At 43.4% G+C, this 244,126-nt stretch overlaps 8 protein-coding genes, 1 long non-coding RNA gene, 1 other non-coding gene and 5 pseudogenes across 27 annotated transcripts; 8 read left to right on the top strand and 7 right to left on the bottom strand.

The window, feature by feature from the left end:
* Positions 1 to 10,048: 10,048 nt before the first annotated feature.
* Positions 10,049 to 54,034, bottom strand: LOC134483121 (uncharacterized). 3 transcript variants are annotated; one of them, XM_087596277.1, is made up of 7 exons: positions 53,945 to 54,034; positions 33,179 to 33,337; positions 12,676 to 12,835; positions 12,064 to 12,207; positions 11,264 to 11,430; positions 10,440 to 10,545; positions 10,049 to 10,319 (listed from the first exon to the last, which is right to left on the bottom strand). In XM_087596277.1, exons 3-6 carry the CDS (start codon positions 12,780 to 12,782, stop codon positions 10,481 to 10,483), a joined length of 483 nt encoding a protein of 160 aa, XP_087452403.1. In that variant the 5' UTR covers positions 12,783 to 12,835; positions 33,179 to 33,337; positions 53,945 to 54,034; the 3' UTR covers positions 10,049 to 10,319; positions 10,440 to 10,480. The 3 variants fall into 3 exon arrangements, with proteins under 3 accessions (XP_087452403.1, XP_087452404.1, XP_087452402.1); XM_087596278.1 differs by lacking the exon at positions 33,179 to 33,337; XM_087596276.1 differs by lacking the exons at positions 33,179 to 33,337; positions 53,945 to 54,034 and adding an exon at positions 13,860 to 14,112.
* Positions 22,888 to 42,595, top strand: LOC147999286 (disks large homolog 5-like). Its single transcript, XM_087596457.1, has 6 exons — positions 22,888 to 22,941; positions 24,146 to 24,212; positions 39,082 to 39,241; positions 40,442 to 40,585; positions 41,218 to 41,380; positions 42,094 to 42,595. Exons 2-6 carry the CDS (start codon positions 24,146 to 24,148, stop codon positions 42,121 to 42,123), a joined length of 564 nt encoding a protein of 187 aa, XP_087452583.1. The 5' UTR covers positions 22,888 to 22,941; the 3' UTR covers positions 42,124 to 42,595.
* On the top strand, positions 53,174 to 57,572 carry LOC134483123 (DNA-directed RNA polymerase II subunit GRINL1A-like; annotated as a pseudogene). Its single transcript, XR_015643890.1, has one exon. The product of XR_015643890.1 is annotated as a DNA-directed RNA polymerase II subunit GRINL1A-like, transcript variant X2 (transcript).
* A 2,601-nt stretch (positions 57,573 to 60,173) lies between these two features.
* Positions 60,174 to 64,449, bottom strand: LOC147999285 (uncharacterized; annotated as a pseudogene).
* Positions 64,450 to 70,575: 6,126 nt separating this feature from the next.
* Positions 70,576 to 111,783, top strand: LOC134483190 (disks large homolog 5-like). 2 transcript variants are annotated; one of them, XM_087596406.1, is made up of 7 exons: positions 70,576 to 71,210; positions 85,245 to 85,411; positions 90,777 to 90,890; positions 108,207 to 108,366; positions 109,625 to 109,768; positions 110,400 to 110,562; positions 111,279 to 111,783. In XM_087596406.1, exons 4-7 carry the CDS (start codon positions 108,356 to 108,358, stop codon positions 111,306 to 111,308), a joined length of 348 nt encoding a protein of 115 aa, XP_087452532.1. In that variant the 5' UTR covers positions 70,576 to 71,210; positions 85,245 to 85,411; positions 90,777 to 90,890; positions 108,207 to 108,355; the 3' UTR covers positions 111,309 to 111,783. The 2 variants fall into 2 exon arrangements, with proteins under 2 accessions (XP_087452532.1, XP_087452531.1); XM_087596405.1 differs by lacking the exons at positions 70,576 to 71,210; positions 85,245 to 85,411; positions 90,777 to 90,890 and adding an exon at positions 107,040 to 107,141.
* LOC134483181 (zinc finger CCCH-type antiviral protein 1-like) lies at positions 82,885 to 84,172 on the top strand (annotated as a pseudogene).
* Positions 89,929 to 94,754, bottom strand: LOC147999284 (disks large homolog 5-like). The gene is made up of 6 exons (XM_087596314.1): positions 94,603 to 94,754; positions 93,267 to 93,426; positions 91,943 to 92,086; positions 91,152 to 91,318; positions 90,324 to 90,429; positions 89,929 to 90,206 (listed from the first exon to the last, which is right to left on the bottom strand). Exons 1-5 carry the CDS (start codon positions 94,727 to 94,729, stop codon positions 90,365 to 90,367), a joined length of 663 nt encoding a protein of 220 aa, XP_087452440.1. The 5' UTR covers positions 94,730 to 94,754; the 3' UTR covers positions 89,929 to 90,206; positions 90,324 to 90,364.
* A 1,939-nt stretch (positions 111,784 to 113,722) lies between the features above and the next one.
* LOC147999282 (uncharacterized) lies at positions 113,723 to 196,242 on the bottom strand. Its single transcript, XR_015643925.1, has 3 exons — positions 195,663 to 196,242; positions 119,714 to 120,513; positions 113,723 to 114,562 (listed from the first exon to the last, which is right to left on the bottom strand). It is a non-coding gene; the product is annotated as an uncharacterized LOC147999282 (long non-coding RNA).
* On the top strand, positions 120,728 to 120,834 carry LOC134483697 (U6 spliceosomal RNA). The gene has a single exon (XR_015644438.1). It is a non-coding gene; the product is annotated as a U6 spliceosomal RNA (small nuclear RNA).
* Positions 130,854 to 135,546, bottom strand: LOC147999283 (disks large homolog 5-like). Its single transcript, XM_087596345.1, has 6 exons — positions 135,390 to 135,546; positions 134,197 to 134,356; positions 132,869 to 133,012; positions 132,069 to 132,235; positions 131,247 to 131,352; positions 130,854 to 131,123 (listed from the first exon to the last, which is right to left on the bottom strand). Exons 1-5 carry the CDS (start codon positions 135,514 to 135,516, stop codon positions 131,288 to 131,290), a joined length of 663 nt encoding a protein of 220 aa, XP_087452471.1. The 5' UTR covers positions 135,517 to 135,546; the 3' UTR covers positions 130,854 to 131,123; positions 131,247 to 131,287.
* On the top strand, positions 141,672 to 186,893 carry LOC134483214 (disks large homolog 5-like). Of its 6 annotated transcripts, none has more exons than XM_087596431.1 (7): positions 141,672 to 142,317; positions 156,230 to 156,396; positions 161,792 to 161,905; positions 183,417 to 183,576; positions 184,747 to 184,890; positions 185,523 to 185,685; positions 186,401 to 186,893. In XM_087596431.1, the coding sequence occupies exons 4-7, from the start codon at positions 183,566 to 183,568 to the stop codon at positions 186,428 to 186,430; spliced, it is 348 nt and encodes a 115-aa protein (XP_087452557.1). In that variant the 5' UTR covers positions 141,672 to 142,317; positions 156,230 to 156,396; positions 161,792 to 161,905; positions 183,417 to 183,565; the 3' UTR covers positions 186,431 to 186,893. The 6 variants fall into 6 exon arrangements, with proteins under 6 accessions (XP_087452557.1, XP_087452556.1, XP_087452554.1 ...); XM_087596429.1 differs by lacking the exon at positions 161,792 to 161,905 and adding an exon at positions 148,987 to 149,068 and having other exon boundaries at positions 141,700 to 142,317; XM_087596432.1 differs by having other exon boundaries at positions 141,834 to 142,317; positions 156,284 to 156,396.
* LOC134483292 (zinc finger CCCH-type antiviral protein 1-like) lies at positions 153,875 to 155,161 on the top strand (annotated as a pseudogene).
* LOC134483212 (uncharacterized) lies at positions 160,947 to 198,317 on the bottom strand. Of its 8 annotated transcripts, none has more exons than XM_087596256.1 (8): positions 198,273 to 198,317; positions 188,160 to 188,257; positions 177,250 to 177,408; positions 164,288 to 164,447; positions 162,965 to 163,108; positions 162,167 to 162,333; positions 161,342 to 161,447; positions 160,947 to 161,224 (listed from the first exon to the last, which is right to left on the bottom strand). In XM_087596256.1, the coding sequence occupies exons 4-7, from the start codon at positions 164,296 to 164,298 to the stop codon at positions 161,383 to 161,385; spliced, it is 387 nt and encodes a 128-aa protein (XP_087452382.1). In that variant the 5' UTR covers positions 164,299 to 164,447; positions 177,250 to 177,408; positions 188,160 to 188,257; positions 198,273 to 198,317; the 3' UTR covers positions 160,947 to 161,224; positions 161,342 to 161,382. The 8 variants fall into 8 exon arrangements, with proteins under 8 accessions (XP_087452382.1, XP_087452379.1, XP_087452383.1 ...); XM_087596253.1 differs by lacking the exons at positions 177,250 to 177,408; positions 188,160 to 188,257; positions 198,273 to 198,317 and adding exons at positions 167,830 to 167,920; positions 168,015 to 168,115; positions 174,291 to 175,197; XM_087596257.1 differs by lacking the exon at positions 177,250 to 177,408.
* On the top strand, positions 196,929 to 202,289 carry LOC147999281 (DNA-directed RNA polymerase II subunit GRINL1A pseudogene; annotated as a pseudogene). Its single transcript, XR_015643891.1, has 2 exons — positions 196,929 to 200,140; positions 200,765 to 202,289. The product of XR_015643891.1 is annotated as a DNA-directed RNA polymerase II subunit GRINL1A pseudogene (transcript).
* Positions 202,290 to 209,709: 7,420 nt separating this feature from the next.
* LOC134483494 (uncharacterized) lies at positions 209,710 to 213,683 on the bottom strand. The gene is made up of 6 exons (XM_087596305.1): positions 213,527 to 213,683; positions 212,335 to 212,494; positions 211,723 to 211,866; positions 210,923 to 211,089; positions 210,099 to 210,204; positions 209,710 to 209,980 (listed from the first exon to the last, which is right to left on the bottom strand). The coding sequence occupies exons 1-5, from the start codon at positions 213,651 to 213,653 to the stop codon at positions 210,140 to 210,142; spliced, it is 663 nt and encodes a 220-aa protein (XP_087452431.1). The 5' UTR covers positions 213,654 to 213,683; the 3' UTR covers positions 209,710 to 209,980; positions 210,099 to 210,139.
* Between the last annotated feature and the right edge of the window lie 30,443 nt (positions 213,684 to 244,126).

The raw sequence follows: 244,126 nt of genomic DNA, 5'->3' as shown, positions 1-244,126 counted from the left end.
TCCGGATGGTAGTTTACAACATGGGTGTGTATTAGGGGAACACTCATGAAGTCATGTGCTTAGCAATCGACAATTGCCAGAATATTCCTTAGGAGAAAGAGTTGAAGTCTTTATGGTGCTAGGAAAAGTGTGGAGACCAGTTGGCAGAGGAAAGTGCAATATTGGGACCACGATTGAAGGGAACCTCATGCTGCTTGTGGGGTTCTCTTCTCTTTACCAATGTTGCCAAAGGAGCACTGCTCACAGGCCTGAGTAAGATACATCATGTGCTTTTATCAGAAAAATAAAATAGTCAAGAGATATAGGGGATGCACATAAACGGCTAAATGGTGCTTATCCATTAAGTGGATAGAGCAAGGTCCCAGCACCTGTACACTGGGAAATGGCCACCCCACCAAACACAAAACCATCTATCATAGTAAATAATGAATACTTTATAGAATGCACACATTAACACTGATAGATCACTTCCGTAGTTCAAATTTTGGGGGCAAATTCATATAGCAACTTATATAGCAAAAAATAAGAAAGAAAGAGAAGAGAAAAAGTCAAAACAAAAAGCTCAAGCTTCTCTCTCATATGAAGATTGCAGGAAGTGTTATATGGTAGTCAGTTCTGATTAGGCCATTTTAGATAGAACAGTGCACAGTGACCCTTAATGTGATGGGCCATATATAAAGATTTTTGCAATATTGGAATTTTAACAAACCTCATCCAGAACATACAGAAGAGGCAAGGATGTGATCACCATGTCCTTGCTCTCTATCACGGTATTTTTCTGCGTCCTTGATTGTCAGGCATCTAACAGCAACAATCTGAAATAGCTGGTAGATATGGGAAAACGTGGCTAAAACTATAGTTGTGGGTTACACACCTCAACTGTCAAAGGCTAATGCTGTCCTCACAGTCCTTGGAGGCCACTCTTGTAAGCCTATGTATTGGAAAGTGGAAGGAGGTTCATCTGAGCTCAGAGTGAACCTGGCCAGCCAGGGAGAGGGCAACATGTGATACTTGAGATCCTGTCTAAAACCAGCACAGAAACCCACACTTCATTCAAAGCATCATCTACTAATTCTCGATTATCCACCATTCTCTCCCTACCAGCCGTTCAGTTTGGAATGGTAGAAAAAAAAACTGGAACTGATCTTTCTATTCTAAGGACCTTGATCTCTCTCTTTCCTTAGGTCCACATTAAGAGTGCATACAAATGGATACCACCATCTGAACATCTTAGTATTTTCTACTCTGTATATGTAGCATAATACTGTGCCTATGACAGTCTCAAGCTTCCTTGAGTATTGTTGCCCCATCAAGAAGTGTGAAGTTCTGAGTTCAAACCCCAGTGATGCTTTAAAGGGATTAGAAGAAAGCGATCAGAGAAACTCCACTTCTTTGTCCTTAGATTAAATCAAGTTGACACAATGTGAACCTGGTGGGCTATTTAACCATGCATCCCTCTCCCAACCCCTCTTTTCTGAGTTCAGTCCATGGCAGAATTCATTCCCCACCACCATAGATATTTCTTTGTATATTTCCACAAGAGCCAGGTTTCTTTCTCTTTTCTTAAATAGAATTAGTTGTAGTCAATCAACTGCTGCCCTATATGAGAAATGATTAGTATCTATTGTATCTTACCGCACTGTATTTGTGTATACAAGTACATTATTGGAAATCCAGCATTACTGAGGGATTGGAAACCAGTGCTGTGGCCTTGCCTTTCTGTGCCTAGTCCTGGCTCACAGGCAGCAGGGGGCAGACCTTGAGTTCCTCTTCAGGGACAGAGTGATGTTGACTGGGCACTGAGCAGGCAGAGAAACACAGCTGAGGCAGTTCCTTTCAGTTATCAAACACATCATCTCCTTCCCATCTTAAGGGCTACTGCTGAGATCTTGCCCCCGTACCTACCTTAATAGCAGCAAATTTGTTACACAGCAGCCAGCTCTTTCCTATTGTTCTGTAATATGCCTCCACATCATGGATGCCAAGAAACAAATAAGAAAAACAAAAAAATCTGACATTGAACTGTGTGGTGCTGGTCACATACCCTGTTATGTTCTGTATGTTATGAGATTTGTTAATCTTAACAAGTTCCCCAACTATGAGTTTCACGTAGGACCCATTAGAATCCAGGAAAATAAGAACAATTATGTGTAAAATGGCCTGAGTCAGGGCCATAGACAGCAGCATTTCCAGCACTTGTGCATGAGCCCATGTGGGTCTTGCAATGAGCTGGGCCATAGCAATGTCCAGTACACAGTTGTGAGCTGTTGCTCTGGTTGAACTGTATTGGTGTGTGCATTCAATGAACTACACCTATTTACATGAATTCAGTGTTGGTGTGGTTTGAATCCAGACCCCTTGACACCAAATCTTCCCTTCAGCATCATTTAGGAGAAGAAGCTAAGGTCAGGAGAGGTGACATCTTGCCATAAATTATGTGACAAGAGGGATGGTGAATGGTACCTTGTGATAAGAGTCAAGGTTTCCTCTGTGGTATTTAGGTCTATACTGGCCCTGTGCAACAGCTTCAAGAACCCATTTCTGATTTCCCTTGGGATTCCCTTGATGATGCACTCAGACAGGATTGGAAACAAACAAAATGGCAGTCAGACTTGATTTAAAAAGTGTAGGGAACACTGCAAACTCATGTTTCAGGATATTTGATTACATTGTAAGCCCCATTATTTTGTTATTTACTTGAAAGAAAATATATGTCTGGTGGTGTAGGTCAGCACTAACACAGACATTTACCTCTAGAACTTGCTGGTTTTTATTGATAGAGAAACTGCATAGAATTGCTATAGGGACCTGTGTCTTAGTCTGTTTCCCTAGTATATCCTCTACATCTCTCATGATGGTGATCCTGTTTCTGGCTAAATGTATGTCTGTTTACTGGGGAATTGAGTTTAGTGACATGCAAATATTATTTTTTTTTTGGTTCTTTTTTTCGGAGCTGGGGACCGAACCCAGGGCCTTGTGCTTCCTAAGTAAGCACTCTACCACTGAGCTAAATCCCCAGCCCCCGATTATTTAAAACTATGTATTAAATTTTGTCATTTTGTTAATTTTTGTGGTTTTTATTGGCTTCTTTTGATTGACTGTCATAGTTTTATTAAATTATTTCTTGTTTCCTCTGGCATTTTATCCTTCCCTTCAAACTAAAGTAATCCTTTTAGGATCCTCTACAGCGCTGTCTTACTGGTTATACACATTGTGTTAAATTTATGTATACTATGCCCTAATCAGCACAGTAGCTGGGCAGCTGCCTGCCCTCCATGGTATCAGATCTACTTTCCAAACAATAACGCTCAACTCTTACTGACTGTGTAGCATCTTGGCTGCTCTTTGTTCCCCTTGGACAGCCCTCAGGACCATGCTCTCCTCTCCCTTAACCATGGCTGCTGTCCTCTTCCTCTCTCTTCTCCATCACACACGTTCTTCCTTTATTCTTTGGCAGCTTCTTCTTCCTTCTTCCCTCCTCATGATCCTCTCTAGCAAAGCCCTCAAAGCTCACCTCCCCCATCTCTCTGCTGTGCAGCTGTTGGCTGTTGGCTTCTTCATAATCACAGTTGACTGGGAGCAGGGTCAGCTTCTTTGGGGTTAACCAGTCTTGAGTTCCACAAATTAGCATTAAATACAAGCAGAATTAGACCAATACACTACAGGGATTTCTTTAGTTTTGTTTTGGTGTCAGTTTTCTTTTACCTTTTCACTTTCTATTTTATTTTCAGCTATTTTTTTATTAATTGGTTATTTTATTTATTTATATTTCAAATGTTTTCCCGCTTTCCAGACTCCCCTCATCAAATCTTACATCCCATTTCTGCTCAGCTTTGCCTATATGACAGTGTTCCCCCACCCACACATACCCATTCCCACCTCACACCTCTAGGATCTCCTTTTGGTGGGGCAACAGGCCTCAGGGTAGTCAATGGCCTCCCACCACATGGATTCCACTTAAGTCACTCCTCTTCTACACAGTTACCTAGAACCATAGACCCATCCTTGTATACACTTTGGCTGGCAGTTTTGTCCCTAAGAGCTGGGGGGTTGGTAACAGAGGGTCTGGTTAGATATTAAAGACCAATAGTTGCTGCTTTCTCCTCTTTTTCTGGTTTTGGGGAAATTATGTTTGTGTGCTTCTCTCTCTCTTTTTTTTTAAATTATTGTGAGGTGATTAATTTCTTGGTTTTGTTCTTGGGTATAGTTTAGCTCATTTTCTTGGAGTTTTCCTCCTATTGTCCTCGGTTATGCTTTCTTAGAGAAAAAATATTGTTTAAATTTGGATTTGTCATAAAATGTCTTGGTTTCTCCATTCGTGGTGATTGCGAATTATGCTGGGTATAAGAACCTGGGTCTGCATTACATCTGTCCAGGATTTTTGGCTTTTTGAGTCTCCGTTGAGCAGTCTGGTGTAAATCAGATAGGTCTGAATTCATTTGTTACTGGATATTTATACCTTACCCCGTATAATATTCTTTCTTTTATGTGTGCATTTAGTGTTTTAATTATTATGTGAATGGAGGAAATTTTTCTGGTTAAATTAATTTGCGTTCTGTAGGCTTGCTGTACCTTTATGGCCTTTTATTTCTTTACCTTATGGAAGTTTTCTGCTATGATTTGCTGAAGATGTTTACTGGACCTATGAACTGGAAATCTCAATTCTCTTCTATGTCTCTTATCCTTATGTTTGGACTTTTAATTGTGTCCTGACATCCATGGATGTTTGAATTCAAAAAAGCATACATATTTATCTGAGATGGGTGTTTTGTGCTTTGTTAATGACCTCCTTGACCCCAACTCTTCCATTTAGGAGCACGTTGGATAATGAGACCTGGTCAGCAATGGTGAGTTCTTGCCATAAAGTATATGAAAATAGGGAGGTGACTTTATGTGCGTCAAGTATCAGTAGTCTCCTGGGTAGTTTTGGTCCCCAATTGGCTGTATGCAACAGTTTCAAAAGCCCAGGATTGATGTTCCTTGGGATTCCCATGGTGATGAACACAGACATGAGAGAAAAAGACCAGAATACACAGGATAGTACTTGACTTATGTAATAGAGAGAACATTACTAAGTTATGTTACAAAATATTTGATCACACTGTGATCTCCCTTAATGTATTATTTAATGAAACACTATTGTGTGATATAGCATCGACAGGGCACAGACATTTAATGCAAGAGCTCTTTGTTTACTGTGAACATGGACTTTATTACTGTTCAGCTCACCTACCTCACACCTTTACTGCAAAGCTAAAGGGCACTTAGGTCTAGAGCAGATCAAGGCACAACTTGATAGGAAATGAAGATAACTAGGGCAATGGAAAGTCTTTGAGTTGAAGGATTTTTAAGAAAGCGTGCAGAGGGAGCTACAATGCTCTTCTTCTGGGGGAACAGTGAATTAGGAAGGACAGTTGGGAGCTTTACTTGAATTCGGCATCTGATTCCTGAGACTTCATTGGTGAAATTGATGTCTGGAAATTTTGTGTTGTGAAACAACACATTGGCTCTGCAGCTTTTGGCAATGCCCATGGACAGAGAGATCACAGCAGCTGGGGACAATCTGAAAGGAAATCAGGTTTTCTTAAGTCACCTGAGAAGTCCTCAAGGAGACAGGAAAGAATGGGTAGCACCATAAGAGAAGGCTTTAGGATCTCGTACAGTGCTACTCTAGATGCCTTGAAAATAGAAGCAGAGAATGTAAAACTAAATGACTTCCAGGAATTAGCTCATTTCTGTTTATGATTATTTCATATTGGCACTTTATACTTGATTATTTTTTTTTTAATTTAAAACAAGATCCTTTGGTTTTAATTCAAGGCTCTCTTGGAATCACAAAACCCTTACAACCCCTGTATGTCGCCTGACATCTAACACTATGGGGCTCGAGATTCTACTTTTAAATGCATCACCATCGAGCGCTTCCATTTAACCAGCAGGGTCCATGCCAGGCAGACACTGAGCAGGTTGTATGTTCTGTTAATCTCCACAACAACCCAATTCAGCAGAAACACCTCCACTTTACAGGTGAAGAAACCACAGCTCAAAGCAAATGAGTATCAGGGTCCCCTCAGTCTCACTGACTGTCACTTAGACCCACATCCTTCTCTGTAAAGGGAAGCCATGGGCCTGATGTGGGCTGTGCAAGCTGATTCTGCTGAGATGACCAATGCTATTCTTGACCCTGGAAGAATTTAAGACAAGGTGACCCACAGACTCCTGGGGTAGATTCTGCCTCTGGGTCCTAAGGTAGGACACAGTATCCCTTGCCATGGGTCTCTACTCACATGAGGAGTCTGCTCCCATGTGTCAGCTTCTATGGCAGTGGTTCAAATCCCTCCTAATGATGCAACCCTTTAATACAGCTCTTCATGCTGTGGTGACCCCCAGCACAAAATTATTCCATTACTACTTCATAACGAATATTGCTACTCTTATAAGTTATAATATCGGATATAAATTTGTGAGTGGTTGCACCCCACAGCTTGAGAAACATTGCTTTATATATATATATTTTGAGAAGCCTTCATCTGAGGAGGACCTGATGCAGGTGTGAGAGCAGAGACACCCTGACGTAGTGAAAGGTTTAGGAGGCCCAAGGCTGCTTGACTTAATGGCAACAGAGATTTCTGGCTGAAGGCACAATCTGAAATCACTGTCCCCAGGACATTTCTTACCTCAGTTTTCCCCCATTACACGGTGTGTCTGCTTGGACATGTCTGTCCAGGAAGCCAGTCCCCGTCGTCTCTGATACAGACAGAATGCTAAAGGTGAGAATGCTTTCCCTCTGTTCGCCCCAGTCACTTCTATAGAAGTGAGTTCAAATCCCCTGTGGGTAAATGTGTGTCTCACATAGTGTGTGAGACTTGAAATTCATCCATTTGAGTTGACAAAAACCAACTCTCACTTCAGATTTACAGCTGACCAACACTTAGTTTCAGGAGAATGAAGAAGCTGGCCAGGCCTGCAGAGTCAGATCCCCTCCCTGCCTGGGACAATTCCACCCACAGCAGACTTCATCTTCACCAGCAGCTGTTATCAGAAAATCTGACCTTAAGGTTCTGAAGTCCACATATGCACAAACCCTAACGTTGTTAGATGGCGGATATGGGGTTTTTCTCCCATTTAAAATCATTCGGGCCTCTTCTCTCCCCTGAGATGCACTCTGTTCTCTCAGGTCTGTTGGTCCTGGAAGGACCTCGGTTCAACTGAAGGCCTGGGAGGGAGGGGGAGGACCTTTTTTTGTAGAATGATCATGGATCAAGAATGTAGCCCCATTGTGACTGGGCAACTAAGCTCCAGAAAATCTTTCCCAGTCACAGACCTGGGTCATGTGGGAGCCTACACTGTTTCATAAGAAGAGCTGGTTGCTTTCTCCTGGAAGAAGCACTTGGGGGTTGACTGTCACTTCTGAACCTTCTGTTCTAAGTCACTTCTCAGAAGGGGCACTTTGCTCTGACTTCTCCATGGGACCCGTACAGCACTGGGAGTGGAGGATCCTATGGAGTTGCAGCTCTGAGCTGGGAGAAGGAGCTAGCACACTGACATGGAGAAGCCTGTTTTCACAGCTGATCTGGTTCTGAGGAACAGGTGCTTTTAAAGAAGGATGTGAAAGCATCTCCTGCAGGAGAGCTCACTATGCAGGGAAAGTCACACAGGACAGGGAAAAGTGGCTTCCCAACTTCCCCGGGGCACTCAAACCAGGGAGGATTGTTGAATTTGTTGGTTGTCTATTGTTATATCCCCCATTTATTTCTAATTTTGTCAGTTTAGGTATTGTCTCTCTGGTGTATAGTTTGTTTGAGGAAGAGGTTGTCTCTCTGGTGGACCTTCTCAACAAAAAAAAAAAAAAAAAAAAAAAAAAAAAGGAAGCAAGCAAACAAACAAACAAAAAACCAACACACAGCTCGTGGTTCCCTTGACTCTTTGTATTTTTCTCTTTGTTTGTAATTGATTGATTTGATTTGAGCCTTGAATTAATTTCCTGCTGCCAAATCCTACAAGACACTCTATAAGATGAGGCTTTGCCTCACCTTGGTAAAAGTAGCATGTAATAAATGAAGCTTTTGCTGCTCTCTCCAGTGGGGATGACATCACAATCTCACTGCAAACCATGCACAGCCCGGTTTAGGATTTATTAAAGTAGCCCACCATTTCAGTGCTCCCTGCAAGGTGCCATGGGGCAGTAGTAACATGAGTCTGCATGCACCTCAACAGTTTCTACTATGGACCCTTCCCCATACAAACACACACACACACACACACACACACACACACACACACACACACACTTTACTGACATGGTGCATATTCTTTGCACACCAAAAATAAAGTGAGCAATAATGAAAACAGATAAATAATTGAATCAATGGAGGGAGCTGTGGGGAACCTGGGGCTTAGAGTTACTTAAAGGACCTATGCAGGCTCTCCTTTTGTTGGGGGAGAAATTTCAAGTGCAATGTCGTTCTTTATTTTTTTTTCTCTAAAGCACAGAGGGCTAGGGTAGATCAGAGGGCTTTGAGAATGTTCGGCAAGTACAGTCACAATGAATTAAATCCTAGGGCTGGGACCTATTTAATCTTCTACAAAGTTACAGAGCAGCCTGGATGAAGACTCTCAGCTGAAAATGTGGACATCTCAAGACAGGCACTGGACAATGGCTGACAGACTTGACTGAAGACTGGAAATGTTTTGCTATCTCATAGGAAAAGAAGGCCCCTAATACCACATTGTACTCTAAGGACAGTTTATTCAGGTTAGGCATGACATGAACTATTGTCTCAGGTCACAGATGTCAGCACAAAGTATCCAAGGTATTGTATGCCAATGGTAGCATTAACAGAACAAAGCACACAGTGTCATGAAGACATAAATTATGAGTATGTGTAGCAAGACCCAGCCTCTTCCAGGTTCTTAGATAGTAACTGAGAACCTCAAATACGGTAGTGATGTGATAGTGTGGGGTGAATCTAGTTACAACTAGCTTCTATATTGACACAGATGATTCTTTTTGTGTCATGTTCAGCTTATAATGAATGACTAGACCTAAGCATGAGAATAACCAAATACTACATTGCTTCTCTAGCTGCTGAGCTTTTAAAGCCCTGGGGTGACAGCAAGTTTTTGTGGACATTCTGGATTCCTCCTTCTGTACTTTAACTCTGTGAGTCACCTCCACTCTCAGTAAGTTAGTTCAATTCCATAAATTGGAAATCAGTCACCTGGAAAAAATACATTCTCAATATGATCCCAGTTTGGCCATGGAAAAAGGGTAGCTTGAACTGCCCAACCTAGGTTCTGGGCCTGCACAGGCCTGCTCTCCAAAAGAAACCTGTGTTCACAGCTATAGGAAGCATTCACTATGTATGCTCTTGAGGTTTTCCCTAAACTGCTTAGATTAAGATACATTTCTTGCTATTAATAGAACACATTATGCCAAGCTGGCTTACAGGATCTAGTTTCTATTCTGTATTTTATCAGATGTGCATAATATATATGGTCATCATTGATAACAGGTGAAAGATCTGCTCTAATATGAAAACTAAGTGGTGCTGGAGGATGATCCTGACCCACAATGAGGAGTGGGAACACCAGAGCTCTGTAGGGATGCCTGGCAAGCTAACACATTGAGCATGTACGGCTCAGTAAGTTCCCTGTGAATACACATCTCCTGAGATCTCTCTATTTAATCATAGGTGATCTTGTCCACCTAATACAGCACCTCCTGTGGAATAACAAAAGCCACCTGCAGGAGCTGTGGTGATGACTCACAGGGTAGAGCATCTGCTGCTCTCTCAGAAGAACCACAAGGACCCTAACATTTGGGTAAAGCATGTCAGTGATTACATCATAAAGTGTGTGTCTGAGAAACAGCCACATTATCCACACAAAAGACACTGTCACACTGGGTACACCTTGGTGACTTTGAATTCACTTATTAGCCCAGGCTCCATGGAACATGCAGAGATCCATCTGTAGCTGTCAGTTCTAGGTCCACAGGAAGGGACAGAACCCTTGAGTAAGAAAGATGGTCTTAAGAGTCAAGAGATAGAATTCAATTTTTATTCATAACAAATACATTTTTACAACAAAACAGGATTAAAATGAATAAAAATATTTAAAAATATTTTAAAGTAAAAATAGTAACAAGAACATATAAATATGAAACAACAAAAAGAAAACTTCAATTAAAATCATAACAAAAATATTTCTAAAAGCATATTCTTAACGAACATTTAGAAGCACAGACGTATTGCTGTTTCTCCTCTAGCACACATAATGAAAGGCGGTCCCCCAAGTTGTCTCTCAAGTGCTGTTTTCTGAAGAAGAAAGTGAGTAAGACCTCAATCAGTCAGGCTGGCTCAGTGTTATATAAATTTAGGGTCTCTAAGAAATGACAAATTAACGCAGAGGATGAATACTCATCCAAAAAATGTTACCATTCAGGATGTTGGTCATCAGGGACTCCTGAGAAAGCAACTTATTCTTCAGGAAGCTCTCTTACTGGGGTGTGTCCAATTCCAGCTCTCTTGCACTTTCTGAGACCTGGGAGAGGAAGGCAGTTTTTCAGACACTGATTTGGTGGGGAAATGCAAGCCAGCTGTCAGAATGCTGCCTTCTACCACCTCAGTTCTATTGGACAGTCGACATGGACCTTTTAACTGATATCATTGTTGCTAACTCTGCAGGCAGGGCAAAATCTCCAGCAAGCCTCACAGTAATGTGGGCTGCCAATCTGGGACCCAGACTTATACCAGTGCAAACCAAGAACAGGGCAATGGGAAGAGACCTCATCGGGTTGCAGGAAGAAAGGAGATGTCCATTTGTCACCAAGGATAAAGCCAATGACAAGTACTAATTTGACACTTGCACTTGGTTCTTATCCCAAAGGTGCTTCCTACACAAGAGGTCACATGACCACAGAGTGTCAATTGTTCAAGAACCAAGAAATTGTTCAAAACTCTACATAGGATCCAATCTATCACATGGATATGCAATAATGAGATATGTTATTCATCTGTCACCATACTAGACTGCAGCTTCAAAAAGAGCAGCAAAATATGCTTGCACAATAATTCAGTTTCTGAAAAGTGGTTAACTTCCTAGAATACTTGTGCATAGGCAGAGCAATGAACAATTCCATTACATGAGGTGGTTGGCTGGTTGTGAGTGTAAATTAGAAAGGTGGTAAGAGAAGCAAAGATGTATCAAATTGGCAAATTTTATCAGATATTGTTAAGCTAACACATCTGCTCGTCCCTACCTGATAATGCTGGTTCTGGCCGTTGATGGTCTTTATCTTTCTTGTTGAAGTCAACCAAATATTTCTGGTTCAGTGCACACTCAAGATGTCCCTCCTTGTTCTCCTGCTTCAGTGGGACCAACTTCTTCCTACATGTGTTCTCCATCAGGAGCTGGCTGAGCAGGTTTCTGGAAATACAGTCTGCATAGTAAGATCATGCTGGCCCTTTCTCCCATTCCTACTCCCAAGTCCCACTAACTCTACCAGGTCCCAGATACCCATGAAGACTTAATAAAATGCATCTTGATACATATAAGGCTGCTGCACAAACCATAAAGAGTTAATTCGGGGAAGAATAAATTGTTTGCTTGGCCTGACACCATTTAGTGTCCACACCTCTGAGAAAGAACATGGATCTACAACTATCCATGAAAGCCCAATGCATGGGGCCAACATCAATTAGTAGTGGGCCAACACCTTCAAAGGAGGTCAGTAGAACCAAGAGAAGGTCATGCTAACCATGTGGTCCACCCACTGAGTTTTGTAAAACCTGGTGTGACACCATAGTTCCAGGGCAGCCTAATAACCTTCTGCTGACTTCAATCAGTACTGTTCTCTCTAGAGCCTTCTGAAGATGCCTAGACAATCCTGGGATGAGGAACAGTCTTTTATGGAACTGAAAACTGAGTCCTAATGACCCTGGAAGACTGATGGGTAAATAGCACAAGAGATAGAACCAGAGCTGAAGACCGTCCAATCCAGAACAAAGAAAGTCAGAAATGGCCATTCCACAAGTGATAGCCTATCTGACCAGGACTTACCTAGAGAAGGTAATCTCCTTCTTCAGCTTATGGTTGTTCTCATGGACCTCAGTGTTCTCCATCTCTAAGTTGTGCAGAATTGACATGACCGCCTCCTCCATTCTCTCCAGGTCTTCATAATATGGATTTGGCCTGAAGTTTGGCCTGGCCCCAAATGATAGAATACAATGAACATCGGCATTTAGGAATATATGAACTCGGGGTGGGTCCTATATTACCCCAGGCTGCTGCCTGGATCTTCCAGCACTCAGTCCCCTGCCTAGCAAGTACAGAGACTCACCATAAACTCACTGCAATTACAATCTTGCAAAGCCACCAGCTGTCAAGGGCTTTGCAAATGCACACTGGGAACTCACTCTCCCTGAATTTATCCCTGAATTCTTCATTCAGACCACAAGTTCTGCTTTTAAATAAATGGAAGCAGATGAGTCCATTTTCAATCTCACTCCTCAGGAAGGGTCAGGTTCTGAATCTCCACTATATGGGAGGTGAGGTTTAGCACAGGGTGGTTAGGGAGGCACAGCTTTCTAGAACCCAAAACCTTAACAGGATAAGAAAAAGGTGACCTTGCAGACCCAGGAATGAAACAAGAGCATTTGGAGCGATTCATACCTGTTCTTCATGGATCTCTCTGTCAGAAACCTCAGGCGATCTCTCAGGTCATTTCTCTCCTCGGTAATGAGCTGCAGCTCTTTAATCAGCCTCTCCTTTTCCTTCATGGCCTGATTCTTGCTTAGGTCAGTGCCAGGGGATGATGTTTCTCTCCCAGCGTCTGTAGGTAGAAGAACACAAGTGAACCTGCATGGGGAGAATGCATAGAGTGTTCATAGACCTCAGTGAGGCCTAAACAAGAGAACAAGCCAGGAACCCAGTGTCACTGCTAGGTGATTGGTCTATGCTTAAGAGGCCTCCTCAGTGGATCTCAGTTCTCCCACTACTCTATAGAGACCAAGAGATGTAAGCAGCCAGGTGTTCCCTATTCCGGACATCACGTGCTTACATGTACCATGGAGATGGCTTCTCCAGGATTATTGTCAGCTGAACAGGGTACAGCTTGGTTTCAGGACCCTCACCCCTGTGGCTTCAGAACTCAGATGATAAATTCACCATCCACTAAACTTGAGTGATTGGAGACACTCAGATGTCCTACCCTGATACTCTAAGGCAACAACTTTGGATTTAAAATGCATTTCCAAGGGAGGATATGTTCAATAGACTTATCAGTGTCCCTATGTGAAATACCAAATGCCCCAGAAGTGCGAATAGGTTGCAGGCTGAATCTTGGTCTACACGTTCCAAATAGTTTTGGTATTGTAGAAAAAAGTTTGTAACATACAACCTCTAATGTATAAAGCAAACGATGACCCTGCCAGTTAGAAGAAATCAGAGGTCTAAGAACATAAGGTTATTGCCTGGAGCACAATCTCTCCCTGTTACTACTGTCAGATACCCACTGTATTTAAAGAAGCAATGAAAGTAAAATACATTGCTGCCCTGTCTAAACTCAGAAAAGGTGGACCCTCCATGACCACTGATGGTGTTATTATATCAATGTAACAGAACAAATGAACTGAAAAGTAAGGACCAGAAGTTCACAGTATAATAGCCTTACCATATCCTCCCAGTGGGGATGGGGAAACTAAAGTTCTGAAATCCTGACTTTCAGGAATTGTGATATTCGTGGAAATTCAATTCCTTTTCAAATGCTCCAGTTGCTGTGGCCCATTGCTAGAAAGGTCAGCTTAAACCTGCAGCCACCCTGGCAGGAAGCTCAAAATACACTGCCCAGAACTTACTCCACATTCCCCAGAAGTGCTGTCTTTGTCCATCATTACTTTGAGACGAAAGGCCAGACTCCTTCACTCTAGTCTCTCCACAATCGACATTCCCCCTCCCAAAACGCTTGCGAAGACGGGAAAACATGTCTTAGCTTATAACCGCCAGACTCAGACTGAGAGAAACTAGGGCACTGGTTGTCACTACAACACTGGTGACATCACAGAGGATGCCAGAACTCTCTAGGAGACAATAGAATGTCCAAGAAGGGACAGCTGATGTCATGGGGAGCAGACTTTGCCTCCCTGCTAATGTTCTCCCTGTACTGAGCATAAGCAGAGGTGCCCTTTCCAGGAGACTTTCCTGGGGCAGAGCCACTGAGCACCTCCTGCTTCCAAAGCCAAATTTTCCTCAAGGCTTGATTATAAAAACCTTAGTAATTCCTATGCATCTAAATGAATGTTTCCTTTCAAATCTTCCCAAAAAATGTCTCATCCTGACTCAAATTGTCCTCATTCACCAATGTCAGCCATTAAAACTTCCTGAGATTTCATACCAGCTTGAATATGCAGTCAAAAGTTCTCCTGTCTCATTCTGTACGGGTGCTTTATATCACATCAAGAAATAGTCTGCATGGTAGGTTACAACATGGGTGTGTATTAGGGGAACACTCATGAAGTCATGTGCTTAGCAATCGACAATTGCCAGAAAATTCCTTAGGAGAAAGAGTTGAAGTCTTTAAGGTGCTAGGAAATGTGTGGAGACCTGTTGGCAGAGGAAAATGCAATATTGGAGCCACCAGTGAAGGGAACCTCATGCTGGTGGTGGGGTTCTCCTCTCTGCACCAATGTCGACAAAGTAGCACTGCTCACAGGACTGAGTAAGATATACCACGAGCTTCTATCAGAAAAATAAAATAGTCAAGAGATATAGGGGGTGCACAGAAACGTCTAAAATGAGGCTATAAACATCATTAAGTGGATAGAGCAAGGTCCCTGCACCTGTACACTGGGAAATGGCCACCACACCAAACCCAAAAGCATCTATCATAGTAAAAAATGAATACTTTATAGAATGCACACACTAACATTGATTGATCACATACATAGTTCAAATTTTGGGGGCAAATTCATGGCCTTAACTATCTTTGTCTCAACTTATATAGCAAAAAATAAGAAAGAACGAGAAAAGAAAAAGTCAAAACCAAAAGCTCAAGCTTCTCATATGAGGATTGCAGGAAGTGTTATATGGTAGTCAGTTCTGATTAGACCATTTTAGATAGAACAGTGCATAGTGACCCTTATTGTGATGGGCCCTATATAAAGCTTTCTGCAATATTGGAATTTTAACAAACCTCATCCAGAACGTACGGAAGAGGCACCATGAGATCACCATGTGATCACCATGTCCTTACTCTGCATCAGGTTATTTTTCTGCATCCTTGATTGTCAGCCATATAACAGCAACAATCTGAAATAGCTGGTAGACATGGAAAAACATGGCTAAAACTATAGTTGTGGGCTACACACCTCAACTGTGAAAGGCTAATGCTGTCTGCACAGTCCTTGGAGGCCACTCTTATAAGCCTATTTATTGCAAAGTGAAAGGAGGTTTATCTGAGCTCAAAGTGATCCTGGCCAGCCAGGTAGAGGGCAACATGTGATACTTGAGACCCTGTTTTAAACCAGCACAGAAATCCACACTTCATTCAAAGCATCATCTACGAATTCTCGATTATTTACCATTCTCTCCCTACCAGTCATTCTGTTTGGAATGGTAGAAAACAACGGGAACTGATCTTTCTATTCTACGGACCTTGATCTCTCTTTTTTTAGGTCCACATTAAGAGTGCATACAAATGGACATCACCATCTGAACATCTTAGTATTATCTACTCTGTATATATAGCATAATACTGTGCCTATGACAGTCTTAAGCTTCCTTGAGTGTAGTTGCCCCATCAAGAAGTGTGAAGTTCTGAGTTCAAACCCCAGTGATGCTTTAAAGGGACTAGAAGAAAGCCATCAGAGATACTCCACTTCTTTGTCCTTAGATTAAATCAAGTTGACACAATGTGAACCTGGTGGGCTATTTAACCATGCATCTTTCTCCCAACCCCACTTCCACGAGTTCAGTCCATGGCAGAATTCATTCCCCACCATCCTAGATATTTCTGTGTATATTTCTACAAGAGCCAGGTTTCTTTTTTTTAATAGAATTAGTTGTAGTCAATCAACTGCTGCCCTATATGAGAAATGATTAGTATCTATTGCAACTTACCACACTGTATTTGTGTATACAAGTACATTATTGGAAATCCAGCATTACTGATTAATTGGAAACCAGTGCTGTGGCCTTGCCTTTCTGTGCCTCTTCCTGGCTCACAGGCAGCAGGGGGCAGACCTTGAGTTCCTCTTCAGGGACAGAGTGATGTTGAATGGGCACTGAGCAGGCAGAGAAACACAGCTGAGGCAGCTCCTTTCAGTTATCAAACACATCATCTCCTTCCCATCTTTTTTTTTTATTTTTTTTTTATTTTTTTATTTTTTTTTTATTAACTTGAGTACTTCTTATATACATTTCAAGTGTTATTCCCTTTCCCGGTTTCCGGGCAAACACCCCCCTCCCCCCTCCCCTTCCTTATGGGTGTTCCCCTCCCAACCCTCCCCCCATTGCCGCCCTCCCCCCATAGTCTAGTTCACTGGGGGTTCAGTTTTAGCAGGACCCAGGGCTTCCCCTTCCACTGGTGCTCTTACTAGGATATTCATTGCTACCTATGGGGTCAGAGTCCAGGGTCAGTCCATGTATAGTCTTTAGGTAGTGGCTTAGTCCCTGGAAGCTCTGGTTGCTTGGCATTGTTGTACATATGGGGTCTCGAGCCCCTTCAAGCTCTTCCAGTTCTTTCTCTGATTCCTTCAACGGGGGTCCTATTCTCAGTTCAGTGGTTTGCTGCTGGCATTCGCCTCTGTATTTGCTGTATTCTGACTGTGTCTCTCAGGAGCAATCTACATCCGGCTCCTGTCGGTCTGTACTTCTTTGCTTCATCCATCTTGTCTAATTTGGTGGCTCTATGTGTATGGGCCACATGTGGGGCAGGCTCTGAATGGGTGTTCCTTCAGTCTCTGTTTTAATCTTTGCCTCTCCCTTCCCTGCCAAGGGTATTTTTTTTCCTCATTTAAAGAAGGAGTGAAGCATTCACATTTTGATCATCCGTCTTGAGTTTCGTTTGTTCTAGGGATCTAGGGTAATTCAAGCATTTGGGCTAATAGTCACTTATCAATGAGTGCATACCACGTATGTCTTTCTGTGATTGGGTTAGCTCACTCAGGATGATATTTTCCAGTTCCAACCATTTGCCTACGAATTTCATAAACTCGTTGTTTTTGATAGCTGAGTAATATTCCATTGTGTACATGTACCACATTTTCTGTATCCATTCCTCTGTTGAAGGGCATCTGGGTTCTTTCCAGTTTCTGGCTATTATAAATAAGGCTGCGATGAACATAGTGGAGCATGTGTCTCTTTTATATGTTGAGGCATCTTTTGGGTATATGCCCAAGAGAGGTATAGCTGGATCCTCAGGCAGTTCAATGTCCAATTTTCTGAGGAACCTCCTTCCCATCTTAAGGGCTACTGCTGAGGTCTTGCCCCCATACCTACCTTAATAGCAGTGAATTTGTTACACAGCAGCCAGCTCTTTCCTATTGTTCTGTAATACTTCTCCACATCATGGATGCCAAGAAAAACACTAACAAAGAACAAAAAACTCTGACGTTGAACTGTGTGGTGCTGGTCACATACCCTGTTATGTTCTGTATGTTATGAGGTTTGTTAATCTTAACAAGTTCCCCAAGTATATTCTTCACATAGGACCCAATAGATTCAAGGAAAATTGGAACAATTATGTGTAAAATGGCCTCAGTCAGGGCCCATAGACTGGAGCATTTGCAACACTTGTGCATGAGCCCATGTGGATTTTGCAATGAGCGGGGCCTAGCAATGTCCAGTACACAGTTGTGAGCTGTTGCTCTGGTTGAAATGTATTGGTGTGTGCATTCAATGAACTACAACTATTTAAATGAATTCAGTGTCCTGTGGTTTGAATCCAGACCCCTTGACACCAGATCTTCCCTTCTGCAGCACTTGGGAAAAAGGCTAAGTTTAGGAAAGTTGACGTCTTGTCATAAGTTATGTGACAGGAGGGATGGTGAATGATCCCTTGTGATAAGAATCAAGGTTTCCTCTGTGGTATTTAGGTCTATACTGGCCCTGTGCAACAGCTTCAAGAACCCATTTCTGATTTTCCTTGGGATTCCCGAGATGATGCACTCAGACATGATTGGAAACAACCAAAACGGTGGTCAGACTTGATTTATAGAATGTAGGTAATATTGCAAACTTATGTTGTAGGATATTTGATCATATTGTCATCCCCAATATTGTGTTATTTACTTAGAAAAATACCTTCTGGCTGTGTAGTTCAGTACTAGCACCAATATTTAATTATTAATTATTTTTTGTTTGTTTGTTTGTTTGTTTTTTGTTTTTGTTTTTGGATGAACAAGTACTTTCCTATTTTGTGGCCCAGCCCTAGCTCTTACTTCTTTGCACAGTCATAGAGAGACCTCAAACATATACTCAGACAAAGCCAGGGGAGTGTATAAAAGGGCCTAAGGCAATACCACATAATGACATTGAAAGTGGGCTCTCTTCTTGATCCACGCCTCCAGCTCTCCTGACATCTACATGAATTATAACTCCTAATGCAGTGTAAATGATGTCTGCGCTATTGCTGAAGGAATCATGAGAATAACAACTGTAAACATTCCACCATGGATAGAATTTGTGGAAAAAGGTGACTGGCAGCCAACAAGAGGGCTCTACAGTTAAAGGGGCTTGCTGTCAAGTCTGATGAGCTTGACTCAATCCCCAGGACCCACGTGGTAAAAGGGAGAGAACCAAGGGCCAAGCTGTCCTCTGGCTTCCACTCATGCGCTTACATGTATGTGAGTATATATGTATATGTCTGTATGTATGTGTGGATATGAATGTGTGTATGCATGTATGTGTATACGTGTATATGTATATGTGTGTATATGTCTGTCTATATGTGTGTATAGGTGTATTTGTATGTGTGTATATGTATTGTATGTGTGTATATGTGTGTATGTATATGTGTATGTGTGTATGCATGTATGTGTGTATGTGTGTATGTGTGTGTATGTGTGTGTGTATGTGTGTATGCATGTAGGTGTGTATGTATCTGTGTGTGAGCATGAATGTGTATAGTCATGTATAGGCATGTGTTTTCATGTACGTGTATTCGTGTATATGTACGAATGTATGTGTGTATATGTATGTATGGACACACAAACACACACAATGTTAAAACATAAAAAGCTCCTTGGAGTATTCACCGTGCCTGGATAAGTGGTGACCATGTGGGGGAAACACATGTCCATGTAAGCACACCTGTTCACATACGCTGAGCAATGCCCAGCCTGGTCTTGAGCTCACTACCTGCCCAACGATGAGTTTCTGCCCACCTGGTCTTCTCAGAGCCAGGCGACGATTGTTCCTGCCATTCCAGTTCTGTTCCAGTTTCTCATGCCACAAACCTTCTAGCTTGAATCTCACCTACTGACGCAGGAACCTAACAGCCTCCAACCCAGTGAAGTAAGTAAACTTCTTCCTGACATCCTCGGGCTTGGTGTCCCCCATGAGTCACAGGGAGGAAGGATGGCATGCACCAAGGAGAAGGGCCATGGGCATGGAAGAAAGGATCATAAGTCAGTCATCACTGACACCAGCAAAGTGTGTGCTTCAGAGCTGGCTCTGCTCACTCTTGTCCCAGTGGCAGGACTTAAGAGTGGTGCATACCTGTCACCCAGCACTCAGAGACATCTGAGGCATGAGAACCAGGAGTTCATGGCCATCGTAACTAATGGTGAGATCAAAGCCAGCCTGGGCTGCATGAGACTCAGTCTCAAAGCAGGCAAGGAGGAACTTGCTATATTTGAGCAAGGAAGCTGCCATCCTCCTGGGTTCTAAACATTCACTGCAATACAGAAAGATGCTAGGGCTAGTGTGGCAGAAAGTAGGAGACAGAGAAGCCAGGTTAACCCTCCCTAATCTTCTCATGCTGTGTGAGCTATGAGTAGATGGTGCCCTATACACTGTGGACAGGATGGTCTCTCAGACGGTTCAGAAAGCCATGGAGGACTCCAGCAATTCTCCACTTGGGTGTCACTTGAGTCTTATATGTGTGTGTTTACAAGCCAAAATATAAGATCCATAGGTGACTGTGTAAATTCAACATGGCACAGCCATGTGCTGGAATATTATTCAGCCTTACATAGGATTCAGATTCTGACCCTTGAACAGGAATGAGAATGGTAGCCATTCTCCTAAGTCAGACCTCCAGGCAGTGCAAAGACAAACTAACACTGTATGACACCACTGAGGGCTGCAGTGTCACCAGTTATATAAAGACAGAAAGCAGGAAGGTCTACAGAGCTCCAGGGGTGACATGGAGTGGGGAGGTTGGAGGGTAGGTGTGTAAGTGGGACTGAGCCTCAGAGGAGTCAGACATGGCTGCAGAATATGCATGTGGCTGCCTCCCATACCTGTGAGTCCTGCCTCCTCAGAAAGGCAAATACAGCAAAAGAAAGGAACAGAGGGGACAGGCTCTGACCACCTGTAGACACACACAAATGACATAACAGAATGTGCACACTGATGCCTTGCTGCAGGAGCAGTTGAGCATCCAGAAGGGTTGAAAGAGGCTGGAAGGGCTGAGCATGGCACTTAGTTCAAGGACATAGCTTTAGGTCCTGGGGAACCTACGGTGCCCAGGCCCCATCCTGCTGATACTGAGGGACATCACTGACATTCAGGGTGATGGCCGGGCTGGGCTGGGGAATAGGTGTCCACTCTCACCTGCCTCAGCTTGAAGATGCGCTGGGTGAAGTAGGACTGCAACTGCTTGTTGGATTCATTGATGCAAATCTGCTGGAAGCTATTCTGTTCAAAGTCCTCAAATCTGAATATGGCCAAGACACCAATGGGCAAGCACTGGGAGACAAGGTTTGGTTATAGCCGGGGCCTCCTGGAAAGATTAGCCCTCCTGAGAGGAGTTGCAGCAGAGGGGTGTGTTTTCCTGAACTGTTTGGTACCCAGTGTTTTTTTGCCAAGGGTTCCTTTGTTACTTCTTGATGGAACCAGGCCTGCACATATCCAGGAAGCATTGGGGTGGAACCTAGGCTTGGTGCCCACATGCTGGCATCGCTGAGGGTGAAGTCTAGCCTATCACACTTCCAGACACCGAGTGCAGATGCCTGGGTTCCTATAGAATGGCGGTTCTTACCCTTCCTAACACTGTGACTCTTTATTTCAGTTCCTCATGTCGTTGTCATCCCAACATAAACTTATTGGAGAGCTACTTCATGAGTGTCACTTTGTTACTGTGAGGAACTGTAATGTAAATGTCTGGTGTGCAGGAGCTCTGATGTAGAACCCACAGATTGAGAGCAGCTGCTGTAGAGGATCAGAGTTCTCTGCCAGCCCTGGTGTTTGCAGAGATCCCCTGGGTTCCTAGTCTCCATGGCTTTCCCAAGGACAGGGTTTATTCTTGGCCATCTCAGGGCCCGGGACCTCACAGAAACAGCCTCTCCCATGTCCTTCCTGTTGAGGAGAGCGTGGTTGGTCCTCAGCACAGACCAGTCAAACAGGGCGCTGTATAGACACTTGGCCAGGGAGTCTCCTGCAGTTATGGCCTCTGGACAGAGGGGTTTCTTCCCTGGGGTGGGGCAACCATGCCAGGTACAGGCAGTGATGCTCAGAGTCAAGACCTAGTTTTGTCTTATTTTCATAGACAAAGTTGCCCAGGCTGGCCTCGAACTTGCCTTGTAGCCAAGGATAATTAAACAACTGATCCTACTGCCTCTACCCCCCATGGCCTGGCATTGCAGATGAGTGTCACCAGAGCTGGTTTGTCACAGCTGCTATACGGCTCTAAGTCAGGTGCCTCATGTGCAGGAGTGTTATGACTGTGCCATCCCCACCCTGCAACCAGGGTTTTCACCTTTCTCCTGCTGAAGTCTGCTTAATCCCACCCTGGACCCAGGACACAGCAGCTGTGGGAGACTCAAAGCCTGGGGCTTCAGCACAGCATGGGTACACAGCATGGCATGCAGCCTACACTGCTGTGAAAAAGCCAAGGAAGTGCTTCTCAGCTCACCCCCTGTAGGAGTGTCTAGTCCATCCTTCTCTCCATGGATGCAGACATCTGCTTCCAACTGCCCGACATGTCCCTCTGGTTTTGACTTTCCTGGATGCCATGTCAATGCCACCACACAGAGTGCTGCCTCTACTGGGGACACTCACACAACCTCTCTGGGGGACATCTGAGCCAAGCAGGGATTGGGTGCACTGCAGAGAGGTCAAGTCATGTCGTGAAGTACCTTGTCCCACAAAGGCTCACTGTTCAGGGAGTTGACTGGAAAAGTAAGCTTATGCCCCTGGGCAGGGTTCCCCATAGGGAGTGTCCCACACCCTGCTATCAGGTCTATTCCTGGTGCCATGCAAATTCAATTTGCAAGACCCAATGCTCTGGAAATGTCAAGAGCTAACGGAAATGTACCAGGAAGTGCACATCATAGCAAAGGGACAGGATGGCACAGAGACCTATGCTATGGGTTAAAGGGCACGGAAAGGCCACCTCGAGCACAGGGGTCAGTCACCTCTTTCACAAACAAGGCAAAGGTCAATGCTCTCAGCTCTGGGAGCCTACAGGGCTCTGTGGCTCCTAAGCCCTGCAGCTGCAGCCAGAAGCAGCACTGAACAGGATGTAAATGCTGAGTATGGCGATGTCAATAAAACTTTATTTACAAAACCAAATTGGTGGTAGTGGTGGTGGTGGTGGTGGTGGTGGTGGTGGTGGTGGTGGTGTCGGCGGACTGGTTCATTTCAAAGCATGCTGGAGTGTCATGGCCACTGAGCATCGGGAAACACAGAAAGGAATGCAGGGTTCCCAACACCCAAGACGTCGACCTATGGCACTGGAACTGGGTCCCTGAAGGTAAGTCTGGACAGTCAGATAAGGTAAGTACAATTTATTACAAGGAAATGGGACAAGATAAATCTTCTCTTCATCTCGCTATGCTTAAGCATCTTTAAGAGTGCAGGGAATTCATGTCTATCAGTCTGGTTTAGAAAAGTGTTTAGAGACAGCAAGAGTAAACTCCATGGTTCCCTGACGAGGGTTCCAGGGATTCTGATATCTGGGTCAAAGTGAAAGTTAAGGTGAAAAAGGCTGTCAGGCAGAGCAAAAAGATTCCAATTTCTGGTCTCTTTGGGCTGTAATTTTTACTGTGTTCAAGGCCATGAATGCAGACAGGGTAATAACGAATACAGAACAAGAAGCTAGAGCTTCATTAAGACAAAACGTAAGTAAAAGTTTTGCCCTCTGCACCATTGCCTGAAGCAGGTTTTTCTAAGTCGTTTCCCGAGGATGGCATGTTGACCATTAGATTCACACGATGATAATGACGAATTCACCTGCCTTTTCTTTTCCTATAATTAGGCCAGCATCGATTCAAGGTGTGGCCCAACCGACTTATTATAAAGGATGATACTGGTTGGTTGAAAAAGGTAGTAGCTTTCTATGAACCATATATTAAGTTTTTATGTATATTAAAATTAACATTGGAAAGAACAATGGTAGGAGAGGAAGCTGGAGGACAACTGCTGCAAATGCTTGCTTTTGAAAATGCTAATGAAGAGTACAGGAGAGCATTATTACCTATAAAGGAGGCTGGGGATATTAATGCTTATATGAAGGCATGCAAGGGTATCTTTTCTGAAAATGGAAAGATGCATATTTGGCACGTATTGATCCAGATAGAGTTATTAAATTATATGTTTAAATACTCTTGAATATCCTACAGGCGCTTTCGCTCAGGATGTGTTGCCTTTAGAATGGGTTTATATTAAATAAAACTTTAACCAAACATTAACAAATAATGAGGAACAAATTTCTTTAATTATTCAGCAAGGCATACAAAGACCTGTTACTCTGTGGGGATATGATTGTGCTGCTATTGTTTTCCCATTAAGCAAAGATAAAGGGGAATATTTAATGCAGATGTCTGAGGTTTTTCAATTAGCCATGATTTCTTACACTGGAAATATTGAATTTCATCCTCCCCATAGTAAATTGTGGGATTGCTTTAAAAAACAAAAAAAAGTTTGATAAATACACTAATTTCTGTTGATCCATTACCATCACCGTTTACTGTGTTTACAGATGGCTCTAACACCAAGATGGCTTATTGGACCAAAGATTAATTTTGGGGACAAGAATCTTCTTTTGGGTCAGTACAACAAAATGAATTATTAGCGGTAATTAATGTATTCCAGGATTTTACTCATGATGTAAAAATATTATAGCTGAGTCCGCTTATGTTGTAGGAGTAGTACAGAATATTGCGACTGCTGTTGTTTCTACATCTAAGCATATATTAAATGTTATTCTCACATATTAAAGGACTATTGTTATTATGAAACTCTAGAATATTCATTACACATACTAGATCACATTCAAAATTTCCAGAATCTTTAACACTTGGCAATCCTATGGTAGATCAATTAGTGGCATTTGCTACCCCAGAAGAACACAGTCATAATCATGCCAATACAGGATATTTACATATTAAATATAAGCTTCCCTATTCTCAAGCCAAACAAATTATTGCTAATTGTCCTATGTGTCAGTCTTCACGTATAAAATGTGTTCCATCTCAAATTAATCCCAGAAGGATGCAACTTAATACATCGTGGCAGATGGATGGAACCCATATTTCTGAGTTTGGTCGCCTTTCACATATAGATGTAAGCATAGATAATTTTTCAAAATTTGTGTGGGCTACACCATTGCCAGGAGTACGCACTGCTCATGTTATACAGCATCTATTGGAAACTTTTGCTGTTATGGGACTGCCCTCTAAAATTAAAATTGATAATGGACCAACATATATTTCTTATCAATATAAACAATTTTGTCAACGATATCATATTGTACATATTACTGGTACAGAACACAATACACAAGGACAAGCTTTTGTTGAAAGAATTCACCATACCCTGAAATGACAAATTATAAAATTAAAAAGGGGGAAAAGAGATGGCCTTATGCAACCTGAAGGAGTTTGCAGACCAGTCCCAGAGCTATATTGGCACAAGCATTATACGTTATTAATTTTCTTAATTTACCACAAGGTGAAGTTATATCAAGAGCCGATAGACACTTTGTTGAACTTCCCCCCAGAAGGCATGGAACAGACAGTATGGATAAAAATTGCCCGGGATGCTGAATGGCAGGAAGGGACATCATTGTATATAGGGGAGAGGGTTTTGTCTCATTACAGGATGGGAGACTATTCTGGTTACCTGGGAGATGGATCCAAGCACAGAATAATAAGAACTGCTCCCTACCCTCAAAGGAATCCAGTTAAACCAGCTACATTTTCTCCTGATGGATGTTCTCAGGAGATGAGGAGGTGTCCTCCATTACTGAGGCCCTGGCTCCTCTTAGTGTCCACAAACAACAATGGATAAGGATCCGTGTAGTGACAACCCTATTACCTATATGGGGTAAGGTGAAGCGATTAAGCACTGAAAGGAATAATTTTGTCCCCTTCAGGAAAGTCCTTTACTGCTGAGCACTTATTCTTAGCAATGTGTGTTTTACTCATGGTTTCTTCTGCTGCGGCCAATGCCAGTTATCGGGCTTATAATGCTTATCATGATGAAATCCTACTACTTTTCTGTTAGTAAATATATGGATAATGACACAGAACATGATTGGAAGTTAATTCAAGCCTATTTAGAGTGTATTGAAAGTGCTTCAAAAGTAATTAATGCCTTGAAATATGATGTTCGAATGTCTTTTGGTAAACAGCTAGAAGATACTACCCCTATGGAAATAGCGAAATTATTGGCTAATCAATTGACAGGATTAGATCCCAAGGCTTGGCTTCAAAGGATTTTCCATAGCATGGGAGGAGCTAGTTTTGCCATAATCTTATGTACATTATGTATTATGTTGCTTTATTTTTACCTGACTAAACCACTACAAGGACCTTTAGCTATGTTATGTAAAGTGTTACTTTAAAACAAAGAAAAAAGAAGGAATTGTTAAGACATAGAGATGCAGCTCCAAGGCAGGGTCAAGAAAGGCCTGGTGACAGATTCAAGTAGGGCCTGGAATGCCGCCCTGGAGAAGAAAATGTTTTTCTCACTTGGCCTTAAATTATGTTCTGCTGTGTCCCGTTTCTGTGGAAGTGGTTCTAAAGCTCTCTTGGTAATGGTGAGTATATTTTGATTATAATAAGAAAGGTGATTTTTATATGAATATTTTTAGAAGAAGCTTTTGTTTATTCGTCTTTCTTTGTTTAATCTTCCCTCATTGTTCCTGGTATCCTGGGAATAATGATCTTATGGTATCTTGACACAATGAAAATTGTAGTAATGCATATTCTTAGCTTAATAAGGATTAATAAAGCTTGCAACTGCGTACAGTTTCTTCTGCCTTTGCTCTGCACCCCCTGTGTCCTGGGGTATGCGACCATACCCAGGGCCCCAACTCACTAGACATTGACAATGGGTCACCCCACAAAACACAGAAGCATCTACCTTAGTCAAAAATGGACATTTTATTGAATGCACACACTAACACTGATTGATCACATCCATAGCTAAGATACTAGGGGCAGATCCGTGGCCCAAAATACATTCCTCTAAACCTATAAAGCGAAAGAAAGAAAGAAATAAAGAGAGAAAGAAAGAAGGAAAGAAAGAAGGAAAGAAAGAAGGAAAGAAAGAAAGGAAGGAAGAAGAAAAAACACAAAAAACTTAAGCTTCTCATAGGAACTTCGCAGGAAGTGTTGTCTGGCGGTCAGTTCTGATTAGGCCATTTTAGATGAAACAGTGCACAGTGACCCTTAATGTGATGGGCCCTATATAAAGCTTTTTGCAATATTGGAATTTTAACAAACCTCATCCAGAACATACAGCAGAGGCAAGGATGTGATCACCATGTCCTTGCTCTCTATCAGGTTATTTTTCTGTGTCCTTGATTGTCAGGCATAGAACAGCAACAATCTGAAATAGCTGGTAGACATGGAACAAAGTGGCTAAAACTATAGCTGTGGGTTGCACACCTCAACTGTCAATGGCTAATGCTGTCCTAGAGACCTCGGAGGCCCCTCTTGTAAGACTGTCTATTGGAAATGGAAGCACTGACTTCAAAGTGAACCGGGCCAGCCAGGGAGAGGGCAACATGGATACGTGAGACCCTGTCTAAAACCAGCACAGAAACCAACCCTTCATTCAAAGCATCATCTATTAATTCTTTATTATTTCCCACTTTCTCCCTACCAGCCTTTCAGTCTGGAATGGTAGAAAAGGACTGGGAATGTTCCTTCTATTCTAAGGACCTTGATCTCTCTTTCCTTAGGTCCACATTAAGAACACATGCAAATGGGTATCACCAACTGAACAACTTAGTATCATCTACTCAGTATATCTAGCCTAATACTGTGCTATGACAATCTCAAGCTTCCCTGAGTTTCGCTGACCCAGCAAGAAGTATGAAGTACTGAGGCCACACCCCAGTGATCCTTTCAAGGGGTTAGAAGAAAGCCATGAGAGATGCTCCACTTCTTTGTCCTTAGATTAAATCACATTGACACAATGTGGATGGACTATTTAACCAGACATGTTTCTCCCAACCCCACCTTTCTGAGTTCAGACCATGGCAGAATTCATGCCCCACCACCCTAGATATTGAGTTTAGTGATATGTAATTATTATTTAAACCTATGTATTAAATTTTGTCATTTTGTTAATTTTTGTGGTTTTCCCAGTCTTCTTTGATTAACTTTCCTAGTATTATTAATTTATCCCCTGTGTTCTCTGGTATTTTGTCCTTCCCTTCAAACTAAAGTATTCCTTTTAGGATCCTCTACAGAGCTGTCTTACTGGTTATACATATTTTGTTAAATTTATTTTAGTGTGCATTAGTCAGCCCAGTAGCTGTGCAGTTGCCTGCCCTCCATGGTATCAGATCTACTTTCCAAACAATAACGCTCAACTCTTACTGGCTGTGTAGCATCTTGGCTGCTCTTTGTTCCACTGGGACAGCCCTCAGGACCAGGCTCTCCTCTCCCTTAACCATGGCTGCTGTCCTCTTCCTCTCTCCTCTCCATCACACACGTTCTTCCTTTATTCTATGGCAGCTTCTTCCTCCTTCTTCCCTCCTCATGATCCTCTCTAGCAAAGCCCTCAGAAACTCCCCTCCCCCATCTCTCTGCTGTGCAGCTGTTGGCTGTTGGCTTCTTTATAATCACAGTTAACTGGGAACAGGGTCAGTTATTTGGGGTTAACCAGTCCTGAGTTCCACAAATTAGCATTAAAATACAAGCAGCATTAGGCCAATCCACTACAGGGGTTTTTGTTTGTTTGTTTGGTTGGTTTGGTTTAATTTTCATTTACCTTTTTACTTGTTATTTTATTTTTGGCTATTTTTTATTAATTGGTTATTTTATTTATTTACATTTCAACTGTTGTCCTGCTTTCCAGACTCCCCTCTTCAAATTTACATCCCATTTCTGCTCAGCTTTGCCTATGTGACAGTGCTCCCCCACCCACACATATCCATTCCCACCTCACACCTCTAGGATCTGCCTTTGGTGGGGCTACAGGCCTCACCTTGAACCATAGAGCATCCTTGCATACAGTTTGGCTGGCAGTTTGGCCCCTGGGAGCTTGGGGATTAGGGAAAGAAGATCTGTTCAGATATTAAAGCCAATGTTTGCTGCATTCTCTTCTTTTTCTGGTTATATGTGAAATTATGTTTGTGTGCTTCTCTTTTTTTAAATTATTGAGAGAAGATTAATTTCTTGGTTTTTCTTGGGTATAGTTTAGTTCATTGTCATGGAGTTTTCCTCCTATTAGCCTCTGTTGTGCTTTCTTACAGAAAAGAATTCTTTAAATTTGGTTTTGTCATGAAATATCCTGGTTCCTCCTTTTATGGTGATTGATGATTATGCTGGATATAGGAGCCTGTGTCTGCGTTACATCTGCCCAAGATTTTCTGACTTTTAGAATCTCTGTTGAGAAGTCTGGTGTAATTCAGATATGTCTGAATTTATTTGTTACTAGATATTTATACCTTACCCCTTTTAATGTTCTTTCTTGATCTGTGCATTTAGCGTTTTAATTATTATGTGAATGGAGGAATTTTTCTGGTACAAGTAGTTTGATGTTCTGTAGGCTTGTTGTACCTTTATGGCCTTTTCTTTCTTTACCTTATGAAAGTTTGCTGCTATGATTTGTTGAAGGTGTTTACTGGATCTATGAACTAGAAATCTTAATTCTCTTCTATATCTATTATCCTTAGGTTTCAACATTTAATTGTGTCCTGAAATTCATGGATGTTTTGGATTCAATAAACCATACATGTTTATCTGAGATGGGTGTTTTGTGCTTTGTGGGATGACCTCCTTGACCCCAGGCTGCATGAAGAATCTCAGCTGACAATGGGGACATAAATTATAAGTATGTGTAGCAAGACCCAGGCCTCTTCCAGGTTCTTAGATATTAACTGAGAACCTCAAATACAGTAGTAATGTGATAGTGTGTTGTGAATCTAGTTACTATTCTCTATTTTGATATAGATGACTCTTTTTGTGTCATGGTCAGCTTATAATGACTAGAAGACCTAAGCTTGAGAATAACCAAAGACTACATTGCTTCTCTAGCAGCTGAGCTTTTAAAAGTCCTGGTGTGACAGCAACTGTTGGTGGACATTCTGGATTATTCCTTCTGTACTTTAACTCTCTGTAACTTCCACCATCAGTAAGTTAGTTCAATTCCATAAATTGGAAATCCATCACCTGGAAGAAATACTCTCTCTTTTTTTTTTTAAGATTTATTTATTTATTTATTATATACAAGTACACCGTGACTGTCTTCAGACACACCAGAAGAGGGCATCATATCTCATTACAGATGGTTGTGAGCCACCATGGGGTTGCTGGGATTTGAACTCAGGACCTCTGGAAGAGCTGTCAGTGCTCTTAACCACTAAGCCATCTCTTTAGCCCAAGAAATACTTTCTGAATATGATCTGAGATTGGCCATGGAAAAAGGGTAGCTTGAACTGTCCCACCTAGGTTCTGGGCCTGCACAGGCCTGCTCTCCAAAAGAAACCTGTGTTCACAGCTGTTGGCTGGCTAAGAAAGATTTCACGAGACGTGATACACAGCCCTCGGACTTCTGCTTCAGTCATCTGCACAATTTTTCCCGGACGATACCCTCATGCCTCCAGCAGGCGGGTGATGAAGCTGTCCACTCTCAGCTCCCCTTCAGCCATCTTGTGGGCACCAGACTCTCCTCCCTGCAGCAGGAACAAGGGCTTCTCCATGGTGGCTGCAGCAGCAGTGGTGGTTTGACATTCTCACCTAGGAGGCCCTATGCCTTTCTACCCCAGTTCCAACTCACCTCAGGCCCGGGCCTTCCCCCCATCCACTTCCCACGGAGCAGGGAGAGCAGCACCCACTAGAAATAAAAGGGAGGCCTTGGTCCTGCCAAGACTGAACCCCAGTGAAAGGGATTGTTGGGGGGGGGAGGGCGGTAATGGGAGGAGGATGGGGAGGGGAACACCCATAGAGAAGGGGAGGGGGGGTTAGGGGGATGTTTGCCTGGAAACCCAGAAAGGTAATAACAATTGAAATGTAAATAAGAAATACCCAATTTAATAAAGATGGAGAAAAAAAGAGAAAAGTGTCACACATTTAAAACAGAAGAATATGGACCCTAATTTTAAAGCACAGTTCTGTCAATTAACTATATCTTTAAGGAAGCTCAGAAAATCAGGCCAAACAATATTTTCTCGGTTTATGTATCTGTAATGTCGCATAAATAATAATGTCCGTTTCTTGCTATTGTGGAGGGAATTAAATAGTTAATATGTAATCATGGAAATTTTGAAGTACCATCCATTTTTCTGTTCATTAAATCAATCTTCCCCATTTCATTGATCAAGTATGTACGTTTTCTTTTCATAATTACATGTATAATAAAACCAGCATAAAAACCTTCAGAATTGTATAAGCTTTCACTTTTAATAAATTAAATTAGCTATTCTTTGTATTTCTGCTGAACATTTAAATGTTCTTCATATGTCCCAATGCTAGTTTATTAGGTACCTATAAACTTTAAACTCTTTGCCTGAGAGCATGAGTACTATTTAATTATATAGTAACTACACTCAGGCTGTCCTTGTATTAGAACCAATTATATCAGACTCTAAGAAAAATTACTATTGCTTTAAAGTTTGTGTGTGTATGAGTGTGAGTGTCTGTGTGTGTGTGTGAGTGTGTGTGTGTAAGTGTGTGTGTGTGGGTGTGTGTGCAGCACATGACCAAACAACTTTCAGGAGCCATTTCTCTCCTTCTGTCATGTGGGTCCCAGGATGTAACCCAGATGTTTGACTTTGGCAATAAATAATATTACCAACTAAATAAATAAATGAACAAACAAAAAACAAGCCACAAATCAACTTTAAAAGTAAAGGCCAGAAGTTCACAGAATAGTAGCATTGGCCTTACCATATCCTTTCTTTGGGGATGGGAAAATTAATGTTCTGAAATCCATGACTTTCAGGAATTGTGATATTCATGGAAATTCAATTCCTTTGCAGATGCTCCAGTTGTTGTGGCCAATTGCTAGAAAGGTCAGCTTAAGCTTGCAGGACCCCCACCATCCCTCCCCCTGCCTCCACAGAAAGCTCAAAAGACACTGCCCAGAACTTACTCCACATTCCCCAGAACCACTTTCTTTGTCCATCATTTCTTTGAGACGAAAGGTCAGACTCCTTCACCCTAGTCTCTCCACAATCGACATCCCCCCTCCCAAAACACTTCTAAGACTGGAAAACATGTCTTAGGATGTATCTGCCAGACTCAGACTGAGACAAACTAGGGCACTGGTTGTCACTACAACATTGGTGACATAGCAGAGGATGCCAAGATCTCTCTAGGAGACAATAGAATGTCCAAGAAGGGACAGCTGATGTCATGGGGAACAGACTTTGCCTTCCTGCTAATGTTCTCCCTGTACTGAGCATAAGCAGAGGTGCCCTTTCCAGGAGACTTTCCCGGGGCAGAGGCACTGAGCATCTCCTGCTTCCAAAGCCAAATTTTCCTCAAGGCTTGATTATAAAAACCTTAGTAATTCCTATGCATCTAAATGAATGGTTCCTTCCAAATCCTGCCCAAAAATGTCTCATCCTAACTCAAATTATCCTCCTTCACCAATATTAGCCATTAAAAATTCCTGAGAAATAATACCAGTTTGAATATGCAGTCAAAATGTTCTCCTGTCTTATTATGTACAGGTGCTTGAAATCACATCAAGAAATAGCCTGCATGGAAGGTTGCAACATGGGTGTGTGTTAGGGGAACACTCATGAAGCCTTGTGCTTAGCATTCAATGGTTGCCACAAAATTCTTTAGGAGGAAGACTTGAAATCATTATGGTGCTAGAATCAGTGTGGAGGCCAGTTGGCATAGGAAAGTGAAACATTAGAGCCACCAGTGAAGGCTCCTGTTGGGCCCTACCTTGGTGTTTCCCTCCCCCCTCGCTGAGCCTTTCAGCCTGCTATAGCAAGAAATTGTTTACACCTTTGACAGCTGCTCTTAGCCCCTGATTTGGGGCTGGGATTTTCCATGGCACCCTTCCTCCCCACTGAGCTTTCCTGCTTCTTGTTTTTAAGAAGCTGTTTATGCCCCTGATTGGGCTGGAACTTTCACCACACAGACTTGTCCTATTTTCCTGGTTGGGGATTTTCACCTGCCTTGTTGTTTTTCCACAGCTTTTGCCTCTGGTATATAAGGAGATCTCAGTAAAGCCTTGGTGGCACTCGCTAAAAAGGGGTGACCCGTGTACGTGTTTTCTTTCAACCCCACAAACCTACACCCAATATTCACACACTGTCAGCGCAGGCACTGACAATAGGTATCACAATAGAAACTAGTAACTAGATTAACCAAACTATCACATTAATGCTGTATTTCGTGGTATTTTTTTTTTTTTTTTTTTTTTGCTCTCCTAGAACCTGGAAGAGGCTTGGGGTTTTCTAATCCTACTCATAATTTATTATCCTTCCCAACACTATGGGCTTTGTTCTGTTAATGCTAACAGCGGCATCCAATACCTAGGATATTTACTACTGACATGTGTGACATGAGACAAAACAGTCCCTGTCATCCCTCACCTGAATAAACTTGCTTAGAGGACAGTGTAGGTGGAGGGTCCTTCTTTCCTCTCCAAGATCGAGAAACATTTCCAGTCTTCAGACAAGTGTGTCAGCCATTGTCCAGTGACTGTCTTGAGATGTCCACATTGTCAGCTGAGTGTCGTCATCCAGCCTGCCCTGTAATTGTTGTAGACGATTAATAGGGTTCCAGCCCTAGGATTTAATTCAGTGCTACAGTACCTGCCAAACACACTTAAAGCCCTAGCTGCCACCCTAGTCCTGTGTGCTCTAGAGAAAGAAAATAAAGAACCACATTGTCTATCAAGTTTCTCCTCCAATAGAAGGAGAATCTGCATCGGTCTTTTAAGTAACTCTAAGCCCCAGCTTCCCCACAGCTCCCTCCATCGATTGCACTATTGGTGCATTTTCAGTAATGCTCACTTTATTTTTGGTGTGCAAAGAATATGCACCATGTCAGTAAAGTGTGTGTGTGTGTGTGTGTGTGTGTGTGTGTGTGTGTGTTCATCCATGAACTCACTATAAATTATTATCAAATGACCCAGAAGACTGTGGAGAAACCTGTCGATGTGCATGCAGAATTATGTTACTACTGTTCCATGGCACCTTGCAGGGAACACTGAAATACTGGGCTGCTTTAATAGAGCCTAAAACCAGGCTATGCATGATTTTTGGTGAGATTGTGATGTGCAACACCACAACAGAGATCAGCAGAAGCTTCATTTATTCCATGCTGCTGTTACCAAGTGAGGCAAAGCCTCATCCCATAGAGAGTCTGGTAGGATCTGATGAAGGGCAATAAACTCAGGGTTGAAATCAAGCCTTTAGAAACAAAGAGAAAAATACAAAGTCAAGGAAAGCAAGAGCTGTCTTTTCTTCCTCTTTTTTTTTTTTTTGAGAAGAACCACAAGAGAAACAACCCCTTCCTCAAACTAACAATGCACAAGAGAGACAATACATGAATTAAAAATCAGAAATGAAATGAGGGACATTACAATAGACACTGAGCAAATTCCAAAATCATTAGTTCTTACTCCCGAGGATTTTATGCCAGAAAACTGGAATATTTATTCGATATTGTTGATTTTGTAGACAGATAACAATTACCAAAGTTAAATCCAGATCTGGGAAGGTATCTGAAAAATACCCCTAAGAAAATAGATACACTCATTAAAGGTTGCATACTTTATATATTATATTGCTTTCTTTTTGCATGATTAAACCCCTTCAAGGACATTTAGCTATGTTATAGAGAGTGTTACTTTTAAAACAAAAGAACAGAGAAAGAAATTGTGGAGTCACTGAGAGACACTTCCCTGACAGGATCAAGGAAAGACGGCTGAGAGATGCAAGCAGGGGCTGCAATGCTGCCCTTGAGAAGAAAATGTTTTTCTCACTTTACCTTACACTATGCTGTACTGTGTCCCTTTTTTGTGGAAGCGGCTCTCATGCTCTCTGGGTTATGACAAGTATATTGTGATACTAGGAAGAGGGGTGATTTGCTATACAGATATTTTAAGGAGAAGCCTTTGCTTAGTCTCACTTCTTAGCCTAGTCTTGATTCAGTCGTTCCTGGTATCATGGGAATAACGATCTTATTATATCTTGCCAAAAGGTAAAGTGAGGTAATGCATATTCATGCCTGTATAAGGGTTAATAAACATGCAGCTGCATGCAGTTGCATCTGCCTTAGCTCTGCATCCCCTGTGTCCTGGTTATTTGTGACCGTACCTGGGCCCCCAACGCACTAGCTGTTGACAAGCATCACCCTTTTCAGTGTTAGGTATATATTTTTTTGAAATCTATGATGTGGAGGCGTATTACAGCAACAATATGAAATAGCAGGCGGGCATGTATGAAAATTGCTGTGTTTAAGCTAGGTGTGGGGACAAGTCCTCAAAAGGAGCTGTTAAGATGGGAAACAAATAATGCATTTGTTGCTGGAATTGAGTTGCCTCAGCTGTGTTGCTCTGCCTGCTCAGTGTCCATTCAACCTCACTCTGTTTCTACAGAGGAACTCAAGGTTTGCCCCAGCTGCCTGTGAGCTGGGATATGGGCAGAGAAAGGCCAGGACACAGTGGTGATTTCCCACTCCTCAGTTATGCTGAATTTTCCACTACTGTACTTGTAAACACAAGTACAGTGTGGTCAGTTATTATAGATATTTGTCATTTCTTACAGAGGGCAACTATGATTGACTACACCCAATTCTATAAAAAACAAAACTCAGGAAACCTGGCCCTTGGCAGCAATGAATCAAGAAATATCTAGGATGGTGGGGCATGAATTCTGCCAAGCAATGAACTCAGATAGGTGGGGTTGTGAGGAAGATGTATGGTTGAATAGCCCAATAGATTCACGTTGTATCATCTTGATTTAAGCTAAGGACAAAGAAGTGCAGTATCTCTGATGGCTTTCTTCTAACCCCTTGAAAGGTTCACTGGGGTTTGACCTCAGTTCTTCATTCTTCTTGCTGGGACAGCAACACTCAGGTAAGCTTGAGATTGCCATAGGCACAGTATTAGGCTAGAAATGCTGAGTAGGTGATACTAAGTTGTTCAGATGGTGATACCCAATTCATTTGTTCTTAATGTGGACCTAAGGAAAGAGCGATCAAGGTCCTTATAATACAAAGATCATTTCCAGTTCTTTTCTACCTTTCCTGAATGAAAGACTGGTTGGCAGAGAATGGTAAAAATTCAAGATGATGCTTTGAATGGAGGGTGGGTTTCTGTGCTGGTTTTAGACAGGTTCTCAATTACCTCATCTTGTTCTCTACGTTGCTCGTCAGGTTCACTTTGAGCTCAAATAAAGCTGCTTCCACTTTCCAACAGGTAGTCTTACAAAGGGGCCTCCAAGGACTGTGAGGACAGCATTAGCCAATGAGAATTGAGGTGTGTAACCCACAACTATAGCTTTATCTGAAAGACCCTCAGACAGAGGAGACTCTCGCTCCAGTCCTGAGGACAATCACCACCCCATGAACACACAGGACTCAGTCTTGATGTAAAAACAAGAGGTTTACTTTGGGATACCAATGCACTGGGGCTCCACACAGTCCTCACGCAGGAGGGATGTGAGGAGCCTCGAACAACAGAAATGTACAGCTTAAACAGTCATTTACGATCACACAGTTTCCTTAGCTCAGCTATTTTGGTGCCAAGGATATCTAGGCAGATGTTTCTCGGCCTGGAATTCCTAGGATAAGGCCTTAACCACATCAATGTAGCTATTTCAGTACCAAGGACGTCTGACTTGATATATGTTTTCTTATCCTGGGGTTTCCAGGACAAGGACCATGATATCTGTCTTGGCAGGTGTTTCTCTTCTGGAGTTCCCAGGACAAGGCTATAGCTATGTCAGCCTATAGCACAGCTGCATTCAGTACCAAGGATATCTCACTTCTATAGTGGTCAGTCAGCTTCCCAGATGTTTCCTGTCTTGTAATTGCCCTGCAGTAGATATGTTCTATACCCTCTGTTCTTATGGTCAGGCAGCTTCCTAGAGAGTGGGTGGGAATGTGCTTTCTGTACTTTCTGGTCTATTGTCTAATGTCAAGGGTCTAAGCGAGGGCCAGCTTAAAGATTCTCATTCTTAAGAAATGGCTGTACTGATATATAAATGGGGATCTTTCATATCCAATTTCTTCCAAGTCTACCAGCAATCTCAGATTGTTGCTGTAATATGCCTGACAATCAAGGACACAGAAAAATAACTTGATACACAGCAAGGACATGGCAATCATATCCTGTGTCGTTATGTATGTTCTGGATGAGGTTTGTTAAAATGACAATATTGCACAAAGCTTTATATAGGACCCATCAAATTAAGGGTCACTATGCACTGTCATAGCTAAAATGGCCTGGTCAGAAGTGACCACTGGATCACTCTTCTGTAACGTCACATGAGAGGCTTGTGCTTCTTGTGTTTTTTATTTTTCTGTTTTTTTTCTTATTTATTTATTTATTTATTTATTTATTGCTTTATATATTGTCCGGAAGATAGTTCAAGTCATGGATCTTGCCCCAAAATCTGAGCTTTGCTACTAATACTGTAAACAGTATTAGTGTATGCATTCAATAAAATAACTTGGTTTTTTTTTTTTTTTTAGTATGATAGATGCTTTTGTGTTTTGTGGGGTGATCCATGAAACAGGAGTGAAGATGCTTGTTTCTTACTCTGTCCACTGAGTTATATCTCTAGGCTTGTCCTACTCCTTTGGCTGCATACCCCCCCACATCTGCTGACTATTTTATTTTTCAGATGAAATCACACGTTATAGCTTAGAGAGGCCTGTATGCAATCCTGCTTTGGTAACTTAAGTGCAAAGAGGAGAGCCCCACACTCAGCCTGAGGGTGCATTCTCTGGTAGATCCAATATTTGAGTTTCCTCTGCTAACAGATCACCACATTGTTGCCAGGACCATAATGAATGCAATTCTTTCTCCTAAGGAATCTGGTGGCAACTGTCAAATGTTAAGCACAAAGCTTCAGGTTGTACCTATAACACACACCCACATTACAACCTAGCCTACAGGCTATTTCTGGGTGTGATTTCATGCACCTGCACATGATGAGACATGAGACATCTTTGGCTACTTATAGGAACTGGTGTGATTTCTCAGTAATCTTTAATGGGTAATATTGCTGACTGAGGAGAATTTGATGTAGGATGAAACATTTCTGTGCAGGGATTGGGGAGGAAGCACTCATTTAGATACATAGCAATGACTTAGGTTTTTCCAATCAAGCCTAGAGCCAAATTTGGCTTTGGAAGCATGTGGTGCTCAGTGGCTATGCCACAGGGAAGTCTCCTGAAAAGGGCACATCAGCTTTTGCTCAGTACAGGCAGAACATTAGCAGGGAGGCAAAGTCTGTTCTCCATGACATCAGCCGTCCCTTCGTGGACATTCTATTGTCTCCTAGAGAGACCTTGGAATCCCTGTGATGTCACCAGGATCGTTGTGACAACCAATTCCCTTCTTTTTCTCTTAGTGTCCAAAGGATATATCCACAGACATGTTTGCCCGTCTTTGTAGGCACTTTGGGAGAGTTGATGTTGATAGAGAAGAGTCTAGAGTGAAGCAAACGAAACCTAAAGGTAATGATGGACACAGGACATGGGGAATGTGGAGTAAGTTCTGGGCAGTGTATGTTGAGCTTCCTCTCAGGGGTGTGTGTGGGGGTCTTCCGCTGGCCTTTTTAGTAATGGGCCACAACCACTGGAACATCTCCACAGATATTGAATTCCATGATTATCACAATTCCTGAAAGTCAAGGTTTTCACATCATTAGTTTCTCCATAACCACATGGAGGATATGGCAATGCCTATGCTATTATTGGGTGAACTTCTAGTCTTTACTTTTACAGTGCATTCGGTGTGTTAAATTGATATAATAACACCATAAGTAGTCATGGAGGGTACAACTTTTCTGAATTAAACAGGGCATCAATGTACTTCACTTTCATTGCTTCTTTAAATTCAGTGACTATCTAACAGTAGTAAGAGGGAGAGAATTGTGCTCCTGGCCATGACCTTATATTCTTAGAACTCCTCTGACTACCTCTGGCTGACGGGGCCAATCTTACCTTCATATATTAGAGGTTCTGTGTGGCAGATATTTTTCTACAGTAGCCAAACTATACGGAGCAGGTAGAGAAAGAGCCTGTATCCTATTGGCCTGTGTGGGCGGGCATAGGGAACACCTGGCTGCTTACATCTCTTGGTCTCTATATAGTAGTGGGGGAACTGTGATCCACTTAGGAGGCCTCTTACACATAGACCAAACTCCTTGCAGTGACACTGGCTTCCAAGCATGTTCTCCTGTTTGACCTCACTGTGGTCTGTGTATGCTCTATGCATTCGCCCCATGCGGGTTCACTTGTGTTCTTCTACCTACAGAGGCCTGCAGACAGACGTCATCCCCTGAAAATGTCCTAAACAAGGTGCAGGCCAACGAGGAAGAGGAGAGGCTGAATAGAGAACTGGAGCTAACTACCAAGGAGAGAAATGAGCTGACAGATCGCCTCCTTTATGTGACAGGTGGATCCATGAGCAAGAGGTGTGCATTGCTCCAAACAAACGACCTTGTTCTAAACCTCATCTCCCATAGAGAGGAGATTCAGAACCTGACCCTTACTGAGGAGTGAGTTTGGAAATGGACTCTCTGATTCCGCCTGTTGAAAATCTGAACTTGTGATCTGAGTGAAGATTTCAGGGAAAAAGTCCCTGGAGCATGAGTTCCCAGTGTACAATTGGAAAGCCCTTGACAGGTGGCAGCTTTGCAAGGTTCTAGGTGCTGTGAGTTTGTGGAGAGTGTTTGTACTTGCTAGGAGGGGACTGAATGCTATCATCTCCTGGTAGCAGCCGTAGGTGACAGGTCCCACATTGTTCATATCAATGCTTAACTAGAAGGCCTGAGGCTCAGGCCTGTTCTTCTTGTCTGTGTGCCTTACACTCTGAGACAGTAATGGTGCATGCATTTCTACTGATTCTCATTGTGCTCTTTCCATATTTGTCTCTCTTTCTCATTCTCTGAGTCTGTTTACTTTTCTTTTCTTGTGGGTGTGTCCCAGTTTGTGTGTCTGTGTGTGCACAGGTCTGCATGCATATGCACAACTTTTATATGTTTCTATGTCCCTGCACACTTGGAATTTAGGGGTCTGTTTTTTGACCTCAGGATTTACCTGTATAATAGTTTCATGGAGGTGTAAGTGCTTTATTTTGGAAGCCCCACTTTCAACAGTAAAGTTCTTTGCCTGTGTGGTCACATTTGTCTATACATTTGTATGCCTTGGGCAGATTATAAGTTTGTGGCAATATCTGGTCTCATCTCCAGAATTATGTGTACTGTCTGCCTCTAGAATATTAGTTATTCGGCTTGTAGCATTCCACTTCTCAAAACAGGAAAAATGAAATCAGAGGTTTCTGGATGTGTGTGTGTGTGTGTGTGTGTGTGTGTGTGTGTGTGTGTGTGTGTGTGTGTTTGGGTAAGCTCTGTGGCCTAGGCTCTTGACATCATAACAGGTTTGAATGCAGATCCAGCTCTCCTGATTGAAAAAAGTGAGCCAGGGAACCCTTTATCTGGGTGCTTAGCTTCTGTTATCCTGGGCACACAATTCCAAGTTTCTGAATCTGAAGAAGATCCAAATATGTAGAATTCAGAAAGTGTCCTTCCAGGGCTGGGCTAGTACAGGACACAGCCTGAGTTCATATAATCTTAAACCTTGATGTTCATTGGGTTCTATCTTCCTGGGGCCAGCCCCTACTTCAGGCCAAATCCATTTTATGAAAACTTGAAGATAAAGGAGAAAGAGGTCATGTCATTACTGCACAACTTAGACACAAAGAACATTGAACATCGTGAGAAATTTCAGGAGCTCAAGAAGGAGATTAACTTCTATCGGTAAGTACTGGTCAGAAGGGCCCATCACTTGGGGAATGGCCATGTCTGCCTCTCTTTGTTCTGGACTGGAGAGCCTGCAGCTCTGGGTCCATGTCTTCTGCTGTTTAAATATCACTGTGCCGTGGGTCTTTTGGACTCAGATTCAGTTCCATAAGAGACTGTTACTTATCACCACAGTGTCTATGCATCTTTAGAAGGCTCTGGATAGAACTACACTGATTCAGGCATCAGAGTGTTATTAGGCCAACCTGCGGCTCTGGGGTCATACCAGGTTTAACAAAGCGCAATGTGTGGACCACATGGTTAGCATGACCTCCCTTGGTTCTACTGTCCTCTTGTGGTTATTTGCTGCCTACTAATTGATGTTGCCCCAATGCATTGGGCTCACATGGATAGTTGAAGATCCCTTGTTCTTTTGGACAGAAATGGACTCTTATTTGTGCTTGGATCACAGAAACAATTTATTCTTCCCTGGATTAGCCGTTTGTTGTTTGTGCAGCAGCCTTACATGTATGGAGATATATTCTATGAAGTCTTTATGGGTATCTGGGTCCTGGTGGAGTTTGTGGGATTTGGCAGTTGGAATGGGAGGAAGAGGCTTCAGGATCTTACTATGCAGAGTGTGTTTCCAGCAACCTGCACAGCCGGCTCCTGATGGACCAGGCATGTATGAAGAAGAAGTTGGTCACATTGAAGCAGGAGTGCAAGGAGGTACAGCGATATTTGTTTGAGTTGAACCCGAAGGATGAAGACGAACAGGAGAAGACCAGCAACCTCCAGACCCAGCAAAATGTGGTAGGAACAAGCAGCTGAGTCAGATTGACAATGTCTGACACCATTTGCCTATTGGATACATCTTTGCTTCCCCTATCACCTTTCTAATCTCCCCACACCCAGTCAGTCACCCACCTCATGTGATAGAGTTATTCATTGCTCTGTCTATGCACAAGTATTCTGGGATGTTAACCACTCCTCAGAAACTGAATTATGGGCAATTATACTTCTCTGCCCTTTCTGAAACTGCAGTCCAGAAATGGTGACAGAGGAATAACATATCACATGACTGCATCTCCCTATCACAGATTGGATGCTATGAAGAGTTTTGAATGAGTTCTTGGTTGTGTGACAAAGGTCATGCAGGGGCCATGTGATGGTTGGAAGCACTTTGTAGGGATAAGAACCAAGTGCAAATGGCAAATGAGTCCTGGTCATTGGCTTTGCTCTGGGTATCATGTGGCCTTCTCCTTTCTTCCTGCACCCCAATTAGGTCTCTCCCCATTTCCCCATTCTTGGTTTGCACTGGTAGAGTCTGAGGAGCAGCTTGTTCTCCCACAGTACTGTGAGGGTTGCTGGTGATGTTCCCAGCCTGCAGAGATATCAGCAATGATTTCAGTGAAAGATCAGTGCTGTCTGTCCAATGCAGCTGAGGGGACAGAAGGCAGCAACTTGACAGCTGGTATGCATGTCCCCAACAAATCAGTGTCTTAATAGCTGCCTTCTCCTCCCAGGTCTCAGGAACTGCAGGAGACATGGCATAGGACGGATCCCAGGAAGACAGCCCCCTGAGGAATGAGTTTCTCTCTCAGGATTTCCCTGTGACGACAATCCTCACAGTCAAAGACTTTTTGGGGGAATATTCTTCTTCTCAGATAATTTCCTCAATGTATAGAGACCCTAAATTTATGTATCCGTATGCCAGCCTGTCTCATTGAGGTCTTTCTCCTTTCTCATACCGACAACACCATTTGAGAGACAACTGAGGGGAATGCCTTGACATCTCACGTCCTAGAGGAGAAACAGCACTACAACTGTGTTTCTAAATGTTCATTAAGAAAATGCTGTTAAGAAATGTTTTTGGTTATGATTTTCATTGAAGTTTTCTTTTTGTTATTTCATAGTTATATATTCTTGTTACTGTTTTTCATTTTTTATACAATTTTAGTTGTTCATTTTATGCCTGTTTTTTGTAAATTGTATTCCTTATGAATAAAAATTGATTTGTAACTCTTGACTCTTAAGACCATCTTATTCAAGGGTCCTTTCCCCTCCTGTAGATTTAGAACTGACAGCTAGATATGGATCTTTGCATGGTCCAGTGAATTCAAAGCCACCAAGGGGTACACAGGGTGATAGTGTCTTTTGTGTGGATAATGTGACTTTTTTTATGGACACACACTTTATGATGTAATCACTGACATACTGTATCCATGCTGTCATGTATTCTGCTCATCCTAGTCTATATCAGTCTACAACACACATTCCTTATTGACTGTGTGCACCAGATATTGAGTAACACACACTCATGCCTGTAGAGCTGCAGAAAAAATGACAACTTTCACAAAGGAATATAGAATAATCCTAATCGAGAACCATGTGCCTCAGTTTTTCTTACAATACAGCATTAGTATTAAACCACAAAGATAATGACCATCAACGTCATTTTGGGAAATAGGTTTTTATAGGTGCAGTTTCACTTGATCATTCATATGCTGTGTTTTTTATTGTTGCTGATTATATTTATTTTTATCTTTTAACTCAATGGATCTTTTTTTTTCAAATGTATGTCTGGGCCACTCCTGAGTGCATTTCCCTCATGATCCAAAAGAGGGAATAGCATTCCCCATTGTAGATGATTGTTAGGGACCATGTGGTTCTTCTGAGAGAGCAGCAGATGCTCTAACCTGGGAGTCATCACCACAGCTCCTGTAGGTAGCTTTTGTCCTTCCAGGGCATGTGCTATACTAGATGGACACGATCACCTTCAATTAAGGAGAGAGATCTCAGGAGATGTGTATGTACAGGTGGTTTAGCGGTGCCTGCTCAATGTGGCAGCCTGCTAGGCATCCACACCGGGCTCTGGTGCCTCCACTGCTCATTGTGCATTCAGAATCATTCTCCAGCATCACTCTATTTCAATTCCAAACAGATCTTTCACTTACTATCGATGATTATATACATTAAGCACATCTGATAAAATACAGAAGAGACTAGCCTCCTTCTACAGGCCAACTTGGCATAATGAATTCTTTTGATAGAAAGCAAGATAATTATCTTAATCTATGCAGTTTAGGGAGGACCTCAAGACCACCCATACTGAATGCAGACTGCAGCTGTGACCACATGTTTCTTTTGCAGAGCAGGTCTGTGCAAGCCCAGAACTTAGGTGGGACAGTTCATGTTTCACCTTTTACGTGGAAATCTGTGATTGTATTGAGAAAGTATATTTTCCACGTGACTCATTTCCAATTTATGGAATTAAACTGACTTACTGAGAGTGGAGGTGACTCCGAGAGATAAAGTGCAAAAGAATAATCCAGTATGTCTGCAAACAGATGCTGTCTCATTAGGGCTTTTCAATGCTCAGCAGCTGGAGAAGCAAGGGAGAGGCATTGGTGACTCTCAAGCTTAGGTCCTCTAGTCATTATAAGCTGAGCATGACACAAAAAGGGTCATAGTTATCACACTAGAATCTAGTAACTAGATTTAACTCACCTACCACATTAATGCTGTGTTTGGTGGTATTTTTTGCCCTCTTAGGACCTGGAAGAGGCTTGGGGTTTTCTAATCCTACTCATAATTTATTATCCTTCCCAACACTATGGGCTTTGTTCTGTTAATGATAACAGCGCCATCCAATACCTAGGATATTTTCTACTGACATGTGTGACGTGAGACAAAACAGTCCCTGTCATCCCTCACCTGAATAAACTTCCTTAGAGTTCAGTGTAGTTGGAGGGTCCTTCTTTCCTCTCCAAGATCGAGAAACATTTCCAGTCTCCAGACAGTGTGTCAGCCATTGTCCAGTGACTGTCTTGAGATGTCCACATTGTCAGCTGAGTGAGGGCAGGGCAGGGCAGGGCAGGGCAGGGCAGGGCAGGGGATTGTGGCAGGGCAGGGCAGGGCAGGGGATTGGGACAGAGTCCATGAGATGTCAGTAGGCAACAGGCCAGCTGGGGCTAGTGTGGGTACAGGGCTTCTAGTGTGGGTGTGAGAGGAGGAAATTAGGAATGGTCAGATTCTGATGCAGCACATAGGCCGGAAGCAGCTTAGATCATCTCAGTGCCATATAGGGACATTGTAGACACTGATGGGCAGTGTGCGGATGGTAGGGCCCCATATAGTGCTCTCTGCAGGTGTCAGGTGAGCATACAGTGGCTCTGTCAGACTTATGACAATCAGGCAGGCACTGGGTGCAAGTGAGAATCATGGGACAAGTCCTGTGTGCAGCCTGGTTTTGGGACATTCCCAGGTGCACCGTGGACTGCAAATTAAAGGCAAAGGACACAGGGAAGCCAGCAATTCCCATGCACAGGACATAAATACCTGTAGATCTTTCTAGAATTTCCATAGACTATCTGTCACTAGTCCTCATTATAGAAGGCACCAACATTCTGCCCTCTACTTCAACTTGGTGAGACAGCTATTCTAACTCCAGCAGGAAGGCCTCAGGGAAGACAGTAAGAACTCACAGGTGACCACTTTTACTATTGAAACAGGATCTTCCTATGGAGCCCAGAGTGTCTGTAGGATACTAATGCTCCTGCCTCACAGTGACTAGAATTCCAATCCACCCTCAAGAGCAGTTGATTCATAGTCAGATCTGATTAAGGACAGCTAAGGCCCCAGGGTGCTAGGATTACCAGGGTCCTAGTAAGTTTCTCCAGCCTAAATTACAACCTGACTCAGTGCTGCTATTTGGGACACCGCCTGATGCCCAGTGACACCACACCTTGGAACTCTTTGTCAAGCATAAGCTGTTATGGGAATGAAGTACCCACACAATAAAAACTGGTCCGGATATTCCTACGTCAAGAATCCCCTGTTGGAAATGCCTTGGACCGCAAAATTTTAAATTCTAGATCCTTCTGGCTTTTAGAAGATTTATAAATACAAAAGAAAACATAGATGGGCATAGTAATTTAAGCCTGTGAGCCCAATCATCGGAAAGTGAGTCAGAGTGATGGAAGACTGTAAGTTCCAGGGCAACCTGTGTTTCAAGAAAAAAAAAAAAAGGCATGGTGAAGATTCCACTCAAGTGGAAACCAAAAGGGTTTCACATGGGCCCTGCCATCCATTGGTCAGCACTCTCATCACCACAGCCACAGGCAGACACTGGAGAAAATTTCTCTCTTTGGGATACAATCCACCCCATGATTCTATGTGAGGAATCCCCCAAAGGTTGCATCATGTGAGGGATCTAGAAAGTTCAGGATTGGTAGAATTAAGGAGTTTATAATTAGGGATGATCTACAGCTGTGGCAAAGCCTTTACCCAGCACATGGCAGCCCTAGCTTTGTCCCCAACAGTAAAAATAAAATTCCCCAAAAATAATTCAAACAAAATGTCATGAAGCCTGCGCCCTGACCAGTCTCCTCAAAAGTGCGCAGGAACCTGGGTCCACATAGGACCCAGCACGGCATCTGTGACCCGTGAGAAGGGATCTAATATAGGAATTAGTACAGTATGACTTATCCTTGTGGATACCTTTGGTGACAATTACCACCTGACCCCTGAAAACCCATCTACCTGGGGGGCTCAGCACTCATGTCACCCAAAAAGCCCAGATCCTAGGGCCAGCATGGGCAGGTGGTGAAGAAAGTTTGTCTCTCGTGAACATCAGTTGCTGCTCCTGATCTGACTCTATCCTCAGGAGACAATGTCACTCCAGCAAGTGTGGGTGTCAACGGCTCTTCCCAGGCCAAGGCTGGGATACTGCTTAAGTTCCACAATGCACAGCAGTGCTCACTCTAGAGCTAAATGTTCTACAGCTGAAAGAGGTGGGTGCTCTGCTGGCCACGCCCCTCCCCTGCAGTATTTAGTGCACTCAGAGTGGTGCTTCAGATGTGAGGGACTTCTTGAGGCTACTCCCATGGAGAATGGCAGATTCATCAGAATGGGGCACAGGGTGAGTTCAGAGCACAGCTGGGAGGAATTTAGGGGTGCCAAGCCATGACTAAGACCAGATCTTGGGCTGACAGGCAGTTGAGCTGGAGAACTGGCATCCAAAGAGTGACTGCCTGAATTCCTTTTAGACCAAAAGCCCTGGATCTGAGCTACTTTGGTGCATTCTCCTGAGCAGGGTCCCAGACGCAGCTCAGAATCGGGGTTGTGCATGGACTTTGGTGCTGGCAGCAGGTGGCTTAGCCACAAAGTGCCCAGCTTTCCCATCTGTGCCCACTCAAACTCCTCTGTCTCATTTTAGGTGTGTTTGGTATAGTTTTGAGACAGGGTATCTTGTAGCAGCACAAACCTGCTTTAACCAACACTGTAAGGTAAAACCAACCCTGAATTCAAGATCCTCCAACCCCTCTGTCCCAAGTCCTGGAATTAAGACCTCCAGCTGTGACCATTTTACTGCAGCATAGGATCCATCTGTATTAGAGTGAGCTTTGGAAATACTGGAGCTCCGACTGTTCCTTAGAATTCAGGTTTCCTTAATTCTTAGCAGGAGTTTTGTGATGATGCTGATGAGAGAGTCAGGAGTTACACTGGGAGAGGTAACAGTCCTGGCAGCCCTGAGTGCGCAGTGAAAGTCAAGACAGAAGCCTGCTGGTTAGCACCTGAGTGAAAGTGGGAGGATTCAGAGTTCAAGAACAGACTCAGTTACATACCTAAGTCCATATTGCAACATTTTTGTTTCATTTTTGGCTTGTTTTCTTTGAGACAAGGTGTTAATTTATAGCCCTGGCTGTCCTGGAACTCACAATGCCTCTACCTCCCAACGCATGGAATTAAAGGCATGTGCCAACATGCACTGCCACTAATTAATTTTTAATTAAACATGCTGGCACAATCCAGTAATCCCAGTGCTTAAGAGGCCGAGGCAGGCAGATATCTTGCTTCCTGACAAGTCTGATCTACAGAGAGCATGTCAGAATAGCCAGGGCCAAACCGAGAAACCCTGTCTCAAAAAACAAACAACAAAATGAATTTGTTTTAAAGAAGAGAGGAACGATTTAACAGAGAATTAGAGGCCGAGATCCAAATGATATTCGGTAGTGCAGAGTCTAGCTTCTGAGATGAAACTGGACACCATGGGGTTAGTGTGGGGATTCTCATCTTGGACTGGAGACAGAGGGTGACTTCAGGCATGGAAGGCTCAGTCAGTCATTAGTCAGGATTCTCAATCAAGAGGGTGTTGTAAGATCCAAAATGTGTGAGCAGTGTTCTGCATGAGACTAGAAGAATCCGCCTACCCATACAAAACAGCCAATGAAGAGTAATCACAAGCATACGTCTGGAGGTCCACAAGAGGTTAACGTCCACCTTAGTGTGGATTATTCAGAGCACAGGTGGAGAGGAGTAGAAGAGCTGATGGTGGCTGAGGCAGGAGAGGAGTTCGGGTGTGAATTTGAGCCAGTAAAGGAGCTTGTAGGTCAGCAGAGCAATGAGAGGTCTAACAGCATAGCTGTTGAGATCCTTCAAATTAATTTGTCTTAAGAGCCTCATGCCATAGCCAAGGACAGGAGTAGATCTGACTATTGGGTGGCTGGGCTCACATAGCCCAACAGGTTTGGCCTTGCATCTGTGGGATTCCAAGTCTCTCCCTTTAGACACAGCCATGGAGAAGGTGTAGCAGTGAAGGTGCAGATGGCTTTGGAATGCTTGGCTTATGGTGTTGAGTACTTCATGCTCCACAGAGCTAGGAAATGTCCTAGAAGCCAGGGAGGCTGAGCATGAGGAAGACAGGTCTTCAAGAGAGAGAAATGATAACCAAAGTCACTAAGAACTTCCTGAATCACAGTGTCTGTTAATCATATATTTTATTTACTTATTTTTATGGGCCTGAGTGTTTCACCTAATAAATGCTTGTGCACCATGTGGTATGTCTGGTGCCCATGAAGTCCAGAACGATTCCATTGAACTGCAATTACAGGCTAATAGGAGCCACCATGTGGGCACTGGGAACTGAACCCGGGTCTTCTGCTCTTAGCCACTAAACCAACCATCTCTTCAGCACCCCCCCCCTCATTGTACTGTCATTAAGATTTAACCATTTGGCCTTCAGTATTTGAATTAATGCAGATGTGACAAGAGTTATAGTTACCATGATGGTTCAGGCATAGACAGGCAGGCATCTCATTGTATACAAAATATAAATTCATTCATTCTTTCTTTCTTTCTTTCCTTCTTTCTTTCTTTCCTTCTTTCTTTATCTTTCTTTGTTTTACTCTTGGAAACAGGGTTTCTTTTGTGTAGCTGACCTGGAACTAGTTCTGTAGAGGGAGCTGGCCTAGAATTCACAGAGATCTGTCTGCCTCTGCCTCCCAAGTGTTAGGATCAAAGGCCTGTGCCACCACCACCACCACAAATACTCCTGTTTTAAAGGAAAAATGTAGCCCTACATGGCAGCACGAGTTTAGTCCCAGTATAGACATTTTTCTAGAGTTCCTGAAGGGCTTGCTGCCTTCCCCTTTAGGCCTGGCTAACATGAGAGCTCCACACCTATGGGGTTTGCTTCATAAGAGTCTGGAGGATGAGGGTCACAGGCTGATATATCTGTGTACAGCACAGGATGCTTGGTGAAGGTCAAGTGGGTATCACAGCTCAGCAGGTAAAGTCTCTGCCACCCAGCCTCATGGCCTCAGTTTGATCATGGATGAAAGCAGAGAACTGAGTCCACATTGTGTCCTCTGCTCTCCATGTGCATATCATGGCACAGGAACACCACAAACTACATAAAATGTAACATGCTGAAATGCTGAGAGAAGAGGCCTATGGTAGGCGCCTCCTACACCTGAGACTTCCAACCCCGAAAAGCAGGGGGTAGAGAGTGAGGATGCAGAGTGCACACAGGTCAGGACAAGGCCATGTTACTGAAGCCTGAATGAGTGGTGGGCAGGGTCAGGGGCACCATGAGGGACATCAGGAGCTTCTGCATTTTGTAGAATAACAGGGTTCCATGTTTCACATGCCCATGATTTGCCCCCTACTGCAGGGAGAAGCCAACACCAGAAGCCTCCAGCTCCCAGCCCTGCTTTTGCCATGTAGCTTTACCCAGAAGAGCTTGGAAGTCCCTGGACCTGGAGTCTCAGGTGGTTGTGAGCCACCTGACCCGGGTGCTGGAGACTGAACTCAAGTCTTCTGCAAGAGCAGGAAACACCTGTGCACTGCCTGGCCCAGCCAGGGCTGTGAAATGGTGTTTATTTTCATCTGAACAAGCCCAACAACAGTTTAGGTCCCTAGAAGCCACATAAACCTGGATGCAGTAGTGTCTGTCATCCAGCCCTTCCCACAGGGAGATAGGAGCCTAAAGTGGACAGTCTCTAGGATTAGGGGGAAGGGCTAGCCTAGCATAAACAGCCATGGATGAGAGGTAGAAGGTGAGGACCTGTGCTCAGGTTGTCCCTGACCTTTACACAAGCACATGAGTACCTGTACTCACAGAAACACCATACAGACATAGGTGAGAAAAGAAATAAAAACAAACAATATTGAAAATACAATATACCGGGGCTGGAGAGATGGCTCAGTGGTTAAGACCACTGACTGCTCTTCCAGGGTATCTGAGTTCAATTCCCAGGAACCACACTGTGTCTTATAACCATTTCTAATCTCATCTACTACCCTCTACTGTTGTGTCTGAAAACAGGGACAGTGTACTCACTCATATGGACAAAATAAATAGTTTTTGTTTTAATCCTTTTCTAAAAAAAGAAACTCTTCTGTGAGACATGATCATTGTGTGATTCCAGATGTCCCTAAGTCAGTACAGTCCTATTACTACATGGTCCACCAGTTGTGTCAGCCTTGGTAGTAGAGTGGCACAGTTGAAAAGTTGCTGGTCACAGTGAACAGGCAGCCTAGAAAGCTCACCATGAGCAGATGCCACCTCATCCCTACGAATAGAGCAAAAAAGAACAGATGAGGAATCTTCCAGGTTTCTTTCCTCTTTGATTTCTTTATTAACCTAGCCCCTGTGCTACATGTAACCTTGTCACATCCTCTGTCCCATCCCTAAGCCCTCATACCTGTCAAATAAGACAGGGGTCTTGCTTTGGGGGGAAGCTCTGGTCCCTCTCTGTCCTAACAGGCTCTGAGCCATCGCTGAAAGAGAGTCCTCTGAGGATTGAGGGAAGTCCATAGCCAGTGCTCTGACTTCCAGGAAGGTTTGAGGAAGGTGGTTCTCTTCTTGTGGTGCCTCTAGTAGGAGCAGCCCACACTTGGGCCCAGCTCCCACTATCAGGAAAAGACAGGTGGCTCTGGTCTTTGCACAGCTCTCCAGCTGAATGAACAGTGCATCACTCCTCTCTCTCTTGCAGGAAGTCTCCAGTCTCTGGTGCAGGTGCTGTTCCCAAGGCAAAGGAAAGGGAAGTGCAGAGTGAGGACTCCCAGGATCCTTTAAAACATTGTCTGCATGGTCTTCATTAATTTTTCTATTTAATTTTTATTCCATGTGTATTGCTCTCCTTGTAGGGGTGTGCCTTCCAAAGCATGAGTATTGAAGGTGGAGGAAAAGCCATGGGAGTCACTTTATCCTACTGTGTGGGGTCCCAGGCTCTGAACCGGGTTGTTGAGCTTGGCTACAAAGAGCTTTCAAGCTGAATTTCCTGCTGGCTCTGATTTCAGGGAGAGCGTCTCATAGAGCCCAGATTGGCCAGTAAACTACTGATCATCCTGCCTCAAGTATTGCCATCTAGTTCATGAAAGGGTTGAGTTATTGACATGAGGAACTGGGGATGTGCAGAGGTGCATGACTGAGGCTATCTCTGCTCAGTGGCATGCCTTTGGGGACTGATAGTTTTCATCACTGAGATGTCATTTGACTGCAGTGCTCCTCTGGAGAGAAGGAGTCTCTTTTGCCAGGGCATCAGGCTCTCCAGACAGGCCTGGAAGGTGGAGGTCTAGAGGCCAGGCCTGCATTCCTCTTCAGAAGCTGCATTTACTACTCTGGACAGTGCTATAGCACAGGGTCACATATCCAGTTCTACCCTGAGACCTGCTGATAAACAATGTCTATCCTGGGACAATGTCTATCATCGGTTCAAGGTGTGGCCCAACCAATTTATTATAAAGGATGATAGTGGTTTGTTGAAAAAGGCAGTAACTTTCTATGAACCATATATTAAGTCTTTATGTATACTAAAATTAACAATGGAAAGAACAGTGGTAGGAGAGGAAGCTAGAGGACAACTGCTGAAAATGCTTGCTTTTGAAAATGCTAATGAAGAGTACAGGAGAGCATAATTACCTATAAAGGAAACTGGGGATATTAATGCTTATATGAAGGCATGGAAGAGGATATCTTTTCTGAAAATGGAAAGATGCATTTTTGGCACGTATTGATCCAGATAGAGTTATTAAATTATACATTGAAATACTCTTGAATATCCTATAGGCACTTTAGCTCAAGATGAGTTGCCTTTAGAATGGATATATATTAAATTTAACTTTAACAAAACATTAACAACATATGAGGAACAAATTTCTTTAATTATTCAGCAAGGCATACAAAGACCTGTTACACTGTGGGGATATGATTGTGCTGCTTTCGTTTTCTCATTAAGCAAAAATAAAGTGGAATATTTAATGCAGACGTCTGAAGTTTCTCAATTAGCCATGATTTCTTACACTAGAAATACTGAATTTCATTTTCCCCATAGTAAATTCTGGGATTGCTTAAGAAAACAAAAAAAATTGTGATAAATACACTAATTTCTGTTGATCCATTACCATCTGCCGTTACTGTGTTTACAGATGGCTCTAAGACCAAAGATCTAAGACAGATGGCTTATTGGACCAAAGATAAATTTGGGGACAAGAATCTTCTTTTGGGTCAGTACAACAAAATGAAGTATTAGCAGTAATTAATGTATTGCTGGATTTTACTCAAGATGTAAAAATATTATAGCCAAGTCAGCTTATGTTGTAGGAGTAGTACAGAATATTGTAACTGCTGTTGTTTCTACATCTAAGCCTATATTAAATGTTATTCTCACATATTAAAGGACTATTTTTATTCTAAAACTCTAGAATATTTATTACACATATTAGATCACATTCAAGATTGCCAGCATCTTTAACACATGGCAATCATATGGTAGATCAATTAGTGGCATTTGCTACCCCAGAAGAAAACAGTCATAATCATGCCAATACAGGATATTTGCATATTAAATATAAGGTTCCCTATTCTGAAGCCAAACAAATTATTGCTAATTGTGGTATTTGTGAGCCTTCACTTATAAAATGTATTCCATCTGAAATTAATCCCAGAAGAATGCAACCTAATACATCGTGGCAGATGGATGGAACCCATATTTCTGAGTTTGGTCGCCTTTCATATATACATGTAAGCATAGATAATTTTTCAATATTTGTATGGGCTACACCATTGCCAGGAGTACGCACTGCTCATGTTATACAGCATCTATTGGAAACTTCTGCTGTTATGGGACCACTTTCTAAAATTAAAACTGATTATGGACCAAAATATATTTCTTATCAATTTAAACAATTTTGTCGGCTCTTCCGGGAAAATGGCGACTCCTGCACGTGCTCCAGAGTTGCCGCCTTCCAAGGAGCCTGCGACCTCCATGGGCCCTGCTGGGGAACCCTGCCTGCGGGGCCAGCCTCAGCCCATGCACAATGTGCTCCCTGCCCCGCAGCTTCGAGCCCCCAGTTCCTGAGGACGTGGGGCGGCAGAGTTTGGCAGAGCTGCAGGAGAGGTTTAGGCGCCAGGAAAGACTTTTGCGCAAAGAAAAATTCATTTGCAAATTGCCCAACAAAGGTAAAAAGATCTCAGACACCACTGCCAAATTGAAAGCTGCCATTTCAGAAAGTGAAGAGGTCAGAAGGAGAACTGAACTACTTCATCCTGTTAGTGTTGACTGTAAGCTAAGGCATAAAGCAAACACAAGAGTTGATACCGACATAGACAAGGCCCAGAATTCTGACCTGATGCTTGATACTTCATCATTAGTTCTGAATGTTCGTCAGTAGACATTGAATCATCTAAAACAACCTCAGAAACTCAGGGACCTACACAGCTCACTCACAAAGACAATGAAGAGACTTTGGAGACTGGCTGCACAGTGACTACCAGCCCCTCTGTCAGCATCACAGTCCAGGCTCCCCCATCTGAAGTGAATGAACATCTCCCCCAGCATTCAAGTCAAGCGGAAGAGGTTTCCAGCAGCATCGACAGTCTGTTTATCACTAAATTGCAAAAGATCACAACTGCAGACCAGACTGAACCCTCAGAAGAAAACACCAGCACTGAGAACTTTCCAGGACTGCAGAGTGAGACTCCTAAGAAGCCTCATTACAAGACAGTGCTAGAAATGCGAGCTAGAAACCCAGTGCCCCCACCCCATAAGTTTATGACCAATGTGTTACCCACACAACAGAGTGACTCACCAAATCATTGTCAGAGGGCTCAGTCTCCTGCTTCCTCAGAAGAGCAGCGACGCAGGGCTAGGCAGCATCTTGATGATGTCACAGCAGCTCGCCTTCTTCTGCTCCACCCCCTGTCTACACAGCTGCTCTCCAAAGAAGAGTCGCTGGCTCTGCAGAAAGAGCAGAAGCAGAATTATGAGGAGATGCGGGCAAAGCTCGCAGCACAGAAACTAGCCGAGAGACTGAATATTACAATGCAGAGCTACAATCCAGAAGGGGAGTCTACAGGGAGATACCGAGAAGTGAGGGATGAAGATGATGCCCAGTCCTCGGACGAATGCTGAAAATGAGCACTGGGAGATCCTGGGAGTCGACTGTTGAGCTTACATTGTCTCATCGAACTTCCTAACAAGTACCAAGAGTGTCAGACCTTGTTGAGGGACAGCAGTTTAAGTTACACAAAGGTAGCTACAAAATAAGAACCCAGTTTGTCTTTCAGAAGATGATCTTCACATGCTTGAACAGTTCAATATTTGAACATTGTGTTTGGCCGTATTGTGTTACAGTTTTGCAGTATATTGTGCATTGGTCTGATATTTTAGTGTGAGTAGAACGCACGTTTTCTTTAAGATATCTGCTTTTTCCTTCTTCGTATTCTTATCAGATAGCACTGCTTACACCCCTTCTGGTGAAATACTTTGTTATTCCAGGCACCTAAAGTGAATTAGGAAGGCCTGGTCCCCTCACTCGAGAAATGAGGGGAGCAGTCTAAAGAATGGTACGCATGCTTGCATGGACACGTTCCTGAGACGCTCGATATGAAATGCCGCACACAACACTCGGGAACCACCACCACTGTGTCTGCTGCTCTGTCCTCTCTTGGGGCGAAGGCTGTCACCTGTGATGAGGTTAAGGAGCACTTGGAAGAAGTGCTGGGTGGGGAGGGTCTTCTGAGCTGGTGTGGGGAGCTGCTCCTGGCTGCCCTAGGCTTGAACTCATTGCCATCTGGGATGATAGGTCCCTGTACAGGACACTCGTGCTTGGTAAGGAAACCGGTGTTATTCTAAGAGTTACAGTTGAATTGTCAGTATATTGCTTTTTTTCCTTGTTAAACCCACAGAGGTGTTTACAGGCTGCAGAAACCTCAGTCCTGTATGTGCACATTTGTGCTTTTTAAAATGATTATATGATCATTTTCAGCAAAGATAACAATGTTATCAAAAAGCCTTTGTCTATTATGTGGAACTTGTAAAGGAGAAATAAAATACCAATCAGAGCAAAAAAAAAACATTTTGTCAATGATATCATATTGTACATATTACTGGTATAGAATACCATCCACAAGGACAAGCTTTTGTTGAAAGAGTTTACCATACCCTGAAATGACAAATTATAAAATTAAAAAGGAAAAGAGATGACCTTACACAGCCTGAATGAAGTTGGCATACCAGTCCCAGAGTAATATTGGCATAAGCATTATTTTTTATTGATCTTCTTAATTTACCACAAGGTGAAGTTATATGAAGAGCAGATAGACTCTTTATTGGACTTCTCCCTGAAGGCATGGAACAGACAATATGGATAAAAATTGCCCGAGATGCTGAATGACAGGAAGGGACATTACTGTATGTAGGGGAGAGGATTTTGTCTCCTTACAGGATGGGAGACTATTCTGGTTACCCAGGAGACAGATCCAAGCACAGAATGATAAGAACCACTCCCTACCCTCAGAGGAATCCAGTTAAACCAGCTACATTTTCTCCTGATGGATGTTCTCCGGAGATGAAGGAGGTGTCCTCCATTACTGAGGCCCTGGCTTCTCTTAGTGTCGACAAACGACAACGGAGAAGGATCGATGCGGTGACAACCCCATTACCTAGGTGAAGCGATTAAGCCCTGAAAGGAAAACTATGTTGTCTCCTTCAGGAAAGTCCTTTACTGCTGAGCACGTATTTTTAGCAGTGTGTGCTTTACTCACGGTTTCTTCTGTTGCGGCCAATGCGAGTTATCAGGCTTATATTCCTTATCCACCTTTATTTGAACCTGCTACTTGTCGGGGAAACAGATGTGGTTTTATACACCACCCCAAGCATTTTATCATCTCTTTGGAATAATTTGACCTTTGGAATAGACGTGATGGAGCTTTGTATAATTTTCCTTATGCTGGATTAAAAATGCCTTTGTGTTTAAGAAAGAGTCCAGGCCTACAAACGGGTTATTAAAATTGGCGATTACCAGGAATAATTGTTACAGTCTCCAGGATTGACAGCTTGGTCTATAACCAAAATTGGAATAACATTACATTTGTTAGCGAGACAGTATATCCTATTTGTGCTTGGTTTACTTATGTAGGCTTAAAATATCTCCCATGCATTTGGAAATACTTCCCTGGCATGTTTCGAAAAATTATTCAAGATAAATGAATAAATTGGGGTCCTTATGGCCAATTATTAATACATGTTCAGAATGGAATGTTACCACTTGTGATTTGTCAAATGTTACCAGGATGAACTGAGAGGAGAGTGAACGCCTTAATGGATGCTTGCTGATGGAATGTGGAGATGGAGGCATTGCGATAACCGACTGGCCTCTGTGGAAGATCCTAATGCGTTTCAAGCTCATTTGTGGAAGACTGTCACTGCATTAAAAGAAGATGTTCTTGCTAATGGAAGCTTTTCTGGGACACTCAATCTGCCTCTCAGTATATTTTTACAACATTTAAGAAAGACAAGGTTACTACTTGTATTCCTATGCCATATTTCTTTTTAATAGGTAGATTTAATTTTGCTAATGGATTTGCTTGTACTAACTGTCATTAGTATCCATGTATTAATTCATCTATTCAGTTTAATATAAATCAATATTCTATTATGATATTCAGCAAAAAATATATGTATGGATGCCTGTTAATTTGACACATCATTGGTCTCAAGATCCTCTTAATTATATGATTATTGAATTTTTTAATAATCTGCTGAGGAACAGTAAAAGAATTATTGGAGTTTGTAGCTACTATTTTAAGCCTTATTTCTGTTGCTACTTTGGCAGCCATTTCCAGCATAGCATTAAAAACATCTATTGAGACAAAGCATTTTGTTGAAGACTGGCATAAAGATTCACATGAGTTATGGATAGAGCAAACTAAAACTGATACTAGACTTCAACATCAAGTAGATGTTTCAAAACAAACAGTAGAATGGTTGGGTCGAAAGATGTTATTTATTGAAAAATATGAGGATTTAAGACATTAAAACAAAAGAAAAAAGAAGGAATTGTTAAGACATAGAGATGCAGCTCCCAGGCAGGGTCAAGAAAGGCCTGGTGACAGATTCAAGTAGGGGCTGGAATGCCACCCTGGAGAAGAAAATGTTTTCTCACTTGGCCTTAAGCTATGTTCTGCTATGTCCTGTTTCTCTGGAAGTGGTTCTAATGCTCTCTAGGTAATGGTGAGTACATTTTGATTATAATAAGAGAGGTGACTTGTTTTATGAATATTTTGAGAAGAAGCCTTTGTTTATTCGTATTTCTTTGTTTAGTCTTCCCTCAGTTGTTCCTGGTATCCTGGGAATAATGATCTTATGGTATCTTGACAAAATGAAAATTGTAGTTATTCATATTCCCAGGTATATAGGGATTAATAAAGCTTGCAACTGTGTGTAGTTGCTTCTGCCTTTGCTGTGCACCCCCTTGTCCTGGAGGTATACTGTACCCAGGGCCCCCAATTCACTAGACATTGACAATGGGTCACCCCACAAAACACAGAAGCATCTACCTTAGTAAAAAACGGATATTTTATTGAATGCACACACTTACACTGATTGATCACATCCATGTAACTACTGAAGCTTTTTCTGCTCTCTGTAGCGGTGATGTCAAAATCTTACTGAAAACCATGCACACCTGGTTTAGGTTGTATTAAATTAGCCCACGATTTCAGTGTTCCCTGCAAGGTGCCATGGGACAGCAGTAGCATGAGTCTGCATGCACCTCGACAGTTTTCACTAGGGACTACACACACACACACACACACACACACACACACACACACACACACACGCTTTACTGACATGGTGCACATTCTTTGCACACAAGAAAGAAAGTGAGCAGTAATGAAAACACAACAATAATGGAATTGATGGAGGGAGTTGTGGGGAAGCTGGGGCTTAGAGTTACTTAAAGGCCCTGTGCAGGCTCTCCTTCTGTTGGAGGAGAAACTTCAAGTGCAATGTGGTTCTTTATTTTCTTTCTCTAAAGCACAGAGGGCTAGGGTGGATCACAGGGCTTTGAGCATGTTCGGAAAGTACAGTCACACTGAATTAAATCCTAGGACAGGAACCCTATTAATCTTCTACAAAGTTACAGAGCAGCCTGGATGAAGACTCTCAGCTGAAAAGTTGGACATCTCAAGACAGGCACTGAAAATGGCTGACAGATTTGACTGAAGACTGGAAATGTTTTGCAATCTCATAGGAAAAGAAGGCCCCTCATACCACATTGTACTTTAAGGACAGTTTATTCAGGTTAGGATGACATGAACTATTGTCTCAGGTCACAGATGTCAGCACAAAGTATCCAAGGTATTGTATGCCAATGGTAGCATCAACAGAACAAAGCACACAGTGTCATGAAGACATAAATCATGAGTATGTGTAGCAAGACCCAGGCCTCTTCCAGGGTCTTAGATAGTAACTGAGAACCTCAAATATGGTAGTGATGTGATAGTGTGGGGTGGATCTAGTTACAACTAGTTTCTATTGTGACACAGATGACTCTTTTTGTGTCATGGTCAGCTTATAATGAATGACTAGACCTAAGCATGAGAATAACCAAATACTACATTGCTTCCCTAGCTGCTGAGCTTTTAAAAGCCCTGGGGTGACAGCAAGCTTTTGTGGACATTCTGGATTATTCCTTCTGTACTTTAACTCTCTGAGTCAACTGCACTCTCAGTAAGTTAGTTCAATTCCATAAATTGGAAATCTGTCACCTGGAAAATACAATCTCAATACGATCCCAGATTGGCCATGGAAAAGGTTAGCTTGAACTGTCCCACCTAGGTTCTGGGCTTCCACAGGCCTGCTCTCCAACAGAAACATGTGTTCACAGCTGTAGGATGCATTCACTATGGATGCTCTTGAAGTTCCTGCCTAAACTGCTTAGATTAAAATAATTTTCATGCTAACAATCAAAACACTCATTATGCCAATCTGCCCAACAGGAAGCTAATTTCTATTCTGTATTTTGTCAGATGTGCAGAATACATATGGTCATCATTGATAATAGGTGAAAAATCTGCTCTAATATGGACACTAAGTGGTGCTGGAGGATGATCCTGACCCACAATGAGCAGTGGGAACACCAGAGCCCTGTAGGGATGGCTGGCAAGCTAACACATTGAGCATATACAGCTCAGTAAATTTCCTGTGAATACACATCTCCTGAGATTTCTCTATTTGATTGGAGGTGATCCTGTCCACCTAATACAGTACATGATGTGGAAGGACAAAAGCACCTGCAGGAGCTCTGGTGATGACTCACAGGATAGAGCATCTGCTGCTCTCTCAGAAGAACCACATGGACCCTAACAATTGGGTAAAGCATGTCAGTGATTACTTCATAAAGTGTGTGTCCGAGAAACAGCCACATTATCCACACAAAAGACACTGTCACACTGGGTACCCCTCGGTGACTTTGAATTCACTTATTATCCCAGGATCCATGGAACATGCAGAGATCCATCTCCACCTGTCAGTTCTAAGTCCACAGGAGGGGACAGAACCCTTGAATAAGAATGATGGTCTTAAGAGTCAAGAGATAGAATTCAATTGTTATTCATAAGGAATTCATTTTTACAACAAAACAGGATTAAAACAAATAAATTAAAATATTAAAAATTTTTGAAAAGATAAAAACATTAACAAGAACATATAAATATGAAACAACAAAAAGAAAATTTCAATTAAAATCATAACAAAAATATTTCTAAACAGCACATTCTTAACGAACATTTAGAAGCACAGATGTATTCCTGTATCTCCTCTTGCACACATAATGAAAAGAGGTCCCCCAAGTTGTCTCTCAAGTGCTGTTTTCTGAGAAGAAAGTAAGACCTCAATCAGTCAGGCTGGCTTAGTGTTATATAAATTTAGGGTCTCTAAGCAATGACAAATTAACTCTGAGGAAGAATACTCATCCAAAAATTTTGTTACCATTCAGGATGTTTGTCATCAGGGACTCCTGAGAAAGCAACTTATTCTTCAGGAAGCTCTCTTACTGCTGTGTGTCCAATTCCAGCTCTCTTGCACTTTCTGAGACCTGGGAGAGGAAGGCAATTTTTCAGACACTGATATGGTGGTGAAATGCAAGGCAGCTGTCAGAAGGCTGCCTTCTACCACCTCAGTTCTATTGGACAGTCGACATGGACCTTTTAACTGATATCATTGTTGCTAACTCTTTGGGAAGGGCAAAATCTCCAGAGAGCCTCTAAGTAATGTGGGCTGCCAATCTGGGACCCAGACTTATACCAGTGCAAACCAAGAACAGGGCAATGGGAAGAGACTTCATTGGGTTGCCGGAAGAAAGGAGATGTCCATATGTCACCAAGGTCAAAGCCAATGACAAGTACTAATTTGACATTTGCACTTTGTTCTTATCCCGCAAAAGTGCTTCCTACACAAGAAGTCACATGACCACAGAGTGTCATTTGTCAAAGAACCAAGAACTTGTTCAAAACTCTACATAGCATCCAATCTATCACATGGATATGCAATAATGAGGTATGTTATTCATCTGTCACCATTTCTATACTGCAGCTTCAAAAAGAGCAGACAAATATACTTGCAAAATAATTCAGTTTCTGAAAAGTGGTTGGCTTCCCAGAATACTTGTGCATAGGCAGAGCAATGAACAATTCCATTACATGAGGTGGTTGGCTGGTTGTGAGTGTAAATTAGAAAGGTGGTAGGAGAGAGCAAAGATGTATCAAATTGGCAAACATTATCAGATAATTTTAAGCTAACACAGCAGCTCATCCCTGCCAGATGATGCTGGGTCTGGACGTTGCTGGTCTTTATCTTTCTTGTTGAAGTCAACCAAATATTTCTGGTTCAGTGCACAATCAAGATGCACCTCCTTGCTCTCCTGCTACAGTGGGACCAATTTCGTCCTACATGTGTTCTCCATCAGGAGCTGGCTGAGCAGGTTTCTGGAAATACAGTCTGCATAGTAAGATCATGCTGCCCCTTTCTCCCATTCCCACTCCCGAGTGCCACTAACTCCACCAGGACCCAGATACCCATGAAGACTTAATAGAATTCATTTCGATACATATAAGGCTGCTGCACAAACCACAAAGAGTAAATTCCGGGAAGAATAAATTGTATGTTTGGCCCGAGCACCAATTAGTGTCCGCATCTCTCAAAAAGAACATGGATATACAACTATGCATGAAAGCCCAATGCAGGGGGGCAACATCAATTAGTAGTGGGCCAACACCCTCAAAGGAGGTCAGTAGAACCAAGAGAAGGTCATGCTAACCATGTGGTCCACACACTGAGTTTTGTAAAACCTGGTATGACACCATAGGTCCAGGTCAGCCTAATAACCTGCTGACTTCAATCAGTGCTGTTCTATCTAGAGCCTTCTGAAGATGCCTACACAATCCTGGGATGAGTAACAGTCATTTATGGAACTGAAAACTGAGTCCTAATGACCCTGGCACACTGATGTGCAAACAGCACAAGAGATAGAACCAGAGCTGAAGACTGTCCAATCCAGAACAAAGAAGTCATAAATGGCCATTCCACAGGTGACAGCCTTTCTGACCAGGACTTGCCTAGAGAAGGTCATCTCCTTCTTCAGCTCATGGTTGTTCTCATGGATCTCAGTGTTCTCCATCTCTAAGTTGTGCAGAATTGACATGACCGCCTCCTCCATTCTCTCCAGGTCTTCATAATATGGATTTGGCCTGAAGTGTGGCCTGGCCCCAAATGATAGAATCCAATGAACATCAGCATTTAGGAATATATGAGCTCAGGGTGAGTCCTGTACTACACCAGCCCTGGAAGGACACCTTCTGAATTGTACATATTGGGATCTTCTTCAGCTTCAGAAACTTGTTTTTGTTTGTCCAGGACACCAGAATCTCAGCATCCAGATGGAGGGCTCCCTGGCTCCCTTTGTTCAATCAAGAGGAAATCTGCAGTCAAGCCAGTTAAGCTATCAAGAGCCTAGGCCACACCTCTCCATGCTCCCCTACCCCAACACACCCAGAAACCTGTGATTACTTTTTTCCTGTCCCGATAACAGACCATATATCAACACAAAATTATAATCTGCACAAGGAATACAAATAAACAGACAATCGTGGCCACATAGGCAAAGAACTGTGCTGTTGACAGTGGGGCTCCCAGAACAAAGCATTCACATGACCATGAATGTGTTACAGGTAAATACTCAGGCCAAGACATAGACCCCTAGATTCCAAGTGTGGAGGGAAATATAAACATATAAAAGTTGTCCATATGCATTTGGATGTATGCACATACAGACTCACAGACTGAGAAATACCCACAAAAAAGAGAAATGTAAAAACAGAGTCAGAGAAAGAGAAAGAGAAATATGGAAACAGAGGGTACTGTGAAAACCAGGAGAAATGCATCCACCATTGCTGTCTCAGAGGGCAAGACACACAGACAATAACAAAGAGGCCTGAACCTTAGACCTTCTAGTCAAGCATTGAGATGAACAGTTTGGGACCAGGCCCCTCAGGCTGCTGCCTGGATCTTCCAGCACTCAGTCCCCTGCCTAGCAAGTACAGAGACTCACCATAAACTCACTGCAATTACAATCTTGCAAAGCCACCATCTGTCAAGGGCTTTGCAAACGCACACTAGACATTCACTTTCCCTGACTTTATCCCCGAATTCTTCATTCAGACCACAAGTTCTGCTTTTCAATAAATGGAAGCAGATGAGTCCATTTTCCATCTTGCTCCTCAGGAAGGGTCAAGGTTCTGAATCTCCTCTATATGGGAGGTGAGGTTTAGCACAGGGTGGTTAGGGAGGCCCAGCTTTCTAGAACCAAAACCTTAATAGGATAAGATGAAGGTGACCTTGCAATCACAGGAATGAAACAAGAGCATTTGGAGCGATTCAAACCTGTTGTTTTTGGATCTCTCTGTCAGAAACCTCAGGCGATCTCTCAGGTCATTTCTCTCCTCGGTAATGAGCTGCAGCTCTTTAATCAGCCTCTCTTTTTCCTTCTTGGCCTGATTCTCGCTTGGGGCAGTTTCAGGGGAAGATGTTTCTCTCCCAGCATCTGTAGGTAGAAGAACACAAGTGAACCTGCATGGGGAGAATGCATAGAGTGTACATAGACCACAGTTAGGCCTAAACAGGAGAACAAGCCTGGAACCCAGTGTCACTGCTAGGCGATTGGTCTATGCTTAAGAGGCGTCCTCAGTGGATCTCAGTTCTCCCACTACTCTATAGAGACCAAGAGATGTAAGCAGCCAGGTGTTCCTTATGCCGGACATCAGGTGCTTACATGTACTACGGAGATGGCTTCTCCAGGATTATCATCAACTGAACAGGGTACAGCTTGGTTTCAGGACCCTCACCACTGTGGGTTCAGAACTCAGATGATAAATTCACCATCCACAAGACTTGAGTGATTGGAGATACTCAGATGTCCTACCCTGATACTCTAGGCCAACAACTTTGGATTTACAACACATTTCCATGGAGGACATGGTCAACAGACTTATCAGTTCCCCTATATGAAATAACAAATGCCCCAGAAGTTCCAATAGGTTACAGGCTGAATCTTGGTCCACATGTTCCAAACAGTTTTGGTATTTTAGAAAAATGTGTGTAACACACATCTCTAATATATAAAGCTAACGATGACCCTGCCAGTTAGAAGAAATCAGAGGACGTCTAAGAACATAAGGTTATTGCATGGAGCACAGTTTTCTCCCTGTTACTACTGTCAGATATCCACTGTATTTAAAGAAGCAATGAGAGTGAAATACATTGCTGCCCTGTCTAAACTCAGAAAAGGTGGACCCTCCATGACTCCTGATCGTGTTATTATATCAATGTAACCTAACAAATTCACTGTAAAAGTAAAGGCCAGAAGTTCACAGGATAATAGCATTGGCCTTACCATATACTCCCTGTGGGGTTGGGGAAACTAAAGTTCTGAAATCCTGACTTTCAGGAATTGTGATATTCATGAAAATTCAATTCATTTTCAGATGCTCCAGTTGCTGTGGCCCATTGCTAGAAAGGTCAGCTTAAGCCTGCAGCCCCCCTGACAGGGAGCTCAAAATATACTGCCCAGAACTTACTAAACATTCCCCAGAAGTGCTGTCTCTGTTCATCATTACTTTGAGACGAAAGGCCAGATTCCTTCACTCTAGTCTGTCCACAATCGACGTTCCCCCTCCAAAAACGCTTGCGAAGACGGGAAAACATGTCTTAGCTTGTAACTGCCAGACTCAGACTGAGAGAAACTAGGGCACTGGTTGTCACTACTACAGTGGTGACATCACAGAGGATGCCAGAACTCTCTAGGAGAAAATAGAATGTCCAAGAAGGGACAGCAGATGTCATGGGGAGCAGACTTTGCCTTCCTGCTAATAATCTCCCTGTACTGAGCATAAGCAGAGGTGCCCTTTCCAGGAGCCTTTCCTGGGGCAGAGTCACTGAGCACCTCCTGCTTCCAAAGCAAAATTTTCTTCAAGGTTTGATTATAAAAAAACCTTAGTAATTCCTATGCATCTAAATGAATGTTTCCTTCGATATCTTGCCCCAAAATGTCTCATCCTAACTCAAATTATCCTCATTCACCAATGTTAGCCATTAAAACTTCCTGAGATTTCATACCAGCTTGAATATGCAGTCAAAAGTTCTCCTGTCTCATTATGTACAGGTGCTTTAAATCACATCAAGAAATAGTCTGCATGGTAGTTTACAACATGGGTGTGTGTTAGGGGAACACTCATGACGTCATGTGCTTAGCAATGGACAATTGCCAGAATATTCCTTAGGAGAAGGAGTTGAAGTCTTTATGGTGCTAGGAAAAGTGTGGAGACCAGTTGGCAGAGGAAAGTGCAATATTGGAGCCATCAGTGAAGGGAACCTCATGCTGGTGGTGGGGTTCTCCTCTGTGCACCAATGTCGCCAAAGACGCACTGCTCACAGGCCTGAGTAAGATATACCATGAGCTTCTATCAGAAAAATAAAATAGTCAAGAGATATAGGGGTGCACAGAAAGGTCTAAAATGAGGCTATAAACATCATTAAGTGGATAGAGCAAGGTCCCAGCACCTGTATACTGGGAAATGGCCACCACACCAAACACAAAAGCATCTATCATAGTGAAAAATGAATACTTTATAGAATGCACACACTAACATTGATTGATCACATCCATAGTTCAAATTTTGGGGGCAAAGTCATGGCCCTAACTATCTTTCTCTCAACTTATATAGCAAAAAATAAGAAAGACAGAGAAAAGAAAAAGTCAAAACAAAATCCCAAGCTTCTCATATGAGGACTGCAGGAAGTGTTATCTGGTGGTCAGTTCTGATTAGACATTTTAGATAGAACAGTGCACAGTGACCCTTGATGTGATGGGCCCTATATAAACCTTTTTGCAATATTGGAATTTTAACAAACCTCATCCAGAACGTACAGAAGAGGTAAGGATGTGATCACCATGTCCTTGCTCTCTATCAGGTTATTTTTCTGTGTCCTTGATTGTCAGGCATAGAAGAGCAAAAATCTGAAATAGCTGGTAGACATGGGAAAACGTGGCTAAAACTATAGTTGTGGTTACACACCTCAACTGTCAAAGGCTAATGCTGTCCTCACAGTCCTTGGAAGCCACTCTTGTAAGCCTATCTATTGGAAAGTGGAAGGAGGTTTATCTGAGCTCAAAGTGAACCTGGCCAGCCAGGGAGAGGGCAACATGGGATACTTGTGACCCTGTCTAAAACCAGCGCAGAAACCCACACTTCATTCAAAGCATCATCCACCAATTCTCGATTATCTACCATTCTCTCCCTACCAGTCGTTCAGTTTGGAATGGTAGAAAAAAATGGAACTGATCATTCTATTGTAAGGACCTTGATCTCTCTTTCCTTAGGTCAACATTAAGAGTATATATAACTGGATATCACCATCTGAACATCTTAGTATTATCTACTCTGTATATGTAGCATAATACTGTGCCTATGACAATCAAGCTTCCTTGAGCATTGTTGCCCCAGCAAGAAGTATGAAGTACTGAGGCCAGTCCCCAGGGATCCTTTCAAGGGTTTAAAAGAAAGCCATCAGAGATACTCCACTTTTTGTCCTTAGATTACATCAAGCTGACACAATTTGAACCCGGTGGGCTATTTAACCATGCATCTTTCTTCCAACCCCCGCCCCCATTCTGAGTTTAGTCCATGGCAGAATTCATTCCCCAGCATCGTAGATATTTCTTTGTATATTTCCACAAGAGCCAGGTTTCTTTCTCTTTTCTTAAATAGAATTAGTTGTAGTCAATCAACTGTTGCCCTATGTAAGAAATGATTAGTATATATTGTAACTTACCACACTGTATTTGTGTATACAAGTACATTATTGGAAATCCAGCATTACTGAGGAATTTGAAACCAGTGCTGTGGCCTTGCCTTTCTGTGCCTAGTCCTGGCTCACAGGCAGCAGGGGGCAGACCTTGAGTTCCTCTTCAGGGACAGAGTGATGGTGAATGGGCACTGAGCAGGCAGAGAAATACAGCTGAGGCAGCTCCTTTCAGTTATCAAACACATCATCTCCTTCCCATCTTAAGGGCTACTGCTGAGGTCTTGCTCCCATACCTACCTTAATAGCAGCAAATTTGTTACACAGCAGCCAGCTCTTTCCTATTGTTCTGTAATACGCCTCCACATCATGGATGCCAACAAACAAACTAACAAAAAACAAAAAAACCTGACATTGAACTGTGTGGTGCTGGTCACATACCCTGTTATGTTCTGTATGTTACGAGGTTTGTTAATCTTAACAAGTTCCCCCACTATGAGCTTCACATAGGACCCATTAGATTCAAGGAAAATAGGAACAATTATGTGTAAAATGACCCGAGTCAGGGCCCATAGACAGCAGCATTTCCAGCACTTGTGCTTTAGCCCATGTGGATTTTGCAATGAGCTGGGCCTAGCAATGTCCAGTACACAGTTGTGAGCTGTTGCTCTGGTTGAACTGTATTGGTGTGCATTCAATAAACTACACCTATTTAAATGAATTCAGTGTTCCTGTGGTCTGAGTCCAGACCTCTTGACACCAAATCTTCCCTTCGGCAGCACTTAGGAAAAGAAGCTAAGGTTAGGAAAGGTGACATCTTGTCATAAATTATGTGACAAGAAGGATGGAGAAATGATCCCTTGTGTTAAAAATCAAGGTGTCCTCTGTAATATTCAGGTCTATACTGGCCCTGTGCATCAGCTTCAAGGACCCATTTCTGATTTTCTTTGGGGTTCCCATGATGATGCACTCAGACATGATTGGAAACAACCAAAACGGTGGTCAGACTTGATTTATAAAATGCAGGCAACATTGCAAACTTATGTTGCAGGATATTTGATTCATATTATCAGCCCCAAGATAGAGTTACTTACTTTAAAAAAAATTACCTCCGGCAGTTCAGTTCAGCACTAGCACCAATATTTTACCCTAGAGCCTTTTTTGGTTGTTTGTTTGTTTTTTGTTTTTGTTTTTGGATGAACAAGTACTTTCTTATTTTGTGGCCCAGCCCTAGCTCTTACTTCTTTGCACAGTCACAGAGAGACCTCAAACATATACTCAGCCAAAGGCAGGGGAATGTAGAAAAGAGCCTAAGGCAATACCACATAATGACATTGAAAGTGGGTGGCCAAAAGGTGTTATAAAATTCACCTCACTTCAGTGAGTGATGACATACCAACCTGGTGGCCTACGATTCTGGAATATTAATCAGAATCCTTTCGTCATATTAGATCTTAATAGAAACAAGGAAGCAGTCCTTTCCTGAAGTATATATTCATCATACGTAAAGAAGATATTACATCCATATACAACTCAGAATAGAATTATCCCCCAAGACCGGAAAGATCTGGCAACATGAATATTAGAAGCTTCTCCTGTGTTACAGTGGTAAGCACAGAAGAAAGAGGAAGATAGGGCTGAAAACAAAAGCATCAGGCCAGAGCACTGTTTCTCAGGATGAGTTGCCAGGTGAAGGTAAATAAACCTTACTAAGTTTAATACAGTATTACATACACTGTTGTAAGTAACTGGAGCCGAGGCTATCCCCAAAGGTTTGCCTGTCTGTGAAATCTGATACCCTAACTCAGGTGTCTTCCCTGGCCTCAGTGGGAGAAGGTCCACCAGCCCTACAAAAACTTGATGTGTCTTGGTGGAGGCACACTCTGAGGGATATTCCTCTACTCTCTCAGAGGAGATGGTGTGAGGACATTGGGGAGGAACTGTGGGAGAGAAGTAACAAGAGAAAGGACAGCAATTGGGATGCAAAGTGAATTTAAGCCTGTCAGTCACTGCTCTATTGCTGTGAAGAGACACCTTAACTAAGGTAACTAATAAAAGAATCAGGGTGTGCCCATGTCTCCAGGTAGATATGTAGCAGAGGACTAGCTTATCTGGGATCACTGGGACGGGAGAACCTTGTTTCTGAGGAAGCTTCATGAACCATGATATTGGAACTTAGGCCTCTGAGGCGGGAGTGAATTGGCGGGGGGAGGAGCAATCTCATAGGGAGAGGGTGTGGGGGACAGAAGAGGGGGTCATGTAGAGGAACGCGGAGTGGGAGATAAGTTGGAAATGTAGATAAAATAATGAAAGAAAACTAAAAAACATCAGACTATGAGTATCATTCTAATTCAAGCCTCAAATAATAAAAACATAAATGTGAGAGTCGCCTGGTCCTGTTCATGTCATCCTGAATCTTAAAATCTTTTTTCCTCCAAATTCCGTGCCACATGAGGTGCACTGACCTGTCAGCTGCCTCCTTGGATGACAACTGCAGCAGCTTCCCTATGCACTTGCTTTGTAGGAGCACGAAATCTATTGAGCTCCCTTTTCCAAGTTGGAACATTAATTGAGCAGAGTCTTGCCCTGAGGACACCTTCCACATCTCTACAGCACAGAGGCAGGAGGCTTATCGTTAATAACATTCATCTCCTTAACTATGTCACCCTCCTCTTCAGCACATGACTTTGCTGTGACATTAAACTTCTTAGTGATCTTTTCCACTCTAAGCTGCACATGGTTTTCATGTGTTTGCCCTGTGTGTTGTTCCTTCTCCTGCAGTCTTGAGGAACAGTGTCCAAAAGTAACCAAACCACAGACTCAAAGCCATGTTAATACTGTATTGTGTACTATTTTCACAGAGCTGCCTGAGATGTAAATGGGACATGGAGAATTCGAACATAGTTTGAATCTTAGGCCTTTCACTGGGCAGTCCCTCATCTTCTCTAAAATTTAACCCTATTCTTCTACCATTGAGACCCACCTGCTGGTTAGCTATTTACCCCTCTGCCGTGGTCTGTTCCATATCTCTTCCTGCCCATGTCTATTCTGAATCTCCTGCTTCAGCTTGCCTCTGCCTATGTCCCTCTCTATGCCCAGAAGTTCTGCCCACATACTTCCTAAAGCAGCTCTTGGCCATCAGATCTTTATTACATCCAGTCGGCAGTGAGACAACACCTGATACATCTCTTAGCTTGTGTTGAGCTGGTGAGAAGGACAAACATCCACAAAATAGCAAAGCTGATGATGGGACATAGAAATGACAAGAGAAATCCTGCCAGCACTTAGCTCACTGCCAGTACAGAACTAACAATTGAAAGTTGACACACCTTTGTACAAAGGGAGGTCACCTCAGCATTTCCCCTTTTACTCCAAGAAATACCTTTAATTTAACATTAATAAGCTAGATAAAATAAGAAAACTTATGAGATGCATCAGGTAAGAATTACTGTCACAATATTCTGTCCATTCGTATTTTGCAAAATTGGAGAAGGTACTTCATTATCTAAATTATATTAGTCTAAAATTTTGTACCTAAATCATTTTCTATCACTTTTTAAGCTTTGTATCCCTTATCTATCATAACTTGCATTTATTAACCATAATAAGTCTTCTGAGACCAAATGTCCTTTCATTAATTCCAAACAATTTAAGCATTTATGTCTTTCATCCTTAAAATTTGACACATTTTTTGCGTACAAATTTTCTTTTTCTTTTTCTTTATTCAGCTTCCACACGAAGATTATTTTTGCTCTGATTTAGAGCAGGATGCAAGGGTGGAGTGCAGACCTGAGGGGAGGGCAGATGAATGGAGTTCAGCTGCAGGATGTGAGGTTTACAGAGAATAAATAAGAAGTTAAAAAAAAATAAGAAATAAGCACAGTGGGGATGAAGCTGTGAATGCTTGGCATGGGGAGGTTTGGCAGTGGACTGGGCATTTTAGGGGTGGGGTAGGATTGGCGTGGGTTCTGGAGTAGTAAGGATGGTGTCTGTTCTTGTCTTTTGGGGAAACTCCTCGGTCTTCTCCCATCCCTCCTCCACCTCTACCCCCACCTCCAACCGCCATAACTGCCTCCTACCACAGCAGCGGCTTCTGGGCATCGGCCTCTTTCTGCTCAAGCTCTTCTATGTGCTCGGGGGTGGTACAAGCTTTTAAAAGTCCCAGGCAGTGGGCAGATCACGCACACTCTCCTGGCATCCCCATCCTCTCTCAGGACGTATGGTGCCAGAGCGGTTATCGCAGGAGTTTTGATACTGCTGTGGACTGTCCATAGAGCCCTGCTTTCTGAGCCTCCCATGTCCACCCTGTTCCTGTCCAGGTTCCTGGCTGTCACATTTCTGCACGATGGTGAACAAGTTTGTTTTTCTGATTCTCATAACAAGAAAAGGTTAAGACTAAACTATCTAATCTTCAACCCCATCCAAGATCTGAGGAGGAGAAATGTTGCCTGAATAAAAGGAAATTCAGAGCAAACAGCTTCCAAATCTAAAGAAATGACAGAAATTGTTGGCTACCCTGGGAGTCAGTCAGCAAATATTCCTGTGTCACTGTGGCATCCACCTTCAACTCACTGGGCCAGGAGCTCTGACAACAATCCTTTGAAGCAGGTCACTTGAAGGACTATCCTATTTTTTTTTTCCAAAAACTGGGACACAGACTTCCCCATGGTCAACTTCTGCACAGTCTGGACAGCTTTCTGGCAGCAGTAGAGGTAAGTGGGTAGTATTTCATCCAATGGTACTTTAGAGCCCATCATCTTTTTCAGAATAGATTGGGGACACTACCAGGAGTTGAGGTCTCTCCCACTGTGAAAAGCCTTTAACTATTAGGACATCTGAAATGGCAGATTCTTCAGATCTCTAAAGGATTTGAGAACCACCTTTGTATGTAATGTCTATCTCAGTGGACAAATGTGGCTTTTTTTCCCAAGGGATTTACTTCCTACTTAACTTTAAAAACATACACAGGAAGTTAAATAAAGCTTATTTCTGTACCTAACTAAAGCAGTACCTAACATGACTGGAAGACTGATTATTTATAGTTGGAAAGTACTAGCTTGAATTCCTTAATTATCCACGGCAGTGTGCAGTAGTAATTTTATAAAATTAGAATTTTACACCACATTGTGAATAAGTTGCATATACTTATATCTTAAAAGTGAATTGAATCATTTATGCAAGTACAATTTTAAATTCTATCATCATTCAAAAATCCATGACATCCTAAAATATTTGAGACTTGGTATTGCTTTCTAGTATAAATAGAGATACAGTGATCTATGATTTTGTCATTTTAGTCCCTTCTCCTGATTTCCCACAACATTAGACAGAGAATTGAGGAGACAAAGAGAAAGGAAGAAAGACATTCCTGATACGAATCTGCTTTACTGTTTCCTCCCTGACCATGGCCAGTAAGAACTTGCAACCAACCCCCTAACTGACAATAATCATCTACAGCCCACGGCAGACAAATAACCACCCACCCACCCTTCCTCTTGAGAATGAGGGGGTCATGTTCCTTTAGGTTGCTTCCCAATGTGTGTGGGGTGACAACATGTTTTGGGGACCTTACAACAATTGGGATATTTTCCAAATCCTGGGAGATCTTGCAGTTTCCTATGCGTCCAGACCCTGAATGTGGCAGTATTAACTGAAGTCCTGGATACATTAACAATGAAAAATACAAACACACATTCCTACCATATGAGGAAGGTCACCGGATATCTACCCCTTGAAGTTTGCTCAAAACAATTAGTCAATTAGCTTTTTATTTATCTTCAGGTCACTTCTTAGTAAACAGGCAGAAAAGAGACAGATTGTTGGCCAAAATTATATCAATTGCTTCTAAGCCAGTCACCAATAGAGTTCCTGCCATCCTTTGAAGTCTCATAGAGAGGCTCTATTTTGCACAGACTCACAATACTTATGTCTCCCATGTGGCAAACTAAAAGAACTGTTAAGATCTCCTTAAATAATTCAACAGTTTTCCCAATCCAAAGTCTCCCACCCTCCTCCAAAAAATCAAGAGATTCCTCACAAACATCTCCACTCACTTCGGTACCAGTTTATATATCAGTCACATTTCTGTTACTGCAGAAAAATACTATGACCAAGAACAACTCAAGGAATACAGTTCTTCACATTGTGGTAACCAACCCCAACTACCAAATTATTTCATTGCTAAGTCATAAATGTAAGGTGGCTACTGTTTTGAATTGTAATGTAAATAGCATGTATAAAGTATGTCTCATATGTGGTTGTTCCCTGAAGGGCTTGCAACCCACAGGTTGAAAACTGCACTTGTGTGTGGTGGTGGGAGGGGTGGTTGTGAGTTTTTTGTTTTGTTTGTTTGTTTTCCTTTTTCTCAAAACCCAAATGCTGATAAGAACATAGGCCAATATCAGGCTCTTCAATTTTATTCCATTAGGCACTGTGTCTGCTCTCATGATATTAACATGCTTGTTTTCTTTTTTACTATTCCCCAAAATGAACGTGAAATCATTAAAGGTGATGCCTCCCGCAGTGCTTTACTGTCTTATTAGTTAGCCGTGTCTGACTGCCCTGCTCATTTGTGCTTTCATGTGACTTCTGAGATTTTTTTTTTTCATTCCCATGAAGCTCTGTATTGGGATTATAATGGGATGGATTTAAACCTGTAGATGACTCTGGTAGGATACAATATAATAATATAAATCATACTGATACATGAAAATGAGAGGCCTCTTCATTTTCTGGTTTCTTCAGTTTTTTTTATTTTTCCTAATGATTTCATTTTAACAAGTCTTTACTTCCTTAGATATTACAAGATTTTTATTCTGAATGGGTTTGTTTTCTTGGCTTCTTTCGTCATATTTATTGTTGGTATACAGGAGTTCTATTGATTTTACTGTGATTTTAGTGAATGTGTCCATGAGCCATAGGAGTTTGCTAGTGGTTTCGTAGTGGTCTTTATATATGGATCATATCGCCGGCAAATGAGAATACTCTGACTGCTTTCTTTCATATTGACATGCCTTTCCATCTCTCTATTGTCATATTGTTTGGATAAGACTTCACATACTAGTTGAATTAGATGAAAAGAATGAACATCTGTGACTTATTCCTGATTTTAGTGGAAATCCACTATGATTTCCTCCAGTTAGGATGCTGTTGGCCTTGCATATCGCCTTTATAATGTTAAGGTATGTCTTCTCCATATCCCAGATTCTCCAGGACTTTTGCATTAATCACTGTGGGATTTTGCCAAAGAGATTGTCTGCCTCTACTGCAGTGATCGTGTGTTTCCTGTTCTTGGTTTTCTGTGGTGCATTGTTTATTCATTTGTATTTGTTGAAACATTCTTGCACCTCTGCAGTCAAGCCAGCTTGATCACAGTACCTGACACTTTTGGTAAATGTCTGAATTTTATTTTCCAGGATATTATTGAGAAATTTTTCACTTAACTGTTCCTTCCAATCTTAGTTTCTTTTCTATGCTGTGAAGAGACACCATGAGCAAGGGAACTTGTAGAAGAAAGAGTTTATTTCAGCTTACAGTTTCAAGGATCATGAGTCTATGAATATTATGCTGGGGTACACGGCAGCAGGTAGGACACCATGTTTCTAGAGAACTGGCTGAGAGCTTACATCATATGTGCAAGTCAGAGACAGAGAAAGTTAGTGTTAACTATAGATGGTGTTGAATTTGGGAACCTCAAAGCCCAATCCCATACACTCCTCCAACAAATCCATATCTTATAATTCTTCCCGAATATTTCCACTAACCAGCAACAAACATTCATATATGTGAGTTTATGGGGGCCATTATCATTCAAATCACCATATTCCACTCCCAATTCCCCATAGGTTCTTAAACATATCATAATAAAAATACATTAGCTCAGCTTCCAAAACCCCTGTAGTCTTTCAGTCTCTACACAGTTTATCCACAGTGCTTTTCGACCCTCCAGGAAGTCCCTTAATTATTCCCCTATGAAATCAAAAGGCAAATTGCATACATTCAATGTGTAATGCCAAAAATATGTTATCATTGCAAAGGGAAATTGGGAATGTGGTGAGCCAGTTCAAGGCATTAACCCAACAGGGCACAGTCCACATTCTCTACTTCTGATGCATGACAAAGGGATTAGATGGGTCCACTGCTCTGGCTTTGCTGACTGCAACATAATTCCTAAAACTATGTTGTATCGCATAGATCTGTGGTGGTTGTGTTTTCATTGTCACTCATTTCTAGGAATTTTAATTTTTCCTTATGTGCTTCTCCCTTGGCCCTTTCAGTAGTGTGTTGTTTGTGTTGCTGACCTTCCACGAGAGTGTGTACTGACTGCACTTTCTATTGTGTGATACCAGTTTGATTCCTTTGTGCTTAGATAGAATGCATGACACTACTTCAGCTTTCTTATCTTTCCTGAGGGCTGTTCTGTGTCCTAATCCGTGGTCAATTTTGGAGACAGATCCACAGGCTGATAGAAAATATATGTATAGTTCAGTGTAGTTTGTTAGGTCCATTTGACTGATGATGTCACTGAATTCTGCTCCTCCTCTTTTGTTTATTTGCATGTGATCTGCCAAGTGGTCAGAATAGACTATTAAAAACAATCACAACCACTATTATAGCTAATGGGTAATTTCAGATCTATCTGATAATTATATATTTAAATTTGTGACTGCTGTGTTTAATATGTATATATTTAGAATTGTAGTATCTTTTGTAATTGCAAAGTATGAAATGAATGTCCTTACATCTTCTGGACAGGATTGGTTTGAAATCTATTCTGTCAGCTGGATAGAGAAACTGCATAGAATTGCTATAGGGACCTGTGTCTTAGGTCTGTTTCCCTAGTATATCCTCTACATCTCTCATGATGGTGATCCTCTTTCTGGCTAAATGTATGTCTGTTTACTGGGGAATTGAGTTAAGTGACGTGCAAATATTATTTAAACCTATGTATTTAATTTTGTTAATTTTTGTGGGTTTTATTGGCTTCTTTTGATTGACTGTTCTAGTTTTGTTAAATTATTTCCTGTTTCCTCTGGTATTTTATCCTTCTCTTCAAACTAAAGTATTCCTTTTAGGATCCTCTATAGAGCTCCTTACTGGTTATACATATTTTGTAAATTTATTCATCATATGCCTTGATCAGCACAGTAGCTGGGCAGCTGCCTGCCCTCCATGGTATCAGATCTACTTTCCAAACAATAACGCTCAACTCTTACTGACTGTGTAGCATCTTGGCTGCTCTTTGTTGCACTTGGACAGCCCTCAGGACCAGGCTCTCCTCTCCCTTAACCATGGCTGCTGTCCTCTTCCTCTCTCCTCTCCATCACACATGTTCTTCCTTTATTCTCTGGCAGCTTCTTCCTCCTTCTTCCCTCCTCATGATCCTCTCTAGCAAAGCCCTCAAAGCTCACCTCCCCCATCTCTCTACTGTGCAGCTGTTGGCTGTTGGCTTCTTTATAATCACAGTTAACTGGGAGCAGGGTCAGTTTTTGGAGGTTAACCAGTCTTGAGTTCTACATATTAGCATTAAAATACAAGCAGAATTAGGCCAATCCACTACAAGGATTTCTTTTGTTTTGTTTTGGTGTAAGTTTTCTTTTACCTTTTCACTTTTTATTTTATTTTTGGCTATTTTTTTATTAATTGGTTATTTTATTTATTTACATTTCAACTGTTGTCCTGCTTTCCACACTCCCCTCATCATATCTTACATCCCATTTCTGCTCAGCTTTGCCTATATGACAGTGTTCCCCCACCTACACATATCCATTCCCACCTCACAACTCCAGCATCTACTTTTGGTGGGCAACAGGCCTCAGCGTTGTCAATGGCCTCCCGCCACGTGGGTGCCACTTAAATCAGTCCTCTTCTACACAGTTACCTAGAACCATAGACCCTGTATATACTTTGGCTGGCAGTTTATTCCCTAGGAGCTGGGGGATTGGTGACAGAGGGTCTGGTTAGATATTAAAGACCAATAGTTGCTGCTTTCTCTTCTTTTTCTGGTTATGGGTGAAATGGTGATTGTGTGCTTCATTTTTTGAAATTATTGAGAGATGATTCATTTCTTGGTTTTTCTTGGGTATAGTTTAGCTCATTGTCTTGGAGTTTCCCTACTACAATCCTCTGTTGTGCTTTCTTAGAGAAAAATATTGTTTAAATTTGGTTTTGTCTGGGGCTGAGGATTTAGCTCAGTGGTAGAGCGCTTACCTAGGAAGCGCAAGGCCCTGGGTTCGGTCCCCAGCTCCGAAAAAAAGAACCAAAAAAAAAAAAATTTGGTTTTGTCATGAAATATTTTGGTTTCTCCATTTATGGTGATTGAGAATTATGCTGGGTATAGGATCCTTGGTCCGCATTACATCTGCCCAAGATTTTCTGGCTTTTGGAGTCTCTGTTGAGAAGTCTGGTGTAATTCAGATAGGTCTGAACTTATTTGTTACTGGTTATTTATACCTTACCCCTTCTAATGATCTTTCTTTGATCTGTGCATTCAGTGTTTTAATTATTATGTTAATGGAGGAATTGTTTCTGGTATGATTAAATTGGCATTCTGTAGGCTGTTGTACCTTCATGGCCTTTTCTTCCTTTACCTTATGGATGTTTTCTGCTATGATTTACTGAATATGCTTACTGGACCTGTGAACTGGAAATCTAAATTCTCTTCTATTCTATTATCCTTAGGTTTGGACTTTTAATTCTGTCCTGAAATTCATGGATGTTTTGTATTCAATAAACCATACATGATTATCTGAGATGGGTATTTTGTGATTTGTGGGGTGATCTCCTTGATCCCAACTCTTACAATTAGGTCCACGTTTTATAATGAAACAAGGTCAAGAATGGTGACCTCTTGCCATAAACTATATGAAAAAGGCAGGTGAATTAATGTGTGTCAAGTATCAGTAGATTCCTGGGTGGTTTTTGCTCCGGGTTGGCCATATGCAACAGTTTCAAAAGCCCAAGTTTGATGTTCCTTGGGATTCCCAAGATGATGCACTCAGACCTGACAGACAACACCCAGAATCCTCGTCAAAGAAATTGATTTATAAAATCGAGGGAACGTTACTAAGTCATGTTACAAAATATTTGATCACACTGTGATCTCCAAGAATGTATTATTTACTGAAAAACTAGTGTGTGGTATAGCAGGGCCATGGCACAGACATTTAAAGCAAGAGTTGTTTATTCATGTAAACATGGACTTAATTACGGTATGGCTCACCTACCACACACATTTATGGCAAAGGTAAAAAGTGCACGTACGTCCAGCAGATCAAGACACAACGTGAAAGGAAATCTAGATAACTAAACCAATGGAAAGTTTTTGAGTTAAAGGATTTTTAAGAAAGTGTTCAGAGGGAACAGGACTGCTCTTCTTCTGGGAGGTCAGTGAATCAGGAAAGACAGTTGGGAGCTTTACTTGACTTCAGCATCTGACTCCTGAAACTTCATTGGTAAACTTAATGTCTGGAATTTTGGATTGTAAAACAACAGGTTGGCCCTGCAGCTTTGGGCAAGGCCCATGGACAAAGAGATCGCACCTGATGGGAACAATCTTAAAAGCCATCTGATTCTGGTAAGTCACCTGAGAAGTCCTCAAGGAGAGAGGAATGAATGGGTAGCACCATAATAGAAGGCTTTAGGATCTCGGATAGTGCTACTCTAGATGCCTGGAATATAGAAGCAGAAAATGTAAAGCTAAATGACTTCGCAGGAATTAGCTCATTTCTGATTATGATTTTTTCATATTGGTATTTTATATTTATTCTTTTTTTAAAATTTAAATCAAGAGCCTTAGGTTGTAATGCGAGGCGGTCTTAGAATCAGAAAATGCTTAGAACACTTGTATGGCGCCCCACAACTAACACTATCTGGCTAGAAATTCTACTTTTAATTTCGTCATCATCGACAGCTTCCATTTAACCAGCAGGGTCCATGCCAGGCAGACACTGAGCAGGTTGTATGTTCTGTTAATCTCCACAACAACCCAATTCAGCAGAAACACCCCCATTTTACAGGTGAAGAAACCACAGCTCAAAGCAAATGAGTGTCAGGGTCCCCTCATTCTCACTGGCTGTCACTCAGACCCACATCCTTCTCTGTAAAGGGAAGCCATGGGCCTGATGTGGGCTGTGCAAGCTGACTCTGCTGAGATGATCAATGCTATTCTTGACCCTGGGAGAATTTAAGACAAGGTGACCCACAGACTCCTGGGATAGATTCTGCCTCTGGGTTCTAGGGTGGGACACAGTATCCCTTGTCGTGGGTCTCTACTCAGCTGAGGAGTCTGCTCCCATGTGTCAGCTTCTATGACAGTGGTTCAAAACACTCCTAATGATGCAACCCTTTAATACAGCTCTTCATGCTGTGATGATCCCCTCCATAAAATTATTTCACTGCTACTTCATAAATAATATTGCTACTCTTATGTGTCATAATGTACAAGGTATCTGATATGCAATCTCTGTGAAGCAGTTGTCACCCACAGGTGGAGAAATATTGCTCTATAAACTTTTTTTTTTTAATGAAAGGCTTTCACCTCAGAAGTACCTGGAGCAGTTGTAAGAGCCCTGAAATACTGACAAGTTTTGGCAGGCCCAAGACTGCTTGCCATAATGACAACAGAGATTCCTGGCTAAAGGCACAATCTGAAATCACTGTCCCCAGGTCATTTCTTGCCTAAGTTTTCCCTCATTACAATGTCTGTCTGCTTGGACATGTCTGTCCAGGAAGCCAGTCCATGTAGTCTCTGATACAGACAGAATGCTAAAGGCAAGAATGCTTTCCCTCTGTTGGCCCACAGTCATTTCTATAGAAGTAAGTTCAAATCCCCTGTGGATAAATGTGTGTCTCTCACATGGTGTGTGAGACTCGAAATGTCAACCGTTTGAGTTGACAAAAAACAAATTTCACTTCAGATTTACAGCTGACTAAAAATTATTTTTGGGAGAATGCAGAGGGTGGCCAGGCCTGCAGAGTCAGATCCCCTCCCTGCCTGGGATGATCCCACCCTCAGTAGACTTCAGCTTCACCTATAAGTTCTAAACAGAAAAATCTGACCTTAAGATTCTGAAGTCCACAATATGCAAACCCCTAAACTTGGTAAACGGCCTATATGGGGGTTTTCTCCAGTTTAAACTATTCTGGCTTCTTTTCTCTCTTGTGCTGCAATCTGTTCTCTCAGGTCTGTTGGTCCTGGAAGGACCTGGGTTCAAGTCAAGGCCTCCTGGGTGGGGAGGAAGATGTTCTGTTGTGTGAATGAGTATGGATTAAGAATGTAGCCCCACCAACAGATTGGGAAAAGATCTTTACCAATTCTACAACCGATAGAGGGCTTATATCCAAAATATACAAAGAACTCAAGAAGTTAGACCGCAGGGAGTCAAATAACCCTATTAAAAAATGGAGTTCAGAGGCAAACAAAGAATTCACAGCTGAGGAATGCCAAATGGCTGAGAAACACCGAAAGAAATGTTCAACTTCTTTAGTCATAAGGGAAATGCAAATCAAAACAACCCTGAGATTTCACCTCACAGCTGTGAGAATGGCTAAGATCAAAAACTCAGGTGACAGCAAATGCTGGCCAGGATGTGGAGAAAGAGGAACACTCCTCCATTGTTGGTGGAAGGCAGACTGGTACAACCATTCTGGAAATCAGTTGGAGGTTTCTCAGAAAATTGGACATTGAACTACCTGAGGACCGAGCTATACCTCTCTTGGGCATATACCCAAAAGATGCCCCAACATATAAAAAAGACACGTGCTCCACTATGTTCATAGCAGCCTTATTTATAATAGCCAGAAGCTGGAAAGAACCCAACAGAGGAATGGATACAGAAAATGTGGTACATCTACACAATGGAATATTACTCGGCTATCAAAAACAATGATTTTATGAAATTCATAGGCAAAATGGATGGAACTGGAAAATATCATCCAGAGTGAGGTAACGCAATCACAGAAAAACACACATGGTATGCACTCATTGATAAGTGGATATTAGCCCAAATGCTTGAATTACCCTAGATGCACAGAACACATGAAAATCAAGAAGGATGACCAAAAAGTGAATGCTTCACTCCTTCTTTAAAAGAGGAACAAGAATACCCTTGGGAGGGAATAGAGAGGCAAATATTAAAACAGAGGCAGAAGGAACACCCATTCAGAGCCTGCCCCACATGTGGCCCATACATATACAGCCACCCAATTAGATAAGATGGATGAAGCAAAGAAGTGCAGGCCTACAGGAGCCGGATGTAGATCGCTCCTGAGAGACACAGCCAGAATGCGGCAAATACATAGGCGAATGCCATCATTAAACCACTGAACTGAGAACCGGACCCCCATTGAAGGAATCAGAGAAAGAACTGGAAGAGCTTGAAGGGGCTCGAGACCCCATATGTACAACAATGACAAGCAACCAGAGATTCCAGGGACTAAGCCACTACCTAAAGACTGTACATGGACTGACCCTGGACTCTGACCTCATAGGTAGCAATGAATATCCTAGTAAGGGCACAGTGGAAGGGGAAGCCCTTGGTCCTGCCAAGACTGAACCCCCAGTGAACGTGATTGTTGGGGGGAGGGTGGTAATGGAGGGAGGATGGGGAGGGGAACAGCCATATAGAAGAGGGGGGTTAGGAGGATGTTGGCCCGGTAACTGGGAAAGAGAATACAATCAAAATGTAAATAAGAAATACTCAAGTTAATAAAGAAAAAAAAAATGTAGCCCCACTCTGACTGGCCAACTAAGCTCCAGAAAATCTTCCCCAATCACAAAACTGGGCCATGTGGGAGCCTACACTGTTTAAAGGGGAGAGCTGAGTGCTTTCTCCTGGAAGAAATACTTGGGGGTTGACTGTCACTTGTGAACCTTCTGTGTTAAGTCACTTCTCAGAAGGGAAGCTTTCCTCTAACTCTTCCATGGGACCCACCCAGCACTGGGGCCTGAGGATCCTATGGTGTTGCAGCTCTGAGCTGGGAGGGGTAGCTCTCACCCTGGCATGGAGAAGCCTGTTTTCACAGCTGATCTAGATCTGAGGAACAGGGGCTTTTAAAGAAGCATGTGAGAGTATCTCCTGCAGGAGAGCCCAGTCTGCAGGGAAAGTCACACAGGACAGCGAAAAGTGACTTCGCAACAAACACAGGGAATGGGAACCAGGGAGGGCACTGGATGGATGGTCGGAGAGTTTGAGAAAGCCTGCATCTCCCTGAAAGTCTTCCCACAACCATAAGTCCCACCACTGTCCCCTTCTCACAGGGGAGGCTCAGCAAAGCCTGCCACCTGCTGGGATCCCTGCAAACTAAAACCAGAGTGGAGAACTGAGGAAAGCACTTTGGTGGAGGGGGAGACACAAGTCTCCAGGGCCAGGTCAGCCTTCTGTCCCTTTGGTTCTCCTCACTTCACAGAGGTGCCTATTGAAAGGTGAGGCAAGCCGGGATCTCAACAGTCTTTGGCCAAAGAAGTGAGAGCCCACAGGGCAGAGCAAGGCAAAGCAGAGCCAGGCAGAGCAAAGTGAAGCCCTGCCAGTCAGCAAATAGGCCTTGCGCATGTGGGACTGGTGGCAGCAGTGCTTGCCCTTGCTCTCCTGGTGGTGCAGAACACCTGCCTGGATGTGGGGAAACTCACAGTGGCTTGTCCTCCAGCTGCAACTGCCAGTGCTTGGGGAGGGGGAAGTTGAAGATGCTCCCATGATCCTCCGATTTCCGGCCCACTTTGTCCACGGTTGTCCATGTTCAAGGCTGTGGTCAGCCCCGCCAGAAGCCCGGAGGACAGGGAGAGCAAGCACAAATGGCCAGCAACCACCATGGGCATCTGCGGTGGGACCCAGGCCAAGTAGCCACAGAGGCGCACCAGGCAGCCAGGCACCAGCCCCAAGCCTGTGCATACTGAGGCCAATGACACTCCACTAGTCCCTCCCACCATGCACATCCCACCCCTGGCAGGCAAGATCTCTCTGTCCAGGGCTTCCCCCAGACCTCCAACTACCAACAGCTCAATGAGCCCTTACTTAATTCTTGTTAACCATAATGGCTTGTCATAAAAGGTCATTGGGAAAGTCAATGATGAGATGAAAGCCTTAAAAGAAATCTAGAGAGACTTACGGAAATGAAGAAGAATGCTCTCTTCCCAGTAGGAGCCTGGCAGTCCCAAGCTCAGGGCACCTCATGTCCAGTCTTGAACCCAGCATGCATTGTTGTGGAGAACCTGCCTGCTTAAGGACCTGGCTTCCCACTCATTCTCCTGAGATGATGACTTTAATTCTTTTAATTTTTACTGGTTATTTTCTTCATTTCCATTTCATGTGTTATCCCCTTTTCCAGTTTCCTTTCTCCACGAAGCAGAGTCCAGCTCACAAGCCGGAGCAGCTGCAGCCATAGTGCACCATGGGGGATCCTGGGGCAGACTGTTTCATCACCAAGATCCTGTGGACCCACAGGGGCTGCATGACCTTAAAGGAACTGCAGAGTAGGATCAGGCTCCAGAGGCAGAGCTCTAGGAGCTGCTGGGCAAGACTGCTTATTCCTATTGGAGACTGGAGATCAGGCAGGGATCACGCTGTAGGTGGCGGCTACTACTGAAGCCTGTGGCTTCAATCTCAAGTGCATCCAGGGACCATGCTACAGATTGCCCAAGCCTCTGCAAGCTCAAACTTCTGGGACAGAGTCATTATGCAAAATCCCAGAGAAACCTCTGCAAATATCCACACCAAGTTTTTAGGAACAGAGCTTCCAGGTCCTGAAGAATCATGAGCTTTCTGGGCTTAACCAAGAGGAGCCGGCCTTCTTCCTGGTACAGGGGGATGCTTTTCTCCTGCAAAAGTTACTACAAAGGAGACAGCCACAAACAGATCTGCTTGAAGCCACAGCCATGCAAGAGAGTCCAAGTCTGTGAGCACTTCACCCAGGCCAACTGCCGTTACCTCAACTGTCTCAGGTCTCATAACCTGATGGACAGGAAGGTGCTGACCTCCACGTGACTGAGCACGGGCTGAGTTCTGATGGGGTCCAGAACATCCAGGACATCTGCAACAACAAACACATTAGGAGGAGACCCACTGGCATGAGAGCTCCCCATGAACATCATAGCAGCAGGGCACACAGAGACAGAAGCAAAAGCAGAGACTGATTCCTTCCAAACAGTCTAGGATTTCTCTCCCATGTCTCATTTTGGCATCTGGTTCACCTTGTCCAGATGTCACCAGCTGTAAGGATTCCCTGGAGGACGTGTCTACAGCTGTCACTCAGGAGGTCAAGAACCTGGGGACCCAGGACTCTGCACAGCTTTCCTTGGTCTCATCTAAGGCTGCTGGTGTCTGAGGACCCAGTCACATTAGAGCAAGCCAGGGGTTTTCTGAGAATGGAGATCTGGATGCTTCTTTTCTAGAAATCCTACTGATTCTTTGTAAGCTCCTGCCTCCTCTGCTGGCTTTCTTCTTGCTGCAGCAAAAAGAGATGAGTCCATGTCCATGAGAACAGGCATGCCTTCTGGACACCGCATGGAGGTCAAGGGAAAGAATGAGGCTCCAGACATCGATTACATCCCATTTTAAATGGTTCTATTGATGGGGTGACAATGGAAGAAGCAACAGACTCAGGAATTCTAGGTAAAAGGAGAAACTCAGGGAAGGAGTTTGGCAATGTTCCTTCTCTTTCAATTCAGTGGAATAATTGAAGCACTATTGTTATTGGGTCTTCATTAAAAGTCTGGTAGAAAGGATGCATTAAAGCCATGTGGCCCTGATTATTATTATTTTTAATTTTTGGAGTGGCAGCCTTTAATGACTGTATCTATTTTCTTATGGGAATTATTCATTACCTTCCCAGATCTGTATTTAACTTGGTATTTGTTATCTGTTAGAAAAATCACCAGTATCAAATAGATTTTTCACTTTTCTGTAGTAAAGGCCTCTGAAGTAAGCCCTAATGATTGTTGAATTCACTCAGTGTCCTTTGTTATATCCCCCTTTTCATTTCTGATTTGGGACTTTAGATATAGGCTCTGTGGTTTGTCTGTCTTGTGGATCTTCTCAAAAAAAAAAAAAAAAAAAAAGCCAGCTCTTGCTTTCCTTGGCTCTTTGTATCATTCTCTTTGTTTGTAAGTGATTGATTTTAGTTCTGAGTTTATTTCCTGCCATCAAATCCTACCAGACTCTCTATGGGATGAGGCTTTGCCTCACCTTGGTAACAGCAGCATGTGATACATGAAGCTTTTGCTGCTCTCTGTAGTGGGGATGACGTCACAATTTCACTGAAAACCATGCACAGCCTCGTTTTAGACTGTATTAAAGTAGCCCACGATTTCAGTGCTCCCTGCAAGGTGCCATGAGACAGTAGTAACATGAGTCTGCCTGCACCTCGACAGTTTTCACTAGGGACTTCTGAGTGATTTTATGAAAATTTATAGTGAGTTCATGGATGAACATGCACAAACACAAACGCACACACACACTTTACTGACATGGTGCACATTCTTTCCACACAAAGAAGAAAGTGAGTATTAATGAAAACACACCAATAAAGGAATGGATGGACGGGGTTGTGGGGAAGCTGGGGCTTAGAGTTATTTAAAGGCCCTGTGCAGGCTCTCCTTCTGTTGGAGGCTAAACTTCAAGTGCAATGGGGTTCTTTATTTTCTTTCTGTATAGCACACAGAGGTAGGGTGGAAACTAGGTTTTGAGCATATTTGGCAAGTACTAGAACACTGAATTAATTCCTAGGGCTGGAACCCTATTAATGTTCTACAGAATTACAGGGCAGGCTGGATGAAGACTCTCAGCTGACAATGTGGACATCTCAAGACAGGCACTGGACAATGGCTGACTGACTTGTATGAAGACTGGAAATGTTTTGCTATCTCAGAGGAAAAGAAGGCCCCTCCGACTACACTGTACTCTAAGGACAGTTTATTCAGGTAAGGGATGACATGAACTATTGTCTCATGTCACAGATGTCAGCACAAAATATCCTAGGTATTGAATGCCAATGGTAACATTAACAGAGCAAATCACACAGTGTTGTGAAGATATAGAATATGACTATATGTAGCAAGAACCAGGCCCCTTCTAGTTTCTAAGATCATACCTGAGAACCTCAAATATAGTAATAATGTGATAATGTGGTATAAGTCTAGTTACAACTAGTTTCTATTGTGACACAGATGACTCCTTTTGTGTCATGTTCAGCTTATAATGAATGACTAGACCTAAGCATGAGAATAACCAAATACTACATTGCTTCTCTAGCTGCTGAGCTTTTAAAAGCCCTGGTGTGACAGCAAGCTTTTGTGGACATCTGGATTATTCCTTCTGTACTTTAACTCTCTAAGTCAACCCCACTCTGAGTAAGTCAGTTCCATTCCATAAGTTGGAAATCAGTCAACTGGAAAAAAAATACTTTCTCAATACAAACACAGATTGGCCATGGAAAAAGGGTAGCTTGAACTGTCCCACCTAGGTCCTGGGCTTGCACAGGCCTGCTCTCCAAAAGAAACGTGTGTTCACAGCTGCAGGCTGCATTCACTATGGATGCTCTTGAGGTTCCTCCCTAAACTGCTTAGATTAAGATAATTTTGTTGCCATCTATCAAAAGAATTCATTATGCCAAACTGGCCTTTCTTCTGAACCTTCTGTTCTGTGGGCAGGGCAAAATCTCCAGCAACCCTCACAGCAATGTGGGCTGCCAATCTGGGACTCAGAATTATACCAGTGCAAACCAAGAACAGGGCAACTGGAAGAGACCTCATTGGGTTGTAGGAACCTTCTGTTCTGAGTCACTTCTCAGAAGGGGCACTTTGCTCTAACTCCTCCATGAGACCCAACCAGTACTGGGGCTGGAGGATCCTTAGGTGTGGCAGCTCTGAGCTGGGAGGGGGAGCTGGCACACTGACATGAAGAAGCCTGTTTTCACAGCTGATCTGGATCTGAGGAACAGGTGCTTTTAAAGAAGCATGTGAGAGTACCTCCTGCAGGAGAGCTCACTCTGCAGGGAAAGTCACACAGGACAGGGAAAAGTGGCTTCCCCACTTCCACAGGTCCTGTGACCCCAGGGAGGGCACCAGATGGTCCAAGAGTTTGAGAAAAGCCTGCATTTGCCTGAAAGACTTCCCTCAACCATAAGTCCCACCACTGTCCCAGACTCACACCTGAGGATCAGCAAAGCCTGCCACCTGCTGGGGTCCCCACAAACTGAACCCAGAATGGAGAACTGCGGGAAAGCACTTTGGGGGAGGGGGGAGACACAAGTCTCTGGGGCCAGGCCTGGGGTCTGTCCCTTAGGCTCTCCTCACCTCCGTTAGCCTCCTAGTGCAGAGCGCTGCAAGCCGGGATCTCAAAAGTCTTGGGCTGAAAAAGTGGGAGAAGGTAGCAGCAGTGGCGGTGGGGTCAACAGGGGAGTCGAAGACGGAATGGTAGCAACGCAAGCAGCGACGGCGAGGGCGGAGGCGGGGGGGGGCGAAGGAGAGGACGGGTGTGGGGGGGTCGGGGCGGGGGCAGGGTAGGGGCGAGGACAGGCTGGGGGCGGGGGTTGGGACGGGTCTGAGTCGAGGGCGGTGGTGGGACTGGGAGGGGGGATGGGTCGGAGGCGATGTCGAGTGCGGGTGTGAGGCGGGGGCGTGGGCGGGGGCAAGCAGAGCAAAACCCAGCCCTGTCAGCTGGCAGATACCCTCTGGGGCGGGACAGACTCGCCCTTCAGCTCTATTGATGGGGTGACAATGGAAGAAGCAACAGACTCAGGAATTCTAGGTAAAAAGAGAAACTCAGAGAAGGGGTTTGACAATGTTCCTTCTCTTTCAAATCAGAGGAATAATTGAAGCACTATTGTTATTAGGTCGTCATTAAACGTCTGGTAGAAAGGCTGCATTAAAGCCTAGTGGCCCTCATATATATTTTTTAATTTTTGTAGTGGCATCGTTTAAATCTATTTTCTTATGAGAATAATCTTATGAGTTAAATCCCACATTTGGATTTAACTTGGTATTTGTTATCTGTGTAGAAAAATTACCAATATCAAATAGATTTTTCACTTTTCTATAGTGAAGGACTCTGAAGAAGCCCTAATGATTGTTGAATTCACTCACATGTCTATTGCTTCATCCCCCTTTTCATTTCTGATTTGATAATTTAGGTATTGACACTGTGGTGTGTACTTAGTTTCAGAAAGGGGTTGTTTCTCTTATGGATCTCCTCAAAAAACAGCTCTTGCTTCCTATGACTCTTTGTATTATCCTCTTCGTTTGTAATTGAATGATTTTAGTACTAAGTTTATTTCCTGCCATCAAATCATACCAGACTCTCTGTAGGATAAGGCTTTGCCTCATCTTGGTAACAGCGGCATGTGATAAATGAAGCTTTTGCTGCTCTCTCGTGGTGATGACGTCACAATCTCTGTGTAAACCATCCACAGCCTGTTTTTAGGCTGTATTATAGTAGACCACCATTTCAGTGTTACCTGCCAGGTGCCGTGGGACACTAGTAACACACGTCTGCATGCACCTCGACAGTTTTCATTACAGTCTTCTAAGTCATTTTATGAAAATTGATAGTGAGTTCATGGATGAACATACACAAACATCTGCACAGAAACACAAACAAACACAAACTCTCTCTCTCTCTCTCACTCTCTCTCTCTCTCTCTCTCACACACACACACACACACACACACACACACACACACTTTACTGACATGGTACACGTTCTTTGCACACCAAAAATAAAGTGAGCAGTAATGAAAATACACCAATAATGGAGTCAATGGAGGGAGTTATGCAGAAGCTGGGACTTAGAGTTACTTAAAGGCCCTATGCAGGCTCTCCTTTTGTTGGAGGAGAAATTTCAAGTGCAATGTGGTTCTTTATTTTCTTTCTCTAAAGCACACAGGCTATGGTGGAATGTAGGGCTTTGACCATGTTTGGAAAGTACAATCACACTGAATTAAATCCTAGGGCTGGAACCCTATTACTCTTCTACAAAATTACAGACCAGGCTGGATGAATACTCCCAGGAGACAATGTGGACATCTCAAGACAGGCACTGGACAATGGCTGAAGACTTGTCTGAAGACTGGAAATATTTTGAAAATTCAGAGAGAAAAAAAAGGCCCCTCTGACTACACCGTACTCTAAGGACAGTTTATGCAGGTTAGGATGACATGAACTATTGTCTCATGTCACAAATGTCAGCACAAAGTATCCAAGGTATTGTATGCCAATGGTAGCATCAACAGAACAAAGCACACAGTGTCATGAAGACATAAATTATGAGTTTGTGTAGCAAGACCCAGGCCTCTTCCAGGTTCTTAGATAGTAACTGAGAACCTCAAATACGGTGGTGATGTGATAGTGTGGGGGGAATCTAGTTACAACTAGCTTCTATTGTGACACAGATGACTCTTTTGTGTCATGTTCAGCTTATACTGAATGAATAGACCCAAGCATGAGAATAACCAAATACTACATTGCTTCTCTAGCTGCTGAGCTTTTAAAAGCCCTGGGGTGACAGCAAGCTTTTGTGGACATACTGGATTGGTCCTTGTGTACTTTAACTCCTGAGTCACCTCCATTCTCAGTAAGTTAGTTCAATTCCATAAATTGGAAATCAGTCACTTGGAAAAAATACATTCTCAATACGATCCCAGATTGGCCATGGAAAAAGGGTAGCTTGAACTGTCCCACCTAGGTTCTGGGCCTGCACAGGCCTGCTCTCCAACAGAAACCTGTGTTCACAGCTGCAGGCTGCATTCACTATGGGTGTCCTTGAGGTTCTTCCCTAAACTGCTTAGATTAAAATAATTTTCATGCTAACAATCAAAAAACTCATTATGCCAATCTGGCCAACAGGAAGCTAATTTCGATCTGTATTTTGTCAGATGTGCAGAATAAATATGGTCATCATTGATAATAGGTGAAAGATCTGCTCTAATATGGACACTAAGTGATGTTGCAGGATGATCCTGACCCACAATGAGCAGTGGGAACACCAGAGCCCTGTAGGGATGGCTGGCAAGCTAACACATTGAGCATGCACAGCTCAGTAAATTTCCTGTGAATACACATCTCCTGAGATCTCTTTATTTGATTGGAGGTGATCCTGTCCACCTAATACAGTACATGATGTGGAAGGACAAAAGCACCTGCAGGAGCTGTGGTGATGACTCACAGGGTAGAGCATCTGCTGCTCTCTCAGAAGAACCACATGGACCCTAACAATTGGGTAAAGCATGTCAGTGATTACTTCATAAAGTGTGTGTCCGAGAAACAGCCACATTATCCACACAAAAGACACTGTCACACTGGGTACCCCTTGGTGACTTTGAATTCACTAATTAGCCCAGGATCCATGGAACATGCAGAGATCCATCTCCACCTGTCAGTTCTAAGTCCACAGGAGGGGACAGAACCCTTGAATAAGAATGATGGTCTTAAGAGTCAAGAGATAGAATTCAATTTTTATTCATAAGGAATTCATTTTTACAACAAAACAGGATTAAAACAAATAAATTAAAATATTTAAAAATATTTGAAAAGATAAAAACAGTAACAAGAACATATAAATATGAAACAACAAAAAGAAAATTTCAATTAAAATCATAACGAAAATATTTCTAAACAGCACATTCTTAATGAACATTTAGAAGCACAGATGTATTGCTGTTTCTCCTCTTGCACACATAATGAAAGGAGGTCCCCCAAGTTGTCTCTCAAGTGCTGTTTTCTGAGAAGAAAGTAAGACCTCAATCAGTCAGGCTGGCTTAGTGGTATATAAATTTAGGGTCTCTAAGCAATGACAAATTAACTCTGAGGAAGAATACTCATCCAAAAAATTTGTTACCATTCAGGATATTTGTCATCAGGGACTCCTGAGAAAGCAACTTATTCTTCAGGAAGCTTTCTTACTGCTGTGTGTCCAATTCCAGCTCTCTTGCACTTTCTGAGACCTGGGAGAGGAAGGCAGTTTTTCAGACACTGATTTGGTGGTGAAATGCAAGGCAGCTGTCGGAAGGCTGCCTACTACCATCTCAGTTCTATTGGACAGTCAACATGGACCTTTTAACTGATATCATTGTTGCTAACTCTTTGGGAAGGGCAAAATCTCCAGAGAGCCTCAAAGTAATGTGGGCTGCCAATATGGGACCCAGACTTATACCAGTGCAAACCAAGAACAGGGCAATGGAAGGAACCTCATTGGGTTGGCAGGAAGAAAGTAGATGTTCATATGTCACCAAGGTTAAAACCAATGACAAGTACTAATTTGACATTTGCACTTTGTTCTTATCCCGCAAAGGTGCTTCCTACACAAGAAGTCACATGACCACAGAGTGTCATTTGTCAAAGAACCAAGAACTTGTTCAAAACTCTACAGAGCATCCAATCTATCACGTGGATATGCAATAATGAGGTATGTTATTAATCTGTCACCATTTCTATACTGCAGCTTCAAAAAGAGCAGACAAATATACTTGCAAAATAATTCAGTTTCTGAAATGTGGTTGGCTTCCCAGAATACTTGTGCATAGGCAGAGCAATGAACAATTCCATTACATGAGGTGGTTGGCTGGTTGTGAGTGTAAATTAGAAAGGTGGTAGGAGAGAGCAAAGATGTATCAAATTGGCAACCTTTATCAGATATTTTTAAGCTAACACAGCTGCTCGTCCCTACCAGATGACGCTGGGTCTGGACGTTGCTGGTCTTTATCTTTCTTGTTGAAGTCAACCAAATATTTCTGGTTCAGTGCACAATCAAGATGTACCTCCTTGCTCTCCTGCTTCAGTGGGACCAACTCCTTCCTACATGTGTTCTCCATCAGGAGCTGGCTGAGCAGGTTTCTGGAAATACAGTCTGCATAGTAAGATCATGCTGCCCCTTTCTCCCATTCCCACTCCCGAGTGCCACTAACTCCACCAGGACCCAGATACCCATGAAGACTTAATAGAATTCATTTTGATACGTATAAGGCTGCTGCACAAACCACAAAGAGTAAATTCCGGGAAGAATAAATTATTTGTTTGGCCTGAGCACCAATTAGTGTCCACATCTCTCAAAAAGAACATGGATCTACAACTATCCATGAAAGCCCAATGCATGGGGGCAACATCAATTAGTAGTTGGGAAACACCCTCAAAGGAGGTCAGTAGAACCAAGAGAAGGTCATGCTAACCATGTGGTCCACACACTGAGTTTTGTAAAACCTGGTATGACACCATAGGTCCAGGTCAGCCTAATAACCTGCTGACTTCAATCAGTGCTGTTCTATCTTCTGAAGATGCCTAGACAATCCTGGGATGAGTAACAGTCTTTTGTGGAACTGAAAACTGAGTCCTAATGACCCTGGCACACTGATGTGTAAACAGCACAAGAGATAGAACCAGAGCTGAAGACCGTCCAATCCAGAACAAAGAAAGTCAGAAATGGCCATTCCACAGGTGATAGGCTTTCTGACCAGGACTTACCTAGAGAAGGTAATCTCCTTCTTCAGCTTATGGTTGGTCTCATGGATCTCAGTGTTCTCCATCTCTAAGTTGTGCAGAATTGACATGACCGCCTCCTCCATTCTCTCCAGGTCTTCATAATATGGATTTGGCCTGAAGTGTGGCCTGGCCCCAAATGATAGAATCCAGTGAACATCAGCATTTAGGAATATATGAGCTCAGGGTGGGTCCTGTACTACCCCAGTCCTGGAAGGACACCTTCTGAATTCTACATATTGGATCTTCTTCAGCTTCAGAAACGTGTTTTTCTGTGTCCGGGACACCAGAATCTCGGCATCCAGATGGAGGCTTCCCTGGCTCCCTTTGTTCAATCAAGAGGAAATCTGCAGTCAAGCCAGTTAAGCTATCAAGAGCCTCGGCCACACCTCTCCATGCTCCCCCACCCCAACACACCCAGAAACCGGTGATTTCTTTTCTCCTGTTTTGATAACAGACCTTATATCAACACAAAATTATAATCTGCACAAGGAATACAAATAAACAGACAAACGTGGCCACATAGTCAAAGAACTGTGCTGTTGACAGTGGGGCTCCCAGAACAAAGCATTCACATCACCATGAATGTGTTACAGGTAAATACTCAGGCCAAGACATAGACCCCTAGATTCCAAGTGTGGAGGGAAATATAAACATATAAATGTTGTACATATGCATTTGGATGTATGCACATACAGACTCACAGACTGAGAAATACCCACAAAAAAGAGAAATGTAAAAACAGAGTCAGAGAAAGAGAAAGAGAAATATGGAAACAGAGAGTACTGTGAAAACCAGGAGAAATGCATCCACCATTGCTGTCTCAGAGGGCAAGACACACAGACAATAACAAACAGGCCTGAGCCTGAGACCTTCTACTCAAGCATTGAGATGAACAGTTTGGTACCAGGCCCCTCAGGCTGCTGCGTGGATCTTCCAGCACTCAGTCCCCTGCCTAGCAAGTACAGAGACTCACCATAAACTCACTGCAATTACAATCTTGCAAAGCCACCATCTGTCAAGGGCTTTGCAAATGCACACTAGACACTCACTCTCCCTGACTTTATCCCCGAATTCTTCATTCAGACCACAAGATCTGCTTTTCAATAAATGGAAGCAGATGAGTCCATTTTCCATCTCGCTCCTCAGGAAGGGTCAAGGTTCTGAATCTCCTCTATATGGGAGGTGAGGTTTAGCACAGGGTGGTTAGGGAGGCACAGCTTTCTAGAACCCAAAACCTTAATAGGATAAGATGAAGGTGACCTTGCAGACCCAGGAATGAAACAAGAGCATTTGGAGCGATTCATACCTGTTCTTCATGGATCTCTCTGTCAGAAACCTCAGGCGATCTCTCAGGTCATTTCTCTCCTCGGTAATGAGCTGCAGCTCTTTAATCAGCCTCTCCTTTTCCTTCTTGGCCTGATTCTCGCTTAGTTCAGTGCCAGGGGATGATGTTTCTCTCCCAGCGTCTGTAGGTAGAAGAACACAAGTGAACCTGCATGGGGAGAATGCATAGAGTGTACATAGACCACAGTTAGGCCTAAACAGGAGAACAAGCCTGGAACCCAGTGTCACTGCTAGGCGATTGGTCTATGCTTAAGAGGCCTCTTCAGTGGATCTCAGTTCTCCCACTACTCTATAGAGACCAAGAGATGTAAGCAGCCAGGTGTTCCCTATGCCGGACATCAGGTGCTTACATGGACCACGGAGATGGCTTCTCCAGGATTATCATCAGCTGAACAGGGTACAGCTTGGTTTCAGGACCCTCACCCCTGTGGGTTCGAACTCAGATGATAAATTCACCATCCACAAGACTTGAGTGATTGGAGACACTCAGATGTCCTACCCTGATACTCTAGGCCAACAACTTTGGATTTAAAACACATTTCCATGGAGGACATGGTCAACAGACTTATCAGTTCCCCTATTTGAAATACCAAATGCCCGAGAAGTTCCAATAGGTTACAGGATGAATCTTGGTCCACATGTTCCAAATACTTTTGGTATTTTAGAAACATGGATTTAAAACGCATTTCCAGGTAGGATATGTTCAACAGACTTATCAGTGTCCCTATGAGAAATACCAAATGCCCCAGAAGTGTGAATAGGTTACAGGCTGAATCTTGGTCTACACGTTCCAAATAGTTTTGGTATTGAAAAAAAATTTTTGTAACATACAACCTCTAATATATAAAGCAAACGATGACCCTGCCAGTTAGAAGAAATCAGAGAAGGTCTAAGAACATAAGGTTATTGCCTGGAGCACAATCTCTCCCTGTTACTACTGTCAGATATCCACTGTATTTAAAGAAGCAGTGATAGTGAAATACATTGCTGCCCTGTCTAAACTCAGAAAAGGTGGACCCTCCATGAATACTGATGGTGTTATTATATCAATGTAACATAACAAATGCACTGAAAAGTAAAGACCAGAAGTTCACAGAATAATAGCATTGGCCTTACCATATCCTCCCAGTGGGGATGGGAACTAAAGTTCTGAAATCCTTGGCTTTAAGGAATTGTGATATTCATGGAAATTCAATTCCTTTTCAGATGCTCCAGTTGTTGTGGCCCATTGCTAGAAAGGTCAGCTTAAGCCTGCAGCCCCCCGGTAGGAAGCTCAAAATACACTGCCCAGAACTTACTCAACATTCCCCAGAAGTGCTGTCTTTGTCCATCATTACTTTGAGACGAAAGGCCAGACTCCTTCACTCTAGTCTCTCCACAATCGATGTTCCCCCTCCCAAAACGCTTGCGAAGACGGGAAAACATGTCTTAGCTTGTAACCGCCAGACTCAGACTGAGAGAAACTAGGGCACTGGTCGTCACTACAACACTGGTGACATCACAGAGGATGCCAGAACTCTCTAGGAGACAATAGAATGTCCAAGAAGGGACAGCTGATGTCATGGGGAGCAGACTTTGCCTCCTGCTAATGTTCTCCCTGTACTGAGCATAAGCTGAGGTGCCCTTTCCAGGAGACTTTCCTGGGGAGAGCCACTGAGCATCTCCTGCTTCCAAAGCCAAATTTTCCTCAAGGCTTGATTATAAAACCTTAGTAATTCCTATGCATCTAAATGAATGTTTCCTTTCAAATCTTTCCCAAAAAATGTCTCACTAACTCAAATTGTCCTCATTCACCAATGTTAGCCATTAAAACTTCCTGAGATTTCATACCAGCTTGAATATGCAGTCAAAAGTTCTCCTGTCTCATTATGTACAGGTGCTTTATATCACATCAAGAAATAGTCTGCATGGTAGGTTACAGCATGGGCGTGTGTTAGGGGAACACTCATGAAGTCGTGTGCTTAGCAATTGACAATTGCCAGAAAATTCCTTAGTTAAAAGAGTTGAAGTCTTTATGGTGCTAGGAACAGTGTGGAGACCAGTTGGCGGACAAAAGTGCAATATTGGAGCCACCAATGAAGGGAACCTCATGCTGCTTGTGGGGTTCTCCTTTCTGCGCCAATGTCGCCAAAGGAGCACTGCTGACAGGCCTTCTATCAGAAGCTGAGCCTCTATCAGAAAAATAAAATAGTCAAGAGATATAGGGGGTGCAGATAAAGGTGTAGGACGAGGCTATACACATCACTACGTGGATAGAGCAAGGACCCAGCACTTGTGCTCTGGGTCATGGGCTTCCCCACAAACACAAAAGCACCTGTCACAGTAAAAAATGGATACTGTATTGAGTGCACACACCAACACTGATTGATCAGATCCATACCCCAGATTTTGGGGGCAGATCCATGGCCCCAAATATCTTCCTCTCAACTTATACAGCAAAAAATAAGAAAGAAAGAAAAAAGTCAAAACAAAAAGCTCAAGCTTCTCATATGAGGATTGCAGGAAGTGTGATCTGGTGGTCAGTTCTGATTAGGCCATTTTAGATAGAACAGTGCACTGGGATGCTTAATGTGATGGGTCCTATATAAAGCTTTCTGCAATATTGGAATTTTAACAAGCCTCATCCAGAACATACAGAACAGGAAAGGATGTGATCACCATGTCCTTGCTCTCTATCAGGTTATTTTTCTGTGTCCGTGATTGTCAGCCATAGACAGCAACAATCTGAAATAGCTGGTAAACATGGAACAAAGTGGCTAAAACTATAGTTGTGGGTTACACACCTCAACTGTCAAAGGCTAATGCTGTCCTCACAGTCCCTGGAGGCCACTCTTGTAAGACTGTCTACTGGAAAGTAGAAGCAGGTTTATCTGAGCTCAAAGTGAACCTGGCCAGGTAGGAAGAGGGCAACATGGGATAATTGAGACCCTGTCTAAACCAGCACAGAAACCCACACTTCCTTCAAAGCATCATCTATGAATTCTTGATTATCTACCATTCTCTCCCTACCAGTCTTTCAGACTGGAATTGTAGAAAAGAACTGGAAATGATCTTCCTATTCTGAAGACCTTGATCTCTCTTTCCTTAGGTGCACATTAAGAACTCATGCAAATGGGTATGACCATCTGAACATCTTAGTATCATCTACTCAGTATATCTAGCATAATACTGTGCCTATGGCAATCTCAAGCTTCCCTGAGTGTTGCTGACCCAGCAAGAAGTATGAAGTACTGAGGTCAAACCCCAGTGATCCTTTCAAGGGGTTAGAAGAAAGCCATCAGAGAAACTCCACTTCTTTGTCCTTAGATTAAATCAAGCTGATACAATGTGAACCTGGTGGGCTATTTAACCATGCATCTTTCTGCCAACCCCAGCTTTCTGAGTTCAGTCCATGTGAACCTGCATGGGGAGAATGCATAGAGTGTACATAGACCACAGTGAGGCCTAAACAGGACAACAAGCCTGGAATCCAGTGTCACTGCAAGGAGTTTGGTCTTCGCTTAAGAGACCTCCTCAGTGGGTCTCAGTTCTCCCACTACTCTATAGAGACCAAGAGATATAAGCAGCCAGGTGTTCCCTATGCCTTCTGATACACGCAATAAATGCAGTAAATTTTAATTTCTGTTCAATTGTTCAGTAACTTACTTACACTTGCATATTGCTGTGGAAGTGATGGGGTTTCGTGATCAGCATTGCATTTAACAATGCATAACCAATCATCCCTCCTAGAATGACTGTATATAGAGAAAGAAAATTTATTAGAATGGTTTATAGGCTGTGGTACAGCTAATTCAACAAGGAATGGAAGGTCTAAAATGCAGTAGTTGCCCCTGTTGAAGCCAATCCCCCTAGCATAGCTGTAGCCGTTTTGTTCCATGCCTGCCAGATAGTTCATATTCTTGCTGTAATATGTCTGCCTGTCATGGTTGTCTGAAAATAATTTAACTCAGAGCAGGGTCAGGAATGATCACATAACTTGTGTATGTTTTTTTATTGGTTATTTTGTTTATTTGCATTTCAAATGTTAACCCCCTTTCCAGTTTCCCCTACAATAACCCTGCATTCCACCCCCTTCCCCAGCCTCCTTGAGGGTGCTCCCCCACCCACCCATTCCCGAACCACTGGAAGGAAGTTCTTTATGTTGTGAGGTTTCTTAATCTTAAATTTCATAATTATAAGCTTCATGTAGGACCAATAAAATTAAAGGTCTATATGAGGGCTGCAGAGATGGCTCCATGGTTAAGAGCACTGACTGCTCTTCCGGAGGTCCTGAGTTCAAATCCCAGTGGTGGCTCACAACCATCTGTAATGAGACCTGATGCCCTCTTCTGCTGTGTCTGCAGACAGCTACAGTATACTTATATATAAATAAATAAATCTTTAAACAGATAAAAAGTCAGTATGAACCTTTGTTGTCTAAAATGGCTTGAGTCAGGGCTGACAACCAGACAGCCCTTCCAGCACCTGCCTATGAGCTCACATTTTAGTCTTTATAAACTGACATAGAAAAATATCCAGGGTCCTAGCCTGACAAATTCTCAGCTACGTCTCTGATGATCAGTCTTACAGTGGGCATTCAATAAACCATCCCTGTCTAAGTGAGGTCAGAGTTTGTGTGGTTTATGGGGCAACTCCAGGACCTCAACGGTTTTGTCCATAAGGCTGGATATTTCAGCTGGTCTTCAGTACATGCAGGAATCCTGAAGAAGAAGGAAAATTAATAAAGCAAACTTCCTTTTTCCATGTCCTTGATATGAGCCAGCAGAAGGTGTGGTCCAAACAACAACCAACGGATTGGGTAAAGATCTTTACCAATCCTACAACAGATAGAGGGCTTATATCCAAAATATACAAAGAACTCAAGAAGTTAGACCTCAGGGAGACAAATAACACTATTTAAAAAATGGGGCTAAGAGCTAAACAAAGAATTCACAGCTGAGGAATGCTGAATGGCTGAGAAACACCGAAAGAAATGCTCAACATCTTTAGTCACAAGGGAAATGCAAATCAAAACAACCCTGAGATTTCACCTCACACCAGTCAGAATGGCTAAGATCAAAAACTCAGGTGACAGCAGATCCTGGCAAGGATGTAGAGAAAGAGGAAAACTCCTCCATTGTTGGTGGGATTGCAGACTGGTACAACCATTCTGGAAATCAGTGTGGAGATTCCTCAGAAAATTGGACATTGAACTACCTGAGGATCCAGCTATACCTCTCTTGGGCATATACCCAAAAGATGTCCCAACATATAACAAAGACACATGCTCCACTATGTTCATAGCACACTTATTTATAATAGCCAGAAGCTGGAAAGAACCCAGATGCCCTTCAACAGAGGAATGGATACAGAAAATGTGGTACATCTACACAATGGAATATTACTCAGCTATCAAAACCAATGACTTTATGAAATTCATAGGCAAATGGATGGAACTGGAAAATATCATCCTGAGTGAGCTAACCCAATCACAGAAAAACACACATGGTATGCACTCATTGATAAGTGGATATTAGCCCAAATGCTCGAATTACCCTAGATGCACAGAACACATGAAACTCAAGAAGGATGACCAAAATGCGAATGCTTCACTCCTTCTTTAAAAGGGGAACAAGAATACCCTTGACAGGGAATAGGGAGGCAAAGTTTAGAACAGAGGCAGAAGGAACACCCATTCAGAGCCTGCCCCACATATGGCCCATACCTATACAGATATTACATAGGATGGATGAAGCAAAGAAGTGCAAGCTGACAGGAACTGGATGTAGATCTCTCCTGAGAGACACAGCCAGAATACGGCAAATACGTAGCTGAATGCCATCATTAAACCACTGAACTGAGAACGGGGCCCCCGTTGAAGTAATCAGAGAAAGGACTGGAAGAGCTTGAAGGGGGTTAAGACCCCATATGAACAACAATTCCAACCAACCAGAGCTTCCAGGGACTAAGCCACTACCCAAAGACTATACATGGACTGACCCTGGACTCCAACTGCATACCTAGCAATGAATAGCCTAGTAAGATCACCAGCAGAAGGGGAAACCCTTGGTCCTGCCAAGACTGAACCCCCAGTGAACATGATTGTTGGGGGGAGGGCGCTAATGGGGGAAGGATGGGGAGGGGAACACCCAAATAGAAGGGGAGGGGAAAGGGTTGAGGGATGTTGGCCTGGAAATCGGGAAGGGGAATAACAATCGAAATGTAAATAAGAAATACTCAAGTTAATAAAGATGAAAAAAATAAAAAGAAAAAAGAAGGTGTGGTCCAGATTAGAGGTGGGCCATTCCATCTCAAAAGATCTGAATTAAAGATTTATCTTCTGATCTCCAAGATTTGGATTACAATTAGGTCTTCTTGCTTCAGAAAATTTAATTAAGAAAAAAAATCCAATGGTGCTTATGCCTTTAGCCTCAGCATCCAGGAGGTAGAGGCAGGTGGATCTCTGAGTTCAAGGCCAGCCTGGTCTACAAAATGAATTCCAGGACAGCCAGAGCTACACAGGGAAACCCTGTCTCAAAAAAACAAAGAAGAGGAGGAGGACCAAGAGGAGGGGGTTGAAGAGAGGAAAACAGAAAGAAGGAAGGAGAGAGAGAGAGAGAGAGAGAGAGAGAGAGAGAGAGAGAGAGATCCCCCTCACAGGGCGTCAAGCCATTTGGCATTAGTTAATTCCAGGTACACTCAAGTTGACAACCAAGAACAGCAATCCCATTACCCGTGGTTGTGATCTCACCCTGGTAGGCTCCTGAGTAGGAGGCTGAAGCAGGAGAATTGCCATAAGTCTGATGCCAGCATGAACTACACACATGTTCCAAGCCAAGCCAATCTCAGCTACAGTTTGAGATTCTGTCTGAAAAATATGAAAGAGAAAGAAAACATAATTTCCTAGAGCAGTGTTTCTCAACCTTCCTATGGCCTCAACCCTTTAGAACAGTTCCTCATGCTGTGGTGACCCCAACTACAAAATTATTTTGTCGCTACTTCACAACTGTAAATTTGCTACTGTAATGAATCTTTATTGTAGTATAAACTATCTGATAGGAGACCCTGTGTGGGTCACGACCCACAGGCTGAGGGCCTTTGCCCTAGAGGCGGTCTTGGCCTAGATTATATAGTTCATATTAAAAGTGGGCTCTCTCAGTTTTTGAAGGTCAAGTATATTCACTTGTAACATCAAAACTTAAAAATTCAGCTGAGCTGGTGGCTGGTATGGTGTGACATCCCCCAGAATAGCTTTGCTATTTTGTTCCATGTCTGCCAGCCATTTCATATTGTTGCTGTAACATGCCTGCTGTCACTGACAAGGAGAAGGGACTTGGCTCAAGGACATGCTGACCACACACCTTGATTTGTTCTGAATGTTCTGTATGCGGTTTGCTAATCTAGAGAAATTCTACACCTGAAGGAGTGGTTCCCTGAAGTGGACACAGGTGAAAGGCTAAGGCAGATGTGTGAAGGAACATTTAACTGAGGTAGACACAGGTAAAAGGATGTTCTGCTAAAGCACGCATGTGAAAGGACACATGATGAAGGGTTCTGCACTAAGGACACACATGCATTGGTCTGCCTTGCATTCTGTAGTTGAGCTGCATTTGTTGGGACTTCATAGAACCACAGCAAAAAACCTTCTGGTGGGCTGCTGTAGTTTCTCGCTGTTTCCTGGGGCTCGGGCTGATGGGCAGAGTGATGTCAGCTGAGACAGACACATGTGCTGACGCAGGACACACGCTGAGGCCAGACCCATGGAGGACACGGGATATTGAGAGGGAGTTTGGATGGAGTTATGCTTGCGTATCTTGTTGGTCTGGGGTCTCTGGTGATCTCTGCTCACCTGAGAGCTGCTCTTACTGACTGTGTAGCATCTTGACTGTTTTTGTTCCACTTGGACAGCCCTCAGGACCAGGCTCTCCTCTCTCTTAACCATGGCTGCTGTCCTCTTCCTCTCTCCTCTCCATCATACATGTTCTTCCTTTATTCTTTGGCAATTTCTACTTCCTTCTTCCCTCCTCATGATCCTCTCTAGCAAAGCCCTCAAAGCTCACCTCCCCCATCTCTCTGCTGTGCAGCTGTTGGCTGTTGGCTTCTTTATAATCACAGTTAACTGGGAGCAGGGTCAGTTATTTGGGGTTAACCAGTCCTGAGTTCCACAAATTAGCATTAAAATACAAGCAGAATTAGGCCAATACACTACAGGGGTTTTTGTTTGTTTGGTTGGTTGGTTTGGTTTAATTTTCATTTACCTTTTTACTTGTTATTTTATTTTTGGCAATTTTTTATTAATCGGTTATTTTATTTATTTACATTTCAACTGTTGTCCTGCTTTCCACACGCCCCTCATCAAACCTTACATCCCATTTCTGCTCAGCTTTGCCTATGTGACAGTGCTCCTGCACCCACACATATCCATTCCCACCTCACACCTCTAGGATCTGCCTTTGGTGGGGCTACAGGACTCACCTAGAACCATAGAGCATCCTTGCATACACTTTGGCTGGCAGTTTGGCCCCTGGGAGCTTGGGGATTAGGGAAAGAGGATCTGGTCAGATATTAAAGCCAATGATTGCTGCTTTCTCTTCTTTTTTGGTTATAGGTGAAATTTTGTTTGTGTGCTTATCTTTTTTTAAATTATTGAGAGAAGATTAATTTCTTGGTCTTTCTTGGGTATAGTTTAGTTCATTGTCTTGGAGTTTTCCTCCTATTAGCCTCTGTTGTGCTTTCTTAGAGAAAAGAATTGTTTAAATTTGGTTTTGTCATGAAATATCCTGGTTCCTCCTTTTATGGTGATTGAGGATTATGCTGGATATAGGAGCCTGTGTCTGCATTACATCTGCCCAAGATTTTCTGACTTTTAGAATCTCTGTTGAGAAGTCTGCTGTAATTCAAATACGTCTGAATTTATTTGATACTAGATATTTATACCTTACCCCTTTTAATGTTCTTTCTTGATCTGTGCATTTAGCGTTTTAATTATTATGTGAATGGAGGAATTTTTCTGGTACAATTAGTTTGATGTTCTGTAGGCTTGTTGTACCTTTATGGCCTTTTCTTTCTTTACCTTATGGAGGTTTGCTGCTATGATTTGTTGAAGGTGTTTACTGGATCTATGAACTAGAAATCTTAATTCTCTTCTATATCTATTATCCTTAGGTTTCAACATTTAATTGTGTCCTGAAATTCATGGATGTTTTGGATTCAATAAACCATACATGTTTATCTGAGATGGGTGTTTTGTGCTTTGTGGGATGACCTCCTTGACCCCAGGCTGCATGAAGAATCTCAGCTGACAATGGGGACATAAATTATAAGTATGTGTAGCAAGACCTAGGCTTCTTCCAGGTTCTTGGATATTAACTGAGAACCTCAAATACAGTAGTAATGTGATAGTGTGCGGTGAATCTAGTTACTATTCTCTATTTTGATATAGATGACTCTTTTTGTGTCATGGTCAGCTTATAATGACTAGAAGACCTAAGCTTGAGAATAACCAAAGACTACATTGCTTCTCTAGCAGCTGAGCTTTTAAAAGTCCTGGTGTGACAGCAACTGTTGGTGGACATTCTGGATTATTCCTTCTGTACTTTAACTCTCTGTGTCACTTCCACCATTAGTTCAATTCCATAAATTGGAAATTCCTCATTTGGAAGAAACACTCTTTTTTTTTAAAGATTTATTTATTTATTTATTTATTTATTTATTTATTTATTTATTTATTTATTATATACAAGTACACCGTGACTGTCTTCAGACACACCAGAAGAGGGCATCATATCTCATTACAGATGGTTGTGAGCCACCATGTGGTTGCTGGGATTTGAACTCAGGACCTCTGGAAGAGCTGTCAGTACTCTTAACCACTAAGCCATCTCTTTAGCCCAAGAAATACTTTCTGAATATGATCTGAGATTGGCCATGGAAAAAGGGTAGCTTGAACTGTCCCACCTAGGTTCTCAGCCTGCACAGGCCTGCGCTCCAAAAGAAACCTGTGTTCACAGCTGTTGGCTGGCTAAGAAAGATTTCACGAGACGTGATACACAGCCCTCGGACTTCTGCTCCAGTCATCTGCACAATTTTTTCCGGACGATATCCTCATACCTCCAGCAGGCGGGTGATGAAGCTTTCCACTCTCAGCTCCCCTTCAGCCATCTTGTGGCCACCAGACTCTCCTCCCTGCAGCAGGAACAAGGGCTTCTCCATGGTGGCTGCAGCAGCAGTGGTGGTTTGGCATTCTCACCTAGGAGACCCTATGCTTTCTACCCCAGTTCCAACTCACCTCAGGCCCGGGCCTTCCCCCCATCCACTTCCCACGGAGCAGGGAGAGCAGCACCCACTAGAAATAAAAGGGAAGCCCTTGGTCCTGCCAAGACTGAACCCCCAGTGAAGGGGCTTGTTGGGGGGAGGGTGGTAATGGGGGGAGGATGGGGAGGGGAACACCCATAGAGAAGGGGAGGGGGAGGGGTTAGGGGGATGTTTGCCTGGAAACCCAGAAAGTTAATAACAATTGAAATGTAAATAAGATATACCCAATTTAATAAAGATGGAGAAAAAAATAGAAAGAAAAGTCACACATTTAAAACAGAACAATATGGACCCTAATTTTAAACCACAGCTCTGTCAATTAACTATACCTTAAGGAAGCTCAGAAAAGCAGGCCAAACAATTAATATTTTCTCGGTTTAAGTAAATAATAATGTCCGCTTCTTGCTATTGTGGAGGGAATTAAATAGATAATATGTAATCATGGAAGTTTTGAAGTACCATCCATTTTTCTGTTCATTAAATCAATCTTACTCATTTCATTGATCAAATATGTATGTTTTCTTTTCATAGTTACATGTATAATAAAACCAGTATAAAAACCTTCAGAATATTCAGTTATTATAGATATTTGTCATTTCTTACAGAGGGCAACTATGATTGACTACACCCAATTCTATAAAAAACAAAACTCAGGAAACCTGGCCCTTGGCAGCAATGAATCAAGAAATATCTAGGATGGTGGGGCATGAATTCTGCCAAGCAATGAACTCAGATAGGTGGGGTTGTGAGGAAGATGTATGGTTGAATAGCACACTAGATTCACGTTGTATCATCTTGATTTAATCGAAGGACAAAGAAGTGCAGTATCTCTGATGGCTTTCTTCTAACCCCTTGAAAGGTTCGCTGGGGTTTGACCTCAGTTCTTCATTCTGCTTGCTGGGGCAGCAACACTCAGGGAAGCTTGAGATTGCCATAGGCACAGTATTAGGCTAGAAATGCTGAGTAGGTGATACTAAGTTGTTCAGATGGTGATACCCATTTCATTTGTTCTTAACGTGGACCTAAGGAAAGACAGATCGAGGTCCTTAGAATACAAAGATCATTTCCAGTTCTTTTCTACCTTTCCTGAATGAAAGACTGGTTGGCAGAGAATGGTAAAAATTCAAGAATTGGTAGATGATGCTTTGAATGGAGGGTGGGTTTCAGTGCTGGTTTTAGACAGGTTCTCAATTACCCCATCTTGTTCTCTAAGTTGCTCGTCAGGTTCACTTTGAGCTCAAATAAAGCTGCTTCCACTTTCCAACAGGTAGTCTTACAAAGGGGCCTCCAAGGACTGTGAGGACAGCATTAGCCAATGAGAGCTGAGGTGTGTAACCCACAACTATAGCTTTATCTGAAAGACCCTCAGACAGAGGAGACTCTCGCTCCAGTCCTGAGGACAATCACCACCCCATGAACACACAGGACTCAGTCTTGATGTAAAAACAAGAAGTTTACTTTGGGATACCAATGCACTGGGGCTCGACACGGTCCTCACACAGGAGGAATGTGAGGAGCCTCAAACAACAGATATATACAGCTTAAAATGTCAGTTAAGATTACACAGTTTCCTTAGCTCAGCTATTTCGTGCCAAGGATAACTAGGCAGATGTTTCTCATCCTGGAATTCCTGGGATAAGGCTGTAACCACAGCAATGCAGCTATTTCAGTACAAAGGACGTCTGACTTGATATATGTTTTCTTATCCTGGGGTTCCCAGGACAAGGACCAAGGATATCTGTCTTGGCAGGTGTTTCTCTTCTGGAGTTCCCAGGAAAAGGCTATAGCTATGTCAGCCTATAGCACAGCTGCATTCAGTACCAAGGACATCTCACTTCTATAGTGGTCAGTCAGCTTCCCAGAGATGTTTCCTGTCTTCTAATTGCCCTGCAGTAAATATGTTCTGTACCCTCTGTTCTTATGGTCCAGCAGCTTCCTAGAGAGTGGGTGGGAATGTGCTTTCTGTACTTTCTGTTCTATTGTCTAATGTGTAGGGGCTAAGCGAGGGCCAGCTTAAAAGATTCTCATTCGTAAGAAATGGCTGTACTGATATCAAACGGGCATCTTTCATATCTACTTTCTTCCAAGTCTACCAGCCATCTCAGATTGTTGCTGTAATATGCCTGACAATCAAGGACATAGAAAAATAACTTGATACACGGCAAGGACATTGTGATCATATCCTGTGTTGTTATGTATGTTCTGGATGAGGTTGGTTAAAATGACAATATTGCACAAAGCTTTATATAGGACCCATCAAATTAAAGGTCACTATACACTGTCATAGCTAAAATGGCCTGGTCAGAAGTGACCACTGGATCACTCTTCTGTAACTTCACATGAAAGGCTTGTGCTTTTTGTGTTTTTTTATTTTTCTGTTTTTTCTTATTTATTTATTTATTTATTTATTTATTTATTTATTTATTGTTTTATATGTTGTCAGGAAGATAGTTCAAGTCATGGATCTGCCACCAAAATATGAGCTTTGCTACCAATACTGTAAACAGTATTAGTGTATGCATTCAATAAAATAACTTGGTTTTTTTTTTTTAAGTAGGATAGATGCGTTTGTGTTTTGTGGGGTGATCCATGAAACAGGAGTGAAGATGCTTGTTTCTTACTCTGTCCACTGAGTTATGTCTCTAGGCTTGTCCTACTCCTTTGGCTGCATCCCCCCCAACATCTGCTGACTATTTTATTTTTCAGATGAAATCACACGTTATAGCTTAGAGAGGCCTGTAAGCAATCCTACTTTGGTAACTTAAGTGCAAAGAGGAGAGCCCCACACTCAGCCTGAGGGTGCATTCACTGGTGGATCCAATATTTCAGTTTCCTCTGCTAACAGATCACCACATTGTTGCCAGGACCATAATGAATGCAATTCTTTCTCCTAAGGAATCTGGTGGCAACTGTCAAATGTTAAGCACAAAGCTTCAGGTTGTACCTATAACACACACCCACATCGCAACCTACCCTACAGGCTATTTCTGGGTGTGATTTCATGCACCTGCACATGATGAGACAGGAGACCTCTTTGGCTACTTATAGGAACTGGTGTGATTTCTCAGTAATCTTTAATGGGTAATATTGCTGACTGAGGAGAATTTGAGGTAGGATGAAACATTTCTGTGCAGGGATTGGGGAGGAAGCACTCATTTAGAAACATAGCAATGACTTAGGTTTTTCCAATCAAGCCTAGAGCCAAATTTGGCTTTGGAAGCATGTGGTGCTCAGTGGCTATGCCACAGGGAAGTCCCCTGAAAAGGGTCCATCAGCTTTTGCTCAGTACAGGGAGAACATTAGCAAGGAGGCAAAGTCTGTTATCCATGACATCAGCCGTCCCTTCGTGGACATTCTATTGTCTCCTAGAGAGACCTTGGAATCCCTGTGATGTCACCAGTATCGTTGTGACAACCAATTCCCTACTTTTTCTCTTACTGTCCAAAGGATATATCCACAGGCATGTTTGCCCGTCTTCTCAGGCGCTTTGGGAGAGTTGATGTTGATAGAGAAGAGTCTAGAGTGAAGCAAACGAAACCTAAAGGTAATGATGGACACAGGACATGGGGAATGTGGAGTAAGTTCTGGGCAGTGTATGTTGAGCTTCCTCTCAGGGGTGAGTATGGGGGACTTCAGCTGGCCTTTATAGCAATGGGCCACAACTACTGGAACATCTCCACAGATATTGAATTCCATGATTATCACAATTCCTGAAAGTCAGGGTTTTCACATTATTAGTTTCTCCATAACCACATGGAGGATATGGCAATGCCTATGCGATTATTGGGTGAACTTCTAGTCTTTACTTTTACAGTGCATTCGGTATGTTAAATTGATATAATAACACCATAAGTAGTCATGGAGGGTATAACTTTTCTGAATTAAACAGGGCATCAATGTACTTCACTTTCATTGCTTCTTTAAATTCAGTGACTATCTGACAGTAGTAAGAGGGAGAGAACTGTGCTCCTGGCATGACCTTATATTCTTAGAACTCCTTTGACTACCTCTGGCTGACGGGGCCAATCTTACCTTCATATATTAGAGGTTCTGTGTGGCAGATATTTTTCTACAGTAGCCAAACTATATGGAGCAGGTAGAGAAAGAGCCTGTAACCTATTGGCACTTCTGGGGCATTTGTCATTTCAGTAGGGGGAATTAATAAATCTGTTGACCATGTCCTCCCCCTACATGACTTTTTAATGCAAAGTTATTGGACTAGAGTAACAGTGTAGGATATCTGAGTATCCCTGATCAATCAAGTCATTGTGGATGCTGAATTGATGATCTGACTTCTGAAACCAGAGGGGTAGGGTCCTGAAACCAGGTTGTAGCCTGCGTACCTGATAATAATCCTGGAGAAGGCATCTCTCTGGTACTTGTAAGCCTGTGTGGGCGGGCATAGGGAACACCTGGCTGCTTACATCTCTTGGTCTCTATATAGTAGTGGGGGAACTGTGATCCACTTAGGATGCCTCTTTCACATAGACCAAACTCCTTGCAGTGACACTGGCTTCCAAGCATGTTCTCCTGTTTGGACCTCACTGTGGTCTGTGTATGCTCTATGCATTCGCCCCATGAGGGTTCACTTGTGTTCTTCTACCTACAGCAGCCTGCAGACAGACGTCATCCCCTGAAAATGTCCTAAACAAGGTGCAGGCCAACGAGGAAGAGGAGAGGCTGAATAGAGAACTGGAGCTAACTACCAAGGAGAGAAATGAGCTGACAGATCGCCTCCTTTATGTGACAGGTGGATCCATGAGCAAGAGGTATGCATTGCTCCAAACAAACGAACTTGTTCTAAACCTCATCTCCCATAGAGAGGAGATTCAGAACCTGACCCTTACTGAGGAGTGAGATTGAAAATGGACTCTCTGATTCTGCCTGTTGAAAATCTGAACTTGCAATCTGAGTGAAGATTTCAGGGATAAAGTCACTGGAGCATGAGTTCCCAGTGTACAATTGGAAAGCCCTTGACAGGTGGTAGTTTTGCAAGGTTCTAGGTGCTGTGAGTTTGTGGAGAGTGTTTGTACTTGCTAGGAAGGTGACTGAACGCTATCATCTCCTGGCAGCAGCCTTAGGTGACAGGACCCACAGTGTGCATATCAATGCTTAAGTAGAAGGCCTGAGGCTCTGGCCTGCTCCTTCTTGTCTCTGTGCCTTACACTCTGAGACAGTAATGGTGCATGCATTTCTACTGATTCTCATTGTGCTCTTTCCATATTTGTCTCTCTTTCTCATTCTCTGAGTCTGTTTACTTTTCTTTTCTTTTTCTTTTTTTTTTTTTTTTGGTTCTTTTTTTCTGAGCTGGAGAACTTACTTTTTTTTTCTTGTGGGTGTGCCCCAGTTTGTGTGTCTGTGTGTGCACAGGTCTGCATGCATATGCACAACCTTTATATGTTTCTCTATCCCTCCACCTTTGGAATTTAGGGGTCTGTTTTTTGACCTCAGGATTTACCTTTATAATAGTTTCATGGAGGTGTAAGTGCTTTATTTTGGAAGCCCCACTTTCAACAGCACAGTTCTTTGCCTGTGTAGTCACATTTGTCTATACATTTGTATGCCTTGGGCAGATTATAAGTTTGTGGCAATATCTGGTCTCATCTCCAGAATTATGTGTACTGTCTGCCTCTAGAATATTAGTTATTCGGCTTGTAGCATTCCACTTGTCAAAACAGGAAAAATGAAATCAGAGGTTTCTGGATGTGTGTGTGTGTGTGTGTGTGTGTGTGTGTGTGTGTGTGTGTGTGTTTGGGTAAGCTCTGTGGCCTAGGCTCTTGACAGCATAACAGGTTTGAATGCAGATCCAGCCCTCCTGATTGAAAAATGTGAGCCAGGGGACCCTTTATCTGGGTGCTTAGCTTCTGTTGTCCTGGGCACACAATTCCAAGTTTCTGAAGCTGAAGAAGATCCAAATATGTAGAATTCAGAAAGTGTCCTTCCAGGGCTGGGGTAGTACAGGACACAGCCTGAGTTCCTCTAATCCTAAACCTCGATGTTCATTGGGTTCTATCTTCCTGGGGCCAGCCCCTACTTCAGGCCAAATCCATTTTATGAAAACTTGAAGATAAAGGAGAAAGAGGTCATGTCATTACTGCACAACTTAGACACAAAGAACATTGAACATCGTGAGAAATTTCAGGAGCTCAAGAAGGAGATTAACTTCTATCGGTAAGTACTGGTCAGAAGGCCCCATCACTTGTGGAATGGCCATGTCTGCCTCTCTTTGTTCTGGACCGGAGGGTCTGCAGCTCTGGGCCCATCTCTTCTGCTGTTTAAATATCACTGTGCCGTGGGTCTTTTGGACTCAGATTCAGTTCCATAAGGGACTGTCAGTTATCACCACAGTGTCTATGCATCTTTAGAAGGCTCTGGATAGAACTACACTGATTCAGGCATCAGAGTGTTATTAGGCCAACCTGCGGCTCTGGGGTCATACCAGGTTTAACAAAGCTCAATGTGTGGACCACATGGTTTACATGACCTCCCTTGGTTCTACTGTTCTCTTGTGGTTATTTGCCGCCTACTAATTGATGTTGCCCCGATGCATTGGGCTCTCATGGGTAGTTGTAGATCCCTTGTTCTTTTGGAGAGACATGGACTCTTATTGGTGCTTGGGTCACAGGAACAATTTATTCTTCCCTGGATTGGCCGTTTGCTGTTTGTGCAGCAGCCTTACATGTATGGAGATGTATTCTTGAAGTCTTTATGGGTATCTGGGTCCTGGTGGACTTTGTGGGATTTGGCAGTTGGAATGGGAGGAAGAAGCTTCAGGATCTTACTATGCAGAGTGTGTTTCCAGCAACCTGCACAGCCGGCTCCTGATGGACCAGGCATGTATGAAGAAGAAGTTGGTCACATTGAAGCAGGAGAGCAAGGAGTTACAGCGATATTTGTTTGAGTTGAACCCGAATGCTGAAGACGAACAGGAGAAGACCAGCAACCTCCAGACCCAGCAAAATGTGGTAGGAAAAAGCAGCTGAGTCAGATTAACAATGTCTGATACCATTTGCCTATTGGATACATCTTTGCTTCCCCTATCATCTTTCTAATCTCCCCACACCCAATCAGTCACCCACCTCATGTGATAGAGTTATTCATGGCTCTGTCTATGCACAAGTATTCTGGGATGTTAACCACTCTCCAGAAACTGAATTATTGGCAATTATACTTCTCTGCCCTTTTTGAAACTGCAGTCCAGAAATGGTGACAGAGGAATAACATATCACATGACTGCATCTCCCTGTCATAGATTGGATGCTATGAAGAGTTTTGAACGAGTTCTTGGTCGTGTGACAAAGGTCATACAGGGGTAATGTGATGGTTGGAAGCACCTTGTAGGGATAAGAACCAAGTGCAAATGGCAAATGAGTCCTGGTCATTGGCTTTGATCTCAGTATCATGTGGCCTTCTCCTTTCTTCCTGCAACCCAGTTAGGTCTCTTCTCCTTTCCCCGTTCTTGGTTTTCACTGGTAGAAGTTTGAGGAGCAGCTTGTTCTCCCACAGTACTGTGAGGGTTGTTGGTGACTTTCCCCAGGCTGCAGAGATATTAGCAATGATTTCAGTGAAAAGATCAGTGCTGTCTCTGCAATGCAGCTGAAGGGACAGAAGGCAGCAACTTGACAGCTGGTATGCGTGTCCCCACCAAATCAGTGTCTTAATAGCTGCCTTCTCCTCCCAGGTCTCAGGAACTGCAGGAGACATGGAATAGGACAGATCCCAGGAAGACAGCCCCCTGAAGAGTGAGTTTCTCTGTCAGGAGTTCCCTGCTGACGACAATCCTCAACAGTCAAAGACTTTTTTGGGGAGAATATTCTTCTTCTCAGTTAATTTCCTCATTGTATAGAGACCCTAAATTTATGTATCCGTATGCCAGCCTGTCTCATTGAGGTCTTTCTCCTCTCTCATACCGACAACACCATTTGAGAGACATCTGAGGGGACTGCCTTGAAATCTCGTGTCCTAGAGGAGAAACAGCACTACAACTGTGTTTCTAAATGTTCATTAAGAAAATGCTGTTAAGAAATATTTTTGGTTATGATTTTCATTGAAGTTTTCTTTTTGTTATATCATAGTTATATATTCTTGTTACTGTTTTTCATTTTTTATACCATTTTAGTTGTTCATTTTATGCCTGTTTTTTGTAAATTGTATTCCTTATGAATAAAAATTGATTTGTAACTCTTGACTCTTATGACCATCTTATTCAAGGGTCCTTTCCCCTCCTGTAGACTTAGAACTGACAGCTAGATATGGATCTTTGCATGGTCCAGTGAATTCAAAGCCACCAAGGGGTACACAGGGTGATGGTGTCTTTTGTGTATGACTTTTTTATGGAAACACACTTTATGATGTAATCACTGACATACTGTATCCATGCTCTCATGTCTTCTGCTCATCCTAGTCTATATCAGTCTACAACACACATTCCTTATTGACTGTGTGCACCAGATATTGAGTAACACACACTCATGCCTGTAGAGCTGCAGAAAAAATGACAACTTTCACAAAGGAATATAGAATAATCCTAATCGAGAACCATGTGCCTCAGTTTTTCTTACAATACAGCAATATTATTAAACCAGAAAGATAATGACCATCAACGTCATTTTGGGAAATAGGTTTTTATAGGTGCTGTTTCACTTGATCATTCATATGCTGTGTTTTTTATTGTTGCTGATTATATTTATTTTTATCATTTAACTCAATGGATCTTTTTTTTTTCAAATGTATGTCTGGGCCACTCCTGAGTGCATTTCCCTCATGATCAAAAGAGGGAATAGCATTCCCCATTGTAGATGATTGTTAGGGACCATGTGGTTCTTCTGAGTGAGAAGCAGATGCTCTAACCTGTGAGTCATCACCACAGCTCCTGTAGGTAGCTTTTGTCCTTCCAGGGCATGTGCTATACTAGATGGATATGATCACCTTCAATTAAGGAGAGAGATCTCAGGAGATGTGTATGTACAGGTGGTTGAGCGGTGCCTGCTCAATGTGGCAGCCTGCTAGGCATCCACACCGGGCTCTGGTGCCTCCACTGCTCATTGTGCATTCAGGATCATCCTCCAGCACCACTCAGTTTCAATTCCAAACAGATCTTTCACTTACTATCGATGATTATATACATTAAGCACATCTGATAAAATACAGAAGAGACTAGCCTCCTTCTACAGGCCAACTTGGCATAATGAATTCTTTTGATAGAAAGCAAGATAATTATCTCAATCTATGCAGCTTAGGGAGGACCTCAAGAGCATCCATATTGAATCCAGACTGCAGCTGTGACCACATGTTTCTTTTCCAGAGCAGGTCTGTGCAAGCCCAGAAGTTAGGTGGGATAGTTCATGTTTCACCTTTTACCTTGAAATCTGTGATTTTATTGAGAAAGTATATTTTCCACGTGACTCATTTCCAATTTATGGAATTAAACTGACTTACTGAGAGTGGAGGTGACTGAGAGAGATTAAGTGAAGAAGAATAATCCAGTATGTCTGCAAACAGATGCTGTCTCATTAGGGCTTTTCAATGCTCAGCAGCTGGAGAAGCAAGGGAGAGGCATTGGTGACTCTCAAGCTTAGGTCCTCTAGTCATTATAAGCTGAGCATGACACACAAAGGGTCATAGTTATCACACTAGAATCTAGTAACTAGATTTAACCAACCTACCACATTAATGCTGTGTTTGGTGGTATTTTTTGCCCTCTTAGGACCTGGAAGAGGCTTGGGGTTTTCTAATCCTACTCATAATTTATTAATCTTCCCAACACTATGGGCTTTGTTCTGTTAATGCTAACAGCGCCATCCAATACCTAGGATATTTTCTACTGACATGTGTGACGTGAGACAAAACAGTCCCTGTCATCCCTCACCTGAATAAACTTCCTTAGAGGACAGTGTAGGTGGAGGGTCCTTCTTTCCTCTCCAAGATCGAGAAACATTTCCAGTCTTCAGACAAGTGTGTCAGCCATTGTCCAGTGACTGTCCTGAGATGTCCACAATGTCAGCTGAGTGAGGGCAGGGCAGGGCATTGGGGCAGGGCTGGGCTGGGCAGGGCATTGGGGCAGGGCAGGGCAGGGCATTGGGGCAGGGCAGGGCAGGGCAGGGCAGGGTAGGGCAGGGGACTGGGGCAGAGTCCATGAGGTGTCAGTAGGCAACAGGCCAGCTGGGGCTAGTGTGGGTACAGGGCTTCTAGTGTGGGTGTGAGAGGAGGAAATTAGGAATGGTCAGATTCTGATGCAGCATATAGGCGGGAAGGAGCTTAGACCATCTCAGTGCCATATAGGGACATTGTAGACACTGATGGGCAGTGTGGGGATGGTAGGGTCCCATATACTGCTCTCCGCAGGTGTCAGGAGAGCATACAGTGGCTCTGTCAGACTTATGACAATCAGGCAGGCACTGGGTGCAAGTGAGAATCATGGGACAAGTCCTGTGTGCAGCCTGGTTTGGGGACATTCCCAGGTGCCCCATGGACTGCAAATTAAAGGCAAAGGACACAGGGAAGCCAGCAATTCCCATGCACATGACATAAATACCTGTAGAACTTTCTAGAATTTCCATAGACTATCTGTTACTAGTCCTCATTATAGAAGGCACCAACATTCTGCCCTCTGCTTCAACTTGGTGAGACAGCTATTCTAACTCCAGCAGGAAGGCCTCAGGGAAGACAGTAAGAACTCGCAGGTGACCCCTTTTACCATTGAAACAGGGTCTTCCTATGGAGCCCAGAGTGGCTGTAGGATACTAATGCTCCTGCCTCACAGTGACTAGAATTCCAATCCACCCTCAAGAGCAGTTGATTCATCACTAGATCAGACTAAGGACATGTGAGGCCCCAGGGTGCTAGGATTACAAGGGTCCTAGTAAGTTTCTCCAGCCTAAATTACAACCTGAGTCAGTGCTGCTATTTGGGACACTGCCTGATGCCCAGTGACATCACACCTTGGAACTCTTTGTCAAAAATAAGCTGTTATAGGAATGAAGTAGCCACACAATAAACATTGGTCTGGACACTCCTAGGTCAAGAATCCCCTGTTGGAAATGCCTTGGATCGCAAAATTTTAAATTCTAGATCCTTCTGGGTTTTAGAAGATTTATAAATACAAAAAAAGAAAGATGGGCATAGTAATTTAAGCCTGTGATCCCAGTCATGGGAAACTGAGTCAGAGTGATGGAAGACTGTAAGTTCCAGGCCCACCTGTGTTTCAAGAAAAAAAAAAGGCATGGTGAAGATTCCACTCAAGTGGAAACCAAAAGGGTTTCACATGGGCCCTGCCATCCACTGGTCACTACATCCACTCTCATCACCACAGCCACAGGCAGACACTGGGGAACATTTCCCACTGTCTCTCTTTGGGATGCAATCCACCCCATGATTCTATGTGAGGAATCCCCCAAAGGTTGCATCATGTGAGGGACCTAGAAAGTTCCAGGATTGGGAGAATTTAGGAGTTTATAATTAAGGATGATCTACAGCTGTGGCAAAGCCTTTTCCCACCACATGGCAGCCCTAGGTTTGTCCCCAACAGTAAAAATAAAATCCCCCAAAATAATTCAAACAAAATGTCCTGAAGCCTGCGCCCTGACCAGTCTCTTCAAAAGTGCCAGGAACCTGGGTCCACATTTAGGACCCAGCACGACCTCTGTGACCCATGAGAAGGGATCTAATATGGGAATTAGTACAGTATGACTTATCCTTGTGGATACCTTTGGTGACAATAACCACCTGACCCCTGAAAACCCATCTACCTGGGGGGCTCAGCACTCATGTCACCTAAAAAGCCCAGATCCTAGGGCCAGCATGGGCAGGTGGTGAAGAAAGTTTGTCTCTCGTGAACATCAGTTGCCACTCCTGACTTGACTCTATCCTCAGGAGACAATGTCACCCCAGAAAGTGTGGGTGTCAACGGCTCTTCCCAGGCCAAGGCTGGAATACTGCTTAAGTTCCACAATGCACAGCAGTGCTCACTCTAGAGCTAAATGTTCTACAGCTGAAAGGGGTGGGTGCTCTGCTGACCACGCCCCTTCCCTGCAGTATTTAGTGTACTCAGAGTGGTGCTTCAGATGTGAGGGACTTCTTGAGGCTACTCCCATGGAGAATGGCAGATTCATCAGAACGGGGCACAGGGTGAGTTCTGAGCACAGCTGGGAGGAATTTAGGGATGCCAAGCCATGACTAAGACCAGATCCTGGGCTGACAGGCAGTTGAGCTGGAGAACTGGCATCCAAAGTGTGACTGCCTGAATTCCTCTTAGACCAAAAGCCCTGGACCTGAGCTACTTTGGTGCGTGCTCCTAAGTGGGGTCCCAGACACAGCTCAGAATTGGGGCTGTGCATGGACTTTGGTGCTGGCAGCAGGTGGCTTAGCCATAAAGTGCTGAGCTTTCCCATCTATGCCCACTCAAACTCCTCTGTTTCATTTTAGCTGTGTTTGGTATAGTTTTGAGACAGGGTATCTTGTAGCAGCCCAACTCGCTTTGAGCAACACTGTAACATAAAAATAACCTTGAATTCAAGATCCTCCGACCCCTCTGTCCCAAGTCCTGGAATTAAGACCTCCAGCTGTGACCATTTTACTGCAGCATAGGATCCATCTCTATTAGAGTGAGCTTTGGAAATACTGGAGCTCCGACTGTTCCTTAGAATTCAGGTTTCCTTAATTCTTAGCAGGAGTTTTGTGATGATGCTGATGAGAGAGTCAGGAGTTACACTGGGAGAGGTAACAGTCCTGGCAGCCCTGAGTGCTCAGTGAAAGTCAAGACAGAAGCCTGCTGATTAGCACCTGAGTGAAAGTGGGAGGATTCAGAGTTCAAGAACAGACTCAGTTACATACCTAAGACCATATTGCAACATTTTTGTTTCATTTTTGGCTTGTTTTCTTTGAGACAAGGTGTTAATTTATAGCCCTGGCTGTCCTGGAACTCACAATGCCTCTACCTCCCAACGGATGGAATTAAAGGCATGCGCCAACATGCACTGCCACTAATTAATTTTTAATTAAACATGCTGGCACAATCCAGTAATCCCAGTGCTTAAGAGGCCGAGGCAGGCAGATATCTGGTTTCCTGACAAGTCTGATCTACAGAGAGCCTGTCAGAATAGCCAGGGCCAAACAGAGAAACCCTGTCTCAAAAAATAAACAACAAAATAAATTTGTTTTAAAGAAGAGAGGAACTATTTAACAGAATTAGAGGCAGAGAACCAAAAGGTAATGGGCAGTGCAGAGTCTAGCTTCTGAGATGAAAGTGGACACCAGGGGTTAGGGTGGGGATTCTCATCTTGTACTGGGACACAGAGGGTGGCTTCAGGGATGGAAGGCTCAGTCAGTCATTAGTCAGGATTCTCAATCAAGAGGGTGTTGTAAGATCCAAAATGTGTGAGCAGTGTTCTGCATGAGACTAGAAGAACCTGCCTACCTATACAAAACAGCCAATGAAGAGTAATCACAAGCATACATCTGGAGGTCCACAAGAGGTTAACGTCCACCTTAGTGTGGATTATACAGAGCACAGGTGGAGAGGAGTAGAAGAGCTGATGGTGGCTGAGGCAGGAGAGGAGTTCAGGTGTGAATTTGAGCCAGTAAAGGAGCTTGTAGGTCGGGCAGAGCAATGAGAGGTCTAACAGCATAGCTGTTGAGATCCTTCAGATTAATTTGTCTTAAGAGCCTCATGCCATAGCCAAGGACAGGAGTAGATCTGACTATTGGGTGGCTGGGCTCACATAGCCCAACAGGTTTGGCCTTGCATCTGTGAGATTCCAAGTCTCTCCCTTTAGACACAGCCATGGAGAAGGTGTAGCAGTGAAGGTGCAGATGGCTTTGCAATGCTTGGCTTATGGTGTTGAGTACTTCATGCTCCATAGAGCTAGGAAATGTCCTAGAAGCCAGGGAGGCTGAGCATGAGGAAGACAGGTCTCTGGGAGAGAGAAATGATAACCAAAGTCACTAAGAACTTCCTGAATCACAGTGTCTGTTAACCATATATTTTATTTACTTATTTTTATGGGCCTGAGTGTTTCACCTAATAAATGCTTGTGCACCATGTGGTATGTGTGGTGCCCGTGAAGTACAGACTGATTCCCTAGAATTGCAATTACAGGTTAATAGGAGCCACCATGTGGACACTGGGAACTGAACCTTGGTCTTATGCTCTTAGCCACTAAACCAACCATCTCTTCAGCACCACCCCCCAATTGTATAGTCATTAAGATTTAACCATTTGGCCTTCAGTATTTGAATTAATACAGATGTGACAAGAGTTATAGTTAACATGGTGGTTCAGGTATAGACAGGCAGGCATCTCATTGTATACAAAACATGAATCCTTCCTTCCTTTCTTTCTTTCACTTCTTTCTTTCTTTCTTTCTTTCTTTCCTTCTTTCTTTCTTTCTTTCTTTCTTTCTTTCTTTCTTTCTTTCTTTCTTTCTTTCTCTTTTTGTTTTACTCTTGGAGACAGTGTTGTTTTTTGTGTAGCTGACCTGGAATTAGCTCTGTAGAGGAAGCTGCCTTGAATTCAGAAATCTGTCTGCCTCTGCCTCCCAAGTGTTAGGATCAAAGGCCTGTGCCACCACCACCACACATCCTTCTGTTTAAAGGAAAAATGTAGTTTTACAGGGCAGCATGAATTTAGCCCCGGTATAGACATTTTCCTAGGCCTCAGGAGCTGTAGAGTTCATGAAGGATTTGCTGCCTTACCCTTTAGCCTGGCTAACTATGAGAGCTGCACACCCATGGGTGTTTGCTTCACAAGAGTCTGGAGGATGAGGGTCACAGGCTGAGGTAACTGTGTAGAGCAAAGGATGCTCGGTGAAGGTCAAGTGGGTAAAATGCTGAAATGCTGAGAGAAGAGGCCTATGGTAGGCGCCTCCTACACCTGAGACTTCCAACCCCGAAAAGCAGGGGGTAGAGAGTGAGGATGCAGAGTCCACACAGGTCAGGAAAAGGCCATGTTCCTGAAGCCTCCATGTGTGGTGGACAGGCTCTAGGGCACCATGAGGGAAATCAGGAGCTTCTGGACTTTGTAGAATTACAGGGTTCCATGTTACCTCACATGCCCATGATTTGCCCCCTACTGCATGGAGAAGCCAACACCAGAAGCCTCCAGCTCCCAGCCCTGCTTTTGCCATGTAGGTTTATCCAGAAGAGCTTGGAAGTCCCTGGACCTGGAGTCTCAGGTGGTTGTGAGCCACCTGACCCGGGTGCTGGAGACTGAACTCAAGTCTTCTGCAAGAGCAGCAAAGACCCGTGCGCTGCCTGGCCCAGCCAGGGCTGTGAAATGGTGTTTATTTTCATCTGAACAAGCCCAACAACAGTTTAGGTCCCTAGAAGCCACATAAACCTGGATGCAGTAGAGTCTGTCATCCAGCCCTTCCCACAGGGAGATAGGAGCCTAAAGTGGACAGTCTCTAGGATTAGAGGGAAGGGCTAGCCTAGCATACACAGCCATGGACGAGAGGTAGAAGGTGAGGATCTGTGCTCAGGTTGTCCCTGACCTTTACACAAGCACATGAGTACCTGTACTCACAGAACGCCATACAGACATACGTGAGTAAAGATATAAAACAAACAACATTGAAAATACAATATACTGGGGCTGGAGGGATGGCTCAGTGGTTAAGACCACTGACTGCTCTTCCAGAGGATCTGAGTTCAATTCCCAGCAACCACACTGTGTCATATAACCATTTCTAATCTCATCTTCTACCCTCTACTGTTGTGTCTGAAAACAGGGACAGTGTACTCACTCATATGGACAAAATAAATAGTTTTTGTTTTAATCCTTTTCTAAAAAAAGAAACCCATCTGTGACACATGATCATTGTGTGATTCCAAATGTGCCTAAGTCAGTACAGTCCTATTGCTACATGGTGCACCAGTTGTGTCAGCCTTGGTAGTAGAATGGCACAGTTGAAAAGATGCTGGTCACAGTGACCAGGCAGCCTAGAAAGTTCACCATGAGCAGAGAAGGCTGTGCTGTGTCCTAGTCCTCTACCCCACACTGCCACCTCATCCCTACGAATAGAGCAAAAAAGAACAGATGAGGAATCTTCCAGGTTTCTTTCCTCTTTGATTTCTTTATTAACCTAGCCCCTGTGCTACATGTAAACTTGTCACATCCACTGTCCCATCCCTAAGCCCTCATACCTGTCAGATAAGACCGGAATCTTGCTTTGGGGGGAAGCTCTGGTCCCTCTCTGTCCTAAGAGGCTCTGAGCCATCGCTGAAAGAGAGTCCTCTGAGGATTGAGGGAAGTCCATAGCCCGTACTCTGACTTCCAGGAAGGTTTGAGGAAGGTGGTCCTCTTCTTGTGGTGCCTCTAGTAGGAGCAGCCCACACTTGGGCCCAGCTCCCACTATCAGGAAAAGACAGGTGGCTCTGGTCTTTGCACAGCTCCAGCGGAATGAACAGTGCATCTCTCCTCTCTCTCTTTCAGGAAGTCTCAGCCTCTGGTGCAGGTGATGTTCCCAAGGCAAAGGAAAGGGAAGTGCAGAGTGAGGACTCCCAGGATCCTTTAAAACATTGTCTGCATTGTCTTCATTAATTTTTCTGTTTAATTTTTATTCCATGTGTATTGATCTCATTGTAGGGGTGTGCATTCCAAAGCATGAGTGTTGAAGGTAGAGGAAAAAGCATGGGAGTCACTTTATCCTACCGTGTGGGGTCCCAGGCTCTGAACCGGGTTGTTGAGCTTGGCTACAACGATCTTTCATACTGAATTTCCTGCTGGCTCTGATTTCAGGGAGAGCGTCTCATAGAGCCCAGATTGGCCAGTAAACTACTGATCATCCTGCCTCAAGTATTGCCATCTAGTTCATGAAAGGGTTGAGTTATTGACACGAGGAACTGGGGATGGGCAGAGGTGCATGACTGAGGCTATCTCTGCTCAGTGGCATGCCTTTGGGGACTGATAGTTTTCATCACTGATATGTCATTTGACTGCAGTGCTCCTCTGGAGAGAAGGAGTCTCTTTTGCCAGGGCATCAGGCTCTCCAGACAGGCCTGGAAGGTGGAGGTCTAGAGGCCAGGCCTGCATTCCTATTCAGAAGCTGCATTTACCACTCTGGACAGTGCTGTAGAACAGGGTCACATATCCAGTTCTACCCTGAGACCTGCTGATAAAGAATGTCTATCCTGGTGCTCGCTTCGGCAGCACATATAATAAAATTGGAACGATACAGAGAAGATTAGCATGGCCCCTGCGCAAGGATGACACGCAAATTCGTGAAGCGTTCCATATTTTTAGAAATAATTGACTCAACTGTCAAAGATAATGTAAAGCGGAAAAAGCTACTGGTCCAAAACATACAGGAAATCCAGGACTCAATGAGAAGATCAAACCTAAGGATAATAGGTATAGAAGAGAGTGAAGACTCCCAGCTCAAAGGACCAGTAAATATCTTCAACAAAATCATAGAAGAAAACTTCCCTAACCTAAAAAAAGAGACACCCATAGGGATACAAGAAGCCTACAGAACTCCAAATAGATTGGACCAGAAAAGAAACACCTCCCGTCACATAATAGTCAAAACACCAAATGCACAAAATAAAGAAAGAATATTAAAAGCAGTAAGGGAAAAAGGTCAAGTAACATATAAAGGCAGACCTATGAGAATCACACCAGACTTCTCGCCAGAAACTATGAAGGCCAGAAGATCCTGGACTGATGTCATACAGACCCTAAGAGAACACAAATGCCAGCCCAGGTTACTGTATCCTGCAAAACTCTCAATTAACATAGATGTAGAAACCAAGATATTCCATGACAAAACCGAATTTACACAATATCTTTCTACAAATCCAGCACTACAAAGGATAATAAATGGTAAAGCCCAACATAAGGAGGCAAGCTATACCCTAGAATAAGCAAGAAACTAATTGTCTTGGCAACAAACAAAGAGAATGAAAGCACACAAACATAACCTCACATCCAAATATGAATATAACGGGAAGCAATAATCACTATTCCTTAATATCTCTCAACATCAATGGCCTCAACTCCCCAATAAAAAGACATAGATTAACAAACTGGATACGCAACGAGGACCCTGCATTCTGCTGCCTACAGGAAACACACCTCAGAGACAAAGACAGACATTACCTCAGAGTGAAAGGCTGGAAAACAATTTTCCAAGCAAATGGTCAGAAGAAGCAAGCTGGAGTAGCCATTCTAATATCAAATAAAATCAATTTTCAATTAAAAGTCATCAAAAAATATAAGGAAGGACACTTCATATTCATCAAAGGAAAAATCCACCAAGATGAACTCTCAATCCTAAATATCTATGCCCCAAATACAAGGGCACCTACATATGTAAAACAAACCTTACTAAAGCTCAAAACACACATTGCACCTCACACAATAATAGTGGGAGATTTCAACACCCCACTCTCATCAATGGACAGATCATGGAAACAGAAATTAAACAGAGATGTAGACAGACTAAGAGAAGTCATGAGCCAAATGGACTTAACGGATATTTATAGAACATTCTATCCTAAAGCAAAAGGATATACCTTCTTCTCAGCTCCTCATGGTACTTTCTCCAAAATTGACCATATAATTGGTCAAAAAACGGGCCTCAACAGGTACAGAAAGATAGAAATAATCCCATGCGTGCTATCGGACCACCACGGCCTAAAACTGTTCTTCAATAACAATCAAGGAAGAATGCCCACATATACGTGGAAATTGAACAATGCTCTACTCAATGATAACCTGGTCAAGGAAGAAATAAAGAAAGAAATTAAAAACTTTTTTAGAATTTAGTGTAAATGAAGGTACAACATACCCAAACTTATGGGAAATATGAAAGCTGTGCTAAGAGGAAAACTCATAGCGCTGGGTGCCTGCAGAAAGAAACAGGAAAGAGCATATGTCAGCAGCTTGACAGCACACCTAAAAGCTCTAGAACAAAAAGAAGCAAATACACCCAGGAGGAGTAGAAGGCAGGAAATAATCAAACTCAGAGCAGAAATCAGCCAAGTAGAAACAAAAAGGACCATAGAAAGAATCAACAGAACCAAAAGTTGGTTCTTTGAGAAAATCAAAAAGATAGATAAACCCTTAGCCAGACTAACGAGAGGACACAGAGAATGCATCCAAATTAACAAAATCAGAAATGAAAAGGGAGACATAACAACAGATTCAGAGGAAATTCAAAAAATCATCAGATCTTACTATAAAAACCTATATTCAACAAAACTTGAAAATCTACAGGAAATGGACAATTTCCTAGACAGATACCAGGTACCGAAGTTAAATCAGGAACAGATAAACCAGTTAAACAACCCCATAACTCCTAAGGAAATAGAAGCAGTCATTAAAGTTCTCCCAACCAAAAAGATCCCAGGTCCAGACGGGTTTAGTGCAGAATTCTATCAAACCTTCATAGAAGACCTCATACCAATATTATCCAAACTATTCCACAAAATTGAAACAGATGGATCACTTCCGAATACCTTCTACGAAGCCACAATTACTCTTATACCTAAACCACACAAAGACACAACAAAGAAAGAGAACTTCAGACCAATTTCCCTTATGAATATCGACGCAAAAATACTCAATAAAATTCTGGCAAACTGAATCCAAGAGCACATCAAAACAATCATCCACCATGATCAAGTAGGCTTCATCCCAGGCATGCAGGGATGGTTTAATATACGGAAAACCATCAACATGATCCATTATATAAACAAACTGAAAGAACAAAACCACATGATCATTTCATTAGATGCTGAGAAAGCATTTGACAAAATTCAACACCCCTTCATGATAAAAGTCCTGGAAAGAATAGGAATTCAAGGCCCATACCTAAACATAGTAAAAGCCATATACAGCAAACCAGTTGTTAACATTAAACTAAATGGAGAGAAACTTGAAGCAATCCCACTAAAATCAGGGACTAGACAAGGCTGCCCACTCTCTCCCTACTTATTCAATATAGTTCTTGAAGTTTTAGCCAGAGCAATCAGACAACAAAAGGAGGTCAAGGGGATACGGATCGGAAAAGAAGAAGTCAAAATATCACTATTTGCAGATGATATGATAGTATATTTATGTAATCCCAAAAGTTCCACCAGAGAACTACTAAAGCTGATAAACAACTTCAGCAAAGTGGCTGGGTATAAAATTAACTCAAATAAATCAGTAGCCTTCCTCTACACAAAAGAGAAACAAGCCGAGAAAGAAATTAGGGAAACGACACCCTTCATAATAGACCAAAATAATATAAAGTACCTCGGTCTGACTTTAACCAAGCAAGTAAAAGATTTGTACAATAAGAACTTCAAGACTCTGAAGAAAGAAATTGAAGAAATCCTCAGAAGATGGAAAGATCTCCCATGCACATGGATTGGCAGGATTAATATAGTAAAAATGGCCATTTTACCAAAAGCGATCTACAGATTCAATGCAATCCCCATCAAAATACCAATCCAATTCTTCAAAGAGTTAGACAGAACAATTTGCAAATTCATCTGGAATAGCAAATACCCAGGATAGCTAAAACTATCCTCAACAATAAAAGGACTTCAGGGGGAATCACTATCCCTGAACTCAAGCAGTATTACAGAGCAATAGTGATAAAAACTGCATGGTATTGTTACAGAGACAGACAGATAGAACAATGGAACAGAATTGAAGACCCAGAAATGAACCACACACTTATGGGCACTTTGATTTTTGACAAAGGAGCCAAAACCATCAAATGGAAAAAAGATAGCATTTTTTAGCAAATGGTGGTGGTTCAACTGGAGGTCAACATGTAGAAGAATGCAGATCGATCCATGCTTATCACCCTGTACAAAGCTTAAGTCCAAGTGGATCAAGGACCTCCACATCAAACCAGATACACTGAAACTAATAGAAGAAAAACTAGGGAAGCATCTGGAACACATGGGCACTGGAAAAAATTTCCTGAACAAAACACCAATGGCTTATGCTCTAAGATCAATAATCAATAAATGGGATCTCATAAAACTGCAAAGCTTCTGTAAGACAAAGGACACTGTGGTTAGGACAAAACGGCAACCAACAGATTGGGAAAAGATCTTTACCAATCCTACAACAGATAGAGGCCTTATATCCAAAATATACAAAGAACTCAAGAAGTTAGACCGCAGGGAGACAAATAACCCTATTAAAAAATGGGGTTCAGAGCTAAACAAAGAATTCACAGCTGAGGAATACTGAATGGCTGAGAAAAACCTAAAGAAATGTTCAACATCTTTAGTCATAAGGGAAATGCAAATCAAAACAACCCCGAGATTTCACCTCACACCAGTGAGAATGGCTAAGATCAAAAACTCAGGTGACAGCAGATGCTGGCGAGGATGCAGAGAAAGAGGAACACTCCTCCATTGTTGGTGGGAGGCAGACTGGTACAACCATTCTGGAAATCAGTTGGAGGTTTCTCAGAAAATTGGACATTGAACTACCTGAGGATCCAGGTATACCTCTCTTGGGCATACACCCAAAAGACGCCCCAACATATAAAAAAGACACGTGCTCCACTATGTTCATCGCAGCCTTATTTATAATAGCCAGAAGCTGGAAAGAACCCAGATGCCCTTCAACAGAGGAATGGATACAGAAAATGTGGTACATCTACACAATGGAATATTACTCAGCTATCAAAAACAACGGCTTTATGAAATTCGTAGGCAAATGGTTGGAACTGGAAAATATCATCCTGAGTAAGCTAACCCAATCACAGAAAGACATACATGGTATGCACTCATTGATAAGTGGCTATTAGCCCAAATGCTTGAATTACCCTAGATGCCTAGAACAAATGAAACTCAAGACAGATGATCAAAATGTGAATGCTTCACTCCTTCTTTAAAAGGGGAACAAGAATACCCTTGGCAGGGAATAGAGAGGCAAAGATTAAAACAGAGACAGAAGGAACACCCAATCAGAGCCTGCCCCACATGTGGCCCATACATATACAGCCATCCAATTAGACAAGATGGATGAAGCAAAGAAGTGCAGGCCGACAGGAGCGGGATGTAGATCTTTCCCGAGAGACACAGCCAGAATACAGCAAACACAGAGGCGGATGCCAGCAGCAACCACTGAATTGAGAATAGGACCCCCGTTGAAGGAATCAGAGAAAGAACTGGAAGAGCTTGAAGGTGCTCGAGACCCCTTATGAACAAGAATGCCAAGCAACCAGAGCTTCCAGGGACTAAGCCACTACCTAAAGAGTATACATGGACTGACCCTGGACTCTGACTTCATAGGTAGCAATGAATATCCTAGTAAGAGCACCAGTGGAAGGGGTAGCCCTGGGTCCTGCTAAGACTGAACCCCCAGTGAACTAGATTGTTGGGGGGAGGGCGGCAAGGGGAGGAAGATGGGGAGGGGAACACCCATAAAGAAGGGGAGGAGGGAGGAGGATGTTTGCCCGGAAACCGGGAAAGGGAATAACACTCGAAATGTATATAAGAAATACTCAAGTTAATAAAAAAAAAAAAAAAAAAAAGAGAGAGAGAAGTCTGGTGTAATTCAGATAGGTCTGAATTCATTTGTTACTGCATATTTATACCTTACCCCTTTTAATATTCTTTCTTGATCTGAGCATTTAGGGTTTTAATTGTTATGTGAATGGAGGAATATTTTCTGGTCTGCTCCCATCTGTCAGATTCTATGGCCGTGCTTCTCAACACTCCTAGTGCTGCACACCTGTAATACAGTGCTTCATGCTGTGATGACTCCCACCATAAAATTATTTCAGTACTACTTCATAACTAATATTGCTACTCTTATAAGTCATAATGTGCAAGGTATCTGATATACATTCTTTGTGAGTGGTCGTAGCCCAGAGTTTGAGAAACATTGCATTATATACATTTTTTTTAAAGAGAAGCCTTCATCTAAGACGGTCCTGATGCAGGTGTAAGAGCAGAGACACCCTGACATAGTGACAAGTTAGCAGGCCCAAGGCCGCTTGCCTTAATGGCAACAGAGATTCCTGGGTAAAGGCACAATCTGAAATCACTGTCCCCAGGACATTTCTTACCTCAGTTTTTCCCCATTACACGGTGTGTCTGCTTGGCCATGTCTGTCCAGGAAGCCAGTCCCTGTAGTCTCTGATACAGACAGAATCCTAAAGGTGAGAATGTTTTCCCTCTGTTGGCTCCCAGTCACTTCTACAGAAGTAAGTTCAAATCACCCGTGGGTATATGTGTCTCTCTCCCATAATGTGTGAGACTTGAAATGTCATCCCTTTGAGTTGACAAAAACCAACTCTCACTTCAGATTTACAGCTGACCAACACTTAGTTTCAGGAGAATGAAGAAGCTGGCCAGGCCTGCAGAGTCAGATCCCCTCCCTGCCTGGGACAATCCCACCCACAGTAGACTTCAGCTTCACCTAGCAGCTGTTATCAGAAAATCTGACCTTAAGGTTCTGAAGTCCACACATGCACAAACCCTAAGGTTGTTAGATGGTGGATATGGGGTTTTTCTCCAATTTAAAATCATTCAGGCCTCTTTTCTCCCCTGGGATGCACTTTGTTCTCTCAGGTCTGTTCTTCTCAGAAGTCAACTCTCAGAAGGGGCACTTTGCTCTAACTCCTCCATGGGACCCACCCAGCATTGTGACTGGAGGATCCTAAGGAGTTGTAGCTCTGAGCTGGGAGGGGGAGCTCTCACCCTGACATGGAGAAGCCTGTTTTCACAGCTGATCTGGATCTGAGGAAAAGGTGCTTTTAAAGAAGCCTGTGAAAGTGTCTCCTGCAGGAGAGCCCACCCTGCAGGTAAAGTCACACAAGACAGGGAAAAGTGGCTTCTCAACTTTCCCAGGGCTCTCAAACCAGGGAGGGTAACTGATTTCAGAGAGTTTGAGAAAGGCCTCCATCTCCCTGAAAGACTTCCCTCAATCATAAGTACCACCACTACCCCAGGCTCAGCAAAGCCCTCCAACTACCAGTTCCTGGCAAATGAAACCCAGTGTGGAGAATTGAGGATAACACTTCTAGGAAAAGGGAGACACAAGCCTCTGGGGGTCCTGACCTGGGGTCTGTCCCTCAGGCTCTCCTCACTTCCCCTAGGTGCCTAGGGCAGGGGCAGGGTCAGGAGTAGGGGGAGGGGCAAGTTCATGGTCAGGGGCAGGGTCAGGGGCAAGCAGTGACCTCCAGCCACAAGATAGGCTTTGGGTGCATGGAACAGGCAGCAGCAGAGCTCGCCCTGCCCTCCTTCTCTCTGGAGTGGGAAAGCATGGAGACCTGAGTGGTAGGGAAGAGTTGGGGAACTCACAGCTGCTTTTCCTCTGGCTGCAACTGCAAGTGGAGGGCGAAAGAAGCCAGAGAGTCTCAGGGGATCCCCCCATTTCCTGATTTCATTGTCCTTGTGGATGTCCAGGATGAAGGCTGTGCTTGGCTGGGCCAGAAGCCCCGCAGACAGGTAGAAGATGCACAACTGGCCTGTGACCTCCCTGGGCACCCACTGGGACCCAGCTCAAGTGGCCACAGACACTCACCAGGCACCCTGCCCCAGCCCTAAGCCTGTACACACCAAGGCCACAGCACCTCTCCTAGTCTCTCCCACCATGAGCACTCACCCTGGCACCCTGGCTGGCTTACACTCTCTGTAGGGAGCTCCTTGTCTGGTTTAGACACCAGGTTGATTATGGCCTCAGAGAAGGAGTTTGACATTGTTCCTTCTCTTTCAATATAGTGGAATAATTGAAGCACTACTGTTATTAGGTCTTCATTAAAAGTCTGATAGGATTCTGCATTAAAGCCATATGGCCTGAGATTTCGCTTTTTAATTTTTGGAGGGGCAAACTATACTGACTGTATCTATTTTCTTCTGAGAATTATCCATGTACCTTCCCAGATCTGTGTTTATGTTGGTAATTGTTATCTGTCTAGAAAATACCAATATCAAATAGATTTTCAGTTTTCTGGAGTAAAGGTTTTTGAGGTAAGACCTAATGGTTGTTGAATTTGTTCATTGTCTATTGTTAGATCCCCCTTTCATTTCTAATTGTGTCAATTTAGGTATTGTCTCTGGTGTGCAGTTTGTTTGAGGAAGGGGTTGCCTCTCTGGTTGATCTTCTCAACAAAAATACAAAAAAAGAAACAAAAAAAAAATAAAACAAACAAAAAACCCAACACACAGTACTTGATTCTCTTGACTCTTTGTATTTTTCACTTTATTTGTAATTGACTGATTTGATTTGAGCCCTGAATTAATTTCCTGCCATCAAATCGTACCTGACATTCTATGGGATGAGGTTTGGCCTCATCTTGTTAACAGCAACATGTAACTTCTGAGCTGTTTCTGCTCTCTGTAGTGGTAATGATGTCAAATCTTACTGAAAACCATGCATAGCCTGGTTTAGGCTGTATTAAAGTAGCCCACCAATTCAGTGTTCCCTGCAAGGTGCCATGGGACAGCAGTAGCATGAGTCTGCATGCACCTCGACAGTTTTCATTAGGGACTACACACACACACACACACACACACACACACACACACACACACACACTTTACTGACATGGTGCACATTCTTTGCACATACAGAAGAAAGTGAGAAGTAATGAAAACACACCAATAATGGAATTGATGGAGGGAGCTGTGGGAAAGCTGGGGCTTAGAGTTATTTAAAGGCCCTGTGCAGGCTCTCCTTTTGTTGGAGGAGAAACTTCAAGTGCAATGTGGTTCTTTATTTTCTTTCTCTAAAGCACAGAGGGCTAGGGAGGAACACAGGGCTTTGAGCATGTTCGGCAAGTGCAGTCACACTGAATTAAATCCTAGGGCTGGAACCCTATTAATCTTCTACAGAATTACAGAGCAGCCTGGATGAAGACTCTCAGCTGAAAAGGTGGACATCTCAAGACAGGCACTGGACAATGGCTGACAGACTTGACTGAAGAGTGGTAATGTTTTGCTATCTCACAGGAAAAGAAGGCCCCTCCCACTACACTGTACTCTAAGGACAGTTTATTCAGGTTAGGATGACATGAACTATTGTCTCATGTCACAGATGTCAGCACAAAGTATCCAAGGTATTGTATGCCAATGGTAGCATTAACAGAACAAAGCACACAGTGTCATGAAGACATAAATCATGAGTTTGTGTAGCAAGACCCAGGCCTCTTCCAGGGTCTTAGATAGTAATGGAGAACCTCAAATACGGTAGTAATGTGATAGTGTGGTGTGAATCTAGTTACAACTAGCTTCTATTGTGACACAGATGACTCTTTTTGTGTCATGGTCAGCTTATAATGAATGACTAGACCCAAGCATGAGAATAACCAAATACTACATTTCTTCTCTAGCTGCTGAGCTTTTAAAAGCCCTGGGGTGACAGCAAGCTTTTGTGGACATTCTGGATTGGTCCTTGTGTACTTTAACTCTCTGAGTCACCTCCACTCTCAGTAAGTTAGTTCAATTCCATATTGGAAATCAATCACCTGGAAAAAATACATTCCCAATACGATCCCAGATTGGCCATGGAAAAAGGGTAGCTTGAACTGTCCCACCTAGGTTCTGGGCTTGCACAGGCCTCCTCTCCAAAAGAAACCTGTGTTCATAGCTGCAGGCTACATTCACTATGGATGCTCTGGAGGATCCTCCCTAAATGGCTCAGATTAAAATAATTTTCTTGTTAACAATCAAAAAACTGATTATGCCAAGCTGGCCTACATGAAGCTAGTTTCAGTTCTGTATTTTATCAGATGTGCAGAATACATGTGGTCATCATAGATAACAGGTGAAAGATCTGCTCTAATAAGGAAACTAAGTGATGCTGGAGGATGATCCTGACCCACACTGAGCAGTGGGGACACCAGAGCCCTGTAGGGATGCCTGACAACCTAACACGTTGAGCATGCACAGCTCAGTAAGTTCCCTGTGAACACACATCTCCTGAGATCTCTCTATTTAATTGGAGGTGATCCTGTCCACCTAATACAGCACCTCATGTGGAATAACAAAAGCCACCTGCAGGAGATGTGGTGATGACTCACAGGGTAAAGAAACTGCTGCTCTCTCAGAGGAACCACATGGACCCTAACAATTGGGTAAAGTGTGTCATTGATTACATCACAATGTGTGTGTCCAAGACACAGCCACATTCTCCACACAAAAGACACTATCACACTGGGTATCCCTTGGTGACTTTGAATTCTCTTATTAGCTCAGGCTCCATGGAACATGCAGAGATCCATCTGTAGCTGTCAGTTCTAGGTCCACAGGAAGGGACAGAACCCTTGAGTAAGAATGATGGTCTTAAGAGTCAAGAGATAGAATTCAATTTTTATTCATAACAAATACATTTTTACAACAAAACAGGATTAAAATGAATAAAAATATTTAAAAATGTTTGAAAGTAAAAATAGTAACAAGAACATATAAATATGAAACAACAAAAAGAAAACTTCAATTAAAATCATAACAAAAATATTTCTAAAAGCATATTCTTAACGAACATTTAGAAGCACAGATGTATTGCTGTTTCTCCTCTAGCACACATAATGAAAGGTGGTCCCCCAAGTTGTTTCTCAAGTGCTGTTTTCTGAAGAAGAAAGTGAGTAAGACCTCAATCAGTCAGGCTGGCTTAGTGTTATATAAATTTAGTGTCTCTAAGAAATGACAAATTAACTCTGAGGAAGAATACTCATCCAAAAAATGTTGTTACCATTCACGATGTTTGTCATCAGGGACTCCTGAGAAAGCAACTTATTCCTCAGGAAGCTCTCTTACTGGCGTGTGTCCAATTCCATCTCTCTTGCACTTTCTGAGACCTGGGAGAGGAAGGCAGTTTTTCAGACACTGATTTGGTGGTGAAACGCAAGCCAGCTGTCAGAATGCTGCCTTCTACCACCTCAGTTCTATTGGACAATTAACATGGACCTTTTAACTGATATCATTGTTGCTAACTCTGTGGGCAGGGCAAAATCTCCAGCAAGCCTCACAGTAATGTGGGCTGACAATATGGGACCCAGACTTATACCAGTGCAAACCAAGAACAGGGCAATGGAAGGGACCTCATTGGGTTGCAGGAAGAAAGGAGATGTCCATATGTCACCAAGGTTAAAGCCAATGACAAGTACTAATTTGACATTTGCACTTAGTTCTTATCCCAGAAAGGTGCTTCCTACACAAGAAGTCACATGACCACTTGTCATTTGTCAAGAACCAAGAACATGTTCAAAACTCTACATAGCATCCAATCTATCACGTGCATGTGCAATAATGTGATATGTTATTGATCTGTCACCATTTCTATAATGCAGCTTCAAAAAGAGCAGCAAAATATACTTGCAAAATAATTCAGTTTCTGAAAAGTGGTTGGCTTCCCAGAATACTTGTGCATAGGCAGAGCAATGAACAATTCCATACATGAGGTGGTTGGCTGGTTGTGAGTGTAAATTAGTAAGGTGGTAGGAAAAAGCACAGATGTATCAAATTGGCAAATTTTATCAGATATTGTTAAGCTAACACAGCTACTCGTCCCTACCAGATGATGCTGGGTCTGGACGTTGCTGGTCTTTATCTTTCTTGCTGAAGTCAACCAAATATTTCTGGTTCAGTGCACACTCAAGATGTCTCTCCTTGCTCTCCTGCTTCAGTGGGACCAACTTCTTCCTACATGTGTTTTCCATCAGGAGCTGGCTGAGCAGGTTTCTGGAAATACAGTCTGCATAGTAAGATCATGCTGCCCCTTTCTCCCATTCCTACTCCCAAGTCCCACTAAGTCTACCAGGTCCCAGGTACCCATGAAGACTTAATAAAATACATCTTGATACATATAATGCTCCTGCACAAAACACAAAGAGTTAATTCGGGGAAGAATAAATTGTTTGTTTGGCCGGAGCACCAATTAGTGTCCACATCTCTCAAAAAGAACATGGATCTTCATCTATCCATGAAAGCCCAATGCATGAGGGCAACATCAATTAGTAGTGGGCCAACACCCTCAAAGGAGGTCAGTAGAACCAAGAGAAGGTCATGCTAACCATGTGGTCCACACACTGAGTTTTGTAAAACCTGGTATGACACCGTAGGTCCAGGTCAGCCTAATAACCTTCTGCTGACTTCAATCAGTGCTGTTCTATCTAGAGCCTTCTGAAGATGCCTAGACAATCCTGGGATGAGTAACAGTCTTTTGTGGAACTGAAAACTGAGTCCTAATGACCCTGGCACACTGATGTGTAAACAGCACAAGAGATAGAACCAGAGCTGAAGACCGTCCAATCCAGAACAAAGAAATCAGAAATGGCCATTCCACAGGTGATAGCCTTTCTGACCAGGACTTACCTAGAGAAGGTAATCTCCTTCTTCAGCTTATGGCTGTTCTCATGGACTTCAGTGTTCTCCATCTCTAAGTTGTGCAGAATTGACATGACCGCCTCCTCCATTCTCTCCAGGTCTTCATAATATGGATTTGGCCTGAAGTGGGGCCTGGCCCCAAATGATAGAATCCAATGAACATCGGCATTTAGGAATATATGAACTCAGGGTGGGTCCTGTATTACCCCAGTCCTGGAAGGACACCTTCTGAATTCTACATATTGGGATCTTCTTCAGCTTCAGAAACGTGTTTTTCTGCGTCCAGGACACCAGAATCTCAGCATCCAGATGGAGGCTTCCCTGGCTCCCTTTGTTCAATCAAGAGGAAATCTGCAGTCAAGCCAGTTGAGCTATCAAGAGCCTAGGCCACACCTCTCCATGCTCCCCCACCCAACACAGCCAGAAACCTGTGATTTCTTTTCTCCTGTCCCGATAACAGACCATATATCAACACAAAATTATAATCTGCACAAGGAATACAAATAAACAGACAATTGTGGCCACGTAGGCAAAGAACTGTGCTGTTGACAGTGGGGCTCCCAGAACAAAGCATTCACTTCACCATGAATGTGTTACAGGTAAATACTCAGGCTAAGAAATAGACTCCTATATTCCAAGTGTGGAGTGAAATATAAACATATAACAGTTGTGCATATGCATTTGGATGTATGCACACACAGACACCCAGACTGAGACACACCCACAAAAAAAGAGAAATGTAAACAGAGTTAGAGAAAGAGAAAAGCAAATATGGAAACAGAGAGCACTGTGAGAACCAGGAGAAATGCATGCACCATTGCTGTGTCCGAGGGGCTCCCACAGACACACAGACAATAACAAACAGGCCTGAGCCTGACAACTTCTATTCAAGCATTGAGATGAACAGTGCGGGACCAGGCCCCTCAGGCTGCTGCCTGGATCTTCCAGCACTCAGTCCCCTGCCTAGCACGTACAGAGACTCACCATAAACTCACTGCAATTACAATCTTGCAAAGCCACCTGATGTCAAGGGCTTTGCAAATGCACACTGGGAACTCATTCTCCCTGACTTTATCCCTGAATTCTTCATTCAGACCACAAATTCTGCTTTTCAATAAATGGAAGCAGACGAGTCCACTGTCCATCTCTCTCCTCAGGAAGGGTCAGGTTCTGAATCTCCTCTATATGGGAGGTGAGGTTTAGCACAGGGTGGTTAGGGAGGCACAGCTTTCTAGAACCCAAAACCTTAATAGGATAAGATGAAGGTGACCTTGCAGACCCAGGAATGAAACAAGAGCATTTGGAGCGATTCATACATGTTCTTCATGGATCTCTCTGTCAGAAACCTCAGGCGATCTCTCAGGTCATTTCTCTCCTCGGTAATGAGCTGCAGCTCTTTAATCAGCCTCTCCTTTTCCTTCTTGGCCTGCTTCTCGCTTAGGGCAGTGCCAGGGGATGATGTTTTTCTCCCAGCGTCTGTAGGTAGAAGAACACAAGTGAACCTGCATGGGGAGAATTCATAGAGTGTACATAGACCTCAGTGAGGCCTAAACAGGAGAACAAGCCTGGAACCCAGTGTCACTGCTAGGAGATTGGTCTATGCTTAAGAGGCCTCCTCAGTGGATCTCAGTTCTCCCACTACTCTATAGAGACCAAGAGATGTAAGCAGCCAGGTGTGCCCTATGCCGGACATCACGTGCTTACATGTACCATGGAGATGGCTTCTCCAGGATTAACATCAACTGACCAGGGTACAGCTTGGTTTCAGGACCCTCACCCCTGTGGTTTCAGAACTCAGATGATAAATTCACCATTCACAAAACTTGAGTGATTGGAGACACTCAGATGTCCTACCCTGATACTCTAGGCTAACAACTTTGGATTTAAAACACATTTCCAGGGAGGTCATGTTCAACAGACTTATCAATTCCCCTATATGAAATAACAAATGCCCCAGAAGTTCCAATAGGTTACAGGCTGAATCTTGGTCCACATGTTCCAAACAGTTTTGGTATTTTAGAAACAAGTGTGTAACACACAACCTCTAATATATAAAGCTAATGATGACCCTGCCAGTTAGAAGAAATCAGAGAAGGTCTAAGAACATAAGGTTATTGCCTGGAGCACAATCTCTCCCTGTTCTTACTGTCAGGTGTCCACTGTATTTAAAGAAGCAATGATAGTGAAATACATTGCTGCCCTGTCTAAACTCAGAAAAGGTGGACCCTCCATGACTCCTGATCGTGTTATTATATCAATGTAACCTAACAAATGCACTGTAAAAGTAAAGGCCAGAAATTCACAGTATAATAGCATTGGCCTTACCATATACTCCCTGTGGGGTTGGGGAAACTAAAGTTCTGAAATCCTGACTTTCAGGAATTGTGATGTTCATGGAAATTCAATTCCTTTTCAGATGCTCCAGTTGCTGTGGCCCATTGCTAGAAAGGTCAGCCTAAGCCTGCAGCCCCCCTGACAGGGAGCTCCAAATATACTGCCCAGAACTTACTAAACATTCCCCAGAAGTGCTGTCTTTGTCCATCATTACTTTGAGACGAAAGGCCAGATTCCTTCACTCTAGTCTGTCCACAATCGACGTTCCCCCTCCCAAAACGCTTGCGAAGACGGGAAAACATGTCTTAGGGTGTAACCGCCAGATTCAGACTGAGAGAAACTAGGGCACTGGTTGTCACTACAACACTGGTGACATCACAGAGGATGCCAGAACTCTCTAGGAGACAATAGAATGTCCAAGAAGGGACAGCTGATGTCATGGGGAGCAGACTTTCCCTCCCTGCTAATGTTCTCCCTGTACTGAGCATAAGCAGAGGGGCCCTTTCCAGGAGAATTTCCTGGGGCAGAGCCACTGAGCATCTCCTGCTTCCAAAGCCAAATTTTCCTTAAGGCTTGATTATAAAAAAACCTTAGTAATTCCTATGCATCTAAATGAATGTTTCCTTCCATATCTTGCCCCAAAATGTCTCACTAACTCACATTGTCCTCATTCACCAATGTTAGCCATTAAACTTCCTGAGATTTCACACCAGCTTGAATATGCAGTCAAAAGTTCTCCTGTCTCATTCTGTACAGGTGCTTTAAATCACATCAAGAAATAGTCTGCATGGTAGGTTACAACATGCGTGTGTATTAGGGGAACACTCATGAAGTCATGTGCTTAGCAATCGACAATTGCCAGAAAATTCCTTAGGAGAAAGAGTTGAAGTCTTTATGGTGCTAGGAAAAGTGTGGAGACCAGTTGGCAGAGGAAAATGCAATATTGGAGACACCAGTGAAGGGAACCTCATGCTGGTGGTGGGGTTCTCCTCTCTGCACCAATGTCGCCAAAGGAGCACTGCTCACAGGCCTGAGTAAGATATACCATGAGCTTCTATCAGAAAAATAAAATAGTCAAGAGATATAGGGGGTGCACAGAAAGGTCTAAAATGAGGCTATAAACATCATTAAGTGGATAGAGCAAGGTCCCAGCACCTGTACACTGGGAAATGGCCACCACACCAAACACAAAAGCATCTATCATAGTGAAAAATGAATACTTTACAGAATGCACCCACTAACACTGATTGATCACATCCGTAGTTCAAATTTTGGGGGCAAATTTATGGCCCTAACTATCTTTCTCTCAACTTATATACCAAAAAATAAGAGTGACAGAGAAAAGAAAAAGTCAAAACAAAATCCCAAGTTTCTCATATGAGGACTGCAGGAAGTGTTATATGGTAATCAGTTCTGATTAGACATTTTAGATAGAACAGTACATAGTGACCCTTGATGTGATGGGCCCTATATAAAGCTTTTTGCAATATTGGAATTTTAACAAACCTCATCCAGAACGTACAGAAGAGGTAAGGATGAGATCACCATGTCCTTGCTCTCTATCAGGTTATTTTTCTGTGTCCCCGATTGTCAGGCATAGAACAGCAACACTCTGAAATAGCTGGTAGACATGGGAAAACGTGGCTAAAACTATAGTTGTGGGTTGCACACCTCAACTGTCAAAGGCTAATGCTGTCCTCACAGTCCTTGGAAGCCACTCTTGTAAGCCTATCTATTGGAAAGTGGAAGGAGGTTTATCTGAGCTCAAAGTGAACCTGGCCAGCCAGGGAGAGGGCAACATGGGATACTTGAGACCATGTCTAAAACCAGCACAGAAACCCACCGGCATTCAAAGCATCATCCACCAATTCTCGATTATCTACCATTTTCTCCCTACCAGTCGTTCAGTTTGGAATGGTAGAAAAAAAAAACTGGGACTGATCTTTCCATTCTAAGGACCTTGATCTCTCTTTCCTTAGGTTCACCTTAAGAGTGCATACAAATGGATATCATCATCTGAACATCGTAGTATTATCTACTCTGTATATGTAGCATAATACTGTGCCTATGACAATCTCAAGCTTCCTTGAGTGTTGTTGCCCCATCAAGAAGTGTGATGTACTGAGGCCAATCCCTAGGGATCCTTTCAAGGGATTAGAAGGAAGCCATCAGAGATACTCCACTTCTTTGTCATTAGATTAAATCAAGTTGACACAATGTGAACCTGGTGGGCTATTTGACCATGCATCTTTCTCACAACCCCTCTTTTCTGAGTTCAGTCCATGGCAGAATTCATTGCCCAACATCGTAGATATTTCTTTGTATATTTCCACAAGAGCCAGGTTTCTTTTCTTTTTTTAAAATAGAATTAGTTGTAGTCAATCAACTGTTGCCCTATGTAAGAAATGATTAGTATATATTGTAACTTACCACACTGTATTTGTGTATACAAGTACATTATTGGAAATCCAGCATTACTGAGGAATTGGAAACCAGTGCTGTGGCCTTGCCTTTCTGTGCCTAGTCCTGGCTCACAGGCAGCAGGGGGCAGACCTTGAGGTCCTCTTCAGGGACAGAGTGATGGTGAATGGGCACTGAGCAGGCAGAAAAACACAGCTGAGGCAGCTCCTTTCAGGTATCAAACACATCATCTCCTTCCCATCTTAAGGGCTGTTACTGAGGTCTTGCCCCCATACCTACCTTAATAGCAGCAAATTTGTTACACAGCAGCCAGCTCTTTCCTATTGTTCTGTAATACGCCTCTACATCATGGATGCCAACAAACAAACTAACAAAAAACAAAAAAAACCTGACATTGAACTGTGTGGTGCAGGTCACATACCCTGTTATATTCTGTATGTTACGAGGTTTGTTAATCTTAACAAGTTCCCCAACTATGAGCTTCACATAGGACCCATTAGATTCAAGGAAAATAGGAACAATTATGTGTAAAATGACCCGAGTCAGGGCCCATAGACAGCAGCATTTCCAGCACTTGTGCTTTAGCCCATGTGGATTTTGCAATGAGCTGGGCCTAGCAATGTCCAGTACACAGTTGTGAGCTGTTGCTCTGGTTGAACTGTATTGGTGTGTGCATTCAATAAACTACACCTATTTAAATGAATTCAGTGTTCCTGTGGTCTGAGTCCAGACCTCTTGACACCAAATCTTCCCTTCAGCAGCACTTAGGAAAAGAAGCTAAGGTTAGGAAAGGTGACATCTTGTCATAAATTATGTGACAAGAGGGATGGAGAAATGATCCCTTGTGTTAAGAATCAAGGTGTCCTCTGTAATATTCTGGTCTATACTGGCCCTGTGCATCAGCTTCAAGGACCCATTTCTGATTTTCTTTGGGGTTCCCGTGATGATGCACTCAGACATGATTGGAAAGAACCAAAACGGTGGTCAGACTTGATTTATAAAATGCAGGCAACATTGCAAACTTATGTTGCAGGATATTTGATTCATATTATCAGCCCCAAGATAGTGTTATTTGCTTTAAAAAAAATTACCTCTGGCAGTTCAGTTCAGCACTAGCACCGATATTTTACCCTAGAGCTTTTTTTGTTTGTTTGTTTGTTTTTTGTTTTTGTTTTTGGATGAACAAGTACTTTCTTATTTTGTTGACCAGCCCTAGCTCTTACTTCTTTGCACAGTCACAGAGAGACCTCAAACATATACTCAGCCAAAGGCAGGGGAATGTAGAAAAGAACCTAAGGCAATACCACATAATGACATTGAAAGTGGGTGGCCAAAAGGTGTTATAAAATTCACCTCACTTCAGTGAGTGATGACATACCAACCTGGTGGCCTACGATTCTGGAATATTAATCAGAATCCTTTAGTCATATTAGATCTTAATAGAAACAAGGAAGCAGTCCTTTCCTGAAGTATATATTCATCATACGTAAAGAAGATATTACATCCATATACAACTCAGAATAGAATTATCCCCCAAGACCGGAAAGATCTGGCAACATGAATATTAGAAGCTTCTCCTGTGTTACAGTGGTAAGCACAGAAGAAAGAGGAAGATAGGGCTGAACACAAAAGCATCAGGCCAGAGCACTGTTCCTCAGGATGAGTTGCTAGGTGAAGATAAATAAACCTTACTAAGTTTAATACAGTATTACATACCCTGTTGTAAGTAAGTGGAGCCGAGGCTATCCCCAAAGGTTTGCCTGTCTGTGAAATCTGATACCCTAACTCAGGTGTCTTCCCTGGCCTCAGTGGGAGAAGGTGCACCAGCCCTACAAAAACTTGATGTGTCTTGGTGGAGGCACACTCTGAGGGATATTCCTCTACTCTCTCAGAGGAGATGGTGTGAGGACATTGGGGAGGAACTGTGGGAGAGAAGTAACAAGAGAAAGGACAAAAATTGGGATGCAAAGTGAATTTAAGCCTGTCAGTCACTGCTCTATTGCTGTGAAGAGACACCTTAACTAAGGTAACTAATAAAAGAATCAGGGTGTGCCCATGGCTCCAGGTAGATATGTAGCAGAGGACTAGCTTATCTGGGATCACTGGGACGGGAGAACCTTGTTTCTGAGGAAGCTTCATGGACCATGATATTGGAACTTAGGCCTCTGAGGCAGGAGTGAATTGGTGGGTGGAGGAGAAATCTCATAGGGAGAGGGCGTGGGGGACAGAAGAGAGACTCATGTAGAGGAACATGGAGTGGGAGATAAATTGGAAATGTAGATAAAATAATGAAAGAACACTAAAAAAATGAGACTATGAGTATCATTCTAATTCAAGCCTCAAATAATAAAAACATAAATGCGAGAGTCGCCTGGTCCTGTTCATGTCATCCTGAATCTTAAAATCTTTTTTCCTCCAAATTCCGTGCCACATGAGGTGCACTGACCTGTCAGCTGCCTGCTTGGATGACAATTGCAGCAGCTTCCCTATGCACTTGCTTTGTAGGATCACGAAATCTATTGAGCTCCCTTTTCCAAGTTGGAACTTTAATTGGTAAGAGTCTTGCCTTGAGGACACCTTCCACATCTGTACAGTACAGAGGCAGGAGGCTTATTGTTAATAACATTCATCTCCTTAACTATGTCACCCTCCTCTTCAGCACATGACTTTGCTGTGACATTAAACTTCTTAGTGATCTTTTCCACTCTAAGCTGCACATGGTTTTCATGTGTTTGCCCTGTGTGTTGTTCCTTCTCCTGCAGTCTTGAGGAACAGTGACCAAAAGTAACCAAACCACAGACTCAAAGCCATGTTAATACTGTATTGTGTACTATTTTCACAGAGTTGCCTGAGGTGTGAATGGGACATGGAGAATTCGAACATAGTTTGAATCTTAGGCCTTTCACTGGGCAGTCCCTCATCTTCTCTAAAATTTAACCCCATTCTTCTACCATTTAGACCCACCTGCTGCTTAGCTCTTTACCCCTCTGCCGTGGTCTGTTCCATATCTCTTCCTGCCCATGTCTATTCTGAATCTCCTGCTTCAGCTTGCCTCTGCCTATGTCCCTCTCTATGCCCGGAAGTTCTGCCCACATACTTCCTGACGAAGCTCTTGGCCATCAGATCTTTATTACATCCAGTCAGCAGTGAGACAACACCTGATACATCTCTTAGCTTGTGTTGAGCTGGTGAGAAGGACAAACATCCACAAAATAGCAAACCTGATGATGGGACATAGAAATGACAAGAGAAATCCTGCCAGCACTTAGCTCACTGCCAGTACAGAACTAACAATTGAAAGTTGACACACCTTAGTACAAAGGGAGGTCACCTCAGCATTTCCCCTTTTACTCCAAGAAATACCTTTAATTTAACATTAATAAGCTAGATAAAATAAGAAAACTTATGAGATGCATCAGGTAAGAATTACTGTCACAATATTCTGTCCATTCGTATTTTGCAAAATTGGAGAAGGTACTTTGTTATCTAAATTATATTAGTCTAAATTTTTGTACCTAAATCATTTTCTATCACTTTTTAAGCTTTGTATCCCTTATCTATCATAACTTGCATTTATTAACCATAATAAGTCTTCTGAGACCAAATGTACTTTCATTAATTCCAAACAATTTAAGCGTTTATGTCTTTCATCCTTAAAATTTGACACATTTTTTGCGTACAAATTTTCTTTTTCTTTTTCTTTATTCAGCTTCCACACAAAGATTATTTTTGCTCTGATTTAGAGCAGGATGCAAAGGTGGAGTGCAGACCTGAGGGGAGGGCAGATGAATGGAGTTGAGCTGCAGGATGTGAGGTTCACAGAGAATAAATAAGAAGTTAAAAAAATAAGAAATAAGCACAGTGGGGATGAAGCTGTGAATGCTTGGCATGGGGAGGTTTGGCAGTGGACTGGGCATTTTAGGGGTGGGGTGGGATTGGTGTGGGTTCTGGAGTAGTAAGGATGGTGTCTGTTCTTGTCTTTTGGGGAAACTCCTCGGTCTTCTCCCATCCCTCCTCCACCTCTACCCCCACCTCCAACCGCCATAACTGCCTCCTACCACAGCAGAGGCTTCTGGGCATCGGCCTCTTTCTGCTCAAGCTCTTCTATGTGCTCGGGGGTGGTACAAGCTTTTAAAAGTCCCAGGCAGTGGGCAGACCACGCACACTCTCCTGGCATCCCCATCCTCTCTCAGGACTTATGGTGCCAGAGCGGTTATCACAGGAGTTTGGATACTGCTGTGGACTGTCCATAGAGCCCTGCTTTCTGAGCCTCCCATGTCCACCCTGTTCCTGTCCAGGTTCCTGGCTGTCACATTTCTGCACGATGGTGAACAAGTTTGTTTTTCTGATTCTCATAACAAGAAAAGGTTAAGACTAAACTATCTAATCTTCAACCCCATCCAAGATCTGAGGAGGAGAAATGTTGCCTGAATAAAAGGAAATTCAGAGCAAACAGCTTCCAAACCTAAGAAATAACAGAAATGGTTGGCTACCCTGGGAGTCAGTCAGCAAATATTCACTGTGGCATCCACCTTCAACTCACTGGGCCAGGAGCTCTGACAACAATCCTTTGAAGCAGGTCACTTGAAGGACTATCCTATTTTTTTTTCCAAAAACTGGGACACAGAGTTCCCCATGATCAACTTCTGCACAGTCTGGACAGCTTTCTGGCAGCAGTAGAGGTAAGTAGGTAGTATTTCACCCAATGGTTCTTTAGAGCCCATCATCTTTTTCAGAATAGATTGGGGACACTACCAGGAGTTGAGGTCTCTCCCACTGTGAAAAGCCTTTAACTATTAGGACATCTGAAATGGCAGATTCTTCAGATCTCTAAAGGATTTGAGAACCACCTTTGTAGGTAATGTCTATCTCAGTGGACAAATGTGGCTTTTTTCCCAAGGGATTTACTTCCTACTTAACTTTAAAAACATACACAGGAAGTTAAATAAAGCTTATTTCTGTACCTAACTAAAGCAGTACCTAACATGACTGGAAGACTGATTATTTATAGTTGGAAAGTACTAGCTTGAATTCCTTAATTATCCACGGCAGTGTGCAGTAGTAATTTTATAAAATTAGAATTTTACACCACATTGTGAATAAGTTGCATATACTTATATCTTAAAAATGAATTGAATCATTTATGCAAGTACAATTTTAAATTCTATCATCATTCAAGAATCCATGCCATCCTAAAATATTTGAGACTTGGTATTGCTTTCTAGTATAAATAGATATACAGTGATCTATGATTTTGTCATTTTAGTCCCTTCTCCTGATTTCCCACAACATTAGACAGAGAATTGAGGAGAGAAAGAGAAAGGAAGAAAGACATCCCTGATTCGAATCTGCTTTACTGTTTCCTCCCTGACCATGGCCAGTAAGAACTTGCAACCAACCCCCTAACTGACAATAATCATCCATAACCAACGGCAGACAAATAACCACCCACCCACCCTTCCTCTTGAGAATGAGGGGGTCATGTTCCTTTAAGTTGCTTCCCAATGTGTGTGGGGTGACAACATGTTTTGGGGACCTTACAACAATTGGGACATTTTCCAAATCCTGGGAGATCTTGCAGTTTCCTATGTGTCCAGACCCTGAATGTGCCAGGATTAACTGAAGTCCTGGCTACATTAACAATGAAAAATACAAACACACATTCCTACCATATGAGGAAGGTCACCGGATATCTACCCCTTGAAGTTTGCTCAAAACAATTAGTCAATTAGCTTTTTATTCATCTTCAGGTCATTTCTTAGTAAACAGGCAGAAAAGAGGCAGATTGTTTGCCAAAATTATATCAATTGCTTCTAAGCCAGTCACCTAAGAGTTCCTGCCATCCTTTGAAGTTTCATCAGAGAGGCTCTATTTTGCACAGACTCACAATACTTATGTCTCCCATGTGGCAAACTAAAAGAACTGTTAAGATCTCCTTAAATAATTCAACAGTTTTCCCAATCCAAAGTCTCCCACCCTCCTCCAAAAAATCAAGAGATTCCTCACAAACATCTCCACTCACTTCGGTACCAGTTTATATATCAGTCACATTTCTGTTACTGCAGAAAAATACTATGACCAAGAACAACTCAAGGAATACAGTTCTTCACATTGTGGTAACCAACCCCAACTACCAAATTATTTCATTGCTAAGTCATAAATGTAAGGTGGCTACTGTTTTGAATTGTAATGTAAATAGCATGTATAAAGTATGTCTCATATGTGGTTGTTCCCTGAAGGGCTTGCAACCCACAGGTTGAAAACTGCACTTGTGTGTGGTGGTGGGAGGGGGGGTTATGAGTTTTTTGTTTTGTTTGTTTGTTTCCCTTTTTCTCAAAACCCAAATGCTGATAAGAACATAGGCCAATATCAGGCTCTTCAATTTTATTCCATTAGGCACTGTGTCTGCTCTCATGATATTAACATGCTGGTTTTTCTTTTTTACTATTCCCCAAAATGAACGTGAAATCATTAAAGGTGATGTCTCCCGCAGTGCTTTACTGTCTTATTAGTTAGCAGTGTCTGACTGCCCTGCTCAGTTGTGCTTTCATGTGAGTTCTGAGATTTTTTTTCATTCCCATGAAGATCTGTATTGGGATTATAATGGGATGGATTTAAACCTGTAGATGACTCTGGTAGGATTCGATATAATAATATAAATCATACTGATACATGAAAATGAGAGGTCTCTTCATTTTCTGGTTTCTTCAGTTTTTTTATTTTTCCTAATGATTTCATTTTAACAAGTCTTTACTTCCTTAGATATTACAAGATTTTTATTCTGAATGGGTTTGTTTTCTTGGCTTCTTTCATCATATTTATTGTTGGTATACAGGAGTTCTATTGATTTTACTGTGATTTTAGTGAATGTGTCCATGAGCCATAGGAGTTTGCCAGTGGTTTCGTAGTGGTCTTTATATATGGATCATATCGCCTGCAAATGAGAATGCTCTGACTGCTTTCTTTCATATTGACATGCCTTTCCATCTCTCTCTTGTCATATTGTTTGGATAAGACTTCACATACTAGTTGAATTAGATGAAAAGAATGAACATCTGTGACTTATTCCTGATTTTAGTGGAAATCCATTATGATTTCCTCCAGTTAGGATGCTGTTTGCCTTGCATATAGCCTTTATAATGTTAAGGTGTGTCTTCTCCATATCCCAGATTTCCAGGAATTTTGCATTAATCACTGTGGGATTTTGCCAAAGAGATTGTCTGCCTCTACTGCAGTGATCATGTGTTTCCTGTTCTTGGTTTTCTGTGGTGAATTGTTTATTCATTTGTATTTGTTGAAACATTCTTGCACCTCTGCAGTCAAGCCAGCTTGATCACGGTACCTGACACTTTTGGTAAATGTCTGAATTTTATTTTCCAGGATATTACTGAGAAATTTTTCACTTAACTGTTCCTTCCAATCTTAGTTTCTTTTCTATGCTGTGAAGAGACACCATGAGCAAGGGAACTTTTAGAAGAAAGAGTTTATTTCAGCTTACAGTTTCAAGGATCATGAGTCTATGAATATTATGCTGGGGTACACGGCAGCAGGTAGGACACCATGTTTCTAGAGAACTGGCTGAGAGCTTACATCTTATGTGCAAGTCGGAGACAGAGAAAGTGTTAACTATAGATGGTGTTGAATTTGGAAACCTCAAAGCCCAATCCCATACACTCCTCCAACAAATCCGTATCTTATAATTCTTCCCGAATATTTCCACTAACCAGCAACAAACATTCATATATGTGAGTTTATGGGGGCCATTATCATTCAAATCACCATATTCCACTCCCAATTCCCCATAGGTTCTTAAACATATCATAATAAAAATACATTAGCTCAGCTTCCAAAACCCCTGTAGTCTTTCAGTCTCTACACAGTTTATCCACAGTGCTTTTCGACCCTCCAGGAAGTCCCTTAATTATTCCCCTATGAAATCAAAAGGCAAATTGCATATATCCAATGTGTAATGCCAAAAATATGTTATCATTGCAAAGGGAAGTTGGGAATGTGGTGAGCCAGTTCAAGGCATTAACCCAACAGGGCACAGTCCACATTCTCTACTTCTGATGCATGACAAAGGGATTAGATGGGTCCACTGCTCTGGCTTTGCTGACTGCAACATAATTCCTAAAACTATGTTGTATCGCATAGATCTGAGGTGGTTGTGTTTTCATTGTCACTCATTTCTAGGATTTTAATTTTTCCTTATGTGTTTCTCCCTTGGCCCCTTCAGTAGTGTGTTGTTTGTGTTGCTGACCTTCCACGAGAGTGTGTACTGACTGCACTTTCTATTGTGTGATACCAGTTTGATTCCTTTGTGCTTAGATAGAATGCGTGACACTACTTCAGCTTTCTTATCTTTCCTGAGGGCTCTTCTGTGTCCTAATCCGTGGTCAATTTTGGAGACAGATCCACAGGCTGATAGAAAATATATGTATAGTTCAGTGTAGTTTGTTAGGTCCATTTGACTGATGATGTCACTGAATTCTGCTCCTCCTCTTTTGTTTATTTGCATGTGATCTGCCAAGTGGTCAGAATAGACTATTAAAAACAATCACAACCACTATTATAGCTAATGGGTAATTTCACATCTATCTGATAATTATATATTTAAATTTGTGACTGCTGTGTTTAATATGTATATATTTAGAATTGTAGCATCTTTTGGTAATTGCATAGTATGAAATGAATGTCCTTACATCTTCAGGACAGGATTGGTTTGAAATCTATTCTGTCAGCTGGATAGAGAAACTGCATAGAATTGCTATAGGGACCTGTGTCTTAGGTCTGTTTCCCTAGTATATCCTCTACATCTCTCATGATGGTGATCCTGTTTCTGGCTAAATAATGTCTGTTCACTGGGGAATTGAGTTTAGTGACATGCAAATATTATTTAAACCTATGTATTTAATTTTGTTAATTTTTTTGGGTTTTATTGGCTTCTTTTGATTGACTGTTCTAGTTTTGTTAAATTATTTCCTACACATATCCATTCCTGTTTCCTCTGGTATTTTATCCTTCTCTTCAAACTAAAGTATTCCTTTTAGGATCCTCTATAGAGCTCCTTACTGGTTATACATATTTTGTAAATTTATTCATCATATGCCTTAATCAGCACAGTAGCTGGGCAGCTGCCTGCCCTCCATGGTATCAGATCTACTTTCCAAACAATAACGCTCAACTCTTACTGACTGTGTAGCATCTTGGCTGCTCTTTCTTCCCCTTGGACAGCCCTCAGGACCAGGCTCTCCGCTCCCTTAACCATGGCTGCTGTCCTCTTCCTCTCTCCTCTCCATCACACATGTTCTTCCTTTATTCTATGGCAGCTTCTTCTTCCTTCTTCCCTCCTCATGATCCTCTCTAGCAAAGCCCTCAAAGCTCACCTCCCCCATCTCTCTGCTGTGCAGCTGTTGGCTGTTGGCTTCTTTATAATCACAGTAAACTGGGAGCAGGGTCAGTTTTTGGAGGTTAACCAGTCTTGAGTTCTACATATTAGTATTAAAATACAAGCAGAATAAGGCCAATCCACTACAAGGATTTCTTTTGTTTTGGTGTAAGTTTTCTTTTACCTTTTCACTTTTTATTTTATTTTTGGCTATTTTTTTATTAATTGGTTATTTTATTTATTTACATTTCAACTGTTGTCCTGCTTTCCATACTCCCCTCATCATATCTTACATCCCATTTCTGCTCAACTTTGCCTATATGACAGTGTTCCCCCACCTACACATATCCATTCCCACCTCACAACTCCAGCATCTACTTTTGGTGGGCAACAGGCCTCAGCGTAGTCAATGGCCTCCCGCCACATGGGTGCCACTTAAATCAGTCCTCTTCTACACAGTTACCTAGAACCATAGACCCTGTATATACTTTGGCTGGCAGTTTATTCCCTAGGAGCTGGGGGATTGGTGACAGAGGGTCTGGTTAGATATTAAAGACCAATAGTTGCTGCTTTCTCTTCTTTTTCTGGTTATGGGTGAAATGGTGATTGTGTGCTTCATTTTTTGAAATTATTGAGAGATGATTTATTTCTTGGTTTGTTAGAGTATAGTTTAGCTCATTGTCTTGGAGTTTCCCTACTACAATCCTCTGTTGTGCTTTCTTAGAGAAAAATATTGTTTAAATTTGGTTTTGTCATGAAATATTTTGGTTTCTCCATTTATGGTGATTGAGAATTATGCTGGGTATAGGATCCTTGGTCCGCATTACCTCTGCCCAAGATTTTCTGGCTTTTGGAGTCTCTGTTGAGAAGTCTGGTGTAATTCAGATAGGTCTGAACTTGTTTGTTACTGGTTATTTATACCTTACCCCTTTTAATGATCTTTCTTTGATCTGTGCCTTCAGTGTTTTAATTATTATGTTAATGGAGGAATTCTTTCTGGTATGATTAAATTGGCATTCTGTAGGCTTGTTGTACCTTCATGGCCTTTTCTTCCTTTACCTCATGGATGTTTTCTGCTATGATTTACTGAATATGCTTACTGGACCTATAAACTGGAAATCTAAATTCTCTTCTATTCTATTATCCTTAGGTTTGGACTTTTAATTCTGTCCTGAAATTCATGGATGTTTTGTATTCAATAAACCATACATGGTTATCTGAGATGGGTATTTTGTGATTTGTGGGGTGATCTCCTTGACCCCAACTCTTACATTTAGTACCACGTTTTATAATGAAACAAGGTCAAGAATGGTGACCTCTTGCCATAAACTATATGAAAAAGGCAGGTGAATTAATGTGTGTCAAGTATCAGTAGATTCCTGGGTGGTTTTTGCTCCGGGTTGGCCATATGCAACAGTTTCAAAAGTCCAAGTTTGATGTTCCTTGGGATTCCCAAGATGATGCACTCAGACCTGACAGACAACACCCAGAATCCTCGTCAAAGAAATTGATTTATAAAATCGTGGGAACGTTACTAAGTCATGTTACAAAATATTTGATCACACTGTGATCTCCAAGAATGTATTATTTACTGAAAAACTAGTGTGTGGTATAGCAGGGCCATGGCACAGACATTTGAAGCAAGAGTTGTTTATTCATGTAAACATGGACTTAATTTCGGTATGGCTCACCTACCACACACATTTATGGCAAATGTAAAAAGTGCACTTAGGTCCAGCAGATCAAGACACAACGTGAAAGGAAATCTAGATAACTAAACCAATGGAAAGTTTTTGAGTTAAAGGATTTTTAAGAAAGTGTTCAGAGGGAACAGGACTGCTCTTCTTCTGGGAGGTCAGTGAATCAGGAAAGACAGTTGGGAGCTTTACTTGACTTCAGCATCTGACTCCTGAAACTTCATTGGTAAAATTGATGTCTGGAATTTTGGATTGTAAAACAACAGGTTGGCCCTGCAGCTTTTGGCAAGGCCCATGGACAGAGAGATCGCACCTGATGGGAACAATCTTAAAAGCCATCTGATTCTGGTAAGTCACCTGAGAAGTCCTCAAGGAGAGAGGAATGAATGGGTAGCACCATAATAGAAGGCTTTAGGATCTCGGATAGTGCTACTCTAGATGCCTTGGAAATAGAAGCAGAAAATGTAAAGCTAAATGACTTCACAGGAATTAGCTCATTTCTGATTATGATTTTTTCATATTGGTATTTTATATTTATTCTTTTTTTAAAATTTAAATCAAGAGCCTTAGGTTGTAAGGTGAGGCGGTCTTAGAATCAGAAAATGCTTAGAACACTTGTATGGTGCCCCACAACTAACACTATCTGGCTAGAAATTCTACTTTTACCTTCGTCATCATCGACAGCTTCCATTTAACCAGCAGGGTCCATGCCAGGCAGACACTGAGCAGGTTGTATGTTCTGTTAATCTCCACAACAACCCAATTCAGCAGAAACACCCCCATTTTACAGGTGAAGAAACCACAGCTCAAAGCAAATGAGTATCAGGGTCCCCTCAGCCTCACTGGCTGTCACTCAGACACACATCCTTCTCTGTACAGGGAAGCCATGGCCTGATGTGGCTGTGCAAGCTGATTCTGCTGTGATGATCAATGCTATTCTTGACCCTGGGAGAATTTAAGACAAGGTGACCCACAGACTCCTGGGATAGATTCTGCCTCTGGGTTCTAGGGTGGGACACAGTATCCCTTGTCGTGGTTCTCTACTCAGCTGAGGAGTCAGCTCCCATGTGTCAGCTTCTATGGCAGTGGTTCTCAACAGTCCTACTGCTGCAACCCTTTAATACAGCTCTTCATACTGTGATGATCCCCTCCATAAAATTATTTCATTGCTACTTCATAAATAATATTGCTACTCTTATGAGTCATAATGTACAAGGTATCTGATATGCAATCTCTGTGAAGCAGTTGCCACCCACAGGTGGAGAAATATTGCTCTATAAACTTTTTTTTTTTTAATGAAAGGCTTTCACCTCAGAAGTACCTGGAGCAGTTGTAAGAGCCCTGAAATACTGACAAGTTTTGGCAGGCCCAAGACTGCTTGCCTTAATGACAACAGAGATTCCTGGCTAAAGGCACAATCTGAAATCACTGTCCCCAGGTCATTTCTTGCCTAAGTTTTCCCTCATTACAATGTCTGTCTGCTTGGACATGTCTGTCCAGGAAGCCAGTCCATGTAGTCTCTGATACAGACAGAATGCTAAAGGCAAGAATGCTTTCCCTCTGTTGGCCCACAGTCATTTCTATAGAAGTAAGTTCAAATCCCCTGTGGATAAATGTGTGTCTCTCACATGGTGTGTGAGACTTGAAATGTCAACCGTTTGAGTTGACAAAAAACAAATTTCACTTCAGATTTACAGCTGACTAAAAATTATTTTTGGGAGAATGCAGAGGGTGGCCAGGCCTGCAGAGTCAGATCCCCTCCCTGCCTGGGATGATCCCACCCTCAGTAGACTTCAGCTTCACCTATAAGGTGTAATCAGAAAAATCTGACCGTAAGATTCTGAAGTCCACAATATGCAAACCCCTAAAGTTGATAAACGGCCTATATGGGGGTTTTCTCCAGTTTAAACTATTCTGGCTTCTTTTCTCTCTTGTGCTGCAATCTGTTCTCTCAGGTCTGTTGATCCTGGAAGGACCTGGGTTCAAGTCAAGGCCTCGTGGGTGGGGAGGAAGATGTTCTGTTGTGTGAATGAGTATGGATTAAGAATGTAGCCCCACCAACAGATTGGGAAAAGATCTTTACCAATTCTACAACAGATAGAGGGCTTATATCCAAAATATACAAAGAACTCAAGAAGTTAGACCGCAGGGAGTCAAATAACCCTATTAAAAAATGGAGTTCAGAGGTAAACAAAGAATTCACAGCTGAGGAATGCCGAATGGCTGAGAAACACCGAAAGAAATGTTCAACATCTTTAGTCATAAGGGAAATGCAAATCAAAACAACCCTGATATTTCACCTCACACCAGTGAGAATGGCTAAGATCAAGAACTCAGGTGACAGCAAATGCTGGCCAGGATGTGGAGAAAGAGGAACACTCCTCCAATGTTGGTGGGAGGCAGACTGGTACAACCATTCTGGAAATCAGTTGGAGGTTTCTCAGAAAATTGGATATTGAACTACCTGAGGACTGAGCTATACCTCTCTTGGGCATATACCCAAAAGATGCCCCAACATATAAAAAAGACACGTGCTCCACTATGTTCATAGCAGCCTTACTTATAATAGCCAGAAGCTGGAAAGAACCCAACAGAGGAATGGATACAGAAAATGTGGTACATCTACACAATGGAATATTACTCGGCTATCAAAAACAATGATTTTATGAAATTCATAGGCAAATGGATGGAACTGGAAAATATCATCCAGAGTGAGGTAACCCAATCACAGAAAAACACACATGGTATGCATTCATTGATAAGTGGCTATTAGCCCAAATGCTTGAAATACCCTAGATGCACAGAACACATGAAAATCAAGGATGACCAAAATGCAGATGCTTCACTCCTTCTTTAAAAGAGGAACAAGAATACCCTTGGCAGGGAATAGAGAGGCAAAGATTAAAACAGAGACAGAAGGAACACCCATTCAGAGCCTGCCCCACATGTGGCCCATACATATACAGCCACCCAATTAGATAAGATGGATGAAGCAAAGAAGTGCAGGCTGACAGGAGCCGGATGTAGATTGCTCCTGAGAGACACAGCCAGAATACAGCAAATACAGAGGCGAATGCCAGCAGCAAACCACTGAACTGAGAATAGGAACCCCGTTGAAGGAATCTTAGAAAGGACTGAAAGAGCTCAAGGGGGTTAAGACCGCATATGAAAAACAATTCCAACCAACCAGAGCTTCCAGGGACTAAGCCACTACCCAAAGACTGACCCTGGGCTCCAACTGCATACGTAGCAATGAATAGCCTAGTCAGAGCACCAGTGGAAGGGGAAGCCCTTGGTCCTGCCAAGACTGAACCCCCAGTGAACGTGATTGTTAGGGGGAGGGTGGTAATGGAGGGAGGATGGGGAGGGGAACAGCCATATAGAAGAGGAGGGGTTAGGAGGATGTTGGCCCGGAAACCGGGAAAGAGCATACAATCAAAATGTAAATAAGAAATACTCAAGTTAATAAAGAAAAAAAAAAAAAAAAAGAATGTAGCCCCACTCTGACTGGCCAACTAAGCTCCAGAAAATCTTCCCCAATCACAAAACTGGGCCATGTGGGAGCCTAAACTGTTTAAAGGGGAGAGCTGAGTGCTTTCTCCTGGAAGAAATACTTGGGGGTTGACTGTCACTTGTGAACCTTCTGTGTTAAGTCACTTCTCAGAAGGGAAGCTTTCCTCTAACTCTTCCATGGGACCCACCCAGCACTGGGGCCTGAGGATCCTATGGTGTTGCAGCTCTGAGCTGGGAGGGGTAGCTCTCACCCTGGCATGGAGAAGCCTGTTTTCACAGCTGATCTAGATCTGAGGAACAGGGGCTTTTAAAGAAGCATGTGAGAGTATCTCCTGCAGGAGAGCCCAGTCTGCAGAGAAAGTCACACAGGACAGCGAAAAGTGACTTCGCAACAAACACAGGGAATGGGAACCAGGGAGGGCACTGGATGGATGGTCGGAGAGTTTGAGAAAGCCTGCATCTCCCTAAAAGACTTCCCACAACCATAAGTCCCACCACTGTCCCCTTCTCACAGGGGAGGCTCAGCAAAGCCTGCCACCTGCTGGGATCCCTGCAAACTAAAACCACAGTGGAGAACTGAGGAAAGCACTTTGGTGGAGGGGGAGACACAAGTCTCCAGGGCCAGGCCAGCCTTCTGTCCCTTTGGTTCTCCTCACTTCACAGAGGTGCCTATTGAAAGGTGAGGCAAGCCGGGATCTCAACAGTCTTTGGCCAAAGAAGTGAGAGCCCACAGGGCAGAGCAAGGCAAAGCAGAGCCAGGCAGAGCAAAGTGAAGCCCTGCCAGTCAGCAAATAGGCCTTGCGCATGTGGGACTGGTGGCAGCAGTGCTTGCCCTTGCTCTCCTGGTGGTGCAGAACACCTGCCTGGATGTGGGGAAACTCACAGTGGCTTGTCCTCCAGCTGCAACTGCCAGTGCTTGGGGAGGGGGAAGTTGAAGATGCTCCCATGATCCTCCGATTTCCGGCCCACTTTGTCCATGGTTGTCCATGTTCAAGGCTGTGGTCAGCCCCGCCAGAAGCCCCGAGGACAGGGAGAGCAAGCACAACTGGCCAGCAACCACCATGGGCATCTGCGGTGGGACCCAGGCCAAGTAGCCACAGAGGCGCACCAGGCAGCCAGGCACCAGCCCCAAGCCTGTGCATACTGAGGCCAATGACACTCCACTAGTCCCTCCCACCATGCACATCCCACCCCTGGCAGGCAAGATCTCTCTGTCCAGGGCTTCCCCCAGACCTCCAACTACCAACAGCTCAATGAGCCCTTACTTAATTCTTGTTAACCATAATGGCTTGTCATAAAAGGTCATTGGGAAAGTCAATGATGAGATGAAAGCCTTAAAAGAAAACTAGAGAGACTTACGGAAATGAAGAAGAAAGCTCTCTTCCCAGTAGGAGCCTGGCAGTCCCAAGCTCAGGGCACCTCATGTCCAGTCTTGAACCCAGCATGCATTGTTGTGGAGAACCTGCCTGCTTAAGGACCTGGCTTCCCACTCATTCTCCTGAGATGATGACTTTAATTCTTTTAATTTTTACTGGTTATTTTCTTCATTTCCATTTCATGTGTTATCCCCTTTTCCAGTTTCCTTTCTCCACGAAGCAGAGTCCAGCTCACAAGCCTGAGCAGCTGCAGCCATAGTGCACCATGGGGGATCCTGGGGCAGACTGTTTCATCACCAAGATCCTGTGGACCCACAGGGGATGCATGACCTTAAAGGAACTGCAGAGTAGGAGCAGGCTCCAGAGGCAGAGCTCTATGAGCTGCTGGGCAAGACTGCTTATTCCTATTGGAGACTGGAGATCAGGCAGGGATCACGCTGTAGGTGGCGGCTACTACTGAAGCCTGTGGCTTCAATCTCAAGTGCATCCAGGGACCATGCTACAGATTGCCCAAGCCTCTGCAAGCTCAAACTTCTGGGACAGAGTCATTATGCAAAATCCCAGAGAAACCTCTGCAAATATCCACACCAAGTTTTTAGGAACAGAGCTTCCAGGTCCTGAAGAATCATGAGCTTTCTGGGCTTAACCAAGAGGAGCCGGCCTTCTTCCTGGTACAGGGGGATGCTTTTCTCCTGCAAAAGTTACTACAAAGGAGACAGCCACAAACAGATGTGCTTGAAGCCACAGCCATGCAAGAGAGTCCAAGTCTGTGAGCACTTCACCCAGGCCAACTGCCGTTACCTCAACTGTCTCAGGTCTCATGACCTGATGGACAGGAAGGTGCTGACCTCCGTGACTGAGCACGGGCTGAGTTCTGATGGGGTCCAGAACATCCAGGACATCTGCAACAACAAACACATTAGGAGGAGACCCACTGGCATGAGAGCTCCTCATGAACATCATAGCAGCAGGGCACACAGAGACAGAAGCAATAGCAGAGACTGATTCCTTCCAAACAGCCTAGGATTTCTCTCCCATGTCTCATTTTGGCATCTGGTTCACCTTGTCCAGATGTCACCAGCTGTAAGGATTCCCTGGAGGACGTGTCTACAGCTGTCACTCAGGAGGTCAAGAACCTGGGGACCCAGGACTCTGCACAGCTTTCCTTGGTCTCATCTAAGGCTGCTGGTGTCTGAGGACCCAGTCACATGAGAGCAAGCCAGGGGTTTTCTGAGAATGGACATCTGGATGGCTTCTTTTCTAGAAATCCTACTGATTCTTTGTAAGCTCCTGCCCTCTCTGCTGGCTTTCTTCTTGCTGCAGCAAAAAGAGATGAGTCCATGTCCATGAGAACAGGCATGCCTTCTGGACACCGCATGGAGGTCAAGGGAAAGAATGAGGCTCCAGACATCGATTACATCCCATTTTAAATGGTTCTATTGATGGGGTGACAATGGAAGAAGCAACAGACTCAGGAATTCTAGGTAAAGGTAGAAACTCAGGGAAGGAGTTTGGCAATGTTCCTTCTCTTTCAATTCAGTGGAATAATTGAAGCACTATTGTTATTGGGTCTTCATTAAAAGTCTGGTAGAAAGGATGCATTAAAGCCATGTGGCCCTGATTATTATTATTTTTAATTTTTGGAGTGGCAGCCTTTAATGACTGTATCTATTTTCTTATGGGAATTATTCATTACCTTCCCAGATCTGTATTTAACTTGGTATTTGTTATCTGTTAGAAAAATCACCAGTATCAAATAGATTTTTCACTTTTCTGTAGTAAAGGCCTCTGAAGTAAGCCCTAATGATTGTTGAATTCACTCAGTGTCCTTTGTTATATCCCCCTTTTCATTTCTGATTTGGTACTTTAGATATAGGCTCTGTGGTTTGTCTGTCTTGTGGATCTTCTCAAAAAAAAAAAAAAAAAGCCAGCTCTTGCTTTGCTTGGCTCTTTGTATCATTCTCTTTGTTTGTAATTGATTGATTTTAGTTCTGAGTTTATTTCCTGCCATCAAATCCTACCAGACTCTCTATGGGATGAGGCTTTGCCTCACCTTGGTAACAGCAGCATGTGATACATGAAGCTTTTGCTGCTCTCTGTAGTGGGGACGACGTCACAATTTCACTGAAAACCATGCACAGCCTCGTTTTAGACTGTATTAAAGTAGCCCACGATTTCAGTGCTCCCTGCAAGGTGCCATGAGACAGTAGTAACATGAGTCTGCCTGCACCTCGACAGTTTTCACTAGGGACTTCTAAGTGATTTTATGAAAATTTATAGTGAGTTCATGGATGAACATGCACAAACACAAACGCACACACACACTTTACTGGCATGGTGCACATTCTTTCCACACAAAGAAGAAAGTGAGTATTAATGAAAACACACCAATAAAGGAATCGATGGACGGGGTTGTGGGGAAGCTGGGGCTTAGAGTTATTTAAAGGCCCTGTGCAGGCTCTCCTTCTGTTGGAGGCTAATCTTCAAGTGCAATGGGGTTCTTTATTTTCTTTCTGTATAGCACACAGAGCTAGGGTGGAAACTAGTTTTTGAGCATATTTGGCAAGTACTAGAACACTGAATTAATTCCTAGGGCTGGAACCCTATTAATGTTCTACAGAATTACAGGGCAGGCTGGATGAAGACTCTCAGCTGACAATGTGGACATCTCAAGACAGGCACTGGACAATGGCTGACAGACTTGTATGAAGACTGGAAATGTTTTGCTATCTCAGAGGAAAAGAAGGCCCCTCCGACTACACTGTACTCTAAGGACAGTTTATTCAGGTAAGGGATGACATGAACTATTGTCTCATGTCACAGATGTCAGCACAAAATATCCTAGGTATTGTATGCCAATGGTAGCATTAACAGAACAAATCACACAGTGCTGTGAAGATATAGAATATGACTATATGTAGCAAGAACCAGGCCTCTTCTAGTTTCTAAGATCATACCTGAGAACCTCAAATATAGTAATAATGTGATAATGTGGTATAAGTCTAGTTACAACTAGTTTCTATTGTGACACAGATGACTCTTTTTGTGTCATGGTCAGCTTATAATGAATGACTAGACCTAAGCATGAGAATAACCAAATACTACATTGCTTCTCTAGCTGCTGAGCTTTTAAAAGCCCTGGTATGACAGCAAGCTTTTGTGGACATCTGGATTATTCCTTCTGTACTTTAACTCTCTAAGTCAACCCCACTCTGAGTAAGTCAGTTCCATTCCATAAGTTGGAAATCAGTCAACTGGAAAAAAAATACTTTCTCAATACAAACACAGATTGGCCATGGAAAAAGGGCAGCTTGAACTGTCCCACCTAGGTCCTGGGCTTGCACAGGCCTGCTCTCCAAAAGAAACGTGTGTTCACAGCTGCAGGCTGCATTCACTATGGATGCTCTTGAGGTTCCTCCCTAAACTGCTTAGATTAAGATAATTTTGTTGCCATCTATCAAAAGAATTCATTGTGCCAAACTGGCCTTTCTTCTGAACCTTCTGTTCTGTGGGCAGGGCAAAATCTCCTGCAACCCTCACAGCAATGTGGGCTGCCAATCTGGGACTCAGAATTATACCAGTGCAAACCAAGAACAGGGCAACTGGAAGAGACCTCATTGGGTTGTAGGAACCTTCTGTTCTGAGTCACTTCTCAGAAGGGGCACTTTGCTCTAACTCCTCCATGAGACCCAACCAGTACTGGGGCTGGAGGCTCCTTAGGTGTGGCAGCTCTGAGCTGGGAGGGGGAGCTGGCACACTGACAGGGAGAAGCCTGTTTTCACAACTGATCTGGATCTGAGGAGCAGGTGCTTTTAAAGAAGCATGTGAGAGTACCTCCTGCAGGAGAGCTCACTCTGCAGGGAAAGTCACACAGGACAGCGAAAAGTGGCTTCCCAACTTCCACAGGTCCTGTGACCCCAGGGAGGGCACCAGATGGTCCAAGAGTTTGAGAAAAGCCTGCATTTGCCTGAAAGACTTCCCTCAACCATAAGTCCCACCACTGTCCCAGACTCACACCTGAGGATCAGCAAAGCCTGCCACCTGCTGGGGTCCCCACAAACTGAACCCAGAATGGAGAACTGCGGGAAAGCACTTCGGGAGAGGGGGGAGACACAAGTCTCTGGGGCCAGGCCTGGGGTCTGTCCCTTAGGCTCTCCTCACCTCCGTTAGCCTCCTAGTGCAGAGCGCTGCAAGCCGGGATCTCAAAAGTCTTGGGCTGAAGAAATGGGAGAAGGTAGCAGCAGTGGCGGTGGGGTCCACAGGGGAGTTGAAGACGGAATGGTAGCAACGCAAGCAGCAAAGGCTAGGGCTGAGGCCGGGGGGGGGGGGGGGGGGGCGAAGGAGAGGACGGTGGGGGGGGGGGTCGGGGCGGGGGCAGGGTAGGGGCAAGGGCAGGCTGGGGGCGGGGGTTGGGACGGGTCTGAGTCGAGGGCGGTGGTGGGACTGGGAGGGGGGATGGGTCTGAGGCGAGGTAGAGTGCAGGTGTGAGGCGGGGGCAGGAGCAGGGGCAAGCAGAGCAAAACCCAGCCCTGTCAGCTGGCAGATACCCTCTGGGGCGGGACAGACTCGCCCTGCAGCTCTATTGATGGGGTGACAATGGAAGAAGCAACAGACTCAGGAATTCTAGGTAAAAAGAGAAACTCAGAGAAGGGGTTTGACAATGTTCCTTCTCTTTCAAATCAGAGGAATAATTGAAGCACTATTGTTATTAGGTCGTCATTAAACTTCTGGTAGAAAGGCTGCATTAAAGCCTAGTGGCCCTCATATATATTTTTTAATTTTTGTAGTGGCATCGTTTAAATACTATCTATTTTCTTATGAGAATAATCTTATGAGTTAAATCCCACATTTGGATTTAACTTGGTATTTGTTATCTGTGTAGAAAAATTACCAATATCAAATAGATTTTTCACTTTTCTGTAGTAAAGGACTCTGAAGAAGCCCTAATGATTGTTGAATTCACTCACATGTCTATTGCTTCATCCCCCTTTTCATTTCTGATTTGATAATTTAGGTATTGACACTGTGGTGTGTACTTCGTTTCAGAAAGGGGTTGTTTCTCTTATGGATCTCCTCAAAAAACAGCTCTTGCTTCCTATGACTCTTTGTATTATCCTCTTCGTTTGTAATAGATTTTAGTACTAAGTTTATTTCCTGCCATCAAATCATACCAGACTCTCTGTAGGATAAGGCTTTGCCTCATCTTGGTAACAGCAGCATGTGATAAATGAAGCTTTTGCTGCTCTCTCGTGGTGATGACGTCACAATCTCTGTGTAAACCATCCACAGCCTGTTTTTAGGCTGTATTATAGTAGACCACCATTTCAGTGTTACCTGCCAGGTGCCGTGGGACACTAGTAACACATGTCTGCATGCACCTCGACAGTTTTCATTACAGTCTTCTAAGTCATTTTATGAAAATTGATAGTGAGTTCATGGATGAACATACACAAACACCTGCACAGAAACACAAACAAACACAAACTCTCTCTCTCTCTCTCTCTCTCTCTCTCTCTCTCTCACTCTCTCTCTCTCTCTCTCTCTCTCTCTCTCACACTCACACACACACACACACTTTACTGACATGGTACACATTCTTTGCACACCAAAAATAAAGTGAGCAGTAATGAAAATACACCAATAATGGAGTCGATGGAGGGAGTTATGCAGAAGCTGGGACTTAGAGTTACTTAAAGGCCCTATGCAGGCTCTCCTTTTGTTGGAGGAGAAATTTCAAGTGCAATGTGGTTCGTTATTTTCTTTCTCTAAAGCACACAGGCTATGGTGGAATGTAGGGCTTTGACCATGTTTGGAAAGTACAATCACACTGAATTAAATCCTAGGGCTGGAACCCTATTAATCTTCTACAAAATTACAGAGCAGGCTGGATGAATACTCCCAGGAGACAATGTGGACATCTCAAGACAGGCACTGGACAATGGCTGAAGACTTGTCTGAAGACTGGAAATATTTTGAAAATTCAGAGAGAAAAAAAAGGCCCCTCTGACTACACCGTACTCTAAGGACAGTTTATGCAGGTTAGGCATGGCATGAACTATTGTCTCATGTCACAGATGTCAGCACAAAGTATCCAAGGTATTGTATGCCAATGGTAGCATCAACAGAACAAGGCACACAGTGTCATGAAGACATAAATTATGAGTTTGTGTAGCAAGACCCAGGCCTCCTCCAGGGTCTTAGATAGTAACTGAGAACCTCAAATACGGTAGTGATGTGATAGTGTGGGGGTGAATCTAGTTACAACTAGCTTCTATTGTGACACAGATGACTCTTTTTGTGTCATGGTCAGCTTATAATGAGAAGAAGACCTAAGCATGAGAATAACCAAATACTACATTGCTTCTCTAGCTGCTGAGCTTTTAAAAGCCCTGGTGTGACAGCCAGCATTTGTGGACATTCTGGATTGGTCCTTTTGTACTTTAACTCTCTGAGTCACCTCCACTCTCAGTAATTTAGTTCAATTCCATAAATTGGAAATCAGTCACCTGGAAAAAATACATTCTCAATATGATCCCAGATTGGCCATGGAAAAAGGGTAGCTTGAACTGTCCCACCTAGGTTCTGGGCTTGCACAGGCCTGCTCTCCAACAGAAACCTGTGTTCACAGCTGCAGGCTGCATTCACTATGGATGCTCTTGAGGTTCTTCCCTAAACTGCTTAGATTAAAATAATTTTCATGCTAACAATCAAAAAACTCATTATGCCAATCTGGCCAACAGGAAGCTAATTTCTATTCTGTATTTTATCAGATGTGCAGAATACATATGGTCATCATTGATAGTAGGTGAAAGATCTGCTCTAATATGGACACTAAGTGGTGCTGGAGGATGATCCTGACCCACAATGAGGAGTGGGAACACCAGAGCCCTGTAGGGATGGCTGGCAAGCTAACACATTGAGCATGCACAGCTCAGTAAATTTCCTGTGAATACACATCTCCTGAGATCTCTCTATTTGATTGGAGGTGATCCTGTCCACCTAATACAGTACATGATGTGGAAGGACAAAAGCACCTGCAGGAGCTGTGGTGATGACTCACAGGATAGAGCATCTGCTACTCTCTCAGAAGAACCACATGGACCCTAACAATTGGGTAAAGCATGTCAGTGATTACTTCATAAAGTGTGTGTCCGAGAAACAGCCACATTTTCCACACAAAAGACACTGTCACACTGGGTACCCCTTGGTGACTTTGAATTCACTTATTAGCCCAGGATCCATGGAACATGCAGAGATCCATCTCCACCTGTCAGTTCTAAGTCCACAGGAGGGGACAGAACCCTTGAATAAGAATGATGGTCTTAAGAGTCAAGAGATAGAATTCAATTTTTATTCATAAGGAATTCATTTTTACAACAAAACAGGATTAAAACAAATAAATTAAAATATTTAAAAATATTTGAAAAGATAAAAACAGTAACAAGAACATATAAATATGAAACAACAAAAAGAAAATTTCAATTAAAATCATAACAAAAATATTTCTAAACACCACAATCTTAACGAACATTTGGAAGCACAGATGTATTGCTGTTTCTCCTCTTGCACACATAATGAAAGGCGGTCCCCCAAGTTGTCTCTCAGGTGCTTTTTTCTGAGAAGAAAGTAAGACCTCAATCAGTTTGGCTGGCTTAGTGTTATATAAATTTAGGGTCTCTAAGCAATGACAAATTAACTCTGAGGAAGAATACTCATCCAAAAAATTTGTTACCATTCAGGATGTTTGTCATCAGGGACTCCTGAGAAAGCAACTTATTCTTCAGGAAGCTCTCTTACTGCTGTGTGTCCAATTCCAGCTCTCTTGCACTTTCTGAGACCTGGGAGAGGAAGGCAGTTTTTCAGACACTATTTGGTGGTGAAATGCAAGGCAGCTGTCGGAAGGCTGCCTTCTACCATCTCAGTTCTATTGGACAGTCAACATGGACCTTTTAACTGATATCATTGTTGCTACTCTTTGGGAAGGGCAAAATCTCCAGAGAGCCTCAAAGTAATATGGGCTGCCAATATGGGACCCAGACTTATACCAGTGCAAACCAAGAACAGGGCAATGGAAGGAACCTCATTGGGTTGCAGGAAGAAAGTAGATGTCCATATGTCACCAAGGTTAAAACCAATGACAAGTTCTAATTTGACATTTGCACTTTGTTCTTATCCCGAAAAGGTGCTTCCCACACAAGAAGTCACATGACCACAGAGTGTCATTTGTCAAAGAACCAAGAACTTGTTCAAAACTCTACAGAGCATCCAATCTATCACGTGGATATGCAATAATGAGGTATGTTATTAATCTGTCACCATTTCTATACTGCAGCTTCAAAAAGAGCAGCAAAATATGCTTGCACAATAATTCAGTTTCTGAAAAGTGGTTGGCTTCCCAGAATACTTGTGCATAGGCAGAGCAATGAACAATTCCATTACATGAGGTGGTTGGCTGGTTGTGAGTGTAAATTAGAAAGGTGGTAGGAGAGAGCAAAGATGTATCAAATTGGCAAACTTTATCAGATATTTTTAAGCTAACACAGCTGCTCAACCCTACCAGATGATGCTGGGTCTGGACGTTGCTGGTCTTTATCTTTCTTGTTGAAGTCAACCAAATTTTTCTGGTTCAGTGCACAATCAAGATGTACCTCCTTGCTCTCCTGCTTCAGTGGGACCAACTTCTTCATACATGTGTTCTCCATCAGGAGCTGGCTGAGCAGGTTTCTGGAAATACAGTCTGCATAGTAAGATCATGCTGCCCCTTTCTCCCATTCCCACTCCCGAGTGCCACTAACTCCACCAGGACCCAGATACCCATGAAGACTTAACAGAATTCATTTCGATACATATAAGGCTGCTGCACAAACCACAAAGAGTAAATTCCGGGAAGAATAAATTGTTTGTTTGGCCCGAGCACCAATTAGTGTCCACATCTCTCAAAAAGAACATGGATCTACAACTATCCATGAAAGCCCAATGCATGGGGGCAACATCAATTAGTAGTGGGCAAACACCCTCAAAGGAGGTCAGTAGAACCAAGAGAAGGTCATGCTAACCATGTGGTCCACACACTGAGTTTTGTAAAACCTGGTATGACACCATAGGTCCAGGTCAGCCTAATAACCTGCTGACTTCAATCAGTGCTGTTCTATCTAGAGCCTTCTGAAGATGCCTAGACAATCCTGGGATGAGTAACAGTCTTTTGTGGAACTGAAAACTGAGTCCTAATGACCCTGGCACACTGATGTGTAAACAGCACAAGAGATAGAACCAGAGCTGAAGACCGTCCAATCCAGAACAAAGAAAGTCAGAAATGGCCATTCCACAGGTGATAGGCTTTCTGACCAGGACTTACCTAGAGAAGGTAATCTCCTTCTTCAGCTTATGGCTGTTCTCATGGATCTCAGTGTTCTCCGTCTCTAAGTTGTGCAGAATTGACATGACCGCCTCCTCCATTCTCTCCAGGTCTTCATAATATGGATTTGGCCTGAAGTGTGGCCTGGCCCCAAATGATAGAATACAATGAACATCAGCATTTAGGAATATATGAGCTCAGGGTGGGTCCTGTACTACCCCAGTCCTGGAAGGACACCTTCTGAATTCTACATATTGGATATTCTTCAGCTTCAGAAACGTGTTTTTCTGCGTCCAGGACACCAGAATCTCGGCATCCAGATGGAGGCTTCCCTGGCTCCCTTTGTTCAATCAAGAGGAAATCTGCAGTCAAGCCAGTTGAGCTATCAAGAGCCTAGGCCACACCTCTCCATGCTCCCCGACCCCAACACACCCAGAAACCTGTGATTTCTTTTCTCCTGTTTTGACAAGAGACCACATATCAACACAAAATTATAATCTGCACAAGGAATACAAATGTACAGACAATCGTGGCCACATAGGCAAAGAACTGTACTGTTGACAGTGGGGCTCCCAGAACAAAGCATTCACATGACCATGAAAGTGTTACAGGTAAATACTCAGGCCAAGACATAGACCCCTATATTCCATGTGTGGAGGGAAATATAAACATATAAAAGTTGTGCATATGCATTTGGATGTATGCACACACAGACTCACAGACTGAGACACACCCACAAAAAAAAGAGAAAAGTTAACAGAATCAGAGAAAGAGAAAAACAAATATGGAAACAGAGAGTACTGTGAGAACCAGGAGAAATGCATGCACCATTGCTGTCTCAGAGTGCAAGACACACAGACAATAACAAACAGGCCTGAGCCTGAGACCTTCTAGTCAAGCATTGAGATGAACAGTTTGGGAACAGGCCCCTCGGGCTGCTGCCTGGATCTTCCAGCACTCAGTCCCCTGCCTAGCAAGTACAGAGACTCACCATAAACTCACTGCAATTACAATCTTGCAAAGCCACCATCTGTCAAGGGCTTTGCAAATGCACACTAGACACTCACTCTCCCTGACTTTATCCCTGAATTCTTCATTCAGACCACAAGATCTGCTTTTCAATAAATTAAGCAGATGAGTCCATTTTCCATCTTGCTCCTCAGGAAGGGTCAAGGTTCTGAATCTCCTCTATATGGGAGGTGAGGTTTAGCACAGGGTGGTTAGGGAGGCACAGCTTTCTAGAACCCAAAACCTTAATAGGATAAGAAGAAGGTGACCTTGCAGACCCAGGAATGAAACAAGAGCATTTGGAGCGATTCATACCTGTTCTTCATGGATCTCTCTGTCAGAAACCTCAGGCGATCTCTCAGGTCATTTCTCTCCTCGGTAATGAGCTGCAGCTCTTTAATCAGCTTCTCCTTTTCCTTCTTGGCCTGATTCTCGCTTAGTTCAGTGCCAGGGGATGATGTTTCTCTCCCAGCGTCTGTAGGTAGAAGAACACAAGTGAACCTGCATGGGGAGAATGCATAGAGTGTACATAGACCACAGTTAGGCCTAAACAGGAGAACAAGCCTGGAACCCAGTGTCACTGCTAGGCGATTGGTCTATGCTTAAGAGGCCTCCTCAGTGGATCTCAGTTCTCCCACTACTCTATAGAGACCAAGAGATGTAAGCATCCAGGTGTTCCCTATTCCGGACATCAGGTGCTTACATGGACCACGGAGATGGCTTCTCCAGGATTATCATCAGCTGAACAGGGTACAGCTTGGTTTCAGGACCCTCACCCCTGTGGTTTCAGAACTCAGATGATAAATTCACCATCCACAAGACTTGAGTGACTGGAGACACTCAGATGTCCTACCCTGATACTCTAGGCCAACAACTTTGGATTAAAAACACATTTCCATGGAGGACATGTTCAACAGACTTATCAGTTTCCCTATTTGAAATACCAAATGCCCGAGAAGTTCCAATAGGTTACAGGATGAATCTTGGTCCACATGTTCCAAATACTTTTGGTATTTTAGAAACATGTTTGTAACACACAACCTCTAATATATAAAGCTAACGATGACCCTGCCAGTTAGAAGAAATCAGAGGAGGTCGAAGAACATAAGGTTATTGCCTGGAGCACAATTCTCCCCCTGTTCCTACTGTCAGATATCCACTGTATTTAAAGAAGCAATGATAGTGAAGTACATTGCTGCCCTGTCTAAACTCAGAAAAGGTGGACCCTCCATGACTCCTGATGGTGTTATTATACAATGTAACATAACAAATGCACTGTAAAAGTAAGGACCAGAAGTTCACAGAATAATAGCATTGGCCTTACCATATCCTCCCAGTGGGGATGGGGAAACTAAAGTTCTGAAATCCTGACTTTCAGGAATTGTGATATTCATGGAAATTCAATTTCTTTTCAGATGCTCCAGTTGTTGTGGCCCATTGCTAGAAAGGTCAGCTTAAGCCTGCAGCCCCCCTGGCAGGAAGCTCAAAATACACTACCCAGAACTTACTCAACATTCCCCAGAAGTGCTGTCTTTGTCCATCATTACTTTGAGACGAAAGGCTAGACTCCTTCACTTTAGTCTCTCCAGAATCGACGTTCCCCTTCCCAAAATGCTTGCGAAGACGGGAAAACATGTCTTAGCTTGTAACCGCCAGACTCAGACTGAGAGAAACTAGGGCACTGGTTGTCACTACAACACTGGTGACATCACAGAGGATGCCAGAACTCTCTAGGAGACAATAGAATGTCCAAGAAGGGACAGCAGATGTCATGGAGAGCAGACTTTGCCTCCCTGCTAATGTTCTCCCTGTACTGAGCATAAGCAGAGGTGCCCTTTCCAGGAGACTTTCCTGGGGCAGAGCCACTGAGCATCTCCTGCTTCCAAAGCCAAATTTTCCTCAAGGCTTGATTATAAAACCTTAGTAATTCTTATGCATCTAAATGAATGGTTCCTTCCATATCTTGCCCCAAAATGTCTCATCCTAACTCAAATTGTCTTCATTCACCAATGTTAGCCATTAAACCTTCCTGAGATTTCACACCAGTTTGAATATGCAGTCAAAAGTTCTCTTGTCTCATTATGTACGGGTGCTTTATATCACATCAAGAAATAGTCTGCATGGTAGGTTACAACATGGGCGTGTGTTAGGGGAACACTCATGAAGTCATGTGCTTAGCAATTGACAATTGCCAGAAAATTCCTTAGTTGAAAGAGTTGAAGTCTTTACGGTGCTAGGAACAGTGTGGAGACCAGTTGGCAGAGGAAAGTGCAATATTGGACCCACCAATGAAGGGAACCTCATGCTGCTTGTGGGGTTCTCATCTCTGCGCCAATGTCGCCAAAGGAGCACTGCTGACAGGCCTTCTATCAGAAGCTGAGCTTCTATCAGAAAAATAAAATAGTCAAGAGATATAGGGGGTGCAGATAAAGGTGTAGGACGAGGCTATACATATCACTACGTGGATAGAGCAAGGACCCAGCACTTGTGCTCTGGGTCATGGGCTTCCCCACAAACACAAAAGCATCTGTCACAGTAAAAAATGGATACTGTATTGAGTGCACACACTAACACTGATTGATCAGATCCATACCCCAGATTTTGGGGGCAGATCCATGGCCCCAAATATCTTCCTCTCAACTTATACAGCAAAAAATAAGAAAGAAAGAAAAAGTCAAAACAAAAAGCTCAAGCTTCTCATATGAGGATTGCAGGAAGTGTGATCTGGTGGTCAGTTCTGATTAGGCCATTTTAGATAGAACAGTGCACAGTGATGCTTAATGTGATGGGTCCTATATAAAGCTTTCTGCAATATTGGAATTTTAACAAGCCTCATCCAGAACATACAGAACAGGAAAGGATGTGATCACCATGTCCTTGCTCTCTATCAGGTTATTTTTCTGTGTCCGTGATTGTCAGCGATAGACAGCAACAATCTGAAATAGCTGGTAGACATGGGAAAACGTGGCTAAAACTATAGTTGTGGGTTACACACCTCAACTGTCAAAGGCTAATGCTGTCCTCACAGTCCCTGGAGGCCCCTCTTGTAAGACTGTCTACTGGAAAGTAGAAGCAGGTTTATCTGAGCTCAAAGTGAACCTGGCCAGCTAGGAAGAGGGCAACATGGGATACTTGAGACCCTGTCTAAACCAGCACAGAAACCCACACTTCCTTCAAAGCATCATCTATGAATTCTTGATTATCTACCATTCTCTCCCTACCAGTCTTTCAGACTGGAATTGTAGAAAAGAACTGGAAATGATCTTCCTATTCTGAAGACCTTGATCTCTCTTTCCTTAGGTGCACATTAAGAACTCATGCAAATGGGTATGACCATCTGAACATCTTAGTATCATCTACTCAGTATATCCAGCATAATACTGTGCCTATGGCAATCTCAAGCTTCCTTGAGTTTTGCTGACCCAGCAAGAAGTATGAAGTACTGAGGTCAAACCCCAGTGATCCTTTCAAGGGTTTAGAAGAAAGCCATCAGAGAAACTCCACTTCTTTGTCCTTAGATTAAATCACATTGACACAATGTGAACCTGGTGGGCTATTTAACCATGCATCTTTCTGCCAACCCCACCTTTCTGAATTCAGTCCATGTGAACCTGCATGCGGAGAATGCATAGAGTGTACATAGACCACAGTGAGGCCTAAAGAGGACAACAAGCCTGGAATCCAGTGTCACTGCAAGGAGTTTGGTCTTCGCTTAAGAGACCTCCTCAGTGGGTTTCAGTTCTCCCTCTACTCTATAGAGACCAAGAGATGTAAGCAGCCAGGTGTTCCCTATGCCTGCTGACACACGCAATAAATGCAGTAAATTTTAATTTCTGTTCAATTGTTCAGTAACTTACATACACTTGCATATTGCTGTGGAAGTGATGGGGTTTCGTGATCAGCATTGCATTTAACAATGCATAACCAATCATCCCTCCTAGAATGATTCTGTATATAGAGAAAGAAAATTTATTAGAATGGCTTATAGGCTGTGGTACAGCTAATTCAACAAGGAATGGAAGGTCTAAAACGCAGTAGTTACCCCTGTTGAAGCCAATCCCCCTAGCATAGCTGTAGCCATTTTGTTCCATGCCGGCTAGATACTTCATATTCTTGCTGTAATATGTCACATATCATTGTTGTCTGAAAATAATTTAACACAGCAGGGTCAGGAATGATCACATAACTTGTGTATGTTTTTTTTTTATCGGTTATTTTGTTTATTTGGATTTCAAATGTTAACCCCTTTCCAGTTTCCCCTACAATAACCCTGCATTCCACCCCCTTCCCCAGCCTCCTCGAGGGTGCTCCCCCACCCACCCATTCCCGAAATACTGGAAGGAAATACTTTATGTTGTCAGGTTTCTTAATCTTAAATTTCATAATTATAAGCTTCATGTAGGACCAAAAAATTAAAGGTCAATATGAGGGCTGCAGAGATGGCTCCATGGTTAAGAGCACTGACTGCTCTTCCAGAGGTCCTGAGTTCAAATCCCAGCAACCACGTGGTGGCTCACAACCATCTGTAATGAGACCTGATGCCCTCTTCTGGTGTGTCTGCAGACAGCTACAGTGTACTTATATATAAATAAATAAATCTTTAAACAGATAAAAAGTCAGTATGAACCTTTGTTGTCTAAAATGGCTTGAGTCAGGGCTGACAAACAGACAGCCCTTCCAGCACCTGCCTATGAGCTCACAGTTTTAGGCTTTATAAACTGACATAGAAAAATGTCCAGGGTCCTAGCCTGACAAATTCTCAGCTACGTCTCTGATGATCAGTCTTAGGGTGGGCATTCAAAAAACCATCCCTCTCTAAGTGAGGTCAGAGTTTGTGTGGTTTATGGGGCAACTCCTGGACCCCAACGGTTTTGTCCATAAGGCTGGATATTTCAGCTGCTCTTCAGTACATGCAGGAATCCTGAAGAAGTAGGCAAATTAATAAAGCAAACTTCCTTCTTCCATGTCCTTGATATGAGCTGCCAGCAGAAGGTGTGGTCTAAACAACAACCAACGGATTGGGTAAAGATCTTTATCAATCCTACAACAGATAGAGGGCTTATATCCAAAATATACACCGAACTCAAGAAGTTAGACCGCAGGGAGACAAATAACCCTATTTAAAAAATGGAGCTCAGAGCTAAACAAAGAATTCACAGCTGAGGAATGCCGAATGGCTGAGAAACACCAAAAGAAATGCTCAACATCTTTAGTCACAAGGGAAATGCAAATCAAAACAACCCTTAGATTTCACCTCACACCAGTCAGAATGGCTAAGATCAAAAACTCAGGTGACAGCAAATGCTGGAGAGGATGTAGAGAAAGAGGAACACTCCTCCATTGTTGGTGGGATTGCAGACTGGTACAACCATTCTGGAAATCAGTCTGGAGATTCCTCAGAAAATTGGACATTGAACTACCTGAGGATCCAGCTATACCTCTCTTGGGCATATACCCAAAAGATGCCCCAACATATAACAAAGACACATGCTCCACTATGTTCATAGCAGCCTTATTTATAATAGCCAGAAGCTGGAAAGAACCCAGATGCCCTTAAAGAAAGGAATGGATACAGAAAATGTGGTACGTCTACACAATGTATATTAATCAGCTATCAAAAACAATGACTTTATGAAATTCATAGGGAAATGGATGGAACTAGAAAATATCATCCTGTGTGAGGTAACCCAATCACAGGAAAACACACATGGTATGCACTCATTGATAAGTGGATATTAGCCCAAATGCTCGAATTACCCTAGATGCACAGAACACATGAAAATCAAGAAGGATGACCAAAATGCAGATGCTTCACTCCTTCTTTAAAAGGGGAACAAGAATACCCTTGGCAGGGAATAGGGAGGCAAAGTTTAGAACAGAGGCAGAAGGAACATCCATTCAGAGCCTGCCCCACATGTGGCCCATACCTATACAGATATTAGGTAAGATGGATGAAGCAAAGAAGTGCAAGCCGACAGGAACTGGATGTAGATCTCTCCTGAGAGACACAGCCAGAATACAGCAAATACGTAGCCGAATGCCATCATTAAACCACTGAACTGAGAACTGGGCCCCCGTTGATGTAATCAGAGAAAGGACTGGAAGAGCTTGAAGGGGGTTGAGACCCCATATGAACAAGAATTCCAACCAACCAGAGCTTCCAGGGACTAAGCCACTACCCAAAGACTATACATGGACTGACCCTGGACTCCAACTGCATACGTAGCAATGAATAGCCTAGTAAGAACACCAGCGGAAAGGGAAACCCTTGGTCCTGCCAAGACTGAACCCCCAGTGATCATGATTGTTGGGGGGAGGGCGCTTATCGGGGAAGGATGAGGAGGGGATCACCCAAATAGAAGGGGAGGGGAAAGGGTTGAGGGATGTTGGCCTGGAAATCGGGAAGGGGAATAACAATCGAAATGTAAATAAGAAATACTCAAGTTAATAAAGATGAAAAAAAAATAAAAAGAAAAAAGAAGGTGTGGTCCAGATTAGAGGTGGGCCTTTCCATCTCAAAAGATCTGAATTAAAGATTTATCTTCTGATCTCCAAGATTTGGATTACAAGTAGGTCTTCTTGCTTCAGAAAATTTAATTAAGAAAAAAAAATCCAATGGTGCTAATGCCTTTAGCCTCAGCATCCAGGAGGTAGAGGCAGGTGGATCTCTGAGTTCAAGGCCAGCCTGGTCTACAATATGAATTCTAGGACAGCCAGAGCTACACAGGGAAACCCTGTCTCAAAAAAACCAAAGAAGAGGAGGAGGACCAAGAGGAGGGGGTTGAAGAGAGGAAAACAGAAAGAAGGAAGGAGAGAGAGAGGGGGGGGGGAGAGAGAGAGAGAGAGAGAGAGAGAGAGAGAGAGAGAGAGAGAGAGAGAGATCCCCCTCACAGGGCGTCAAGCCATTTGGCATTAGTTAATTCCAGGTACACTCAAGTTGACAACCAAGAACAGCAATCCCATTACGTGGTTGTGATCTCACCCTGGTAGGCTCCTGAGTAGGAGGCTGAAGCAGGAGAATTGCCATAAGTCTGATGCCAGCAGGAACTACACACGTGTTCCAAGGCAAGCCAATCTCAGCTACAGTTTGAGATTCTGTCTGAAAAATATGAAAGAGAAAGAAAACATAATTTCCTAGAGCAGTGTTTCTCAACCTTCCTATGGCCTCAACCCTTTAGAACAGTTCCTCAAGCTGTGGTGACCCCCAACTACAAATTATTTTGTCGCTACTTCACAACTGTAAATTTGCTACTGTAATGAATCTTTATTGTAGTGTTAACTATCTGATAGGAGACCCCGTGTGGGTCACGACCCCCAGGCTGAGGGCCTTTGCCCTAGAGGCGGTCTTGGCCCAGATTATATAGTTCATATTATGATGGGCTCTCTCAGCGTTTGAAGGTCAAGTATATTCACTTGTACCATCAAAACTTAAAAATTCAGTTGAGCTGCTGGCTGGTACGGTGTGACATCCCCCAGAATACCTTTGCCATTTTGTTCCATGCCTGCCAGCCATTTCATATTGTTGCTGTAACACGCCTGCTGTCACTGACGAGGAGAAGGGACTTGGCTCAAGGACATGCTGACCACACACCTTGTTTTGTTCTGAATGTTCTGTATGCGGTTTGCTAATCTAGAGAAATTCTACACCTGAAGGAGTGGTTCCCTGAAGTGGACACAGGTGAAAGGCTAAGGCAGATGTGTGAAGGAACGTTTCACTGAGGCAGACACAGGTAAAAGGATGTTCTGCTAAAGCACACATGTGAAAGGACACGTGATGAAGGGTTCTGCACTAAGAACACACATGCATTGGTCTGCCTTGCATTCTGTAGTTGAGCTGCATTTGTTGGGACTTCATAGAACCACAGCAAAAACCCTTCTGGTGGGCTGTGTAGTTTCTCACTGTTTCCTTGGACTCGTGCTGATGGACAGAGTGATGTCAGCTGAGACAGACACATGTGCTGACATAGGACACACGCTGAGGCCAGGCCCACGGAGGACACGGGATATTGAGAGGGAGTTTGGATGGAGTTATGCTTGCGTAGCTTGTTGGTCTGGGGTCTCTGCTGATCTCTGCTCGCCTGAGAGCTGCTCTTACTGACTGTGTAGCATCTTGGCTGCTCTTTGTTCCCCTTGGACAGCCCTCAGGACCAGGCGCTCCTCTCCGTTAACCATGGCTGCTGTCCTCTTCCTCTCTCCTCTCCATCACACATGTTCTTCCTTTATTCTCTGGCAGCTTCTTCCTCCTTCTTCCCTCCTCATGATCCTCTCTAGCAAAGCCCTCAAAGCTCCCCTCCCCCATCTCTCTGCTGTGCAGCTGTTGGCTGTTGGCTTCTTTATAATCACAGTTAACTGGGAGCAGGGTCAGTTTTTCAGGGTTAACCAGTGTTGAGTTCAACAAATTAGCATTAAAATACAAGCAGCATTAGGCCAATACACTACAGGGGTTTTTGTTTGTTTGTTTGGTTGGTTTGGTTTAATTTTCATTTACCTTTTTACTTGAAATTTTATTTTTCGCTATTTTTTATTAATCGGTTATTTTATTTATTTACGTTTCAACTGTTGTCCTGCTTTCCACACTCCCCTCATCAAACCTTACATCCCATTTCTGCTCAGCTTTGCCTATGTGACAGTGCTCCTGCACCCACACATATCCATCCCCACCTCACACCTCTAGGATCTGCATTTGGTGGGGCAATAGGCCTCACCTTGAACCATGGAGCATCCTTGCATACACTTTGGCTGGCAGTTTGGCCCCTGGGAGCTTAGGGATTAGGGAAAGAAGATCTGGTCAGATATTAAATCCAACGATTGCTGCTTTCTCTTCTTTTTCTGGTTATAGGTGAAATTATGTTTGTGTGCTTATCTTTTTATAAATTATTGAGAGAAGATTAATGTCTTGGTTTTTCTTGGTTATAGTTTAGTTCATTGTCTTGGAGTTTTCCTCCTATTAGCCTCTGTTGTGCTTTCTTACAGAAAAGAATTGTTTAAATTTGGTTTTCTCATGAAATATCCTGGTTCTTCCTTTTATGGTGATGGAGGGTTATGCTGGATATAGGGGCCTGTGTCTGCATTACATCTGCCCAAGATTTTCTGACTTTTAGAATCTCTGTTGAGAAGTCTGGTGTAATTCAGATACGTCTGAATTTATTTGTTACTAGATATTTATACCTTACCCCTTTTAATGTTCTTTCTTGATCTGTGCTTTTAGCGTTTTAATTATTATGTGAATGGAGGAATTTTTCTGGTACAATTAGTTTGATGTTCTGTAGGCTTGTTGTACCTTTATGGCCTTTTCTTTCTTTACCTTATGGAAGTTTGCTGCTATGATTTGTTGAAGATGTTTACTGGATCTATGAACTAGAAATCTTAATTCTCTTCTCTATCTATTATCCTTAGGTTTCAACATTTAATTGTGTCCTGAAATTCTTGGATGTTTTGGATTCAATAAACCATACATGTTTATCTGAGATGGGTGTTTTGTGCTTTGTGGGATGACCTCCTTGACCCCAGGCTGCATGAAGAATCTCAGCTGACAGTGGGGACATAAATTATAAGTATGTGTAGCAAGACCCAGGCCTCTTCCGGGTTCTTAGATATTAAATGAGAACCTCAAATACAGTAGTAATGTGATAGTGTGGTGTGAATCTAGTTACTATTCTCTATTTTGATATAGATGACTCTTTTTGTGTCATGGTCAGCTTATAATGACTAGAAGACCTAAGCTTGAGAATAACCAAAGACTACATTGCTTCTCTAGCAACTGAGCTTTTAAAAGCCCTGGTGTGACAGCAACTGTTGGTGGACATTCTGGATTATTCCTTCTGTACTTTAACTCTCTGTGTCACTTCCACCATCACTAAGTTAGTTCAATTCCATAAATTGGAAATCCAAAACCTGGAAGAAATACTCTTTTTTTTTTAAAGATTTATTTATTCATTTATTATATACAAGTACACCGTGACTGTCTTCAGACACACCAGAAGAGGGCATCAGATCTCATTACAGATGGTTGTGAGCCACCATGTGGTTGCTGGGATTTGAACTCAGGACCTCTGGAAGAGCTGTCAGTGCTCTTAACCACTAAGCCATCTCTTTAGCCCAAGAAATACTTTCTGAATATGATCTGAGATTGGCCATGGAAAAAGGGTAGCTTGAACTGTCCCACCTAGGTTCTGGGCCTGCACAGGCCTGCTCTCCAAAAGAAACCTGTGTTCACAGCTGTTGGCTGGCTAAGAAATATTTCACGAGACGTGATACACAGCCCTTGGACTTCTGCTCCAGTCATCTGCACAATTTTTCCCGGACGATATCCTCATACCTCCAGCAGGCGGGTGATGAAACTGTCCACTCTCAGCTCCGCTTCAGCCATCTTGTGGCCACCAGACTCTCCTCCCTGCAGCAGGAACAAGGGCTTCTCCATGGTGGCTGCAGCAGCAGTGGTGGTTTGGCATTCTCACCTAGGAGGACCTATGCCTTTCTACCCCAGTTCCAACTCACCTCAGGCCCGGGCCTTCCCCCCATCCACTTCCCACGGAGCAGGGAGAGCAGCACCCACTAGAAATAAAAGGGAAGCCCTTGGTCTTGCCAAGAGTGAACCCCCAGTGAAAGGGATTGTTGGGGGGAGGACGGTAATGGGAGGAGGATGGGGAGGGAACACCAATAGAGAAGGGGAGGGGGGGTTAGGGGGATGTTTGCCTGGAAACCCAGAAAGGTAATAACAATTGAAATGTAAATAAGAAATACCCATTTAATAAAGATGGAGAAAAAAAGAGAAAAGTGTCACACATTTAAAACAGAAGAATATGGACCCTAATTTTAAAGCACAGCTCTGTCAATTAACTAAACCTTTAAAAAACTCAGAAAATCAGGCCAAACAATATTTTCTCGGTTTATGTATCTGTAATGTCGCATAAATAATAATGTCCGTTTCTTGCTATTGTGGAGGGAATTAAATAGTTAATATGTAATCATGGAAATTTTGAAGTACCATCCATTTTTCTGTTCATTAAATCAATCTTCCTCATTTCATTGATCAAGTATGTATGTTTTCTTTTCATAATTACATGTATAATAAAACCAGCATAAAAACCTTCAGAATTGTATAAGCTTTCACTTTTAACAAATTAAATTAGTTGTTCTTTGTATTTCTGCTGAACATTTAAATGTTCTTTATATGTCCCAATGCGAGTTTATTAGGTACCTATAAACTTTAAACTCTTTGCCTGAGAGCATGAGTACTATTTAATTATATAGTAACTACACTCAGGCTGTCTTTGTATTAGAACCAATTATATCAGACTCTAAGAAAAATTACTATTGCGTAAAAGTTTGTGTGTGTATGAGTGTGAGTGTCTGTGTGTGTGTGAGTGTGTGTGTGTGAGTGTGTGTGTGTGTGTGTGTGTGTGTGTGTGTGTGTGTGCAGCACATGACCAAACAACTTTCAGGAGCCATTTCTCTCCTTCTGTCATGTGGGTCCCAGGATGTAACCCAGATGTTTGACTTTGGCAATAAATAATATTACCAACTAAATAAATAAATAAACAAACAAAAAACAAGCCACCAATCCACTTTAAAAGTAAAGGCCAGAAGTTCACAGAATAGTAGCATTGGCCTTACCATATCCTTTCTTTGGGGATGGGAAAATTAATGTTCTGAAATCCATGACTTTCAGGAATTGTGATATTCATGGAAATTCAATTCCTTTGCAGATGCTCCAGTTGTTATGGCCAATTGCTAGAAAGGCAGCTTAAGCTTGCAGGACCCCAACCATCCCTCCCCCCGCCTCCACAGATGCTCAAAAGACACTGCCCAGAACTTACTCCACATTCCCCAGAACCACTTTCTATGTCCATCATTTCTTTGAGATGAAAGGTCAGACTCCTTCACCCTAGTCTCTCCACAATCGACATCCCCCCTCCCAAAACACTTCTAAGACTGCAAAACATGTCTTAGGATGTATCTGCCAGACTCGGACTGAGACAATCTAGGGCACTGGTTGTCACTACAACATTGGTGACATAGCACAGGACGCCAAGAACTCTCTAGGAGACAATAGAATGTCCAAGAAGTGACAGCTGATGTCGTGGGGAGCAGACTTTGCCTCTCTGCTAATGTTCTCCCTGTACTGAGCATAAGCTGAGGTGGCCTTACCAGGAGACTTTCCCGGGGCAGAGCCACTGAGCACCTCCTGCTTCCGAAGCCAAATTTTCCTCAAGGGTTGATTATAAAAACCTTAGTAATTCCTATGCATCTAAATGAATGTTTCCTTCCAAATCCTGCCCAAAAAATGTCTCATCCTAACTCAAATTATCCTTCTTCACCAATATTAGCCATTAAAAATTCCTGAGAAATAATACGAGTTTGAATATGCAGTCAAAATGTTCTCCTGTCTTATTATGTACAGGTGCTTGAAATCACATCAAGAAATAGCCTGCATGGAAGATTGCAACATGGGTGTGTGTTAGGGGAACACCCATGAAGCCTTGTGCTTAGCATTCAATGGTTGCCACAAAATTCCTTAGGAGGAAGACTTGAAATCATTATGGTCCTAGAAACAGTGTGGAGGCCAGTTGGCAGAGGAAAGTGAAACATTAGAGCCACCAGTGAAGGCTCCTGTTGGGCTCTACCTTGGTGTTTCCCTCCCCCCACCCTGAGCCTTTCAGCCTGCTATAGCAAGAAATTGTTTACACCTTTGACAGCTGCTCTTAGCCCCTGATTTGGGGCTGGGATTTTCCATGGAACCCTTCCTCCCCACTGAGCTTTCCTGCTTCTTGTTTTTAAGAAGCTGTTTATGCCCCTGATTGGGCTGGAACTTTCACCTCACAGACTTGTCCTAATTTCCTGGTTGGGGATTTTCACCTACCTTGTTGTTTTTCCACTGCTTTTGCCTCTGGTATATAAGGAGATCTCAGTAAAGCCTTGGTGGCACTCGCTAAAAAGGGGTGACCCGTGTACGTTTTTTCTTTCAACCCCACAAACCTACACCCGATATTCACACACTGTCGGCGCAGGCACTGACAATAGGTACCACAATAGAAACTAGTAACTAGATTTAACCAAACTATCACATTAATGCCGTATTTCGTGGTATTTTTTTTTTTTTTTTGCTCTCCTAGAACCTGGAAGAGGCTTGGGGTTTTCTAATCCTACTCATAATTTATTAATCTTCCCAACACTATGTGCTTTGTTCTGTTAATACTAACAGCGGCATCCAATACCTAGGATATTTTCTACTGTCATGTGTGACATGAGACAAAACAGTCCCTGTCATCCCTCACCTGAATAAACTTCCTTAGCGGACAGTGTAGTTGGAGGGTCCTTCTTTCCTCTCCAAGATCGAGAAACATTTCCAGTCTTCAGACAAGTGTGTCAGCCATTGTCCAGTGACTGTCTTGAGATGTCCACATTGTCAGCTGAGTGTCGTCATCTAGCCTGCCCTGTAATTGTTGTAGATGATTAACAGGGTTCCAGCCCTAGGATTTAATTCAGTGCTACAGTACTTGCCAAATACACTCAAAGCCCTAGCTGCCACCCTAGTCCTGTGTGCTCTAGAGAAAGAAAATAAAGAACCACATTGTCTATCAAGTTTCTCCTCCAATAGAAGGAGAATCTGCGAATCTGCATCTGGTCTTTTAAGTAACTCTAAGCCCCAGCTTCCCCACAGCTCCCTCCATCGATTCCATTATTGGTGCATTTTCAGTAACGCTCACTTTATTTTTGGTGTGCAAAGAATATGCACCATGTCATTAAAGTGTGTGTGTATGTTTGTGTGTGTGTTCATCCATGAACTCACTATAAATTATTATCAGATGACCCAGAAGACCGTGGAGAAACCTGTCGATGTGCATGCATAATTACGTTACTACTGTTCCATGGCACCTTGCAGGGAACACTGAATTAGTGGGCTGCTTTAATAGAGCCTAAAACCAGGCTATGCATGGTTTTCGGTGAGATTGTGATGTGCAACACCACAACAGAGATCAGCAGAAGCTTCATTTATTCCATGCTGCTGTTACCAAGAGGAGGCAAAGCCTCATCCCATAGACAGTCTGGTAGGATCTGATGAAGGGCAATAAACTCAGGGTTGAAATCAAGCCTTTAGAAACAAAGAGAAAAATACAAAGTCAAGGAAAGCAAGAGCTGTCTTTTTCTTTTCTTCCTCTTTTTTTTTTGAGAAGATCCACAAGAGAGACAACCCCTTCCTCAAACTAACAATGCACAAGAGAGACAATACATGACTTAAAAATCAGAAATGAAATGAGGGACATAACAATAGACACCGAGCAAATTCCAAAATCATTAGTTCTTACTCCCGAGGACTTTACGCCAGAAAACTGGAATATATAACCAATATATATTCCAGATAACAATTACCAAATTTAAATCCAGATCTGGGAAGGTATCTGAAAAATACCCCTAAGAAAATAGATACACTCATTAAAGGTTGCATACATTATATATTATATTGCTTTCTTTTTGCATGATTAAACCCCTTCAAGGACATTTAGCTATGTTATAGAAAGTGTTACTTTTAAAACAAAAGGACAAAGAGTGAAATTGAGGAGTCACTGAGAGACACTTCCCAGACAGGATCAAGGAAAGACGGCTGAGAGATGCAAGCAGGGGCTGCAATGCTGCCCTTGAGAAGGAAATGTTTTTCTCACTTTACCTTACTCTATGCTGTACTGTGTCCGTTTTTTGTGGAAGCGGCTCTCATGCTCTCTGGGTTATGACAAGTATATTGTGATACTAGGAAGAGGGGTGATTTGCTATACAGATATTTTAAGGAGAAGCCTTTGCTTAGTCTCACTTCTTTGCCTAGTCTTGCCTCAGTCGTTCCTGGTATCATGGGAATAACGATCTTATTATATCTTGCCAAAAGGGAAAGTGAGGTAATGCATATTCATGCCTATATAAGGGTTAATAAGCTTGCAGCTGCATGCAGTTGCATCTGCCTTTGCTCTGCATCCCCTGTGTCCTGGTTATTTGTGACCGTACCTGGGCCCCCAACACACTAGATGTTGACACGCATCACCCTTCTCAGTGTCAGGTTTATTTTCTTTCTTTTTTGGAATCTATGATGTGGAGGCGTATTACAGCAACAATATGAAATAGCAGGCGGGCATGTATGAAAATTGCTGTGTTTAAGCTAGGTGTGGGGACAAGTCCTCAAAGGGAGCTGTTAAGATGGGAAACAAATAATGCATTTGTTGCTGGAATTGAGTTGCCTCAGCTGTGTTGCTCTGCCTGCTCAGTGTCCATTCAACATCACTCTGTTTCTACAGAGGAACTCAAGGTTTGCCCCAGCTGCCTGTGAGCTGTGATATGGGCAGAGAAAGGCCAGGACACAGTGGTGATTTCCCACTCCTCAGTTATGCTGAATTTTCCACTACTGTACTTGTATACACAAGTCCAGTGTGGTCAGTTATTATAGATATTTGTCATTTCTTACAGAGGACAACTATGATTGACTACACCCAATTCTATAAAAAACAAAACTCAGGAAACCTGGCCCTTGGCAGCAATGAATCAAGAAATATCTAGGATGGTGGGGCATGAATTCTGCCAAGCAATGAACTCAGATAGGTGGGGTTGTGAGGAAGATGTATGGTTGAATAGCCCAATAGATTCACGTTGTATCATCTTGATTTAATCTAAGGACAAAGAAGTGCAGTATCTCTGATGGCTTTCTTCTAACCCCTTGAAAGGTTCACTGGGGTTTGACCTCAGTTCTTCATTCTTCTTGCTGGGGCAGCAACACTCAGGGAAGCTTGAGATTGCCATAGGCACAGTATTAGGCTACAAATGCTGAGTAGGTGATAATTAGTTGTTCAGATGGTGATTCCCATTTCATTTGTTCTTAACGTGGACCTAAGGAAAGACAGATCGAGGTCCTTAGAATACAAAGATCATTTCCAGTTCTTTTCTACCTTTCCTGAATGAAAGACTGGTTGGCAGAGAATGGTAAAAATTCAAGAATTGGTAGATGATGCTTTGAATGGAGGGTGGGTTTCTGTGCTGGTTTTAGACAGGTTCTCAATTACCCCATCTTGTTCTCTACGCTGCTCGTCAGGTTCACTTTGAGCTCAAATAAAGCTGCTTCTACTTTCCAACAGGTAGTCTTACAAAGGGGCCTCCAAGGACTGTGAGGACAGCATTAGCCAATGAGAATTGAGGTGTGTAACCCACAACTATAGCTTTATCTGAAAGACCCTCAGACAGAGGAGACTCTTGCTCCAGTCCTGAGGACAATCACCACCCCATGAACACACAGGACTCAGTCTTGATGTAAAAACAAGAGGTTTACTTTGGGATACCAATGCACTGGGGCTCGACACGGTCCACACGCAGGAGGGATGTGAGGAGCCTCGAACAACAGAAATGTACAGCTTAAACAGTCATTTACGATCACACAGTTTCATTAGCTCAGCTATTTCGGTGCCAAGGATAACTAGGCAGATGTTTCTCATACTGGAATTCCTGGGATAAGGCCTTAACCACATCAATGTAGCTATTTCTGTAGGAAGGACGTCTGACTTGATATATGTTTTCTTATCCTGGGGTTCCCAGGACAAGGATCAAGGATATCTGTCTTGGCAGGTGTTTCTCTTCTGGAGTTCCCAGGACAAGGTTATAGCGATGTCAGCCTATAGCACAGCTGCATTCAGTACCAAGGACATCTTACTTCTATAGTGGTCAGTCAGCTTCCCAGAGATGTTTCCTGTCTTGTAATTGCCCTGCAGTAAATATGTTCTATACCCTCTGTTCTTATGGTCGGGCAGCTTCCTAGAGAGTGGGTGGGAATGTGCTTTCTGTACTTTCTGGTCTATTGTCTAATGTCACGGGGCTAAGTGAGGGCCAGCTTAAAGGATTCTCATTCTTAAGAAATGGCTGTACTGATATCAAACGGGGATCTTTCATATCCACTTTCTTCCAAGTCTACCAGCCATCTCAGATTGTTGCTGTAATATGCCTGACAATCAAGGACACAGAAAAATAACTTGATACACAGCAAGGAAATGGCAATCATATCCTGTGTCGTTATGTATGCTCTGGATGAGGTTTGTTAAAATGACAATATTGCACAAAGCTTTATATAAGACCCATCAAATTAAGGGTCACTATGCACTGTCATAGCTAAAATGGCCTGGTCAGAAGCGACCACTGGATCACTCTTCTGTAACTTCACATGAGAGGCTTGTGCTTTTTGTGTTTTTTTATTTTTCTGTTTTTTTCTTATTTATTTATTTATTTATTTATTGCTTTATATGTTTTCCGGAAGATAGTTCAAGTCATGGATCTGCCCCCAAAATCTGAGCTTTGCTACTAATACTGTAAACAGTATTAGTGTATGCATTCAATAAAATAACTGGTTTTTTTTTTTAGTACGATAGATGCTTTTGTGTTTTGTGGGGTGATCCATGAAACAGGAGTGAAGATGCTTGTTTCTTACTCTGTCCACTGAGTTATGTCTCTAGGCTTGTCCTACTCCTTTGGCTGCATCCCCCCCCCACACATCTGCTGACTATTTTATTTTTCAGATGAAATCACACGTTATAGCTTAGAGAGGCCTGTAAGCAATCCTACTTTGGTAACTTAAGTGCAAAGAGGAGAGCCCCACACTCAGCCTGAGGGTGCATTCACTGGTGGATCCAATATTTCAGTTTCCTCTCCTAACAGATCACCACATTGTTGCCAGGACCATAATGAATGCAATTCTTTCTCCTAAAGAATCTGGTGGCAACTGTCAAATGTTAAGCACAAGGCTTCAGGTTGTACCTATAACACACACCCACATTACAACCTACCCTACAGGCTATTTCTGGGTTTGATTTCATGCACCTGCACATGATGAGACAGGAGACCTCTTTGACTACTTATAGGAACTGGTGTGATTTCTCAGTAATCATTAATGGGTAATATTGCTGACTGAGGAGAATTTGAGGTAGGATGAAACATTTCTGTGCAGGGATTGGGGACGAAGCACTCATTTAGATACATAGCAATGACTTAGGTTTTTCCAATCAAGCCTAGAGCCAAATTTGGCTTTGGAATCATGTGGTGCTCAGTGGCTATGCCACAGGGAAGTCCCCTGAAAAGGGCACATCAGCTTTTGCTCAGTACAGGGAGAACATTAGCAAGAAGGCAAAGTCTGTTATCCATGACATCAGCCGTCCCTTCGTGGACATTCTATTGTCTCCTAGAGACTTCTTGGAATCCCTGTGATGTCACCAGTATTGTTGTGACAACCAATTCCCTACTTTTTCTCTTAGTGTCCAAAGGATATATCCACAGACATGTTTGCCCGTCTTTGTAGGCACTTTGGGAGAGTTGATGTTGATAGAGAAGAGTCTAGAGTGAAGCAAACGAAACCTAAAGGTAATGATGGACACAGGACATGGGGAATGTGGAGTAAGTTCTGGGCAGTGTATGTTGAGCTTCCTGTCAGGGGTGTGTGTGGGGGTCTTCTGCTGGCCTTCTTAGTAATGGGCCACAACCACTGGAACATCTCCACAGATATTGAATTCCATGATTATCACAATTCCTGAAAGTCAAGGTTTTCACATCATTAGTTTCTCCATAACCACATGGAGGATATGGCAATGCCTATGCTATTATTGGGTGAACTTCTAGTCTTTACTTTTACAGTGCATTTGGTATGTTAAATTGATATAATAACACCATCAGGAGGCATGGAGGGTATAACTTTTCTGAATTAAACAGGGCATCAATGTACTTCACTTTCATTGCTTCTTTAAATTCAGTGAATATCTGACAGTCGTAAGAGGGAGAGAACTGTGCTCCTGGCATGACCTTATATTCTTAGAACTCCTCTGAATACCTCCGGGTGACGGGGCCAATCTTACCTTCATATAGTAGAGGTTCTGTGTGGCAGATATTTTTCTACAGTAGCCAAACTATATGGAGCAGGTAGAGAAAGAGCCTGTAACCTATTGGCACTTCTGGGGCATTTGTCATTTCAGTAGGGGGAATTAATAAGTCTGTTGACCATGTCCTCCCCCTACATGACTTTTTAATGCAAAGTTATTGGACTAGAGTAACAGTGTAGGATATCTGAGTATCCCTGATCAATCAAGTCATTGTGGATGCTGAATTGATGATCTGACTTCTGAAACCAGAGGGGTGAGGGTCCTGAAACCAGGTTGTAGCCTGCTTACCTGATAATAATCCTGGAGAAGGCATCTCTCTGGTACTTGTAAGCCTGTGTGGACAGGCATGGGGAACACCTGGCTGCTTACATCTCTTGGTCTCTATATAGTAGTGGGGGAACTGTGATCCACTTAGGATGCCTCTTACACATAGACCAAACTCCTTGCAGTGACACTGGCTTCCAAGCATGTTCTCCTGTTTGGACCTCACTGTGGTCTGTGTATGCTCTATGCATTCGCCCCATGCGGGTTCACTTGTGTTCTTCTACCTACAGAGGCCCGCAGACAGACGTCATCCCCTGAAAATGTCCTAAACAAGGTGCAGGCCAACGAGGAAGAGGAGAGGCTGAATAGAGAACTGGAGCTAACTACCAAGGAGAGAAATGAGCTGACAGATCGCCTCCTTTATGTGACAGGGGGATCCATGAGTAAGAGGTATGCATTGCTCCAAACAAAGACCTTGTTCTAAACCTCATCTCCCATAGAGAGGAGATTCAGAACCTGACCCTTACTGAGCAGTGAGATTGAAAATGGACTCTCTGATTCTGCCTGTTGAAAATCTGAACTTGTGATCTGAGTGAAGATTTCAGGGATAAAGTCACTGGAGCATGAGTTCCCAGTGTACAAATTGGAAAGCCCTTGACAGGTGGTAGCTTTGCAAGGTTCTAGGTGCTGTGAGTTTGTGGAGAGTGTTTGTACTTGCTAGGAAGGTGACTGAACGCTATCATCTCATGGCAGCACCCTTAGGTAACAGGTCCCACATTGTTCATCTCCATGCTTAACTAGAAGGCCTGAGGCTCAGGCCTGTTCCTTCTTGTCTGTGTGCCTTACACTCTGAGACAGTAATGGTGCATACATTTCTACTGATTCTCATTGTGCTCTATCCATGTTTGTCTCTCTTTCTCATTCTCTGAGTCTGTTTACTTTTCTTTTCTTGTGGGTGTGTCCCAGTTTTTGTGTCTGTGTGTGCACAGGTCTGCATGCCTATGTACAACTTTTATATGTTTCTATGTCCCTGCACACTTGGAATTTAGGGGTCTGTTTTTTGACCTCAGGATTTACCTTTATAATAGTTTCATGGAGGTGTAAGTGCGTTATTTTGGAAGCCCCACTTTCAACAGTACAGTTCTTTGCCTGTGTGGTCACATTTGTCTATACATTTGTATGCCTTGGGCAGATTATAAGTTTGTGGCAATATCTGGTCTCATCTCCAGAATTATGTGTACTGTCTGCCTCTAGAATATTAGTTATTCGGCTTGTAGCATTCCACTTGTCAAAACAGGAAAAATGAAAGCAGAGGTTTCTGGATGTATGTGTGTGTGTGTGTGGTTGGGTAAGCTCTGTGGCCTAGGCTCTTGACCGCATAACAGGTTTGAATGCAGATCCAGCCCTCCTGATTGAAAAAAGTGAGCCAGGGAACCCTTTATCTGGGTGCTTAGCTTCTGTTGTCCTGGGCACACAATTCCAAGTTTCTGAAGCTGAAGAAGATCCAAATATGTAGAATTCAGAAAGTGTCCTTCCAGGGCTGGGGTAGTACAGGACACAGCCTGAGTTCATATAATCTTAAACCTCGATGTTCATTGGGTTCTATCTTCCTGGGGCCAGCCCCTACTTCAGGCCAAATCCATTTTATGAAAACTTGAAGATAAAGGAGAAAGAGGTCATGTCATTACTGCACAACTTAGACACAAAGAATATTGAACATCGTGAGAAATTTCAGGAGCTCAAGAAGGAGATTAACTTCTATCGGTAAGTACTGGTCAGAAGGGCCCATCACTTGTGGAATGGCCATGTCTGCCTCTCTTTGTTCTGGACCGGGGGGTCTGCAGCTCTGGGCCCATCTCTTCTGCTGTTTAAATATCACTGTGCCGTGGGTCTTTTGGACTCAGTTTCAGTTCCATAAGAGACTGTCATTTATCACCACAGTGTCTATGCATCTTTAGAAGGCTCTGGATAGAACTACACAGATTCAGGCATCAGAGTGTTATTAGGCCAACCTGGGCCTCTGGGGTCATACCAGGTTTAACAAAGCTCAATGTGTGGACCACATTGTTAGCATGACCTCCCTTGGTTCTACTGTCCTCTTGTGGTTGTTTACTGCCTACTAATTGATGCTGTCCCGATGCATTGGGCTCTCATGGGTAGTTGTAGATCCCTTGTTCTTTTGGACAGACATGGACTCTTATTCGTGCTTGGGTCACAGAAACAATTTATTCTTCCCTGGATTGGCCGTTTGCTGTTTGTGCAGCAGCCTTACATGTATGGAGATGTATTCTATGAAGTCTTTATGGGAATCTGGGTCCTGGTGGAGTTTGTGGGATTTGGCAGTTGGAATGGGAGGAAGAGGCTTCAGTATCTTACTATGCAGAGTGTGTTTCCAGCAACCTGCACAGCCGGCTCCTGATGGACCAGGCATGTATGAAGAAGAAGTTGGTCACATTGAAGCAGGAGAGCAAGGAGGTACAGCGATATTTGTTTGAGTTGAACCCGAATGATGAAGACGAACAGGAGAAGGCCAGCAACCTCCAGACCCAGCAAAATGTGGTAGGAACAAGCAGCTGAGTCAGATTAACAATGTCTGATACCATTTGCCTATTGGATACATCTTTGCTTCCCCTATCACCTTTCTAATCTCCCCACACCCAGTCAGTCACCCACCTCATGTGATAGAGTTATTCATTGCTCTGTCTATGCACAAGTATTCTGGGATGTTAACCACTCTTCAGAAACTGAATTGTTGGCAATTATACTTCTCTGCCCTTTTTGTAACTGCAGTCCAGAAATGGTGACAGAGGAATAACATATCACATGACTGCATCTCCCTATCACAGATTGGATGCTATGAAGAGTTTTGAACGAGTTCTTGGTCGTGTGACAAAGGTCATACAGGGGTCATGTGATGGTTGGAAGCACCTTGTAGGGATAAGAACCAAGTGCAAATGGCAAATGAGTCCTGGTCATTGGCTTTGATCTGGGTATCATGTGGCCATCTCCTTTCTTCCTGCACCCCAATTAGGTCTCTCCCCATTTCCCCATTCTTGGTTTGCACTGGTAGAGTCTGAGGAGCAGCTTGTTCTCCCACAGTGCTGTGAGGGTTGCTGGTGATGTTCCTCAGCCTGCAGAGATATCAGCAATGATTTCAGTGAAAAGATCAGTGCTGTCTGTCCAATGCAGCTGAGGGGACAGAAGGCAGCAACTTGACAGCTGGTATGCATGTCCCCACCAAATCAGTGTCTTAATAGCTGCCTTCTCCTCCCAGGTCTCAGGAACTGCAGGAGACATGGCATAGCATGGATCCCAGGAAGACAGCCCCCTGAGGAATGAGTTTCTCTCTCAGGAGTTCCCTGTGACGACAATCCTCACAGTCAAAGACTTTTTGGGGGAATATTCTTCTTCTCAGATAATTTCCTCAATGTATAGAGACCCTAAATTTATGTATCCGTATGCCAGCCTGTCTCCTTGAGGTCTTTCTCCTTTCTCATACCGACAACACCATTTGAGAGACAACTGAGGGGACTACCTTGACATCTCACGACCTAGAGGAGAAACAGCACTACAACTGTGTTTCTAAATGTTCATTAAGAAAATGCTGTTAAGAAATGTTTTTGGTTATGATTTTCATTGAAGTTTTCTTTTTGTTATTTCATAGTTATATATTCTTGTTACTGTTTTTCATTTTTATACCATTTTAGTTGTTCATTTTATGCCTGTTTTTTGTTAAATGTATTCCTTATGAATAAAAATTGATTTGTAACACTTGACTCTTAAGACCATCTTATTCAAGGGTCCTTTCCCCTCCTGTAGACTTAGAACTGACAGCTATATATATAGAACTTTACATGGTCCAGTGAATTCAAAGCCACCAAGGGGTACACAGTGTGATAGTGTCTTTTGTGTGGATAATGTGACTTTTTTATGGACACACACTTTATGATGTAATCACTGACATACTGCATCCATGCTGTCATGTCTTCTGCTCATCCTAGTCTATATCAGTCTACAACACACATTCCTTATTGACTGTGTGCACCAGTTATTGAGTAACACACACTCATGCCTGTAGAGCTGCAGAAAAATGACAACTTTCACAAAGGAATATAGAATAATCCTAATGGAGAAGCATGTGCCTCAGTTTTTCTTACAATACAGCATTAGTATTAAACCACAAAGATAATGACCATCAACGTCATTTTGGGAAATAGGTTTTTATAGGTGCTGTTTCACTTGATCATTCATATGCTGTGTTTTTTATTGTTGCTGATTATATTTATTTTTATCATTTAACTCAATGGATCTTTTTTTTTCAAATGTATGTCTGGGCCACTCCTGAGTGCATTTCCCTCATGATCCAAAAGAGGGAATAGCATTCCCCATTGTAGATGATTGTTAGGGACCATGTGGCTCTTCTGAGAGAGCAGCAGATGCTCTAACCTGGGAGTCATCACCACAGCTCCTGTAGGTAGCTTTTGTCCTTCCAGGGCATGTGCTGTACTAGGTGGACACGATCACCTCCCATTTAGGAGAGAGATCTCAGGAGATGTGTATGTACAGGTGGTTGAGCAGTGCCTGCTCAATGTGGCAGCCTGCTAGGCATCCACACCGGGCTCTGGTGCCTCCACTGCTCATTGTGCATTCAGGATCACCCTCCAGCATCACTCGGTTTCAATTCCAAACTGATCTTTCACTTACTATGGATGATTATATACATTAAGCACATCTCTTGAAATACAGAAGAGACTAGCATCCTTCTACAGGCCAACTTGGCATAATGAATTCTTTTGATAGAAAGCAAGATAATTATCTCAATCTATGCAGCTTAGGGAGGACCTCAAGACCATCCATAGTGAATGCAGACTGCAGCTGTGACCACATGTTTCTTTTCCAGAGCAGGTCTGTGCAAGCCCAGGACTTAGGTGGGACAGTTCAGTTTCACCTTTTACATGGAAATCTGTGATTGTATTGAGAAAGTATATGTTCCACGTGCCTCATTTCCAATTTATGGAATTAAACATACTTACTGTGAGTGGAGGTGACTCAGAGAGATAAAGTGAAGAAGAATAATCCAGTATGTCTGCAAACAGATGCTGTCCCATTAGGGCTTTTCAATGCTCAGCAGCTGGAGAAGCAAGGGAGAGGCATTGGTGACTCTCAGGCTTAGGTCCTCTAGTCATTGTAAGCTGAGCATGACACAAAAAGGGTCATAGGTATCACACTAGAATCTAGTAACTAGATTTAACCAACCTATCCCATTAATGCTATGTTTGGTGGTAGTTTTTGCCCTCTTAGGACCTGGAAGAGGCTTGGGGTTTTCTAATCCTACTCATAATTTATTATCCTACTCAACACTATGTGTTTTGTTCTGTTAATGCTAACAGCGGCATCCAATACCTAGGATATTTTCTACTGTCATGTGTGACATGAGACAAAACAGTCCCTGTCATCCCTCACCTGAATAAACTTCCTTAGAGTTCAGTGTAGTTGGAGGGTCCTTCTTTCCTCTCCAAGATCGAGAAACATTTCCAGTCTTCAGACAAGTGTGTCAGCCATTGTCCAGTGACTGTCTTGAGATTTCCACAATGTCAGCTGAGTGAGGGCAGGGCAGGGCTGGGCAGGGGACTGGGGCAGGGCAGGTCAGGGCTGGGCAGGGGATTGGGACAGAGTCCATGAGATGTCAGTAGGCAACAGGCCAGCTGGGGCTAGTGTGGGTACAGGGCTTCTAGTGTGGGTGTGAGAGGAGGAAATTAGGAATGGTCAGATTCTGATGCAGCATATAGGCGGGAAGGAGCTTAGACCATCTCAGTGCCATATAGGGACATTGTAGACACTGATGGGCAGTGTGGGGATTGTAGGGTCCCATATACTGCTCTCTGCAGGTGTCAGGAGAGCATACAGTGGCTCTGTCAGACTTATGACAATCAGGCAGGCACTGGGTGCAAGTGAGAATCATGGGACAAGCCCTGTGTGCAGCCTGGTTTTGGGACATTCCCAGGTGCCCCATGGACTGCAAAGTAAAGGCAAAGGACACAGGGAAGCCAGCAATTCCCATGCACAGGACATAAATACCTGTAGATCTTTCTAGAATTTCCATAGACTATCTGTCACTAGTCCTCATTATAGAAGGCACCAACATTCTGCCCTCTACTTCAACTTGGTGAGACAGCTATTCTAACTCCAGTAGGAAGGCCTCAGGGAAGACAGTAAGAACTCGCAGGTGACCCCTTTTACTATTGAAACAGGGTCTTCCTATGGAGCCTAGAGTGGCTGTAGGATCCTAATGCTCTTGCCTCACAGTGACTAGAATTCCAATCCACCCTCAAGAGCAGTTGATTCATAGCCAGATCTGATTAAGGACATGTGAGGCCCCAGGGTGCTAGGATTACCAGGGTCCTAGTAAGTTTCTCCAGCCTAAATTACAACCTGAGTTGGTGCTGCTCTTTGGTACACCGCCTGATGCCCACTGACATCACACCTTGGAACTCTTTGTCAAACATAAGCTGTTCTGGGAATGAAGTACCCACACAATAAAAACTGGTCTGGATACTCCTAGGTCAAGAATCCCCTGTTGGAAATGCCTTGGACCGCAAAATTTTAAATTCTAGATCCTTCTGGCTTTTAGAAGATTTATAAATACAAAAAAAAAAACAAAAAAAAAAACAAAGATGGGCATAGTAATTTAAGCCCGTGAGCCCAGTCATGGGAAACTGAGTCAGAGTGATGGAAGACTGTAAGTTCCAGGGCAACCTGTGTTTCAAGAAAAAAAAAAAGCATGGTGAAAATTCCACTCAAGTGGAAACCAAAAGGGTTTCACATGGGCCCTGCCATCCACTGGTCAGCACTCTCATCACCACAGCCACAGGCAGACACTGGGGAACATTTCCCACTGTCTCTCTTTGGGATGCAATCCACCCCATGATTCTATGTGAGGAATCCCCCAAAGGTTACATCATGTGAGGGACCTAGAAAGTTCCAGGATTGGGAGAATTTAGGAGTTTATAATTAGGGATGATCTACAGCTGTGGCAAAGTCTTTTCCCAGCACATGGCAGCCCTAGGTTTGTCCCCAACAGTAAAAATAAAATCCCCCAAAATAATTCAAACAAAATGTCATGAAGCCTGCTCCCTGACCAGTCTCCTCAAAAGTGCGCAGGAACCTGGGTCCACAATTAGGACCCAGCACGGCCTCTGTGACCCGTGAGAAGGGATCTAATATGGGAATTAGTACAGTATGACTTATCCTTGTGGATACCTTTGGTGACAATAACCACCTGACCCCTGAAAACCCATCTACCTGGGGGGCTCAGCACTCATGTCAGCCAAAAAGCCCAGATCCTAGGGCCAGCATGGGCAGGTTCGGTGAAGAAAGTTTGTCTCTGGTGAACATCAGTTGCTGCTCCTGATCTGACTCTATCCTCAGGAGACAATGTCACTCCAGAAAGTGTGGGTGTCAGCGGCTCTTCCCAGGCCAAGGCTGGGATACTGCTTAAGTTCCACAATGCACAGCAGTGCTCACTCTAGAACTCTAAATGTTCTACAGCTGAAAGGGTTGGGTGCTCTGCTGGCCACACCCCTCCCCTGCAGTATTTAGTGCACTCAGAGTGGTGCTTCAGATGTGAGGGACTTCTTGAGGCTACTCCCATGGAGAATGGCAGATTCATCAGAACGGGGCACAGGGTGAGTTCAGAGCACAGCTGGGAGGAATTTAGGGGTGCCAAGCCATGACTAAGACCAGATCCTGGGCTGACAGGCAGTTGAGCTGGAGAACTGGCATCCAAAGAGTGACTGCCTGAATTCCTCTTAGACCAAAAGCCCTGGATCTGAGCTACTTTGGTGCATTCTCCTGAGCAGGGTCCCAGAGGCAGCTCAGAATCGGGGCTGTGCATGGACTTTGGTGCTGGCAGCAGGTGGCTTAGCCATAAAGTGCCGAGCTTTCCCATCTGTGCCCACTCAAACTCCTCTGTCTCATTTTAGGTGTGTTTGGTATAGTTTTGAGACAGGTTATCTTGTAGCAGCCCAACTCGCTTTGAGCAACAATGTAACAGAAAAATAACCTTGAATTCAAGATCCTCCAACCCCTCTGTCCCAAGTCCTGGAATTAAGACCTCCAGCTGTGACCATTTTACTGCAGCATAGGATCCATCTGTATTAGAGTGAGCTTTGGAAATACTGGAGCTCCGACTGTTCCTTAGAATTCAGGTTTCCTTAATTCTTAGCAGGAGTTTTGTGATGATGCTGATGAGAGAGTCAGGAGTTAGACTGGGAGAGGTAACAGTCCTGGCAGCCTTGAGTGCGCAGTGAAAGTCAAGACAGAAGCCTGCTGATTAGCACCTGAGTGAAAGTGGGAGGATTCAGAGTTCAAGAACAGACTCAGTTACATACTGAAGACCACATTGCAACATTTTTGTTTCATTTTTGGCTTGTTTTCTTTGAGACAAGGTGTTAATTTATAGCCCTGGCTGTCCTGGAACTCACAATGCCTCTACCATCCCAACGGATGGAATTAAAGGCATGTGCCAACATGCACTGCCACTAATTAATTTTTAATTAAACATGCTGGCACAATCCAGTAATCCCAGTGCTTAAGAGGCCGAGGCAGGCAGATATATGGTTTCCTGACAAGTCTGATCTACAGAGAGTATGTCAGAATAGCCAGGGCCAAACAGAGAAACCCTGTCTCAAAAAATAAACAACAAAATGAACTTGTTTTAAAGAAGAGAGGAACGATTTAACAGAAAATTAGAGACGAAGATACAAATGATATTGGGTAGTGCAGAGCCTAGCTTCTGAGATGAAACTGGACACAATGGGATTAGGGTGGGGATTCTCATCTTGGACTGGGAGACAGAGGGTGACTTCAGGCATGGAAGGCTCAGTCAGTCATTAGTCAGGATTCTCAATCAAGAGGGTGTTGTAAGATCCAAAATGTGTGAGCAGTGTTCTTCTGCATGAGACTAGAGGAACCCGCCTACCCATACAAAACAGCAAATGAAGAGTAATCACAAGTATACGTCTGGAAGTCCACAAGAGGTTATGGTCCACCTTAGTGTGGATTATTCAGAGCACAGGTGGAGAGGAGTAGAAGAGCTGATGGTGGCTGAGGCAGGAGAGGAGTTCGGGTGTGAATTTGAGCCAGTAAAGGAGCTTGTAGGTTGGGCAGAGCAATGAGAGGTGTAACAGCATAGCTGTTGAGATCCTTCAGATTAATTTGTCTTAAGATCCTCATGCCATAGCCAAGGACAGGAGTAGATCTGACTATTGGGTGGCTGGGCTCACATAGCCCAACAGGTTTGGCCTTGCATCTGTGGGATTCCAAGTCTCTCCCTTTAGACACAGCCATGGAGAAGGTGTAGCAGTGAATTTGCAATGCTTGGCTTATGGTGTTGAGTACTTCATGCTCCACAGAGCTAGGAAATGTCCTAGAAGCCAGGGAGGCTGAGCCATGATTAGGACAGGTCTCCAGGAGAGAGAAATGATAACCAAAGTCACTAAGAATTTCCTGAATCACAGTGTCTGTTAACCATATATTTTATTTACTTATTTTTATGGGCCTGAGTGTTTCACCTAATACATGCTTGTGCACCATGTGGTATGTCTGGTGCCCATGAAGTCCAGAACGATTCCATTGAACTGCAATTACAGGCTAATAGGAGCCACCATGTGGGCACTGGGAACTGAACCCTGGTCTTCTGCTCTTAGCCACTAAACCAACCATCTCTTCAGCACCCCCACCTCATTGTATTGTCATTAAGCTTTAACCATTTGGCCTTCAGTATTTGAATTAATGAAGATGTGACAAGAGTTATAGTTACCATGATGGTTCAGGCATAGACAGGCAGGCATCTCATTGTATACAAAATATAAATTCTTTCTTTCTTTCTTCCCTTCTTTCTTTCTTTATCTTTCTTTGTTTTACTCTTGGAAACAGGGTTTCTTTTGTGTAGCTGACCTGGAACTAGCTCTGTAGAGGGAGCTGGCCTAGAATTCACAGAGATCTGTCTGCCTCTGCCTCCCAAGTGTTAGGATCAAAGGCCTGTGCCACCACCATCACACATCCTTCTGTTTTAAAGGAAAAATGTAGCCCTACATGGCAGCACGAGTTTAGTCCCAGTATAGACATTTTTCTAGAGTTCCTGAAGGGCTTGCTGCCTTCCCCTTTAGCCCTGGCTAACTGTGAGAGCTCCACACCTCTGGGGTTTGCTTCATAAGAGTCTGGATGATGAGGGTCACAGGCTGATATATCTGTGTACAGCAAAGGATGCTTGGTGAAGGTCAAGTGGGTACAGATCAGCAGGTAAAGGCTCTGCCACCCAGCCTCATGGCCTCAGTTTGATCATCTGGTGAAAGTAGAGGACTGAGTCCACATTGTGTCCTCTGCTCTCCATGTGCATATCATGGCACAGGAACACCACAAACTACATAAAATGTAAAATGCTGAAATGCTGAGAGAAGAGGCCTATGGTAGGCACCTCCTACACCTGAGACTTCCAACCCAGAAAAGCAGGGGGTAGAGAGTGAGGATGCAGAGTGCACACAGGTCAGGACAAGGCCATGTTACTGAAGCCTCCATGTGTGGTGAGCAGGCTCTGGGGCACCATGAGGGAAATCAGGAGCCTCTGGACTTTGTAGAATTACAGGGTTCCATGTTACCTCACATGCCCATGATTTGCCCCCTACTGCAGGGAGAAGCCAACACCAGAAGCCTTCAGCTCCCAGCCCTGCTTTTGCCATGTAGCTTTATTCAGAAGAGCTTGGAGATCCCTGGACCTGGAGTCTCAGGTGGTTGTGAGCCACCTGACCCGGGTGCTGGAGACTGAACTCAAGCCTTCTGCAAGAGCAGCAAAGACCCGTGCGCTGCCTGGCCCAGCCAGGGCTGTGAAATGGTGTTTATTTTCATGCTGAACAAGCCCAACAACAGTTTAGGTCCCTAGAAGCCACATGAACCTGGATGCAGTAGAGTCTGTCATCCAGCCCTTCCCACAGGGAGATAGGAGCCTAAAGTGGACAGTCTCCAGGATTAGGGGGAAGGGCTAGCCTAGCATACACAGCCATGGATGAGAGGTAGAAGGTGAGGACTTGTGCTCAGGTTGTCCCTGACCTTTACACAAGCACATGAGTACCTGTACTCACAGAAACGCCATACAGTCATAGGTGAGAAAAGAAATAAAAACAAACAATATTGAAAATACAATATACTGGGGCTGGAGGGATGGCTCAGTGGTTAAGACCACTCACTGCTCTTCCAGGGGATCTGAGTTCAATTCCCAGCAACAACACTGTGTCTTATAACCATTTCTAATCTCATCTTCTACCCTCTACTGTTGTGTCTGAAAACAGGGACAGTGTACTCACTCATATGGACAAAATAAATAGTTTTTGTTTTAATCCTTTTCTAAAAAAAGAAACCCATCTGTGACACATGATCATTGTGTGATTCCAAATGTCCCTAAGTCAGTACAGTAGTATTGCTACATGGTCACCAGTTGTGTCAGTCTTGGTAGTAGAATGGCACAGTTGAAAATATGCTGGTCACAGTGACCAGGCAGCCTAGAAAGCTAACAATGAGCAGAGAAGGCTGTGCTGTGTCCAAGTCCTCTACCCCACACTGCCACCTCATCCCTATGAATAGAGCAATAAAGAACAGATGAGGAATTGTCCAGGTTTCTTTCCTCTTTGATTTCTTTATTAACCTAGCCCCTGTGCTACATGTAACCTTGTCACATCTTCTGTCCCATTCCTAAGCCCTCATACCTGTCAGATAAGACAGGGATCTTGCTTTGGGGGGAAGCTCTGGTCCCTCTCTGTCCTAAGAGGCTCTAGCCATCGCTGAAAGAGAGTCCTCTGAGGATTGAGGGAAGTCCATAGCCAGTGCTCTGACTTCCAGGAAGGTTTGAGGAAGGTGGTCCTCTTCTTGTGGTGCCTCTAGTAGGAGCAGCCCACACTTGGGCCCAGCTCCCACTGTCAGGAAAAGGCGGGTGGCTCTGGTATTTGCACAGCTCTCCAGCTGAATGAACAGTGCATCTCTCCTCTCTCTCTTGGAGGAAGTCTCCAGTCTCTGGTGCAGGTGCTGTTCCCAAGGCAAAGGAAAGGGAAGTGCAGAGTGAGGACTCCCAGGATCCTTTAAACCTTGTCTGCATTGTCTTCATTAATTTTTATGTTTAATTTTTATTCCATGTGTATTGATCTCATTGTAGGGGTGTGCATTCCAAAGCATGAATATTGAAGGTAGAGGAAAAAGCATGGGAGTCACTTTATCCTACCGTGTGGGGTCCCAGGCTCTGAACCGGGTTGTTGAGCTTGGCTACAAAGAGCTTTCATACTGAATTTCCTACTGGCTCCGATTTCAGGGAGAGTGTGTCATAGAGACCAGATTGGCCAGTAAACTACTGATCATCCTGCCTCAAGCATTGCCATCTAGTTCATGAAAGGTTGAGTTATTGACATGAGGAACTGGGGATGGCCCGAGGTGCATGACTGAGGCTATCTCTGCTCAGTGGCATGCCTTTGGGGACTGATAGTTTTCATCACTGAGATGTCATTTGACTGCAGTGCTCCTCTGGAGAGAAGGAGTCTCTTTTGCCAGGGCATCAGGCTCTCCAGACAGGCCTGGAAGGTGGAGGTCTAGAGGCCAGGCCTGCATTCCTCTTCAGAAGCTGCATTTACCACTCTGGACAGTGCTATAGCACAGGGTCACATATCCAGTTCTACCCTGAGACCTGCTGATAAAGAATGTCTATCCTGGGACAATGTCTATCATCGGTTCAAGGTGTGGCCCAACCAACTTAGTATAAAGGATGATAGTGGTTGGTTGAAAAAGGCAGTAACTTTCTATGAACCATATATTAAGTTTTTATGTATACTAAAATTAACAATGGAAAGAACAGTGGTAGGAGTGGAAGCTAGAGGACAACTGCTGAAAATGCTTGCTTTTGAAAATGCTAATAAAGAGTATAGGAGAGCATAATTACCTATAAAGGAGACTGGGGATATTAATGCTTATATGAAGGCATGTAAGTATATCTTCTCTGAAAATGGAAAGATGCATTTTTGGCACGTATTGATCCAGATAGAGTTATTAAATTATATATTGAAATACTCTTGAATATCCTATAGGCACTTTAGCTCAAGATGAGCTGCCTTTAGAATGGATATATATTAAATTTAACTTTAACAAAACATTAACAACATATGAGGAACAAATTTCTTTAATTATTCAGCAAGGCATACAAAGACCTGTTACACTGTGGGGATATGATTGTGCTGCTTTTGTTTTCTCATTAAGCAAAAATAAAGTGGAATATTTAATGCAGACGTCTGAAGTTTTTCAATTAGCCATGATTTCTTACACTAGAAATACTGAATTTCATTTTCCCCATAGTAAATTCTGGGATTGCTTAAGAAAACAAAAAAAAAAAATGTGATAAATACACTAATTTCTGTTGACCCATTACCATCTGCCCTTACTGTGTTTACAGATGGCTCCAAGACCAAAGATCTAAGACAGATGGCTTATTGGACCAAAGATTAATTTTGGGGACAAGAATCTTCTTTTGGGTCAGTACAACAAAATGAAGTATTAGCAGTAAGTAATGTATTGCCGGATTTTACTCATGATGTAAAAATATTATAGCCGAGTCAGCTTATGTTGTAGGAGTAGTACAGAATATTGCAACTGCTGTTGTTTCTACATCTAAGCCTATATTAAATGTTATTCTCACATATTAAAGGACTATTGTTATTCTGAAACTCCAGAATATTTTTTACACATATTAGATCACATTCAAGATTGCCAGCATCTTTAACACATGGCAATCATATGGTAGATCAATTAGTGGCATTTGCTACCCCAGAAGAAAACAGTCATAATCATGCCAATACAGGATATTTGCATATTAAATATAAGGTTCCCTATTCTGAAGCCAAACAAATTACTGCTAATTGTCTTATTTGTAAGCCTTCACTTATAAAATGTATTGCATCTGAAATTAATCCCAGAAGAATGCAACCTAATACATCGTGGCAGATGGATGGAACCCATATTTCTGAGTTTGGTCGCCTTTCATATATACATGTAAGCATAGATAATTTTTCAATATTTGTATGGGCTACACCATTGCCAGGAGTACGCACTACTCATGTTATACAGCATCTATTGGAAACTTCTGCTGTTATGGGACCGCCTTCTAAAATTAAAACTGATTATGGACCAACATATATTTCTTATCAATTTAAACAATTTTGTCGGCTCTTCCGGGAAAATGGCGACTCCTGCAGGTGCTCCAGAGTTGCTGCTGCCCTGGAGCCTGCGACCTCCATGGGCCCTGCTGGGGAACCCTGCCTGCGGGGCCAGCCTCAGCCCATGCACAATGTGCTCCCTGCCCCGTGGCTTTGAGCCCCCAGTTCCTGAGGACGTGGGGCTGCAGAGTTTGGCGGAGCTGTGGGAGAGGTTGAGGCGCCAGGAGAGACTTTTGGGCAAAGAAAAATTCATTTGCAAATTGCCCGACAAAGGTAAAAAGATCTCAGACACCACTGCCAAACTGAAAGCTGCCATTTCAGAAAGTGAAGAGGTCAGAGGGAGAACTGAACTACTTCATCCCGTCAGTGTTGACTGTAAGCTAAGGCATAAAGCATCCACAAGAGTTGATACCGACATAGACAAGGCCCAGAATTCTGACCTGATGCTTGATACTTCATCATTAGTTCCTGAATGTTCGTCAGTAGACATTGAATCATCTAAAACAACCTCAGAAACACAGGAACCTACACAGCTCACTCACAAAGGCAATGAAGAGACTTTGGAGACTAGCTGCACAGTGAGTACCAGCCCATCTGTCCGCATCACAGCCCAGGCTCCCCCATCTGAAGTTAATGAACATCTCCCCCAGCATTCAAGTCAAGCGGAAGAGATTTCCAGCAGCGTCGACAGTCTGTTTATCACTAAATTGCAAAAGATCACAACTGCAGACCAGACTGAACCCTCAGAAGAAAACACCAGCACTGAGAACTTTCCAGAACTGCAGAGTGAGACTCCTAAGAAGCCTCATTACATGACAGTGCTAGAAATGCGAGCTAGAAACCCAGTGCCCCCTCCTCATAAGTTTAAGACCAATGTGTTACCCACACAACAGAGTGACTCACCAAGTCATTGTCAGAGGGCTCAGTCTCCTGCTTCCTCAGAAGAGCAGCGACACAGGGGTAGGCAGCATCTTGATGATGTCACAGCAGCTTGCCTTCTTCTGCTCCACCACCTGCCTGCACAGCTGCTCTCCGTAGAAGAGTAGCTGGCTCTGCAGAAAGTGCAGAAGCAGATTTATGAGGAGATGCGGGCAAAGCTCGCAGCACAGAAACTATCCGAGAGACTGAATATTACAATCCAGAGCTACAATCCAGAAGGGGAGTCTTCAGGGAGATACCGAGAAGTGAGGGATGAAGATGATGCCCAGTCCTCGGACGAATGCTGAAAATGAGCGCTGGGAGATCCCGGGAGTTGACTGTTGAGCTTACATTGTCTCATCAAACTTCCTAACAAGTACCAAGAGTGTCAGACCTTGTTGAGGGACAGTAGTTCAAGTTACACAAAGGTAGCTACAAAATAAGAACCCAGTTTGTCTTTCAGAAGATGATCTTCACATGCTTGAACAGTTCAATATTTGAACATTGTGTTTGGCCGTATTGTGTTACAGTTTTGCAGTATATTGTGCATTGGTCTGATATTTTAGTGTGAGTAGAACACACGTTTTCTTTAAGATATCTGCTTTTTCCTTCTTCGTATTCTTATCAGATAGTACTGCTTACACCCCTTCTGGTGAAATACTTTGTTATCCCAGGCACCTAAAGTGAATTAGGAAGGCCTGGTCCCCTCACTCGAGAAATGAGGGGAGCAGTCTAAAGAATGGTACGCATGCTTGCATGGACACATTCCTGAGACGCTGGATGTGAAATGCCGCAAACAACACTCGGGAACCACCACCACTGTGTCTGCTGCTCTGTCCTCTCTTGGGGCGACTGCTGTCACCTGTGATGAGGTTAAGGAGCACTTGGAAGAAGTGCTGGGTGGGGAGGGTCTTCTGAGCTGGTGTGGGGAACTGCTCCTGGCTGCCCTAGGCTTGAACTCATTGCCATCTGGGATGATAGGTCCCTGTACAGGACACTCGTGCTTGGTAAGGAAACCGGTGTTTTTCTAAGAGTTACAGTTGAATTGTCAGTATATTGCTTTTTTTCCTTGTTAAACCCACAGAGGTGTTTACAGGCTGTAGAAACCTCAGTCCTGTATGTGCACATTTGTGCTTTTTAAAATGATTATATGATCATTTCCAGCAAAGATAACAATGTTATCAAAAAGCCTTTGTCTATTATGTGGAACTTGTAAAGGAGAAATAAAATACCAATCAGAGCAAAAAAAAAAAAAAACCATTTTGTCAATGATATCATACTGTACATATTACTGGCATAGAACGCCATGCACAAGGACAAGCTTTTGTTGAAAGAGTTCACCATACCCTGAAATGACAAATTATAAAATTAAAAAGGAGGAAAAGAGATGACCTTACACAGCCTGAATGGAGTTGGCATACCAGTCCCAGAGTAATATTGGCATAAGCATTATTTTTTATTAATCTTCTTAATTTACCACAAGGTGAAGTTATATGCAGAGCAGATAGACTCTTTATTGGACTTCTCTCTGAAGGCATGGAACAGACAATATGGATAAAAATTGCCCGAGATGCTGAATGACAGGAAGGGACATTACTGTATGTAGGGGAGAGGGTTTTGTCTCCTTACAGGATGGGAGACTATTCTGGTTACCCGGGAGACAGATCCAAGCACAGAATGATAAGAACCGCTCCCTACCCTCAGAGGAATCCAGTTAAACCAGCTACATTTTCTCCTGATGGATGTTCTCCGGAGATGAAGGAGGTGTCCTCCATTACTGAGGCCCTGGCTTCTCTTAGTGTCGACCTACGACAACGGAGAAGGATCGATGCAGTGACAACCCCATTACCTAGGTGAGGCAATTAAGTACTGAAAGGAAAACTATGTTGTCTCCTACAGGAAGTCCTTTACTGCTGAGCACGTATTCTTAGCAGTGTGTGCTTTACTCACGGTTTCTTCTGTTGCGGCCAATGCGAGTTTTCAGGCTTATATTCCTTGTCCACCTTTATTTGAACCTGCTACTTGGCGGGGAAACAGATGTGGTTTTATACACCACCCCAAGCATTTTATCATCTCTTTGGAATAATTTGACCTTTTGAATAGACGTGATGGAGCTTTGTATAATTTTCCTTATGCTGGATTAAAGATGCCTTTGTGTTTAGGAAAGAGACCAGGCCTACAAATGGGTTATTAAAATTGGCGATTACCAGGAATAATTGTTACAGGCTCCAGGATTGACAGCTTGGTCTATAACCAAAATTGGAATAACATTACATTTGTTAGCGAGCCAGTATATCCTATTTGTGCTTGGTTTACTTATGTAGGCTTAAAATATCTCCCATGCAATTGGAAATACTGCCCTGGCATATTTCGAAAAATTATTCAAGATAAATGAATAAATTGGGGTCCTTATGGCCAATTATTAATACATGTTCAGAATGGAATGTTACCACTTGTGATTTGTCAAATGTTACCAGGATGAACTGAGAGGAGAATGAACGCCTGAATGGATGCTTGCTGATGGAATGTGGAGATGGAGGCATTGGTGATAACCGACTGGCCTCTGTGGAAGATCCTACTGCGTTTCAAGTTCATTTGTGGAAGACTGCCACTGCATTAAAAGAAGTTGTGCTTGCTAATGAAAGCTTTTCTGGGACTGCTCAATCTGCCTCTCAGTATAATTTTATGATGTTTAAGAAAGAAAAGGTTACTACTTGTATTCCTATGCCATATTTGTTTTTAATAGGTAGATTTAATTTTAATAATGGATTTCCTTATATTAACTGTCATTTGTATTCATGTATTAATTCATCTGTTCAGTTTAACATGAAACAAAATTCTATTAATATATGCAACAAAAATATATCTATGGATGCCTGTTAATTTGGGACGTCATTGGTCTCAAGAGCCTCTTAATCATGTGATTATTGTTTTTTTTTTTTTAATAATCTGCTGAAGAGAAGTAAAAGAATTCTTGGAGTCATTGTAGCGACTATTTTAAGCCTTATTTCTGTTGCTACTTTGGCAGCGATTTCCAGCATAGCATTAAAAACACTTATTGAGACAAAGCGTTTTGTTGAAGACTGGCTTAAAGATTCACATGAGTTATGGATAGAGCAAACTAAAATTGATACTAGACTTCCACATCAAGTAGATGCTTCAAAACAAACAGTAGAATGGCTGGGTCGAATGATGTTATCTATTGAAAAATATGAGGATTTAAGATATGATTGAAATTCCACTACTTTTGTGTCAATAAATATATGGATAATGATACAGAACATGATTGGAAGTGAATTCAAGCCTATATAGAAGGTAATGAAAGTGCTACAAAAGTAAGTAATGCCTTGAAATATGATGTGCGAATGTCTTTTGGTAAACAGCTAGAAGATACTACCCCTATGGAAATAGCTAAATTATTGGCTGATCAATTGACAGGATTAGATCCCAAGGCTTGGCTTCAAAGGATTTTCCATAGCTTGGGAGGAGCTAGTTTTGCCATAATCTTATGTACATTATGTATTATGTTGCTTTATTTTTACATGATTAAACCCCTACAAGGACATTTGGCTATGTTATGGAAAGTGTTTCTTTTAAAACAAAAGAAAAAAGAAGGAATTGTTAAGACATAGAGATGCAGCTCCCAGGCAGGGTCAAGAAAGGCCTGGAGACAGGTGCAAGTAGGGGCTGGAATGCCGCCCTAGAGAAGAAAATGTTTCTCTCACTTGGACTTAAGCTATGTTCTGCTGTGTCCTGTTTCTGTGCAAGTGGTTTTAACGCTGTCTTGGTAATGGTGAGTATATTTTGATTATAATAAGAGAGGTGATTTGTTATATGAATATTTTGAGAAGAAGCTTTTGTTTATTCGTATTTCTTTGTTTAATCTTCCCTCAGTTGTTCCTGTTATCCTGGGAATAATGATCTTATGGTATCTTGGCAAGATGAAAATAGTAGTTATTCATATTCCTAGCTTTATAAGGATTAATAAAGCTTGCAACTGCGTGCAGTTTCTTATGCCTTTGCTCTGCACCCCCTGTGTCCTGGGGGTATGCGACCATACCCAGGGCCCCAACTCACTACACATTGACAATGGGTCACCCCACAAAACACAGAAGCATCTACCTTAGTCAAAAATGTACATTTTATTGAATGCATACACTAATACTGATTGATCATTTCCATAGCTAAGATATTATGGGCAAAACTGTGGCCCAAAGTACATTCCTCTAAACTTATAAAGCGAGAGAAAGAAAGAAAGGAAGGAAGAAAGGAAGAAACGAAGAAAGAAAGAGAAAAGAAAAAGAAAAAACACAAAAAACTTTAGCTTCTCATAGGAACTTCACAGGAAGTGTTGTCTGGTGATCAGTTCTGATTGGGCCATTTTAGATAGAACAGTGCATAGTGACACTTAATATGTTGGGTCCTATAGAAAGCTTTCTGCAATATAGGAATTTTAATGAAACTCATACAGAACACAGAGAACAGGAAAGGATGTGATCACCATGTCCTTCCTCTCTATCAGGTTATTTTTCTGTGTCCATGATTGTCCGGCATAGAACAGCAACAATCTGAAATAGCTGGTAGACATGGAAAAAATTGACTAAAATTATAGTTGTGGGTTACACACCTCAACAATGGCTAATGCTGTCCTCAGAGTCCTCGGAGGCTCCTCTTATAAGCCTATCTATTGGAAAGTGGAAGCAGGTTTATCTGAGCTCAAGGTGAACCTGGCCAGCCAGGGAGAGGGCAACATGGGATACTTGAGACCCTCTCTTAAACCAGCATAAAAACCAACCCTTCATTCAAAGCATCATCTATTAATTCTTTATTATTTACCACTTTCTCCCTACCAGTCTTTCGGTCTGGAATGGTAGAAAAGAACTGGGAATGATTTTCAATTCTAATGACCTTGATCTCTCTTTCCTTAGGTGCACATTAAGAATGCATGCAAACGGGTATCACCATCTGAACAACTTAGTATCATCTACTCAGTATATCTAGCCTAACACTGTGCTATGACAATCTCAAGCTTCCTTGAGTTTCGCTGACCTAGCAAGAAGTATGAAGTACTGAGGTCACACCCCAGGGATCCTTTCAAGGGGTTAGAAGAAAGCCATGAGAGATGCTCCACTTCTTTGTCCTTAGATTAAATCACATTGACACAATGTGGGTGGACTATTTAACCAGACATCTTTCTCCCAACCCCACCTTTCTGAGTTCACACCATGGCAGAATTCATGCCACACCACCCTAGATATTGAGTTTAGTGATATGTAATTATTATTTAAACCTATGTATTAAATTTTGTAATTTTGTTAATTTTTGTGGTTTTCACAGTCTTCTTTGATTAACTTTCCTAGTTTTATTAATTTATCTCCTGTGTTCTGTGGTATTTTATCCTTCCCTTCAAACTAAAGTATTCCTTTTAGGATTCTCTACAGAGCTGCCTTACTGGTTATACATATTTTGTTAAATTTATTTTTAGTATGCATTAGTCAGCACAGTAGCTGGGCAGCTGCCTGCCCTCCATGGTATCAGATCTACTTTCCAAACAATAGCACTCAACTCTTACTGACTGTAGCATCTTGGCTGCTCTTTGTTCCCCTTGGACAGCCCTCAGGACCAGGCTCTCCTCTCCCTTAACCATGGCTGCTGTCCTCTTCCTCTCTCCTCTCCATCACACATGTTCTTCCTTTATTCTCTGGCAGCTTCTTCCTCCTTCTTCCCTCCTCATGATCCTCTCTAGCAAAGCCCTCAAAGCTCACCTCCCCCATCTCTGCTGTGCAGCTGTTGGCTGTTGGCTTCTTTATAATCACAGTTAACCGGGAGCAGGGTCAGTTTTGGGGGGTTAGCCAGTAGTGAGTTCTCCAAATTAGAATTAAAATACAAGAATTAGGCCAATACACTACAGGGGATTCTTTTGTTTTGTTTTGGTTTAATTTTTCTTTTACCTTTTTACTATTTATTTTATTTTTGGCTATTTTATTAATTTGTTATTTTATTTACTTATATTTCAACTGTGGCCCCCTTTCCAGTATCCCCTCATCAAACCGTACTTCCCATTTCTGCTCAGCTTTGCCTATGTGACAGCGCTCCCCGACCACACATATCCATTCCCACCTCACACCTCTAGGATCCCTATTTGGTGGGCAACAGGTTTCACAAGAGCCAAGGGCCTACCACTGCATTAATGCCAGGGAAGTCAATCAATCCTCTTCTACACAGTGACCTAGAACCATAGACCCATCCTTGTATACACTTTGGCTGGCAAAAGTGGTCCCTAGGAGCTGGGGGATTGGTGACAGACAGACTAGTTAAATATTAAAGACCAATGATTGCTGCTTTCCCTTCTTTTTCTGATTGTGGGTGAAATTATGTTTGTGTGCTTGTCTTTTTTTCTTTTTGAAATTATTTCGAGGTGATTAATTTCTTGCTTTTTGGGGGTATAGTTTAGCTCATTGTCTTTGAGTTTTCCTCCTATTATCATCTGTTATGGTGTCTTAGAGAAAAATATTGTTTAAATTTGGATTTGTCATGAAATATCTTGGTTTCTCCATTCATGATGATTGAGAATTATGCTGGGTATAGGATCCTGGGTCTGCATTACATCTGTCCAGGATTTCCTGGCTTTTGGAGTCTCTGTTGAGAAGTCTGGTGTAATTCAGATAGGTCTGAATTCATTTGTTACTGCATATTTATACCTTACCCCTTTTAATATTCTTTCTTTGATCTGTGCATTTAGGGTTTTAATTATTATGTGAATGGAGGAATATTTTCTGGTCTGCTCCCATCTGTCAGATTCTATGGCAGTGGTTCTCAACACTTCTACTGCTGCACACCTGTAATACAGCGCTTCATGCTGTGATGACTCCCACCATAAAATTATTTCAGTACTACTTCATAACTAATATTGCTACTCTTATAAGTCATAATATGCAAGGTATCTGATATACAATCTTTGTGAGTGGTCGTGGCCCAGAGTTTGAGAAACATTGCATTATATACACTTTTATTTATTTATTTTTTTAAAGTGAGGCCTTCATCTAAGAAGGTCCTGTTGCAGGTGTAAGAGCAGAGACACCCTGACGTAGTGACAAGTTAGGAGGCCCAAGGCCACTTGCCTTAATGGCAACAGAGATTCCTGGCTAAAGGCACAATCTGAAATCACTGTCCCCAGGACATTTCTTACCTCAGTTTTCCCCATTATACAGTGTGTCTGCTTGGCCATGTCTGTCCAGGAAGCCAGTCCCCGTAGTCTCTAATACAGACAGAATGCTAAAGGCAAGAATGTTTTCCCTCTGTTGGCTCCCAGTCACTTCTATAGAAGTAAGTTCAAATCCCCTGTGGGTAAATGTGTGTCTCACATAATGTGTGATACTTGAAATGTTATCCATTTGAGTTGACAAAAACCAACTCTCACTTCAGATTTACAGCTGACCAACACTTAGTTTCAGGAGAATGAAGAAGCTGGCCAGGCCTGCAGAGTCAGATCCCCTCCCTGCCTGGGACAATCCCACCCACAGCAGACTTCAGCTTCACCTAGCAGCTGTTATCAGAAAATCTGACCTTAAGGTTCTGAAGTCCACACATGCACAAACCCTAACGTTGTCAGATGGTGGATATGGGGTTTTCTCCAATTTAAAATCATTCAGGCCTCTTTTCGCCCCTGGGATGCCCCCTGTTCTCTCTGGTCTGTTCTTCTCCAAAGTCACCTCTCAGAAGGGGCACTTTGCTCTAACTCCTCCTTGGTACCCACCCAGCATTGTGACTGGAGGATCCTATGGAGTTGTAGCTCTGAGCTGGGAGGGGCAGGTCTCACCCTGAGTTGAAGAAGCCTGTTTTCGCAGCTGAGCTAGATCTGAGGAACAGGTGCTTTTAAAGAAGCATGTGAAAGTATCTCCTGCAGGAGAGCCCACCCTGCAGGGAAAGTCACACAGGACAGGGAAAAGTGGCTTCCCAACTTTCCCAGGGCTCTCAAACCAGGGAGGGTACCTGATTTCAGAGAGTTTGAGAAAGGCCTCCATCTCCCTGAAAGACTTCCCTCAATCATAAGTCCCACCACTATCCCAGGCTCAGCAAAGCCCTCCACCTGCCAGTTCCCTGCAAATGAAACCCAGTCTGGAGAATTGAGGATAACACTTCTAGGAAAAGGGAGACACAAGCGTCTGGGGGTCCTGGCCTGGAATCTGTCCCTTAGGCTCTCCTCACTTCCCCTAGGTGCCTAGGGCAGAGGCAGGGTCAGGAGACGGGGGAGGGGTAAGTTCATGGTCAGGGGCAGGGTCAGGGGCAAGCTGTGACCTCCAGCCAAAAGATAGGCTTTGGGTCCATGGAACAGGCAGCAGCAGAGCTCGCCCTGCCCTCCTCCTCTCTGGAGTGGGAAGGCATGGAGACCTGAGTGGTTGGGAAGAGTTGGGGAACTCACAGCTGCTTTTCCTCTGGCTGCAACTGCAAGTGCAGGGCGAAAGAAGCCAGAGATGCTTAGGGGATCCCCCCATTTCCTGATTTCATTGTCCTTGTGGATGTCCAGGATGAAGGCTCTGCTTGGCTGGGCCAGAAGCCCCGCAGACAGGTAGAAGATGCACAACTGGCCTGTGACCTCCCTGGGCACCCACTGGGACCCAGCTCAAGTGGCTACAGACACTCACCACGCACCCTGCCCCAGCCCTAAGCCTGTGCACACCAAGGCCACAGCACCTCTGCTAGTCCCTCCCACCATGAGCACTCACCCTGGCCCCCTGGCTGGCTTACACTCTCTGTAGGGAGCTCCTTGTGTGGTTTAGACACCAGGTTGATTACGGCCTCAGAGAAGGAGCCTAACAATGTTCCATCTCGTCCAATATAGTGGAATAATTGAAGCACTATTGTTATTAGGTCTTCATTAAAAGTCTGATAGCATTCTGCGTTAAAGCCATATGGCCCAGAAATTTTGCTTTTTAATTTTGGGAGGGGCAAACTATACTGACAGTACCTATTTTCTTCTGAGAATTATCCATGTACCTTCCCAGATCTGTGTTTATGTTGGTAATTGTTATCTGTCTAGAAAATACCAATATCAAATAGATTTTCAGTTTTCTGGAGTAAAGGCCTCTGAGGTAAGACCTAATGGTTGTTGAATTTGTTCATTGCCTCATGTTAGATTCCCCCATTCATTTCTAGTTGTGTCAATTTAGGTATTGTCTCTGGTGTGCAGTTTGTTTGAGGAAGGGGTTGCCTCTCTGGTGGATCTTCTGAACAAAAATACAAAAAAAGAAACAAAAAAAATAAAACAAACAAAAAACCCAACACACAGGACTTGGTTCTCTTGACTCTTTGTATTTTTCATTTTATTTGTAATTGAATGATTTGATTTGAGCCCTGAGTTAATTTCCTGCCATTAAGTCGTACCTGACATTCTATGGGATGAGGTTTGGCCTCATCTTGTTAACAGCAACATGTAACTGCTGAGCTGTTTCTGCTCTCTGTAGTGGTGATGACATCAAAATCTTACTGAAAACCATGCATAGCCTGGTTTAGGCTGTCATAAAGTAGCCCACCAATTCAGTGTTCCCCGCAAGGTGCTATGGGACAGTAGTAGCATGAGTCTGCATGCACCTGGACAGTTTTCACTAGGGAGTACACACACACACACACACACACACACACACACACACACACACACACACTTTACTGACATGGTGCACATTCTTTGCACACAAAGAAGAAAGTGAGTAGTAATGAAAACACACCAATAATGGAATTGATGGAGGGAGTTGTGGGGAAGCTGGGGCTTAGAGTTACTTAAAGGCCCTGTGCAGGCTCTCCTTTTGTTGGAGGAGAAACTTCAAGTGCAATGTGGTTCTTTATTTTCTTTCTCTAAAGCACAGAGGGCTAGGGTGAAACATAGGGCTTTGAGCATGTTTGGCAAGTGCAGTCAAACTGAATTAAATCCTAGGGCTGGAACCTATTAATCTTCTACAGAATTATAGAGCAGCCTGGATGAAGACTCTCAGCTGAAAAGGTGGACATCTCAAGACAGGCACTGACAATGGCTGACAGACTTGACTGAAGGCTGGAAATGTTTTGCTATCTCATAGGAAAAGAAGGCCCCTCCTACAACACTGTACTCTAAGGACAGTTTATTCAGGTTAGGATGACATGAACTATTGTCTCATGTGACAGATGTCAGCACAAAGTATCCAAGGTATTGTATGCCAATGGTAGCATTAACAGAACAAAGCACACAGTGTCATGAAGACATAAATCATGAGTTTGTGTAGCAAGACCCAGGCCTCTTCCAGGGTCTTAGATAGTAACTGAGAACCTCAAATGCGGTAGTGATGTGATAGTGTGGTGTAAATCTAGTTACAACTAGTTTCTATTGTGACACAGATGACACTTTTTGTGTCATGGTCAGCTTATAATGAATGACTATACCTAAGCTTGAGAATAAGCAAAGACTACATTGCTTCTCTAGCTGCTAAGCTTTTAAAAGCCCTGGGGTGACAGCAAGCTTTTGTGGACATTCTGGATTGGTCCTTCTGTACTTTAACTCTCTGAGTCACCTCCACTCTCAGCAGGTTAGATCAATTCGACAAATTGGAAATCAGTCACCTGGAAAAAATACATTCTCAATACGATCCCAGATTGGCCATGGAAAAAGGGTAGCGTGAACTGTCCCACCTAGGTTCTGGGATTGCACAGGCCTGCTCTCCAAGAGAAACCTGTGTTCACAGCTGCAGGGTACATTTACTATGGATGCTCTGGAGGTTCCTTCCTAAACTGCTTAGATTAAAATAATTTTCTTGCTAGCAATCAAAAAACTGATTATGCCAATTTGGCCTACAAGAAGCTAGTTTCTATTCTGTATTTTATCAGATGTGTATAATACATATGGTCATCATTGATATTAGGTGAAAGTTCTGCTCTAATAGGGACACTAAGTGATGCTGGAGGATGATCCTGACCCACACTGAGCAGTGGGAACACCAGAGCCCTGTAGGGATGCCTGGCAAGCTAACACATTGAGCACGCGCGGCTCAGTAAGTTACCTGTGAATACACATCTCCTGAGATCTCTCTATTTAATTGGAGGTGATCCTGTCCACCTAATACAGCACATCATGTGGAATAACAAAAGCCACCTGCAGGAGCTGTGGTGATGACTCACAGGGTAGAGCATCTGCTGCTCTCTCAGAAGAACCACATGGACCCTAATAATTGGGTAAAGTGTGTCAGTGATTATATCACAAATTGTGTGTCCGAGACACAGCCACATTCTCCACACAAAAGACACTATCACACTGGGTACCCCTTGGTGACTTTGAATTCACTTATTAGCCCAGGATCCATGGAACATGCAGAGATCCATCTGTAGCTGTCAGTTCTAGGTCCACAGGAAGGGACAGAACCCTTGAGTAAGAATGATGGTCTTAAGAGTCAAGAGATAGAATTCAATTTTTATTCATAACAAATACATTTTTACAACAAAACAGGATTAAAATGAATAAAAATATTTAAAAATATTTGAAAGTAAAAATAGTAACAAGAACATATAAATATGAAACAACAAAAAGAAAACTTCAATTAAAATCATAACAAAAATATTTCTAAAAGCATATTCTTAACGAACATTTAGAAGCACAGACATATTGCTGTTTCTCCTCTAGCACACATAATGAAAGGCGGTCCCCCAAGTTGTCTCTCAAGTGCTGTTTTCTGAGAAGAAAGTAAGACCTCAATCAGTCAGGCTGGCTTAGTGGTATATAAACTTAGGGTCTCTAAGAAATGACAAATTAACTCTGAGGAAGAATACTCATCCAAAAAATGTTGTTACCATTCAGGATATTTGTCATCAGGGACTCCTGAGAAAGCAACTTATTCTTCAGGAAGCTCTCTTACTGGGGTGTGTCCAATTCCAGCTCTCTTGCACTTTCTGAGACCTGGGAGAGGAAGGGAGTTTTTCAGACACTGATTTGGTGGGGAAATGCAAGCCAGCTGTCAGAATGCTGCCTTCTACCACCTCAGTTCTATTGGACAGTCGACATGGACAGTTTAAGTGATATCATTTTTGCTAACTCTGTGGGCAGGGCAAAATCTCCAGAGAGCCTCACAGTAATGTGGGCTGCCAATATGGGACCAGACTTATACCAGTGCAAACCAAGAACAGGGCAAAGGCAAGAGACCTCATCGGGTTGCAGGAAGAAAGGAGATGTCCATATGTCAACAAGGATAAAGCCAATGACAAGTACTAATTTGACATTTGCACTTGGTTCTTATCCCAAAGGTGCTTCCTACACAAGAGGTCACATGACCACAGAGTGTCATTTGTCAAAGAACCAAGAAATTGTTCAAAACTCTACATAGGATCCAATGTATCACATGGATATGCAATAATGAGGTATGTTATTCATCTGTCACCATTTCTAGACTGCAGCTTCAAAAAGAGCAGCAAAATATGCTTGCACAATAATTCAGTTTCTGAAAAGTGGTTAACTTCCCAGAATACTTGTGCATAGGCAGAGCAATGAACAATTCCACTACATGAGGTGGTTGGCTGGTTGTGAGTGTAAATTAGAAAGGTGGTAAGAGAAGCAAAGATGTATCAAATTGGCAAATTTTATCAGATATTGTTAATCTAACACAAATGCTCGTCCCTACCTGATAATGCTGGTTCTGGCCGTTGATGGTCTTTATCTTTCTTGTTGAAGTCAACCAAATATTTCTGGTTCAGTGCACAATCAAGATGTACCTCCTTGCTCTCCTGCTTCAGTGGGAACAACTTCTTCCTACATGTGTTCTCCATCAGGAGCTGGCTGAGCAGGTTTCTGGAAATACAGTCTGCATAGTAAGATCATGCTGCCCCTTTCTCCCATTCCTACTCCCAAGTCCCACTAACTCTACCAGGTCCCAGATACCCAGGAAGACTTAATAAAATGCATCTTGATACATATAAGGCTGCTGCACAAACCATAAAGAGTTAATTCGGGGAAGAATAAATTGTTTGCTTGGCCTGACACCAATTAGTGTCCACACCTCTGAGAAAGAACATGGATCTACAACTATCCATGAAAGCCCAATGCATGGGGCCAACATCAATTAGTAGTGGGCCAAGACCCTCAAAGGAGGTCAGTAGAACCAAGAGAAGGTCATGCTAACCATGTGGTCCACGCACTGAGTTTTGTAAAACCTGGTGTGACACCATAGGTCCAGGTCAGCCTAATAACCTTCTGCTGACTTCAATCAGTACTGTTCTCTCTAGAGCCTTCTGAAGATGCCTAGACAATCCTGGGATGAGTAACAGTCTTTTGTGGAACTGAAAACTGAGTCCTAATGACCCTGGCACACTGATGGGTAAATAGCACAAGAGATAGAACCAGAGCTGAAGACCGTCCAATCCAGAACAAAGAAAGTCAGAAATGGCCATTCCACAAGTGATAGCCTTTCTGACCAGGACTTACCTAGAGAAGGTCATCTCCTTCTTCAGCTTATGGTTGTTCTCATGGACCTCAGTGTTCTCCATCTCTAAGTTGTGCAGAATTGATATGACCGCCTCCTCCATTCTCTCCAGGTCTTCATAATATGGATTTGGCCTGAAGTGTGGCCTGGCCCCAAATGATAGAATACAATGAACATCGGCATTTAGGAATATATGAACTCAGGGTGGGTCCTATATTACCCCAGGCTGCTGCCTGGATCTTCCAGCACTCAATCCCCTGCCTAGCGAGTACAGAGACTCACCATAAACTCACTGCAATTACAATCTTGCAAAGCCACCAGCTGTCAAGGGCTTTGCAAATGCACACTGGGAACTCACTCTCCCTGACTTTATCCCTGAATTCTTTATTCAGACCACAAGTTCTGCTTTTCAATAAATGGAAGCAGATGAGTCCATTTTCAATCTAACTCCTCAGGAAGGGTCAGGTTCTGAATCTCCACTATATGGGAGGTGAGGTTTAGCACAGGGTGGTTCGGGAGGCACAGCTTTCTAGAACCCAAAACCTTAATAGGATAAGAAGAAGGTGACTTTGCAGACCCAGGAATGAAACAGGAGCATTTGGAGCGATTCATACCTCTTCTTCATGGATCTCTCGGTTAGAAACTTCAGGCGATCTCTCAGGTCATTTCTCTCCTCGGTAATGAGCTGCAGCTCTTTAATCAGCCTCTCCTTTTCCTTCATGGCCTGATTCTTGCTTAGGTCAGTGCCAGGGGATGATGTTTCTCTCCCAACGTCTGTAGGTAGAAGAACACAAGTGAACCTGCATGGGGAGAATGCATAGAGTGTTCATAGACCTCAGTGAGGCCTAAACAGGAGAACAAGCCAGGAACCCAGTGTCATTGCTAGGCGATTGGTCTATGCTGAAGAGGCCTCCTCAGTGGATCTCAGTTCTCCCACTACTCTATAGAGACCAAGAGACGTAAGCAGCCAGGTGTTCCCTATGCCGGACATCACGTGCTTACATGTACCACGGAGATGGCTTCTCCAGGATTATTATCAGCTGAACAGGGTACAGCTTGGTTTCAGGACCCTCACCCCTGTGGCTTCAGAACTCAGATGATAAATTCACCATCCACAAAACTTGAGTGATTGGAGACACTCAGATGTCCGACCCTGATACTCTAAGCCAACAACTTTGGATTTAAAACGCATTTCCAGGGAGGATATGTTCAACAGACTTATCAGTGTCCCTATGTGAAATACCAAATGCCCCAGAAGTGCGAATAGGTTACAGGCTGAATCTTGTTCTACACTTTCCAAATAGTTTTGGTATTGTAGAAAAATTTTTGTAACATACAACCTCTAATATATAAAGCAAACGATGACCCTGCCAGTTAGAAGAAATCGGAGAAGGTCTAAGAACATAAGGTTATTGCCTGGAGCACAATCTCTCCCTGTTACTACTGTCAGATATCCACTGTATTTAAAGAAGCAATGATAGTGAAATACATTGCTGCCCTGTCTAAACTCAGAAAATTTGGACCCTCCATGACTACTGATGGTGTTATTATATCAATGTAACAGAACAAATGAACTGAAAAGTAAAGACCAGAAGTTCACAGTATAATAGCATTGGCCTTACCATATCCTCCCAGTGGGGATGGAGAAACTAAAGTTCTGAAATCCTGACTTTAAGGAATTGTGATATTCGTGGATATTCAATTCCTTTTCAGATGCTCCAGTTGCTGTGGCCCATTGCTAGAAAGGTCAGCTTAAGCCTTCAGCCACCCTGGCAGGAAGCTCAAAATACACTGCCCAGAACTTACTCCACATTCCCCAGAAGTGCTGTCTTTCTCCATCATTACTTTGAGACGAAAGGCCAGACTCCTTCACTCTAGTCTCTCCAGAATCGACGTTCCCCCTCCCAAAACGCTTGCGAAGATGGGAAAACATGTCTTAGCTTGTAACCGCCAGACTCAGACTGAGAGAAACTAGGGCACTGGTTGTCACTACAACACTGGTGACATCACAGAGGATGCCAGAACTCTCTAGGAGACAATAGAATGTCCAAGAAGGGACAGCAGATGTCATAGGGAGCAGACTTTGCATCCCTGCTAATGTTCTCCCTGTACTGAGCATAAGCAGAGGTGCCCTTTCCAGGAGACTTTCCTGGGGCAGAGCCACTGAGCATCTCCTGCTTCCAAAGCCAAATTTTCCTCAAGGCTTGATTATAAAAAACCTTAGTAATTCCTATGCATCTAAATGAATGTTTCCTTTCAAATCTTGCCCAAAAAATGTCTCATCCTAACTCAAATTGTCCACATTCACCAATGTTAGCCATTAAAACTTCCTGAGATTTCATACCAGCTTGAATATGCAGTCAAAAGTTCTCCTGTCTCATTATGTACAGGTGCTTTATATCACATCAAGAAATAGTCTGCATGGTAGGTTACAACATGCGTGTGTATTAGGGGAACACTCACGAAGTCGTGTGCTTAGCAGTCGACAATTGCCAGAAAATTCCTTAGGAGAAAGAGTTGAAGTCTTTATGGTGCTAGGAAAAGTGTGGAGACCACTTGGCAGAGGAAAATGCAATATTGGAGACACCAGTGAAGGGAACCTCATGCTGCTTGTGGGGTGCTGCTCTTTGCACCAATGTCGCCAAAGGAGCACTGCTCACAGGCCTGAGTAATATATACCATGAGCTTTTATCAGAGAAATAAAATACACAAGAGATATAGAGGGTGGCACAGAAACGTCTAAAATGAGGCTATAAACATCATTAAGTGTATAGAGCAAGGTCCCAGCACCTGTACACTGGGAAATGGCCACCCCACCAAACACAAAAGCATCTATCATAGTAAAAAATGAATACTTTATAGAATGCACCCACTAACACTGATTGATCACATCTGTAGTTCAAATTTTGGGGGCAAATTCATGGCCTTAACTATCTTTGTCTCAACTTATATAGCAAAAAATAAGAAAGAACGAGAAAAGAAAAAGTCGAAACTAAAAGCTCAAGCTTCTCATATGAGGATTGCAGGAAGTGTTATATGGGAGTCAGTTCTGATTAGGCCATTTTAGATGGACCAGTGCATAGTGACCCTTACTGTGATGGGCCCTATATAAAGCTTTTTGCAATATTGGAATTTTAACAAACCTCATCCAGAATGTACGGAAGAGGCACCATGTGATCAGCATGTGATCACCATGTCCTTACTCTGTATCAGGTTATTTTTCTGCATCCTTGATTGTCAGGCATATAACAGCAACAATCGGAAATAGCTGGTAGACATGGAAAAACATGGCTAAAACTATAGTTGTGGGTTACACACCTCAACTGTGAAAGGCTAATGCTGTCTGCACAGTCCTTGGAGGCCACTCTTTTAAGCCTATTAATTACAAAGTGAAAGGAGGTTTATCTGAGCTCAAAGTGATCCTGGCCAGCCAGGTAGAGGGCAACATGTGATACTTGAGACCCTGTTTTAAAGGAGCACAGAAATCCACACTTCATTCAAAGCATCATCTACGAATTCTCGATTATTTACCATTCTCTCCCTACCAGTCGTTCTGTTTGGAATGGTAGAAAACAACTGGAACTGATCTTTCTATTTTAAGGACCTTGATCTCTCTTTTTTTAGGTGCACATTAAGAGTGCATACAAATGGACATCACCATCTGAACATCTTAGTATTATCTACTCTGTATATATAGCATAATACTGTGCCTATGACAGTCTTAAGCTTCCTTGAGTGTAGTTGCCCCATCAAGAAGTGTGAAGTTCTGAGTTCAAACCCCAGTGATGCTTTAAAGGGACTAGAAGAAAGCCATCAGAGATACTCCACTTCTTTGTCCTTAGATTAAATCAAGTTGACACAATGTGAACCTGGTGGGCTATTTAACCATGCATCTTTCTCCCAACCCCTCTTTTCTGAGTTCAGTCCATGGCAGAATTCATCCTCCACCATCCTATATATTTCTTTGTATATTTCTACAAGAGCCAGGTTTCTTTTTTTTTAATAGAATTAGTTGTAGTCAATCAACTGCTGCCCTATGTGAGAAATGATTAGTATCTATTGCAACTTACCACAGTGTATTTGTGTATACAAGTACATTATTGGAAATCCAGCATTACTGAGGGATTGGAAACCAGTGCTGTGACCTTGCCTTTCTGTGCCTCTTCCTGGCTCACAGGCAGCAGGGGACAGACCTTGAGTTCCTCTGAAGGGACAGAGTGATGTTGAATGGGCACTGAGCAGGCAGAGAAACACAGCTGAGGCAGCTCCTTTCAGTTATCAAACACATCATCTCCTTCCCATCTTAAGGGCTACTGCTGAGGTCTTGCCCCTGTACCTACCTTAATAGCAGCGAATTTGTTACACAGCAGCCAGCTCTTTCCTATTGTTCTGTAATATGCCTCCACATCATGGATGCCAAGAAAAACACTAACAAAGAACAAAAAACTCTGACGTTGAACTGTGTGGTGCTGGTCACATACCCTGTTATGTTCTGTATGTTATGAGGTTTGTTAATCTTAACAAGTTCCCCAAGTGTATTCTTCACATAGGACCCAATAGATTCAAGGAAAATAGGAACAATTATGTGTAAAATGGCCTGAGTCAGGGCCCATAGACCGAAACATTTCCAACACTTGTGCATGAGCCCATGTGGATTTTGCAATGAGCTGGGCCTAGCAATGTCCAGTACACAGTTGTGAGCTGTTGCTCTGGTTGAACTGTATTGGTGTGTGCGTTAATAAACTACACCTATTTAAATGAATTCAGTGTTCCTGTAGTTTGAATCTAGACCCCTTGACACCAGATCTTCCCTTCTGTAGCACTTGGGAAAAAGGCTAAGTTTAGGAAAGGTGACGTCTTGTCATAAGTTATGTGACAAGAGGGATGGTGAATGATCCCTTGAGATAAGAATCAAGGTTTCCTCTGTGGTATTTAGGTCTATACTGGCCATGTGCAACAGCTTCAAGAACCCATTTCTGATTTTCCTTGGGATTCCCGTGATGATGCACTCAGACATGATTGGAAACAACCAAAACAGTGGTCAGACTTGATTTATAAAATGTAGGTAACATTGCAAACTTATGTTGTAGGATATTTGATCATATTGTCATCCCCAATATTGTGTTATTTACTTAGAAAAATACCTTCTTCTGGCTGTGTAGTTCAGCACTAGCACCAATATTTCACCCTAGAGCTATTTTTGTTTGTTTGTTTGTTTTTTGTTTTTGTTTTTGGATGAACAAGTACTTTCCTATTTTGTGGCCCAGCCCTAGCTCTTACTTCTTTGCACAGTCATAGAGAGCCCTCAAACATATACTCAGACAAAGCCAGGGGAGTGTATAAAAGGGCCTAAGGCAATACCACATAATGACATTGAAAGTGGGCTCTCTTCTTGATCCACGCCTCCAGCTCTCCTGACATCTACATGAATTATAACTCCTAATGCAGTGTAAATGATGTCTGCGCTATTGCTGAAGGAATCATGAGAATAACAACTGTAAACATTCCACCATGGATAGAATTTGTGGAAAGAGGTGACTGGCAGCCAACAAGAGGGCTCTACAGTTAAAGGGGCTTGCTGTCAAGTGTGATGAGCTTGACTCAATCCCCAGGACCCACGTGGTAAAAAGGAGAGAACCAAGGGCCAAGCTGTCCTCTGGCTTCCACTCATGTGCTTACATGTATGTGAGTATGTATGTATATGTCTTATGTACGTGTGGATATGAATGTGTGTATGCATGTATGTGTATACGTGTATATGTATATGTGTGTATATGTCTGTCTATATGTGTGTATAGGTGTATTTGTATGTGTGTATATGTATTGTATGTGTGTGTATGTGTGTATGTATATGTGTATGAGTGTATGCATGTATGTGTGTATGTGTGTATATGTGTGTATGTGTGTGTGTATGCATGTAGGTGTGTATATATGTGTGTGTGAGCATGAATGTGTATAGTCATGTATATGCATGTGTTTTCAGGTATGTGTATTCGTGTATATGTACGAATGTATGTGTGTATATGTATGTATGGACACACAAACACACACAATGTTAAAACATAAAAAGCTCCTTGGAGTATTCACCGTGCCTGGATAAGTGGTGACCATGTGGGGGAAACACATGTCCATGTAAGCACACCTGTTCACATGCGCTGAGCAATGCCCAGCCTGGTCTTGAGCTCACTACCTGCCCAACGATGAGTTTCTGCCCACCTGGTCTTCTCAGAGCCAGGCGACGATTGTTCCTGCCATTCCAGTTCTGTTCCAGTTTCTCATGCCGCAAACCTTCTAGCTTGAATCTCACCTACTGATGCAGGAACCTAACAGCCTCCAACCCAGTGAAGTAAGTAAACTTCTTCCTGACATCCTCAGGCTTGGTGTCCCCATGAGTCACAGGGAGGAAGGATGGCATGCACCAAGGAGAAGGGCCATGGGCAAGGAAGACAGGATCATAAGTCAGTCATCACTGACACCAGCAAAGTGTGTGCTTCAGAGCTGGCTCTGCTCATTCTTGTCCCAGTGGCAGGACTTAAGAGTGGTGCATACCTGTCACCCAGCACTCAGAGACGTCTGAGGCATGAGAACCAGGAGTTCATGGCCATCTTAACTAATGGTGAGATCAAAGCCAGCCTGGGCTGCATGAGACTCAGTCTCAAAGCAGGCAAGGAGGAACTTGCTATATTTGAGCAAGGAAGCTGGAATCCTCCTGCGTTCTTAACTATCGCTGCAATACAGAAAGATGCTAGGGCTAGTGTGGCAGAAAGTAGGAGACAGAGAAGCCAGGTTAACCCCCACTATTCTCCTCATGCTGTGTGAGCAATGAGGAGAAGGTGCCCTATACACTGTGGACAGGATGGTCTCTCAGACGGTTCAGAAAGCAATGGTGGCCTCCAGCAATTCTCCACTTGGGTGTGACTTGAGTATTATACATGTGTGTTTACAAGCCAAAATATAAAATCCATAGGTGACTGTGTAAATTCAACATGGTCCAGCCATGTGCTGGAGTATTATTCAGCCTTACATAGGATTCAGATTCTGACCCTTGAACAGGAATGAGAATGGTAGCCATTCTCCTAAGTCAGACCTCCAGGCAGTGCAAAGACAAACTAACACTGTATGACACCACTGAGGGCTGCCGTGTCACCAATTATATAAAAACAGAAAGCAGGAAGGTCTATAGAGCTCCAGGGGTGACACGGGGTTGGGAGGTTGGAGGGTAGGTGTGTAAGTGGGACTGAGCCTCAGAGGAATCAGACATGGCTGCAGAATATGCATGTGGTTGCCTCCCATACCTGTGGGTCCTGCCTCCTCAGAAAGGCAAATACAGCAAAAGAAAGGACCAGAGGGGACAGGCTCTGACCTCCTGTAGACACACACAAATGACGTGACAGAATGTGCACACTGCTGCCTTGCTGCAGGAGCAGTTGAGCTTCCAGAAGGGTTGAAAGAGGCTGGAAGGGCTGAGCATGGCACTGAGTTCAAGGACATAGCTTTAGGTCCTGGGGAACCTATGGTGCCCAGGTCCCATCCTGCTGATACTGAGGGACACAGCTCACATACATGGTGATGGCTGGGCTGGGCTGGGGAATAGGTGTCCACTCTCACCTGCCTCAGCTTGAAGATGCGCTGGGTGAAGTAGGACTGCAACTACTTGTTGGATTCATTGATGCAAATCTGCTGGAAGCTATTCTGTTCAAAGTCCTCAAATCTGAGTATGGCCAAGACACCAATGGGCAAGCACTGTGAGACAAGGTTTGGTTATAGCCGGGGCCTCCTGGGAAGACCAGCCGTCCTGAGAGGAGTTGCAGCAGAGGGGGTGTGTTTTCCTGACCTGTTTGGTACCCAGTGTTTTTTTGCCAAGGGTCCCTTTATTACTTCTTGATGGAACCAGGCCTGCACATATCCAGTAAGCAATGGGGTGGAACCTGGGCTTGGTGCCCACATGCTGGCATTGCTGAGGGTGAAGCCTAGCCTACCACACTTCCAGACACCGAGTGCAGATGCCTGGGTTCCTATAGAATGGCGGTTCTTACCCTTCCTAACACTGTGACTCTTTATTTCAGTTCCTCATGTCGTTGTCATCCCAACATAAACTTATTGGAGAGCTACTTCATGAGTGTAACTTTGTTACTGTGAGGAACTGTAGTGTAAATGTCTGGTGTGCAGGAGCTCTGATGTAGAACCCACAGATTGAGAGCAGCTGCCGTAGAGGATCAGAGTTCTCTGCCAGCCCTGGTGTTTGCAGAGATCCCGTGGGTTCCCAGTCTCCATGGCTTTTCCCAAGGACAGGGTTTATTATTGGCCTTCTCAGGGCCCGGAATCTCACAGTAACAGCCTTTCCCATGTCCTTCCTGTTGAGGAGAGCGTGGTTGGTCCTCAGCACAGTCCAGTCAAACAGGGCCCTGTATAGACACTTGGCCAGGGGTCTCCTGCAGTTATGGCCTCTGGACAGAGGGGTTTCTTACCTGGGTGGGGCAACTGTGCCAGGTACAGACTGTGATGCTCAGAGTCAAGACCTCATTTTGTCTTATTTTCATAGACAAAGTTGCCCAGGCTGGCCTCGAACTTGCCGTGTAGCCAAGGATAATTAAACAACTGATCCTACTGCCTCTACCCACCATGGGCTGAGATTGCAGATGAGTGTCACCAGAGCTGGCTTGTCACAGCTGCTATACGGCTCTAAGTCAGGGGCCTCATGCGCAGGTGTGTTATGACTGTGCTATCCCCACCCCGCAACCAGGGTTTTCACCTTTCTCCTGCTGAAGTCTGCTTAATCCTACCCTGGACCCAGGACACAGCAGCTGTGGGAGACTCAAAGCCTGGGGCTTCAGCTCAGCATGGGTACACAGCATGGCATGCAGGATGTATGGTTGTGAAAAAGCCAAGGAAGTGCTTCTCAGCTCACCCCCTGCAGGAGTGTCTAGTCCATCCTTCTCTCCATGGACACAGACATCTGCTTCCAACTGCTCGACATGTCTCTCTGGTTTTGACTTTCCTGGATGCCATGTCAATGCCACCACACAGAGTGCTGCCTCTACTGGGGACACTCACACAACCTCTCTGGGGGACATCTGAGCCAAGCAGGGATTGGGTGCACTGCAGAGAGGTCAAGTCATGTCGTGAAGTACCTTGTCCCACAAAGGCTCACTGTTCAGGGAGTTGACTGGAAAAGTAAGCTTATGCCCCTGGGCAGGGTCCCCATAGGGAGTGTCCCACACCCTGCTATCAGGTCTATTCCTGGTGCCATGCAAATTCAATTTGCAAGACCCAATGCTCTGGAAATGTCAAGAGCTAACGGAAATGTACCAGGAAGTGCACACCATAGCAAAGGGAGAGGATGGCACAGAGACCTATGCTATGGGTTAAGGGGCACAGAAAGGCCACCTCGAGCACAGGGGTCAGTCACCTCTTTCACAAACAAGGCAAAAGGTCAATGCTCTCAGCTCTGGGAGCCTAAAGGGCTCTGTGGCTCCTAAGCCCTGCAGCTGCAGCCAGAAGCAGCACTGAACAGGATGTAAATGCTGAGGATGGCGATGTCAATAAAACTTTATTTACAAAACCAAATTGGTGGTGGTGCTGGTGGTGGTGGTGGTGGTGGTGGTGGTGGTGGTGGTGGTGGTGGTGGTGGTTGCAGACTGGTTCATTTCAAAGCATGCTGGAGTGGCATGGCCACTGAGCATCGGGAAACACAGAAAGGAATGCGACCGGACGAAGGGCTCCCAACACACTAGACGTTGACCTTTGGCACTGGAACAGGGTCCCTGAAGGTAAGTCTGGACAGTCAGATAAGGTAAGTACATTTTATTACAAGGAAATGGGACAAGATAAATCTTCTTTTCATCTTGCTATGCTTAAGCATCTTTAAGAGTGCAGGGAATTCATGTCTATCAGTCTGGTTTAGAAAAGTGTTTAGAGACAGCAAGAGTACACTCCTTGGTTCCCTGACGAGGGTTCGAGGGATTCTGATATCTGGGTCAAAGTGAAAGTTAAGGTGAAAAAGGCTGTCAGGCAGGGCAAAAAGATTCCAATTTCTGGTCTCTTTGGGCTGTAATTTTTACTGTGTTCAAGGCCATGAATGCACACAGGGTAATAACGAACATAGAACAAGAAGCTAGAGCTTCATTAAGACAAAACGAAAGTAAAAGTTTTGCCCTCTGCACCACTGCCTGAAGCAGGTTTTTCTAAGTCGTTTCCTGAGGATGGCATGTTGACCATTAGATTCACACGATGATGATGACAAATTCACCTGCTTTTTCTTTTCCTATACTTAGGCTAGCATCGATTCAAGGTGTGGCCCAACCGACTTATTATAAAGGATGATACTGGTTGGTTGAAAAAGGTAGTAGCTTTCTATGAACCATGTATTAAGTTTTTATGTATATTAAAATTAACATTGGAAAGAACAATGGTAGGAGAGGAAGCTGGAGGACAACTGCTGCAAATGCTTGCTTTTGAAAATGCTAATGAAGAGTACAGGAGAGCATTATTACCTATAAAGGAGGCTGGGGATATTAATGCTTATATGAAAGCATGCAAGGGTATCTTTTCTGAAAATGGAAAGATGCATATTTGGCATGTATTGATCCAGATAGAGTTATTAAATTATGTTTAAATACTCTTGAATATCCTACAGGCACTTTCGCTCAGGATGAGTTGCCTTTAGAATGGGTTTATATTAAATAAAACTTTAACCAAACATTAACAAATTATGAGGAACAAATTTCTTTAATCATTCAGCAAGGCATACAAAGACCTGTTACTCTGTGGGGATATGATTGTGCTGCTATTGTTTTCCATTAAGCAAAGATAAAGGGGAATATTTAATGCAGATGTCTGAGGTTTTTCAATTAGCCATGATTTCTTACACTGGAAATATTGAATTTCATCCTCCCCATAGTAAATTGTGGGATTGCTTTAAAAAACAAAAAAAAATTGATAAATACACTAATTTCTGTTGATCCATTACCATCAGCCTTTACTGTGTTTACAGACGGCTCTAAGACCAAGATGGCTTATTGGACCAAAGATTAATTTTGGGGACAAGAATCTTCTTTTGGGTCAGTACAACAAAATGAATTATTAGCAGTAATTAATGTATTCCAGGATTTTACTCATGATGTAAAAATATTATAGCTGAGTCCGCTTATGTTGTAGGAGTAGTACAGAATATTGAGACTGCTATTGTTTCTACATCTAAGCCTATATTAAATGTTATTCTCACATATTAAAGGCCTATTGTTATTATGAAACTCTAGAATATTCATTACACATACTAGATCACATTCAAAATTTCCAGAATCTTTAACACTTGGCAATCATATGGTAGATCAATTAGTGGCATTTGCTATCCTAGAAGAACACAGTCATAATCATGCCAATACAGGATATTTACATATTAAATATAAGCTTCCCTATTCTCAAGCCAAACAAATTATTGCTAATTGTCCTATGTGTCAGTCTTCACGTATAAAATGTATTCCATCTCAAATTAATCCCAGAAGGATGCAACTTAATACATCGTGTCAGATCGATATAACCCATATTTCTGAGTTTGGTCGCCTTTCACATATAGATGTAAGCATAGATAATTTTTCAAAATTTGTGTGGGCTACACCATTGCCAGGAGTACGCACTGCTCATGTTATACAGCATCTATTGGAAACGTCTGCTGTTATGGGACCGCCTTCTAAAATTAAACTTGATAATGGACCAACATATATTTCTTATCAATATAAACAATTTTGTCAATGATATCATATTGTACATATTACTGGTACAGAACACAATACACAAGGACAAGCTTTTGTTGAAAGAATTCACCATACCCTGAAATGACAAATTATAAAATTAAAAAGGGGGAAAAGAGATGGCCTTATTCAACCTGAATGGAGTTTGCAGACCAGTCCCAGAGCTATATTGGCACAAGCATTATACGTTATTAATTTTCTTAATTTACCACAAGGTGAAGTTATATCAATAGCCGATAGACACTTTGTTGAACTTCCCCCCAGAAGGCATGGAACAGACAGTATGGATAAAAATTGTCCGGGATGCTGAATGGCAGGAAGGGACATCATTGTATATAGGGGAGAGGGTTTTGTCTCATTACAGGATGGAAGACTATTCTGGTTACCCGGGAGATGGATCCAAGCACAGAATAATAAGAACTGCTCCCTACCCTCAAAGGAATCCAGTTAAACCAGCTACATTTTCTCCTGATGGATGTTCTCAGGAGATGAGGAGGTGTCCTCCATTACTGAGACCCTGGCTTCTCTTAGTGTCCACAAACAACAATGGATAAGGATCTGTGCAGTGACAACCCTATTACCTGTGGGGTCAGGTGAAGCGATTAAGCACTGAAAGGAATAATTTTGTCCCCTTCAGGAAAGTCCTTTACTGCTGAGCACTTATTCTTAGCAATGTGTGTTTTACTCATGGTTTCTTCTGCTGCGGCCAATGCCAGTTATCGGGCTTATATTGCTTATCATGATGAAATCCTACCAATTTTGTGTTAGTAAATATATGGAAAATGACACAGAACATGATTGGAAGTTAATTCAAGCCTATTTAGAGGGTAATGAAGTGCTTCAAAAGTAATTAATGCCTTGAAATATGATGTTCGAATGTCTTTTGGTAAACAGCTAGAAGATACTACCCCTATGGAAATAGCGAAATTATTGGCTGATCAATTGACAGGATTAGATCCCAAGGCTTGGCTTCAAAGGATTTTCCATAGCATGGGAGGAGCTAGTTTTGCCATAATCTTATGTACATTTTGTATTATGTTGCTTTATTTTTACATGAGGTCCTACAAGGACCTTTAGCTATGTTATGTAAAGTGTTACTTTAAAACAAAAGAAAAAAGAAGGAATTGTTAATACATAGAGATGCAGCTCCCAGGCAGGGTCAAGAAAGGCCTGGTGACAGATTCAAGTAGGGTCTGGAATGCCGCCCTGGAGAAGAAAATGTTTTTCTCACTTGGCCTTAAATTATGTTCTGCTGTGTCCCGTTTCTGTGGAAGTGGTTCTAATGCTCTCTTGGTAATGGTGAGTATATTTTGATTATAATTAGAGAGGTGATTTGTTATATGAATATTTTGAGAAGAAGCTTTTCTTTATTCATCTTTCTTTGTTTAATCTTCCCTCATTGTTCCTGGTATCCTGGGAATAATGATCTTATGGTATCTTGACACAATGAAAATTGTAGTAATGCATATTCTTAGCTTAATAAGGATTGATAAAGCTTGCAACTGCGTGTAGTTTCTTCTGCCTTTGCTCTGCACCCCCTGTCCTGGGGGTATGCGACCATACCCAGGGCCCCAACTCACTAGACATTGACAATGGGTCCACCCACAAAACACAGAAGCATCTACCTTAGTCAAAAATGGACATTTTATTGAATGCATACACTAACACTGATTGATCACATCAATAGCTAAGGTACTAGGGGCAGATCCGTGGCCCAAAATACATTCCTCTAAACCTATAAAGAAAGAAAGAAAGAAAGAAAGAAAGAAAGAAAGAAAGAAAGAAAGAAAGAAAGAAAGGAAGGAAGGAAGAAGAAAAAACACAAAAAACTTAAGCTTCTCATAGGAACTTCGCAGGAAGTGTTGTCTGTCGGTCAGTTCTGATTAGGCCATTTTAGATGAAACAGTGCATAGTGACCCTTAATGTGATGGGCCCTATATAAAGCTTTTTGCAATGTTGGAATTTTAACAAACCTCATCCAGAACATACAGCAGAGGCAAGGATGTGATCACCATGTCCTTGCTCTCTATCAGGTTATTTTTCTGTGTCCTTGATTGTCAGGCATAGACAGCAACAATCTGAAATAGCTGGTAGACATGGAACAAAGTGGCTAAAACTATAGTTGTGGGTTGCACACCTCAACTGTCAATGGCTAATGCTGTCCTCAGAGACCTCGGAGGCCCCTCTTGTAAGACTGTCTATTGGAAATGGAAGCACTGACTTCAAAGTGAACCGGGCCAGCCAGGGAGAGGGCAACATGGATACGTGAGACCCTGTCTAAAACCAGCACAAAAACCAACCCTTCATTCAAAGCATCATCTATTAATTCTTTATTATTTACCACTTTCTCCCTACCAGCCTTTCAGTCTGGAATGGTAGAAAAGGATTGGGAATGTTCCTTCTATTCTAAGGACCTTGATCTCTCTTTCCTTAGGTCCACATTAAGAACACATGCAAATGGGTATCACCATCTGAACAACTTAGTATCATCTACTCAGTATATCTAGCCTAACACTGTGCTATGACAATCTCAAGCTTCCTTGAGTTTCGCTGACCTAGCAAGAAGTATGAAGTACTGAGGCCAACCCCAGTGATCCTTTCAAGGGGTTAGAAGAAAGCCATGAGAGATGCTCCACTTCTTTGTCCTTAGATTAAATCACATTGTCACAATGTGGGTGGACTATTTAACCAGACATGTTTCTCCCAACCCCACCTTTCTGAGTTCAGATCATGGCAGAATTCATGCCCCACCAACCTAGATATTGAGTTTAGTGATATGTAATTATTATTTAAACCTATGTATTAAATTTTGTCATTTTGTTAATTTTTGTGGTTTTCACAGTCTTCTTTGATTAACTTTCCAAGTTTTATTAATTTATCCCCTGTGTTCTCTGGTATTTTGTCCTTCCCTTCAAACTAAAGTATTCCTTTTAGGATCCTCTACAGAGCTGTCTTACTGGTTACTCATATTTTGTTAAATTTATTTTTAGTGTGCATTAGTCAGCACAGTAGCTGTGCAGCTGCCTGCCCTCCATGGTACCAGATCTACTTTCCAAACAATAACGCTAACTCTTACAGGCTGTGTAGAATCTTGGCTGCTCTTTGTTCCCCTTGGACAGCACTCAGGACCAGGCTCTCCTCTCCCTTAACCATGGCTGCTGTCCTCTTCCTCTCTCCTCTCCATCACACACGTTCTTCCTTTATTCTCTGGTAGCTTCTTCCTCCTTCTTCCCTCCTCATGATCCTCTCTAGCAAAGCCCTCAGAAACTCACCTCCCCCATCTCTCTGCTGTGCAGCTGTTGGCTTTGGCTTCTTTATATTCACAGTTAACTGGGAGCAGGGTCAGTTATTTGGGGTTAACCAGTCTTGGTTTTACAAATTAGCAGCAGTGGTGGTTTGACATTCTCACCTAGGAGAGCCTATGCCTTTCTACCCCAGTTCCAACTCACCTCAGGCCCGGGCCTTCCCCCCATCCACTTCCCACGGAGCAGGGAGAGAAGCACCCACTAGAAATAAAAGGGAAGCCCTTGGTCCTGCCAAGAGTGAACCCCCAGTGAAAGGGATTGTTGGGGGGAGGGCGGTAATGGGAGGAGGATGAGGAGGGGAACACCCATAGAGAAGGGGAGGGGGGGTTAGGGGGATGTTTCCCTGGAAACCCAGAAAGGTAATAACAATTGAAATGTAAATAAGAAATACCCATTTAATAAAGATGGAGAAAAAAGAGAAAAGTGTCACACATTTAAAACAGAAGAATATGGACCCTAATTTTAAAGCACAGCTCTGTCAATTAACTATATCTTTAAGGAAGCTCAGAAAATCAGGCCAAACAATATTTTCTCGGTTTATGTATCTGTAATGTCACATAAATAATAATCTTCGTTTCTTGCTATTGTGGGGGGAATTAAATAGTTAATATGTAATCATGGAAATTTTCAAGTACCATCCATTTTTCTGTTCATTAAATCAATCTTCCTCATTTCATTGATCAAGTATGTATGTTTTCTTTTCATAATTACATGTATAATAAAACCAGCATAAAAACCTTCAGAATTGTATAAGCTTTCACTTTAACAAATTAAATTAGTTGTTCTTTGTATTTCTGCTGAACATTTAAATGTTCTTTATATGTCCCAATGCGAGTTTATTAGGTACCTATAAACTTTAAACTCTTTGCCTGAGAGCATGAGTACTATTTAATTATATAGTAACTACATTCAGGCTGTCTTTGTATTAGAACCAATTATAACAGACTCTAAGAAAAATTACTATTGCGTAAAAGTTTGTGTGTGTATGAGTGTGAGTGTCTGTGTGTGTGTGAGTGTGAGTGTCTGTGTGTGTGTGAGTGTGTGTGTGTGTGTGTGTGTGTGTGTGTGTGTGTGTGTGTGTGTGCAGCACATGACCAAATAACTTTCAGGAGCCATTTCTCTCCTTCTGTCATGTGGGTCCCAGGATGTAACCCAGATGTTTGACTTTGGCAATAAATAATATTACCAACTAAATAAATAAATAAACAAACAAAAAACAAGCCACCAATCAACTTTAAAAGTAAAGGCCAGAAGTTCACAGAATAGTAGCATTGGCCTTACCATATCCTTTCTTTGGGGATGGGAAAATTAATGTTCTGAAATCCATGACTTTCAGGAATTGTGATATTCATGGAAATTCAATTCCTTTGCAGATGCTTCAGTTGTTGTGGCCAATTGCTAGAAAGGTCAACTTAAGCTTGCAGGACCCCCACCATCCCTCCCCCCGCCTCCACAGAAAGCTCAAAAGACACTGCCCAGAACTTACTCCACATTCCTGAGAACCACTTTCTTTGTCCATCATTTCTTTGAGATGAAAGGTCAGACTCCTTCACCCTAGTCTCTCCACAATCGACATCCCCCCTCCCAAAACACTTCTAAGACTGGAAAACATGTCTTAGGATGTATCTGCCAGACTCGGGCTGAGACAAACTAGGGCACTGGTTGTCACTACAACACTGGTGACATCACAGAGGATGCCAGAACTCTCTAGGAGACAATAGAGTGTCATAGAAGGGACAGCTGATGTCACGGGGAGCAGACTTTGCCTCCCTGCTAATGTTCTCCCTGTACTGAGCATAAGCTGAGGTGTCCTTTCCAGGAGACTTTCCCAGGGCAGAGCCACTGAGCATCTCCTGCTTCCAAAGCCAAATTTTCCTCAAGGCTTGATTATAAAAACCTTAGTAATTCCTATGCATCTAAATGAATGTTTCCTTCCAAATCCTGCCCAAAAATGTCTCATCCTAACTCAAATTATCCTTCTTCACCAATATTAGCCATTAAAAATTCCTGAGAAATAATACCAGTTTGAATATGCAGTCAAAATGTTCTCCTGTCTTATTATGTACAGGTGCTTGAAATCACATCAAGAAATAGACTGCATGGAAGGTTGCAATATGGGTGTGTGTTAGGGGAACACTCATGAAGCCTTGTGCTTAGCATTCAACGGTTGCCACAAAATTCCTTAGGAGGAAGACTTGAAATCATTATGGTGCTAGAAACAGTGTGGAGGCCAGTTGGCAGAGGAAAGTGAAACATTAGAGCCACCAGTGAAGGCTCCTGTTGGGCCCTACCTTGGTGTTTCCCTCCAGCCTCGCTGAGCCTTTCAGCCTGCTATAGCAAGAAATTGTTTACACCTTTGACAGCTGCTCTTAGCCCCTGATTTGGGGCTGGGATTTTCCATGGCACCCTTCCTCCCCACTGAGCTTTCCTGCTTCTTGTTTTTAAGAAGCTGTTTATGCCCCTGATTGGGCTGGAATTTTCACCACACAGACTTGTCCTATTTTCCTGGTTGGGGATTTTCACCTGCCTTGTTGTTTTTCCACAGCTTTTGCCTCTGGTATATAAGGAGATCTCAGCAAAGCCTTGGTGGCACTGGCTAAAAAGGGGTGACCCGTGTACGTGTTTTCTTTCAACCCCACAAACCTACACCCAATATTCACACACTGTCGGCGCAGGCACTGACAATAGGTATCACAATAGAAACTAGTAACTAGATTTAACCAAACTATCACATTAATGCTGTGTTTGGTGGTATTTTTTGCTCTCTTAGGACCTGGAAGAGGCTTGGGGTTTTCTAATCCTACTCATAATTTATTATCCTTCCCAACACTATGTGCTTTGTTCTGTTAATGCTAACAGCGCCATCCAATACCTAGGATATTTTCTACTGACATGTGTGACGTGAGACAAAACAGTCCCTGTCATCCGTCACCTGAATAAACTTCCTTAGAGGACAGTGTAGTTGGAGGGTCCTTCTTTCCTCTCCAAGATCGAGAAACATTTCCAGTCTTCAGACAAGTGTGTCAGCCATTGTCCAGTGACTGTCTTGAGATGTCCACAATGTCAGCTGAGTGAGGGCAGAGCAGGGTAGGGCGGGGCAGGGCAGGGCATTGGGGCAGGGCATTGGGGCGGGGCAGAGCATTGGGGCGGGGCAGGGCAGGGCATTGGGGCAGGGCATTGGGGCGGGGCAGGGCAGGGCAGGGCATTGGGGCGGGGCAGGGTATTGGGGCGGGGCGGGGCGGGGCGGGGCAGGGCAGGGGATTGGGACAGAGTCCATGAGATGTCAGTAGGCAACAGGCCAGCTGGGTCTAGTGTGGGTACAGGGCTTCTTGTGTGGGTGTGAGAGGAGGAAATTAGGAATGGTCAGATTCTGATGTACCATATAGGCGGGAAGGAGCTTAGACCATCTCAGTGCCATATAGGGACATTGTAGACCCTGATGGGCAGTGTGGGGATGGTAGGGTCCCATATAGTGCTCTCTGCAGGTGTCAGGAGAGCATACAGTGGCTCTGTGAGACTTATGACAATCAGGCAGGCACTGGTGTAAGTGAGAATCATGGGACAAGCCCTGTGTGCAGCCTGGTTTTGGGACATTCCCAGGTGCCCCATGGACTGCAAATTAAAGGCAAAGGACACAGGGAAGCCAGCAATTCCCATGCACAGGACATAAATACCTGTAGATCTTTCTAGAATTTCCATAGACTATCTGTCACTAGTCCTCATTATAGAAGGCACCAACATTCTGCCCTCTACTTCAACTTGGTGAGACAGCTATTCTAACTCCAGCAGAAAGGCCTCAGGGAAGACAGTAAGAAGTCGCAGGTGACACCTTTTACTATTGAAACAGGATCTTCCTATGGAGCCCAGAGTGGCCGTAGGGTCCTAATGCTCCTGCCTCACAGTGACTAGAATTCCAATCCACCCTCAAGAGCAGTTGATTCATCGCTAGATCAGACAAAGACATCTAAGGCCCCAGGGTGCTAGGATTACCAGGGTCCTAGTAAGTTTCTGCAGCCTAAATTACAACCTGAGTCGGTGCTGCTATTTGGGACACCGCCCGATGCCCAGTGACATCACACCTTGGAACTCTTTGTCAAGCATAAGCTGTTATGGGAATGAAGTGCTAACACAATAAAAACTGGACTGAATACTCCTAGGTCAAGAATCCCCTGTTGGAAATGCCTTGGACCGCAAATTTTTAAATTCTAGATCCTCCTGGCTTTTAGAAGATTTATAAATACAAAAAAAGAAAGATGGGCATAATAATTTAAGCCAGTGATCCCAGTCATGGGAAACTGAGTCAGGGTGATGGAAGACTGTAAGTTCCAGGGCAACCTGTGTTTCAAGAAAAAAAAAAAGGCATGGTGAAGATTCCACTCAAGTAGAAAACAAAAGGGTTTCACATGGGCCTTGCCATCCACTGGTCAGCACTCTCATCACCACAGCCACAGGCAGACACTGGGGAACATTTCCCACTGTCTCTCTTTGGGATGCAATCCACCCCATGATTCTATGTGAAGAATCCCCCAAAGGTTGCATCATGTGAGGGACCTAGAAAGTTCCAGGATTGGGAGAATTTAGGAGTTTATGATTAGGGATGATCTACAGCTGTGGCAAAGCCTTTTCCCAGCACATGGCAGCCCTAGGTTTGTCCCCAACAGTAAAAATAAAATCCCCCAAAATAATTCAAACAAAATATCTTGAAGCCTGCGCACTGACCAGTCTCCTCAAAAGTGCGTAGGAACCTGGGTCCACATTTAGGACCCAGCACGGCCTCTGTGACCCGTGAGAAGGGATCTAATATGGGAATTAGTACAGTATGACTTATCCTTGTGGATACCTTTGGTGACAATAACCAACTGACCCCTGAAAACCCATCTACCTGGGGGGCTCAGCACTCATGTCACCCAAAAAGCCCAGATGTCAGCATGGGCAGGTGGTGAAGAAAGTTTGTCTCTCGTGAACATCAGTTGCTGCTCCTGATCTGACTCTATCCTCAGGAGACAATGTCACTCCAGAAAGTGTGGGTGTCAACGGCTCTTCCCAGGCCAAGGCTTGAATACTGCTTAAGTTCCACAATGCACAGCAGTGCTCACTCTAGAGCTAAATGTTCTACAGCTGAAAGGGGTGGGTGCTCTGCTGGCCACGCCCCTCCCCTGCAGTATTTAGTGCACTCAGAGTGTTGCTTCAGATGTGAGGGACTTCTTGAGGCTACTCCCATGGAGAATGGCAGATTCATCAGAACGGGGCACAGGGTGAGTTCAGAGCACAGCTGGGAGGAATTTAGGGATGCCAAGCCATGACTAAGACCAGATCCTGGGCTGACAGGCAGTTGAGCTGGAGAACTGGCATCCAAAGTGTGACTGCCTGAATTCCTCTTAGACCAAAAGCCCTGGATCTGAGCTACTTTGGTGCGTGCTCCTAAGTGGGGTCCCAGACACAGCTCAGAATTGGGGCTGTGCATGGACTTTGGTGCTGGCAGCAGGTGGCTTAGCCATAAAGTGCCGAGCTTTCCCATCTGTGCCCACTCAAACTCCTCTGTTTCATTTTAGGTGTGTTTGGTATAGTTTTGAGACAGGGTATCTTGTAGCAGCCCAACTCGCTTTGAGCAACAATGTAACATAAAAATAACCTTGAGTTCAAGATCCTCCAACCCCTCTGTCCCAAGTCCTGGAATTAAAACCTCCAGCTGTGACCATTTTACTGTAGCATAGGATCCATCTGTATTAGAGTGAGCTTTGGAAATACTGGAGCTCCGACTGTTCCTTAGAATTCAGGTTTCCTTAATTCTTAGCAGGAGTTTTGTGATGATGCTGATGAGAGAGTCAGGAGTTACACTGGGAGAGGTAACAGTCCTGGCAGCCCTGAGTGCTCAGTGAAAGTCAAGACAGAAGCCTGCTGATTAGCACCTGAGTGAAAGTGGGAGGATTCAGAGTTCAAGAACAGACTCAGTTACATACCTAAGACAATATTGCAACATTTTTGTTTCATTTTTGGCTTGTTTTCTTTGAGACAAGGTGTTAATTTATAGCCCTGGCTGTCCTGGAACTCACAATGCCTCTACCTCCCAAGGGATGGAATTAAAGGCATGTGCCAACATGCACTGCCACTAATTAATTTTTAATTAAACATGCTGGCACAATCCAGTAATCCCAGTGCTTAAGAGGCCGAGGCAGGCAGATATCTGGCTTCCTGACAAGTCTGATCTACAGAGAGCATGTCAGAATAGCCAGGGCCAAACAGAGAAACCCTGTCTCAAAAAATAAACAACAAAATGAATTTGTTTTAAAGAAGAGAGGAACTATTTAACAGAATTAGAGGCAGAGAACCAAAAGGTAATGGGCAGTGCAGAGTCTAGCTTCTGAGATGAAACTGGACACCATGGGGTTAGGGTGGGGATTCTCATCTTGGACTGGGAGACAGAGGGTGGCTTCAGGGATGGAAGGCTCAGTCAGTCATTAGTCAGGATTCTCAATCAAGAGGGTGTTGTAAGATCCAAAATGTGTGAGCAGTGTTCTGCATGAGACTAGAAGAACCTGCCTACCTATACAAAACAGCCAATGAAGAGTAATCACAAGCATATGTCTGGAGGTCCACAAGAGGTTAACGTCCACCTTAGTGTGGATTATTCAGAGCACAGCTGGAGAGGAGTAGAAGAGCTGATGGTGGCTGAGGCAGGAGAGGAGTTCAGGTGTGAATTTGAGCCAGTAAAGGAGCTTGTAGGTTGGGCAGAGCAATGAGAGGTCTAACAGCATAGCTGTTGAGATCCTTCAGATTAATTTGTCTTAAGAGCCTCATGCCATAGCCAAGGGCAGGAATAGATCTGACTATTGGGTGGCTGGGCTCACATAGCCCAACAGGTTTGGCCTTGCATCTGTGAGATTCCAAGTGTCTCCCTTTAGACACAGCCATGGAGAAGGTGTAGCAGTGAAGGTGCAGATGGCTTTGCAACGCTTGGCTTATGGTGTTGAGTACTTCATGCTCCACAGAGCTAGGAAATGTCCTAGAAGCCAGGGAGGCTGAGCATGAGGAAGACAGGTCTCTGGGAGAGAGAAATGATAACCAAAGTCACTAAGAACTTCCTGAATCACAGTGTCTGTTAACCATATATTTTATTTACTTATTTTTATGGGCCTGAGTGTTTCACCTAATAAATGCTTGTGCACCATGTGGTATGTCTGGTGCCCGTGAAGTCCAGAGTGATTCCCTAGAATTGCAATTACAGGTTAATAGGAGCCACCATGTGGACACTGGGAACTGAACCTTGGTCTTCTGCTCTTAGCCACTAAACCAACCATCTCTTCAGCACCACCCCCCAATTGTATGGTCATTAAGATTTAACCATTTGGCCTTCAGTATTTGAATTAATACAGATGTGACAAGAGTTATAGTTAACATGGTGGTTCAGGTATAGACAGGCAGGCATCTCATTGTATACAAAATATGAATCCTTCCTTCCTTCCTTTCTTTCTTTCACTCCTTTCTTTCTTTCTTTCTTTCCTTTCCTTTCCTTTTCTTTCTTTCTTTCTTTCTTTCTTTCTTTCTTTCTTTCTTTCTCTTTTTGTTTTATTCTTGGAGACAGTGTTGTTTTTTGTGTAGCTGACCTGGAATTAGCTCTGTAGAGGAAGCTGGCCTAGAATTCAGAAATCTGTCTGCCTCTGCCTCCCAAGTGTTAGGATCAAAGGCCTGTGCCACCACCACCACACATCCTTCTGTTTAAAGGAAAAATATAGTCTTACAGGGCAGCATGAGTTTAGCCCCGGTATAGACATTTTCCTAGGCCTCAGGAGCTGTAGAGTTCATGAAGGATTTGCTGCCTTCCCCTTTAGCCTGGCTAACTATGAGAGCTGCACACCCATGGGTGTTTGCTTCACAAGAGTCTGGAGGATGAGGGTCACAGGCTGAGGTAACTGTGTAGAGCAGAGGATGCCTGGTGAAGGTCAAGTGGGTAAAATGCTGAAATGCTGAGAGAAGAGGCCTATGGTAGGCGCCTCCTACACCTGAGACTTCCAACCCCAAAAAGCAGGGGGTAGAGAGTGAGGATGCACAGTGCACACAGGTCAGGAAAAGGCCATGTTCCTGAAGCCTCCATGAGTGGTGAGCAGGCTCTAGGGTACCATGAGGGACATCAGGAGCTTCTGCACTTTGTAGAATTACAGGGTTCCATGTTACCTCACATGCCCATGATTTGCCCCCTACTGCAGGGAGAAGCCAACACCAGAAGCCTCCAGCTCCCAGCCCTGCTTTTGCCATGTAGGTTTATCCAGAAAGAGCTTGGAAGTCCCTGGACCTGGAGTCTCAGGTGGTTGTGAGCCACCTGACCCTGGTGCTGGAGACTGAACTCAAGTCTTCTGCAAGAGCAGCAAAGACCTGTGCGCTGCCTGGCCCAGCCAGGGCTGTGAAATGGTGTTTATTTTCATGCTGAACAAGCCCAACAACAGTTTAGGTCCCTAGAAGCCACATAAACCTGGATGCAGTAGTGTCTGTCATCCAGCCCTTCCCACAGGGAGATAGGAGCCTAAAGTGGACAGTCTCTAGGATTAGGGGGAAGGGCTAGCCTAGCATACACAGCCATGGAGGAGAGGTAGAAGGTGAGGACCTGTGCTCAGGTTGTCCCTGACCTTTACACAGGCACATGAGCACCTGTACTCACAGAAACGCCATACAGACATACGTGAAAAAGGAAATAAAAACAAACAACATTGAAAATACAATATACTGGGGCTGGAGGGATGGCTCAGTGGTTAAGACCACTGACTGCTCTTCCAGAGGATCTGAGTTCAATCCCCAGCAACCACGCATTGTGTCTCTTAACCATTTCTACTCTCATATACTACCCTCTACTCTTGTGTCTGAAAACAGGGACAGCGTACTCAGATGGACAAAATAAATAGTTTTTTAAAATCCTTTTCTTAAAAAAAAAAAAACTCTTCTGTGACACATGATCATTGTGTGATTCCAAATGTCGCTAAGTCAGTAAAGTCCTATTGCTACATGGTCCACCAGTTGTGTCAGCCTGGTTGTAGAATGGCACAGTTGAAAAGTTGCTGGTCACAGTGATCAGGCAGCCTAGAAAGCTCACCATGTGCAGAGAAGGCTGTGCTGTGTCCTAGTCCTCTACCCCACACTGCCCCTCATCCCTACGAACAGAGCAAAAAGAACAGATGAGGAATGTTCCAGGATTCTTTCCTCTTTGATTGCCTTACTAACCTAGCCCTGTGCTACATGTAACCTTGTCACATCCTCTGTCCCATCCCTAAGCTCTCATACCTGTCAGATGAGACAGGGATCTTGCTTTGGGGGGAAGCTCTGGTCCCTCTCTGTCCTAACAGTCTCTGAGCCATCGCTGAAAGAGAGTCCTCTGAGGATTGAGGGATGTCCATAGCCAGTGCTCTGACTTCCAGGAAGGTTTGAGGAAGGTGGTCCTCTTCTTGTGGTGCCTCTAGTAGGAGCAGCCCACACTTGGGCCCAGCTCCCACTGTCAGAAAAAGGAGGGTGGCTCTGGTCTTTGCACAGCTCTCTAGCTGAATGAACAGTGCATCTCTCCTCTCTCTCTTGCAGGAAGTCTCCAGTCTCTGGTGCAGGTGCTGTTCCCAAGACAAAGGAAAGGAAAGTGCTAAGTGAGGGTTCCCGGGATCCTTTAAAACATTGTATGTATTGTCTTCATTAATGTTTCTGTTTAATTTTTTATTCCATGTGTATTGATCTCATTGTAGGGGTGTGCATTCCAAAGCATGAGTGTTGAAGGTAGAGGAAAAAGCATGGGAGTCACTTTATCCTACCATGCGGGGTCCCAGGCTCTGAACTGGGTCATTGAGCTTCTTTACAAAGAGCTTTCATGCTGAATTTCTTGCTGGCTCTGATTTCAGGGAGAGCATCTCATAGAGCCCAGACTGGCCAGTAAACTACTGATCATCCTACCTCAAGCATTGCCATCTACTTCATGAAAGGTTGAGTTATTGACATGAGGAACTGGGGATGGGCAGAGGTGCATGACTGAGGCTATCTCTGCTCAGTGGCATGCCTTTGGGGACAGATAGTTTTCATCACTGAGGTGTCATTTGAGTGCAGTACTCCTCTGGAGAGATGGAGTCTCTTTGGCCAGGGCATCAGGTTCTCCAGACAGGACTTGAAGGTGGAGGTCTGGAGGCCAGGCCTGCATTCCTCTTCAGAAGCTGCAGTCCCCACTCTGGACAGTGCTATAGCACAGGGTCACATATCCAGTTCCACCCTGAGACCTGCTGAGTCACATGCAGGTTGTGCTGAGAAGCAAACTGGGGTCTCCTGCAAGGGCAGTGAGTGCCTCTCAACCACTTACTCATGCTTTCCTTAATTGTACACTCGAAGTGGGGCGGGCATGACACATGTGGGGGTCAAACACAAATCAAGGGAGTTTTTTCTCTTTTTGTATCAGAGAGGGCCTGAGGATCAAACTCAAGCTCTCAGGATTGACAGTGATGCCTGGACCTGGTGCGTTCAGGGTAGGGGATGAGGGTTTAGTCCTAGGGATGGAGCCCAGGACCTCACATATGCTAGGCAAGTGCCTAATCACTGAGCTACATCCCCAGCAGATGTTGGTTGCAAGAGAACTTGGGCCCTCACCATGCCAAAGGAGCACTCTATGACTTAGTGGCCCCAGCCTGGTAGTCTTGTTTGTAACCTCTGCTGTGTTTGCATGCTGCCTGAGCTTATTAATATAGCCACATCCTCAGGGTGACAAAAACTTCATGGAGACTCCCACTGTCAGATACCTGAAGACAGGTTTCAAAGAGAACAGGTAACCAGTGCAGAAGTCTCACAGTGTTCGTGTGAAGTACATGGAATATAAGTCCTAGATGACAGAATGCTCAGAACACTGGTGTCCCCACTGTTGGAAGTAACCAGGACCACAGATCCCAGTCTTTCATCACACCTGAAGACCCCTAGCTGGCATGGTGGCACATACTTCTCATCCCAACACTTGGGAGGCTTAGTCAGGAGAATCTCCTGAGAACAGGAGTAGGAGGACAGCCTGGCCAACCCATCAGGTGTTACCTGCAGGTCTAGTTCCAGACATAATCCTAGCATGCAGTCATCCCCGGCCATGCAGGGAAAGCATCATGGCACACCAGGAAGCCAGTGAGGCCCATGTTGCTTGACTGGGCAGCTACTTGTTAGCCATAAGGACTAGGGCTCAGAGTGCCCAGAGGCTGTGAGACTGAGGGTTTCAAGGACCCAGCAGCAGGCCAGATGGTCTCAGCCTGGACTCGATACTGAAGAAGGAAGGAGCCCTGAGTCCTGGGCCAAAGCTGTTAGTAGCCCCATGACCTGGGCTGCTGGTGGCTGCTGGGGTCAGGAGCAGTGTCTTGGTGGGTCCTGCTGTGGTGAGAGAGAGCAGCAGAACTTCTGGAGGACAGAGAGGGAGCAAAATAGAATGGGAAGCCAGTGTAGAGATCTCAGAGTGTTTGTGTGAAGCAGAGCTAGGAAGTGGGTTGCAGGGGCAGGGGAGTAGCAGGCTGTGCCTGTAGAGATGAGTCAGCCCAAGGGAGGAGTTGTCAGAGACCAGCAGCATGGGGTAGGGGAATATCTCCGGGGAGGGGCTCCTGTCCCTCCAGGACAGTCTCCATCAGAGACTGAAGGGCTGGGCCTGAGAGGGGAATTAGGGATGAGGGAGAGACTGGAGAGATGTGGGAAAAGAATGCACCTAGGAGTGAAGCAGGGCCCCCAATGTGGGATGGCTGAGGCCCGACAGAGTTGGATGTTGCTGATCCTACATTAGGCCAGGCCAGAGGGCCGAAGCTCCAGCAGCCAGAAAGGAAGCCAAAGTGTCTGAGGAGGCCTGCATCAGATTGAGTCTCATGAGGGTCCCACCAATGGCCAAGGCAGGATTTGTTGAAAGCAAGGTTGTGGGTATAATTGTTCTCACCTCGGAAGGGAATAGGTGGCCATGGGTCTCACAGGTACTGATGGTGCAGGGACAGGAGACCTATGGACTGACCTCATTGCCACAGGGCGGCTGAAGTCTCTTGTTGCCTTCAGTTAGTTGTTGTATTAACTTGGTAGCTTCATTTCTTGAGAAGCTTGGGTGGATGAGGTGTAGAGGAAGAAGGTCCAGCTGAGAGGAGGGATCCAGAGTGTTCCATGGTTGGCAAACAGGTTCTGAGATCTGGCCTGTGCACTCATGCCCATGTAACTGTTTGTCTTAGCTGCAGGCTCAAGAGGGTTGAACTGACCCAGGATCAAACACCACATGTGCCCTGTGTTTTCCAAGCTTTCTCATGGTTGCAAGCTCTGGGCGAACTCACATGGACTTTTCCATCATTCCCTGAGCTCTAGGTGACTCGGATGGATCATGGAGAGATCTCTAAGCCTATGCCAGCACAGCAGTGACATCATGGCAGTGTCCTCTAGGGTTCCAGGACTGGATCTTTTTTTTTTCTTTCTCTGCTGATATAAGGAATAAGACATCCTATAAAACAAGGCCAAGCCTTCCTAGAGTTGAAGCCCAGAACACACAAGACTCCCCCAGGGATGGGCCCATCCAAGAAGGTGTGGGATGTTTTGTGGCTTAGGTTGTTTCACGGTGAGTGAGAAGTGTCTAAGACGCACACATGTAGCTGCTTGGGAGCTGGGGAGGTCATGGGACCCCCTAGATCTGATTCTGCAGATGACTGTGAACATCCATGTGCTGGGATCTGAACTCTGGTCCTCAATCACTGAGCCATTCCACTGGCCCCTGGCTTTCCCTTCCTAGAATGTTTCTGTATTTCCTCCTACTTGATGCCTTGATGCTGGCTCCTAGCCCAATGGCCTATATACAAGATGAATTCTATAAATGTCTTATAAACACTAAGTATCCTGTGAAGGGTACTAGTGCCCTGTTCATAACAGGAAGGCTGAGGAATCCAGTCTGCAACAAAGAGAAGGCCGGGTGCTTTTCCTGTCATTCAGCATGAAGGGCCAGTCCTGCTTTTCACTGCAGGGTCCTGGTTATGCTATGGGTCTTCCTGGTGCAGCAGTCGTATCCTATGACACACGATGTGTCTCCTGCAGGAGGAAGAGTGGTCGAGTCACAGTACCTGCAATATGACAAGAAAACGAAAAAGGTGATGAAGTCCTTGACTCCCAGAACCACAGGAAGTGGGTGAGGTGAAGGGCAAGTAGGGAGACAGTGGAATCCTGGAGGACACTGTTGGGGCCTTTACCAGGTGCCTCTGTGACATCCAGGCTTGGACACAGGGATGAGTCTGGGTATCTAGCATCAGCCTATGTCAGTCTCCATGGTCTACGGCCCCTGCACCTCTTCACTGCTCCTCTTGCTTTGGAGACCTCTATTTTGCCAAGCCTTTTCTTCAGGACCATCCCCTGAATCATCCAGTGGCTCCCAAGAGACAGGCACTGACAGCAGACATTTGGTATGGATCACAGGCGAAATTGTCATGGGGCTTTTGCCATCCTACCCAGAATGCTGTGAAAGGCCCCACTTTGGTGGCGTTCACTTCTGGAATGTCCTGTGTGATAGTTTCAGCTGTGAATAACAAGGCTAGCAGTTTCTACTGCTGCCCACACAGGCCTCCAGCTCCCTGAAAGCTGCAGTGCTCACCTAGAAGGGAAGCACATTCAGGACAGGGAGAGCCCTGAGGAGCTCAGTCAGCTTCCTGGTCATCCCTGCAGGGACACCTCACCCCTGCAGTGTGGTCATCCCCGCAGTGACACCTCACCACTGCAGTGTGTGGTCATCCCCGCAGTGACACCTCACCCCTGCAGTGTGTGGTCACCTCTGCAGTGACACCTCACCCCTACAGTGGGTGGTCATCCCCTGAGTGACGCCTCACCCCTGCAGTGTGTGGTCATCCCTGCGGTGACACCTCACCCCTGCACTGTGTGGTCATTCCTGCAGTGACACCTCACTCCTGCAGTGTGTGGTCATTCCTGCAGTGACACCTCACCCCTGCACTGTGTGGTCATCCCTGCAGTGATGCCTCACCCCTGCAGTGCAGACCTTTGGGCCTGTGGCCTTCAGGTTCCAGATTATCTGTTAAACTCCGTTCATAATCAGAATGTTTTGTGATCAGCCTCTGCCTGGACTGTACTCCAAGAAGAGTTCAAGGGTTTCTGTGGCAACATCTAGCGATCAAGCCTTAGCAAAAGGATTCCCACATCACCCTGCAGGCAGATTCCCATAGTCATCCCTAGTCCATTTAAGCTGCTGCTGAAGATGCCTTGAAGGCATAACCACAGCGACCCCGTGTGTTCAGAGGTGATGTTTTCGTTCAGGAACCTGATGCTGAGTCTTCTCCTAACCCAGCAGGCGGTCCCTGCATCAGGCTGGAGTCTTGAGTTTCTGTGTTGTCCTGATACCACCTGCTGTGTTCTCCTGGGGCAGAATGGATCTCAGAAGGTCTGGGCCAGTCTCACTGGTTGAGGATTCTTGCAAGGCCTCATCTCCAATTCCTGAGGGAAGGTGTAGGTTAGGAGAATGCCTGGATTTGAAATTCAGTGTTTTCAGATTTCAGGATTGGATGAGGGGAACTCAGCATGTGCATGTGTCCATGTCTCTGTATGCATGCACATGCAGGCCAGGGATGGACACCAGCAACCTTCCTCAGTCACCCTATGCCTCTCACACAAAGGAGCACTCACACAGAAGCTGTGGCTCACAGATGAGGCTGGTCAGGCTTAGAGTCCCAGAGATTCTTCTGCTGTGCTTCAAAACTTGAATGTGTGTGTGTGTGTGTGTGTGTGTGTGTGTGTGTGTGTGTGTGAGAGAGAGAGAGAGAGAGAGAGAGAGAGAGAGAGAGAGAGAGAGAGATTCTACCAGCTTGTACAACCATGCATGCACATATGGATGCCAGAGGGAAATATCCGGTGACTTCCTTTTGGAACAGGGTCCTAATCAACTATCAGGTCTCTATATCTTAATATCTCGCAGGGGTCCCAGCGTGAGCATAGCCAGGGCATACATATGCTTGGCTGTCAGGCAGGCAAGAGGCAGAGATCTTGTTCTATTTTTCATGGTTAATGCTCTTAGTGCCCTTGAGGGCCTGGCTGACACCTGCCTGGAGACTGCTGGATCTGATGCTGGCCTAGACAGCCAGGGCTATTGATGATGGATGTCCAAAGTGGCCCTCATTCTTGGCAAACTTCTCTCTTCTAGTCTAAATGTGCTTGAGTGTTTAATGCAAGGACTGGGTTTTAGTGTTCCTCTTCCATCCTGCTCCCTCCTTGTTTCTTCAGCGGGTCACCTGCCCTAGTGATGAAAGAGAAGTGTGTGAACCACAGCACCACCCTCCCATGCTTCTGCTTGCTGGTCTGTGGTATCTGTTGATGTAGAACCGTTCCTGTGGCGGTCCTGTTGCTGTTTGTGAGTTTTGAGGATTTACGCCAGTGTAGTAATGTGCATAGTCATCCTGGGAAACACCACAGGAAGTTGGTCCCCAGGTTTCAGCACACAGAAGCACAGGCCAGAAGAGATGCCCAGGTGTTGAAGGAGGTCCGGTAGATGTGCTGTTAGTTTCCTGTGTCTGATGCATGATTGTCCCTTGCTTAATAAAATGTATACACAAAACTCTTTAAGTGTCCCACTGACCTCTGAGAAAGAACATCAGTGGGAAGATGGCTTTGAACTCTTAACTCCCTGTTCCTTTCCTCATAACAGGTTTCTGTAGCAACCAAAGGAGAGAAGCCACCTGAGGGAAGGAAGTCCAAGACAGTGCCTAGGAGCAGAAGTAGGGTCTGGCTGTAGAGGGGACAAGTGGCTGGGTATAGGGACTCTAGGATCAGAAAAGAGGTTGCCTGGCATCTCCCACAGCAACGAAGACAGTCACGCATAGTCATGCTCAAAGGCCAGTCTGATCCACACAGTCCCTCATTTCCCAGGCGATTATAGATGGTGTCAGGTAGCAGTTGAAAACTGCCATCATGCCATCAGGGCATGATTCAAGTGTTTATTAAGGTATCATGGCATCAAGAGTATATGAGGACATAGCCATATGTACACAGAACGACTTGCAGATCCAGAGAGCAGGGAGGGAATAGTCAGGAGCTCCTGCTTGCTGCTGCCTTAGGGGTTCTACAGAAATCCCAGTGGCACTTGGGAAGTGGAGGCCATATCAATTTGGGATTGTGGCCACATGGGGAGATTGAGACCAGCCATGTGCTGTGGCATCAGAACACTGTACAGCGATGACAAAATGGAACATAAAACACTGGTTGGCCAGCTTTGATACTGCTGACTCCTGACGTGGCCAGGGGCCATCCGGTTCACCAAAGGCTCAGCCAACAGTTGTCTCTCCACTCACCAAAAGTCAAAGAGTGGCCCAGCTCCACAACCAAATGTGTGCCCACATTGCAATGACTCCGGTACTGTTTCACCTCAGCTGCGGAGATCTCAGGATCCATGAGTGTCCAGCACGCACACACCCGAAAGAGACAGTCTTAGGGGTCGTAGGCAGCACTGAGGGTGGTGAGCCTCTGCCTCACGGCTCAACGGCCCTGACCTTGGCATTGTTTGGGCACAAGAGAGCAAAGTGCTGGGGACAGACAACCTGCAGTCTACCATGCTGGAAGGGCATGACTAACACTGATTGATCACATCCATGTGACTACTGAAGCTTTTCCTGCTCTCTGTAGTGGTGACCTTACAGAAACCATGCACACCCGGTTTAGACTGTATTAAAGTAGCCACCATTTCAGGGTTCCCTGCATTAATAAACTACACCTATTTAAATGAATTCAGTGTTCCTGTGGTTTGAGTCCAGACCCCTTGACACCAGATCTTCCCTTCTGCAGCACGTGGGAAAAAGGCTAAGTTTAGGAAAGGTGACGTCTTGTCATAAGTTGTGTGACAAGAGGGATGGTGAATGATCCCTTGTGATAAGAATCAAGGTTTCCTCTGTGGTATTTAGGTCTATACTGGCCCTGTGCAACAGCTTCAAGAACCCATTTCTGATTTTCCTTGGGATTCCCGTGATGATGCACTCAGACATGATTGGAAACAACCAAAACGGTGGTCAGACTTGATTTATAAAATGTAGGTAACATTGCAAACTTAAGTTGTAGGATATTTGATCATATTGTCATCCCTAATATTGTGTTATTTACTTAGAAAAATACCTTCTGGCTGTGTAGTTCAGCACTAGCACCAATATTTCACCCCTAAGCTATTTTTGTTTGTTTGTTTGTTTGTTTGTTTTTTGTTTTTGTTTTTGGATGAACAAGTACTTTCCTATTTTGAGGCCCAGCCCTAGCTCTTACTTCTTTGCACAGTCATAGAGAGCCCTCAAACATATACTCAGACAAAGCCAGGGGAGTGTATAAAAGGGCCTAAGGCAATACCACATAATGACATTGAAAGTGGGCTCTCTTCTTGA

The sequence above is a fragment of the Rattus norvegicus genome, chromosome 19, assembly GCF_021556685.1.
Source record: "Rattus norvegicus strain SHRSP/BbbUtx chromosome 19, alternate assembly SHRSP_T2T, whole genome shotgun sequence".
NCBI lineage: Eukaryota > Metazoa > Chordata > Mammalia > Rodentia > Muridae > Rattus > Rattus norvegicus.
Note: the sequence above shows the minus strand (reverse complement) of the source record. Positions and strands in the feature narration are given on the sequence as shown.

Coding starts and splice junctions, on each gene's coding strand:
- LOC134483121 (XM_087596276.1), bottom strand. CDS start 13,986: ATGTTTTCCCGTCTTCGCAAGCGTTTTGGGAGGGGGAATGTCGATTGT. Junction 12,836..13,859: donor GCACTTCTGGGGAATGTGGA/GTAAGTTCTGGG, acceptor TTCTACCTACAG/ACGCTGGGAGAGAAACATCA. Junction 10,546..11,263: donor GCCAGAACCAGCATTATCAG/GTAGGGACGAGC, acceptor TTCCTCTCCCAG/GTCTCAGAAAGTGCAAGAGA.
- LOC147999286 (XM_087596457.1), top strand. CDS start 24,146: ATGGCTCTAACACCAAGATGGCTTATTGGACCAAAGATTAATTTTGGG. Junction 24,213..39,081: donor GGACAAGAATCTTCTTTTGG/GTCAGTACAACA, acceptor TTCTACCTACAG/AGGCCTGCAGACAGACGTCA. Junction 40,586..41,217: donor AAGGAGATTAACTTCTATCG/GTAAGTACTGGT, acceptor GTGTGTTTCCAG/CAACCTGCACAGCCGGCTCC.
- LOC147999284 (XM_087596314.1), bottom strand. CDS start 94,729: ATGTTTTCCCGTCTTCGCAAGCGTTTTGGGAGGGGGAACATCGATTGT. Junction 92,087..93,266: donor GAGAGATCCATGAAGAACAG/GTATGAATCGCT, acceptor ATTTGGGGCCAG/GCCACACTTCAGGCCAAATC. Junction 90,430..91,151: donor TCCAGACCCAGCGTCATCTG/GTAGGGACGAGC, acceptor TTCCTCTCCCAG/GTCTCAGAAAGTGCAAGAGA.
- LOC134483190 (XM_087596405.1), top strand. CDS start 107,060: ATGTTTGCCCGTCTTCTCAGGCGCTTTGGGAGAGTTGATGTTGATAGA. Junction 107,142..108,206: donor GAAGCAAACGAAACCTAAAG/GTAATGATGGAC, acceptor TTCTACCTACAG/CAGCCTGCAGACAGACGTCA. Junction 108,367..109,624: donor GGTGGATCCATGAGCAAGAG/GTATGCATTGCT, acceptor TCCTGGGGCCAG/CCCCTACTTCAGGCCAAATC.
- LOC147999283 (XM_087596345.1), bottom strand. CDS start 135,516: ATGTTTTCCCGTCTTCGCAAGCGTTTTGGGAGGGGGAACGTCGATTGT. Junction 134,357..135,389: donor GCACTTCTGGGGAATGTTTA/GTAAGTTCTGGG, acceptor TTCTACCTACAG/ACGCTGGGAGAAAAACATCA. Junction 133,013..134,196: donor GAGAGATCCATGAAGAACAT/GTATGAATCGCT, acceptor ATTTGGGGCCAG/GCCCCACTTCAGGCCAAATC.
- LOC134483214 (XM_087596430.1), top strand. CDS start 156,315: ATGAAGACTGGAAATGTTTTGCTATCTCAGAGGAAAAGAAGGCCCCTC. Junction 183,577..184,746: donor GGGGGATCCATGAGTAAGAG/GTATGCATTGCT, acceptor TCCTGGGGCCAG/CCCCTACTTCAGGCCAAATC. Junction 184,891..185,522: donor AAGGAGATTAACTTCTATCG/GTAAGTACTGGT, acceptor GTGTGTTTCCAG/CAACCTGCACAGCCGGCTCC.
- LOC134483212 (XM_087596253.1), bottom strand. CDS start 168,053: ATGGCTACAGCTATGCTAGGGGGATTGGCTTCAACAGGG. Junction 167,921..168,014: donor GGGGATTGGCTTCAACAGGG/GTAACTACTGCG, acceptor CTCTATATACAG/AATCATTCTAGGAGGGATGA. Junction 162,334..162,964: donor AAGGAGATTACCTTCTCTAG/GTAAGTCCTGGT, acceptor CTGTATTTCCAG/AAACCTGCTCAGCCAGCTCC.
- LOC134483494 (XM_087596305.1), bottom strand. CDS start 213,653: ATGTTTTCCCATCTTCGCAAGCGTTTTGGGAGGGGGAACGTCGATTCT. Junction 212,495..213,526: donor GCACTTCTGGGGAATGTGGA/GTAAGTTCTGGG, acceptor TTCTACCTACAG/ACGTTGGGAGAGAAACATCA. Junction 211,867..212,334: donor GAGAGATCCATGAAGAAGAG/GTATGAATCGCT, acceptor ATTTGGGGCCAG/GCCACACTTCAGGCCAAATC.